Raw genomic sequence first — 268,473 nt, 5'->3', positions numbered from 1 at the left:
GTGCGATGCACACCTGAGTTTGACTTTCTAAAAGTTTAGCGAGATAACGATTGTTTTAAATAACTCAACATATTTTTCTTAAATACTATCTGGTATTTTCTACCTCTTAATAAGCATTGTATTTTAGATCTTGTATAGCAAGTTTGACCATCTGCCTTATAGATAAATGTAGAAAGTCGATGTTGTTCTCCTTTTGTTTTGTCTTCCGAAAAAGCTTTAAGTGTCTTACCCCTTTCCCAACTTTCTTCTCATTTGTATCACTCTATGAGTTCTGCAGCAGTCTTGGATAATAGATTGTATCTACTGATTCCTTGAAGTGTGTTATTTCATATTACAATAATATAATTTGTGCAGTGGTTGAATTGTGTTGTCAGAACAATTCTAACTTCTGTGCAGTTTACATTAAAACCAAAGTCTAATTGTGAAGCCTTTTACTCGGATGATCATAACAATCCTATGAAATATGTCAAATGTCATGATATGCTAAAGAGATTTCTCCAGAAAACATCTTTAGATATATAAAGAATTTCAGAACATGCAGAATGATTAGAATGAAGAGTAAAATAAATAACAGGAAAAGAATGCATGATTTTCTAATGTCATATCAAATAACCAATTGGACAGCATCGTCTTTTCAAAATGGAGAGTTATATAAAATGGATCAGTAGCCTTTTGGAGTCTGCAAGTGACTGGCATTTTAAAACAACTCATTAAATATTGGATTCATTTATTCCATTTTATGGAGATGTTAAAATGAACACAGTGTGAATATCATTTCCATTTCTAAACAGCTGAATGACACCATCCAATTCTTTGGTATGTCCTTTGTTCTTTTTCTTTTCAAGTATTTATCCAAATTCTGCTCACAGACAGGAGGAAACAGGCTGTAGATTTAAGGATCCTCGGGGGAAAAACAAATCTAGTTTTCACAATGTGAGGATAAATGTAGAATTTTAGTAACACTGGCTGTTAAATAGGCCTGCTCCACAGGCTGAATCAAAAACAAAACAAAACAAAAAAACTCAACAAACACAGAATGTACAGCCTGAATGAATGTAGCTTTGTCACGCAGAATTTGGAAATTTTTAATTGTTCCAATATTGTTATTTCAAATGATTGTATGCATTATGTTGGAATCACAAGGACAAGTGAACCAAACATCATCTCTGTAGTCATCTTATTTGAATTGGGAGTTAGAATGAACAAAATATGGTACTGATCAATATGCAAATTTTAAAAATCTACTAGTCAGTAGCAGGATCTTTATAAAAAAAGACTTTCCTGAGATTTAAACAGCTTGTGATGCATCCTCATATTCAAATCTAAAAACTTCCTTGGAAGGGGAGGGTAGCATCTTTTTTCTTCTGTTCCTTCTCTCAGAAGCACCTTTCCACCAAATTTGTATGTCTAGGACTCTTACATTTTTAAGATGAATAAACAGAAACATGGCATTGTTTGGGAAGAACTGAGGTAGAATTAATGTCCTGGACTCTGAATCTCTCAATTAAATAATGCCCACCTGTACCATTTGAGGTACGTTTTAACCTCAATTTTATTTATAAAATCTCACCACCACGAATTTATGGTAAATTACACACATATTCTTGGAAATGGGACCTGGTGCAAGCAACCATCCTGCGCCTCACTGTTCCTATTGTCACTATTGACTCCCCCAAACTACAGGAAATCTATTCAAGAACCAGCATTTCCAGTGTAGTGGGGAAGCAGATCCATTCCCATTTGGGTCCCAGAGCACCCTAAAGTTGCTATTTCCAAGAATCAAAGGTAATACAAAAGCCTCGGTGTAGCTCCTCCCTGCAACTCCCAGCAGCTAAGTGGATTCTGGAACTAACTGAACAGGTGGGAGTTTGCTTTAGGACATCTGTGCAGTTACCTACCCAACATCCTTTTGAGACTCCAGGAGAAAAAAAATACAAACTGATTTTTTTTTTAATGTTGACTTCATTTGGGCTACTGCTTTTCTCATATAATGCTTTTAATTGCTTCCAATAAATCACTTACCTGGGCCTCAAGCACATTTCTTCACCTGCAGTTTCCAGATTGATGAGTGACCTTGTTCTATGGGTTAAACCTAAAAGAAAAATAATATAGTGTTCACCAGACACTTGGACCCTCATTCAGGCCTACCATATATCCTACAAGTTACATTATGGCCTCTAGCTGTTGTAGAATTCCTCAGACCTTTTAGTCTTGAGTAGGAGCAATAAGAAGTTGTTCATATGATCTTTAGTTGCATTAGTTACAATGTTTTGGCATAATTTATTTGAATGTCTTTAATTTTTATATTAACATCAGCATAAATCTATTTTTGCTAGCAGATGACAGCTATTTTCCTTCTGCATTGTATTAATCTGTCACTCAGTGTTAGTCTTTCTGTGTAGGAAATCTGCATCATCTAAGCATCTGCAAATTGTGACAGTCTAAAATGAAAACCAGTTGTGGAGACTTTGGTTTTGGGGAATGCAATGATCAGAAGTGGCTTATTTATTTTCTTAATGATGATTTTTATCTTCCACTGTTACCCTCAGAGGACAATTTTTTTTAACATGGATATTTGTAAATCTTCCATTTAACCATTTGTAAAATTATGTTCTGTCTAAATACCACCTTCCTATTCCCCTGACTCCCCAAAAAGCTCAATAAATTTGTTTACCCTCCTCATGTAGCTAGTTGACCGAATAAATAACATGAAAAAAATACCACCTTTGTCTCTGTTTTTCTGGGTTATAGGCATTTGTGGTTGATGGAAAGAGACAGAGCAAGACCCTGGCCTAGGCTTTTTCCAGAAGAAACACACCAGCTTACCCAAAGCAATGGGGGTTGGAGATCAGAACATCCTGGGACACAAACTCAGAAACCACAGAATTGCCAGAGTCTTGGACCTAACATTTCTCATAATATCACAAAAATAGATCTTGAGATACCTGGAGCCCTAGGCAGGTCACCTTCAGTGCCAAAGAACCCCATCTGTTTACCTTACTGTGCCATGGAAATATTGTTTTCCGTGTGTGTCCTAAATGAAACCGGGAAATTCTGACTACTTACACCAGTTTAATGGCCTTTACCAACGACTAACTCATCTTATTCCAATCCCAAAATTGTGTTCTTTGCAATGTAGAAATACCCTTAGCACCCTTACTAAAGTTCCATTGGATTCTGTTAGTATATGATGTTATATGTGTGCCAGATTGCAGAGTAACATACATAAGTCACATCTCTTCATCCCGAGACATCTAAAGGGGCATCAGATGCAATCCATAAATCTCAAATGGAGAGAGAGAGAGAGAGAGAGAGAGAGAGAAAGCTATAAAAGATGTTTTGTGAACTGAAGTTAGTGAAATTTGCATTGAATTTTCTATAGTTTGGATCTTGGATGTCCCCAAAGGCCATGTGGTCACCAGCCTGTGGTACTGTTAGGAATTATGAAACCTAAGAGGTGGGGCCTAGCAAAAAGAAAGGACAATGGGGGAATGTCCTTGAAGGAGTAGTGGAACCTTAGCTCCTTCCTCCTCCTTTTTGCTTCCCATGAGGTGAGCCATGTTCCCCATCATTAACTTCTGCCTTGCCACAAGCCCCAAAGCAATGGAGTGAGCTGATTATGGACCAAATCCTCTGAAACCATAAGCCTCAATAAATCTTTCATTTTTATAAGCTGTTCATCTCAGCTATTTTGTCACAGCAATGAAAAACTGATTATCCTAGAAAATTGGTACTAAGAAGTGGGATTATTGCTGTGGCTATACCTGACCATGTGATTCAGAAGTCTGTGGAATTGGTTTATTGGGGGAGTTTGAAAAATTTGGAGAAGCAGGATAGAGAATGCTGTCAGCAGAGCTTAATGGGTAATTCTGGTGAGGATTCAGAAGACCAGAATGCTGATAAGAATGCAGATTTTAAACGTTAATGGGGTTTCAGATGGGAATGAGGACTTAGTTGGGAATTAGACTCTTTTCAGTATGGCAAAGAACTTGTATGCATTTTGCCCATGACCTGAGATTTGTGTGAAGCTGAGTTAAAAGGATGGACTAGTTAATCTGGCAGAGAAAATTTAAAGGCAGCACACCATGCAGGTGATGGTATGGATATGACTAGCTACTTTTATAGTGAGAATCAGGAGCAAAAAGCAGAGTGGAAAGATTTTTTAAAACTCCAGATTAGTCAAAAAAGGAGCACATTTAAAGTTGCAACCAAGGAGGGTACAGTTGCTAAAGAGATTAACACCTTTAGAAAGGAGCCAAGTACTTTGCACCAGGACAACAGGAAAGATGCCTTGAGGGCATCTTGGGAATCAGCAAGACTACACCCATCAGAGGCTTAAAGACTTGTTTAAGAAGAAAGCCCAAGATGCCTTGCTGACATAAAATTGAGTAGGAAATTATTTCCCCAGGATTTATTTTTTTCTCATATTTAACCACCCAGGCACTCCAAAGCCACTGCAGCTATGGTTCAGGTGGACCTGACTACCTCTCAAGCCTGTGGCAAACTATGGCATTGTCCAGCATGTGATGCTGGTTTTGCAGCCATGCATACTGTAAGAGTTGTGGAGTCATGGAAGCTTCTACCAACATTTCTAAGAAAAGCCTGGGAGGCCAGGCAATGTGTGGAAGGGTCAGAGTTCCTTCAGGTAGCCCCTGAGAGGGCGATGCATGAAGCTGAAACCACAGTGAAGACCCCAGGAAGTTGGAGATGCCAAGAATGTGGGATGCCTGCCAAGAGAAGCTAAAGATGGTGTTCAGAACTAGCCCAAGAGAAACGCATGTGGGCTGCAGTTGGTAATGTCATAGGGGTGGCTTGTCCAAGTTCTTTGGGGCTCCTATCATACCTTCATGAACTGCAGATGCTGGGCATGGGGCTACAGAATTTAATTTTTACCCTATGGGTTTTGGTCTGCTTTGATCCAGTTTCTCCTTCTATGTTCCTATTCTTCCTTTTTGGAGTAGGAACGTTTAAACTGTGTCACTGTATCTTGGAAATATGTAACTTATTTTTTTATTTTTTTTTTCAGGGATTCACAGCTAAGAGTTTGTCTGAGTCTCAGAGGAGACTTTGGACTTGGACTTTTTTCAACATTTTTTTTTAATATTTATTTTTTAGTTTTAGGTGGACACAATATCTTTATTTTTATGTGGTGCTAAGGATCCAACTCAGTGCCTTATGCATGCTAGGTGAGCACTCTACCACTGAGCCACATCCCCAGCCCCTGGACTTGAACTTTTAAATAGTGCTGAATGGCTAAGACTTTGGGGACTCTTGGAAATGAATTGAATGTATTTCATATTCAGAGATGGACATGAGCCTTTGGGTACCAAAGGTGGAATACCATAAGTTGGATCTTAAATGTCCTCCAAAAGCCATGAGTTGTAAGATTGGTTGCCAGCCTGAGGCACTATTGGAAGCTGGTAGAACCTTTAAGGGATGGGACCTAAAGGAAGGAAATTAGGTATTAGGGATATGCCCTTGAAAGACGTATTGGGACCCCAACACTTTATTCTTTCCCTTTGCTTCCAAGTTAACTTGAGGCGAGCAGCTTTGCTTCGCCAAATACTCCCTGCCATGATGTTCTGCCTTGTTACAGGTCCAAAAGCCACAGAGTGAGCTGGCCACAGACTGAAACCTCTGAAACTGTGAGTCTAAATAAATCCTTCCTCTTTATAAGTTCTCTATCTCTGGTATTTTGTCAAAGCAATGGAAAGATGATATAATCATGAAATTATTGCCAATTTTATTAGAACATTTCCTACTGAGTTAAATCTGCCATTAAAGGAGAACAATTTTCTAGCATTATTCAAAATAATGTTATGAGCACTAAATGAAAAAAAAATTGGGGAGGGGGGTGCATACCATGGGTTGAACTGTGTTCAATTCCCTGAAGACACTTAACCACTGAACCACATCCCCAGCCCCTTTTTTTAAAAAATAATTTTATAAAGACAGGATCTTGCTAAATTGCTTAGGGCCTTGCTAAGTTGCTGAGGCTGGTTTTCAATTCACGATCCTCCTGACTTAGCCTCCTGTGCCACTGGGATTACAGGCATGTACTACATTGCCTGGGTAATGAAGTCTCAAAAAGGCAGCCTCAGAACATTTTAATATGTTAGTATTAAAGCATCCTAAGATGGTGACTTTGAAGAGGCAATAAAATTTGCAAATACAAGTTTCAAGACATTAATTTAGAAATTTAATTATATTTCTACTGATACCAATAAAATACCAGCATTCACATAGTTAATGTCATCAGTCATCAACAAGTCAGAACATCACTCTCTCCCTAGCTCACACCGGTTAAGAATTTCTTATTATAGACTTAAGTGTTGGAGACTCCCTGAAGAAAACAGAATCCATTTCAGATGGTTCAAGAGACTTAAGGCATTATGTGTAGGATCTCATGAACAGGTGTCAGGTACTGAGAGATTAGCAACTGTGAGATGTTGTTACTGCCTCAGCAGTATCTGGAGCTCCTAAAGAAGAGACAGCCATCAGGAGTTGGCCTTTTGGAGGAACCATGCCACTTTGGCCAGAAAATGGAAAGCAGGTGTAAAGAAGACCTATCCCCTGTCTCCTCTAGTCTCCACTTTCCTAGCAGTGCCCCCTAGTGGCTGAACCCAAGTTAGCACAGGAATTCCCAGGGTGCATCCCTTTCAGCTCAGTCCCTAGGGCTAGGAAGAGAGAAGCAAACAAGAAAAAGCACCCAGACCTTATAATCACCAAAACCCAAGCTTTCAGAAAAATTTCCCACAAGCATAAGAGCATTGAAGAGGATAGAATTTGTTAAATGACTTTGGCTCCCATTTTTTAATCAAAGGTGACTTATGACTAACCATGCCTCTTAAAAATTCTTTGGTTCTCCATAATATCATTATCATTATAATGTTTTTTGTTTTGTTTTGTTTTGTTTTTGGTACTGGGTATTGAGCCCAGGAGCACTTTACCACTGAGCCACATCCCCAGTCCTTTTTATTTTTAGTTTTGAGACAGGGTCTCACTAAGTGGCTGAGGGTCTCACTAAGTTGCAAGGCTGGCTTTGAACTTTCGATCCTCCTGCCTAAGCTTCCCAAGTCTCTGAGATTACAGGTGTGTCGCACTGTGCCCAGCTATTGTGAGCTAAGAGCAGGTTCTCTTTTTAACTTCCATAATTTAAACTAACATCAAACTGGGAAAGATACACAAATGTAAGCAATGATTCTCAACTTACGTTAATCAAACTGGGAAAGGTACACAAATGTAAGCAATGATTCTCAACTTACGTTAATTCACACTCAAAATTCCCCACAAAAATTCCCCCAGGTAGTTCAGACCCAGCCATCTCCAGTCTGTTGATCAGCAGTTGATCACCATGTAGTTGGAACCCCACCCTCTAATTTCATGATTATCCTAGGACAAGTGTCTCTCTAGAGACCCTTGTAGGCAGGGAGCACCCAGCAGCTTCTCTGATGAAGTCTTTTAAAACATTTATTGAACCAGGAATGGTCCTAGACCCAGACAGGAAGAGGTGACAAGGTCTTGAATAACCTGGTGACTAGAATGAGAGGAGTGATAGGCCTCACAGGGAACAGAGTGGAGAGGACTTGGCAGCCAGGCAAGGAGGTCGGGGAGTCACAGATGACTCAGGGTTCCTCTCCATGCTAAGTAAGGCACGACACTGCTTCCCAACTCACGTCACAATGTAATTTTCGATATGTCACAATATCTGGTGTTTCCTCAGCCTTGGAAGCATGAGACAAAGGGTGAGGAACAGAGGTGGGCAGCACTTAGGTGGTCAAGGGACCAGGGGAAGCCAAAGAAATTATGCCCAAGAACCTCATGTCTTCCCTCTCTGCCATCAGATTGCCATGACTTTCAGTGTCCCCCCACCTCCCATACACATCCAAACACAATCTTAGGGAGGAAAAATGGAGCAACCTAAGAGATAGATCCTCTGTCCAAAAGTAACAGAATAGACTGCTTAAATTACAGATTAGACTACTATTTTTTATTTTTATTTTTTGGTACCAGGCATTGAACCCAGGGTGCTTAACCACTGAGTCATATCCCCAGATTTTTTTTTTTTTTTTTTGAGAGGGGATAGGTTCTAAGTTGCTTAGGCTGGCCTCAAACTTGTGATTCTCCTGCCTGATCCTCCCAAGTTGCTTGGATTATGGGCATATACCACAGTGCCCAGCTTAGATTATATTTTTTAAACAAAACTTTTATTGATGCAAAACATACCCAAATTTTTACCATTGTAACTTTTCTTTTTAAGTACTGGGTTTTGAATCAGGGCCTTGTACATGTTAGGCAAGCTGTCTACCATTGAGCTACACATCCCTAGCCCCATTTTACCCATTTTTAAGTACACAGTTCAGTGGCATTGAATCCATCTGCCAAACTTTTTTTTTTTAATCATTCTATACAGAAACTCCATACCCACTGTTTTAAACAAAATTAGACCTTAAGTTAATTTTTTTCTTGCTAACAAATAAGTAACAGGCTCATAAGGACTAGATTAATTATTGACAAGATGACAATCAAATTTTTTTCACTTCTGTTATAGTGTGAGCTACAGTTTTGCAATTACATTTTGAAAGCCTACAATAGCCCCATTTAGGCAATCCTCATTTATCAAAAGCTTTCACCAGACCAGAAGTTAAGCAACTTGACCAAACTCTCCACAACTCATTCACATCAGTGGGGATGAGCATATGTCTGTCTTGTTTCCAAATCTAGTTCATTAGGCTATGAAATGCAAGTGGTGTGATCCCAACATTTTTTTCTCTTCAAGTACAAGCACTTGTTCTTTAATCTTAGTTCCAAAGGTTTCCTTAGGTCTTTGAAGCAGACACAGACCTAAGGAAATCTCATTTGCCTCAACAGCCAATGGAAAGGATATCATTAAAGTTCTCTCTATACCATCACTCTGTAATCTTAAGAACAAGTAGAAATGTCTTTGGTCAATCAGTAGACATTCATGAGCACCAAATATGTGACAAACACAATCTCTGGAACTTACCTACCTACTGCAGAATCTGCCTTAAAGTAGTCTTTTTTTTTTTTTTTAATCTTCAAAGTGGGAAATTATATGCTCATCTAGAAGAGTTGCTTTGCATATGTACAGCAAAGGACTATGAAGTTGAAGAATTGTTGGAGACAGAACACTAGAAGGAATGAGCTAGAAAGATAGGAAGTGGTAGTCCAAAACTGGGATACTTACAACATTTAAACAAAGTGGGCTACAGGATAAATAAATCTTGAAAAGCCGTGTGTGTGTGTGTGTGTGTGTGTGTGTGTGTGTGTGTGTGTGTTGCTGGGGATTGAACCCAGGACCTTGTGCATGCCAGGCAGGCACTCTGCCAACTGAGCTATAGCCCTAGTCCAAAAAACCTTTATGTTTAAGGAAAAGATGTGATCACTATTTAATCGGTATTTCTACAATATTTTCTGTGTCAGGTACTATGCTAAAAAAAAAATCACTGTTTTAGTCAGCTTTCTTGCTGTTGCGACTAAAAGACCAAATAAGAATAATTTTAAAGGAGGAAAGTTTTTTGGGGGGCTCACAGTTTCAGAGGACTCAGTCCATAGCTTCATTCTTTGGGGTTCAAGGTAAGGCAGAACATCATGGCAGAAGAGTGTGGCAGAGGGAAGCAACTCACATGATGATCAGAAGCAGACAGAGAGACTCCACTCACCAGATAAAAAATATATACCCTACAGGTGTACCCTCCAATGCCTATCTCCTCCAGCCACACCCTACCTGCCTTCAGTTACCACTCAATCCCTAAGGGGATTAATTCACTGATTGGGTTAAGGTTCTCATAACCAAATCATTGCTCCTAAACATTTTTGCATTGTCTCACACATGAGTTTTTTTTTTTTTTTTTTGCCATCATCTCTTTTTTCTATTTTTTTATTGTTGGTTGTTCAAAACATTACATAGTTCTTGATATATCATATTTCACACTTTGATTCAAGTGGGTTATGAACTCCCATTTTTACCCCGTATACAGATTGCAGAATCACATCAGTTACACTTCCATTGATTTACTTATTGCCATACTAGTGTCTGTTGTAATCTGCTGCCTTTCCTATCCTCTACTATCCCCCCTCCCCTCCCCTCCCCTCCCCTCTTCTCTCTCGACCCCCTCTACTGTAATTTATTTCTTCCCCTTGTATTATTTTTCCCTTTCCCCTCACTTCCTCTTGTATGTAATTTTGTATAACCCTGAGGGTCTCCTTCCATTTCCATGCAATTTCCCTTCTCTCTCGCTTTCCCTCCCACCTCTCATCCCTGTTTAATGTTAATCTTCTTCTCATGCTCTTCGTCCCTACTCTGTTCTTAGTTACTCTCCTTATATCAAAGAAGACATTTGGCATTTGTTTTTTAGGGATTGGCTAGCTTCACTTAGCATAATCTGCTCTAATGCCATCCATTTCCCTGCAAATTCTATGATTTTGTCATTTTTTAATGCAGAGTAATACTCCATTGTGTATAAATGCCACATTTTTTTTATCCATTCATCTATTGAAGGGCATCTAGGTTGGTTCCACAGTCTTGCTATTGTGAATTGTGCTGCTATGAACATCGATGTAGCAGTGTCCCTGTAGCATGCTCTTTTTAGGTCTTTAGGGAATAGACCGAGAAGGGGAATAGCTGGGTCAAATGGTGGTTCCATTCCCAGCTTTCCAGGAAATCTCCATACTACTTTCCAAATTGGCTGCACCAATTTGCAGTCCCACCAACAATGAACAAGTGTACCCTTTTCCCCACATCCTCGCCAGCACTTGTTGTTGTTTGACTTCCTAATGGCTGCCAATCTTACTGGAGTGAGATGGTATCTTAGGGTGGTTTTGATTTGAATTTCTCTGACTGCTAGAGATGGTGAGCATTTTTTCATGTACTTGTTGATTGATTGTATGTCCTCCTCTGAGAGGTGTCTGTTCAGGTCCTTGGCCCATTTGTTGATTGGGTTATTTGTTTTCTTATTGTGTAATTTTTTTGAGTTCTTTGTATACCCTGGATATTAGGGCTCTATCTGAAGTGTGAGGAGTAAAGTTTTGTTCCCACATGAGCTGTTGAGGGACACATCACATCCAAACTCTAACAAGCACTTTACACAGGATGTAGTGACACTGCAACTCAAGGTACAGCATTCTGTCCCAGGCACCTGCAAGCTCTCTTTGGGAAAGGCCCAAGAGTAAAATCTCAGGCTCTGGGACCACCTGCTCTCTATTATTCTGAGCTCCGCTGTTGTAACCTGAAAGTGGCCAGAAACAAGGACATCAATGTGTGTTTGTGTTCCAACAAAGGTTTATTTACCAAAAAAAAAAAAAAAAAGATGTGGCAGGCACGACTTGGACTGCAGACTACAGACTGCAGTTTGCTGACACCTAACTGACCTTAAAATGTGGTCTGTGTGCAGAAATCTTTTCTCTTGAGGTTTCCAGAAAGTCCTTTCTAAAGTTTAACCAAAGGAAGGAAAGGTCAACCACTGTTAGGATCCAAGAATCACATACTGTTAGCAATGTGAGTCTTGGGAGGGCAAGTGCCTTGGCCAACTTCATCTAGAATGATAGCTTCCCTCCTTCACAGAGAACACATAACAGCAATTTGGCCAGCCCTCCATGCCTGACCTCTGCTGACCTTGACATCCCTGCTTGGAATTCCTGGGGAATTCCAAACCCAGTATATCCAAGGAAATCATCTTCTTCCCTGCATAGTTCACTCCTCTGTTCTCTGTCTCAAAAGCTCACATACACACACACACACACACACACAACCGGATGTAATTTTAGACCCCTGCCTATCTCTCAACTTCATTGAAACTAAGCCCTGCCCCACCTCCCTGTGAAGCTCCTCTCACACCCCACAGCCACACAGCTGTCCTCCTCAGTTCCTACCTGGTAGAATGGAACCTCTCTCTGAGTCCCAGCTCCATCCCATCTGAGCACTAAGCTGCCACCAGAGAGTTTTCTAAAATCTGGTCATAATTAATCTGCTTATCATCCTTCTTTGCTCAAAACAGCTCAGCATGACTTATATGTCACACAGCAGTCTCAAGCTCAGCCCTTGGGCAAAAAGATCAGATTTGAATTCTGGCTCTGCAGTGCTGAGCCTCTGTTTCTTCAGTTTTCAACTGGAGCAGACCCCTGAGGGTGGTTATGAGGGTCACTGATGTTGCTGCCGTATATGGAGCTCTGGCTCCCTGTGGGGCACTGTACTAAGGCTCCATGACTGTCCCTATGTCACACAGGAAGACTGAGACCTGTGTTACATCACTTGTTGACAATATAACCCTGTTGAGTCAGAATGTGAACCCTGTAACCCAGGACACGAATGCTCTTAGCCTTTAAGCCAGCAGTTCTCAGAGTGAGGTCTGGGGACAGGAGCCTTACAAGAGATATGTAAGCAGGGCTAAACTATTTTCATAAAAATATTAAGACACTATGTACCTTTTTCATTCTATCACAAGAATAGAATATTCTAGAAGCCATGTGGCTACATGACATGCGAGATCGCAACAAATTAATGCAGAAGCAAATAGAAGAATTCTGCTGTATTTACAAGACTATAAAGCAGTGCTATTCTTTCCTCTAATTTGCTGGTTTAGTGTTGTTGGGTTTTTTGGTTTTTGTTTTTCACTATAGCTGTATTTTATTGAAAGTTTTTGGGTTTTTTATTTTATCTTTTATGGTTGTTGTTTATTTGTTTTGAGGTTTTATGGAGTTTTGTTTGTTTTTATTTTTTGGTACTGGGGATTTAACCCAAGAGAACTTTACCACTGAGCCACATCCCCACCCCTTTTCATGTTTTGAAACAGAGTCTCATTATGTTGTTGAGGCTGGCTTTGAATTCATATCCTCCTGCCTCAGCCTCTGGAGCAGTTGGGACTACAAGCACACACCACTGTGTCCAACCAAAGAGTGTTTTTATGTTAACATATAATAGGCTTATTGTTGGTGTTTTGAATGAATTAATAATTTTAAATAATTTTAAACTTCTTAGTTTGAATTCCTAATATGATATATATTAGTAGATATAACCCATATAAACAGAAGCTCTTTGAAGTTCTTAATAGTTTTTAAGAACATAAAGGTGTCTTGGGACCAAATAGTTTGTTAAATGCAGATCAGAGCTATACACAATATATGTAATGTATATTATATACGTAAATTGCTTATCATAGTGCCTAATGGAGAATGGTGGGACATATGATTTTATACATTTTAGTACTATTTTTATGACTATAGGTGCACACACATTTAAATGAATGTCTAGCCTTTTATGAGATAAAAGGAAATAATTTGCATTAGCTTGGTACAGAAACTAAATTACTTGGAGCAAGAGGTGGAAATAGTGACTTAATAGTGAGATTGAATGAGTACCCTTTTGGTTGTCATGTCACCATTTGCTTAATAGAGCTGATAGGTGCTGCAGGAGGTTTTAATTAAGGCATTAATTTTGACTGAATTTTTCAATGACATAAAAGCAAATCCTGCAGGCCTATAATCCCAGCTACTTGGGAGGCTGAGGCAGGAGAATTGCAAGTTAGACCCTATTTCTAAATAAAAGAATTTGAAAAGAGCTGGGGATATAGCTCAGTGGTAGACTACACCTGGATTTAATCCCCAGTACTGATAATATCATCATCATCATCATCATCATCATCATCATCATCATCATCATCCTGGTGAGGGATTGAAGACTTGGTTATAAACTAAAACACAGACTTTGCTTCAGAATAAACAATAGTGGTAGCAGGGGCTGGTGATTGCCAATACCTTGATAATTATTGAAGCAGGATGATGGATACAACAGAGCTAATTATACTATTCTATATTTTCTTTGGTATAGATTTGACATTGTTTATAATAGAAAGTTAAACTCAGGAACTAGCTGATAAATACAATCTGAGTCTGCCCAAACCCTGTCTGTTTTCTCATTTCTGAGACTTTTCTTTTCTCAGAAGTACGTCCACCACATCCACAATCACCAGTCCCCAAGAGCTCATCCTTACCACAACTCAATCTTGGTAAAGATTCCAAGAGGGGGCTGGGGATGTGGCTCAAGCAGTAGAGCGCTTGCCTGGCATGCGTGCGGCCCGGGTTCGATCCTCAGCACCACATACCAACAAAGATGTTGTGTCCGCCGAGAACTAAAAAATAAATATTAAATATTCTCTCTCTCTCTCTCTCTCTCTCTCTCTCTCTCTCTCTCTCTCTCTCTCTCTCTCTCACTCTCTCTTAAAAAAAAAAAAAAAAAGATTCCAAGAGGCAGAAGGATGGGAGGGAGGGCCACGATGTTAAGGAGTTCCTAGAAGCCCTGGATAGTCTTAAAGTATCAAATTCTACTCATTTCACATAATTGTATTGATTTTGTGCTTTATTCAGCATTCTTCACTACTGTGACCAAAAGCCCTGATAAGAATTAATTTTAGAGAAGTAAAAAACCTCCTGGTTTCAGAGGTCTTGGTCCAGAGAAGGCCAGTTCATTCCTTGGGGCTTGAGGAGAGGCAGAACATCATGGTGGAAGAGGATGGTGGAGGAAAGTGGCTCAGGACACAATCAGAAAGTCAACTGAGGCTCCACTGGCTAGATAGAAAATATATACCACAAAGGCACACCCCCAAGGACCCACCTGCTCCAGTCATAGCCTGCCCACCTTCAGGTACCATCAGTTAATCTCTTATCAGGGGATTAATTCACAAATTGGGTTAAAGCTCTCATAACCCATTGTTTTTCCTTTAAATCTTCTTCAATTGTCTAACATGTGAGCTTTTGGGGGACACCTAACATTTAAACCATAATATTTTCTTTTTTGTGTTTTTCAGTACTGGGAATTGAACTCATGGTACTCTATCACTGAACTATATCCCAAACCCTGTTAGACCAGGACGCAAGAAAAGACCACTGACTCCAATTAAAATCAAATTAAAGCAAGCTTATTATTTCGACCGGCCGGGCTGCCTTTCCCTCCCAAAACGGAGGGAACAAGACAGCCCTGCAGCTTTCTTGCTGCCCAGCTTTACAGCCCAGAAAGTTACACAAAGGGGGGTTACAGATAACAGAACTCTGACAAGCATCACACTAATGGTAGTTTACATTCTTTTGCTGGCCCCAACATCAGAATTTATGAGGACCATTAGAGCCTCAGAGAGGGTCGTTGTCTGGCCAGGGAAGGCCAAGATTTGTGAGGTGTCACTAAAGTTTCAGAGAGAGCTGCTATCTGGTCAGAGAGCCAGGCATGGGTGAGTTCAAGGCAACGGGCAGGCATTCCAAGCAGGTTCAGAATTTGCAGTAATTTATAGTAAAGCCGAAATTATCTTTTCATGGCTTTGTGGCAAGATGGCTCCCAATTTTAATAAAAGATCAGGTTGGGTCTATCAACCCTTGATTGATTGATTGATTGATTGATTGATTTTATGTTGAGACAGGGGATCTCACTAAATTGCCAAGACTGGCCTCTTGGGATTCTCCTACCTTCCCAAGTCACTGGGATTTTATGTGTATGCCACCCTACACAACTGATGTTGCTTTCTTTTGTTGTTGTTATTCTTTTTAGATATACATAACAGTAGAGTGTATTTTGTCAACGCTGCTGCATTCATGATAACATGATTGTAGGCAAATTATTTTATCTCTCTGTCCTGCCCATGTCCTGCTGGCGGGTGGTGGAAATGGAAATTTGCCTACAATCATGTTATTCCTCAGTGGAATAAGCTGGCTGAGAAATAAAAGCTAAGAGAAATAAAACCGTTGAAAAAAACACAGAACATAGAAAATAGTTTCAAAAACGGGGGCAGGCAAGCTGATCAGACAGATCGAGCTTCTAGCAAAATGACGCCTGCATCTGCTTTATTTATATTGGGAGACATCAAAGAGATTCCATAGAAAGTTCTTTTCCAAAAAAGGTTAAAGGTGGGCTGTTCAGTTCCTAACAGATGGGTTATGCCCATTTTCAGAGCTACCATGAGGACCTTCCTAGCAGAGTGGAGGAAAAGGCCATGTGCATTGGGCAATCTATTGTTGTGGGAGAGCCACAGATAGTTCCCAATGCCAGGCCTATCTCTCCCTGGCTTTCATGGTGAGAGAAGGTCCTCATGTATTTCATGGATGGCTTCCCGCATCTCTGTTACCAAATTAGTTAAATGGGGATAACTACCCAGATTTCATAGTACAGATGATATATCAAAAAAATTATCTAGCCATGTGCTGGACACAGAGCAGATGATTAAAATTCAGCCCCTTCCCATTTCCTGAGTTATTAAGAAATCTGAAAGAAGCTCTCTGCCTTCTTAGACTTAAAATAGAGATAAGAACATAATGTGTCTACTAATATTTTATAAAAAGATGAGAAGAAATTACCATAAAACCTGGCATTGGAATTCCTTTTAGAAAAGGAGCTGTTCTTCCCTGGGATAATTAATTTGTGGGTAGAATATGGCACTCTGAGTATGGATCAATAGAAGACAAGGAAACCAGAGAGATGGCAAAATCCCAGGGCCACCTATTGTGCAACATTTAGTTGCTTCCTTTGCTTTTGCTTTCTTATAAACTCTACTTCCCCAAGCATTCAACATCTTCCAGGCACATATGCGTAGTGTGGGTGGTATTTATGTAAATGAAAGCCAGGGGCTACATTCCATATCTGGATCAGTTCCAAAGAAACTGGATAAGCATGGGTGAGATTGCAGATCCAGCATCTTGAAAAGAGAATTGAGCATGAGATTGAAGTTTTGGGAAAGCAATGACATCTTTCAGTAGATCTTGGTTCTAGTTCAAGGTGAAAAACGGATTGTTAAAAAAAAGAAAAATTCCCGTCTTAATACTTGTCTCGAGGGGACAAAATTGCGACATATGCAGTCTAGGGGGAGAAATAAAGAATGTCCACATACTTCTGCCCCTTTCAATACTTTATTCACTTAAATTACTCAATACAATTTCACTTTATAGGTTCTTAGTCAAGAAAATGACAATCCTTAATGCTAGGCATTGCAATAGACATAATCAATTCATAGCAAACAATTCTAGATTAATTAATTGACAGCAAACAATTCTAGATTAATTCTAAGCACTCAAACACACTTAATCATGACAGGCTAATGATAGACATTCCCTCTGCATGCTAAGTTCAAAAGCCTTAAGCCTTAGGCTTTATGTCCAGCAGATGCACACTCACTCAGACCTCCCTGACCAAGTCCAGAATCAAGGCAGGCTTTTCCTGGTGTGAAGTGGATGACAGTTGAGGAGAGGGTCTTAGGGAGACGTTGCAGTTCTCACCAGGTCCAGAGGAGGCAGTAGAGGCGGTAGCAGTGAGGATCATGCAGAGGATCAGAAAAAAACGATGACAAGTGATGGAATGTCAGGTCCTCATCAGGCTCTCCAGCTTGAGTGCATCCTTGTTTCAGCTGGCTGAATCTCTGTTCATTAGCTCTACTATTTATACTAAATTTGGGGGCTTTTGACCACCCTCTCAATCCTTATCAGTTACCAACCATTTACCCTGGGGTCAGAAACATTTGGTCTTGTGGTCTTTACCCTGATCTTCTTGCCTTTCCCTCTTATCAGGCAAGGACAGCCTGCCAGAGGCTTCACTCTGTTTATCAGGGTGAGGGGAAGTAACTTGTCTGAGGCCTTACTTGAGGACTCTGTAGGTGTGCTGGTGAGACTGCAGGTTTCAAACTGGAGTTTTAAAATGGAGTTGCTTAGGCTCAGGCCATCCTCACAATACTAAAGGAGGATTGGTGACCTCACATACTTTCAAAAGAGATTTCTGGCGAACTGTGTTATGGTGCACACCTCTAAACCAGTTACTTGGCAGACTGAGGCAGGAGGATGACAAGCTCAAGGTCAGCCTGAGCCTTAGTGAGACCCTGTGTTAAAATAAATAAAAATGCTAGAGGATGCAGCTCAATGGTAGACAGCTTGCATCACATGTTCTAGGCCCTGGGTACAATTCCTAGAACTACAAAGAGAGAGAGAGAGAGAGAGAGAGAGAGAGAGAGAGAGAGAGAGAGAGAGAGAGAGAGAGAGAGAGAGGAGAGAGAGAAAAGGGAAATTTTTGCATCTCAAAGACAGATCTAGAGAGAAGGGAAATTTTTGCATCTCAAAGACAGATCTAGAAAGAAAGCCTGGGGAAAATTAAAAATAAAAAGAGATCAGAAACTATGAAGAAAAAGCAAAGAAATGGTTATTCTGGGAACAAAGGAAGATGTGGTTATGACATTTGAGCCTTCTGATAACCTCAGGAAGTAGGAGTCACAGAACTTTCCATAGCTGACAAAAAGAGTTATACCAACTCAGAAGAGCAGTGGATTCTAGGAAGTATTCATCTAGGGATTATAGTCCTCCAAATACAGTTGCCTCTTGGTATTCATAGGGGGTTGGCTCCAGGACCACCACAGATACCAAAAGCCATGGATACTCAAGTTCCTTTTACAAAATGGCATAGTATTAGCATGTAACCTATGAACATCCTCTCAAATTCTTTACACCATCTCTAGATTACTTTTAATACATGATACAACATAAGTGCTATGTAAATTGCTGCTTTACTGTTTAGGAAATAATAAGAAGGAAAAGGTTGTACATGTTCAGTACAGAGACAATTTTTTCCCCAGATAGTTTTAATCCCTGGATGATTAAATCCACAAACACAAAACCTGCAAATACAGAAGGAGTCCAGCTGTATGTGTTAGTCCCCTAGCTCAGCCAAAGCCAAAGTACAAAGCCAAAAGGCCATCACTACTAAGAAGCAGAAGGTCTCTTAGAACACTGGAGGAGAAGGGAGCTCTACTGACAAATTCCAACGTGATTAAGACTGTCAATTAGATGTAAAAGTTCTTTAGATCTGCATAACATATCTAAAACTGGGTCTCCATAAAACATACCGAAAAAAAGAGAACCAATTACAAATTAGTAAATGGAAGAACGATGTGAATTGCTATCAATGTGAATAAAATTAAAATAAATTAGTTATAAGCCTTAATAAAATGAAGGTCATAGATTTGTGGATTTATGATTTGAACTAAAATGTAATAGCTCTTTATTTTAAGCTATCAAACTTCACTTTTTAAAAGTGTGCTTCAGGAACCAGCTATTTAATTTGAGCTATCTTAATCATCAAGCAGAGTGATAACCCAAATGAATCAAACAACGATGTAAGATTATAAACACTGAATTCACTTATACCCAAAAGTCTCATAAGCCTGAATGGAATTGAGATTCTTAAAAATATATATTATTGGGGCTGGGATTGTGGCTCAGTGGTAGGGTACTTGCCTAGCACGTGCAAGGCACTGGGTTCGATCCTCAGCACCACATAACAATAATTTTTTAAAAATAAAGGCATTATGTCCAACTACAACTAAAAAATTTTTTTTAAACATACATATATATTATTATTATTATCATCATCATCATCGTTGATGAGTTTCCAGGATACTGACTTTTCAGGGATGAGGGTGGAGAAGAGAACAAGCTTATTCAATTATTGAGTTCTGGCTTGAACATTCCCTTGGGCTTGTATCCTCCCAAAGCAGGAATCTGACTAGGGTTCAAAAGCATGGTGTTCCCTAACAATGCAATTCCCATCACTTCTATCCAGCACATAGGAAGTTGGCCTCACCTCATCACCATAGGTTCTTGAATGCTATTTATTGGATTTTCATTGCTTGTGAGAATCCAAGTCTGAAACAATTAGACTCTTCACTTTTTACAATTAAGTCTCATCTCATAGCATTTTTTTTTTGTGCCAAGAATTGATTGAACCCAGGAACATTTAACCATTGAGCCACTCCCCAGCCCTTTTAATTTTGAGACAGGATCTCCCTAAGTGGCTTGGAGCCTCACTAAATTGGTGAGGCTGGCCTCAAATTTATAATCCTCCTGCCTCTGCCTTTCAAATTGCTGAGATTATAGGCGTGTACCACTGCGCCCAGCTTCATAGCTTTTCATAATTGAAAGATGCATTACCTAGAAGAGGCAGTCAGTCAGAAAAAAACACCCAAGTTGTAGCAAGTAAGTTCTAGCAACTAGAATGTCTGCAAAATTACTAAACTATGCAGAAATCCATTCCTACAATTCCAATAGCCTTTGCAAAGATTTAAAGCCAAGTTAGTCATGGAGACTACTAGAATCTGATGAGAAATGTGTCCAAGAAATCAACAGATATCACTTACTAAGCACCAAATGTATGCCAAGCACTGTGCCAATTATCTCTAATCCACAACCACAGTGGATTGCCCATTCATTCATTAATGCATTCAACAAATATTTGTGGAGTGCCGAATCTATGAATAACATTGTATGGGATGCTGGGATAGAGCAAAAACAGGCACTATTCCCCCTTCATGGCACTTACATAAAACAAACACTAAACAAATAGTAGCAAACAATAAAGTACAATTTAGAAAATTTCTAAACAGGAGACAGCCCCATGAAGAGTTGGGGACAGCGTAGTCCCTTCTGAGCAAAGCCCTGTGGGGAGGAGTGCAGCCTTTCTCAGCCTTTATGAGGAACTAAAGGAAGATGATGAGCCACCTCCGCCACAGAGTAAAGGCAGCGATGGGCAGGAGTCAGATGATGCAGGGGATGGGGATCCTGTATTTAGGAGCACAGGTTATTAAAGGGTTTCTAACATGCCAGCTCTTTCCAAGGTTTCCCATGGTGGCATTTATTACCTTGGAGAATGTAACATCCCTTGGAATCTATCAGAAAGATACTTTCATCAGCATGTGAAAGTTGAGATAGATGTATGTTAGTCAAGCTTCTTCATCAGTGATGATAGAAAATTTTTTCATATTAAACTAAAATGCCAACTAATTGTTAATGAAGAATTTCCAGCATAGACATGGATCCCCTAAAACATGTGATCAGCTCTTTCTATTTCAGCCCTCATAACTAAGGGGCTGCTGCACATGAATTCAGGGAAAGGGTACAGTAATAACAGGTTCTAGCTGTTGCTCAAAAGCAAGTTTGCAGCCACCTCGGACCTTTGCATATCAAGTGAAGCTGCAGCCTCCATGTGAGCCCTCCTAAGAAAGTCTTCATACTCTTTCCTCAGCTCTTTGAGGCATCGTCCTGTAACCTTCAGTCACTGACCAGGAGTATAAGTTGTACATGTAGAATCGTTAGCTGTGGAAGGTCCAGCTGGGGTCCAGGTTCTTAGCATCTCCAACAAAGAATTGAGCAAGACACACAGGAGCAGCCATAGCGTAGCTTTATTGAAAGTTACGTACACTCCACAAAGTGGAATGGGCAGAGCAGGACAGGATGGTTCAAGGCCCAGGTGTCTGTCTTCTCTTATACCCTCCCTGCAGACCTGATTGGAGGTCCTGCCCCATTGGTTCCTATTGATTATTGTATTTTCACCTAATTAGAATACAGAACTTCTGGGTGAGTTGCTATAGTGAAAAGCCCTCCAAAGAACTTGTGGCTAAGATGCCAAGGCAATGTAGGTGGCAAACAGGTATATTGAATATACCTGGTTGACACCTTGGTATATTCTGCCATCTTGTCATCCTCAAAATTGAGGCCCAGTGAGTCTAGAAAGTTGCCCAAGGTCACACAGTCAGTGAGTGGCAGGATCAGGATGCAGGCCTAGTTACATTCCTACGGCACCAAGAGGCCTGTTACAGACTCCAAATAAAAGCATCATTAATGTGTCTACTGTGAATCCAAGAGCTCATAATAATTCCAACCAAAGGTCACTTTTCCAGGGAGACTTCACTTGACTACTCTATCAAAAAGTCAAAAGCTCCCCTGACACCCACTATATGACTCTTTGGTCCCTTCTCTATTTTTTGCCTCTTGGCATTTACCACTATCTAATATACCTTATATTTTACTGAAAAGATCTTTATCTGTGGTTCTCTGTATTTGAATACGACATGCATAGCTGTAGTATTTGTGTGTTTTGTTGTTATTGTCATTGCTTTGTTTTCATTTATCCTGTTAGGCATTCTCTGAAATTTCTAGATCTGTGGTTTGGTATCCAACATTGATTCAGGAAATTCTCAGTTATTATTGCTCTCAGTCCTTACAGCCATTTTGGTCTTTTCTCTTTCTCTTTTCATTCTGGTAGTTCCATTATGCCTATGTTAGATCTTTTGTAATTTTCCTATCAATTTTGAAATTCAGTAATTTTTTTCAGTCATTTTTCTTCTTCCTTTTAATTTTGGAAGTTTTTGTTGACATATCATCAAGCTCAGAATATTTCTTCTTTTCTCAGCTGTACCCCATCTACAACTGAGCCCAACAGAGGCCGTCTTCATGTATGTTTCTGTGTTTTTAATCTCTAGAATTTTGTTGTTGATGCTTTTCATAGAATTCTCCTCTTTCTGCCCACATTACTCTCAGGTTCTTCTGGAATATTTCCTGACACCAGCCAATTCTCCTAGTCTCCAACTCTGGCACCAGCTGGGCATCAATAGTTCAACTCAATTTTGATACCAACTCCCAGAGTTAGTATAGACAGGTGAAGGGCTTGGTCCTGCAAGGTTGTCCCCACTTTAGACACCACTTATAAGGTCGAAATCCCCAATGAACCCCACTCTTCTGTCTAATTTGGCTACAAGTTTGGAAGTTCTTTCAGCTCTCTCCTCAGGTTCCATAATTTGCTAGAATGACTCACACAGAACTCAAGAAAAGGTTTTGCTTACCATTAATAGTTTATTATAAACATTCAACTCAGGAATAGCCAAATGGAACAGATGCACAGGGCAAAGAACAGGGGAGGGGCGCAAAGCTTCCATGCTTCTCCAGGCACAGTCAGCACCTTGGTGTATTCTCCAACTGGAAAGCTCTTTGAACCTAATAGGAGTTGATTGATTTTTTTCCCCACTTTTTTTTTTCTGGATGCATTATAGTTGTACATACTGATGGGATTTGTTGTTACATATTCATACATGCACACAATACACAATATAATGATTTAATTTGGCTAATATCACTCCCCAGACTTTCCCTATTAGAAGTTTTTATAGCATGATTGATTAAATCATTGGTTTAATCTGGGGATTTGGCCCAATCTCCAGTTCTGTCCCCCTGCCTGATGATGGGGCTGAAAGTTCCAACCCTCTAATCACATGGTTTTCTGTTAGTCCCCATCCTGAAGTTACTGAAAGTCACTTAGCCCAGAGTTATTTCATTAGCATACCAAAGATAATCTTGTCATTCAGGAGTTCCAAGAGTTTTAGGAGTTCTGTGCCAGAAAAAAATGAACATAAACCAAATGGTTTTCTATTATAGTGTATCTGTTCTTGCATGTTCTTTATTTTTTTCCATCACAACCCTTCGCATATTATCATAGTTATTTTAAATTCCTGATCTGATAATTCCAACATCTCTGCCACATCTGTTATGGTTCTGATGTTTGCTCTGTCTTTTCAAACTTTTATTTTTATATTTCAGTATGCCTTGTAATTTTTTGTTGCAAGCTGGATATAATGTGCTGTGTACCACATATGTGGTACATACCTTTAGGGTGAGGTGTTGAGGTGTGGGAAGAAGGGCCAGCCCGATGGTCCTATTACTGTTATGGGTGGCACAATAGCAGCCCTGAGGAAGAAGTTAAGCTAAACCACTCACTGCTCCAGAACTATTTGGAGACAAATTGACTGGAAAATAGGTTTTATTCAAAGCCAGCACGGAAGGAAGATGGAAGAAGCCTGTTGTTTCAAAAGTTGTATCTTGGAAATCTCTGAGGGTGAGCAAAGCTTTTAAAGGATGTTCGAGATACTGGGGTGCCACAAGGAATCAAACACATGCTTGGAAGTAGATTGGCAAGGCAAACTTGACTTCTGCAGAAGGAGGCACTGCCCGCTGAAGTCTGTCAAGCAAGCACACTCGGGCCAGCAGTCCACCTGTTTTTATCCCTAAGGGCGGCTCGGCCCATTGCTCTGGTAGGAGGAGCTCCGGCTTACATTCCAGGTGATTGGCTAATTTTAAAATTTTACATTTAAGGCTAAATACTATATTCTGAAAATGGACCACCAGACTTTATCTCTCACAAGGAGAAGAGGCAGAGAAGTGAGACAAAAGGCAGGAAACTTGTGGATTTAGTTAGCAGGTGTTAAACAGGCTTGGGGAGGGCACAATCTCTATTCTTAGTGTCCATGGCCTGGGGTGGGGTTGAGGCAAGTCCTTCAGATTACACCTCAACAGGGGGAAGTCGCTAACAATTTCAGACCCCATCCCATCTGTCTGTTTCATTACCCAGTTTTAGCTGTGCCCCTGGGCTGTGAAATTCACAACTGCTTCTCTGTCCACTACCCCACCTAAGTGGTACAGAATGGCTATAGGGGCCTGGAGTTGAATAAGAATCTGATAAAACCACAATCATTTAGGTTTCAGTAAAAGAGTTTTTCTTGAAGGCAGTTCTTGTTAAGAAGAACTGAATGTTCTGGAATATTTCAAAATGGCTACTTTTCCCTCCCCCTGCTGAAAGCGAGAGGGATTTTTTTTTTCCTCTGATATTTATGGTAAGAAATTGGTAAGAGCTCTCTCAGAGGTAGAACTCACAGTGTGGAAGGCTTTTAACTCAGACTTGTCCATTGTGAGCCCCAGTGGCTGTCAATCACAGGTGGGGCTTTCTTGCTCCGCGCATTGGTTCCTACAGGTTTCTCCTCAGCTCAGGTGTGACGCTGTGTCTGTCTCCCCATGGCAGTGGTTTGCACTGTGACCTCACTTCCTCACAGATCTAAGCAGGGTTGCAAATTTTTTTTTTTACTCTGTTCAGTTTTTCCCTTGTTTTTCCATACAATGATGTCTTTCAAGCTTCACAGACCACAACAGGAACGGAAGTGTTGTCTCTATTTGTCCTGCTGATTGTCATTTTGTTAACACGTTGTTTACTGGTGACGAGTCCTTGCTTCCCCAATGCTGAAATATAAAACCAGAGAAGCACACTGAGGCAAGTTAGAGTGGAAAGTAGAAGTTTCATTAAGGACAGCAGAAAAGACTTCTCCAGGAGGAAGAAGGGGACCCAAGAGGTGGAATCCGTGGAATGGGGGAGGTCTTCCCTCTTTTGTAGCTAAGGTCTTCTTTCAGCTTTCCTGCATTTCTGTCCATGTTCCTGTCCTTTGTTCTGTTATCTTGCAGTGATGGAATTTATGTGGGGAGACCTAAAAGGTGAGGGGCAGATGGGCCAGAGGAGTAATCTGGGCTGGAAGGGCCTGGGGCCCCTTCTGATTAGCCCCTGCCTGTTTGCTGCGAGCTGCTTCATTAACATTTCTTTAGAATGGGCTCTGGGCCTTGGGAACATTAACATTTCAATTTCCCCTAGTGCTACTCTGCTTTCCTGGGTTCCATTCTCAACATGGCCTTCATTTTCGATTTTACTTGATATTAGACCCGATTTACCTAACTATACTAACTACCTATCTTTAAACCTGGCTTCAATTTCACTCATTAAAGGACGAGTTCTATAAAAGATATTAAGTCTGTCGTCTACAACTATTTCTCCAGTGCCTGGCACCTACTAGTATTTTGAGGGAATTGTCTATCTTCGTTCATTCACTGAACTAACATGAGAAGACATAATGCAACTTACTATAATACAATTCAATATAAATGCTGTCTATGTTTGAACTGTTGATGAAAATCATCTGATAAGCAAGTTAACTTGGTGAGCTAGACTGCTTTAGGGCTTTACAATTTATAGCATATCATGGCACACAGAGAAAATAAAACCATTTGTACAATAATTAGCCAGAGTCTCATATCTCAAGGGTGCAAGGCTTCTAGGCTCACAAGTCACCTGTGTGCCGCACTGTGAAACTGCTTTAAGGGTAATGTTTAATCTACCAAAGAGACCAATCCATTGGACTAGGTCTATTTAAATGGTTCCCAAGGATGAAAGAAGAGCTGAGGCCAAGAAAGGGGTAAAGAGGTGCAGAAAGAATCTCTAAATGCCATTGTCCCATTGTCATGCAAAGCCTTACCCAATCTGTTCTCAGCCTACTTTCTGGTCTTATGTGGCCACTCATCCTCCAAATCTTCATAAACCTCCCCTTCTGCCCTACCTGCTCCCCAATCCCCAACCTAAAACTTAAATCACCAATTCCTTTTTCCCCCCCAATACTGGGGATTGAATCACCAAACTACATCCCCAGTCCTTTTTAAAAAATTTTAAGTTTTGAGACAGCATCTCACTAACTTGCCCAGGCTAGCTTCAAACTTGTGATTTTCCTCCCTCAGGCTCCTGAGTCACTACCATTACCCACCACACCCAGCCTCAGTTTTACAAGTTCTTTGTCCATCTTTTCCAGGTGCAGCCCAGTAGCTGTGTTCCTGCCTTCCCCAGCAGAATCCCCTCCCCTGTGTTCCTGGGTCTTTTGCATACAGCACTGCGCTTGCATTTCTCCAGAATTTTAAAAGACTGAAGTAAACCTCCTAAGAGACTGAGTTTAACCTTTAATTTTCAGGTGAAACATATGGGGCCCCAAGAAATAGAAGGGCTGTACTGGTCACAGGGCCAGTTGGGGGGGGGTGGTCTTGGGACACGGGTGTCTTAGCCTTCTGCTTTTTTGATTACCTAATTTGATTTCTTTTGCTAATAATGACACATGATAATTTATAATTTATTGATGGGTAAGAACAGCCTCATTGGAAAGTCTATATGATCTGTAGCAACAACCAGATGGTCCTTAATAAAACATTAATAAGGCAAAAGCAGATGGCATTTAATAAAGTATTATATAAACATGTCTGAAAGCCATCAAAAGCAGTTTTTTTCTGGACTTCTTGGTAATGGAGAATTATCAGACAAGACATAAAAGAGGAAATCAGCCTCTAAATTGTGATGTAAGAAAATGTTTTAGGTTTCTGAAGATATTTGAGATAATAAAAGATTTTAAATTAAAAATTTCCCCAGATTTCTTAGCCCTCCAATGTGAATGTTTTCTTGGTGACAAGGGAGAAATAGAATTTCAGGAACTTTCAAGCATACCACTGGGCTTGTCTGGGTCCACCCCTATCAGTCTGTTTCATTACCTCTCCCAGGTAAAATTGCTGGGTTCTTTTAAAGCTTTTTCAGCAAGTCACTCCTCTAGTAGTTGTTCGCTTCATAAGGACAGTGACCTGCCTTTATTCAGGTATACAATAAGTGCACAACAATGTTTGCAAAATGGAATGGAAATCTAGGGAATCAGAAACTAATAATACCTACCATTCATCACGAACTTACTGGGTGCCAGACAGCTAATTCCAGCAGCCCTGTGAGTTGGATGTTAGTGTTACTCCACTTAACAGGTGAGAAAACCAACGATGGGAGGACAAGTAGGAGGCAGGAATGGGACTCAAACTTAGCACTTGTGCCAATTTCTAAATTATGATACAGGTAAGTGTTAATCAGATGCTGGCGGTGACAGTGGGGTTTGTTTGGTATTTGGTGGCATTGATGTTTTTCTCATTTAGTATGAAGACGCAGCAAGGGAAGATGGATTTGCAGAAAGCAACCTTACCTGAAATTGGGAATTTCTGGAAGCCCATTTCCTGTTGGCTGTCTGCATTCCTCAGAGAACCAGCCTTGTGGTGAGATGACAGGCACAGTTCTTTGGGAAGAAAAGAAGAAGAAGCTTGAAGATTTCAAAATATAGTATCAGGAAAAAAAATCTACTAGTGCCAATAGTTTGGGGCAGAATGAAACATTTTATAGTGTCAAAAGTGCCCAGGTGAAAGGGATTCAACCTCCAAAATTATTTTGTATTTCATTGTTCAGACTAAGAAATGAATTGACTTGGTGCGTTGGCAATCAGTCAGATGCCAAAATACCTTTCTTCTTGCCAAATTGCTTCCTCCATTGCAATTAGCCCCTACAAGGACCTTACCAAATAGCAAATGTGTGTACAATTCCCACTTTCCCCGTCCAATTACAATTCAGCTAAGAAGTTTTATTGGTAATAAATTGTTTTAGATGAAACACTGCTCTTGCCATCTCTCTCCAGTTTCTCCAAGTGTTCTTAGACACCTTTAAAACAGGTGGAGGGTTAAAGAGGGCTCAATTTTTTTCCACATATTTTTATTGGTGCACTATAGTTGTACGTATTGATGGGATTTGCTGTTATATATTCGTGCATGCACATAATATCACAATATAATTTGGCCAATATCACTCTCCATCAGTTCTTTTTTTAGAAATAGAATGTTTACACAATCTGAAAATATATTATTTAAACTTAATCAGTTTAACTATCTGGGGCTGCCTTGTTCGAGATTCTTCATGAAATCTCTGATTGGAACAATATCTATTTATCCTTTCAGAAGCATTTTGTGGCTGAGTTTACTATGGCTCTGGGAACCCAGTTTCTTTTTTCCCTGGACCCAAAGACTACTTCTATCCTTCCTTGTAGTCAGGAGGTACCCTATGACTAACTTCTGGACAAAGGAAGGTACATAAAAGTGCTGGCCGCGTGCAAGGATACAAATCCCCCATAAGCTGGGCGTCTCCAGGTCTTTCCTCATCTGCCTGCTGGAGATACCTGTGCGAAGAACCCTGGCAGCCTGGAGTGAAAAATGGTACAGCTTCCACCGCTTGGTTCCAGAAAGAACAGAGACTAATCTCCTGTACCCCCACCTCCCACAGCTTAGAACCACCTTTGATTGTTTACTGAATAAAACAAGAGTACTCTTTGAGTCATAATCTGGGTGTTTATTTGTTTTCTCAGTCAGTTTACCCTAATTTACTTTTCTTAATTAACCACCTTTGGTCCTCTATCATGTTACATGCCCCAACCCCTTATTCCCGACACCTGGACATTGTATTTCTCACCCTTTATCCTTACGGTTTCTCTGTCTGCCTTTCCAGGTAGACTGCAAAGCTTTGTAGACACAGAGAGCCTGGACCACATTTCCCTAGCTCATTCTTATGGTTCTCAATAGTTAATATAATGCTTGGCATTGAATACAACCAGAATGTCACTCTAAAATATGCCTCTTTGGCATAATAATCATTTTTGAGTTTAGGGCAATTAAGACCAGCAAACAGGAAAAGTTCTCTTACCTTCCAACTTTTCTGCAAAGATAGGATATAAATTCTCCTTTCCTAGAGACTCATACAGATCCTTATCAGCCCAAAGAAGACTCCAGAAGAATCTGCAAGTAAACCTCCCCCACATATTTAGTTTCCTCCTATGTACTTACCTTCCCACAGTATCCCACCTTTGGAAGCTGAAATTGCTTTCTTTGATCCTGTTATTTCTCTACAAGTTCATTGTTCTTTGTTAAATATACTATGTAAGCCAGAGTTCTAAGCCATTACTTTGAGTTATTTGCACTGAGTTCTCTCCTCTGCAATGTGCTTTGTACACATTAGTAAACTTCTTTTTCTCTTGTTAATCTGCCTTTGTTGCAAGATCCCCAAAAGAATAAAGGTGTGGGGAGGTGAACTTTAGGCTTCCCTATAGCACATGGTAGATCCTTAAGAAATATTTGTTGAATTAACAAGATGTTGAATGCACGGACAATAGTGAAGAATAATAATGGGTTGAAAAAAGCTTGCATAGCTCTGTATTGTATTACTCTGAATATTTCTGTAAATCTGAAGTCTGGTGGATGTCTTCTGCAAGTCTCCTTAATGCTGACAATGATATTTGTTTCTACGTGAACAATGGGAAATATATAAGCTTTTATTAACTTTGTTTATTTAATGCCATTCTCTATTATAAAAACAAGTGTGGTTATTTAAAAAAAAAGTGTGTGATTGGAAAAGCCTAGAAATGCAGAATAGAATTCCTTTGAATTGGGGCTTGATTCAGCTATAAACTGCTCTGGAGGTTACATTCTGGGTTCTCAGGGGCTAAGTCATAGGCCTCAAAGCTGCTGCCTTATTTCTTGGAACACCTACTTCTGGAGTTTTTGGAGCCCTGAGCCTCTGTATGAGAAGTCTGACTGCCCTGAGACCACCATGATGAAGAGGCATATACATTGGGGCTCTGACTGATAACCTGATTGAGACCTGACTTCTAGTCATCCCTGCCAGGGCACCAAACATGGGTTGTTATGGTCTGAGTGTTGTGTTCTCCTCAAATTCATATATTGAAACTTATCACCAATGTGGTGGCTGTAGGAAACTGTCCTTTGGAGAGCTGATTAAATCATGAAGATGGCATCTTTCACCATGTGAGGACTCAGCAAGAAACCCCCATCTATTAGCCAGGAAATATTGAATCTGCCAGGATCTTGATCTTAGGACTTCCAGCCTCCAGAACTGTGGGATGCGAATTTCTGTTTATAAGCTACCTGGCCTATGATTTTGTTATTTTAACAGCCTGAATGGATGAAGACATTGATGAAGCCATCTAGACCCTTTGGACCAGGCTATTTGCCTTCCTTCAGCTAAATTGCTCTGAGTGACCCCAGCTGATGCCACATGAGACTGAAAAAAAAAAAAAATTGCTCAACTAAGCCTGCGTGAAGTTCCAATGTGTAAAATTAGGAGATATAACAATAAAATGGTGTTGTTTCGAGTTACTAAGTTTTGGTGGTAGTTTGTTATGCAGCAGTTGATAAATGGCAAAGCAAATTACTTCATCATTCCTTATTTACTCAGTAATATTTGAGTTGAGAATTTTAATATTGACAATTTTGGCTGATCATTTGTTGATTGCCAAGTGAATTTCAGTTTTTCTCAAGTCAGTATCTGTATGTTGCAATTGAACAAGAGACAGTTGGGAAACTGAAGAAGACTTAATTCTGGACTATATTTAGTCCTTCATAAACTTTTTAATTTTATTTCTTGCATCCATGGTACTGTGGATTAATCCTAGGATCTCATGCATGCTAGGAAGCCCCTAGCCCCTTTCATTTTTAAAAAATTTGAGACAGAGTCTCCCTAAATTGCCCAGGCTGGAAATGATCTTATGATCCTTCTGCCTGAGACACCCAAGTAGCTGGGATTATGGGTATGTGCCACCATGCCTAGCTAAACTTTTTATTTTAAAACTGTAATTGGTAAGTAATATGCATTGGCAATACAATCTCCAGTTTAGAAAGTACTTTTGAGATTTAGGGGGAGTAAATGAGATCAGTTTAAAAATATATATCAATGTATGCCAAATTTTATTATAATTTATGTTAGTAGTTATGTTCCTCTGGGAAACAGTTAATATGGTAAGAGGCACATTTACGCAAAGGTGAACATTTTTTTGCCTTAACTTAAAGGCAATTTTAACTATAAAGTAATTAATTGAGGAAAGAAAACTTTTATTGAGTTCTACTATGTGCCCAGTAATTACATAATCTCATGACAATACTCTAAGTAATTTTTAAGTGGGAAGTCATGAAGTTTTCCTAAAGTCATTCAGTTAGTAAGTGCTGGCTGGATTTGACCCAAATCCGACTCATTCAAAGCCTATGATTTATCTGTCCATAGAGGCTATTCATTGGAAAGAGTCCAGGTCTCCAAGAGTAGCTTCCATAGAATTAGGAAGTAGTTATGACAGCCAGGCAGAGATGGTTTATTTATGTGTTCATTTATGAAATATACCCTGTTGAGTGAATTTTACCAATTTTTGCTGCCATTTACATATCATTTCCTATGTAAAAACCTGGGGATAGCTGGGTATAGTGGCATATGCCTGCAACCCCAGCAGTTTGGGAGGCTGAGGCAGGAGAATCAAAGCCAGCCACAGCAACTTAGTGAGGTCCTAAGCAACTTAGCAAGACTCTGTCTTAAAATAAAAAAATAAAAAGGTCTGAGGATATGGTTCAGTGTTTAAGTGCCCCTGGATTTAATTCCCAGTATTAAAAAAAAAAAATCCAGGATTGAGTAAGGAATACCCAACACGTCACTGATATGTTTCAGAAATTCTTCCCCAAACTTCTTCAGTACTAGGGATTGAACACAGAGACACTCTACCACTGACCTATGTCTCTAGCTCTTCTTATTTCTATTTTTTATTTTGACACAGGATCTCACTAAATTGTGGAGATTGGCCTTGAACTTGCATGATTCCTGCCTCAGCCTCTTGAGTTGTGGGATTATAGGCATGCACCACCATTGCATGTTTCACAAGTTCTGCAACTTGAAACATCGTTTATATTTAATGAATCTTTTGAAAAGCAAATATGACCACCCCAATTTATCTCCTTGGAAATTGTTTCTACTTTCATTTTGCTAAGACAAAATACCTATGATGGAGTGAGAAGACTGGGTTTTGCTGTTTGGTTTGACTTACTTTTTTCTTTATTCTAGTTGAGCCCAAACCTCCCATCTTATTGGTCCATCTGAAATCTTTAATAATAATAATAATGTTAAAAAATTATGATTTGCCATATTCCTCCACCTTAGACAGGGAGAGTAGGAGAATAGGGTGGAGGGAGTGTTCCTTGAGTATAATCCGTCTTTCCCTCCCAATGCTCAGGGAAGGTTCAAACACTGCTGAGTGGGATGTCCTCTACTGTGTTTCCTATTTTTTTGGGGGGGTAGTTTGTATCCTATGGTGGGTTAAAAACAGGTGGTGCCAAGAGATCTGGGTTAAAGTCATAGCTGTCTCTCCTAGGTAATTTCCAAGTTTGTGCTTCAATTTTCTCAGTTAACTTGAACTTCTAATTGGCTGTGAGGATTAAATGAGTCAATTATTGCATGCAGAGAAAGTGCCACATGCATTTTAGCTGCTAATACTATTACTATCTTCCCCAGGTATTTAATTTAAAGGCATTGGATAGGACAAAAAGAGTGAATGAATTTGAAGTCACTAAGTAATCATTGCACCAAAAAGCTCAGGCAGCCCCAATTACAAATGGCAACCTAGCTAGATAGAGAACTAGCTAGATGGCAACCATGCAGTGGTGGGAACTGCATGAACATGCTGTTCATGAGGATGTTCTTAAGGTTAATGCCCTAGGTTAGGAGGCAATACTCTGAGAACAAGCTAGAGTCATCGCTTGTCTTAGTTTATTGTGTGCTGCTAGAACAGAATTCCTGAGACCCAGCAATTTATAAAGAGCTGAGATTTATTTCTTACAGTTCTGGAGGCTGAGGAGTCCAAGGTCAAGTAGTGCTGAGTAGGGTCTTCTTACTGCATCATCATCCCATGTCAGGAAGATTGAAGGTGGGACGAAAGGGAAGTGGAGAGGAAGGGAGGGAGACAGGAGGAGGAAGAAAAGTGAAAACAGAAGAGAACAGGGGAAGGAAGAGGAGGAGACCACACCTGTAACCTCAGTGATTTGGGAGGCTAAGGCAGGATGATTGTCTCAGCAATTTAGTGAGACTGGTCTCAAAATAAAAAATAAAAAAGGATTGGGGATGTAGCTCAGCGATAAAGTGCCCTTGGGTTCAAGCCCCAGTACCAAAACAACAACAACAACAAAAAATAAAGAAACAAAAAACCTGATTCCCATGATAACTCGTTACTTTGATAATGACATCAATCCATTCATGAGGGCACAGCCCTCTTGATGTAATCACCTCTTAATGTTCCTACCTCTCAACATTGTACAGAGAATTAAACTTCCAACACGTATACTTTGGGGGACACAATCAAACCTTAGTAACACTACATGATTCTATTAAGACAGAAAGCTGATAACATCCATGAAGTCTCTTGACCAGTCTGGGATAGTGCTTCGTCTTTCTTTCAATACCTAATTACATTGGCAAGGGAGGGAACCCCGAGGGTCCACAATTATTTCTATTTATTCTATTTATTCATTCATCCAGCAAGCAGTAATTGTATGCCTACCATTGCATAGATGCATATGATCCCACAATGTAGCTGGAGAAACAAGAAGATTCATTCCTTAATTCAACAACTATTTACTAAATATATACCATGCAAATAAAATTCTAAGTTTAGAACTGGGTATAGTAAACAGGCAAAAATCCCTGATGGAGCTGACACTTTAGAGAAGAAGAAGAAGAATATATGAAATAAGAATTATAAACCCAGCCTAGCTGATGATTATAAGTGCAAAGCAGAAACAAAGCAGAGGAGGAACTAGAAGTGTTCCTGCTGGGGTGTGTGTGTGTGGGGGGAGAGGAGCACTTTTCAATGTCCATAGCCAGAGAAGGCTTCACAGGTGGGTAACAGCAATGTGGAGAGGGGCACAAGACATAGCCCTGCCTCCCACTTTCTCCCTGCTTGAAGGCAGCCACAAAGTCTTTCAAAGTTTTCTGAGTGCAGAAATATTATTTTCTCTTGTTTAATGCACAAGAGAACATGACTTATGAACGCTGACTCAAAGGTTATAATTTTTCAACTCAGTTAAGCAGCAAACAATTATTACAGCTGTGCTCAAATTCCCTCCTTCAGGATTTACCGAGTACCTAGTATGTGAGTGAGGTTTGGTTTTGCCCTCAAGGAACTTGGAGTCTAGTTTACTGCTAACCCAGTCACATCACAAAGCCCGACGCTCCCAGGCACAAACAATAGGGGTTCCCGCGGGCCAGGGTGGCCGGGGACTTTTCTGGTGGAACTGTGAAGCCACAGTTGTAATTCACATCCTACTGTGGATTGCAACCCGGGGGTGAGCTCTCTTTCTCCCAGTGCCTCGGCCAAAGTCAAGGCCCAGGAGACCCGGCTTCGGGTGCCACGTGAAGGAAGGGCACCAGTTCTGGCAGGGCCTGCTCAGTCTCGGGCGTCCCCGGAGCCCAGAACCGTGGCCGGGCTTGCTCGCCTCGGTGTCGCTGCGGGCCAGGCCGCGCCCCTCTGCCAGTGTCGGGGCACGCTCCTTCCGCTCCTCCCGCGGCTTCCCTGCGGGTCCCGCGACTCCAAGGGGCGGGGACCGATCAAAGGTCCCCGCGGGCCCTCCCTCTTGGCTCCTAGAACGTCGCTGCTGGCCGGCGCGCGCCGGGCTCCTCTGACTGCGGGCGCGGGCGGGAGCGCGCGGCGGCGGGGGACCGAGCGGTGGCGCGCGGTAAGTGTGCGGCGGGCGCGAGCTGAGGACTCCGTTGTGGCTCCTTTTTTTTTTTTTAATCTACCCGGGTGTCCGCTGTAGACGCGAGTCGAGGCCGCGAGGCGCGATCTCTCCCGGACACCCCTCTTCTCCCTCCCTCCCTCCCTCTCTAGGCAGATGAACCCCCTGGCTGGCCTGTCGCGCCCCATCCTCCCTATTCCCGGCCCCAGACTCCATCCCATCGCATCGCCCTCTCCCCGACTGGCACCCACCAGCCCTTTCTCATCCCCTCTTCCTCTTGCCCGCGCCTCTCCCTTCATGGGTGTTGCTAGGGCAGCTGGCACCTCCTTCCCCCCCCCCCGCATCCCTTCACCACCCTGACCCCTCTTCATTCCTCGTCTTCCGGTGTCTTCCCTGAGTGTTGCCGAGGCTTCCCCAGCATGGGGGCGTGTGTGCATGAGAGATGGGGTGGGGACCAAGCCCCGGAGCAGACAAGGGATTCAGTTTCTCTGGCCCCACCTCTTTGGCCCGGATTCTAATGGGCCTGCGCTTCGGGTAGAGGCCAGATCCCACCTGCTACCCTCCTTGATGTTCCCAGAAGGACCAGATGACCGAACAGTTGCCTTGGTGCTTCATTTGGCCTTAGCTGGCGACTCTGGACCCTTTCTGGGGGGTCGCTTCCCGTCTGCACCTAAGAGAGAAAGGCCAGAGTGCACTTCTTACACATTTGCTGTAGGCCGAACCAACACTGGTCCCACCACTGGGTCCAAATGGGACAGTGAGAGGGATGGATGTCTTGAGGTCCACGCCCTCAAGAGGCAGTCAGACAGACCAACAGGCTAGAGGCTGAGTTAGAGTGGAATGAAAAAAGTGCTGTGAGGTGTGAGATGCTGCCCAGTAAATGTAGAATAAAATTAATAATCTTCAAAATCCACTACCAACAATCTGTCAGAAAGGAAAACTGTCAGGAGCCCGATGTGTGTGTCACAAACTGGTAATCCCAGCTACTTGGGAGGCTGAGGCAGGAGGCCCCCACAAGTTGGAGTTCAACCTGGACAACTAGGTGAGAACCTGTCTCAAAATAAAAAACGAAAAGAGCTGAGGATATAAGTTAGTGGTAGAGCACACCTGAGTCCAGTCTCCTGTACTGCAATAATAGTGTGCATACATTCATACATACATAAAAGGAAAACGGAGAAGTTGAGCCCAGACTACTAGATAGATTAAGAAATCTCCTTGTGTCCCTAAAGATGCCTTTCTTTCTTTCCTTTCCTCATTCAGCCCTCCTGCCCTCCCCTTCCTCCCTCCCTCCCTCCCTCCCTCCCTTCCTCCCTTCCTCCCTTCCTCCCTTCCTCCCTTCCTCCCTTCCTCCCTTCCTCCCTTCCTTCCTTCCTTCCTTCCTTCCTTCCTTCCTTCCTTCCTTCCACAGGGTCTTGCTAAATTGCCCAGGCTGGCCTTGAACTTGCCTCCAGAGTAAACGGGATTATAGGCATGAATCACAAGCTTTACATTTTCACAACTGCATTTTTTTTTTTTTTTTTTGGCACCAGAGTTTGAACTCAGGGGCACTCAAACACTGAGCCACATCCCAGTCCTTTTTAAATTTTTTTAAATTTTGAAACAGGGTCTTGCTAAATTGTTTAGGGCCTCACCAGATTTCTGAGGCTGGCCTTGAATCTGCAATCCTCCCCAGTTATGAGCCACTGGGATTACAGGTGTGTGTCACCATGCCTGACTCTTTTCATTCTTTTTGAACTCTCCAGGTGCTCAGAGGATTTCCTCTTGATTTCTCTTTTTATTTTTATTTATTTATTTGGTACCACGAATTGAACTCAGGGGCAATTAACCACTGAGCCACATCCCTAGCCCTTTTTTATTTTTTATTTGGAGACAGGGTTGCTTAGGGCCTGGCTAAATTGCTGAGGCTGGCTTTGAATTTGTGATCCTCCTGCATCAGCCTCCAGAGCTGCTGGGATTACAGGTGTCCCCACCGCACCCTGCTCTATTTTTTAAAAAATTATTTGGTTATTTTTTTTGTGGTGCTGGGAATGGAACCAAGGATCTCCTGCATGCTAGGCAACCATTCTTCCACCTAGCTACACCCCCAGCCCTCCTCTCTATTCCTAATCAGGCCTCATCTTCTGTTATCCATTCTACTTCCCAAAAACCTTTGCTGCCTCACCCCTTCTCCTTGTTTAACCTTATGCCTGTCTTGCGACCAGTATGTCTTTGTTTCACATACTGATTATTATTTTCAGAAGAGATGATAGAGTATCTTTAATTTGTCTTTTCATTTAAAAAATGCACTCAGGTACTGGACTGTAGACGCCAGAAGTTATAACAATTTAACACCTCTGTTTTAATTTAGCAGACTCAATTTCACTTTGTTATTTAGAAAACTAAAAATAATTCAAAATGTGTTGAAGTTGTTAACAATGAGACAAGCACACAAGTTCAGCCATGTCTCATTTCCCCAGACAGTGGGGAAATAGTGTGAGTTCCACTGCAGTGATTTTTGGTTCCATCACAACTGAAGTTTACTCTTTCAAACTCTTTTTCTGACTTTCCAAAGTGAGTCATATATAGTCCAAATTTTAAAAGAAAGAATTGAACAGAGGACAGCAGAGCAAGGCAGTCCAGGGCACTGGTTCTGAACTCCCACGGACCTGGGTGGGACTGTGGCCCAGCACTCATTCTCTAGGTGACATACGAGGCCCTCCAGCTGAAGACTGGGAGTTGGACATGTTGGGTTTGTTGTACCTTGCAGCAAGGAAGACCTGGGTATGTAGCAGGTGATTTTGGAGGAAGGGTTTAAGGAAATGGGGCTTTGCTCTGGGTCAGATGCTGTCAGGACGTATAGGAAATTCTATGATTATTATCTTCCTAAATCTTGTCTAGAAGGAGAGAAGCTCATAAAGAGGAACTGCTAGGGTTGGTCAAGAAGCAGCAGTTGCTCATTAACCAGGACTGAGTGGGAGGTGGTATTTGGTCATTTTTGTGGTTTGGACAATATTCGTGTTTGGTCTGTGGCCAGATGTGATTACGGGGTGGTCTTGTTTTTGTCTTGATTCATGATCACAGAGTGGTTTTGCCTATTGTTGATGCCCTGAGACATCGCTCATGTTCAGCAGGAGAATGCCAAGCCAGCTCCTTGCCATACCAGTGCCTGGCTGAAAGCCCCACACCAGCTCCCTGATGTCAGTGATGCTTCTCTACTTCTCATGATGTTGGGAAGTTATATAGTGTCTTTGAACTTGAGTTTCCACATCTGTAAAATGGGAACTGTTCCTACCTCCTAGGCTTTGTGAAAGGAAATGAGGAAACATATACAAAGCATTAAGCCCAATGCCTAGCACGAAGGAGGAACTCAACAATTGCTTGCCCGGCTTTAACTAGTGTATTTGATGTTGAGGTTTCTCCCCTGGAACTGGTCTAGCAGAGGCCCAGAGCGGCTCTCAGAAGAATCCTGCAGGGATGTGAGAAAGAGTCAAGTCTCTTGCAATTTATAGGTTATGTCTATGATTCTATCAGTCTTGACTGGTTGTAGTGTCTTCTCCTGCAGTCACGACTTTAGAGGCTACTTTTAAGATGCCTTGTTCCCACAAGCCAGTGGCCCCAGTTGGCTGTGCATTTCGCTTTCTGTGATCTTACTTACTTGGTCTCTTCTCTCCAGGTCTCTTGTCCAGGAGTCTGACTCTATGATGTCCTTACCACATTTACTTTGGCTCTCTGGGTTATAATCTGCTTTGAGCTGTGAAACCAGAGAGGCAGATGAATAGATTTTGCTAACATCTTAAGGCTCCAGGTGAGCTCAGGTTCTGTTTTTTTTTTTAGGCTAAACTACATGAGCTCCATCTTCCCTGAGGCCATTTCCATCTACTTCCAAATTGCAACATTGGAAATTTCAATCCAAATCTGACTTCTGCTTAGTTGAGATTTCAACCACTGAGCCACATCCCCAGTCCTCTTTTATATTTTATTTAGAGACAGAGTCTCTGATTTGCTTAGGGCCTGAGGCTGGCTTGAACTTGTGGTCCTCCTGCCTCAGCCTCCCAAGCTGCTGTGATTATATAGATGTGTAGCACCATGCTCGGCTGGCAATGTGGGTTCTATATCCTTCACTCATTTGAACCTGAGCATGTATTTTATCTTCCTTGGGTAGATCAGTTGCTCAAAATATTTGAAAATGACAGTAGCACTGTATTGCCTCCTAGTGCTATACGGCAGACTATTAATTTCTAGCCTATATATTTTCTTAAATTTTTAAATTTTATTTATTCTTATTAGTTATATATGACAGCAGAATACAATTCAATTCATATTACACAAATAGAACACAATTTTTTATGTCTCTGGTTGAACACAAAGTAGAGTCACACCATTCATATTTTTATATATGTACTTAGGGTAATGATGTCCAACTCATTCCACAGTTTTTCCTACCCCCATGCCCCCTCTATTCCTCTCCCTTCCCTTTGCCCTATCTAAAGTTCATCTATTCCTCCCATGCTGACCACTCTATCCCCATTATGAATCAGCATCCTTGTATCAGAGAAAACTTTCGGCATTTGTTTTTTTGGGATTGGCTTATTCCACTTGGCATTGTATTCTCCAATGCCATTCATTTACCTGCAAATGCCATAATTTTATTCTCTTTTAATGCTGAGTAATATTCCATTGTGTATATATATCACATTTTCTTTATCTATTCATCTACTGAAGGGTATCTAGGTTGGATCCACAGTTTAGCTATTGTGAATTGTGCTGCTATAAACATTGATGTGGCTGTTTCTCTGTAGTATGCTGTTTTTAAGTCCTTTGGGTATAATTGAGGAGCGGGATAGCTAGGTCAAACCGTGGTTCCATTCCCAGTTTTCCAAGAAATCTCCATACTGCTTTCCATGTTGAATGCACCAATTTGCAGTCCCACCAGCAATGTATGAGTTTGCCTTTTCCCCACATCCTCACCAACACTTCTTGTTGTTTGTATTCTTAATAGCTGCCATTCTGACTGGAGTGAGATGAAATCTTAGAGTAGTTTTGATTTGCATTTCTCTAATTGTTAGAGATGTTGAACATTTTTTCATATACTTGTTGATTGATTGTATATCATCTTCAGAGAATTGTCTGTTCAGGTCCTTGGCCCATTTATTGATTGGATTATTTGTTTTTTTGGTGTTAAGATTTTTGAGTTCTTTACATATCCTAGAGATTAGTGCTCTATCTGATGTGCATATGGTAAAAATTTGCTCCCAAGATGTAGGCTCTCTATTCAGCTCACTGACTGTTTCTTTTGCTGAGAAGAAGCTTTTTAGTTTGAATCCATACTATTTATTGATTCTTTATTTTAATTCTTGAGCTATAGGAGTCTTATTAAGGAAGTGGGGGCCTAATCCCACATGATGGAGATTTGGGCCTACTTTTTCTTCTGTTAGGTGCAGGGTCTCTGGTTTAATTCCTGGGTCCTTGATCCACTCTGAGTTGAGTTTTGAGCATGGTAAAGGATAGGTATTTAATTTCATTTTGTTGCACATGGATTTCCAGTTTTCCAAGCACCATTTGTTTTCTCCAATATATGTTTTTGGTGCCTTTGTCTAATATGAGATAACTGTAATTATGTGGGTTTGTCTCTGTGTCCTCTATTCTGTACCATTGGTCTACAAGTCTATTTTGTACCAATACCATGCCATTTTTGTTACTATTGCTCTGTAGTATAGTTTAAGTTCTGGTATAGTGATGCCACCTGCTTCACTCTTCTTGCTAAGGATTTCTTTAGCTATTCTGAGTCTCTTATTTTTCCAGATGAATTTCATGAATGCTTTTTCTAATTCTATGAGGAATGTCATTGGGATTTTGATTGGAATTTCATTAAATCTGTATAATGCTTTTGATGGTATGGTCATTTTGACAATATTGACAATCTGCCTCTCTAAGAACAAGGGAGATCTTTCCATCTTCTAAGGTCTTCTTTAATTTAATTTCTTTCTTTAGTGTTCTGTAGTTTTCTTTGTAGAGGTCTTTCACCTCTTTTGTTAGGTTGATTCTCAAGTATTTTATTTTTCTATTGTAAATGGGGTAGTTTTCTTTGTTTCTCTTTCAGAGGATTTGTCACTGATATACAGAAATGCCTTTGATTTATGGGTGTTGATTTTATATTCTGCTACCTTGCTGAATTTATTCAATAGTTCTAGAAATTTTCTGGTGGAATTTTTTGGGTCTTCTATTTATAGAATCATTTCATTGGCAAATAGTACTAATTTGAGTTCTTCTTTTCATATCCATATCCCTTTAATTTCTTTCGTTTGTGTAATTGCTCTGGCTAGTGTTTCAAGAACTATGTTAAATAGAAGTGGTGAAAGAGGGCATCCCTATTTTGTTCCAGTTTTTAGAGGGAATGCTTTCAATTTTCTCCATTTATAATGGTGTTGGCCTGGGGCTTAGCATAGATAGCTTTTCCAATGTTGAGATATCCCTAGTATCCAGTTATCCCTGTTATCCCTAGTTTTTCCAGTGTTTTGAACATGAAAGGGTGCTGTATAATATTGAATGCTTTTTCTTCATCTATTGAGATAATCATATGAGGATGTGTAACCAATGTGATTCTGCAATCTTTGTAATGTTTTGAATAACCAATTTAAAAAAAAGAGATAATCATATGAGTCTTTTAAGTCTACTGATGTGATGAATTGCATTTATTGATTTGCATATGTTGAACCAATTTTCATCTCTGGGATGAACCCCACTTGATCATGGTGCATGATCTTTTTGATATGTTTTTGTATGCCAGAATTTTATTGAGAATTTTTGCATCTATGTTCATTAGAGATATTGTCTGAAGTTTTCTTTCTTTGATATGTCTTTGCTTGGTTTTGGAATCAGGGTGATATTGGCCTCATAGAATGAGTTTGAAAGTGTTTCCTCTTTTTCTATTTCATGAAATAATTTGAGGAGTACTGGTATTAGTTCTTCTTTAAAGGTCTTGTAGAACTCAGCTGTGTATCCATCTCGTCCTGGGCTTTTCTTGGTTGGTAGGCTTCTGATGGTGTCTTCTATTTCATTGCTTAAAATTGTTCTGTTTAATACATGTGTCACATCCTGGTTCAGTTTGGGCAAATCATGTGACTCTATAAATTTATCAGTGCCTTTGATATTTTCTATTTTATCAGGATACAAATTTTCAAAATAATTTCTGATTATCTTTTATATTTCTGTAGTGTCTGTCATGATATTTCCTTTTTCATTATGGATGTTAGTAATTTGAGTTTTCACTCTCCTTCTCTTTATTAGCATGGCTAGAGGTTTATCAACTTTATTTATTTTTTCAAGGAACAAGCTTTTTGTTTTGTCAATTTTTTCTTTTGTTTCAATTTAATTGATTACAGCTCTGATTTTAATTATTTCCTGACTTCTACTGCTTTTGATGTTGATTTGTTCTTCTTTTTCCAGGGCTTTTAGATATAATATTAGGTCATTTATTTGTTGTTTTTTTTTTTTCTTCTTTTAAGGAATAAACTCCGTGTAATGAACTTTCCTCTTAGTACTGCCTTCATAGTTTCCCAGAGATTTTGATATGTTGCATCAGTGTTCTTGTTTACCTCTAAGAATTTTTAAATTTCTTCTTTGATGTCTTTTGCAACCCATTGTTCATTCAATAGCATATTATTTAGTCTCCAGGTATTGGGATAGCTTTTTTGTGAATTTTACCATTGATTTCTAATTTCATTCCATTATGATATGATAGAATGCAGGGTAGTATCTCTACTTTTTTATATTTACCAAAAGTTGCTTTGTGGCGTAATATATGGCCTATTTTAGAGAATGATCCATGTGCTGATGAGAAGAATGTGTATTCATTTGTTGATGGTAGAAATATTCTATATATGTTAGTTAAGGCCAAGTTATTGGTTGTTTTATTGAGTTCTATAGTTTCTTTGCTCAGCTTTTGTTTGGAAGATCTATCCAGTGGTGAAAGAGTTATGTTAGAGTCACCCAGAATTATTGTGTTGTGGTCTATTTGACTCTGGAACTTGATAAGAGTTTGTTTGATGAAAATATTTGCTTCATCATTTGGAGGCATATATATTTACAATTGTTACATCTTGTTGATGTATGTTTCCCTTGATAAGTATGAAATGTGGCTTCTTTATCGATTAACTTTAGCTTGAAGTCTACTTTATTTGATATGAGGATGGAAACCCCTGCTTTTTTCCACAGTCCATGTGAGTGGTATGATTTTTCCCAACCTCTCACCTTCAGTCTGTGGATGTCTTTTCCTATGAAATGAGTCTTTTAGAGGCAGCATATTCTTGGGTCTTTTTAAATCTTTTTTAATTCAACTGCCAGTCTATGTCTCTTGATTAGTGAGTTAAGGCCATTAACATTCAGGGTTATTATTGAAACATGATTTGTATTTCCAGACATTCTTGTTTATTTTTGGTATTTTACTGACTTGGTTTATCCTTTGATTAGTATTTCCTTTAGTGTAATACCTCCCACCGTGATTTTCATTGTTGTTTTTCATTTCTTCTTCGTGGAATATTTTGCTGAGGATGTTCTGTAGTGCAGACTTTCTAGCTGTAAATTCTTTTAACTTTGTTTATCATGGAAGGTTTTTATTTCATCATCAAATCTAAAGCTTAATTTTTCTGGATATAAGATTCTTGGTTGATATCTATTTTCTTTCAGAGCTTGGTATATGTTGTTCCAGGATCTTCTATCTTTCAGGTTCTGTGTTACAAAATCTTCAGATATCCTAATTGGTTTCCCCATAAATGTAATCTGATTCCTTTCTCTCATGGCTTTTAAAATTCTCTCCTTATTCTGTATGCTAGGCATTTTCATTATATTGTGACCTGGTGTGGATCTGTTGTGATTTTGTTCATTTGGCATCCTGTAAGCCTCTTGTATTTGTTTTTCCAATTCATTCTTCATGTTTGGAAATTTTTTCTGATATTATTTCATTGAATAGATTGTTCATTCCTTTGGTTTGGAACTCTATGCCTTCCTCTATCCCAATAACTCTTAACTTTGGTCTTTTAATGCTATCCTATATATCTTTAATGTTCTGCTCATGGTTTTTTACCATCTTCACTGTGTGATCTGCGTTCTTTTCGAGATGCTTTATATTGAGCTTTTAATTTGGTTTATTGTTTCTTTCATTTCAAGGATTTCTGTCTTTTTTTTCCAGAATCTCCATCTCCTTATTGAAGCAATCTTTTGCTTCCTATATTTGTTTATTTAGCTCTTTATCAAAATGATCTTTTGTTGCCTGTATTTGTTCTCTGATATCATTCTTTAATTCAAAGAACTTTTAAATTATGTATATCCTGAAATCCTTCTCTGTCATTTCTTCTGTTTGCTGGCCATGGATTCTAATAATGTAGTATTTTGATTCATTTGGGGCACCTTTTGCCCTTTTTTTTTTCCATGCTGTTTGTGTGTCTTTTCTTCTAGCACTGAGGATCTGCAGTGTTATCGTTTTTTACATTCCAGGGTTATAGTGCCTTTGCAGGGCTCGAATACCTCTTCTACCCAGCTGGTGTTCCAAGCTGGGAGTTGCCAGAACTAAAGATGGTGGTGATGGTGTCCCAAGATGGAGGCGGCTACTTTCACAGATGTAGTGTCAGGTTGGGTGGGGTGGTCCGGATGGTGGTGTTGGGCAATGTGTTCAAAGATGCAGCTCGGACGCAGTGCAGGCTCTGCAGGCGATGGCGGGGCTGACCTGGGCCTGCCTGGGCTCCGCAGGCATTGGCTGGGCTGAACTAGCCTGCCTCTCTAGCCTATATTTTGGTTAATCTCTCTATTATATTAAAAGTTTCTAGAAACAGAAAATGGGTCAAAGACATCAAGAGATAAAAAAAAGAAATATAAAAAAGGCTTTAAACAAACCAAAAGAAGCTTGATTTCATTTGTATTAAAATAACAACCTAAATCTATATTGAGATTCCATTTCTCACCAATTAGACTGGCAAAGATACAAACGTTTGATAACACACTATTGCTGAGACTGATATTTTCACACATTATTGGAGAGATTGCGGAATGGGACAACCCATAAAATTACAGATGCATTTACCCATTGATCTAGTAATCTCTCCTCTAGGAATCCACCCTTCAGATACACTTGCTCATGCATGAAAAATATGTACATATAGGAGTACTTAGTGGTATTTTTAAAATAGCAAAATTTTAGAAATAATTGAAGTAGTGAGCATTATAGGACAAATTAAATACACAATGAAAAAAATTCATGGGAGGGAGTACTAGGCATCTGTAAAGAGGTACTAAGGTGGAATGATCTCTAGGAAGTTTTGTTTCATGGCAAAAAGCAAGGGGCAGAACACGGTGTAGACTCCTTTTAACATGTATTTGTATAAGGAAACATGAAGGTGATATAACTGAACAGAAGAGAAGTAAAATGGTAGAAAAGACAAGGACATGGGCAGGAATGAGATTTCTCAGTGGATAGCTTTTTTCATATAGTTTACTTTCTAGATTTTTTTTTTTTTTTTTTGGTATTGGGGATTGAACCCAGGGCACTACACCACTGAACTACATCCTCAGCTCTCTGTTTTTATTTTTGAGACAAGGTGTTGCTAAGTTGCCCAGGCTGGCCTCAGACTTCACTATCCACTGCCTGAGCCTTTCAAGTCTCTGGGGTTTCAGGTGTCACCACACCTGGCCATGGTTCACAGTTTTGCACCATGAAAGTGTACCACGGGTACAAGCTTAGCGACAAAAGAGAAACCTCCAACATCAACTTCACTAGGAGATTATTTTCTAAGAATCACATGATTGAATAAACCTGATTCTAATGAAAACCTACTGAGCAATAGCCAATTTCACTAATTCTCCCCAAAGCAGCATACCCTGATAAGCAGGCAATTGGCTGTGTTTGATGTTAGAGAAAGAAAAAAAAATCATTAAAGATTAATCTAGGAGTTCCCTTGTTTTCACCCTCTAATCCCTCTAGGGGGGATTGGTATCATTACCAAGGCTTTGCCATCCACAACAGATGGATTGTTATTTTGTTTTTTTAACAGCTAGCCTAATTTTGCTTCTACAGAAACTTGTTCAATCTGAAGGCAAGTTTCAGCTTGAGCCCCCTTTCAGTCCCAGAAAAGAATATAGAAACCTTAAAAATAGAGATCCTGACACCAATGGTAAACTGAGGCAGGCCACGCTGGGCGTCTTCTCTTGGACTAGCAGGATAAATTCATACAGGTCATTGGGGAGACCCTGTTTCATTAAAAGTTCTCTCCTTGTGTTTGGAAAAATAAACTCCGCACCTTCCCAAGGACGATGGCAGAAGTTACTGTCCTCTTGTTCCCATCAGTCTGCTTCCTGTCTAATCCCTCTCTGGTAACTGGCTTCTTATTTTCCACCCCACACTTGAGCTCCTTGGAGGACATCCTCAGAGTCTCCTTTATATCACCATTGCCCTTCATCCAACTGGACTTCTGTCCTTTGGCCACTGATAGAGTTCAGAGCATTATTGTTTTCTTTTTTGGTTCAAATCTGTTTCCCTCCTGTGCATTTTTTTAAATTAAATTAAATTTTTTTTGTTTTCATTCGTTATACATGACAGTATAATACATTTATGCCCTTTGATATATCATACATAGATGGGATATAATTTCTCATTTTTCTGAGTGTATATGTTGCAGAGTCATATTGGTCATGCAGTCACATATATACACACAGTAATAATGTCTATTTCATTCTACTCTCTTTCCTATCCCCACATCCCTCCCCTTCCCTCCCATCACTTCCCTCTATCTAATCTAAGGTAATGCTATTCTTCCCTAGAGCCCACCCCCCCCCCTTGCCTTATTGTGAATTAGCATCCGCATATTAGAACATTTGGCCTTTGGTTTTGTGGGATTGACTTATTTCGCTTAGCATGATATTATCCAACTCCAACCATTTACTGGCAAATTCCATAATTTTACTCTTCTTTAAAGCTGAGTAATATTCCATTAAGTATATATACCACATTTTCTTTATCCACTTATCTATTGAGGGACACTTAGGTTGGTTCCATAGTCTAGCTATTGTGAATTGAGCTGCTATAAACATTGATGTGTCTCACTAAAATTCTGGCAAATCGCATACAAAATCATATCAAAAAGATAGTGTACCACAATCAAGTGGGATTCTTCCCAGGGATGCAGGATTGATTCAACATATGGGCATCAATAAACTTAATACATTATATTAATAGACTTAAAAACAAGAATCATATGATCATCTCAATAGATGCAGAAAAAGCATTTTACAAAATATAGCACACCTTCATGTTCAAAACAGAAGAAAAACTAGGGATAGTAGGAACATACATTGTAAGAGCCATATAAGCTAAACCCAAGGCCAGCTTAATTATAAATGGAGAAAAGTTGAAAGCATTCCCTCTAAAAACTGGTATAAGACAAGGATGTCCTCTTTCACCACTTCTATTCAACAACATCCTTGAAACTCTAGCCAGAGCAATTAGAAGAAAGAAATTAAAGGGATACATATGGGTAAAGAAGAACTCAAACTATCACTATTTGCTGTGCATTTCTTATTTTGCTTTCAGGAGATCTTTCTAGGTGACCATTCTGATCACATGGCTCTGTAGTCATACCCTCCAGTGGCTCCTGCTGCCCTGGCTCCCCTTTGGGGGGGGGGCATGGGCCTTCAGGCCCTGGTTGAGGGGCCTCCTTGGCCTTACCTCTGGCTCTTCCCCACTCTGCAGCCCTGCACTACAATGAGCTTGAGAAGCCATCCCAGGCCTGCCGAGGAAAGGGTCTGAGCATGGCAACATGACCCAGTGTCCTCTGGGCTGTCGCCAGTTTGCCGATGGCCCATCTTCCTGTACTCTCTTCCCCAGCTCCCCGCCCCCCACCTGCAGCTCCCTGCTGCTCTAACTGAGCTCCTCTGCAACAGTAGCATCATGGTGTCCTTCCCTTGACGATTTTCTTCTTGGCCTACAAAGGTTGATTCGTGGGTGCATCAACTTCAAGAGGACTGCGGGTGACAGGGAACCTCTCTCCAGTTGGCTTTATGTGCCTTTTTCTTGTTTCATTCCATGTAGCTATTTGTGCCCATAACTAACATAAAACCTAGCTATTTCTCCTCTGGTCACCAAACTAGTAGCTCATTAAGGAGAAATTATTATTATTATTTTTAAAATCTCTGTATCCTAAATGCTTAAAACACAGTTCCTGAGTTTAGTGTGTACTCAAAAATATCAATGAAGGATTCAATAATTAATTATGGTAAATGAATAAATGAGTCTTCCATTGAGTGCAAGATACTTGTATACTTTATGAGAGAAGAAATTGAGATGGGAGCCAGTGTATACTTAGTGGTTTGTCTTTGTTGTTCATTGTTTCAGAAAGGAACTTTCTTAGCCAGGTGCAGTGATGCATGCCTGTACCCCAGTGACTCTGGAGTCTAAGGCAAGAGGATCACAAGTTTGAGGCCAGCATGGGCAACTGTGTGAGAGCCTGTCTCAAAATAAAAAATAAAAAGGGCTGGAGATGTATGTAGCTCAGTGGTAGAGTGCCCCTGGGTTCACCCCTGCAAAAAATAGATCTTCCTTGCATATTTTAGAATTTCTTCCTTAAATGTTCATTTTTTGACTGTTAATATGTAAGAATAGGCTCAGGTAGCAACTGCTTCATAATAATCCAGGTAAAAGTACTTTAAAGAAGAACTGATGCCCTAGAGGAGATTCATGTTGAACAAAGCAAAATGGTTAAGATCCTGCTCTTAAATTCTATGAAACCATCTGACCAGGTGACCAGGCCAAGAAGCAGGGTGCAAACCCTATGAAATGTAGCTTTCTCTATTAGAAATTCCAACTAAACCATGGATAGGTTTTTTTTTTTAAATATTGTTTCAATTTGTGTTTTTTAAATGTAATTTTTAAATTATGTACAAGTAAGTATACGTGTGTGTGTGTGTGTGTGTGTGTGTGTGTGTGATTTGTGTAGTTTGTGAATGGTGAATTGTTTATCTTCCCTGTTTTTACTGGGATATTTTAAAGCCTGATCTGTAAAGTGTTTTTTTTTTATAAGCAGTTTCATACTTTGTTGAATATTACTAGCACTTTCTCAGTTTGCCCTCTTTCTTCTTTTTAAATATTTTTTAGTTGTAGATGGACACAATAATTTATTTATTTACTTTTATGTGATGCTGAGAACCAAACCCAGTGCCTCCCTCGTTGGAGGCAAACACTCTACCACTGAGCTACAACCCTAGTCCCTGCTCTTTATCTTTGTAAAGGCCCTACTTATCCTACAATTGTACAAACATTTCTCTGTATTTTTTTTCATACTACTTTTATGGTTTTATTTTTCCTCAAAGGAACTGCTAATCCATTGAGAATTTCCTCATGTGGTAGAAGAGAGGAATCAGATTTTTTTTTTCCAGAAGGTCAGCCCATTTTTCCAACACCGTTTGTTGATAGTATTGTACCTGTTCCACTAAATGTAGTGCTTTTCTTTTCTATCTTCCAGTGTGTCTCTTTTCTCTCCAGCTAAATTGTGACTGTGCTATTATTTCTAGGTTCAGTAGTAATAGCAACTTAATTTTCATTTCTGAATTGGAAGGATCACAGTGTAGAGGACACTTTTGACCTTACAGAGAACACAATCATCCCTAAGGGACTGGTTCCAGGATGCCTCACCCCCTACCCATCACAGATGACAAAATCTTCAAATGTTCAAGTGGTGATTTTTTTTTTTTTTTTTGTACTTGGGATTGAAACCTAGGATGGTTAACCACCGAGCCACATCCCCACCTATTTTTATTTTTTATTTTGAGACAGAGTCTCTCTAAATTGCCCAGCCTTGCCTTGAACTTATGTTATGATCCTCCTATCTCAGCCTCCCAAGTTAACTGGAATTAAAGGCATGTACCATCACACTCAGCTGCCTTCCAGATTCTTGGTAGGATTGTATTTCTTCACCCTTATGGTTGGATGAAACTGTGTAATTAGCTCTGATAAGTTATAAGTGAACATGCCATGTGTCCTGTTGGGCCAGAGCATTTAATTACAGGTATGAGAACTTCCAGAATTCTTTCTGTTAAATAATGACTGATGATGTTTAGGGTAGTGGCTTTTCCTTTGGTCTGGATCTCAATGACTATAATATATAGAACTCTCAGCCCATCCTGGATTGTGAGCAACAAAAAAAATTATTATTATAAGCCACTAAGATGTGGGTATTGTTTGTTCCAGAAGCATAACCTAGCCTATCCTGACTGATTCACATATTGTCTTTCAATATCTCAATTTAATTTCATTGTCATCAACTGAACTCAAATTAGAGGGCTTCATTGGGAGAAAATATTATTTCATATGAATGATTGAGATTAGGGAGAAATATAATTTTAGGAAAAAAGACACAAAATAATAACTTCATTTGATTTTAGGATAATCTTATTTTTTTTCAGGTAATCTGGAACCCTCAAAATGTTTGCCAAAGCAACAAGGAATTTTCTTAAAGAAGTTGATGCTGACGGTAACCTGATTTCTGTATCAAACTTAAATGACTCTGACAAGTTACAACTTCTAAGTCTGGTGACCAAAAAGAAGAGATACTGGTGCTGGCAGAGACCCAAGTACCAGTTTTTATCTGTCACCCTTGGAGATGTACTCACGGAAGATCAATTTCTGAGTCCAGGTATGTTTCTTTGTGTATTCTACAATTATTCCCAGACATAAGATGGATCTTCTTTGAGACATGTGTTCCCTGGAAATGAGGTGATACCTTCTAACTAATTCTCATTTTTCTTTGCCTACTGTCTTAAAAACATACCCTTACTTAAAAATGAATGAAATTCTGCATGCACAACATGACAGCTTAATCTTTTAAAAATATTACTTCAATTTTGGTGTAAAAGTCATGTCCATCATAAATGTTGTGGGCACTCAGCATAAGTGGAATGTGTCCCTACTCAAAATTTTTTTGGTGTTGATATTGGTGATGTCACATACCTATCCAAGGGAGTGTAAAGGGTTAGTACCTTCTAGGGAGCATAAGGCAGACTGTCAGACTGGGCCAAAAATGGATACAGAGAAAGGGGTAAGGAGACAGGCTCAGTTTTTATTGTGATTACTGGACAGAGATGGGGTACTGATTGGAGCTTGTGTGGTGTAGTTTTCTCTAGCATCAATGAAGGGAGCAACTAGATTTTCTTACTAGTTTGTTTGGATGTGCAACAGAAAAAGAAGAGAGTGTGTGTGTGGGGGCGGGGCTTGATGGCTGTCAACAGGTTGCACAAAAAATTGGACGCAATATTATAGTACAGTCAAGGGCAGAATTTCAGTCAGTGACAGACTGAATACAAGATGGTGGTACCTTATGATCATATTACTTAGTGACATCTTAGCTGCCTCAGTTTGTATAAGTGCACTCTATGCTGTTTTTATGATGACGAAATTGTCTGATGATGCATTCCCCATAAATTGTCCCCATCGTAAAGTGACGTATGATGACTATGTAACAAGATATAGACAGGTAAAGAAGGAAAAAGAGCAACAAAAATTCCATCATTGCTGGTTAATCTCCATTAACACAGAAGTCTAGTCTTTTCTTCTCTGCATCTAATTTTTTAATATTTATTTTATTTTTTTTTTAGAGATGGGGGTCTTGCTGTGTTTCCCAGACTGGCCTTGAGCTGGGATCAAGCAATCCTCTTACTTCAGCCTCCTCCATAGCTGGGAGAACAGGAGTGTACCACTGTTCCTGGCCTTGTCATCTAATTTTTTAAAAACAGAATTAGAATCATACTAATTTTTATGCACTCCTTTTAAATTTTTAAAATTTAACTTTATGTAAGTTTTCTCCATAGTTTTAAGTATTTTAATGATATTTTCAACAAACACATTGTTCCTTTGTGTGTATACACCCTAATTTGCTAAACCCTTCCAATTTAGTGTTTAATAAAGAAGGCTGCAGTGAACATTTTATTTATGTTTTTGTGGGTATTTTTAAGTAATCACTTTAGCATGGATTCTTAGAATACTGGATCAGTTTTGTTTTGTTTTATTTTGTACTGAGAAAGGATTCACCTTGAACTTGCAATCCTCCTGTCTCAGCCTCCAAGTTTCTGGGATTTTAGGCGTGCAACACTGTGCCTTGCTTCATCAGTTCTTAATTAGTGGATGGAATTTGTCTTAGTCCTCTTTCAGCTCTAAAATTCTCTAATTTTGTGATTGTATATCTATTAAAGGGGAAAAGAGTCTCCAAACTTTCTTCCAGGCAAGTACTCCAGCCAGTATTCTCTTTAGTCAGCCCATTGGAGCTGCCAAGCAAGGGGAGAATGAATTGATATTAGTTTTTCATCATGCCCTAGCTTGGATTTGTGTGCTTTCTAGTAAAATTTCTATTGAATTGTGAAATAACTAAACTTAAGGAGGAGGAAGAGAGAAAAAAATTCCCCAAATAGACCAAGGGCCCCTTAATAATTGGAGTTCCTCTGCTTTGTGATATAAAATGGCTTTTGTGGTGTCCTGAAAGATTATGAAAACCACATTGAGTTGGTGAGGCCAGTCACTGTCAGTGCAGATAAAGAATATGATCATCATCTGAGGTCAGAGCGCATCCTGGATTCTGGCATGTTGGTGTTAAAGCGGTGATGAAAAGTGTCCCCTACTCTATCTACCAAGATGATTTAGGATGCTTTACCTTTAGGTGTTTTTTTTCCTGCTCCCAACAGCCCTGGCATGAGTGTTGATCAGGGGAGTGATTGTGGAAGGGACAGTGATTTGGTTCCTGGCAGTTCCATGACAGCGTGCTGGTCCCCTCATTTTTTCCACCAGCAGCAGTGGATGATTGATGTAGAAGTATGGGCAAATGACATCTTTTCAGGAGGTGTGTCTAGGGTGGTGTCCCAGAGTACACAAAGTCCTGATTGTCCCCACTTTGTGTAGCTAGTTTTGGAGACACAGTTTCCAACAGTGGTAACAAGCCTGAATCCAGAAGGGTGTACTGAAGATAGAACTTCTGTCTGTATAGCACTTTGTAGAACCTATGACTGTCCTGTTTACAAGAAAAGAATGCTGCTCTAGTCTAAACCCAATAGATAGACAGATGGAGCCCTGGCTGTATTTCTTCCTTCTTATACATCAACTAGCAACAGCATCAGGTAGGTATCATTGGTTATCTGCAAATTGCATATGAAAATCTGGGATGCAAGTAAATGAATGTTGTCCAGTCTTCCAGGGCTGATGATGTAGCTCTGTGGTAGAGTATTTGCCTAGAATATGTGAGGCCTTGTATCAAAAAAAGTTCTCATCCAAGGTCTTCCAGTTAGTAATATTAGAGCAAAGACATGATTTTAAACTATTACTATCTGCTCCACCCTGCTTCCCAAAGCATTTCCCAAAGTGTTTGTATTTCGCAAGATGTTAACTAGGAAAGGCTTTGGATTGAGAGCATTTTCATAGACTTCTTATTTGGGGTGGTGGTGTGGAAAATTATGCTCTTTTTTGTAAATTGCAAAATAATGAATGGTGATGACTTATCAACCCTGGGTAAGGAGTGGGTTTTCTTGACTGGTGTGAAAGAAATGCAGCTGCTGAGGCTGTGTGTGTGTGTGTGTGTGTGTATGGATTCTGGGTGTATGCGTGTGTGTATGGATTCACATGGGTTTTAATCCCTTGTGAAGGATACCCAGGAGCCCAATAGAACCTTGGATCAGAGAAAAGGAAAAGTCTAACTGTGAAGTTTGTAGCAGGCTCTTTTTTTTTTTTTTTTTTACACTAGGGATTGAACCCGGGGGCCCTTAACCACTGAGCCACATCCTCAGGCCTTTTTATTTTTTATTTTGAGAGGATTTTACTAAGATGCTCAGGGTCTCACTAAGTTGCTGAGGCTGGCTTTGAACTTGCAATCCTCCTGCTTAGCCTCCCAAGCCAGTGGGATTATATGCGTGCACCACCATGCTCAGCTCCTAGCAGGTTCTTAATGTATCCTTACCCATGTGATGATGGAGACTATTTTATGGTTGTACCTGTTTCGATTAAAAATGGGAACAGAGGTTTCAGTGTAGCTTAGAGATATCAGTAGTAGAGTGTGCGATTAGAATGCCCAAGGCCCTGTGTTCAACTCCAGTGCACGCACTTACACACACACACACACACACACACACACACACACACACACACGAGAACAGTAGAAGGTTGGAGACAAGAGGAAGCTCTAGTTCACATATGAGATCAGCAGATATTTATCTTTAGAGTTCAGATAAGAAGGGTAGACCTTTAAGGAGCTCTGATAGCAATCACTGGATGTGGCCTGATGAAGAACAGCAATTGCCAATTGACATAATTGAAGGTGGGATACCAGTAGTGGTGGCAGATTCCTTAGTATCTGGGAAACCAGGAAAGAAGAAGGGAGAGAATCTTGGAGCTTTTGGATGGTGATCGAGGGGTTGAGCATGTCCAGCTGACTTTATAAGGAGGACAGTGATAAGGAATTGCATGATAAAGAATGACTAGAGGACAGATGGGAAAATGTAAACATGGGAAGAAAATTATCTGATTGGGGAAGATAATGAGGGACAGGGAATGTTCTCCAAGACTGGTGGATGGGAAGGCAATTTGACCAAGGACAGGTCCAGATGGCTGACCTGCCAGATGCTGAGGCACTCCTCTAGGGGGTGGGGTGCAATTATGATGAGGGCTTAGGTGTCTTCCACCTGCCATTCCTTTTCAGTTTACTCTTGTAAACCACACATTTAAAATTCTCTGTTTCTTTACTGGATAGAGTTTGTTTAGTTAGGTTTGTGTTGCTGTGACCAAAATATCCAGCATGAACAATGTGGAGGAAACGTTTTTGGGGGCTCATGGTTTCAGATGTCTGAGTCCATATCAGCTGGTTGCAATGCTCTGGGCCCAAGGCGAGGCACACTTCAGGGCAGAAGGGTGTGCAGAGGGAAGCAGTCAGAAAGCACAGATGGGGAAGGGGGAAGAGGCTGCAGGGGAGATAAGCTCCTTTAGGGCACACCCCCAGTGACTCCCCTCTTCCAGCTACTAACCTACAGTTACCATCCAGTCCATTCAAATTAGGATGGACCCTTAAGGTCATAACTCTCACAATTCAATCATGTCACCTGTGGACATTACCACATTAACTTTTGGGTCACACCTTATATCCAAACCACGAATTCTACCCCTCGTCCCCCAAGCTCATGTCCATCTCACAATGCAAAATGCATTTAGACCATCTGTAAGAGTCCCATAGTCTTGAGAGTTCCAGTATTGCCCAAAAGTCCTAGTCCAATGTCTCATCTGAGGCAAACTCTTGGCTGTGAGCCCCTGTAAAAATTAAAAAAAAAAAAAAAACAAAAAACAATCCAATATTTTTATTCCAAAAGGGAAGAATAGGGGCATAGAAAGAAGTGATAAGGCCAAAGCAAGACTCAAACCCAACTGGGCAAACAGGTCTGCTAACTCTGTGTACAACATCAATTGACATGTAGTTGTGAGATGGGCTCTCCAAAGGGTGTGGGCAGTACACCCCTTTGGCCTTGCTGGTTGCCGGGCACAGGGCCTCTCTTTTAGCCTGGCTCTCTCTGCAGCCAGCAACTGTGGTAAACAGTCCATGTTGCTGACATTTTTAATTCTTGTGGTCTCCATTTCAGTTTTGGCTTCATTTTCAAAGCTCCATGCATCATGTCTCAGGGGCAGCCTGCTATATTTTACCTGGCCTCCCAGCCTTTCCTTTGAAATCTTAGTGACTGTGACCTCCATGACCCCTGAACTTTAGTATCTTGCATTCTTGCCGAACCAGCATCTTGTGGATGACACCAAGGTCTGCTGTCAGCTTGTACATATTTGGTCCCCCTGGAACCAGAGCTGCGGCAACCTCTGAATGCTTGGGCAGCTGAATCTGGTGAAATAACTTCCTAGGCTCTGCTATGGAAGCAGGGTGTTCCCATGATCTCTTCTCAAAGGAATTTTCCATTTTACATCCTTGACCTGGAAGTGGATGTGATCTTGCAAATTCCTGAGATGCCCTTGAGGTACCTTCCCAGTTTCCTCTGTGCAAAGTACTTAGCATTTCTTTTGAAGATATGATCTCTTCAAAAAGCCTACCTTTCTTGGTCCCCTTCAACTCTACTTACTGTTCCTGATTCTTACAGTAAACCTGGATAAAAGCTGCCAGCAAAATCCAGGCCACTGACTGAATGCTATGCTGCCTGGAACTTTCCTCTATCAGATTAATTAGTCCATCACCTTTAAACTCAGCCTCACCAAAAATCTCAGGACATGGGCAATGGGTAGACAACTTCTTTGCCAGAATGTAACATGAATGATCTCTAGTACAGTTACTAACAGAGTCCTCATTTTCCTCTGAAACCTTATAAGCAGAGTCTACTTTCCTATCAAGATTCTGGTCTTCTGAGCTCCCACCAGAATTGCCCATTAATCTCTGCTTACACAATTCTAAGGCTTCTCTAGCCTGCATTTTCAAATTTCTCCTGCAAGCCATTCCCAAAGCTTCTGAACCACATGGCCAGGTTAGTCACAGCAATGACCCCACTCTTGGTACCAATTTCCATTTTAATAAGGTTACAGTTCTCATAATCCAATCATTTCACCTTGGAACATTCCTGACTTAACAAGGAGTTTTTTTGGATGACACTGTATACAAACCACAACTGTGGTTAAAGAAATATTCACTTGAAAATGATTTGCTGAACTGCACTGATGCTTTTTGTGCACTTTCCTATACTTACATTGGGATTGAAAAGACTAAAAAGCACCCAGGGAGCCTAGGCAATTCCAGGCATGCTCCTTGTTACACACAGTTGTGGTGGCTCCGTTTCTTTTGCTCTTACATAAAATATAGTGCTGGCTTTCCATTTGGATGCCAGCAGCATGTTTCCCATGGGTCTGGGCAGGGTTGGAAGCTAGGTGAGACACAAGCGGCTTTTTCGTCTTCCGATTTTTCTTCTCCATTCATTGCAGTGGTCGTGGAGTCTGACTTTGTGAAATACGAGGGCAAGTTTGAAAACCATGTGAGTGGGACCATTGAGACCATTCTGGGGAAGGTCAAGCTGAACATTGGAGGCAAAGGCCTGGTGGAGAGTCAGTCCTCGTTTGGAACCCTGAGGAAGCAGGAGGTGGACCTGCAGCAGCTCATCAGAGACGCGGCCGAGAGGTAATGAGAAATCGGTTTGGCATTTTGGATTTTGACACATCTCACATTTAAAGGTTGCTCAGTTAAAAGGGTGAGAAATGCAAACTTTTCCAACCAACAAATGTTTATTGGATGCCCATTGTGCTGAAACTTCATAAGGAGCACATTCTTCATTTTAGAATTTCTTGACTGTTCTTAGCCTGAGGGTAGAGACCTGGAAAGCACTTTAAAAGGACATTATTTCAGCAAATGGTCCTTTCTCCCAATCTTATGATTTAGAAAATGCTATACAGTGTAAAAGCTCTGTCCTGCATCTAGAATATTAATATCAGAAGCAGAAAAATGGTGAACCGTCTCTGGTTCTTTTTATTGTTCTAATAAGGAAAACATGAGAGCAAGCAAGGGACTTCAGGGATGAAATATTTTCTTACTTTTCTTAAAGAAAACCCTACATTTATTCATTTATCTTTCAGTAAATACCCTTTATCTTATGGCAGCTCATCGTTATTTTTACCTTATTTTTATTCAACATTTAATAATTTGATTGAGTGCATTGAATGTGCCATGTGCTATTGTCCATGCTAAGGATGCTGTAGTGAACTAGATGCCATCATTTCTGCCAGGCATTCTAGTGGGGAGGGACACAAACGACATAACTCAAAATGCATAGCTAAATAACACAGGCATCTCATCAGTTGATGAGATCAGTGGACTGGAGGCAAATATAGCAGAGAGCGGGGATAGGATGTGCTCAGAGTGGTGGCCAGAGACGGCACTCCAAGAAGCTGGCATGAGACAAAGCCCTGAAGGAGGGGACAGAATGAGCATGGAATGTCCTGGGCAAGGATGTCATGGGCAGTGGCCAGGGTAGCTGAAGCCAAGAGAGCCAGGGAAGACCCAGGAAGACTAGAGGAGAGCCACGTCCTGCAAGACCCCAAAGGCTATTGGAAAGACTTTGACTGTCTCACAGAGTGAGCTAGAAAGCCCCTGGAGGATTCTGAGCAAGGAAATGACATGATCTGACTCTTTTTTTTTTTTTTTTTTAACAAGGGTCATTCTGGCTACTGGTTTGAGAAAAGGATGGATAGGAAGAAGCCAGGAATCCAATTGGGAAGTTATTGCAATAACCCAATTGAGATGATATTTCAGTTTATACAGTACCATATGTTCATTTTCATGTGTAATTTTATCACCTTTTTTTCCCTCTTATGATAGAAAACTCAAATCCAAATGAATTAAGAGAAAACTCACTTGTATCTAACTATGGCTGCCTTATCTCCTCTTTTCCAGTGTTCTTAGGTTGAAATATAAAATATGTGCTCATTGACCAAAATTATGTTTAAATATTAATGAATAAAATATACCATAAAACACACTTATCAAGAGCATTTGGTGGGTGGATTTTGTACAGACGGGCAGCTGAAGTCTTAAAAAATTGTACCTGTCCAGTAACTGCCCACGTTCAATGGTCTTTCTGGGACTCATGACTCCATGGAGTTGGGACTCCACTGGGCAACCCCTTTTGGTGGAAGAACTTTAAGCTCTCTGGTGGCACCAGGTGGAAGGCACATACACTCATCTCTGACAGTCGCGATCTTTATTTTCTTTCTTACTTCCTTTTCTTGGTTGGAGAGGCATTTTCCTTCTCTGTGCAATATTAGGACATACTAGAAAATCATTTGTTTATCTAAAATTAAGACGTAACTGGGAACTTTATATTTTCTGTTGCTAAATCTGGTGACACTGTCGACAGGAGAAGGAGAAGAGAAAGATTGGGGGAGTCCAGGGTTTCTCTTGGCTCCCTCCGTCTTCACACAGCCCCCGTTAAGCTAGATTTTGCAGTCTTGTTATTTCTATTTCAAGAACCACAGTTGGGCAATGCTCTAGTCACATTTCCTGACGCACATTTTAAAACACTCTTCAGGATTCAGGTATAGAAGCTATTGCCAGCAGGAAGCACGAGGGGGTGGGGTCTCTGATAGGGATGCAAGAAAACATTCTGGAGAGAAAGAAACTAAAGCCAACAGTTGTAGGTGGGAGGGGGGAGACAGAGAGTCAGGGAAGAAAAGGAGCACCTACTATGTGCCAGGCAGTTTATACCCATCGTTTCTTTTCCTCTGCATAGCTGTCTTTTTTTATACATTAGTGAACTGAGGCCCAAGAGGATGAAATTTGTTCCTAGGCACAGAGTTCAATTTGAGTGCTGGAGTTAGGTTTCCACCCAGGATTTCCTGGCTTCAAATCATCTGTTCTTTCCTCTCCAACGTGATTGAACTGACTGTGAAGAAAAGAAATTGGCAGAGATTCAAGTAGTTAAATTGAAGCATGAATGTAAAGGCAGTGTTGTGAATCTGAGTCCCCTGTGAGGCTGCCTGGTGAGGGACATAGATATGTCCTATCCTGAACAGACACTCAGGAGTAGCTAGGCCTGCTCACCTGGAGGGGCCTGGACACTGGGATAAGATCACCTGGGAAGACTCTGAGAATCCTATTGATTGTAGAGATGATAGGAGAAGGGATGGCCCAGAAAGTGGAGGCCTTGGGAGCATAATAAAGAATAAATATCATGGGCTAGGTGTAACTCAGTGGTAGAGCACAAGGCTTAGCATGCACAAGGCCCTGGATTCAATCCCCAATACCACAAAATAAAAAAAACTATAAAACATAAAATAAGTTTAAGTCCTAGGAATGCAAGAGGTATCTTATCACAGAGTTGTCTCTTCTTGTTATGTTGCTAAGAGCTAAAGGTGAGCTGCCCAGGAAGGGAGGGGACAGAAAGGGGGAGAGAGAGGGAAGGTACAACTCTTCCAGTCCTGAGATGGTCATTGGTAAAGCTAGCATTATTGTTATTTCACACGGGAGTAATAAATTCTTATCCATGTCATCTGCCTGTCTTTGGACTCTTACAACATCATCAGCATAGATAAGGTGCTGTTGACACACATGTGGCCTTGGGAGTGGTGATTAGTGATGCTTAAGTACTGTATGTTCCTGTGGGCTTATTTGCAGTCAGTCATTTTTATTTCTGGTCATTTAGATAAGTTGTCATCTGTATGCAGGTTATTTTAGCCCTTAGAAATCAAAGTATTGGATTTATCATCTGTGAAATGTATGTGCATCTCAAAAATAAACTTAATCTATCCTAGAAAAAATAATCATGTGTATAAATGGCATTTATCTAGTATTGTTGGGCACAAAGGCATTCCATGGGAATTAGCCTTCTGATACTTGGAGCCTTTGAATGGGCCCTCTAGGTTTATCTTAAAAATTCTTAGTGGAAAGAAATCTAAGATGTATACATATTTTCCTTCTTTTTTAAAAAAAAATATTTTTAAGTATTTTTTTTTTAAATTGTAGATGGACACGATACTTTTATTTTGTTTATTTATGTTTATATGGTGTTGAGGATTGAACCCAGTGCCTCACATGTGTAAAGCAAGCACTCTACTGCTGAGCCACAGCCACAGCCCCTCCTTCTTTTTTTTTTTACATGACAATAGTGGAGTGCATTACACTCATAATTTTTTTGCATTACAATTCTTAATACACCTTTATACTACAATTTAGTAATAACTTTTTAACAATAAGTGTCTTATGTCCTCCTTTTTAATGGAGAAAAATCAACTTATAGAGCCTTCTGCTAATGACTAGAATTAATTTTTAGTCTTAATGTCAATATTATTGTGGAATAAACTCTGTGGTTTTTCTGCCTGTCTTCCATCCTGAGCTGCCATTTGTCATTGCCTAAAGTATAACAGCCACAACCCACCCCACCTTTTGCCACGGGTTTGTTGCTTCTAATCTCTTGGGGTCTGGAGAAGTTTATTCCTGATAAATAACTTTTGCGGATTTCGTAAGTCAATCAGCCCTTGTCCTCAGCTTCCCCAACTGTAGGTGAGATAGTTGGACCAGACAGTGTGTGAAGGTTTCCTCCTGGCTAAGTACTTAGAAGCAAGTGGAACCTGCAGTGAACACACCTGTTCCTTCCCCTTGGGCTCTGGGCTTTGCTTCCAGCTGTTTTCCAGCAAAGGCACCATTTTGTGTTTTCCTGACTACGTGGGGATTAGGTGCTATCAGCCAGAAAGACACATCCCACTTCTGTTGTTTACCACATTGTAAAGCACATTTTGGTAAAGCAGATTACCTTTGTCTGTGTGTACTTAGTAATTAGAAGTTGGGTTCTTCATGAGGAAATCCAAATTAATTATATGAAACTGATATATTGCAAAGCAATGGTGTGACACTGATAAATCTTCACAACTATTTTAAAATATTTAAAATTTACTCTTGAGTCCTATTATATTTAAATCCCTCCACATTCTTCAAACTTTACACATTTTTTTTAATTGCTACTCTTTTTTTAAAAAAATATTTATTTATTTATAGTTTTCTTGGGGCTATAGCTCAGTGGCAGAGGGCTTGCCTGGCATGCAAAAAGCAGCCCTGAGTGCAATCCTAGCACTGAAAGAAAATAAATTGCTATTCTTTATTGTAGCTATTTGACCTTTTTAAAGGCATTGCAGTAGCTCTCAGGAGTACCGTTTGCATACACCAGTAGCTCTTATTTTATTTAGGACATTTTCAAGGGGAGGGGTTGTGAGAGCTCATGTCTTTCTTGAAAAACAAATATGCAGCAAAATTTGAACTGGTCTCCTTTTCTACTTAATGAGTTTCCCCGTGGCCAGTGGAGGGTTTGAAAATCATCCCATTTGTCCTTGTGCTGTACCCAGGCCTGGCATTATTATTTTTCATGGAGAGTTTGTGCCTAACAATTTAAAGACTTCTGTCCACATGCACTTGCAAAATGAGAGTTTCCTGAATCAGCTCCCTTCATTTATTCTTTTTTTTTTTTTTTGCTTCATTTTTCCTAGAGGGGCAGCCTGTAAATGAGAATGAAGCAGGTGAAGGTATCCCAAGGTCTAGGAGCCGATGAGGCTGGAAATGCTTCTCTATGCTCTTGGTGTTAGTGGGTGCAGGGATTTTCTTTTCTTTTCTTTCTTTTTTTTTTTTTGACTGATTGTAGAGTGGTAAACTTTAGCCTAATTTTCTGAAATTAAAAAAAAAATAGGTTGTGGAAACAAAATCTAAGGAATAATATCATGAGTAATATAATATGGCATCTTTTTCTTTAAACCAATGCCTAGGACCCATCTTTTTCTGCCTTCATTGCCCAGGATTTCACTGATGAGAGAATCTAAACAGCATGCAGAGTGGTGCCTGGCGCGCAGCATGTTCTCACTAATGGTGGTTGAGTGGAGCAGTGCTGTCAGTCTGAAGCCTGCCTGCCAGCCCAGGCAGGTGAGAGCTCTCCAAAGGAACGAGTTGACTTGGCATGCTGAGGCTGGGAGAGGCACTCAGAAATGAGATGATGCGAGGTGTTCAGAGTTTCTGACTTGTGGCATTTCTGATGTCCTTCTCTTCCAGCTCTTCATGGAAGATACAGGCAACTTCATGGTCTGTGTTCTGAACTCCACCGTGGAGTGACTAATGACCTTCAGTGCCAGTGGGAGGGTGGTCTGTCCTTACTGTGCTCTTCCCAAATGAGGGCTGATACCTCGAGGCAGCAAGAGCGTGGCTGGGGTCATTTTTCTTGGTCAGGAGGGGATAAGTCGCCTGAGAAAATTACTGTCTGGAATAATTAGTAAAGAAATAAAAGTCAAAGTTAGAAAAAATAGTTTTAAGTGCAGAACGTCTGATAGATCCAGCCCACACGAAAGTTGGGGCTTAACAGTTAAAAAATGGCTCCGACTTTATTTAAGGGAGATCATCAAAGGCAGGGATAAGATTTCAAGGGTAGAATCTTGCTTCATGATGTCTTGCATTCACAGATTGATTAGCATCTTGGCAGGCTACACCCATCTCTGAGAGGTTGTGTGGGACTGGGCAGAAGCCGAATAGAAATTCACATGCATCTGGGTGATCTTACCCAGTGGGATTGCCACTGGAAGTTCTCAAATACCAGATTTTCCTATTCAGTAGGCTTCTGTGCCGATTTAGTCCATACATGGTCCATAGATGGCTCTTGACAGGCTGACCCAGCTATGTAGCTGTGTCATAGAAACATTGGAAAACACACAAGCTCTTATTGATCCATATTTTATTGTAGCAGATTCTTCTTCAATTCTTAAGTCAAGATGTAGGGAGCCCTTGACCAATATCTATATGACCTTCAGGAGCTTTGTCTTGGTTACCACATGTCTTATGGGAAGCACACCTACGAAGCTCTCAAGACCCCATGAAAACTATTCTTTAAAAGAGGTCTTTCCTGAGACCTGCAGGCCAAACCCATCTCTGTGCTATCTGAAATTCAGTCAAACTATTACCATTTTTTCCCCTGAATTATTTTTGTCTCTTGCCCTTAGGCTTAACTATTGGGACGGTGAACTCCTAGAAGCCTGTCTGGCCCTCTGTTGTTCCTTCTGTAGATCATGATCTACTGGTAACCCCCTTGGCTGAGAGATGGACGTGCTGGGGACACTTTCTAATATTTGTTCCCCGGTTTATGTCTTTGTCCTGTGAGCCTTACTTATAAAGGCTACTTCAAGTCTTTAGAATTAGGTAGAACTTAAGTCCTAAGGAGAGACATTGAAGTACTGCTTTCTTCTAAGACTGATAAACAGCATCATCATGTATTATCAAATCCAAGATGGCGTCTATTCTAAGAGGCACCATTGTTTTATGTACCACTGAGAAAGAACACTGTCCATTAAACCGTGTCACCCATCAGTTTAAAACCATCTTGATGTTAAAATGTGGGGAAAAAAATGTGTCTTAGAATTGATGAGCTGCAGTGTCTATGGCTGGGTTGGTTGGAACAAGTGAGGAGTTAGAATTCAGATGAACAGATGGATGCATTCCACCTGGGCTGTTCATAGTGTCTGACACAGGGACTCTGTCCATCTCTAAACTTCTCACTTCACTTAATGCACTTCTCTGCCAGACTCCTGCAGAGAAGCTGGTTGGTGTGGCATAAGTCCATCTGCTTTAGCTAAAAACCTGGGGATCAGACATGGCTCCCCCCTTGCCTTCTTTCCTATGCCTAGTCTCTTACCAGCTGATTCAAGCTCTCAAAGATTGGTTTTACCTTTTCTTCTTGCCCCAGCCTCATGACTATTTCTATCACCAACCAATTCTTATCTGCACCCTCTTACCCTTTCCAACTGATTCTCTGCAGGTCCACCTGTAGGATCATGTCACTTCCCAGCTAACACCCAACTATGCCTAGGATGGTGTCCACATGTTCCTCTGTTTCACAAAGCCTCATGTCCACTCTCCAGCCTCATCTCTCACCCCCTCAGTTTCTCCAGGGCATTATGCTGAATCTACTTCAGTCCCTGGGATTAATATTCCATTCTTCAGGAGCCACATTCCCCAATTCTATTGGGGTGCTAACCAACACCATGGGGTACTGTCTGTTGCAGCTGCCTGATTCTCGGCCAAAACTTCTGGCATATGTCTCTCTTGTTTGCCGTGGGCTCTGGCACAGTGCCTGCAGCATACTAAGTACTGCTTGGTTGAAAGAGTAATTGGTTTATCTTTATCTTTATCCGAGGAGCCTGAAATTCAGAAATTAATTAGTTTGCCTGGACTCAGAATTTAAGGCCAGGTCCACAAAGCACATGATTTTTCCATTCCAGCTGCTATGCACAGAGCTTAGAGAGAAAAAAAAAAATTTCCAAAGGCTGCTGCATGAATTCTCCTCTCTGCATCTGCTTCATTTGGTTTATCATCTTTCAGGCTTACTGAATCTCATCACCTGGTGGCAGTTAATTAATTACCCCGCCTAAAAGGTTGAGCATCTGTAATTGCTTAGTTATTTTTTTCCTGTCTCTGTCCTTGGATTGTTGTATGCGATTAAGGTGTTAGAAACTAATGTGACTGGAGATGGAGCAGTTGCAATGTGCGGGTGGCCTAGTCACTTTTGTAGTCATGTGTATTATGGTCTAATTTTAATTTTTCCTGCAGTTTGCAATCTTGAAGTCATTTTCAGCTTCAACACAGCAGAAAGAGGGAGTGGGTCCGGGAAAGCTTTTCTCACTATAGAAGTCCCCTCTTAACTGCAGGGGATGTGGTCCAAGACCTCCAATGGGTGCCAGAAACCAAGGATAGTCCTCAGTCTATGTATACTCTTTTATTCTATGCATAACTATAGTAAAGTTTAATGTATAAAATAGGCACAGTAAGAGATTAATAACAACTAATAATAAAATACAACACTTATAACAATATACTATCATGAAAATTATATGAATGAAGTGTCTCAGAATACCTTACTGTAGAGTGCTCACCCTTCTTATGATGATGTGAGATAATATAACATCATGATGAGATGAAGTGAGATGATCAATAAAGGACTTATATGTACTGTGGTCATAATCTTTGCAGGCTGAGATTTGACAGTAAAAATTAGCTTGAGTGTTTTTCCTTCTTCAAAATTCCACAGACAGTTTCATAGATTCATCTTACTGTGGATCTTAGCAACCTCAGTACATAATCTTTTTGCTTTCCTTATTGGGAAATTTCCCCTTTTCACTTAAGGGAAGTACTTCAGGGCTTCTCTTTGGCATATCTGAATTTTAGCCATCACTCTTCTGTACTTTGGGGCCATCATTAAGTAAAATAAGGGTTACTTGAGCATAAACCTCATGATGATGACGTTGATCTATTCTGAGCTGGCTGCTAAGTGCTAATGAGCAGGTAGCATATATACTGAGGATACACTGGACAAAGAATGATTCATTCGCCAGGCAGGTTGGCAGGGGATTTCATCACACTACTCAAAACAGTGTGATTTGAAACTTCAAGAATTTTTCATTTCTGGAATTTTCCATTTACTATTTTTGTGCTGTAGTTGATTTCAGATGACTGTGGAAAGCAAAACTGTAGATAAGGAAGGCTACTGTATATTGGGAAAGGAGATCCCAGAGTACAGTAGTTGAGGTTTCTAGAGATCTCCTGTCCCTGTTTCCAGGTTGAGCATCTCTGATATGTGATACTGTAGATCTGAAGTGTCCTCCCAGGGCTCATGTATTAGTGGCTTGGTCCCCAGCCTGTGGCACTCTTGGAATGTGGCAGAACCTTGAGGAAGTAGGGCCTGGGATAAGGAAGTCAGGTCATTGGGGGTGTGCCTTTGAAGGGGACTTTGGGACCTGGGCCCCTTCCTCTCTTTCTTCCTGGCTGCTGGCTGTGGTGTGCTGCCACGCATTCCCACAAATGATGTACAGTGCCATGACAGGCCCAAAGCAAAAGGGCCAAGCAACCATGGACTTGAAACCTCTAAAACAGTGAGCCAAAATAAAACCTTCGGTCCATTATGTTGATTGAACTGGGTAATTTTTACAGTGACAGGAAGCTAAACAGGTGGGAAAGTTTCTTTTAGTGTTGCAATAGAGATGGTTGGTAGCTTGGAGCCAGTTGGCAGCTGCCTCAGTTTCAAAGAGCCCTCCTAGGGAAATTAGGCAGAAACACAGCCTTATGTATTCGCATACATTAAGTGCCTTCTGCAGGTAGGTCCAGGAGGGAGAGGCAGGAGGAAGAGGGAAGACCATTCAAGTTGAATGGTGCCAGTCGGCTAAGTAGCATTCTCATTCCACCCTTGTTAGCTATGTCCTTTGGGTCACTGGCTTGTGAATTCTGTTCTCGTTCCTCTGTGAAATAAGGGTGACAATAACTTCACATACCCCTTAGGGTATCTAGTTGCAAAGGACATTTTTAACCTCATATTGGAATGCAGCCTGAAGTAGGGTGAGTGCTGCTAACCAAAGGGTTAATGACAGATGATCAGTTTGGTGGCTGCATGGACCTTTGTGTCATCCTCCACCTGATTCTGTTCCAATAGTTCTAAGTTCTCTTGGTCCCTAAATGGTGGCTACATTGCAGATAAGGTTCAGAGGCAGGCAAATGGTCTGTTTCTTGTGACTCTTTTGAAAAGGGACAAGAATCTTTCAGGAGCCCCCAGTAGATTGTTCCTCAGGTCTCAAAGGCCAGAGTTCCTCCTCAATTCTTGATAAAAAAACTGGAGTGACCAGAATTGGCTCAGAGGGCAGTTAAGACTCCCAATGGGTTGGTTCAGCCCCAGCCCCTCTCCTGCCCCATACTCCCTTGCACCTGCGCAGAGCCAGGTGGGCTCAGGGGTGCCCACGGGGTGCAGAAGGTGGGGTGCCTTCCCAGCAGAACATGCAGGGCACTGCCTATGGAACGTGCAGGCTGAGTGTGGCTTCCTTCCCCTTCCTTGTCAAGGAGCTGACGGGTTTTAAAAGGGTGAAAGCAGCACTTCCTTGGAGGGGCAAACGAGTGGATGAGAGGCAACAACTTTTGCATTCCAGGATTTTAACAGACAGTTACAGACAGTTATTTTTACAGACAGTCTGGGGCTTGGTGGGGCGAGGCTGGAGGAGGCCGTTTATCAGAAGAAGCGGATGTTCCCACTTCAAGGAAGGTCAGGAGGGCCACACCATGGAGTTTACAGGCAATGTCCATGGAATTAGTTTTTCTATTCTACAGCTGGTCTGTGAACACCCATTTCCTTCTCTTTTTACTGCAGCTATAGCGGATAAATCAAAACCCTCTGGAAGAAATCCTTCAACTACTAAAGCCTTACTTGTCAAAACATATCTATTTCTGTGGTTAGTAATTCTTGCAGTGGTAGGCTGGCCATCTCCTTTTGGCTTTTTAACATCCCATTCTCAGTTCCTGGGCAGATGTTGAAACCAGTTCTGGCAATGTTGCAGCATTGCCCCAGAATGCACTTGTCCCTTTGCCTCTTATTGTTTTTTAAAGCAGTGTGGTGGGGAAAGCACCGATGTAGGAGTTAGAAGAGACATGTCTTGATTTGGGCCCTGCCATGGATGTGTCCTGGGTTCAGGGGAGTCTGTAACCTCTGGGCTGCACTCTCCATTTGTGAGCAGAGACATTGGATTAGATCCAGGTGCTCAGGACCACTCCTGGTGACCATGAAGACATTGCCAGTCAATCCAGCTGTCTTTCTCCTCCCTGCTCCCAGCCCAGGCTCAGTCTCAGAATGTGTTTCCCTGCAGCTAGGCAGCCATCACTGCTGGATGGATCATAGGTGGTTCCTAAGAGCAATCTTATTCTCCATCTCAGAACTAGATTATCATGTGGGTTTCTTAGAGTTGCATGAGTTCCCTTCAGCAGATGCCACCAAAGCTGATTCCCCCTGTGTTGTGACAGACCCTTGTTTTTGAAGAGCCTGATCAGAAATCTATTGAAAATTACTCAATGCCATATTATAATTATAATTGGTGGAGGAGGGTGACAGCAGTAACTACCTGTGGTGTCTAGAGCATAACAGGACTGGATGGTGGCCTGCAGCAGAAGACATACCTTGAAAAAATTCAATTCATTTTCTTAATAATTAATTTCTCTCCTTGTGCCTGCAGGAGGGACCCTGCAGAATGCATTTATGCTTTGAAAAACAAAGCTGCTTCCCTCCTTTTGGATATCTTTAGAGTTTTAAAAGCTTCTCTGGGTTTCTTTTTGTTGAATTTACCTTTTGGGTTGTGAAAGCATTAGAAATAGAGAAAATGGAAATCCTCAGCCTGGGAAAGGAGGCAGCTTTGTTAGGATTGGGCCTGGGGAGCTGATGGATGCCTTAAAAGCCTGAATCCTGCTTCCTGCTTAGCTGCTGGCCTGAGGCACGGGCCCCAGAAGCCAGATGTGGAGAAGAACATAGCAATACAGGAGTTAATAGGGATGAAGTTCAAACTACTACCATAGCCCGAGGGTGCTGTAACCTAGAGGAAGGAGACAGCAGCTGTGGGGCTGCAGTGGCCACCTGGGGCCTTGCAGAAGGTCAGCCTGGGCTTCTTAACTGTGTGGTTTTGTTACTGTCTTCAACCTCTCTGAGCTTCTTTTACCCCCATCTCAGAAACCCTGAATCCAGGGTTTTTACTTCTTGATCTCTGTTAGCAGTGCAAACAAGACATGTAAGATTATAAAATAAAGAAGTTAGATTGAAATATGATTGCCTTCCCAACTTGGTGATTCCTGCTCTGAGGTGAGGAAGGTCAGAGCCAGGGGCCAACTCCTTTGAACTGTTCTAGGTCTGCACCTGTGGACATTATTCCCAGGGAAGCACCTGGACTCCTCCTGGGGCTGCTTGGGGCCTGATGGTGTTGCTGAGGAGAAGAGATGGGGAAGAATTCCCTCCAGAGATTGTTTTGCAAAAACTCAATTCGTTTTCCCTAATAATTCTCTCTCTCTCTGTTCCCATGAGATCTCTTCCTAACTGGAGACGGTTAGATTTGTCCAGCATTTGGCTCCCAAAAGGTGGCAGCACTGACCTGGGAAACAGAATCCCAGGAACTTGACCTCTTTACTGCCAATGAAATAGCAGGGAAGGCCTGCCTGTGCAGCCTGCCCTTCTGGCCCAGTGAAGGATTTCCCTGGGGCTGCATGAGTTGGGGTGTGACTCCTCCCTGGCACCTGGAGCCTCCATGATGGCCATGTCCCTGAGTGAGCTGTTTTCTGCTCCCTGCTCCCAGGTGGGGCTGACCCCTCAGGGATCCTGCAGGTGCTCAGCAGTGCCCAGCAAGCCTTCCAGGACTGTCCTGTCAGATGCAGAAGGTACATTTTTCTCCCCCTCTTTTGGTGTTTGGAGTGGGTTCTGGAGGGAGGTGGGGAATTTAAGCAATGGAGCTTGGATGGTCTAGGCTGAGGTTTTTCTGTTTTAGTGGATTCTGTTGAGGGCACTTAATGGTACAGAGATTTCCAACCTGGCAGTCAGATCTGAGTCCTAACAGCCCACCCCAGTAGTTCCTCTGCCTTGATGAAGGGATTGTAGCCAGTGATGCTGCTTCTGATGTGTGTGTTCAAATGGGCATGAGCCAGCACCTTAACTGTACTCAACCGAATCAATTTCCCATGATCTGCTAGAAGATGGAACTTTGTAGAGAATGTTAGAAATGACTGGTTTGAATGTACGTCTGCTCTGTAGTGTATGCTGATGGATATTGGTCTTTTTTTTTTTTTTTTTTTTTTTTTACTTTTTTTTCTTGGTACTGGAGATTGAATTCAGGGGCACTCAACCACCGAGCCACATCCCCAGCCCTATTTTGTATTTTATTTAGCGACAGGGTCTCACTGAGTTGCTTAGCACCTTGCTTTTGCTGAGGCTGGCTTTGAACTCAAGATCCTCCTGCTTCAGCCTCCTGAGCTGCTGGGACTATAGGGGTACACCACTGCCCCCAGCTACCTTTTTTTTTTAAAAAAATTGAGGCATAATATTTATATATCTTTATGGGGTACATTATGATAATTCAATATGTGTGTATAGTGTGTGGTAGTCAAATCAGGATAGCAGGCATTCCTGTCTCTTCAAACGTTTTATGTATTGTGAATTCAGTTCTTTTTCAGTTATTTTGAAATATATCATAGGTTATTGTAATCATTTTCAGAGGATGGAACTGAGATAACACATTAAAACAAACTCACAAATGGCATAGAAACTCCATATAATTGAATGATAATATATTTTTAGATGATTATTTTTCAAAAGTAAAACTAATTATTTTTAAAATTTCCCAAAAGGAGTGGGAAAACTTGTAAGATGTAATAAATTTGGTTTTATTCAGTTTGTCTTGAGTCCTATGTCTGAATTTCCACCCTGAGCTCCACCCTCTAGACCCATTAGCTGCAGTAGCTTAGGAGATCAGAATTTCTCATATAGTAGTATGTAGAGTGCATCATGTTTTTTAAAAAAATTTTATTTGCTCTACTTAGTTGTACATGACAGCAGAATGCATTTTAATTCATCATACACAAATGGAGTGCAACATTTAAATTCTCTGGTTGTACATGGTGTAGAGATGCACCATTCATGCAATTGTACATGTACCTAGGGTAATGATGTTCATCTCATTCCACCATCTTTACTACCTCCATAACCCTTCCCGCACCCCGATTTGCCCAATTCAAAGTTCTTCCATTCTTCCCATTGCCGCCTCCCCTCCCCCCATTATAGATCAGGCTGCACTAATCAGAGAAAACATTCAGCCTTTAGTTTTTTGGGATTGGCTTACTTTGCTTAGCATGATATTCTCCAACTCCATCCATATACCTGCAAATGCCATATTTTATTCTCTTATAATGTTGAGTAATATTCCATTGTGTGTGTGTGTGTGTGTATGTGTGTGTGTGTGTGTGTGTCACACAGTTTCTTTATTCAGTTATCTATTGAAGGGCATGTAGGTTGGTTCCACAATTTAGCTATTGTGAATTTTTCTGAAATAAACATTGATGTGGTTATGTCATTATAGTATACTGATTTTAAGTCCTTGGGATACAGCCCGAGGAGTGGGATAGCTGGGTCAAATGGTGGTTCCATTCCAAGTGTTCTGAGGAATCTCCACACTGCTTTCCAAAATGGTTGCACCAATTTTCAGTCCCACCAGCAATGTATGAGTGTACCTTTTTCCCCACATCCTCTCTAACACTTATTATTGCTTGTATTCTTGTAACTGCCATTCTGACTGGAGTGAGATGAAATCTTACAGTAGTTTTGATTTGCATTTCTCTAATTACTAAAGATGTTGAACACCTTTTCATATATTTGTTGATTGCTTGTATATCTTATTCTTCTGAGAAGTGTCAGTCCCTTAGCCCATTTACTGATTGGGTTGTTTGTTTTTTTGGTATTCACTTTTTTATATATCTTGGAGATTAGTGCTCTATCTGATGTATATGTGGTAAAAATTTGCTCCCATATTGTAGGCTGTCTCTTCACCTCAATGATTGTCTCTTTTGTTGAGAAGAAGCTTTTTAGTTTGAATTCGTCCATTTATTGATTCTTGATTTTATTTCTTTTTTTTTTTTAAAGAGAGAGTGAGAGAGCAGAGAGAGAGAGAGAGAATTTTTTAATATTTATTTTTTAGTTCTCGGCGGACACAACATCTTTGTTGGTATGTGGTGCTGAGGATCGAACCCGGGCCGCACGCATGCCAGGCGAGCGCGCTACCGCTGAGCCACATCCCCAGCCCATTGATTTTATTTCTTGAGCTTTAGGACTCTTGTTAAAGAAGTCAGGGCCTAATCCGTCATGATGAAGATTTGGGCCTACTTTTTCTTCCATTAGGTGCAGGGTCTCTGGTCTAATTCCCAGGTCCTTGATCCACTTTGAGTTAAGTTTTGTGCATGGTGAGAGATAGAGATTTAATTTCACTTTGCTATATATGGATTTCCAGTTTTCCCAGTACTATTAGTTGAAGAGACTAGAGGTGAAAGACCTCTACAATGAAAATTACAGAACATTAAAAAAGGAAATTGAAGACAACCTTAGATGGAAAGATCTCCCATGCTCCGGGATAGGCAGAGTTAATGTTATCAAAATGGCCATACTACCAAAAATGTTATATAGATTTAATACAATTCCTATTAACATTCCAGTGCCATTCTTCAGAGAACTTAAAAAAGCAATCGTAAAATTCATTTGGAAAAATAAGAGACCCACAACAGCCAAAGAAATCCTTAGCAAGGAAAGTGAAGCAGGAGGCATCACAATACCAGACCCTAAACTATACTACAGAGCAATGGGAACAAAAAAAGCATGTTATTGGCACCAAAATAGACATGTAGACCAATGGTACAAAAGAGAAGACACAGGGACCAACTCACATATATACAGTTATCTCACACTAGACAAAGGTGCCAAAAACGATACATTGGAAAAAGTATAGCCTCTTCATTTTTTGTTTTTATTGAGACCTAATTTACACATCATTATGAGGTTTAATGTGGTAACTCAGTGCATGTATACAGTGTATGATGATCGAATCAGGGAAAAGGGCATGTCCATCTCTTCAAATATTAACGATTTTGATATGTTGGGAATTTTGTACTCTTCTCGTCTTTCTGAAATGTAGGTTGTTTTAACCAATAGTTACCCTACTTTGCCAAAGAAGAATTAAAAGTAATTCTTCTGCTCACTGTTTTGATTCCCCTTAGTGAACTTCTTTCTGTTCCTCCTCCCCTCACCCTTCATTAGTCCATTCCATTCTTCAGTGTGTTGGTTACCACAAGTGAGTGAGAACACGTGTTTGTCTTTCTGTTTCTGGCTTATTTCACTTAACATAATGATTTTCAGTTCCAGCCATGTTGCTGCAAATGACAGAATTTCATTCTGTTTTATGGCTGGGTAGTATTCCATTATGTATGTAGACCACGTTTTCTTTTTCCTTTCATTCACTGTAGGGCATCTGGATTGATTCTATATTGTAGCTGTTATGAACAGTACTACAATAGACAAGGGAGTGCAAGTATTTTTTTCATGTAATGGTTTCATCTCCTTTGAATATGTACCAGTAGTGGAATTGCTGGATCATATGGTAGTTCTCTTTTAGCTTTTTGAGGAATCTCCATATCAGTTTCTAAAATGGCTGTACTAATTTTACATTCTCACCAACAGTATATGAGTTCCCTTTTCTCTATATCCCTGCCTGCAATTTTTTTTGTTTTGTCATTTTGACAACAGGTATTGTAACTACGATTAGTTGGATTGTGAAATTTTTTAATGTACTAGTTGTATGTCTTCTTTTGAGAAGTGTCTGTTTAATTCTTTAATGTTTGTTTTTATGATGTTCAGTTTTTTAAGTTCCTTGTGTATTTTGGATATCTGACCTTTGTCAGGTGATTAGTTTGCAAATATTTTTTCCCACTTATAGGTCATCTCTTGATTCTATTGGTTATTTCCTTTGCTGTGTAAGAGCCTCTTAGTTTGATATAATCTCGTTTCTCTTTTTACTATTACCACCTGTGTCTTTGGAGTCCGATATAAAAAATCATGGCCTACACCAATGACATGAAGTGAGAGGAAGGGATTCAGTTTCATTCTTCTGTATATGCATAATGAATTTTTGTCAGCACCATTTATAGAAAAGACTGTCTTTTCTTCAGTGTGCCTTTGTCAATAATAAGTTGGCTATACAAATGTGGATTAAGTTCTGTGCTCTTGATTCCACAGGTCTACGCATGTCTTTATGCCAGTACCGTGCTGTTTCAGATACTATACCTTTGTAGAGTGTTTTGAAGTTAGCTGTTATGATGCCTCCATCAATATTATTTGTTTTCTCAGGATTGTATTGGCAGTTCCATAGGAATTGAGATTATTTTTTTCTATTTCTGTGAAGAGAATCACTGACCTTCTTGATAGGAATGGCTTCAAATCCATACATCACTTTGGGCAGTGTGGTCATTTCAACAGTATAGATTCTTTGGATCCACAAATTGGGTACATCTTTCCATTTTTCTGTGTCCTCTCTAGTTTGTTTCATCAGTATTTTATAGTGTTCATTGTAGAAATCTTTCATTTCCTTTGTTAAATTAATTTTTTTGTAGCTATTGTAAATGGGATTGCTTTCTTAATTTCTTTTTTTAGCAATTTCATTATTTGTGTATTTTTAAAATGCTACTGTTTTGTATGTTGATTTTTGCATCCTGAAACTTAACTGAATTTATCAGTTCTAACTGCTTCTTTTGGATGTTTAGTGTTTTTTTGTTTTTTTTTTTTTTGTGTGTGTGTATGTATAAAATCATGTCACCCACACACATGGATAGTTTTAACTTCTTTCTTTCCAATTTGGAGACTCTTTATTTCTTTATTTGCCTAATTTCTCTTGCTAGACTTCCAGTATTTTATTAAATACTTTCTTCCACATACTGGAGATCAAACCCTGGAGATCCAGGGCCTTGCACTTGCTAGGGTCTAGTACTTAGCTACATCCTAGCCCTTACCATCATAATCATTTTTCCCATCTTGGAGAAAGTGCTTCCAACTTTTCCACAGTCAGTATGATATTGGCTATGGGTTTTTCTAATATATTGCCTTTAGTATTTTGAGGACTGTTCCTCTCAAACCTTATTTGTTGGGATTTTCATCATGAAAGGATGCTGAATCCTATCAAATGCTTTTTGTGCCCCTGTTGAAATGAGCACATGATTTCTTTCCTTCATTGTGCTGATGTGTGGTATTATGCTTACTGGCTTACCTTTGTTGAGCCATCCTTGCATTCCTGGGATGGATTGAACTTGGTCATGGTATGTGTTCTTTTTGATGTGTTGAATTCAGTTGGCTGATATTCTTTTGAGAATTTTTGCATGTGTGTTCATCAGGATATGGGTCTGTAGTTTTCTTTTTTGTTGTTTTGGTTTTTGGTTTCAGTGTGATGTTGGCCTCAAAAGGGTTTTGCAGAGTTTCTTCCGTTTTGATTTCTGGGAATAAACTTAAACTATTAGGGAATAGTTTAAGTATAATTAGAATTCATTTTTCTCTGAATGTTTATAGAATTCAGCAGTAAGGCCATTAGGTCTGGGACTTGACTTTAATTTCATTACTCATTATTGGTCTATTTAGATTTTTCTATTTCCTCTTAATTAAATTTTGGTAGGTTTTATGAGTTCAGGAATGTAGTTATTTAGGCTTTATTGTTTTTAGCACAATTGTTTATAGTAGTTTCTTTTGATCCTTTTTTATGTCTGTGATATCAATTGAAATGTCTTCTTTTTTCATTTCTGATTTTATATGCTGTGCTATTGTCATTTTCATTTATTTCTAGGAATTTTAAAATTTCCCTTTTAATTTAATTGATTTGCCCATTGGACATTTATGAGGATCTTCTTCAACTGCCATGTATTTATATGCACTCCATTCTTTTTGTTGTTTTTGTTTTTGTTTGTTTTGGTACCGAGGATTGAACTGAGGGGCCACTGAACCACATTCCCAGCCCTTTTTATATTTTATTTAGAGACAGGGTCTCACTAAGTTGCTTAGGCTTTGCTAAGTTGCTGAGACTCGCTTTGAACTTGAGATTCTCCTGCCTCATTCTCCCAAGCTGCTGGGATTACAGGCATGTGCCACCTTGCCTAGCCTTTTGTTGTTTTATTCTGCTGCTGTTGGATGAAAACATTCTATACATTCCTTTACGTCCATTTGCCTTGTGATTTGGCTCAACTCAGATTCTTTTTTTTATTTTCTGTCTGGATGAACTACTATTGAGAAAAATGGGTGTTGAACTTTTATTGTATTAGAGAGTCTCTCTCACTCTCCTCTCACTCTCTTTAGATCTATTACTATTTATGTTATATATTTGGGTGGCTCCATGTTGGGTGCATATATAGTTACAATTTTCTTCTTGCTGAATTGATCTTTTCATCAACATATACTGAATGACCTTCTTGTCTCTTTTTTAGTTCTTGATTTAAATCCTGCTTTATCTGATATGAGCATGAATCTTCTGCTCACTTTGGTTTATATTTGCATGATAAATCTTTTTCTAATCCTTCACTTTTAGCCTATGTGTCTTGTAAAAAGCATGTAGTTGGTCTCTTTCTTTCTCCCCCACCCCTCTGTTTCTCTCTTTCTCTTAATTCACCAGCTAATCTGTCTTCTCTGTCTCCCTCTCCCTGCTTTTTTCGATGATACTGGTGACTAAACCCAGAGTCTTGCACATGTTGGGCAGTGCTGTATCATTGAGTTGCATCCCCAGCCTGGTTTATGTCTTTTTATTGATGAATTCAATCCATCTATATTCAATGTTATTACTAAAAGATATGAGCTTCCTCCTGTCATTTTGTTCATTGTATATCCTACTTGTTTTTAAGTGTTATTCTTTTTCACCTCTCATTTATTTTTGTGATTTTATAGTTTTCTGTCCTGCTAAGGTTTGATTCTTTCCTTTTTTGTGTGTGTTCTTATAGTGAGTTTCTTATATTCATGTGGTTTTAGTTATTATCCCTTCATTTCTAGTGTAGAACTTCCTCAAGTATGTCTTGTAGGGTTTCTCTTATAGTGATGAATTCTCTCAGCTTTTGCTTAACTGGGATAAACTATTTCTTCTTCAGTTTTGTAGGGTAATTTTGCTGGCTATAGTATTAATGTTGTCAATTTTTTCCTTTTAGTATTTTAAATTCTATTCTTTTTGGCCATCAAGATTTCTGCTGAGATAGCTACTCTAAGTCTAATGGGTTTTCGCTCATATGTGATGCAGTGCTTTTCTCTTGCTGTTTTAGGATTTTCTTTGCCTCCTTCTCCTTCTCCTTCTCCAATTAAACCCAGGGGTGCTTAACCACTGACCCACATCCCTAGTTTTTTTAAATATTTTATTTAGAGATAGGGTCTCACTGAATTGCTTAGGGCCTTACTAAATTGCTGAGGTTGCCTTTGAATTCGAGATCCTCCTGCCTCAGCCTCCCAAACTACTGGGATTACAGGTGTGAGCTTCTGTGCCCAGATGCCTTGTAGTTTTGATTATTATATGCTTTGATGAAGGTTTATTTTGGTTTAATTTAGTTGGGATCCTTTGAACTTTTTATATGTGGATGTGCATATGTCTTTGAAGACTTGAGAAGTTTGGGGGCTAGAAATTAGTTTTAAATGCCTTTTACCTTTTCTTCATCTTCTGGAATTCCCCTAATGTGAACATGTGTTCATTTAATGTATCCCATACGTCTTGCAGGCTTTTTTCATTCTTTTTAATTCTTTCTTTTCCTCCTCCTCCCCCCTCCTCCCACACCCACCCCCCACTGCTTTTTTTTATTTGAATGTGTAAATTCTAAAAACTTATTCTTAAGTTCAGAAATTTTTTGTTCTGTTTTTTCCTAGTCTGTTATGTACATTTGTGTGAGTGTGGGAGGGTATCAGGGATTAAACCCAGGAGCACTTTATCATTGGACTACATCCACAACCCTTTTTATTTTTTGTTTTGAAACAAGGTCTTAGTAAGTTGCTGAGGCTGGTTTTGATTTGAGATCCTCCTGCCTCAGCCTCCTAAGTTGCTGGGATTATGGTGGTGTGCACCATTGTACCCAGTGTGTACATTATTATGTTTTTTTTTCATTTTATTGATTAAAATTTTAGCTCCAATACTTCCCAGTAGTTCTTTTTACTCTTTTTTGTTTAATTTTATTTTTCTGTACTGGGGATTGGATCTAGGATCACTCCACCACTGATTACATCCCCTGTCCTTTTTTACTTTTTGAGACAGGATCTCACCAAGTTTCTGAGTGTGGTAAGGAACTTGAGATCCTCCTGTCATGTTGCTGTGTACCACCATGTCTGGCTTCTTTTTACCATTTCTATTTCTTTGCACTTTTTCTCATTCATGTCCTGAATATTTTTCTCATTTCTTTGTGTTGTTTATTTGTATTCTCTTGCGTCTCACTGAATTTCTTTCAGATCCTTATTTTAAGTTCTTTTTCATAAGTCTAGGCATGCCATAGACTTCTTCAAATTGAGATCCACTTCTGGAGAGTCATTGTTTTCCTTTGTGGTGTCATGCTTCATTTCCTGTTTCTCGTGTCCTTATGTTGTGTCCATGCATCTGGTGCAATGTTTGCCTCTTTCAATTTTATGAAGCAGTTTTTGTGCAAAATACTTTTATGTGAGATGGAGTATAAGATTCAGTTGGACAGGTGCTTTGTGTTTGGTTACAGGATACTCACAAGCATCTGTGTGATTCGTGTCGGCAGTGTCTCTGAAGGCTAAAGTGGTTTGTGAAGTTAGGAGTATGACTTTGTAGTGGACACAGACTTCCAAATGTATGTGTCTTCAGGTTCCACAGTGTCAAGAGCTAGTGGCATTGGGGCGTGTAGTGACAGCTACCACCGTCCTGGTGGGGTGAGATGTGTAGAGGACTGTCCCCATGTCCCTCAGGGCCTGCATGAGTGATGCCAAGTGTTGTGGCAACCAACATTCCCCCAGCCAGAGGGTATGAAGGAAACTTTCTCTCGTAGTCTTATGATGAAGTTGGAGATGCCTGGCCACGGGATTCCAGAAGCCACAGCAAGAAGCTTCCCCAGGTTTCTTGAGATGAGCACTGGTGATGCTGGGGTCAGTCACACCACTAACTCTTGATTCATGATTTGGGAACATAAAGGGGACCTTCCCTGTGTTCCATGGGGTTACTTACTGCAGTTGAAACTTCTAGCACTGTTACCCACATTCCTGGAATTATGGGACCCAGATGATCTCTTTGCCATGGTCCCAGAGGCCAAGCATGAATGGTACCGGGGCTTTTGGTCTGAAGTCCATGGACTGTGTTGGGGACATTTTCTATGTCTTCCAGGGAACATGCAGATAATTTTGGGGTTTGTGATGTTGCTATCTACATTTCTGGAGATGTAGCATGTGGTGGAGATCTTCCCCACGTCCTGTTTGTTGAGCATGGGTGGTACTGGGGATTTTGTCTTTGATCTGTGGTTCTGAATCTTCAGGATATGGGTGGGAAAATCCCTAGATCTCACAGGTCAATCTCTGGTGAGAACAAGTCATGTGGTCTTGGTAGCGACTGTCCTGTAGAACAGGGATGGGACCTTTGGTTCTCGGGAATAAGCTTACGTGATGCTGAGCTTTCTGTACCAGTAGCTATGGTCCCAAGGCTGTGGGCAAGAGAGGAGACCATTCTTAGTTCCCATGGGAAAAGTGTGGATGGAAATCATGCCTGAAGTATGGCAGTCCCTGGTCCTGAGACTGCAGGATGCTGAGGATGTTGCCCTTTGCCTAGTGGGATGGATATTGGCCCATAGCTTCTGATGGGTTCAGGTAACTGGCTGCAAGACCCTTAAAGCAAGACAGCATCAGCAGTGGCTCTTGTAGTAATTTGAGTTCTAGGGGTTGGGGGAACCTCAAAGTAGGTTCCTTCTTTGGAACAGAATAGTTACTTTATTTTTCAGCACTGGGGATTGAACCCAGGGACAGTTTGCCACAGAGCTGCATCCCCACTCTCTTCACCCCATCCCTTTATTATTTTTATATTGAGACAGAGTCTTGCTAAGTTGCTAGGCTGGCCTTGAACTTGGGATCCTACTGCTGAGTAGCTGGGATTTCAGGCGTGCACCATCACATTCAGCCCCAGAGAAGTTTACTTTAGACCAGGGAGCTCTCCAAATTGGATTTAAAGCTTATAAGGACGGTGGAATTCTCCTGTGGTCAGGACTGCTGGTCTGATGCTGTGATCTGGTTGTTGACACTTTCCTGACACCCCATAGTGTTGGGCACCCGGGTGGGAGTTAGTATTGAAATTGCAAATAGCTTAGTTTTATTTTTCTTCTAGGTTGTCTTCTCGCTCTCTCTGCTGTTAAGGGTTTCCGTCAGTTTTATGCTAATTTCCAGAGTTCTTCCTCACTCTCCTGGAAATAGTTTTTCCTTTACAATTTACCAGTTTGAAGTGAAAGTTGTATATAAGATCATTTTGTTCCTTGTCTATTTGCCCTTTTCCTACTTGGCAAACTTTGACTTTCTGTTTAAGGATCTTTCTGTAACCTTTGTCCGGTTTTAGCCCAGGGTCACCACCTTGCTGGGTAAAAGCCCTTAGGGACAGTTGTGCCACTGGCCTTTTCTCCCTGCACCTGTTCAATATAGATGACACATTTCTTCCTGTAAACCTGGACCACTTTGCCAATTTGCTGACCTTTCCAGTGTCCTCACACAACCCCAAATTCATCACCCTTTCCGTTGGGTACTTTTGTCTTGGCTCTGTGGAAAGAGGGGAAGACATGATCCTCTCGTGGGTGAGAGAAGGAGTTTAAGAATGCCTTTCATGGTTTTTGCTTCTGTCAGAAGTCACAAAGGGATTGAACTTCACGTTGGCCACTGCAATGCTGCAAAAGGGAAGAGATCCACCTGCCCTCCATGTGTTAAGCCAAAGTACAAACCCTCCTTCTCTTCCATCTGCCATATATTGTGTCTCTTTCACGCATGGAAGCATCCATGTTCTTGTACCTGTTCCTTAAAGCAAAAAGAAGAAAAACCCATATGCTTTCTTCATTCACTTTTGCTAAAAATATTGAGCCCTTCCTGTGTACTGAGTGTTAATCCAGCCCTGAGGTAAGCAGTGCACAGGGAGCATGGGGCCACCTCTGGAGTGTGCACTCTAGACTGAGGGGCAGGCCATGAGCAAATAAAGGAGTGAGCTAGAAAAATAACTCTATGGAAATTTACTCTGTAGAGAAGTGGTGTTAGGCTGTGATCACCTGAGTGGGGCGCTTCTGTCGGCAGAGTGCACCGGGAATACCTCCCCAAGGAGGTGGCAGTGCGTCAGTGAGATGCAACAGCTGGGGGACGTGGTGCCAGGGCTGTGGCTGGTCATGTGCCTGATGTGTTTAAGGCACAGAGAGAAGGCTGCGCGGGGTGGCGGGGGGGAGGTCTGCACAGGACAGGGGACAGGGGCCAGATTCATGAGGCCTCCTCGCCTGGGTGAGTGTAGGACAGGTATAGCACTGAAGGCTTTTAAGAAGGAGGTGATGTGGAAATGTCCCCCGACCTAGTTAAAAGGCCCACAGTTTCAAACAGTGGCTTTGTTCTGAGTGTCTCATAGTGAACGCAAGAAGGTGGCTGGAGCGTGTGTGAGGTGGTCTCAGGAGAGGCTGCTGGATGCCTTTCTGGGTGACCTGCCTTCTTTATCACCAGGAAATCAACGAAGCTGGTTGTCACCTGTCTGCTCTCAGCCGCCACCTGTGTTAGAGGAGGAAATTCACACCTCCCCCGGGCTCTAGGTCACTCATGACCACTTTTCTTTTTCAGAACAATAAATCTGAAAAACCCAGTGCTGCAGCAGGTGCTGGAGAGGAGGAATGAGGTCCTGTGTGTCCTGATACAGAAGATCGTGACGACACAGAAATGTGTGATATCTGAGCACGTTCAGATCGAGGAGAAGTGCGGTGGCATGGTGGGGATCCAGACCAAGACGGTGCAGGTGTGTAAGGCCAGGGGCTGAAGGGACCGTGGCCTGGGCAGCTGGTTTGGTCCTAGCCATGGAGACCATGGTCAGGGGCCTCTTTGGGTAGAGACTTCGTTAGTAAGTTGACAGAAATACAACTCAAGTGAACGAGAGTTTCTTGGCCTGTGTAGTTGCCATATTTGTGTCGATCCAGCTTCAGTCACTGCTGGATCCAGGACTTGAGGTTATTGTGCACTTTTGTGCCACAGTCAGTTAGCCACTGACTTGGGAATATGTGTTAAACATCATGATGCCGACAAGGATTAGATCCTTATCCATGCCAGCCCAGTTCCCATTCCTACTAAGTTCCATGGATTTTGTCTTAGCACCCCTTGTAGAAGAGGATGCACACAGTAGGGAGGCAAGAAAGGAGTCAGGGAGTGTCAGAGTATGTGCTCTTGCCCACAGGTGTCAGCAATGGAGGATGGGAATGTCACCAAGGACACCAACGTGGTGCTGGAGATCCCAGCTGCCACCACCATTGCATATGGAATCATTGAACTGTATGTGGAGCTGGATGGCCGCTTTGGTGAGTGCTGCCTCTTGAAGGATGCAGGGTGTCCACCCCTACCCCCCACCCACCTGTGTTCCTTTGGGGTAAATTCTTGTAGAGGATCCCCTTCTGCTTTGGGCATCAATAGTGAGAGAGGGAAGAGATAGCAGAGGAGTTTGGGAGTGTCCCATATCTGGGTCCTGGTGAAGTGGGCAGCACTGTGTGGGGGCTTGGTGAGGGAGGCCCAGAGCAGTGCCACCTTTTCCGCCAAATGTCAGCATGGGGCCAGGTCCCCCCACAGGGCAGAGGGATAGGAACGTGGGCTCTGTAGGCAGACAGATGGGGTGTTGACCCGACACCATGACCTCTGGTGAGGTCTCTGGCCGTCTGTGCATCCCACTGAGCTGCAGCTTACCCAACCCTATAAAGGGAAAGGGTTCCCTCTTGGGCTTCGGTGAAGATTAAACTCTAGTGTGCCTGGGTCACCTGTTAACTTCCACCTTGGCTGTTAATATCATCCTCATTGTTTCCGTTCCACCTTCCCTGCCCCAGTATAAAGCCAGAAAGACTAAACTTGACCTTCCTCTGCTGATCACAAGTGTGTCATTGTTATTGTTCAAAGAAAATAAGGTTTTAGTTTTAGTAATGTCGGCTTATCTTAGATGCTCATGGTCCTTCCCTCTTGGTCCCAAGGAGAGCTCATGTTGTAACCTCTTACAGCTTCTTGGGGATATGAATAAGCAAATGGTTAACACATTGTTAACTTTTTTAGGTCTGGTGATGATGTTAGGGGTATGTTTGTAAAAACTTTTTAAATTATCCTGAAATTTCACAGATGCAATGGTAAAATGTCTGTGATTTGCTTCCAGAATGACGTGAGGGGAGCACAGGGTGGGAGCCTGTGTGGCAGGTAGAGGGGACAAGAGTGGCCAGGAGTGACAGTGCTCATGTGGTGTTTGTCTTTCTGTGTCTGACTTATTAACTTGGCATAATGTCCTTCAGGCTCATCTACCCTGCCTCACAGGACAGGATTTCATTCTTTCTAATGGCTGAGCAGTATTCCATTTCGTAGTTGTACCACATTTTCTTCACCCATTCTTTTTGTTACTGGGCATTGAAGTTGATTCCAGGGGTTGGCTAACAAAGCACCATTATTCACTGTTGTTACCATTCTGTGTGTTCGATTTCCAGAACTTATCTGTAACTAAACTGGACACCCTTCCACCACTCTCTCCATTTCTTCCACCTCCAAGCCCTTAACAACCACTCTTCTATTCTCTGCTGCAGTGAGTTCGATTATTTTAGATTCTACATATGAGTGAGATCATACAGTGTTTGTCTCTATATCTGGTTTATAATGCTCTCCAGATTCATCCATGTTGTCACAGATAGCAGGATTTTATTTTCTTTTATGGCGGAATACTATTCTACTGTGTAATCTATACCCCATGTTCTTTATCCTTTAATTCATCAATAGACATTATTTCCATATCTTGATGATTATGAACAGTGTAGCATTTTTGTAAGGACTTTTGAAATTTTGGCTCATGGGAGAAGATGTCCATAAGCATGCTGGGGACTCAGGTACACAAGCGCCTTCCTGGTGCCTGCCGATCCAGTGTTTGCAGCACTTTGGGGAGTCCTGTTGCTCCTAGGGGGGGGGCTTCCTTCTTCTTGGACTCTGTGCTTGTGTGTGTGCAGCCGTGTCTGGTCTGGATCTTGTTTACATTTCAGTTTCAAGCTTTGTCTCTTTGCTGGCTTCCACTGTCTTTTAAAATAAACTCCTCTTTGTACTGCTGGGAAGAGGTACCCTGGGGACACCTCGGGCCCTTCCTTTGGCTCCTTTCCCACACCTGGCCTGGGTGGGAGCTCCAGGGACCTTTTCCCTCTGCCTTTGGTGATCCTACTGATGTGATGTTCTGGTAATTCACTGCCTGACTGGGAACAGGTTCTGCTTCTCTCTCTCTCTCTCTCTCTCTCTCTCTCTCGCCGACCGATGTTTCTGTCACCCTTGCCACAGAACGTTCTGATTCAGCCTTATCAACCTGAGGGCCCTTAAGAGGTGTCTCTCACCTCCCTTCCTCTGGTGAGATGACATTGGGCTGGGACTCTGTTTGTCATTTAAGACAGTGAGAAGTCTGACTCCTGTCCCAGCCACACCACCTGCACTGCTACTCTTTCCTAACTGGCTTTTCTGAATCTAGCTCCATCTGTTCCATCCTAGCCGTACCACTAATAGGATTATTTTAACATAAAAATCGGATCACTTCATTCACCTGCTCAAACACCCTCTGTAGCTCCCTTTGTCCTACACATGAAGTCGGCCACAGCCTGTGTTCCCAGCTTTCGCTCTCATCACCAGCACCACCTGTCTAGTGATGTCCCCCAGTGTTAGTCCACCATCTAGTGATGTCCCCCAGTGTACGTCCACATCCTGGAACCCGCTCCCCAGCCTGTGCTGGCTGCCCCTCCCATCTGGGGCCTGGGGCGTGCCTCCACTCCTTGCCCACCGAGCTCCTTCTGAGCCGATCTGTGGCTGTTTAGGCATGGCTTCACCTAGGAGGCTTTTCCTGGTTCTTTTTCACTGTGATGGGGCTTAAGATACAAGACCCCGAAATATCTTGAAAGAGTTTGAAGAAATGTCAGAAGTAAGAACATCACTGTGGCCTCGGTGCCCATCTCCTGGGAAGCCCGGGATAAAGCGAGGAAAGATCTCTCCTGGAGCAGGGAGAGGCAGCCACCCAGAAAGAGGGTCCGAAGCACCACTCGGCTTCCTTGTCCTGTCCTGCTTCTCCATGACTCTCCCTCTGCATCACAGGAACACAAAACCACTCAGGTGTAACTTTCTTTGGGTTCTTTGTCTCCTCATGGAGGCTCTGTGTCGTGTAAAATTCATAGCAGGTGAATTCATGGCTTGACTCTTGTCCATCTGTCTTTTTCTTATATAACCTAAGATGTTTGTGAGGTTCTTAGCCACGAACCTAAGATGTTTGTTTCCAGGCCCAGCCACAAGTTCACGCCATGGCCTCTAAGCACCCCAATTACGAAATAGAAGCATAGAGGGAACCCAGATTCTTGAGTGCGTGCACTGATTTTGCCTAGCAAAAACATAACAACACAATACCTGCTATTTTTACCCACAGCTTAGATGCTTTAGCTGAGTTCTCAATATGGAAGTGTTTCTGGAAACATTTCTTTTATTATTAAAGCAAACCTTCCTATTACAGAAATTTCACTTATGTTCCAAAGTAGAGCTAATAACCTGGACAATTCATGTTTTCCCCCAAAACTTTACCACCTCCCTGCTTTTTGGATTGATTTGAAGCAAATTGGAGACATTTTACTGTTTCATCTATAAATATTCCAGTACCTTTAAGCAATAAGTCTTTTTTAAAAAAGACTTGTATAGATTCATATAGAACATGTCCTTTTATGTCAGTAGTTTCTTTTTTCATGCCAGAGATCCTTCCCTTCATTAAGAGAACTTGGGACTCCTTTAAGACATAGCCATATAATTGCTTATGCACCTAAATGTACTCATAGTAATTCTTTAATATTATGAGTATTCAAATTTCTCCAGTTGTTTCATACATGGTGGATTGCATTTGTTCAGAGATTGTTCAAATCAAGATAAGGAAGCATTCCTGTGGAAGCTTGCTTCCTGCCTTTTGGAGACTCCACTCTGGAAGGCTTTGTGAGGAACAGCCATTGCTCCTGTGTTTGAAGGGAGTGCTGAGTTTTGGGTCTAGCAGCATAAGGTGTATAAGGTGGGTTTTGTGGGGAAGGTGGATATGTTCTCTGCCCCAGCCTGAGTTGGGTCAAGGCAGGTCTAAGATGTGCTACAGCTGGGCTGACCCGCTCTCTGGCTTGTCCTTTTCTCCTGCACTGTAGAGTTTTGCCTCCTCCAAGGGAAGCACGGTGGCTTCGAGCACGAGAGGAGAACTGACTCCATCTACCTGGACCCCATGGCTTTTCGAGAGTTTGCATTCGCGGACATGCCAGATGCTGGGCATGGGAAGTCTTCCCAGGATGGGCCGTTAAGTGTTTTAAAACAAGGTATTCACAGTCGGGTGGGTATTGCCTTGTGGCTAGTTGATGGCTAAGCAAATCCTGTACCCCGAGGTATAGGATGTGGCCTTGTAATGTGTCCTTGAGGATCAGTGACTCCTCACTGACTCACAAAAAATCTTTAAAAAGGGAGCATCTCTGCCTCTGAATCCTCTGAACCCCCCTTGGTTAGATCTTAGGGAAGGCCAGATCTTGGGTGCCATGTATTGAAGAAATTATGGGAAGAGTGACCCTAGGTGGGTAGGGGTAGGAGGAGATTGAGGACTGGAGCAGTCCGGGGCCTGGCATTTTTCTTTCATTGTAACGATGGAAGACTGCTGACTACTAAGAACAGCTAGAAAAACCCAAGTTTTTCATCTGTTTCATTATATTTCAGGCTTCATCGCCAAGACGAGCAGCACTTTGTCAGTATTGCACAGTGCTGTCTCAGAGGCTCTTTCTCTACATGGCAGAGCCACATGATGCCATGGGGAGAGGGGCAGGACTCGGGAGGTGCCTGCAGCAGTTCCTTTTTCTCTTCACCATGTTGTGTTTTAAAAAGCTGGTTTCTTTTTTGTTGCAGTAGAAGGAGGAGATGGGCAAGGAAAAGGAGAAACAAGTGGTTAGGTAAGAGCTGTGGCAAAAGCAAGGAATGGCTCAGAATATACTCTGACTTGGTAGATAAGAAGAGAGACTCAACAGGCTTTGCTGTGTCCTGTTGATTCTGTCACAGAATGTCAGTGTTGGAAGAATGCCATTATGGGCCAAATCCTGTAGGTCTTTCCCATCTAGGTAGGTGATGAGTGGGAGTTTTGACTATTAGAGAATGTTGTGGGTTAGCAGCCCAGCAGCAGCTGCACTGCAGGGAAGTGAAAGGCAGTCCAGGGCTGGGCTTCCTCTGCTTCCTTTTCCCCAAGCCCACCTTTGAGTTGGCCATTCTAGTCAGCTAGGGGGCAGTGGGCAGCGGTGCATGTTGGGCAGGAGTGGGGTAGGGGCCGGCCTGGTCTTTGTATCTCAGATCCTAATGAGGACAGTCAGTGTTTCTCTTCAGGCTGGGGCTGGCAAAGGCCTAGTTGTGTTCACAGGAAGGTTTTTGAATGTCAGTTACTAGTTCTGTGTCTGTGGAGCTGCTACCATTTTTTGCTGGAATTTGTCAACAGAGGTGTTGCATTTATGTATTAGTATCAGCCCTATGCATGAATGCATTGTTTTATGAAATCTTTTTTTTTTTTCCTTAAAAATCTCTGTTGGGCTTAATTTTACTAGAAGCTTTTGACAACCTTAAAAAGGATTATAAGGGGAAGGGCTCCCAAGCATCCTGCAGAGGATGTGAGTAACTCATCTTCAATACACAGGGAGGAGGAAAGGAGGGGGACCATGGCATAGCTGTTTGCTGTGAACATAGGATGCCAGCCTCTTTGAAAATCATGCATTAAATATGAAAGGATACAAAATATGCAATGTAAAGAAAGGACATAAAAAGAAATTTTTATGAATATTTTAGAAATTGTATGGCTCTGAAGTATTGTAAAAGCACTGACTTATGTTTAGTATTTCAGCCTTGAGAATTGGTGCTACAGAAGTTATGCTAACGGGAAGTCTAAGTGACTTCCAGAAAATAATTGATACGACTTAAGCTGACACCTGAAATACAAAACTGGGCCTCCTTTCTTTCTTTTCTTTCCCTCTCTCCCTTCCTGTTAAGAGTTTGTTTAGTGATTGAAAGACATGGAGTGGTGTTTAACTCAATGTTCTTTATTTCTGAGTTCCATGACTGACTGCAGCTGGAAATGGCTATGGAAGAATGGGTACCAATTAGCAGTAAGCAGCAGGCCTCGCCATGCTGTGCGGAGCTGTGCACAGCAGTCTGATCCTGGGTCTGCTCTGTTTTCACAGCGTCTCTGCTCCTGGAGAAGAACTTCCGCCCCTTTGTGGAACTGCCAGAGCAGCAACAGAAAGCTTTGCACAACCTCCTCCTGGTGGTCTTGTTTGATGAGGAACTCCTCATGGTCTTGGAGCAAGTGGTGAGACTGGACATCTCAAGGCAGGGTTTTATCTGTCTGTTCTGGAAATGTGCATGGGTTAGACTTGTTAGGCATTCTATCTTGAGATAGAATGAAATTGTGGTACGTTTCCCCACCTCCTTTCAGCCTCCTAAACCTTTCTTAGTTTTATTAATAAGTCTTGAATATTTTAAAGGCAGACAGGCAGCTGATACCAGGCAGAGAGGGATGTATGATTTTTTTAGGGCTGCCATGACAACTGACCAAATTTGGGGCTTAAAAAAACCAGAAATTTATTCTTTTACAGTCTGGAGGCCACAAGTCAGAAATCAAGGGGTTGGGAGGGCCCCCTGGAAGGTCCAGGGGAGAATCATTCCTTGTTTCCTATAGCTTCTGGTGGCTCCTAGCATTTTTTGGTTGGTGATCACATTGTTTCAGTTTGTGAAGGAACACCTTCACCATCAGCTGTCCACCCTCCAAATGCCTAGACCTTTTGCACTTAAAAAGGTTGAAGCTAGGCTGGGGATGTGGTTCAGTGGTGGAGTGCTTGCCTGGCACGTGTGCCCCAGACTTGATTCCCCAGCACAACACACACACACACAGCTGTGGCTTTAGAAATCTTTTTATGTAGTGTCATTTTTATTTTTTTGTCTTTTTTTTTCTCTTTCTGCAGGGAGTTGGAATTAACTGACTGAATGCTTTATGGTTCCAGCAAAGCATTCATGGTATTTTTCCTTCTTGAAATTAGATTGTGCTGAAAGAGTTTAGTTACCAATGAAATTGCTCAACCTCCCGGCAGGCACACCTTTGCATTCTGGAGGGTGCAGAGCTTAGCCCTGGGGAGAACACAAATGTTTTTAAAAGCCTGTTGCTTTTTACTTCTTAAAATAGCTTCTTTCAAGAGGAAAATGTCAGGCTGGCCCCCTGTGGACAGAGGATCAGCTGCCTGTCAGATACTGGAGAAGCCAGCCTGTGTAGGGGCAGCTCCTGCAGAACTGAGTCTGGACTTGGAGGCTGAGGGTGGAGAATGAGCTGGGTGGTCAGAATTGGCTTGTCTTACAGGGCCACCCTACCCCTTCCAGCTGCTGGGGCTGGCTGGAAACATACCAGGCTGAGAGGGCTACGTTTTTTAGAGTTTGAATTACCAGAGGGAATGGTGCTTTTATGTTCCTCTTATCTGTTTTGTTTGTAATGACTTGTTTTTGGTCTCTGCTCTGAATCAATAAATCCTGTCCTGATCTAGACGTTTCTACCCAATAGTTCTCACATGTCTCCTGTAAAAGGATAGTAAATGGGTAAGGTTCAGCTTACTCCCTCTTTGAGGAATAACCCTATGGATGAGTATCTTCAAAATGTGGAAAGGGCTCAGCACCTTGCTTTACTGGGGAGAAGGTAGAGGGCATGCAGCATGTGCGTGAATCCCTGTGAGGGCACCCTCGCTCGGCCATGGCTTCACAGCATCCTCTTTTCTTCTACCCTTGCCCTGCAGTGTGACGACATGGCTGGTGGTGTCTGCTCCTTGCAGGCAGCACAGGCCATGGCGGAGCTGAAGCCCCCTCAGCAGCAGGACCTCACAGCCTTCCTGCGGCTGGTGGGGTGCAGGATACAGGGCGAGCATCCTGGCCCTGAGGATAAGGTCAGCAATCAGAAGCTCTTTGCCACAGCCTACTTCTTGGTCAGTGCACTGGCAGGTATGGAAATGGGCAAAAAAGAGTAAGAAAAATGGCTGCTTTGAAATGGTTGCTTTGAAACTGTGTTGCTTACTGTACATGCTTCGGGGCACATGGAATGGTGACTGGAAGGTTTGGTACAGACAGATCCCTCTTCTCCAGTACAGGGCGGGTAAGAAGTGGAAGGTGGGTAGAGAGGCTTGGCCAGCATGAGGCTGGCCTTTCTGTCCACCTGGAGCCTCTTCCACTCTTGGAAGGCTTCTAATCCCTCCCTGAGCCAGGGCTTTCCTCGGACTCTGGAAATCGTCTTCCATAATACCACCTGTGACAGGAACCAGAGTGGGAGTGCTGTGGTGCAGACACTTTCATTTGCACCTGCTCCTCCCTTTTCCCTTGGCAAACTTAATTGCTGCTCCATGACAGTTCCAGGCTGCAGAAATTCTGTGTCCCTGTGCACCAGGCTAGGGGCAGGGCTTGTTGGGAATAGTAGCCCCTGCCTGCCCCACCTCTTTGCCTCTGCCATCAAATCTCACCAGGCCAGGAGCCTGCGGTCATCCTTTGTGAAGAAGCTGGGTTTTCAGTTCCCTCTTTGGCAAGACAGGACTAACCAGCACTACTGATTTTTCTTCAAGAGCTGCTAGTTAGAGCACTGATGCATTCAGGGTTCCTCCCCAGCACTGCACAAAAATGGAGGCCCAGGAATCTTAAGTTTACAAAAGCAATTATCAGAGAGGATGTCTCCCAGCTCTATATGCCGATGAATGTATGCTCTATGTCTTATTGAGAGTATGGATAAAAGTTTTAATTGGTTGACTAAGACAGGACAAGACAGAGAGCCCTGTGGATCTCCACTAGAGACTTTAGTTCAATATTAACACTATTGTATTAGAATCTTTGATTATAGACATTCTATCAGGTCCTGATCCACAGGCCAGAGTTCTTCAGCTTGTGAGAGGCCTTTTCATCACATACCCTGTTACTTCTTGAAACATCTATTTATAGGCTGCCAAATATGTAGCAGGTGTATTTATAGTGATGTCAAATATGTAGCACATGGCTGACAGGGAGAATGTACCAGTTCCCCTTTTTTTCCTGATCCTAGACCTTCTCTGCAGCATGAGATACTTGCTGTTTTTGAGCTGGAAGCTCAGAGACAGTGAAATCTTTCAGTGCAGCAAGTTTCTAAACCAGTGCTTCCCTGCTGCCCTTTTCCATCTCTCTGGACTGGGATCTCACTTCCTGGCCTGTCACAGCAGAGGGCAGGCTAGTTTAAAGCTCTTTTGCAAACCCCGGGTCCTTCTGACCTTCTGAGTTGACCTTCTTTTCTAGACAACATGGTCTTCTAAGAATAGGGATGCTGCTGGAGCAGAAAATGGGCTCCTCTTTGAGTCCTAAAACCTATTTTTGCTTTTTAGTACCCTTAGCTTTTATCAGTGCTTCAGTCCCAGAATCTGACCTTTCTCCTGGAAAGCTTCCTCCATACTTGTGACCATAAGCAAGTCCCATGCTCTGGACTCTTAAGACCTCATTTGCAAAACTGAATTGGTACATGAAAGAGCAGTCAACATAATTCACTCAAGTTCAAGACACACTGGGGGGAGCTTATATTACATTTTAGGCACCCCCAGGTGTGGAGGAAGGAGAACATATCTAGTACAGGACATCATAGTTGAGTGGCAGCAGAAAGCTCTATAATGCAGGTGCTGTTCTCTCATTCTGTGCCCTGGCACCTAATCCATATTATTCTGAGTAATATGGTACAAAAATGTTTCCAAGAATAAGTGGTGAAGATAATGATTACATAGTGGTCAGGCACCACCTGGAAATCGAGGGAAACATGGTCAGATGACATGGCTATGACAGGGGCTCAGCTGCTGTGATCTTTCTACTACGCTGTGTGTTCCATCTTCATCTTCTTGGTTTGGAGCAAGAGATTCCATGAGAATGTGGGGGAAGTTGTCCATTTAGAACCATCCATTCAATCAACAATGACAGAGTATCACCCACCCCTGCCTGGCTGGTGGGAAAGTATACCAGTACCACCCAGGGACTGGCTGTTTCCATGAATGAATTTTGGACAGTGACTTTTTTTTTTCTTCCTCCTTTAGAAATGCCAGATAATGCTGTATCTCTACTGGGCACTTGCTGGAACCTGAAGATTATTCCTGCACTGTGCTACTTGGTAAGGAACTTCCCAGATTGGATCTTAGGATGGATGGGAATGGGGAACTAAAGTTGGGGTAGACTCCTAGCAACTGATAAACACATATAGCTCTCAGGGTAGTTTAAGCAGGTATTGTCAGTAAACTCAATTTTATATATAATGTACATGCCCATCTCATGGGAAAACATTGCCCCCGCCATTTCTTAAACTGGTATGTCGTTTGGTCATAGAAACTGTCATCATTTTAATTGTATGTAATGATTAGCAAAATAGCAGCTGTGTTCTTTTGCAGCAACTGTGAGCTCTGCACTTACCAAGTTAGCTTTCCCCAAGAATTTAGACTAATTAATTACATTCAGGAAGTATATACAAAAGAAAATCCTGTGACTAAAATTCTTCCCCCAACAAACTCATACTTCGTAGTCCCCTTCCTTGTGCATTAGTTCCAGATTTTTATCTTTGTGTTGCCCTCTTGTACTAGGAGAGGCTGGTAGAGCACACTTAAGAGTTGCACAATGAATGGCATTCTGTTTAACATTGTTTGCCTTTTGAAGGTTGCTCAACAAAGACATACACAAAGTCATTTTTTTGAAAGAGACCTTCCTATGTCTTCACACAATCTCTCTATAGCTAGGCCTCTGCCTTCTGAAGGAGTATCTTAAAGGGATTAAGAATAGGGTACATGGGCTGAGGTTGTGGTTCAATGGTAGAGTGGTTGCATGAGGCACTAGGTTTGATCCTCAGCACCACATAAATGTAAAAATAAAGCTATTGTGTCCACCTAAAACTTATATATTATGTGTGTGTGTATATATATATAATATATATGTATATATATACATATATATATACATATATGTATATATAAAGAATAGGGTACAAAGTCTACCTGCATCTGTCTTTTTTCTGTCTGATGGGTTTTGGGAGAACAGTATCAGGTACATTAACACATTTGCCAAGTTAGAATCAGTAGAGAATGTTAACTTTGCCCCTTTGGTCAGTTATAGTCTTTTTTATTCCCAAAAGTGCCTATGGGTAAAAGGGGTTGGCAGGTGGTTAGAGAAGGCAGCTGGATGCTGCTCAGCAATCCCTGGCAAGCACAGTGTAGCTCATGCTGAAATTACTGAGATGTGGTGCTCATGCTTAAAAGAGCAGGACTAATCCCCTCTCTAAAGTTCAATCCATAGTTTACCATCTGGGCCAAACAGTTTTATTAACCAGTGGTTACACTGTGCTGCAAGCTCTGTTTGGTGAATTTACAAAGGTGTAGATTCATGAGGCTGATTTTGATGATCAACACAACAAGTGTTTGTACCTTTCAATGCATGTCATTCAGTTACCTGGATAAGCTGCATATTACTTTTCATTACTGAAAATGTTGCTCTGAACATTTCTGAATTTCTTTTGGATTTCCTTCAGAAACAGTTAAAAATTTATGCATACTTTATAGACCTGCTTCATTACAAAAAAAAAAAATTATCCTCTTTAAAAAAAAAAAAAGCATTACAGGCATAGATCAAGACCCTAAGAGTGGCATAGATCAAGACAAGTTAAATATTTCAAATGTTTTGAGAATTAGAGTGATTTCCAAAGTAGCCTCTGAAGAACTTATGTTACTTCAATATTCTGTGTTGGTGTTCTAGGCAGCATAAATGATCTCTGCTTTCACAGGCAGCTTAGAGTTTAGAAAGAGGAAAGGGCAAACAGTTCCTATCAAGGAGCTGTTTCATGTAGTAAATTTGGGGAGACAATGGAGAAACTTAATAGTGGTGGGAATGTGTGGTGGGTTAAGGAGGGGGATTAGAAAAGAGGCCTTGGAGGTGGCTTTGCAGTTGACAATGGAGGGATGCAAAGGGAAGGGTGATGTGGAAATTTGGAGAGAAAGTCTTACCAGTTTAAGAAATAGCAGGGCAATGTGTCTTGAGGCAGGAAGCATAGTTGAACAAATGATGGTACCTACCTCTGAGAACGCCTGCAAATACATAAGAAATTGACATTTTCATTTAAAACAAAACAAACGACCCCCCCCCCCTGAAAATCAGAAGATAAACAAAGGTACTCTGCATGCAACTGCCACAGAGAAGAGTCAGGGCAGCAAAGGAAGAAATATATTTCCAGAAGAGTAAGTGAGGGAGAACTCTGGAAATTAGCAATGAAGTGACAGGAACCCTAAAAAGCATAGAGAGTCAGAAAGACAGCCTTGAGAAAAAAAAGAGCAAAGCAATTCATAACTTCAACCCAGGTTCCTGGACAGGGTCCAGGAACACAACTGGGAAAGGGTAAGCGGGCAAGTGTAGAAGAACTTCACAGTACTTACAAGATTTAAATATAGTTTAGGGAATTGGGTGGTCTAAAAGTGATTGCTCTGCTCCAAAGAGCCTCCCCAGACCACTAGAACTCTACAGTGACCACTGTTACATGCCATCTTGGCATAAGGGCCAGCAGTTGCCTAGTCTAGTAGTCCTTCCACAGGCAAAAAAAACATCCCCATTAGTATGCTGCAGCTTTAGAACAAGCAGGTGCCATGACCATAAGCTCCATGTTTGTCTGTGGAAGGTTTCCTCACCAGCTCACAGCCTTGGGAAGGTAGCCCCTGTTATAAACTCCAGGCTTCACCTGTACCTTGTCCATTAGGTGATGGGAAAGTGCCCACTGAGGAACCCAGTTACTAGGAGCTCCAAACCCACCCTGTGAGAACTAGAGATGCTCTTCCCAGCCCAAGGCCTTGGTACTATAATTGCTGGTGCAAAAAGCCTCAAAACCACTCAATATTATCCCTGAGAACTGGAGGAAGGCCCCTTTCATGTTCTCCAGGACTACCAATGCTGTAAGCCTTGGCCCCACCAGCACTTGCCCTGTGTGCTGTAGGGACATTCCCATCCATGTCTGCATCCAGGAATGCAGATATCAAAGCCTCAGCACCAATTGTGCTCAATCTATGGAACCTAGATCAGATCTCTCCCATGTGCTACATCTCTAGGAACACTGATACCAGTACTACAAGTGCAAATGTGATCTGTACATGCTCTCTATAGATAAGTAACAATGGAGGGAACATCTTCTATATTGCCTGTGGACTTTGGACCAGAGCTGCCAAAAGTCACAAAACCATAGCTTCAGGAAAAGTGGATAACAGTGGTGACAGGTCCCAGCACCAGATGTAATTGCCTATAGGGCATGGAGAAAGTTCCCTCTATGTTCCAAGATCTTGCTTGAGCCCATGATTACCACTGCCAAAGGCCCCAGCATCACCAGTGCTGCTGGTGCCATGTGACCAGGCATCACCCACATTCCATCTTGAGAGTTCTGTGGATGGTGTCCTGTTAATCTTCTGTCTGGGAACTGTGGCCACTGGTGCCAAACCTTGGCATAATCTGTGCTGGCTCTGAGGGACCTTGGAGGAGTTTTGTCCACATCTTACACTGTGGAAACTGCAACCAGCCACCACAAGCCCCAGCTCCATCAGATCTTGACTGTGGAGCCTGAAAACACACACCTGTGGAAGCTTGTGTATACTGCAAAGAACTGCTTTAGTCTGTATGATTGATGCCTTCATAGACACTGCTGACATAAAGCACACAGATGCTTGTGAGTTACCCTGTAACCAAAAACAAAGCACCTATCCAACTAAATGCATACCCCATCTAAATGCAAAAATATTTTCCTATTTAAGCTACTTCATAAAATTGGAAGAGGTGAACATTGCACCAGATGTGCAAATACAACATAAGGACACAAGAAACATTGTGGCATGATTCTCTAGAAACAGATCTTAACTTAAAGGAAATATATGGCATGCCTGAGAAAGACATTTAAAATAAGGATCCAAAGGAAACCCAGTGAGATGCAAGAGAATACAGATAAAAAGTACAAAGAATTGGAAAATATTCATGATATGAATGACGTAATCACCAAAGAGATAAAAATAATAAAAAGAACCAATCAGAAATTCTGGAGCTAAAAATTTTAAGAATGAGATGAAAAATAGTATAGACAGTTTCCACAACAGAATAAATAAGCACAAGAAAGAATTTCTGAATCTGAGGAGAGGTCTTTTGAATTAACTCAGTGAGAAAACAACAACAACAAAATAAAATTAAAGAAAGCCTATGAGAATTATGGGACATCACTGGGTGAACAAATATTGGCATTACAGTAATTCCAGAAGGTGAGGAAAGGCAAAAGGTGCTGAAAAAACAATTTTTGTGAAGAAAAACCAAAAACTTTCCAAATCTTTAGTGATATGGATATAAAGATGTAAGAAGCTCAAACAACCCCAACTAGACTCACCAAAATAGACCTATACCACAGTATTATAGTCATAATGTCAAAAGTACATAATGTCACAAATAGCTTTTCTCTTGCTATTTTTAAGATTAAGTCACATACAAGGATACAAGGGAATGCCCATTTGATTTACAGATTTCCCAGCAAAACCTTAAAGGTCAGAAGAGAATGAGATGATATATTCAAAACACTGAAAGAAAATAAACCCTGTCAATCAATAAACTGGGCCCATTAAATTATCCTTCAAACAAAAGAAGAAAAAAGTCTTTTCCTGATAAGCAGAAACTGAGGGAATTCACCACAAGATCAACCCTACGTTAAAAACAAGAGTATTACCATCATGAAATCACATAGAAATATAAAAAGTCACTAGAGGAGTAGATACATGAAAGAAAAAAGAATTTTGCATGACACAAAACTAACAAGTCACAAAAACAATGAGAAGTAGAAAAGAATAAAAAATTTACAAAGCAGGTAGAAAACAACAAAATGACAGGAAGAAGTTATCTCTAATAACCTGGAAAGTAAGTAGACTGAATTTACCAAATTTACCAAAAGACAGACTACTTGAATGGATTGATGAAGAAGCCGCTGCTACCCAACTACGTGCGTCTTACAAGAAACTCACTTCACTGGTAAAGACAGACTAAAAGTGAAAATTTGGAAACCAAAAGTGAGCAGGAGTGGGTATATTCATATCAGATAAAGCAAACATCAAATCAAAATAAAGTATAAAAAAGGCCAGAAGATCATTATATATTGTTATAAATTTCAACTCAGCAATAAGCTATATCAATTATAAACATATGCATTCATTAGGGGACCATCCAAATACACAAATATTACTAGATCTAAAGGGAGAAAATATAATACAATAATAATTGGAACTTCAATGCCCCACTTCTTCAATGAACAGATCATTCAGACAAAATCAATAAAGAAACATCTGAGTTAAACCATACTATAGAGCAAAGATCTAATAGAAATATACAGAAGTTATGGAGGCACACAAAAATGGAAAGGTGTTGGTGTTTATGAATTGGATGAATCAATATTGCTAAAATGATCATACAACCCAAAGTAATTTATAGATTGAATGCCATTCCCATGAAAATGTCAATTACTTTCTTCATAGAGATAGAAAAAACAATCCTAAAATTCATTGGGAGCCACAAAACACCCATAATAGCTGACATTAAGCCTAAGGAGGGGAAAAATGTTAGAGACATCACAATAGCTGACTTCAAAACACACTACAAAGCTACAGTAATAAAAGCATGGTACTAGCATGAAAACAAGACACTGATTAATGGAACAGAACACAACTTAATCTACCTCCATACAGTTAACTGATTTTTGACAAAGGCACCAAGAACATAGAGAAAAGAGTCTCCTATAAATGTTGTTGGCCAAATTGGTTATGCAGACAAATGCAACCAAATCCTTTCATCTCATTGTATATTAAAGGCAACTCAAACTGGATCATTTAAATGTTAAAACTATGAAATATCTGCAAGGAAATACTTCAGGAATTGGTGTTGACGACGATTTTTTAGATAGAACCTCAAAGGCATAGGTAATAAAAGTAAAACTAGACAAATGGGATTATATCAAACTTCTACACAGCAAAGGAAATAACAGAGAATGGAAGAAAATCTATTCAAATATACAAATGCTATTTTTGCAAATTATTCATCTGACAAAGCATTGATATCCACAATATGTAAGAAACTAAAAAAGTTGAATAATATAAAAATCCAATTAAAAAATGGGCAGAAGAACTAAGCAGACACTTCTAAAAAGAAGCTAACTAGTATATAAAGAACAATTCAATCTCCCTAATCATCAGAGAAATGCAAATCATAATCACAATGACATATAATTTCACCCCAGTTAAAATGGCTATCATCAAAATGACAAAACATAAGAAAGTGCTGGCAAGGATGTGGAAAAAAGGGAAACTCTTTTATACAGTCGGTGGGAAGATATAGTGTAGCCATTATGAAAAAGTGTGGCAATTTCCTTAAAAATCTAAAAACAGTACTACCACGATTAAAAAATTCCACTATTTAGTACATGCCCAAAGGAGTTTAAAATTATTATACCAAAAAGATACTTATATCCACATGTTTATTGCAACTGTTTTCACAACCACTAAAATGTGGGCACAATCAAGATGCTCTAGGGTAGATGAAAGGAAAATGTGGTCTACATATGTAATGGAATATTATCCAGTCATAAAACAGAATGAAATCCTATCTTTTGCAGCAATGTGGCTGGAACTGAAAATCATTTTAGGTGAAGTAAACCAGACACAGAAAGACAAATACATGTTATCACAGTACACTGAAGAATGAAGTGGACTAGAGGTCATTAGAGACGAGAAGAGGGAGTGGGGGAAAGTTCACTCAGGAGAACCAAACATTGAGTCAAGGAATTAGTTCTGGTTCTTCTTTGGCACAGTAGGATAACTGCTGGTTAAAATAATCTATGAAAAAGCTGGGCGTGGTGGCACACGCCTGTAATCCCAGCAGCTCAGGTGCTTAGCAGCTCAGTGGCTGAGTGCCCTGAGTTCAATCCCCGGTTTAAAAAAAAAAAAAAATCTACGATATACTTCAGAATGACTAGAAGAGCACACATTTCCCAACATATCAAAATGATTAATATTTAAAGGGATGGAAATACCTGTTACCCTGATTTGATTATTACACACTGTATACATGCAGTGACTTACCATGATGAACCCCATAATTATGTACAAATTAGGTCTCAATAAAAACAAAATGATGAACTCTACATACTGATATATGAAAAAGATACATTTGATCTTCCTAAGCTACTATAGTTAATGGGGTCTAGAAAGAAAGTAGAGTTCAGGCTGGGGATTCAGACAGAGGACTCTAGGAATAAACTGGTTAAAAATCAAGTCTCAGGTCCTGGTCTAGATCAATATATGTTGTTACATCTCACAAGTTTTCCATAATTACCTAGAAATGTGCTGCTGTCAAACTGGATTTTCTATGACATTTTAAATTGAGTTTGTTTAAATATGTCATTCCAGTTTCATGCTTTGTCTGATAGTGGAGTATCTGATCTTGAAGATCCAATTTTGGCTCCTCTTAAAGATACAGAGAAGTTTGGGATTGTGCAACGCTTATTTGCCTCAACCAATATTAACCTGGAGAGACTACAGTCATCTGTGAAAGCTGCTGTCCTGAAGGATTCTCATGTTTTCCCACTAATTCTCTGCATTACCCTGAATGGACTCTATACTTTGGGCAAAGAACATGAGTAATGCCATTTGTCAATCAGAAGCATACAATATTGGCAAAGCTGAGTATGTTTCAGAATTGTTAAGATACTAATTTGGGATTTAGGTCTAATGCATGTTAAAAGTTGATCAATGAAATGAATTAAAAAACACATTAAGTGGTGACTTTCTGCATTCTGAATGACACAAGCGACTCTTTAAACATTAGAATCTCTCCTATGCTGGTAAATGGTGGATACCCACATCCAAGATAAGATTCTAGGACCTGAGGAGAGTTGAGATTCCAACCTAGTGTACATTCAAACCTTTACTTTTTTCCCCAGAATAATGGTTCCATCTATCACTTTCTTACATTTTCCACTTTGTTACATGTGAACACAGAATAGTCTGACATTTTAATCCAAAAATTCATTTTAAATTTTGACTGCTGTGGGAAGATAATTTCTTGTCACAAAATTGGCTATGTATTGGATGCACTGTACATATTTGATGATTAAAAAATAAACTGTAAATGTTCCTGGAGTATTCTTCTGCAAAACAAAATTTTACTAATGAAACAAAACAAATTCAACACTAATATTAAAAAAAAAAAACCCTGCCTGGGGGTTCTAGCTGTATCTATTTTATTTGACCTTGCCTTGTTTTGATGAATATGCTAATTCTACATCTAGTACAAAGTTCCTATGCATGTAGTAATTTAACTTGTCATTGCTATACTTTCTATCCAAGGAAAAGTTGAACTTTAAAAAAAAATTTTTTTTTTTTGCTTTTTATTCTGTTTTGACTTCTTTCTATCATAAATAGCTTAGACTGTATCCCCAAGAGTTTCTATCAACAGGATCTGCTGTAATGTATCTGGAACCTGGAGCCACTAAAGATGAGGAAGAGCAGTGGTTAGGGAAGCATATTGCTCAGCACATTTCTTTTTTTTAACCTCAACTTTGTACACTAATTTGTCTGGAGACATCTGAAATACATTAGTCCCCTTCTTCCCCTCAGAGTTTAATGAACATTAACAAAGAAAATATAAAGCAAACACCTTTTCATCACTCATTAAAAGATGAGATTATGCCTTATGCAAATGCTTATTCTATGTAGGGGGGGAAAGAAGTAAAGTACATTGTGGTGACAACTATACAAAAATAATTACCTTATATACAAGTTGGACAGGAATATGCAAAATGAGAGCAATATTAAATTGGTGACACTAAATGTGTATTTTTATTTGCCATGTTTTCTGAAGTTAAATAAAGAACTGCAAATAATGTATGAATTTGTGTAAAAAAGAAACATTCACGTATCGATATGCATTTAAAGAGTTTACAAGAAACCAAGCATTGGCTCCCTTGGTTTCAGGGACTTAGAAGTTGGGACAAGAGGCAAAGGGAGATTTTTTTCTATTCCTGTTAGGATTTTGTATGTATTATCCTCTTAATTCAAACAAAAACAAAACAAAGTTTAAGATGGAAGAATGAATAATACAAAAACTTAATTTCTCCGGAGACATCTGAAATAGTCTAATGACTAGCAACTTCTCACGTGTGAGGATGGAATGCTGGAAAACAACTTGGGAGAGTTGCAAAGGGCACTTTCTGACAAAGGTTTCCTGTGTGAACCCTTGGCTGTGCCGCCATCTCTTGCCAGCCTTGGGGGGTTCACGTCCTCTCTTGTTGCAGACAGTGGGCTATGCTATGTGGGGCAGCAGGTCAGCTTATTGTCTTACCCCCCAGAGTTTCTCTCTTTCCTGGAGAGCTGGGAAATGGCCTTTACATTTGTGCCACCTAAGCAGAGAGGACTTGTTTTCATGATCCTATATTTTAATTTTCCCCAGTTCTTCAATTCTTTCCTTCAGTGTGCGGTCTTTAAAAGCCAGATATTTGCTGAGGTTAGAATAGAGGAAACAAGGATTAGGGTTTCCTTGTTAAAAAACAGAGGAAGGAAAAAATGTATTTAGATTAAAAAAAAAATACGTTAGGAACTTTTTTTTACAGACTACTAGTACTTAAAAAAAATTTCCAAAGCTAATCTGATGTCCTGTTATTTTGTCTCCAAATCACTTCTATCTATACATGAAACATTACATTTCTACAATAGTAAATATTTATTTCTTTATATGTACAAAAATATTTTACTAGGAGTATGTAATCTCACAAATTGAACATTTCAATAATTTTTGTTCTTGATAGCATATGGAAATATGTGAAAAGAATTAATGGGAAAGTTACTGAAAAATCAATACTTAATTGTACTCCAGGAAAATTTTATTTATATAAGAACAGCAGTAATGTTTCTTTTATACAGGAACTAGTTAGAATACAATTACTTAGAAAGCAATAGCATTTAATTTTTATTTTTAAGCCTTTTCATCAGAAACTTAAGCAGCTTGTTCAGCTTTGATTTTTAGATAGCTAACAAGCATTTTGCCCTCCATTAAAAAAAATATTCTCTTCAATAATCACTTCAAAGACTAGAGGTTAAAAATAGCATGCATTTGTGTTCAAAGAAAAGATATATCAGAAATGAACTGGGAAAAAAAAAGGATTAAAAAATTCCTGAAGCAAGGTTTCACATCAAATATCCCTCATGGGCCCTAAAAGAGTTCAACATATAACATCCAGAAAATTGCACTTGTTCCTGAACCCTACTGTTTATTCTTCCACAACAGAATCTAAGATACCACTTAAAAAATGTTATTGAAAATACAAGAACCAGTCAGCAATTTTTTTTTCTTAAAAGAGGGTACATAGCCCAAAGAACTATTCACCTTATATTTTTAAGTACAGATGTAGAGGAGCTATGCATCAAATCTCTTTCTTTCTGAACAGATTAAGTTATTTCTCTCTAGGATCACATTTATCAGAACAAGCTTTCTGTCTTAAAAGCAATGTTACTTATACAATTATTCACTTTTATTTCAGAAAATAAGAAACATACACTTTAACTGGTAATGACTTTTGGTTTGATGTCGGTAATTTACACTGATGAGGATTTTTTGTTTTGGGTTCTGGGGAACGAACCTATGGCCTTGTACATTACCTTTGAGCTACAATCTCCAATCCTTGACTGATGAAGTTTTACTGCTGTGATTTTTTCCATTTTCAGTAAGTTCATTAGTTTTCCTCTAAGTTCTTAGGCCATTTTGACTGATAGGAGGAAAGCCAATTTTTTTAGGTATGGCCTGTCATATTTTAGATGTTGCTATCCCTGGCTTACTGTTGGATGAAGTACAATAAAGACTACTTTTTCTGACTTTTACTATAAAGGGCTGGGGGCTTAGCTTACTCTGGTAGAGTGCATGCTTAGCATGCTCTATAAGGACCTGGGCTCAATCCCCAGCACCAAAAAATAAGACTTTGGCTTCTGTTTTATAGTAGCAACACTACTTACTTCATGGGACTCAAAGAAGGTTGATTTATTACTAGTAAATCATTTAATTTCCAAAATACAAGTAGCATTTATCTTAACTATAGATGTGTTCTCAGTTGTGCTAGAAAATAGAAAACAACAAAGGCTAGTATGACCTTCTGTGAAGGTAGATCAGATTTATCATAACACTGCATTATCAACTAGTGGCCAAGAAGCAGTTATAAGGAGAAATAACTATTATCTGAATTTGAAGTTCATTAATGAGACCTAACAGTCAATGTTTCTTCCTATAAAGAAATAGATGTCTGTTAAACTTAACACTATGGGTTAAGGAATAGGGCTGCAGTGATAAATTTTAGGCATAACAATAAAGTAGGGCAGCTTTAAGGGGCAAAGATCAGTCTGTTCTGATGTAAGAGTACTGGACTGCTTACTTATATTTTGTGAGTAGTCTGGTTGGCATAAGATTTGCTAAAAGTTTGGACTTGGAATGGGATTCTAAACTAAAAGAGACCTCCTCACTAGGATAGCTGAGAAAGCAGAGCAGACCCTCTTCCAGGCATCCTTGGGGCTGCTTTAAACCTGGAGGTAGGATTCCTGAATGGTGTTTACCATCCACTGCATGACCTCAGAAAGAGGTACAGTTTAAAGGAACTGAAAGATAAGTAACCTCAAAATAAGTGAATACATTTAATAAAGTAATAACCTAATAAATACTTACCACATCTCAGTTATAAATAATGACTCCAAATCATTTAAGGCAAAGACAAGTATTAACTTAAGTCTACTTAACAAGTAGAATAACAAATGTAAAGGTAGATGTAAAGTTTATCAAAAATCACATGGTCAGAAGAATTAGGATCATAGCTAGAAGGACACTATTTTCACTTTTATCATGAGAGATTATTTTACCAAAGTGGCATAAGTAAGTCATGCTTTTTACCTTAAAAATGCGATACCATCATTCTCTTGCTTTCTAATGCACTAAGGACTCACATTTGATTGTGAATTTTTCAAAACTCATTCCAGAAACACACATGGTAACATGATGGAATATAAGAAATCTTTTTTAAAAAAAGAATATAACTTGAAAAAAACTAGAATAAATATGCAGTTAAAAAATAACCTTACAAAACTATAGAACATCATCTTCCTCAGGTATATCACATACACTTACATAAAAACTGATAAGATGCTGAATAATTAAATGTACTCTTAAAAGTTTGTAAATATTTGCTTGCACTATATACAATATCCCATTATTTAAAATATTGAATTTCTCCCAAGAACTCCAAATATATTACATGTTATTACATGAATTCTTACAGCAAATCCCTTCAAACAAGGAGTGGCATGTCTCACAACTTTGAAGCCTGAATCTTATCAACAAATTCAATTGAAGGGTTAAATATTTCCCAAGATGCTTCCATCCAGAACTCTTTTTTTCCTTAAGGAAATTAAATTATAATCATGAACAATAATTTTCTGAACTTCTCATATATTTTTCAGAAAGGAGATTAATGTCAATTTAAAGGTAGAATCGAGCCTTTCAAAACAATCTAAAACAGTTTTAATTACCTAGGAATTGAGAATAATTAAACATTTTAGAACACTGGCTATCATAAATTGGTGCGTATATTTGGTTTTATTAATTGTATGTTTTGAGAGGATATCACATATTAAACACAGAGGTGTATACACACACGTCAACTCAAACATTAAAAAAAGATCTATGTACATAAAACTTCAGGGTTGCCTTTTCCATATTTAGTATAATGTAAAATTATTGTTCTATCTAGCCTGTGATTTCTGAATAATGGAGTATTGTTTCAGAAGTCACAAAAAATTTAAGTAGATTATTATTTTGACCAATTTTCAAAGCTTTTTCATTTTGAATTTGTAAATCCAAAATTATACCTAACTCTGGCTATCCATCTTAAAAATCAACTCCAATCACAGGATCATGACATGTGTTATATATAAGTGCTTTATTGTCATTAGGATATTATGGCCAAAACAGTATCTGGTCATAATCTGTAATGTCATGCTATTGGCTTTTATTGCTAATTTGGGTTATATTTTTTTGTACTGAGTATAACTTTGGATTATTTTCTAAATTTGTTTTAATAACCAATTTGCTGTTTTAAAGGTAACTGTCCTTATAGGCTATTATACTAGATTCTAGAATCTGGGGTTTAGGCTACTATTGCTATAGTAATACTGGTTTTCTGAAACAATTTCTATTTTAGAACTATGGTCAGCAATTGTACAAAGTTGGCCACAAAAAAAAAAAAAAACAAAACCCTGATGTATTTGACATTTGATATTATATAAATATCAAATAAAAATGGAGATTGCCTAATACAATCATAATGAAAGTGAAGATTCTACTTGTAGGGTATAAAGCATACTCCAGTAGCACTAGTTAAATGACTTATTCAGGGACTTGACTTCTATGGGCATTTAAACATTTGAAAATATATAACCTTTAATGTCTATAAATAGTCATGCCTTGAATGCTGAATGTGGACACTCACAGTCCATAAGCAACCCTCATTTGCATTCATGTATCAGCACGCCATGTATTTCTAAAGCACCTGTGTGTGTGTGTGTGTGTGTGTGTACTGTATCTATTATAATTGTTCAATATCATTGTAAACCATTTTCTTTTCAGTAAAGCTTTCAGAAAAAAAGGTCCATTATCTTGTACACATTTCTTTGATCACATTATCTAGGAAGAATCCAGGGTAGAATCTCTAGGCCTCTTTGCCTCAGAACAGCACTGCTAGTTTGTTTGGGTTTCAAGTTTGGTGACTCGTCACTGAGATACAATGAACTTTTCTGAATTTATTTTTCTTCAGCATTTGCATGTATGCTGAAATGAACTAAATTGTATTATTTCATTCCATATTAGGAGGAACATAATGTGCATTAATTATGTAATCAATTATAAATACATTTATTATAGAAATAATTTCTTTAAGTATAGACTATATTCCAGATAATATGCATTTTTATATCACACAAGGCTAAAAATATATATGTGAAAGTCATCTCTGTTGTACCAAGAAGGTAGAAATATTTTGTGGACAAACTCCTGTGCTGCTAGAGTTATCCCACAGCTGTTTAGATAGGCCTCATGGAGCAGCATGAAGGTACACTGGATAATACTGTGCATTTCCTGAGAGTGCAGAACTGAAATTTCTCTTATACTTTACAGTGTGTTAAAACATTAAGTCACAGGACACCAACTTGATACTGTGCGTTTGATTCATGTTGCTTAAAAGAAAAACAAATTTATGAACCAGCCATGTGATTCTGGAATTAGAACTTTAAAAAATCTATAGCTTTCCAATTTTAATAATACAACAATTTGGGTATATCATTTCATTGTGAAAATGATTTAAAACACAGTGTGAATACTATTTATTGCCATATATTTTCTCTTACCAGCTGGCACTCCATGTGGCAGCTTGGATGAGGGGAGAAACACATTCAGCAGCCAGGTGTCTGAGGCCACTAGACAAAGATGATCATCAATAGTTAAGCACCAAACCCTTAAAAGTGTGAATATTGTATATATGAAAAGTTAGCAGTAACATAGAATATGGTTAACTTAGTTTAGTGATGGCTACATATCTAAATATGTTTTAGGAAGAATTTATACCATCCAAGAATCCTGAAGAAGATATTAACAGAGATGAATGTGGAAATTTGTGTATTATGTCAATGCATTTAAAGAGGACATTTTTCCTAATCATTAAACAAAAAGTCTGTTTCCTAATATAAAAAAATATAAAAATTACTTAACATACATAGTACATAGTATATGTAATATTATACATATGTATTGTGTGTGTATATACGTGTGTGTGTGTACATGACAGCTGATAGTTACTCTCAAATTTTGTAAATTATTCAGTGGATTCAATCTTTTTTTTTTTTTTTTTTTTTGGTACTGGAGATTGAACTCAGGGATACTCAACCATTAAGCCACATCCCCAGTCCTTTTTTTTCAGTATTTTATTTAGAGACAAGGTCTCACTTAGTTGCCTAGTGCCTTGCTGTTGCTGAGACTGGCTTTGATCTTTTGATCCTGCTTCAGCCTCCAGAGCTTCTGGGATTACAGGTGTGTCCCACTGTGTCTGGCTTGGATTCGATCTTTGACGCAACAAATAGAACAAGTACCCTATTGATCATGTATTTCAAAAAGCACAATGATCATTCACAAAAAAAAAAAAAAACCCAAAAAACTACTAACTGCAAACTTAAATTGTCAAACATTACAGAAATTTGCAGAGCCATATTTTGCTGACCATATTCTTTAAGGAAAACTAAAGTAATTGGTTCAAATTACTGTAATTCATGTAAGTTTTACATGTAAAATAAATAAACTTTCTTTAAGCATCATTTTGTGTAAGGTTTTACAGGATAAGGCACTCTCTTAGTCTGCATGACCTTGCTTCTAGCCCAAGCTTATGTGTATATGCTAAATTAGTTAGCATCAGCATGTCACGGCAATAAATGAAAAGAACCTCATAGGAGAGTGCAAGGTATTGCTCTTCATTTTTCCACTAACGACAGAAATGAAAAGACTATTCTATTTGTACAAATTAGAATGGATAGCCATACATCTCTGAAATAATGAAAAATACGTGGCCTTGAACAGACTTTTGATGTTCAAGTCTTTAAATGGTAGAAGACTAACTGACACTGACATTAAGATTTTGTTTCTGTAAGAAATTTGATCAAGAAGGTAGGTCAATAACTACTATTTTCTTCTAATTAGAGTAAGTGACCCTTCACTAGTTAAATACCGAACTGAACAACAGCTTTACAAAACTATTTCAAGTATTCATTATCACAGTGAAAATGTGAGACCAATGTTAGTGTGAATGACTGGAAAATTCCTTTGATGAAAAAGGCAAGGGTACTAAATCAAAACATATACAAAATGCTTCAACGCATTTCTTTATGATATGAATAGAAAGATTATCCATAGAAAGTTAGAAAAATTAAGATAAATTATATATTAGTACACCTTTTCAACCACATTTTATATAAAAATTCAGAATAGTGTACTGTTATCTCAATCTACACAATAAAAATGCCTAGATTTGGCAGGTATCTTCTATCTGTGCATGTACTTTCTCAGTACAAGATTTTTATTTGTTGAGTCACTTTTTAAAAGTTTTATTTAATTGTTAACCTTATTGAATCATCAGTAAACCCAGCTGATTGGGACCCACTGTGGTTCCATTCTTAGTTTTTCTGTGGCAGTTTGTAGTTTCTCAAAGGCTTTGTCGAGATTGTCGTTTACAATGATCAAATCAAAATAGTGGTTGTATGCTCTCTGAATCCGTGCACTTTCATCCACGGTTTTCTTCAAGTCAGAGTCCTGTTGAAGAGTTTTAGAAGGAAATGTTTGTATTGTAATGCATATTTACTTGCTCAAACTCCAACTAAAAGTGAGTAAGAAATAAGTAGGTTGGACATTTTTTATAATTCTGATATTAATCCTCAAAATTTAAAAAAAGACATTATCATCTGTTCATATCTTACTCTTTTCACCTACTTTGGTGTTTGTATTTTTGAATATTCTGTACCTTCTGTTTCATTGATATTTGGACAAAATTTCTAACTGAAAGGCTGTTGACAACAATCATTAGCAATAATCATGTGTTAATCTAAAGTAATAAAAGAATTATTGCAGGTTATTGGCTTCTAGTTTCTATATTCTTCTATTTCAGAAGATATTTATCTTCTGGCCCATGCAAATCATGGAGTCCAACTTGCAGTGGCTATTTATAAAAGCCAATTTACTAACAATCTCAGAATCTTAAGTGTGTTTTGAAGACTACCCACATGCTAGCCATTTACCACCAAAACATACACTCATACACACTTTTAGTTATTTTTTTTTGTTAGTATTATTTATATTTCATGAAATAGTTTTAGTCATTTTGGAATGCTGTAGGGAGTACTTCAGTAATGGGTTCTGCATGAGCAGGCAGAGCTTTTCATAAAATTCCAAGTGTTTTGGGAATTTCATTATATATCTGTATATTCTACAAATATTTACCAAGCTCCTACTAAAGTGTCTACTGTTTCGGACCTGATGGATATAAACATGAATACCAGAAAGAGTTCGTAACTTTTAGTGAAAGAGACAGGTAAGGAACAAATAAATAAACACAAAAAATTGCATGTTGTAATAAGTGCTATAAAAGAAACAAACTGGGCATAAAGAATTTTAACAGATCTGCTCTAGATAAAGTCATGCTGAGGAAGTAAGGGAAAATAAGAAGGTTGTCATGTGTATAGCAGTAGAAAGAACAATGCAGGCAGAGGAAATAACAGTGCAAAATCCAAAGGTGGGCAATGGGCCTGGTATATTTAATTGACTAAAAGAAGACCAGAGTGGATGGAGAGCTGGGGATTAGGGCTAGGGTCTGGAGGGTTTCAATACAATGAAGGGAAATGTGATCTGACATGAGTGGATGCAGCAAGGTTGGTGGCAGAGAGGGTGGAAAAGACACCAGCCTGGACATTTATTCTAATGATAAAATCATCAGGATTAGCTGATGGGCTACACGTGGAAAGAGAAGAAAATGCATACATCAAGGCTAGTGCTTACATTTCCAGTTTGTGTAAATGGGTGGCTATAGAAGATGTAGAGTAAGGGTTATGCAGACCGAGGACAGCATGATTTTTTTTTTTTGGGGGGTGTGGAGGGCAAAAAGTTCTACTTTGTATGTAGCAGACACCCATGTGGTTGTGAGACATCCAAAAGGAGATATAAAGTAGGTGACAAGGCAAGTATCCTAGGTCTAGGCTAGCTAGTACATCATCAGCATAACAATGGAGGCATGTAAGTGGTTTTGGTGAAAACACCTAAGAAAAAGCTTACAGAGAAGTGGGTTCACTACTATGACCAAGGAACCTGAATGCCCATGAACACTTCCCTGGACACTTTTAAAATACCTTTGATGGTAAATTTTATAATGAGATCATAATTCAACATGAAAGCAAGTTTTACCTATTATTATCATTAGCAATCTAGATTGTTAAAAGTGGAATATAGACAGAAAGGGGAATAAAGAATCTCTTTATAGAATAAGCTCCAGGATATGCTATTTCTATTATATAGACTAAGATACTTTTTATATAAGAAATGGGGGAAGGAAGGTAACCATATATACTTTAAAAAAAAAATGGTTACCAAAAATGACCACCTTTGTAGGTGGGAGGGAAGAGAGTGGACAGGACAGAGAAAAGGTAGATTTGTTTTTAAAATTTACATTGAAACTATGAAAATGTTATACAGAATTATACAACAAATTTAAATGCAAATAGAAGAAAAGGGTAATACCTTAATATCAAAATCAAAATGAAACAAACCTGTTTTTCAAGTCAGTGGCCTAATCATATAGAAAGAAACTATTTTAATGACTTCAAAACAAAATAACTCAATACCTTGTGGGATAGCTATATCCTCAAATATTAAATAAAAGTCTTGACACTTAAAACTTCAAAACCATACTGTTATTAAGAGTTACTCAGAAATTATACTTTGTTTATATATATGCAAAATAAGAAATATGTTAATGTCATCAAGAACCAAGACTTTTAGCATAAGAAGCAAAAAGGCAAATGAAACATAAAATTTGAATTGGAACTATCAAGTTGAGCTAATTGTGTATGTTTTTTAAAGCAAAAAAATTGTATCCTCTCTCTGACCACTGAAAGGCCTAGAAACTATGTCCAACAGAGTTGAATGTACACCCTGAGAGCCTAGATTATCTCTAATCAGGGCATCTGGATGGCTGGTTCCCTGACTGGGTCAGGAAATATATAAGAATAACCTGGAACAGCCTGTCATACTAGGAAGCAAAGAATCATCAAAAACTACTAGGGTTGTATTAAAAAGGCTTGGAAGTCAAACTGAATAGGCTCTTACTAGCTGAAGAAAGCATAATTTAAGCATCAAAAAGAATAATAACTGACCTAAGTACATAGGAAGTATTGTAGGTCACATTAAACAGAGTGAATTTGGCTGGGCACAGTGGTGCATGCCTGTAGCCCCACAGTTCAGGGAGCTGAGACAGGAGGATCTAGAGTTCAAAGCCAGCCTCAGCAATAGCAAGGTGCTAAGCCAACTCAGTGAAACTCTGTCTCTAAATAAAATACAAAATAGGGCTGGGGGTGTGGCTCAGTAGTTGAGTGTCCCTGAGTTGAATCTCAGGTACTCACTCCGCCAAAAAACAAAAATGAAAACAAAAACAAAACCAGAGTGATTTGGTGGTATGTGTTCTAAAGATACAAAGAACTGGGCATATGTGTTTGGGGCGGGGGGGCTGTTCACAGAAAAATCACATCAGAAGTGGTACTGTTGATAAGATTTTTTTTTTCTCAGACTGTTGTATTTGTACTGTCAGATAAAGCAAATGAACAATTATGTGATAGTCTCACTTTCCCAATGTTTCTGAAAACTATGATGTATATTCAGCAATAGGGAAAGGAATTAGTTTTAAGATAAAAGGATTTTGGGAAAAATCAGTATGAATTCATGACACAGTGTCCTTTAAATGTACAAACAGAAAAGCATGTATCCTAGCTTTAAATTTTTTTTTGTAGCTGTAGATGAATACAACACTTTTATTTTATTTGTTTATTTTTATGTGGTGCTGAGGATCGAACCCAGTGCCTCACAGGCTAAGCAAGTGCTCTGCCACGTAGCTACAGCCCCAGCCCTATCCTAGCTTTTTTTTAACGTAAAAAGGTCTAGCTAAAAACAATGATTAACCTTGAGACAATATGCATTGCATCCTTGCATTACAGTCTTAAAATACCATTTTCTCTAAAAGGAACCAAAACATTTTTGAAAAATGTTTGATTTCTGGCCTAGAATTGAAAATGAAAATGATGAGCCTAGAATTATCTATCATATCAGACAGCAAGGAAGTTATCCAAGACCATTGGGCTCATAAAAAAAGTATTTAGCACCAACTAAAATAGGCTCACATTGGTCAACAATGGGACAATTTGAACATCTATAGGAATAATAACTGCCACAGGGAACAAACCCATTCATTATTCTGCAAACTGACCCATAAAGGTAGAGTCAGGCTTGTATGCTGCCTTTCCTCCATAAACTATACCACAGAGTAATCAACTTTTAATGAGGACCCCTCCCCTTTTTTTCTAAACTAGAGCATTATAGTAATACCTTGTAGTTGGCTTTATTTTGACAAAATCATACATGCATGAAATTTAATTTCAATCCCTTTCCCCTGCTTTTTCCCTTCCCTTCTCCTCCTGTTCTCCTTCTTCTATTGATCTTACTTTTGTTCTCTCTACATATATATAAAGGCAAAATTCCCTGTTGTGCATTTATATATGCATACTATGATTTTGTTAAATTCATTCCATATTTCTCCCCATTTCCTGTCCTTCCCTCTCAATCTCCTTGTATTAACTCCACTGATCTTCCCTATATCATTATGGTAACTGATCCCTATCAGCTGGCTACAAGTGTCTGGGTTTGTCTATGTGATTTCTTTTCTATTCTATTCCATTGGTCTTCATGTCTATTTTGAAGCCAATACCATGTTGTTTTTGTTACTATAGCTTTGTAGGATAATTTGAGTTCAGGTATTGTGGCGCCTGCTTCATCTATCCTCTTGCTCAGGATTGTGTTGGCTATTTTGGGTCTCTTATTCTTCCAAATGAATATAAGAACTGTTTTTCTCTAGTTTTGTGAAGAATGTTATTGGTATTTTGATAGGAAAGTATTGAATCTGTATATTGTTTTTGATAGTGTGGTCATTTTGACAATATCAATTCTGCCTATTCAAGAATATGGGAGGTCTTTCCATCTTCCAAGGTCGTCTTTAATTTTTTCAGTGTTCTGTAGTTTTCATTGTAGAGAACAATCACCTTCTTGGTTAGATTAATTCCCAAGTATTTTTCTTTCTTTTTTTTTTTTTTTAGGTTATTGTGAGTGGCATAGTTTTCCTGATTTCTTTCTTAGTAGATTCATTATTGGAGTACAGGAAAGCAATTTGATGTTGTATCCTGCTACTTTAAAAAAAAAATTTTATCAGTTCTAGAAGTCTTTAGTGGAGTTTTTTGGGTCTTCCAAAAATAGGATTATGTCTTCAGCAAAAAGAGACAGATAGACTGATAACTTCTTTTCCTTAATTTCCTTCTCTTGCCTGATTGCTCTGGCTAGAGTTTCAAGAACTATACTGAATAGAAGTGGTGATCTTGTGGACATCTTGTCCTGTTCCTGATTTTAGAAAAAAATTCTTTAAGTTTTTATCCATTCAGTATGATGTTGACTTTGGATCTGTCATATCTAGCCTTTATAATGTTGAGGTTAAATTCTTATGTCCCTAGAGTTTCTCCAGTGTTTTTAACACGAATAGGTGGTGGGTTTTAGTAAAGGCCATTTCTGCATCCACTATAATGATTCTTGTTCTTAATTCTATTTAATTACTGAATTACATTTACTGATTTGTGCATGTTGAGCCAAACTTGTATCCCTTGAATGAAATCAACTTGATCATGGTATATTATCTGCTTTATGTGTTTTTTGAATATGGTTTTCTAGTATTTTAATAAGGATTTTTGCATCTGTGTTCATCAGGGATATTGTTCTGTTTTCTTTCCTTTATGTGTCTTTGGTATTGATATCAGAGTTATACTGGCTTCCTAGAATGTATTTGGGAGTGTTCTCTGCCTTTCAATTTCATGAAGTAATTTGAGAAAGACAAGTGTTAATTCTTTAACACTTGTAGAACTCGGCTAAGAATCCATCTGGGTCTGGGCTTTTCTTTGAAGGCTTTTAACTGCTGTTTCAATTTCAGTACTTGATATTGGTCTGTTTAGGTATTTTACAGCTTCCGGGTTCAATTTCATATGTATCTAGAAATGTGTCAATGTCTTTTACATTTTCCAGCTTACTGGAGTATAAATTTTCAAAAGTTTCCTCTGGATCTCAGAAGTATCTATGATGACATCTCCTTTTTCACTTTGTTAATTTAGGTCTTTTCTTTCGTTTTTTTTTTTTTTTTTGGTACTAGGGATTGAACCCAGGGGCACTCAACCACAGAGCCACATCCCCATCCCTATTTTGTATTTTATTTAGAAATAGGGTCTCACTGAGTTTGCTGAGACTGGCTCTGAACTTGTGATCCTCCTGTCTCAGCCTCCCAAGCTGCTGGGATTATAAGTGTGCACCACAGTGCCCAGCTTCTCTTTCTTTGGTTAGTTTAGTTACGGTTTTATCAATCTTGTTTATCCTCTCAAAGAACCAACTCTTTTTTGCATTAATACTTTGTATTTTTTTTATTCTCCATTTCATTAATTTTGGCTCTGATCTTAGTTATTTCTTGTCCTCTACTAATTTTGGAATTAATTTGTTTTTCCTTTTCTAAGGCCTTGAGATGGAGCGTAAGTGTATTTATTTGGGAGTCTATTTTTTAAAAATAGGCACTCAGTGTTATAAATTTTTGAGGTCTTTTAAAGAACTCTAGTTTTATATATGCAGAAGGAATAACAAACTTAGAATATTACCACTTTGTCATTCCTAAAAACAAAACAATAACTGATCCAGGCAAAGAGCAAAAGCTTGCTAAAATCATTAGGTAAAAAGTTTGTCACCATTTTGAACCCAGTGCTTAATTGTTTTTTTTTTTTTTAGTGCTTAATGGATCTTTATTTTATTTATTTTTATGTGGTGCTGAGAATTGATCCCAGTGCCTCACACATGCAAGGCATGCACTCAGCCACTGAACTACAACTCCAGCCCTATCACTACTTAATCTTATCACAAAAGGGGAGACAGCCTAACATAAGCACCATGATGTAATAACATAAGAAATACCACAAATGAATTTTTCTTGTGAAAAAACAAAACCAAAAAACCCCGATGAAACCCACCTAAATCTACATCTGATCGGGCCTCTAGATCTACCTATCAGTTCACAGGAAAGAGAAAGGACAGAAGAAAATATAACGAAAGTGAAAGAATGGATAAAATCCAGACTGTGGAACACTAAAGGGTAAATGTCCTATAAATAACAACAACAACAACTAAATTACAATGTTAGAGGGAAAAGAGGCAGGCAGTGAGAATTTTCAGATTAAAAGACCCAAAACAGAGTTCATAACCCACTTCAACCTAATGTATGAAATATGATATGTCAAGAGCTTTGTAATGTTTTGAACAACCAATAAAAATAAAAATTAAAAAAATAAAATAAAAATAAAAGACCCAAAAGGGATGTCTACTTCCAGGAACCAGACTAACCCTACCTCCTGACAACAAAAACACAGAAAAAAAATATGCCAAACAATAGTTTGAAAGACACGGTACATTAGGCAGAGACAGGAAACAAATGCAGTAAGCCCTGTGAATACCCCCATTTACAACCTTGAAAGAGTTTGCAGGGGAGGGAAAGCCTAAAAGGAGTCTAAGGACTAAGTTGAGGACAGAGCTGGGAGTTCAGAGAGCCCAAGGTGAAAACTGCAGGACAGAAAACCAGATAAGAGCAGCATGGGGGCAAACTCTAGAAATTTGCAGCTGATCCCTGAAGAAGTCAGCTGAGCACCAATGGTGCATGTGTCAAACACCAGAAAGGAGTATAGATATTTATACTGAGCCAGGAATAGTACTGTTCCTACCAGAACAGAAAAACTCATGATTCACAGGCCATTTGGAAGAGCACCAAATGGGTTTGGGTTTTGCCTCAATAGAGGGGAATAATGGGCCTGAGAATGAGAACTGTTCAGGTATTAACTAACAAATTATAAACACAAGACCAAAAAGGAACAAACTATTTCCAAATAACTGCATCTCAAAACAAAACTCAAAATGTCTGGCATAAAAACAAAAACCAAAACAACCGCCCCCCTGCCAAAAAAAATAACCAGGATTGCAAGAATTAGAAAATATTATCCATAATGGGGGAAAAAAAATCAGAACTGTCCCAGGATTTACATAAATAACAGGACTGTGCTGAGAGCCATTAGCCAAGTAGGTATGACAATTTCCTTGCCAGCGTACCCCAAGTTGCTTAGAGGAAGGACTTGCCTTGGACATTTGCAGTGACATTGCATGTATGCTTGAGTAAGGTGACCTTGCTCAAGGACCAGGGCGGATCCAGGTTTAGGGCGGATCAGGTTTTAGGGAGTATCCCGCTCCTTGGGTTTAGGGCCGGTTCCAGGTTTAAGGTGTACCCTGCCAGGAATAGGGCGTATCCTGCTGATTAGAGCCTGGTGGAGTACGTGAATTTGGCAGCAGAACTTGGATTTCCCCAGAACGTGTGTAGAGTACCCGTGTGAGTTCGGGAATAAAGAATTGCTGTTTGAATCTACAAAGCTGTGAGTGGCTTGTGATTTTGTGCCCAGCCAGACTGCAGCAGGACTAGAAGGTAATAACATTAACTTATAACTACGTTTCAAATATTCAGAAAGTTAAATAGAGACATGGAACAACTTGAAAAAGAAGAACTATGAAGACTAATACTACCTGATTTCAAGATATATTGTCTGCTAGAAACCAGGAAGAGGTGAATGCTGTGGGGAATGGTTTGGATGTGGTTGCAGAGACACACAGGAAAAAGCATGGAGATGATAGATAGGTTCATTATTTTGGTTGGAATGGTTTCATGGGTGCATATATATGCTCAAACTTATCAAACTGGGTACTTTAGATATGTACAGATAACTATATATCAATTACACCTGAATTAACTAAGTTGAAAAAAATTTAAAAAGAGATGGGCTGGGATTGTCGCTCAGTGATAGAGCATTTGCCTTGCACGTGTGAGGCACTGGGTTTGGTCCTCAGCACCACATAAAAATAAATAAATAAAATAAAGGTATTGTGTCCATATACAATTAAAAATATTTTTTAAAAAGATATAATATTTACTTATTAATTTTTTGTGTAATAGTGTTATTATCATGTTTTAAAAAGACCTTATCTTTCAAAGATAAACACTAAAGTATCTATAGATTATATAATATTATAGGCTTGCCTCAAAAATAATGCAAGGTGAGGAAGGAGGTGAGGAGATATTTAACTCAACAAGAATGGAATATATTATTGAAGGGAGGTGTTGGGCACATGATGGCTCACTTTTTTCCTTCTTTTATGTGTATCTTAAACTTTTCATGATATGAAAAAGAGGAGGAGGAGAAAAGAGAAAACACTGAAACTGAACAACAGAACCCCTAATTCTAACAATAATACTGTTTTTTTCCTTACATTTTATAATGGGTAATTACATTTTTGTTTTAAAATAAAAGGTACAAGTATTCTCAAGAAATAGTAGTACTGTTCCAAATCCTAACAACAGAATTTTATTCTGTAACAATTTATGTAGTATATTTATTTGTTTAGTATGACTAGGAAGAATTAAACATACCGAAAAGGAAAAGGAAATAATTTAGGGAAAAATATAAAAAATATAAGCCTGAAAATAACTGCTCACCGTCAAAAGCTTGGTAGTGATTCCTGCATCAACAACAGCTTTGTGCATGGCACGTAGCGTCTCTAGCTCTGGAGCCGCAATAAATACCACATAGGGCATGAATTCGGATGTCCTCAATACTTTCAGTGCCTGTGTAAAATAATTACAAACCAATTTATATTAGAACTTGAATATGCTACCCTTTAGTATAACTCAAAGTCTATCTGCCTTCTTCCTAAGGATTACAGACATAATTTACTCCCTCTCCTACTGTTCTGCTGATTTCATTTAGTACCTTCCTAAAATAGTGATTCATTAATTTTGTAGTAAACTCAGTGTCAGTCCTCCTTTGCTCCTTCAAACAAAGGAAAAGTGTAAGATTTAGTGATCCAAAACTCATGAGTGATGTAAACTCTTTCTGTGTAATTGTAAAATTCTGTCAATATTGAAAAAATAGAAATAACCTCAGTGCTGATTACTTACGAGTGACTAAATAAATACATGTACATCCATATTGTGATATACTATGCAGCAACCACAAAGAAGAAAAATTATTCACAGAACCTGACAAGATCTTCAACCACTGCTTTATAAAAAAGCCAAATAATCTGTATAAAATTCTTCCATTTATGAAAAAAGCAATGACAGTAAAATAGAAAAACCCATTACATTATAGATGTTTGTATTTAAGGCTTACTAAAATGGCTAGAAATATACATATCAAACTATTAACATTTATCATTGAGTAGGGAAATGAGGTTGGGCTGTATATGAAAAGGTGGAAGGGGTGAGAGAGAGACACGCAACAAGAATGAAGTGAATGTCCTGTGTGTGTGTGTAAGAGAGCGAGAGTAAGAGCACTAGAGAGCGAGAGAGCGAGAGAGGGTGTGCACGTTGCGGGCTACGTGGGACAGGGTGGAGAGAGACACAGACATAAGAAAGAAAGGAGGGGAAGGGACTTCAGTTTTTTATTCTTTGTATTGCAGCCTTGAGTTTAAAATTTAATATTTCCTAACACATGCATTTGTGTATTTTGAGAAAATAAACAAAACCTAACTTCTGCAGATTTAATCACATGGTTTCTATCCTTATTTGACCCTTTGCTGGCTAACTCATCAGAGATTTATTTAATTAGTGATGGATACACAATAAGATTCTCTACCAACAAAATGTAACAGAGTGAAAGAGCAACCCACCTTCCACCTCTGACAAAACAAACAATACCAGCCTCCTTAGACACATAAAACAAAAACTCCCCAGGAAATAAAAACTTTAAAACAGCTTTGGAAACCATGCTGCTCACTTGTGGGTTGACATCCAAAATGCAAGTTCGTCCGGTCTGGACAACTTCAAGAATAGAGTCGATCTTAGTTCCATAGAGGTTTCCTTCATATTCCCCATGCTCCAAATACTTTCCAGCTTTAATATCTGCTTCCATCTCTGATCGTGACACAAATTTATATGCTTGGCCATCTTTTTCATCTTCCCGTGGTTTCCGTGAAGTAACTAAATAAAATAATGTCAATTATTTGTACAAAGAAACTATAGGGTATAAAAAATGGACTAATATATACCAGGTAGCTTCTCACTTTTCCATGTAGTGCAGGTGCTGTCAAACGACAGCCTATGACCAAATCTGACTTACTTGCAATTTTTGAAAATAAAGATTTATTGGGTCATAGCCAGGCTCATTCATTATCCATGATTTCTTTCCCATTAAAACATGAAGCAGTTGAGAGAGACTGATGGCCTGAAAGCCTAAGGTTTTACCACATGACCCTTGCACAGAAAATTTTTGCTGACCCTTGAGAAAAAGGAATGTTTTAAGAGGTAGTACCAACATAAAATTTGTATCAAAACTGTCCTTTTAAAAGTCAATTTAAAATTTCAAAATATATTTGCCTAGAGGCGAACCCTAAATCAAGTTTTTAATTACTGCTGAGTCTTAAAAGTGTGAAGCTTGTTACAAGTGAACATCTTTTCCAGATGACAGCTCTCCCTTTTCCTTTAAAGACTCTGTTAGAATCATCCGTTCCACTTGAACATTTCTTCATTGAGTGTCCAAAAGGCAAGCAAGGTTCATCTAGTCTTAGTTGATCATATCAATTTTCTGAAGTATAGTTCTATCCACAAATTACCTATTTTTTTATCTTGCCTCAAGCCTAACCAATTCTCTTTGTTCCATGTTTACTGATATTCCCAATTGTTGAATGTTTTACTTCAACATCAGAAGTGGAACAGCCACCTCATTATTATTGTGATCTCTAAATCTCTTCTACTTTGCCCTCCCCAATGAATGAGAGTGAATAACACAAGTCAAAATTCAGAAGTAGAGGATCCTTTTGTATAATATTTTAGAATTCTGATATTTTCAGAGACATACAACTCCTTTGAAACTTGGTCTGTGCTAGGAATGGACTATTACCATCTTTCAAACTGTTGCAAAGGGCGTACTTTGACAACTTCATTAAACACTAGCTTTGAGGAAGAAAAGTAATTTCTATGTGTATTATTTCAAGCTTAATCTTAATCTGAGCTTGGAAGGATCAATTATAAAAATAATACTTCCATAAAAGCTTATAAATATATAACTGAACAAATCATTAAGTACACAAAAGTAATCAAAATAGAAAGCTGACAAAGCATAAAACACCAAGAAAACTTTCATAAGAAAAAAATAAACTTCAAACTCAAGCTCAAAAATAAGGGTTTAATTCATAATGAGATTGTTATGTACAACAGGATTCCCTTTTATCTCCTGTTATTTTCAGTCTCAACCTCTAGAGTGGTCATGCCAGACCACTGTTGAGAATACTTATAACTAACTTTGGAATCTTCAAAATTCCAAAGTTAGTTATAAGTAATGCGATGATGGATTTTCATATTCAAAATCATGGATCTCGGGCTGGGGTTGTAGCTCAGTGGCAGAGCACTTGCCTTGCACATGTGAGGCACTGGGTTCTATTCTCAGCACCACATGAAAATAAATAAAGATATTGTGTCCATACCAAAAAAGATCTTCAAAAAAAAAATCATGGATCTCTTCCTGAAATTATTCACCAAAGGTGGCAATATAACAAAACTTCTAAGTAACTTTAAATTTACCAAATAAATACATACTAAGACTTAGTTCAATAGCTGCAAACATAATTTTAGAAAAGTACTGTTTTGTTTTTGGTGAGTGAGTAAGGTGTGTGTGTGTGTGTGTGAAGTCCTACAGTGAAACCATATAAGGAAATATGCTGCTTGAAATAAGTATGTATATGGCACATATATACTCACGGCCTCTCCCAACATGTTGAGAGAATCTTAATTCTTAGAGATATGTTATTTAGTTTACAAATGATTTTTAACTATAACCCATTCTTTACTGAAAATACCAACAACAAAAAAATCCAAATGAATTCTATAGTACCACATTTTTAAATACCCCTTTCCATTTCTAAAACAGAAATTAAAATTGAATACAACTGATTAGTTAGGCCTACATAATGAGCCACTAAATAATGTGATTTCTTAGAAGTAAATTCCTGTGGCAGGTAAAATTCTAAATTTTGGAAGGAAACAATAAAGAAACAATTCGTTAACTAAACTCAAGGTGTCAGTGTTAAGAGCAGGATTCATAAGGTAGTTTGTTCCCCAGGAATAACAATGTTTTTCTACTTTAATAAAATATCATCCATATCACCTGCCAATGTGTAGAAGGATATTATATATCAAAAATCAGGCAAGAACCAGCCATCTCACTACTGAAGCAATTGAAATTAGTATGTCAAAGAAATACAGGCACTCCTATGTTCATTATAGCCTTATTCATAATAGCCAAGATCCAGAAATAACAAATGTGCATCAATGGACAACTGGGTAAAAAATATAGTATAAAAATACAATGGAATATTATTTGGCCTGAAAAAAAAAAACCCAGGAAATTCTGTCAGTTATAATAATACAGATGAACCCAGAGGATGTTATGGTAAGTGAAATAAGCCAGCCATGGAGAGAAAAATACTGTATAAGCTGACATATTTGGAAGCTAAAACTGTCTAACTCACAAAAGTAGAGAAGAGAGTAGTGGTTACCAGAGGCTGGGGTAGGGACAAAGGTAACATTTGATTAATAAAGTTATAGTTAGGAGAAACAAGTTCTAGTGTTCCACTGCACAGAAAGATGACCACACTTAATAATGTACTGTTTATTTCAAAATAGCTACAAAAAAGATTTTAAATACTTTGAACAGGACTGGGGCTGTAGCTCAGTGGTAGAGTGCTTGATCCCCAGCAATGAAAAAAAAAAAAAAAAAGAAAGAAAGAAAGGAAAAAAAAAAGTCTGACCACAAGGAAATTATAAATATTGGCTGGATATGTTACCCTGATGTGATCATCCCACAATGTATGCATGTATCAAAACATCATATTGTCACAGTTTTCATTCTTTCTTTTCATTTTTTTTTTTGTAAAGCAAGAAACAGCAGGTTTAATGCAAAAGTGACAGTAATAGACTTCTCCAAAGAGAAGGGGCCCTGGAGCTGGGATTCACTCAGTGTTTCTTTTCAGTGTTTATTCTGAAGCTTTACAAAAGCAAGGTGAATGATTTAAAGAAGAGTAAAACAAACCTACATTATGTAAAAAAGTGAACTGACATATGTATGGATATACGTAAACTTTTCTGTATAAAAATAAGAATTATCCAAAGGTAATAGTACATCTTTCTCGGAAATTAATTTGGCACTAGGAAATCAAGATGAAACATTTATATATATACTCTTTGATCTGTGAATTTTATATTTGAGATTTACATATTTATATTTTATCATTACCTTATTTGTAACAAAAATGCCTTCACCCCTACTAAATCCATATGAAATAGAATGGTTAAAAAAAAGTAGCAATTAGATGCTGGAATATTAAAACACTATTACAACAAAAAATTATTTAGATTCCTTGTGGTGTAAAATATACAAAAATAGCCATAGTTTAACACTTTAGGTGCACAATTCAGTGGTTAATATTAGAACCTCTATCTTGTTGTGTAACCACCAGCACTATTCATCTCCAGAACTAATAAAATCTCTGTGATAACCTCCCTGGGAAGCTAATAATCACTACTCCACTTTCTGTCTCTATTTGACATATTCTAGGTACTTCATTTATAACTGGAATCATACAATATCTATCCTTTTGTACCTGGCTTACTTCACTCAGCATATTTTCAAGGTTAATTCATATATTACCAAGTATCAGAATTTTAATTCTTTATCATTCAAGCTGAAGAATATTCTATTGTATATTTACATGACATTTTGTTTATTCACTTATCCATAAAAGGATATTTGGATTTTTCTGTTTAACTATTGTACATACTACAGCTATGAACACTAGCATACAAATATATATTGCAAATTCATATTTCAGTTATTTGGGAGTAGCTGAATCATACAGTAATTCTATGCTTACTTTTTAAAGGAATTGCTACATTGTTTTCCACATGGGTATGATTTTTACATATCTACCAGTAATGTACAAGGTTGCCTTTATCTCCCCATCTTCATCAACACTGGCTATTATTAAATAAATGGGTATGAAGTGGTACATCATTGTGGTTTTGATTTGAATGTCCTTAATGATTAATGGCATTGAACATCTTTTCATATGTTCACTATTCATTTTAATATCTTTTGCAAAAAAGTCTATTGAATTCCTCTGCCCATTTCTGAATTGGGTTATATTGCTGAGTTGTAGAATTAATCTTTGCATAGATGTTTTAGTGACTCCTGAGAAAAAGTTTACATAATGTTCAGTTATTCATGCATGAAATATTTATTGGGTATATACTATGTACCAGATCTTATTCTTTATACCAGGTAAAAAGAAGTCCAAAAGACTCTGTTCTCATGGGAAATATTTTTTAACATGGAGACAGAAATAAATAACAAGAATGTAAGTATTATTATACAACCACCAGGTATGAGAGATACTACTTTAAGTTGCATGGTTAGTGAAGGCCTTTGGAAGTCATAGCTTGAATTCAAAAGTCTGGGAGATACAGGAATTGACAAGAGCAAAAAGGCATGAATTACAAGCTTGAGGTGTTTGATGTAGCCATTCCAGTTAGAGGGGAATGTGTTGTTGTTTTTCTTCTTCCCATAGTAAAATTATCCTCCCAGGAGAATTCTGAAAGCCTTTGATGACATGTTGTAGTAGTGGGAGTCCTATACTCCCACTGTCTCGAAAAGTAAGAATGATTTTCCTCTAGGCTAATGTCTGTGTATACACATCCAAAAGATATCATGCTTGAACTGTTCTGAAGGTACTCTGCACAGAAAGGGTAAGGAAAAGAAAAAATAATATAGCCAACCCTCTGTACCCACCAGTTTTATACCTGCAGATTCAACCAGCTCTGGGTGGGGAAACAAACAAACAAACAAAAAACCCCACACCGAACTCCATCTGTACTGATCATGTACAGACTTTCTTTTTCCTTGTCGTTAGTCCTTAAACAATAATAATATGACAACTATTTATGTAGCATTTTCACTGTATCTAAGTTATAAGAGAATTTCAAGTATTCAGAAGGATATAATAGGTTATATGAAATACTATGCCCTTTTAGATAAGGGACCTGAGCATGAGTGGATTTTGGTATGTGCCTGGAATTGGGAGGTAGGGAGGGGAAAGGGTGTCCTGGAAACAATCAAGGGCTGACTTCGGGAGGCACGGCATAGAAACTTGGGGCAACACTGCAAGGGATAATTGAAGACTATAATACCTTTGCAAGGAAAATGCATAATATGGCACTCTCCAAAGACTCTGTAGATAGGCCATGTTGAAGAGAGAGTGCTTGGACATGCAAGGCAAAGAACTGCAATAGGCAAGATTTTTACAATCTTAAAAAGATAAAAAAAAATTTTAAAGGAAATAAACCTTGAAACTAAAATGAAACCAATACAAGCAAAAAAGTAAATCTTAGAACACCATAAATCAAACCACATTCAAACTAACCTCAGTTAACTGATTTTGCAAGGGCACAAACTATGGTGCTGGAAAGGGAGTTACGGATAAGAAAGGGAATTAAGGATAAGAATGGGACAAAAGAACTTGAAGAGACTTGGATCTTAAAGGCAAGAAACTAAAAATTGAGGGGGTTTATTCAAGCATATGCAGTGAGTTGATCTATATCTAACCCCCTCCCCAACTTTATCAATTAGAGATTATTCTCACAGATAGATAATATGCAGATTCTTCTCTAGGGAAATTCAATACTCCAAAGAAAAAATATCTTGTACCAACATTATGGGCTTCTCCAATAAAAGAGCTGACTCCTTGCCTATCCCCTAAAATAACGCTTGGCCAGTTGTCAAGACTTGCTCTGTACACAGAGCTTCCAGTCACTTTTCACACTTCACTTTGAAGTCTGGACTTACAAACAAGGATCAGTACATGAAGGAAAAAAGTCTTTTAACATAAAAGGAAAAACACAGATATACTATAAACAGAAGTAGTAACCCAGAGGAAACAGAGTTAATTTAGCCCATAAAAGTATCTTAAAATAATTAGTCTATTTGGTATTCTTAAAGATACAGAAGAGATAGAAGGGGGGAAAAAAGGAATGAAGAAAAAAATAGTACTGGGTTGGGGGAGGACCACTCCCTAAACAAAAAATAATCATAAGATGAAAAATACAACTATGATAATGAACTGACAGAAGAAAAAGTAATCACAGTAGTCTTTAAAAGAATAAAAAGGTAAAAGGGTGAACAATAAATTCAAAAAGGGAGAGACTGAAGATGTATACTCAGGCACATCATCATTAAATTTTTGAATTCTTTAAGAAACAATAAAGTAAAACAAACACAAATATCAGTGAAAGAAAAACCAGGTAACGTATGGGAAGAATAAGAATTAGAATGGTATTGAACTTTTCAATAGAACTGGATTCAAGAGTAACATCTTTTGATTTTTAAAATCCAGAACTTTCAGCTAAATAATCAAATAGAGGACAGAAAACATCTTAAAATACAAAGATGAAGAAATTACAATTTAAACAACATTTCTTGTGAAGTTACAATTTAAACAACATTTCTTGTGAAGTTACAAGAGGATATGGCCCAGCAAAATAAGGTCAAGTAAAACCAAGTAAGAAAAAGAAAGGCATCCATGAGCAGTAGCTTCAATTTAGGACAACAACATAGGGAAATACCCACTTGTGAACAGTGGGGCAGCTGGAATAGAGAACACACGGTCCTCACTGCAGACAGAGTCAGGTCTTAAGGGAAAAAAAAAAAAAAACTTATTGGATAAGTTTCATTCAAACAACAACAATTCATAATACACATGCACATAAACTGGGGAAAAGAGTAGGAAAAAAAAAGAATTCAAGCAATTGCTGGATAGTGGGAGGGAGAGAAACTGTTTAACAAAGTAAAATTGAACTGAAAATAGAGCTATCTTTATATCAGAAGGGTAATCAGGGAGTCAGTAGATAAAGTCTAAACCGGATAAGCAGGAAATAGCAGAATAAAGATATTACTAAGAAATTTGGAAAACTACCACAAAAATTAGCAATAATAACAAAAATAATAATGGAAAGTGAATGTATGTGTTAAGTAGGCCAGAAATGGGCAGGGTAAGGGAATATGGGGTTATTTTTCCCATCGTGTATGCCTTTAAGCACTATTTGTTTAATATATAATGCACATATTAATTTGATAAGAATAAGCTTTATTCCACAATTGCAGTTTAAAATTACTTTGGTTACAATGAAGATTTTATTTTGTTAACCACTTAACTAGGATTTGTCTTTATTTTGTGGTTTACACAGCCTATAATGGAATCCGAAGTCTTTTATCTTGAAGGGATTGTCAGTGGCACATGAGGGCAATGACAAGGTTACTCCTTTTCCCCCTAAAAATTTTAGCAATAAGAATATTCACCGAGAATTAAATCTCAAAGTATATTGGATAAAACCAGAGAAACCAAAATTCATTTAAAAGATATGTGGTGATCTTAGACTAAGATTCTACTCAAAATGGCCTGAAGGCATTAATATACCTAAAGGCATACTGTATTAAGGGCTGGGGTTGTGGCTCAGTGGCAGAGTGCTTATCTTGAATGCATGGGGCACCACATAAATATACCTTATATTTAACCAGAGATATGGAAAATTGTGCTCTATATATGTAACAAGAATTGTAACATATTCCACTGTTATTTGTTTAAAAAAATAATTTTAAAAAAGTATTATACCCATCTACAACTTAAAAAAAAAAAAAAAAAAAGGCCAGGGAGCTAGGGATATGGCTCAGTGGTTGAGCACAGCTGGGTTCAATTCCCAGTACCAAAAAAAAAAAAAAAAAAGGAATACTGTGTTAAAAAGTCAGCACAGAAAGAGCAGTTAGAAAGGCAACACAGGCCTGTCTCCTGCTTTTTCAGGGAAGAGAGTTCACAAGCTCCCACAACAATAGTTCATGCATCTCTAAAACAGAAAGAAACGTGTAGTCATAATAACAATGTCAGTGATATCATCCAACTCTAAGATCTAATTCCAGTCTCACCAAGTTTACTTCAAACCTCATTATTTTCCTTTCCAAGTCAATATACAATGCAAAAAGAGGGAAAATTACAAAGATCACAAAGTGAGCGAGTGATTCACTTAATGGTTATTATTCTCACCAGTATTATTTTATATATTAATCTTTGTGTTCTTAATGAATGCTGGCTGCTATGAAGGATGAATTGCTTTTGATATGCTATCAGAAATCAGGTCCATGACCTTGCAGGACTGAGAGCTATAAGACAGACCACATAAATTCACAAAGCTATTGCCACCCTGAGTGTGCCTGAGAATCCAAAAGACTCTTCCCCCTTTTCTTTACACTGCAGTGGCTGAAAAATATAAATTTTCAGATAGATATCAGTTGTATAATACTGAGTTAATGTAATTTTGCTTCAATCGGTAAACACTTGCATTTAACTCTAACTTTTCTGAACAGAACAGTTTGGAGAGACAATTGCCACCAAGCAGCAAGTCAATTGCTACAGTATGATTTTAAGAACTGCTAAGCTTTTAAGTATCATCTACCAGTTTATTTTCACTGGCATAATCCAAATTTATTTGGAAGTAACAATAATTAATAATTCCCCCCCAGATCCATGTATTCATACTGTCTTCTACAAATAAATAGCAAAGAAAACACAGAAAACTTACATGGCACTGTAGTTCCAAACCTAGTGGGATTCAGTACTATGAACCTGTTTTTCAAACTTCTTCGGCCCACACCTTGAGCTCCTATTAATACTAGCGTTTTTCTCTGGAAGGGAGGCATTTTAGCTACTTCCTCGTATATCTGAATTTCATGACGATCAAATTCTAAATGTAAAAGGAAATGGAAAAACATTATATTTACTTATCTTTCCTATACATGAGAAATCATCTGCTATACTTTCCAATGATGGTTTTGTTGTCTTGATTGTTAACCTGTTTAGCACAGATTAAAAAAAAAATTGGTAAAGTACAATAAATTATTTTATATCTTGACTTAAACATCTGTTTCCAAGCATGTGCTCTTAAAATTTTATCATACTTATTTATCAAATATTCTATCCATTAAAGTTTCTTTATAATCAATTTGTCAGTAGAAACAACTCTTTAGTGCAAGTAAGCAAATTATAGATCAGTAAAATTTACACTAAAAAGGGTATATTGAGTATGGAGGAAGGAGTACAGAGAACATCCTTCCAATGAAGTAAATGAATAAATACTATACCAAATGCATATAAACAACATGCTGGTATTTAAATATTAAGATCCTCAAATTTATGTATATAATAAAATGTTAGATCTAAACTATTTTCAGTTAATATATCCCAATCATCATCTTAGTCAACAGGAAAAGGACAAATTTTCTATTTTTCAAAAACGCTTTAGGGACACATATTTAATGAATACTAAGGTCAAAGTGAATTTGAACGATTATATTACCTGTCATTATTGATAGGACCATTATTGCTAAAATTCCCAATCTATGGTAATAATACTTAAGTTATTATCTCAACAACCTTTCCTTATACAATTTCTCCAAAGTAGATTACACCAGTACTAGGACAGAAAAAGCTTACTTCTTCCTATAGTATTTCTTTGATTGTATACACTTTAGTTTACTACCAGTATAGGGGTAGGACTGAAGTTAAGAAAATACTTCATTTATTTATTTTTGTGATGCTAAGGATCAAACCCAGTGCTTTTCATATGTTAGGAAAGTGCTCTACCACTGAACTATATCACCAGCCCTGTTTTATATTGAGACAAGGTCTTGCTAATTGCCCATGCCTCGATGAACTTGTGATACTCCTGCTTCAGTCTCCTTGAGAAGCAGGGATTACAGGATTGTACCATCATGTCTGGCAAGAAAGTAGTCTAAATAATGTAGTTTCCATTATTTATCTTTCTTCTTTTTCTTTTTCAGACAGGCAAGGTGTACCCGATACAGGTCTGAGATCTTATTTATAAAAATAACTTTATGCTTTATTGAGGTACACCTGACAGTAATTTTAAACTCTACAACTTGATGTTTGGATGTAGAGACACATAAATGATCCTAATTAATTAATGATGATCATGTGCCCCTAGCTAATTAATGTATCTATCACCTCACATGGTTGTCATTTTCTTTCCTGTTAAAGATATTTCTTTCTTTGAGACTAAAAGATTTAAGAAAGAATTCTACCTAATTAAGCTAAGATTTGCTTGGTCCAGTGCTATTTTTCCAGAAGTCTTAAGGACAATGTTATGGCAGAATATAGTTGTCCTTAATCATAACTCTTTTAATATCTTCACAAAAAGCATTCTGCCCTTTAGAAATAACACATAAATTATAATTTAAAAATTCTCTGAATAAATGGTTTCAATAATTGTAACATTGCCATTGGTTAATACCTGCATATATGCTAACCAATTCATTTGGTTTTTAAACTATACTCACAAAAATCAGTTAGTATATACAGTAAGGACTTAAAAAACCTTTGTTATATTGTACCATGTGTTCACAAGCCAGACCCTTGCAAGTGGGTAGTAGTCTAAATTACATTTACTTTAAAGTAGATATTCAGAGCTTATTCTGTAATTAATGATATAAGTTATTTTAGACTTGAAAAGTATTTAAAACCTACCTGCATTTCTGGTTGTGAGATACATCATTTTTTTCTTTTTTTTGCTACTTATAGTTCCACAAAAAGGTCCTGGAAGGATGACAAGATCAATATAATGCAAACAATATGTCAGAATATGATAAAACTGCACTGTGATATTTTATGAGAGTGGGACACTCATCTTCTTAATGTCCCATCCTAGGAAGCTCAAGGGGGCAAGGGTGAGTTAAGCCACTGAATTTTGATACTCTACCAGTAGGTGGCAGAAAGGGATTAAAAAGATTAATTTTGAGAGAAAATAAAGCAGATGGGAGGAATTAATTCTAGATATACTTAAATAAAGCCATTGCTTATTTAGACAAAAGAGGCAAAGAAAGGTGAGCACAAAGGGCTGTTTGTACTTATTGTTTCGAGCTCATCACCTGAATTGTCCCAGTCTCTTCTAACAAATGCCTTTCTCTTCTCTTCCAGGAATTGGCTTGGAATGAGACCAGCGCTTCCTCCCTCTTTCACATGGCTAGCCTAGAATCAAATTAATGAATTGTATACCTCAGTGACCAAAATTTGAGACCATATTCTTGTAAGTAGGATAAGCAGTGGTCAGTAAAAATAATGTCACTTAAAAAAAATAACCTTTAGATTTAAATCCATGGTACTGGGTTAATTAGCATTGCAGAATTGATTGGTACCTAAAATTCTTTATATATGTTATTTGGTGATGAAATTTTAAGACCAAAATACAAAGATATACAGGCTTCTACGATTATTAACACTTTTTGTTCATAATATTAAATTAGTCAAAGAAGGGAAAGAAATACTGTTCTATAATACAGAATGAGGGACTATGGGTATAGCTCAGTGGTAGAGCATATGTTCAGCATGCACAAAGCCCTGGGTTTCATCCCTAGCATCAAAAGAAACAAAACCCTAAAAATCCTAAAAGACAATTATAGTAAGATGTGTTAAGAGAACATTTCATCCAGCACCCTTTAGTAAGACATGTACTATTAATCATAATCCTGCTATACTGTTATTTCCTGAGACCAAGTCAATGAAGACAATATACAGGAATTTGAATATTCTGAGAGGTAGTAAATTCAAAATAGGTAAAACTTCATCTAATTTCAAAACATTTGAAATAAAAATAAAAGATATTTTTAAGTAATAGTCTAAGATTTGGCTACATTGCTTATTTCACAGTTACTGTCTTTATCCTTACAACTGGCAAAGAAAACCTGAAATCATTTTTAGCAACCCTGGAAATTAAAGTAATAGACTATCAAAATGCAGGAAAAGATTAAGAAAATGGTGACTGTATTAGAAGAGAAAGATAAATGATGACATTCATAGAAAAAAACATGGAAAAATAAAAGATATAGCCAAAGAAAGCAGATTTTAAAAATAAGTATTTTAAGACATTCAGTGAAAACCTCTAGAAATCATGGATTCTGTTTAATTTTATCCATCTCTTGGTTTTCTCATCACACAGTACACTTATACATAATCAAAATCTCAATTTAAGTATAGGACACATTAGTAAGACTATTCTTATCTTGTAAATGGTTTTAGAGTTAATGTAAGTTACCAGTATTTCAGTTAATTTTAGTTTGGTCCTACGTTCTTTCCTCTTATACTATGTTCTTTAATGAGACAGTCATTTGGCATGACAGTTAAAAAGCTTCCAGACCTTTTGATTTGTCAGTTTTTCCAATTTTGACTGCAATTGTTTGCTGATACAATTACAAAAACACTCATTACTGTTTCTAAAACTTTCTGAAAGCAGTATTAGAGGAAAGGAAAAATAACATCACCACATAGATCTTATGGAAGATGGGGAAAGGGAAAAATATAGTGATGACACACATTTCTTTTTTTATTCACAGATTTTAATCCAAGACATAAACAAAACTAATATAGCAAACCTTCATTTCTCAATAACTGAGAAGAGGTGAGCAAATAGATTTAAGACCTTAAGAAATTATGCTATACTTGCCATGAACATAAACAGAAAGGGAGAAGACAAGACTATACAAAAGGGCTGACCCCAAGTGAGTTCTTCCTGCTCATAGCATAGTTTAATGCAATCACCCATGTGAAAGAACCAATTGCTCCAATCCCTAAACCAGTGGAACTGTACCATAGGTGGGTGAATTCTGAATTGACTAATAGCTACTCACAAATTCTCTTGCAATTTGCTCTTTTTTTTCCACAAAATTAGTAGCCCGGAGACAGAAGCTGTTCATGTGGGAAAAATCAGGGAAGGAATGGTAATACCTTCCTCCTGAATATTCAGATAATGGCCAGATCTAAGACTAAAAATAGAAAAGCAATTGAAGAACATTTGAGAAGCATACTAACCTGCCACCAGTTTGGATCTTCTCTATTTACAATCTGAAGAATTTCTCCTTTGGAAAACTTCAATCCTGCTTCTTTGCAGGGTATCAGGTTATCATTGTATGGGTTATAATCAAAATGACACTTTACAAATACCTAAAACACACATAACAATGAAAAATACCATAAATGAGTTATTTGCCACTGGATTTTGGAATTCCTTTTCAAAGCTCTGTGATTTAATTGTAAGTGACATGTACTTAGTACTTCAAATAAGGAATTTGTCTCTCACAAGTAAAAATCAAGATGTAACATAATTTGGCATCAGAAAAAAACAGTAAACATTAGTACTATATTAAAATTATATTTTAATTAATCTTAAACCAGCAAAGTTTGACAATTATTCCATTCCACATTTTTCTACATTCCCCCAATCTTTTTATTTGATTTTTCAACCAATACTGCATAATTTTTAATGTTACTTTTCAATTAATATCCTGAAATAAAGTATGCAGTTGACTGAAGGCATATATTTCAGATATATTAGGACTGACTTTGTAAAGGGATCCTGACACAAAAATTAAAATATAAAAGTTCGTGGTGAAGTTAGACCTGAAATACATTTGGTAATCTTAAAGAAAATTAAAAAAAAATCAACTTTCATCCCTAGTAATTTTTTTAATCAAACATATTTACACTGGCCAAAACTAATATGAAAAATAGTTTTTAAAAATTAACTTGCTCTGATTTATATGGTCTCTTATATTTAAATGATCAGCACTAAATTAATTGTAAGACAAATACTGAAAAAGCCTTTTAACTATTTTCCAATTTAAATTCATTTACATATACATGTTTCTTTTAAATCTGCTTTATTAACAAAAGTATGTCAGTTATCTGGGATATTTTTCTTGTTCACTTTAATTTGAATTCTAATTAATTTAAGCATTTTCAACATTTGAAAGTTCAGACAACTGCTTTTTAAAAACAGATTTTTTTCACACATATTTATAGAAATTCAAATTTTATCTTCTAACGAACAGCCTCAGTATTAATCAGCAGGTATACTTTAGTAAGCAGGAAAGCACACAATTAGTCAAAATAACAATATTATTTCTCTATTTTGTTTATTATACTTCCATAACTATAACCAAACAGGAGATTCAAATAGTACAAGTGCATATATTATTAGTGTGATAAAATTAATATGATAGATGCATATTAAAATAATTTAAAAATAAGTTTGGGGACATATGACAAAATTTAGTTATTTAAAATTAGATGATTGTGATAGAAAGCATTGAGAACATTTTCAACAACTTGAAAAAGCTAAAAACTAATGCTAAAAAATCAGTAAGCCAATTTTTTTTGGCCTGATATACAATTTTAGAAGTATCTAAAAAGCAAGCATACAAACAATATTAAGATTGCTAAAATGTGTCAGCTGGATAACTTGACAATGGCATGCAGCTCTATGTTTTGGGAGTGGGAAAAAAAACCAAACAAGTAAGTTTAATCAAGGTAAATTTAGTTGGCTGATAAAGAAGAAAAAGAGAATACCAGAGAATACTCTGGAATGACTTCATACCTGACGCATGTGTGCTGGATGCCTCTCCATGTTGGTGTAACTCTAAAAATATATTTTTAATTGCATAAATAAAGCCAGCTTTTAATTTATAATAAATCAATAAGGTATAAATAACTTCTGGGCCATTTTATTGTTTCACTTGGTAAAGAAACTACCTCTCTAATTAATTGCCCACAAATTATAAATGATAGAAGCAATAAGTTAGAGGTACTTAAGATGAGGCAGAGAAAAGGAAATGGTATACATAGTTATAAAATATCTGCATGTTCCTCATTTCTAATAAAAGGGGAGCTTGATGGAGAACCATGTCCTATTATCTAACCATGTTTGTCCTTCTTATGTGTGGGAACATATTTTGTAACCATAAAGTTACAAATTTAATCCAAATTTCAAATATGCATTCCCCTACTTTCCTTAAAATTATTCTGGAAATATAATTATTTGTGGAAAACAAATTACATTTCTCAAATATAAAAATTTCTAGAAGGAACAATTATGTTTTCATCTATCCAACTAATTTTGGATCATTCCCTTATGCTCAAATTCAGATTAAACCTAGTTTTACTTAGGTAAAATCTGCCTGAAAAATCAATTAATCCAGCTTTGATATAGATATTCTATAATAACTTTAAAATCATTGGAGAATTTACTATATTTAATGTAATTATTTATTAATTGAATCTTGAAGTGTTTCACTAGTAGGCTATGAATGTTAACTGTTCTTTTTTAAAAAAATATTTATTTTTTAGTTGTAGTTGGACACCATACCTTTATTTTATTTTCCTATTTTTATGTGGTGCTGGGGATCAAATCAGTGCCTCATGCATGCTAGGCAAGCACTCTGCCCACTAACTGAGCCACAACCCCAGCCCCTAACTGTTCTTTATAAAGAAGTTACTAAACACCATCAACTAAAGCATTTCAATTTCACATTCTTATTTTTTTTTACAAATAAGAACTGAATGAACAAAAATTAGAAGAGTAAAATTACTTTCCTTTCACTTTTAAACACAGATGATCAACCTCAGAATACAAATTGAAACTGCAACATTTTATTCCTATTTTACTAGTATAAATCCAAATGTTCGATATATTCTATAGATAGGAAAAACACCTATTAGTCCATATCCCTAATAGACTTGTGGAAGATGGTTCAGCCCCTTGGGAGGACAATTTCGGGAAAAACTATGAAAATTACAAATGCATAAACCCTCTGACCTAGTAATCTACTTCTGAGAATGGATTCAATAGTTCTATTAATCAAATACATGCAAAATGATTTATGTACAAGACTACTACTAAGTTATTCCAAACAGCAAAAGATTAGAAGCAACCTAACTATTTAACAATAGGGAATTGGTTAAACAACTGATGATAAGCCTATGTTATATAACACTATTGTAGCAGTTAAAAAAAAAAAAGCATTTGTGAGTGAAAGAGGGTGGTGAGGGGAGGCAGTTTAGGTATGAAGAGGAAAGATCTAAGATGCATGCTTAAGTGAAAAAAAAAAGAGAGAAGATTCAAAATAGCATGCATATCATGAAAACCTTTCATGAAAAAGGAAGTGGAAGGGGAGTAAGAGAATATAATTTTTATTTACTTGCATATGAATAAAGAAACTACAGAAAGATAAAACGAATAGCACAGTTTCTTATTGGGATGATGGGTATTAGACTGATAGCAGAAAGGATTCACAGGGAGGCAACTGAATACCTACTTAGATTTTTTTGATTTCTGAACCATGAGAAAGATTCACTTAATCAAAAATTTAAATTTTCTGAAACATCTAGCAAACTGGATAGAATATATGAAACAATGTTTCTCAAGACATCAGAGATCAGGCAAGAAAGACAGTGATCTCTATAAGATGTCATCAAACAAAATCATGAACTGCACATCTGCCCCAGTTAATTGCACAGGGAAAGGTCCCTGGATGCAACTCAGGGGAGAAGACTCCTGCTGGAGTCTGGTGATCTCCAAGTTGAGGAGATGAGCTGGGAGATCAGGAAGATTGAGAAGGCAACAGAGTACTGAAAAGAGTATCAGTGAGGAAAGCTACAGAGAGGGAGGACTTAAGAAGCACAGGGACTCCCTCCAGTTTTTAGCTGTCCCCTGTTTAGTGCATGCATATAAGGAAAGTACCCAGCTGCTCCTTCCTAACTGATGGGGCACTTGAAAATGTCAAATATCAGGAGGTCATATAAGGTCAAGAATAGCATCCATTCTCACCAGGTTGATGGGGAAAAAAAATCTCATGATTCATGAGACACTGGGTAGAGTACTTAGAAGGGCAATGCCCTAGACTTCCCCTGCTCTGGTTGCATCTATCAAAGCTTAAGAAGCAAGATTTCAAAGGATCAGAGTACTTCCACGTAACTGCATCAAAGAACAAAACTTAAGAATATTCCTAATACAAAAATATCCACCACCCAACAAACTACAATTCATGATGCCTGACAGCCAATTGAAAGTGATCAGGAAAATATAACCTAGAAGGAAGAGAAAAGCCAATTAAGAGTAGCCCAGAAAAGATGAAAATAATAGAACCAATAGACGAGGCCAGTATGATCATTATTTTAATTTTACATTTTGTGTTCAGATGTTCAAGAGTGGGCATGTTAAGTGTACACATGACACACACACACACACACACACACACAAAAACACACACATACAATTTGAACCTAAAGAAATAAAAACTAATTTTTCTATGATTAAAAAGTCAGTTGTGATTGATAGCAAATGCAGAAGAAAAAAATAGTAAACCAAAGATACAGCAATAGAAACTATCCATATGGAAAATATGGAGGAAAAAAGACCCGATGAATAAATAGCACATTAGTGAATTACGAGAGAACTTCAAGGAGCCTGCTATGTAAATGGATAGAAAAAAGAGAAATAGAGGGGTCAAAAAATATCTGAAGAAACTAGAAAAAAATTTTCTGAGCTTGAAAGTTTTTCTTTTCAGTAAACAGAACTAGAAAAAAATGAATATTTATACGTAAAAAGTAAAAGAAAAAATACCAACTTTGATCTTTTCCTCACACTATATATAAAAATAAACTCATAGTAGGTCAGTTATAGACCTAGATATAAAGCACAGAACTATAAAACTTCTAGAATAAAGGAAAAAAATCTTTGACCTTGGGTTATACAATGATTTCTTACAAAACAACAAAAGCATGACTTACAAAAGAAAATGTATATGAATATGAATATACATATTTGAATGATTGACACTGTTAAGAGAATGAAAAGTCAAGCCAGATACTGGAAGAAAATCTCTGCAAATCAGGATGTTCTTTTCTGAAGATTCTCTCAGTATATGCATGTGGACTACTTAGTTAAACACACACACACACACACATTTTGAGACAAGCAAGGAGACTATATATATATAGCTTAAAAAGATTTGAGGGGCAAATCCATCTGGGGGCCACAAATTTAAGTTTCAGTTGGTGTAGTAAAATTTTATTAAAAAACATATTAACTTAGGCTATTCAAACTATGCTAATCAAAATTCTCAAATTTCTGTCACATTTGAGTCATTGGCCCATATGAGGGTTAATAATATAATGAACAACAACATGGATTTGCCAACCAAAACACAGTCTAAGCCTGTGTGGTCCTCCTGTCCTTATTCCATTCTGTCTCTTCCATCATCCTGGCTTCCCCAACTCTTACCCTGGACCTTTATTCACAAACTCCTTTCTTTACCTTTTGTATATAGATTTAATTGCATCTATATATATTGTTTGAAAGTATGCATTTAGTTATTTTGAATTAAAAATACTATACTATATGCATGTAATGATTTTGGATTTACATGCTTGTTAACCTGTTTCCAGTTGTACATATTAAGAACTACTCTAGGAAATTACTGCATCTTGTTACACATGAACTTTCAACCGATTTTGCCCATTGAACAGTATAAGATGGAATTTCACACTGTGATTTCTAATATAACTGCAAATATTTACTGACCAAGTGTATTTTACTTGATTTAAGTATAGAGAATGAAATGGGAAGACAATTTCAAATATTATCCCTATGAATAAACCAATTTCCCTCCATTCCTTCAGTACTTTCTTCTTTTCTTACTGAATGATGTCTTTGTCATATTCCAAAGGGGTGGAGGGGACACACACAGGTCTTTTTCTGAGCTCTCTATTCCACTGATCATACTATTTATTCCTATGCCAATACAATATCTTGATTTCTATACAATAAGCCCCTATTCCTGCCCCCTCCCTTTTTTGGCCTCAAAAGTGTCTTAGCTATTTATCTTATCAAAGGCCATGAAAAATCTTGCTGGAATTCTGATTGAAATTTCATTTAATCTATAAGTCAATTTGAGGAAAACAATATTGTCTTCCTATCCATGAAGATGATCTCTTCACATTTTTTTTTTTTTTGGTGTAGAGGTCTTGACTTTTTTCATTAGATTTATTCTTAACACAAATGTGACATTCTGTACCTCTATTGTAAATGATCTAGTTATGTTTTTAGATGTCTGCTATGACATAAAATTCAAGTGATTGTTGCATATTAATTTATTTTTCTATTACTTTGATAAATTATTAAACTATTACTTCTAAATGTATAATTTTGGGGGAGGTTTTCATGCAAAAAAATCAATTTTTTGACATACTTCTAAAATCTTTTGTTTTTACAATTTATTTTTGCCATACTATGCTTGTGAAATTTTCAGGAAAATATTAACTGAAAGTGGTGCTAATGAACACCCTTCTTTACTTCCATTTTTTTTTAAACTGGGCAAAGACTTTATTCACCTTTGTTTTACACTTCAGTTTCTCAGTTCTTTGACTTAATTAACAGCAAACAAATAATTGAGTATAAGGAATAATTAAAAAGTAAAAATGTCCAAGAGCCTTCAAATTTAAAATATTACAGATCTATATGTTGTTATATCCCAAATGAAAACTTTAAAAGCAGTCAAAAATCCTTAACATTTCATTATTATTTCTTTAAGAAGTTAAATCAATTCAGTTTGCTTCATTGCTGAAATCCTCATCAAAATTCTGAACGAGATCACCCTTCTTCTCTGTAGCAAGTTGTGCTTTTCCATCCAGTTTCTGCCAGGGTCCGTAAGCTTGTCAGTGCCAAGCTGATTTAGGATCCTGGGTGACATTTCTGTCAGCTGCTTTGTCTCAAATGGCTGGGAATAGTGAAAGTGTTTGTTGCCAGCTATATCTCAATGCTGAGATTATTAAATGGATCAATTCCCTAGTTTGCAAACATATACTGTTCATTCCTAATTTAAGGAAAACTGAAGCTATCATCTGTTATAACAGATATTGATGGTTTTATCATTTGAGGGCAGTTCCTTTCTACCAATACACAGTTGTGTTTCATATTAACAAGTTTCTCTTGGTTTATGATGGGCTCATTTATTATGCTGGAAATGGGGCTCCATGGGAAGTTGGAGTTGGCACGTAAGGAGATCTCAGGCAGACCAACAGAGAGTCCAATTTCTCTCTTTAAAAGAAAGCTTCTAATATTCAACTATTCATAAGAATATTTGTTCCAGTTTTTCTTTTTTTAAAATAAAAGGAGGTTTCCTCTTGTTTTAAATTTATTAATATTTAAAAATAATGAATCAAGCTGGGCACAGTGGCACATACCTGTAATCCCAGTGGCTCAGGAGGCTGAGACAGGAGGATCCCAAGTTCAAAGCCAGCCTCAGCAACTGTGAGACGCTAAGCAACTCAGTGAGACCCTGTCTCTAATAAAATACAAAATTGGACTGGGGATATGGCTCAGTGGTTGAGTATCACTGAGTTCAATCCCTGGTACCACCCTCCCTCCCCTCAAAAAACGAATCAAATAGATCACAATAAAATAATATTGAGTGGGCTGGGGATGTGACTCAAGTGGTATTGTGCCCACCTAGCATGAGTGGGGCACTAGGTTCGATTCTCAGCACCACATAAAAATAAGAAAATAAAAGATATTGTGTCCACCTGAAACTAAAAAATAAAAAAACTCATTTAAAAAAATAATATTGAGTGATTTCAACACACCTCTTTCACCATTAGGTAGGTAATCCAAACTATGTAAAAACTTTTCTGAACTAAAAAATACTCTTAATTAAATGGAGCTAACAGACAACTATAGAATATTTAAATCATCAACAAATACATTCAGTTTCTTCTCAGTGGCACATGGAACTTTCTCTACAATATATTTTAAGGCACAAAGAACGTTAGCAAATACAGAAACAGAAATAATTCCTTGTATCATGTCAGTTCATAAAGAAATGAAATTAGAAATCAACAAGATAAAAAACAGAAACCATTTTAATGATGAATAGATCTAAAGGGATATATTTTTAAAAATTTTATATAAAGGGATAAATTTTTTAAAATCTTAGATACAAATGAGAATAGATAAATAATACATCAAAATCCCTCAGATAGGGGCTGGGGTTGTGGCTCAGTGGTGGTATGCTTGCCTAGCATGCGTGAGGCACTGGGTTTGATTCTCAGTACCACATACACATAAATAAAATAAAGATTCATCAACAACTAAAAAATATTTTTTAAAAAATCCCTCAGACAGTATGAGGGCAGTTCTAAGAGGAAAGTTTATAGCACTGTGTTCTTACATTAAAAAAAAGGAATATCCTAAATAAATAATCTAATATTACACTTTAAGGTCCTAGAAAAAGAAGAATAAAACCTTAGCTTAACTAACCCAAAGAAAAAAGCCCCAAATAAGCAAAATTAGAGATGAAAAAGGAGATATTGCCAGATAGTTATGAAATCCAGAGAATCATTAGAAACTATTTTGAAAATTTATACACCAATAAACAGGGAAACCTAGAAGATACTAACATATTTCTAGAAATGTATGATCTACCCAAATTGAACACAAAGGTACAGAAAACCTAAACAAACTAACATCAAGCAATGAAACTTAAACAGCAATTAAAAGCTTCCCAACAAAGAAAAGCCCAGGACCAGATAGCTTCTTAGCTGAGTTCTACCAGACCTTTAAAGAAGAACTAACACCAATCTCTCTCAGATTACTCCATGAAATTGAAAAGGAGTGAACATTTAAACTCCAAATACATTCTATAAAGCCAGTATCACCCTGATACCAAAACCAAAGACACATCAAGGAAAGAAAACTTCAGAACAACATCCTTGATGAACATAGATACAAAAATACTTAATAAAATTCTGGTAAACCATATCAAAAACACATTAAGAAGATTGTACACCATGATCACATACTTTTCATTTCAGGGATGCAAAGTTGGTTCAACATACACAAATCAATATATGTGACTTATCACATAACTAGAGTTAAGGAGAATAATGATCACATGATCATCTCAACAGATGCAGAAAAAGCATTCAACAAAATCCAGCACCCATTCATGTTAAAAACACTGGAGAAACTAGAGATAGGAGGAACTTAACCTCAACATTATAAAGGCTAGATATGACAAACCCAAAACCAACATCATAATGAACAAAGAAAAACTGAAAGCATTTCCTCTAAAAACTACTCTCATCTGCTCAATATAGTTCTTGAAACTCTAGTTAGTTAGAACTATCAGACAAAAGAAGGCAATTGAAGGAATACAAATTACCTGTTTGCTGATGACATGATTCTATATTTGGAAGACCCAAAAACTTCACCAAAGATTTCTAGACCTGATAAACAAATTCAGCAAAGTAGCAGGATATAAGATCAACATACACAAATCAATCACTTTCCTATAATCCAATAATGAATCTGCTAAGAAAGAAATCAGGAAAACTATGACATTCACAATAACCTCAAAAAAAAAAAAAAACAAAAGAAAACTTGATAATAAATCCAACCAATGAGGTGAAAGATCTCTACAATGAAAACTATAGAACTCCGATGAAAGAAATCAAAGATCTTAGAAGCAGGATGTTCTTGAATAGGCAGAATTAATATTGTCAAAATGGTCACACAACCAAAAGCAATATATGGATTCAATGCAATCCTCATCAAAATACTGGGGCTGGGGTTGTAGCTCAGTGGTAGACTGCTTGCCTCGCAGGTGTGAGATCCTGGGTTTAATCCTCAGCACCACATAAAAATAAATAAATGAAAATAAAGATATTGTGTCCATCTACAACTTAAAAAAATACCAATGACATTTTTCACAAAACTAGAAAAATTAGTCCTAAAATTCATTTTGAAGATCCAGAATAGCAAAAGCAATCCTGAACAAGAAGAGTGATGCTGGAGGCATCACAATACCAGATCTCAAATTATATTACAGAGCTACAGCAACAAACCCGTATGGTATTGGCTCAAAAACATTTGACATGAAGACTATTGTAATCAAATAGAAAACATGAGATAAATCCACACAGACACAGTCATACAGTATTTGACAAGTTGCCAAAAATATATGCTGGGAAAAATATAGCCTTTCTAACAAACAGTGCTAGGAAAATTGAATATCCATATGTATATGATTGAAAACAAATACTTCTTTCTCAACCTGCACAAAAGTGGACTCAATGTGGATCAAGACCTAGAAATTTTGCAACTGCTAGAAAAAAAGAAAAGAAAATATACAGGCATAATACTCCATCATATAGGTGCAGGCACTGACTTCCCTAACAAGACTACTAAAGTGTAAGAAATAAAACCAAGCATCTATAAATGGGATGGAATCAAATTTAAAAGCTTCTGCACAGCAAAGGAAACAATTAAGAGTGTGAAGATAGAGCCTGCAGAATGAAAGATTTTTGCCAGCTGCTCCTTTGACAGGGAATTAATATCCATAATACTTAAAGAACTCAAAAAATTTATCTCCAATAGATAAATGAACAAAAGAACTAAACAGACACTTCTCAAAAGAAGAAATACAAATGACTAAAAAATATATCAAAAAATGTTTAACATTCCTAGCAACATTCCAATCAAAAGTACATCGAGATTTCATATCACTCCAGTCAATTGAAAACTATCAAGAATACAAGCAACAACAAATGTTGGCGAGGATGTTGGGGGAAAAGGTACACTTATACATTATTGGTGGGACTGCAAATTAGTACAACACTCTGGAAAGCAGTAAAGATATTCCTCAAAAAAAAAAAAAAAAAAAAAGGAATGTAACCACCATATGACTCAGCTTTGCCACTCCTTGGCATTTAGCCAAAAGAACTAAAATCAGCATACTAGAGTGATATAGTCATATCAATGTTATAGCAGTGCAACTGACAACAGTCAAATTATGAGATCAACCCAAGTGCCCATCAAAAAAAGAATAAAGAAAATATGGTATATATGCATGATTTACTCAGCTATAAAGAAGAATGACTTATGGCATTTGCTGGCAAATGGCTGGAATTGGAAAACAACATGCTAAGAGAAATAAGCCACATACAGAAAAGAAAAGGGCTGAATGTTTTCTTTTATATATAGAATCTAGCCCAAACTAAGGGAGAAAAAGTGGCTGGTAGGGGAATCCCTATGAAAATAGAAGGGAGATCAGAGAAGCAGAGGGTTGATAGGAAGGGAGGAAGGACAGAAAAAGAAAGGAATGGTGGAATGAAATTAACCAAATTATGCTAAGTACAAATATAAATATACAGCAGGGAATTTCACCTTTATGTATATCTATAAAGCACTAATTGAAAAAAATCTATAAATAAATAAAAGACCAGTAGAGTAGAGGAAGGGAAACAGGGGAGGATATAGGGAAATACGGGGAACTGAACTGGAACAAATTATATTCCATGCTTATATCATTATCTCAAAATGAAGCACAATATTATATATAACTACAATTCACTAATAAAAATAAATAAAATACTTTAAGAAAAAATAGGTGTTGAATTTTATCAAGTACTCTATTGAGATTATTCTGTTTTAATTTGTTAATGTGTCTAGTTTCATATATGGGTTTTCTGATATGAAACTATGCTACTAGCATACTCACAATATATCCAATGTAGACATGGTTATAGTATGATCTCCTTTAAGCACAATTAAATTTTATTTGTCACTATTTTGTTGGGATTTTTTACATGTATATTCTTAAATGAAATTTGATATTTCTTTCCCTATAATATTTTTGGTATTCAGGTCATGCTGATCTTAAACAATGAATAAAAGAGAATTCCTATCAGTTTGGTCCTAATGAAGAAACAGAATTATGAACAGCCTCTAGAAACCTAAACTACATGTAAGGTGAAGAACTTCAGACTGGCTACAATGTCCAGATTACCCTAGTCCTCATATTTAAAAATAGAGATCTCATACAGATTTTGGACTATTAGCTAGTAATCCCAAAGCATTCTGACAAAGATGATCTACTGGCATGCTTTGAAAAACACCACCATGGCAGGGAGACCACCTGGCTTCCATCTACATTTACAGAAATCCAGAGGAAGAGCTGCAACTAACTCCATAGCATAGAAATCTGCACTTTCCCATGGGAACACATTCCAGATCTCTCAATGGATGCCTCAAATCTCTGATAGCACCAAACTCTATAATTCAATGCCTTTTCCATCCTAACTAAGCACTTCATAGGCAACATGGCCGTAATTTTTGCTGTTTGAGGTGAAAACACAAAGTTTGCACTAATCTTTCTTCACAATTTTGTAGCTTAAAGATTTGTTCTTGATGTATATCTTAGTGATCTCAGCATCAAATTATTTTCCTTTCTTTATTAAGTCAAAGTTTCACTTTTTCACTCAAAAGAATCACTTTATGGCTTTTGAAGTGGCATATCTGAATTGCCAGCATTACTTTTCTTGTGCTTTGGGGTTGTTATTAAATAAAACGGGTTGCAGAAACACAAGCTTTGTGATACCACAACTGGTGATCAGGTAATAGATTCAGCCACTAAGTGAATGGTGAGAGGTAGCGTACACAGCATAGGTGCACTAGACGAAGGAATTATTCATCCTCTGGTTGGAACAGAATAGGACAGTGCAATATTTCATCATACTAATCAGAATAGTGTGCAATCTAAAACTTATGAGTTCTTTATTTAGCAATTTTCCAACCAACATTTTAAGACTTTTGTTGACTGTAGGTAACTGAATCTGCAGAAAACAAAACCAGAGACGTGAAATTTATTGAACTATATGATAAAGCTACTACACAGAGTTGAGGAGGCTAAATGCCCTTCCTTTCTCATAGTTTCTCCTAGCAGGGTGTTCCTGGGTTGCCCAGGGCAATCCTGACTTATGTCTATTATTCCAATGTAATGAGTAATAACTCCTCTGTTTGTTTTTTCAAAAGTCCCCCTTTGGACATCTGTAGTCCTCCTTTGGGATCCTCCAGGTTATAATCTTTACATTTTTACAGTCGGATAGGCCTGAGTCTGCTTCACAAGCTTGGAGGACCTCTTCTCCCCCATTTTAATCCCCTCCCCCAGCTCTAAAGGCTAAGTGAAAGCCAGAGTTTCAGAAGGTATGGGATAGAAAAATATACTTAAGACTAAATATCTACACATTTCATTCTATTCAGTGTACACAATACAGAATCTATGCAAATCAAAACTACATTGAGATTCCATCTCACTCCAGCCACAATGGCAATCATCAAGAATAAAAGCAACTACAAATGTTGGCAAGGATGTGGGGTAAAAGGTATACTCATACATTGCTGGTGGGACTGCAAATTGGTGAAACCACTATGGAAAGCAGTACAACCTTGTATGGAACCACCATTTGACCCAGTTATCCCATTCCTTGTTTTATACCCAAAGGACTTAAAATCAGCATACTACAGTGACACAGCCACATCAATGTTTATAGCAGCTCAATTCACAATAGTAAACTATGGAACAAACCTAGGTGCCCTTCAACAGATGAATGGATAAAGAACCTGTAGTATATATACATAATGGAAACTTACTCAACCTTAAAGAAGGATGAAATTATGGCATTTTCAGGTAAATGGATGGAACTGGAGAACATCATGCTAAGCAAAATAAGCTAATCCCAAAGAACCAAAGGGCTGAATGTTTTCTCTGATATTTGGATGCTAATTCACAATAAAGGTGGGGGGTACTAGGGAAGAACAGAAGTACTTTTTATTAGAGAGGAGTGAAGGGAGGGGAGGGGTTTTGGGAGGAGTGATGATAGTTGAATGAATCAGACATTATTACCCTAAGTGCATATATGATTACACAATCTTTATAACATCATGTACCACCAAAAGAATGAGAAGTTATACTCCATTTATGTATGATGTGTCAAAGTACATTCTACTGTCATGTATAACTAATTAGAACAAATAAAAAAATTTTAAAAAAAGATACAGAATCTACATAGAAACTTAATATCGTAAAAATTTATTTTGCCTGTAAAGTCCATTGTAGCCATGGTGAACTGTAGAAATTCTGAAGCTAAGACCATTGGGGGAAAGGGGTTTGAAGGGATCTTCCTATCACAATGCATATAAAATAACCAAAAAATAGCAAAACTTAGATTTTACTCTTCTAATCTATTGAGGTGCAAGACAGGTCTCATGTTGTCACAAATGGAAAAGTAACAGTAACATGAGATGTCTAAGTACTAATGCATTTTATTTTTACAATTCCCTTTTTTTAAAACTAAGGTCTCCACTTTCATTTCAATCAAAGTTCATTATAAACCTATTATTTTCAGAAGCTCCATTTATTTGGTAGAACTCAAAACTAAATAGTCCACCCTATTTTCCAGAGAACAGTTTAAAATAGGCATTCAACAAATATTATTTTGAAGAATTATATGGAAGATAAAAACAAAGTTCCTGTGCACTAGTATTAACAATATGAAGGAAGATACCTTGGCAGTATTTTATGCAAGAAAATGTAAAATTTCATTCCTACATGAAATAATAAATTTCTGGAATAAAACTCAACATTAGAGGTATCAATCTAAAAAATGATGAATATTTCCTATTTCTGTTTTCTAAGTTTGAAATCCTCTTTTCCATTCTAATACTACTATAATTTTCAACTATTTTTGTGCAATTCCTTTCTTTTTCTTTCTTTATAATTTCATCATACATTTTTATCATCTCCATCAATAACTACAGTAGCCACTTGTTAACTTAGTTGGTCTTGATTGTTAAAATATTCCCTTATTCAAATATCTATTTTACCTAAAATACAGATCAAATGTCTGCAAACCAAGCGTCCAAGATCTTCTGTATCCATCCTCCTTTTTGGCTTCATTCTTTATTCAGCCTATCACATGAACACTAATCTGGAAGTGATATACACAATGTCCTCTCAAAGGCCTTAATACAAAGCCTGGAATACATGTCAAAAATGTTTGTACATTAATATTTAAATGGATTTATGGTTTTTCTGATACCTAGATGTAAGGACAGAGGTTCATAGTGTTCACAAAAAATGTACTTTCTATTTCCTTTATAATAGCAAGATAGTGTTTTTAAAAAATTCATTAATTCACCCATGACAAAATAAGTCAATTCAGAACAATTAAAGCAATTCTTTCCTTTTGCAAAAATGGTAGCAACTGGTGGGTTATATCTAACAGGGTTATTAGGTATTCTTAACATTACCAAACTTTTATTACTAACCTGTTGAGGAGTAATGGTATCTCTATAACTTGGTAAAATTTTTAGGGTGACACTTCCACTAATATTTTTCAGTAATTCCTGTAATTCCTTTGGGTTGTTTCCAACCTCATGGCCATTGACTTCTTTGATGATATCTCCCACATGAAGCAGACCTTGTCGATCTATCATTCCTCCATGAAGGATTCGGGCAATTACCAGATCATTATTTTCAACCCTGAATGTTACACCCTAGAAGAAACAAGAAATAGAATAACCATTTATTTTATTTTATTAATAAGAAATAGGTAAATATTCATGAATATAAGAAATAATTTCAAAGCTATATAAGTTGTTCTTACTTTTCCCATGATCAATCCTGTCTTAATATTTTAATCCCATTCAGCTAGATGCAATTGTAAGAATATACAGCACCCATCAAAAAGAACTTTCTTGGTAAAGTTAACCCTAAAAATGAAACAAATACTAATATCTAGGCTGTATTCCACAGGATAAAAGGAAGGTCAAGGAAATATGAAAGGGTATTTGTGCATTCTCATTCTTGGCTTTTCCTTTTTTTCATTTCACTATTCTTAGGATCCACAACAGCAGAAACAGTGAACTTCACTACTTACAGGTATTTGAAAAATGGCTTCAATTTTTAATAACCAACCTTATACCATGTTTTAATACTATCATTAGTAAGCAACCTGAGTTCATTATTTTTTTAAAGACAGAAAGAATTGAAGTAGTTCTCTTTTGAATTCTTTAATACCTACTGGCATACTTCTAACATCTAAGTTAAACTTTTCTTTTTAGTTTTATATGCTCAATCAATTTGAGAGACTGTCAGCTGTGTGTTTATATGTGGGTAAAAAAGACTGACAAAAAGTTTTCAGATTATGTTAAGAAAAAGGAAAAAAAAACAGATAAAAGTAGTGACTGAGTCACAATTTGTTTACATTTAAGATTTAAGAAGGCACTGATTTATCTACTTACCAATGGCTCTCCAGCTCTTTTGTGAATTCCAAGAATACGAATGGCATCTACTGGTAATAACTGATTATTGAGAGAAGAATTATTCATTTCTGGGCTTGACGGAGGTGAATCATAACACTTTGATGCCACAATATCATGGGCTTCCAAGAGTGACTGTAAGAAGTGAACACAGCCTGTGGTTATTAGCTACTGATGGAATAAGTTACTAAAAATAATTTGTTAGTTCATTAGCCCAGTGGTGTACTAAAAATTTCCCAGGCGTACATTATTAAATTCCCAAACATGAATTGAATCAAATATATATAGAATATTTTTAAAGAAATATAAAAATAGCTTTAAATATATAAAATAGAATTATATAAAATAGCTTTAAATATTTTCATCATCAAATAGTATTATATTCTTGTCTTAGATTTGAAGAGATTGAAAGAATTCAGTCACATGTTTTTAAAATGATATGCTCACTGGAAATCAAACCTAGGTCATCAAAATAATTTAGTATTTACCATTAATTCTTATTTTATTAGGTATTATAAAAACCCAAATGACAAGGACCCTAATATTTACACTTATGTTGCTAATAACTTGATATATTTTCTATACCTATGGAATGTATTAAAAAAGATGTGAAGTAGAAAATAGATAAATATCTGCATCTTATATCAGAGATAGAAAATTTTGCTACTAATAAAGGTTTAATCTATAAAAGACATTTTTGAGGGAAAAATGAGTTAGTAAAGATTCTCCATATACTGCATTTTAAAATTATATTCCCTCTCTGTGTTATTATCATGGATGATTTTGATATAGCATTCTAGGAGTTTCTTACATATTTATATATTTAAAATGTTTGTCAATCCTTACCCTAAAGGAATAAGTTTTACTACAGTTGCACATATTCATCATAATGCTAAATTTAAAAAAAATTTTGAGTGAACAGGCTACAAATTCAAAACAATAAATCAAAATAGAAGAGGGGAACAAATAACACCAAGTTCACAAAAAAAAAAAAAAAACCAATCTGGATATTGGCTTAATTGGTAATTCCTAGTCATTTCATGAAATCATTTGTAAGAAACTGGAGAAAAAAAAATTCAAAAGGAACTCCCAAATGCATATGTTAAGAATTCTTCCTATAAATGCTGGAAGTTATTCAAAACTCTAGGCTGGGCTGCTTGGCTGTCCACCCTGTATTCTCAGGCAGTATTTTTCATTCCTGTTACTTGAACCACTCCTTACACACTCCTAATTTCCTATATTTTAGTTCAGAACTCTCATATGCTTCAGATTAATATACTAAAAATCTGTCCACATGGCTAAAGTCTTGACAATTTGAAAATCAAAGAGTAATTATACTTGAAACACTGAATAAGTATACAATGTTATTTAAAACACAAAAGACTAAAAAACTAAGTTGCTATCATATGAAACTAAGTTGTTATCATAAGAAAATGCTATTTTAAACAACTCTTTGCTTTGAAAATAGGTAAAGAGAAGGATCTAGCATTTCTCTGCTTTTCCAGGAGGAAATCCATTATAGGGTAATAGCCCCTCTGATGAGAAGCTCTACATTTATCAAAGAACACAGCTAATAAAAATAGAACAAGAATTTGAAAAAAAGAGTCATATTGTAACCACTAATGAAAATATTGATCTAGGCAAAGATTATTAATTTGTGTTCTCTAGAAGGTAAATGGTTGATAGGAACTAGCATTTATATAACGTCAGAATAATAACAGACTAGATTACTTCATGGGGAGATTTTATAGAAAACAATAGACTGTCATCTTTACTCAGGAACCAAATCAACAATGTGGGGGGGGGTGGCAATCAGGTATTCTACTTCTTCTGACAGTCTAATTCATGTTGCAAATCACTTAAGATGAACTGTAGTTCTAAATTATGGATTTGAATCATAAACCTTTTAGCTAGAACTTCTGGTAATAGGAAATAGAACTGATAACTGAATAACCCAGCAGGGCAGCAGCCAGACAAATCCTGGAAGTGCCACACTCTACATGACAGTGGCTTGGACTCTTCAGTAGGTTAACATCATAAGAGGAAAAGGGGTTGACAGACAGAAGTCACACACAGATTTAGGTTGGAAACTCATATGTACAATACCCTTCTCTCCACTAGGATTCTGTCTGTCTCCAGGATAAAACCTAAATACCTTAGCATTCCTTATAAGGACACAATCAACTAGTCCCTGCATAAAACGTGTGCCTGCTGTGTGTCTGCAGCTTTTGTACCAAAGGTGCTGATTGATGTAGGACCCATCCCACTGTTATCTTCATATTTATTGTAGAGTCACATAAAGACTTTGAGAAAAAGCAAAGGGGTGTTACTATTTGATTTTGCAATGGAAAACGTGAAATTTGCAATGGAATTTGCAAAGGAAAACGTGTGCCATTCTTCCATCTTAGTTACCCTTTCTTCACTAAAAAGTAATGTCTCTGTCATAAATCATGTTACCCTATATGACTGAATGTATTTCTGGGGTTTTCATTCTCTTCAATTCATCTATTTTCCTAACACTCCCCAATATCACACTATCCTGATTAATTCAGGTTTTTTAAAAGAAATCTTTTTATCATTTGATGAAGGAGATTCTTCTTGGTGAAAATGATTAACTCATTTACTGACCAAACTTTAAACTGTACTTATTTCTCTGTGGAATAAGTATGTTTGTTAATAGTTTCTACCCTTAGCTCTCCTTTGTTTCATATCATCAACCGCACCCGAGTCTTGAGAAGCAATACTAAAAAATGTTCATCATTGACCCCAAAGAGTAATGGGAAACAAAGTGGCAGTAAAGAAGAAAAAAATTACATTCTCATGGTGAGGAAAATTTTGCTAGCATGATACCTGATCTTAGAAAAGGGATGTTGTTTTCTTTAACTGCACAAAGGAAAATCCATGGTGATGTATTTCTGTAAATTTATACAGTAGGCACAGATATATCTGTGTATTTATGTATTTTCAGTATATCAGAATATTAAAATATCTAAGTTGGAATTTATATACTTATAAAAAACGGCCTCAAGTAATTCTCCAAAGAAAAAAAAATCACCTAAAACTGGAAATGAACTACTAAGGAACTTCAGGAACATAGGGAACTTGGGGAGAAGAGCTGTAGGGAAAGGTTACCTGGAAGTGAGGCTCTTTGAGTATACCAACCAGTTCTGCCACATTTTCATCCACATTTATTAGGGGGGTGATATCTTCAAGAATTTCATTAACTAATTCCAAGTTATTATCACTGACAGCTTCTAGTTTTGAATCTTCAAGCCTCTCATGAGCCTGAGAAGACAACAGTTTATTAAGGTAATGGTACTTTTATTTCATTTGCTCCATACCATAGTTTACTTCTTCATTTATTTATTTTTCATAGTTTTAAAAGATAATACTTGGAGGTTTGATTAACTGAAACCTGCTGCAACCCGGCTGGGCACAGAAACAGAACCGCTCAAGCGGGAAACAAAGCTTTATTTAAAAAAGCCACCCTGCTAGCAAGCCAGTCGACCCACGTGTGTCACCGGAACCGGGCGCCCGGACCTCCCCCGGAAGTTCCCTCCTACTATCCTTCTCCAACCAATGGGAACTCTCCCATTACATGAGTGACATGAGTAACCTGAGTTCCGTAACAGGCCAAGGTGAACAGCAGGAGTCCAATTTTCATATGAATGTAAAGCTTAACATAATCATATCATCTCATTGGCTAGCTGGCAGTCACCTAAAACAAAGGTTCCATGTATCATAATACTTTTGCTGTGGCTCCTAGCAGAAACCTATTTTAATATTTCTATCCGTAGAAATATCTGAATTTTAAAGTAAATATACCAGGCAGTATAATAAACGTTGGCCTCCATTCCTATCCTATAGTCATAAAAAACTCATTTTTATGACTACCCCTGAAAAAAACATGACTACTAAAAACCATGTTATGCTCCTACCCACTAACAGGGTTTCCTAATGACATTCTAGTCAAGGCTCTAACTCTGAATGCTACTGTTTATTTCTTATTCAATGATTAAGCATACAAAAAGAATAAGAATGTAACCATCACATATGTTAAGATTTCAAAAAATGATAAATATCATTCTGAAAATTCCAGAATCCTAAAGTTATTAATTTTCTAATTTGAAAATTCAGGCTGGGAATGTATCTCAGTAATGGAGTACCTGACTTTAGCATGCACAAGACTCTGGGTTTGAGCCTTAGCAATGTCAAAAATAAATAAATAGATTGATAGAAAGAAAGAAAACCAGTTCATTTAGAGAAAGAAAAAAGTCAATTTAGAGTAATTGGACTTTGAAAGACCTCATATTTAATTAGGAGAATGAACCTTCCTGTCTCTAACCTTAAGTTTTGTTTTTATTAAAAAACATCACCATCTTATCCACAGAAAATACACTCTGAACCATAATAGCATTATCCTTAGATAGCAGAAGTAAAGCAGTTTTTAATTCAAACTGAGAATGAACACAAAGCACGCTGAACCTTTGCTGATAAATAGTCTTTGCTTTTCTGACAAATAGGTGCTTTCTGATGTTGAAGATGGAAAAGCATAATTATTAAGATTTAATTTTTAAGTAAAATCATGTAAGATGACAATTCTTACATTTTCCCATTCATCTCTATAAGTGCTGAGGAAAAATCCAAATTTCAAATGGTGACCGCTTTAACTAAACTTTATTAGTTTCCTGTAATTCTTTACATATTATTATATCTGCCACCACACAAAATGGTTCCTTTAGAGTTCAAATAACAATATTCTAATTTTTAAAGATGAACTTTTTGTTTAAACTTTTTCCTAGGTGATTCACATGAGTAAAGTAAGTATAAGTTATTATTATTTTTTAAACTTTTTCCTAGGTGATTCACATGAGTGAAGTAAGTATAAGTTATTATTATTTTTTAAGAGACAGGTATCTTGTTATGTTGCCCAGGCTGCCACCAAAATCTAGGGCTGAAGCAACACTTTAGCTCAGCTTCCTGAGTAGTTGAGATTACAGGTCTGCACCATTACATATGGTGAAATGATTTCTTAATTAGAAGAAGGGATTATATACTAAGCAACATTTTAAGAAAGACCTCAGGAAAGGAAATTTTAAAAATCATATGAAATAGACTGATAAAGAAAAAAACTGTTATTAAACAAAAAGAAAAATGTCAAAAGGCCAAATGTAATTTAAATGGAGGAAAAAGTTTCTATTAGATTTAGATAAGAAAAAATTAAAGACTAGAAAATCCCACAATGAGGATGGATATAATTTGTAATTTTGTGAAAAGTATAATACACACCAGATAAGAAAAGGATGATGAAGACACCCAACACATATTACAGAATGATTATCACCACTACAAGTAAATTAATCTACATAATTAGTTACTTATTACAAAAAAGCTACAATACTCAGATATTATTATGGTACTATAAGAAGAAAGCTTAAAAAATATTGGAGGAAAGAACTTTAACATGTACTGAGGTTTGTGTTTGTGTGCACCAACTGCTACACCCCATGTACTCTGTATGTTTATGTGATGTATCTGTGAGTATTCACAAAAGCCGGTAGTTATTCAGAACTTCACTCTATAAATGAAGATAATGATGCAAAAGTAGGGGACAGGATTTGCTTGAGTTCACATTCCTGGTAAATGGCAGATATGGGTATGTAATACGAAGGCTTGAGATCTTACCTGTTGAAGCTTATTTGACGATTACTATACAGAGAGCCACTCGAACATTATTTTGTAGTAAATAATTCAATCCCATACATGATGTATAATTCTTGTTCACTTAAATGTATAAAACATGTTCTCACAGGCTGCTAGTTTATTTGTTGCTTCTTAGCATGGTTCTTTAGCATAGGTGTGTTGTTACTTTTGTTCTAACTTATCTCTCTGAGTTATCTGCTACTCCTATGGCTCAGAATACTACCTCGCCCCTCTGACTTTCACTCTTTTGCTCTAAGGAAGTGCAATAAAGAGCACTTGTTGATTTTTTTTTTGCATTATAATTTTTAATACACCTTTCTACCACAATTTAGGCATAATTTGGCGTGAACATACTTTATATGAGGCAAACACTCTACCAACTGAGCTATATCACCAGCCCAACATACTTTATATACAGAGTTATGAAAAATTGTGCTGTGAATGGATAATTACGAATGTAATGTATTCCACTATTGTCATGTATGAAAGAAATAATAAAAAAAAAGAGTATTTGTTTCTCCAGGAAATGGTTGAAGACTGGCCTGCTACTTTCAGGCACCATGTTAACATATTTTCTATATAATCCCATGTTATATGACCATCACATGGTCACTATTTTGACATTGATAGTATTCAACACTTCAGGAAAGAAATGATCACTGTCACAGACATCTCTTCCCTTTCTTTCTATATGCATCTACCTACTACTCACCTCCTTTTGGGTGAAGATAGATAGGAATGTGGAAAGGACTAATGGTCAGAGTAAAAGAGGAAATCAAATAGGAGAGAAGAATTGTGCCATAAGCAAACTCACATATACCTAAATATTTTTCACATCAATCTCACATATTATTTTATGGTAAAAAGAATCTCACTGGAAAATAAATTCTCAGAGAAAAGTGAAATTACAGCTATAGTCATATTAATATGGAAATCCAATTTCTGAAATATATTTGTGTTCAATCATTTTATTTTTCTCAAGAAAGTAAGTATAGGTCCATAATTACTAATATGTAGTTTAAAAAATTTAAAAAAATTTTTTAGTTGTGGATGGACACAATAATTTTATTTATTTATTTGGTGCTTAGGGTTGAACCAGTGCTTCACACATGCTAGGTAAGCAATCTACCACTGAGCTACAACCCCAGCCTCCTAACTTATAGTTTTTAAACTTCTGAAAGACTGTGAAAAACTTGGGACATCTAGTTCACCTGAAAGTCAGTAGCTTTCAAGAGCTACGCCTTACAACTTGAACTTAACTAATGAAACTAAAAAGAACAAAGGGAAATACTAAAAACTGACTGGAGGGGCAAATAAACAATATGCTATTTGACTAAATGAGTCTTGTTTCCTTTAAGAAAGAGCATTATTAGAAAGCTACCAGAACTCAATAAAAATATATTTCACCTGTCACAAGTGGTTGGAAAAACATGTCATTACTGACACTTCAGAACTCTTGGACCTTATAATAAATAAGTCCTAGTCTTCTTGTATATGTCCAGTTCTGAGAATCCTATTAACCACTGCATCTTATAAAAATGAACTGCTGATAAGAAAAAGTTTTTTCAAACTTCTGGACATTTTACTCAAGCACAATCCAAGTATGCTTGCAAACAAAAGCATTTTGAACAAAATTCTTGAGCTATACCTAGCATTATTATTATGCACACCCTTGCCTTTTCCCATTAAATGTAAGGAACATATCTTAAATTTTGTTTCAGTCTTCTTATAATAGGGCTAAGTAAGTATATAGTCACTGCTTATTAAACATTTTTGAGAAAGCTAAGTAAAGGGAAATAAGTTTGGCTGTGGTTAAGAGTCAATGATTTTTTTATTCTTGAGACCTAAAACATGATACAGACATGTCCATGAAGACCCCAAAGCAAATAAAAATTTGAGCAGAAAGTAGAATCAAAGCAAAAATAGGTAAGTAAATTTCTATTTTGCTTCTGCATATGTTATCAAAAAGATGAGCTTTGCTCTGGAAAATATGGTGAAACAGGTTTAAACAAATTAGAATAGAATAATTCTAATGAGCAAAGAACTTCTCAGAAATCACAGTTAGCCAAATTGATACAAATTCTCAGATTAGATAAGTTATGTATCAAGGTACTCACGAAGCTTCTAAATAACACTGCTAAGCTGCCCTTAAAAAAAAAAAAATCTATAAACTAGAACCACAAAGATGCCAAAAACAAACAAAAAACAAAAACAATTAAAAAAGCAAACCTTCCATACTTTTTAAAAAGGAACAAGGAATATTTTAAAGAGCTTGGCTTTAGTAGTATTCAGAGAAAATATAAAAGAATCTTTTTTATAATCTTTGAGCTGGAAAGACCTGTCCAAATATGGAGCAAAATCTGGAAGGTATAAATTATACCAAAAAGGACCCCAAAATTCACTATGTAAACATTTAAAATTTCTTCTCCTTAAGTATCAAAATACAACTGAAGAACAAGAGTTAAAACAGGAATTATATTAGGCAAAATGCTAATTTTCTTTAAAGGATTTCTACAAAACCATGAGAAAAAGAACATCTCATTAAAAGAAATGAGAAAAAAAACAACAAAAATTCATTGAAAAGGAAAACCAAATACCTCTTAAATGTACTGAAAAGGTCCATAATATCACTCAATGATAAAAGAAGTACCAACTGGGCTCTGGGGCACATATCAGTAATCCCAGCAGCTTGGGAGACTGAAGCAGAAGGATCATGAGTTCAAAGCCAGCCTCAGCAATTTAGCAAGGCTGTAAACAACTCAGTGAGACACTGTCTCAATAAATTATAAAAACAGTTGGGGATGGGGCTCTGTGGCTAAATGCCCTGGGTTCAGTTCCTAGTATCCTCCCCCCCCCCACAAAAAGAAGTACAAACTAAAAATATAATAAATATCCTTTTTCTTATCAGATTGGCAAGGATTTAAAAAAATCAACTAACATATCATGTTGGTGAGAATATGAGAGAAAGACATTTCACACGTTTTCCCCCTAGTGAAAACATACTGGTAAGCAATCTGACCACATCCACCACACAATTATACTGATTCTTTTAAGAATTTATCTTTAAGATACATAATTACATGTGCAAAATAAAATGCAGAAAGGTTAGATATTATAGCATAATTTATAAAAGAAGAGGCCATCTAAGTATCTGTCAGAAGGCTCATTAAAAATCCATACATGGATATACATCAACTTTACAAAGAATAAAGAAGCTCTATAGATACTGATACAGAATTTTATGCAAAAAAAAAAAAATCAAGGTTTAGAACAGGTAGTATAAATCCAAAACTTCCATTGCATTCACTAGTGAAAGACAAGATGTTTTACCCCAAGATTAGGAAAAAATAAGTGTCCGCCTTCACTTCTATTCAATATTTATATTGGAGAGTCTAGCCGGGACAATTAAGCAAAGAATAAAGGGGCACCCTGATAGGCAAGAAAGAGATAAAGCTATCTTTATTCACAAATGACATGATCTTATATTTTGAAAATCCTAAGTGATCCTCTAAAAAAACATCAGAACCAATAAACAAGGTTGGAGGTTATAAAATCAATTGTAAGAAAACAATTCCATTAACAATTGTATTAAAAAGGATACACAGAAGCAAACTTTACTGTGACAAATACAAAACATTGTTGATAGAAATTGAAGACTTAAATAAATGGAAAATTATTCCATATTTATACAGTGGAAAATTTAATCCTGTTAAGATGGCAATTCTTCCCAGAGATCCACAGATTCAATGCAATACCCATTGGAGTCACAGGTTACTTCTTTGTAGAAACTGATTATAAAATCCTTACATAACTGCAAGGCACCCAGAATATTCATAAACAATGACAATGATGACAATAATAACAATTCAAAGCACAAAGAAAGAAGAGTCATACTGATTTCAAAACTCATTAAAGGCAACAGTTATCAAAACAGTGTAGGTATACCACAAGAATAGACAAAAAGAGTCATAGAATACAATTCAAAGCCCAAGACAAAACTCATATATCAATAATCAACTGTTGCATGTTAGGCAAGGGTGCCAAAACTATTCAGTAAGAAAATTAACAGTCTTCAACTAATGGACTGGATAGGCACTTATAAAAAAGTTCAAACCTTACCCCATACCACACATGAAAATCAACTCAAACGCATCTAAGATCTAAATGTAAGAGTTAAAGCTATACAGGTCTTAGGAAACATGGGTAAATCATTTATCTTGGATCTGACAAAAGGATTCTTATATATGCATTCAAAAGCACAAGTGAAAGAAGAGAAAAGTAAGCAAATTAGACTTTATCAAATTAAAAACTTTAATTGAAAGTATTCCCTCTAAAAACTGGAACAAGACAGAGATGCCCTCTTTTACCACTTCTATTCAATATAGTTCTGGAAATTCTAGCCAAAGCAATTAGACAGAAAAAAGAAAATAAAGGATACAATGAAGAGCTCAAATTATCCCTATTTGCTGAGGACATGATTCTATATTTAGAAGACCCAAAAACCTCCACCAAAGAACTTCTAGAACTCATAAATTCAGCAAAGTAGTAGAATATAAAATTAACACCCATAAATCAACTGTGTTCCTATACATTAGTGATGAATCAACTAAAAGGAAAACTATCTCATTCACAATAGTGTGTGTGTGTGTGTGTGTGTGTGTATTTGGGAATCACTCTAACAAAAGAGGTAAAAGACCTCTACAATGAAAACGACAGAACACTAAGGAAAAAAACTGAAGAAGACCTTAGAAGATAGAAAGACATCCCATGTTTTTGGATAGGCAGAATTAGTATTGTTCAAATGGCTATACTACCCAAAGTGCTATACAGATTTAATGCAATTCCTATTAAGGTCCCAATGATGTTCTTCACAGAAATAGAAAACGCAATCATGAAATTCATTTGGAAAAATAAGAGACCCAGAAGAGCCAAAGCAATCCTCAGCAAGAAAAGCAAAGCAGGAGGCATCACAACACCAGACCTCAAATTACACTACAGAACTATAGTAACAAAAATGGCATGGCATTGGCACCAAAACAGATATAAAGACCAATGGTACAGAATAGGAGACACAGAGACAAACCCACATAAACACAGTAATCTCAGACTAGACAATGGTGCCATAAAAGATACATTGGAGAAAAGATAGCCTCTTCAACAAAATGGTGCTGGGAAAACTGGAAATCTATATGCAATAATATGAAATTACATCCCTATCTCTCACCCTACACAAAACTCAATTCAAAGTAGATCAAGGATCTAGGCATTACAAAAGAGATCCTATATCTACTAGAATAAAAAGTAGGCCCAAAACTCCATCATGTCAGCTTAGAAACCAAATTCCTCAATAAGACTCTAAAAGTGCAAAAAGTAAAATCAAGAAGCAATAAATGGAATGGTATCAAACTAATCAAGAACTTGGAGAGAGCCTACAGAATGAGAGAAATTCTTTGCCATCTGCACCTCAGATAGAGCATTAAATCTCCAAGATATATAAAGAACTCAAAAAACTTAACACCAATAATAATAATAATAACCCAATCAATAAATGATTAAAGGAAATCAACAGGCACTTTATAGAAGAAATATGAATATTCAACAAATATATGAAAAATGTTCAACATCTCTAGCAATAAAAGAAATGCAAATTAAAACTACACTAAGATTTCATATCACTCTAGTCAGAATGGCAATTGTCAAGAATACAAATAACAATAAATGTTGGTGAGAACATGGGGGGAGGATGTACACATATAAACTCCTGGTGAGACTGCAAATTGGTACAACCAGGATGGAAAGCAGTATGGAGATTCCTCAGGAAACTTGAAATGGAACCACCATTTGACCCAGTTATTCCACTCCTTAGTATATACCCAAAAGACTTAAAATCAACATACTATAGTGATATGGCCACATCAATGTTCATAGCAACTCAATTCACAATAACTTAGCTATGGAACCAACAATAGGTGCCCTTCAGCAGATAAATGTATAATTAAAATGTGGTACATATATACAATGGAATATTACTCAGCCTTAAAGAAGGATGAAATTATGACATTTTCCAGTAAATGGATGGAACTGGAGACTATCATGCTAAGTGAAATATGCCAATCCCTAAAAAAACAATGTTCCCTCTGATATGCAGATGCTGACTTACAATAAATGTGGGGGAGTGGAGGTTCTCCAGATTAGACAGAAAGTGGGATATGGGCTTAGGGCAGGAGGCATGGGATGGGAATGAGAAAGACAGTAGAATGAATCAGACATAACTTCTATGTTCACATATGAATACACAACCAGTATTAACTCTACATCATGTACACCACAAGAATGGAAAGTTATAGCCCAAGTATATATGTTAAGATATATCAAAATATATTCTACTGTCAGGTTTAAATGAAAAGAACAAAAAAATTGTTCATGAAAAATATAAAGAAAAAATAATTAAAAAACCTTTTGTGTTTCAAAAAAACCCTCTGAAGAATGTTGAAAGATGACTGATAGAGGATAAACTATTTGCAAATTATTTCTCAAAGAAAATGTAAAAAAAAAAAAAAAACTCTAAGAATCCCACAATGAAAAAACAACACAACTTAAAAAATATATGAAAAAAATGGGCAAAGGATCTGAATAGTTATTTCTCCAAAGAATATATTCAGATGGTCATTAAATGCATGAAAAGATGCTCAATATCCTTAGTTATGAGAGAAATGCAAATCAAAACCACAATGACATAGAACTTCAAAACCATTAGGATGGCTAGAACCAAAAATTCAGATAACAAGTATTAGAGATAATATGGAGATATGAGAATTCTTCAGCACTGCTGGTAGAAATATAAAGCATATATTCATTCACTTTGGAAAACAGTCTGGCAGATCTTCAAACAATTAATCAGTTACCATATGACCTAGCAATTCTACTCCTAGGTATATGTCCAGGAAAAACTGAAACATCTGTCCACATGAAAATTTGTGCATGAATATTTTTAATAGCACTATATTTATAGGATGACTATAATAGTCAAAGGGTATAAACAACCCAAATGTCCATCAGTGGTTGAACAGATGAACAAAGTTGGATATAGCCATACAAAGAAATATTATTCAGCTGCCAAAAGCAAAGGTGATTCAGAATGTTATGAGCTTAAAAAGCATTTCTTCTGCCTTCATAGCAATGAAAATTTGAACAAAAAAAAAAAATCAACAACTCTTCTGAGCTTCACCAGAGAAATTAAGGTCACATGGATAATTGCTGTTCCTCAAACTGGAGGCACAAAATGGAAACACAGAATCACAGTTTAGTTGAACAGAAATCTGTAAGCAGAAACCTCTATTATAATCAATACTGGGAGAGGAAAACTTAAAAAGACTGAGAATTACTTGAACTACTGCTGGAGCTCAGTGTTTACAAGGTAGAAAGTAAAAATAAAGAAAAGAAATTGGGGGCAGGGCTGGTTCAGTCTTAGGGGGACCTTCACACTCTTCTTTTACCTTCCAGACACCTACCAAGTTCTCACAATGAAAACTGGAGGGAAAATCCTTCATGCTTTTTGGAGGAGAAAGGGGAAATTAGCCATTTTGAAATTCACTGAGCATTTATTTGGTTTCCCTTAAGATTTGTCCTCAAGGGAATCTACTTTATCAGAACCTAAGCAGTCAGCAGGGAAGAAAAATCCCAATTTCTGTCCCAACTCCATTTCCTGGTTCCTGTGTTGGGGAAAAACAAACTAAGATTCAAACCTAATCAATATGTTGTTAGGAAAGGGACCTTATGAGGATCAGCAGCAACAAATTGCATATGATCCTGGTGTATATTTACAAATTGCTGTAGATGCAGTTAAGGCATGGAAGACTTTACAAGGACATGGAAGTTTACAAGGTCAATTATCTAAGATAATACAAGGAGCTAATGAACCTTATGCTGAATTTGTAGATAGGCTTATTCAAACAGCTACCAGAGTTTTTGGGAATACAGAACAAGCAATGCCATTAATAAAACAACTGGCTTATGACCAAGCGAATCGTTGGTGCAGAGATATCATTAGACCATGGAAACATGAAGATTTAAACACATATATTAAATTATGTAGAGACATTAATGAACAAGAGCAAGTTGTGGCAGCTGCAGTAAAACAGGCTTTAGATGCCAGGCCAAGAACATGCTACAATTGTGAACAAACAGGACATTTTAAAAGGAATTGCCCCATCGGAGGAGGGTTTAACAAATCTAGGTATCAAAGGAGTAGAATACTGGGTATTTGCCCACGATGCCGTAGAGGGAGACATTGGGCTAATGAATGCCATTCTCAAACCACCATAGAGGGTACTCCATTATCAAAAAATGAACAAGGACAAGGTGTTTATCCACAATATCGTGGAGAAAGGCATCGGGCTCCGTTGCCAAAAAAATGGACAGGGGGCCCCAATGCTCCGGGGCCCCAAACCACAAATATATGGAGCACTGGAGGAACCCAGCAACCCCATCAGGGTAGTGCCCAGGACACACTGTCCATCAGATCCCTCATCAGACAAACCAGAGGAAGCATAGGGTTGGACATCTGCGCCTCCGCCAGATCAATACTAACTCCAGAGATGGGAGTTCAAATCATTCCCACAGGGGTAAAAGGATCTCTTCCCAAAGGAACAGTAGGCTTATTATTGGGACGCAGCTCTTCTACTCTAAAAGGACTTATGATAAGTTCTGGGGTAATTGATCCCGATTATGAAGGTGAAATAAAAATTATAGCCAGTTCTCCAAAGGGTATATCAGTAATTTCACCAGGAGATAGAATAGCACAGTTACTAATAATACCAAGCCTACATGATAAATTTTCCAGTCGTGCTGCAGAAAGAGGTTCCAAGGGATTAGGCTCCACAGGTGTAGATTGGGCTATGCTTTCTTTAAATTTAGATTCTCGCCCCATGCTAAAACTAAATATTCAAGGACATGAATTTAATGGGCTACTGGATACAGGTGCAGACCTTAGCATCATATCTCATCAAGAATGGCCAAAACATTGGCCATTACAACAAGCCACTCAAACACTTCGAGGCCTAGGAGTGGTGACTAATCCCCATAGAAATGCAATGGTATTAGATTGGAAGGATCCTGAAGGATGTGAAGGAACTATACAGCCATATGTATTGGATCATCTTCCTGTAAATTTATGGGGACGAGATGTCCTAGATCAATTAGATTTGACATTAACAAATAACATCAATCAAAATGCACCCACTATTATGGCTAGACAAGGTTTTAGGAAAGGGAAAAGATTAGAAAAACAAGAACAAGATATAGCAGCACCAATACAAATAGATCAAGGAACAGACAGACATGGGTTGGATTTTCACAAAGGGCCACTGAGACAATAAAAATTACATGGAAATCAGAAAGACCAGTATGGGTTCCTCAGTGGCCCTTGACTAAAGAAAAGATACAAGCAGCCCATGATCTGGTCAAACAACAATTAGCGGAAGGACATATACAACCTTCTGTATCTCCCCATAATACTCCCATTTTTGTCATCAAAAAGAAATTTGGTAAATGGAGATTATTGCAAGATTTAAGAGCCATTAATAATGAGATGGTTATTATGGGACCTGCTCAATCGGGGATTCCTCAATTGTCTGCTTTGCCAAAAACTTGGTATGTTTTAGTTATAGATATTAAAGATTGTTTTTTTTCAATTCCAATTCATCCTGAGGATAGTCCACGTTTTGCATTTACTATCCCTGCACTGAATCATGAAGGTCCTGATCAGAGATATGAATGGAAAGTACTCCCTCAAGGGATGGCTAACAGCCCAACTATGTGTCAAATTTATGTTAACAAAGTAATCCAGCCACTTAGAAATCAAAATCCTGAACTACAAATATTTCACTATATGGATGATGTATTTTAGCACACAAAGATAAAAACACATTGCTAGAAAGTTATGCCACACAAACTTATTAAAAAATTATAATCTAGAGATAGCAATAGATAAAGTACAATTAAATTTTCCAATTAATTATTTAGGAGTTCTATTATCCTCAACCATGGTCCGTCCACCAAAAATTCAAATACAAGTAGATCAACTCAAATCACTTAATGACTTTCAAAAGTTATTAGGAGACATAAATTGGATAAGGCCTTATCTAGGTATACCAACAGGAGAGTTAGGACCTTTATTTGATATCCTAAAAGGTCCATCAGATCCAAATTCACCCCGAATGTTAACGCCTGAAGCGAGAAAGGCATTAAAAATCATTGAAACATATATGGAAAATATGCATTTGGATAGAATTGATATAAGTTTGCCTTTATTATTTATTGTACTACCAACAAAAAATATTCCTACAGGAGTATTTTGGCAAGAAGGTCCATTATTATGGATACATTTATCTTATTCTCCTAACACTATTCTTACTAGGTATCCTGAGGCTTTAGGACAATTGATACTCAAAGGAATAAAAGCAGCAAAGGGAATGTTTGGAATTTCTCCCAATAAAATTATTACTCCATATACCATGAATCAAATTGATGAATTAGCTAATGAGTTAAATAATTGGGCAATAATCATGTGCAAATCTAATGTTTCATTTGATAACCACTTGTCAAAAGAAACTAACTTTATTTTTAGAACCACACACGCCAAACAAAACAGCTCCTCAGGAAAAAACCCTCAGAGCCCAACTGCCACCACCGGCTTCCCACAAGCCTCTCATTCCAACACAAGCCTCTCCACCTCCCCCAATCCTCCTGCTCTTGAGGCTGATTGGCTGGGTCGCGTGGGCGGAGCCAAAGAAGTCCCCCAATGAGCAGCTCCGTGGTCTGAAAGGGCAGGGAAACTGCCCAATGAACATCACCACAGAGGAGCCTATCAGCTAGATGTTGCTGAGGCTGCTGTGAGTCAATCATCAGCTGGCAGTCTGAAGGGCAGGGAATCAGCCCAATGAACATCACTGCAGAGGAGCCAATCAGCTAGATGTTGCTGTGGCCGCTGTGAGCCAATCATCAGCCGGCAGCTGGAAGTTTGCTGGGGCCCCTTTGGCTGTGGCTCTCAACAAACAGAACCCTTTCTCTCCCTCTTGTGCCTCACATCAATAATAGCTTCACATCTCAAACTTTATTTAAAAAATCTCTAGGAAATCCAGACACAGGAGACAAAAGGAAGGACATCAAAGGAAATATTAGCTTCTGCCACTTACAACCTGATCCCAGTGAGACAAAAACCTCACACTTAAAGTATGTTCATCTCAGTTTCTTTTATCCAACATATTGTGTCCAGCTTTCAACAGAAATCATAGAAAACAAAATAGAAACAAAAAAAATCTCAGTCTCAAAGTACACAGCAAGCATCAGGACCAGACTGAGATATGGCAGAATGTTCGCATTACTGGGCTGGGAATTTAAATCAACTATGATTAACATGCTAAGCTCCAATGGAGAAAGGAGACACCATGAAAGAATAGACAGGTAATGTAAGCAGAAAAATGTAAGTTCTAACGGTAAAAAAAAAAAAAAAAAATCAAACAGAACTACTAGAAAAAAGAAACATTGTAATAAATGAAAAAAAAAAACAACAACAAAACACCTTCAGTAGGCTCAAAGTAGACACAACTCAAAGGTGAATCAATGAACTTGAACATATGGCAATACAAACTCCTAAAACTCAAATACAAAGGGGAAAAGAATAAACAAGACAGACCAGAATAACCAAAACTGTGAGACAATTAGAAAAAGGTGCATATATATAAAAAATCATAATACTAGAAGAAGAGAGAAAGAAAAGAAATAATTACATGAAAAACTGAGAATTTTCAAAAAACTATAGATCCAGGTAGCACAGAGAACACTGAGAAGGATAAAAACTAAAAAAAATCTAAACTGAGGCATATCATACTCAAATTGCAGAAAATCAAAGACAAACAGAAAACCTTAAGAAACGCTAGAGAAGGTGAAAAACAACTTATGTATAGAGAAGCAAGAATAAGAATTACATCGGACTTTTCTTCAGAAACTGTGAAAGCAATTAGAGAATGAAGTACAATATTTAAAGCACTGAAAAAAATAACAACTCACTATCAGGGTTTGAATCTTAAATGTCCCCCAAAAGTTTGTGTGTTGAAGGCTTGATGGTCCCCACAAAGCAGGTCAGAGGCGGCGCTTTTGAGAGGTGACCAGGTCATAAGGACTCTAACCTCATAAATGAATTAATCTATTCATGGATCCATAGATTAATGGGTTCAAAGGAAGGGACTTTGTTATAAAAGTAAGCTCTTTTTTCTTCCTGGCTGCCATGAGCTGAACAGCTTTCCTCTCACACGCTACTGCCATATTGTTGTTCCTCTACTCAGGTCCAAAAGCAATGAAACCTGATAACCATAGATTGAAACCTCCAAAACCATGAGTCAAAATAAATCATTTGTCTTTTTGAATTATTTTTCTCAGGTGTTTTACCATAGCAATGGAAAACTAACACATCTATCAACTTAGAATTATCTATGCACTGAAATTATCCTTCAAAAGTGAAGAAATAAACACTTCACGATGCAAACACAAATTGAGGGAATTTGTCACTGGCACACCTGCCTTGCAATAAATATTAAATAAAGTTCTCTTTTTAAAAGTTGTTTTAATTTTGAAATAATTCTAGATTTACAGAAAAGTTGCCAACATATAGTATAGAGAATTCCTTAAAAAAAAAAAAATTCCTCCATCTCCCTCATCTGATCCCCACATTGTCAATGTGCAAGTTTCCACATGATTTTTGTCAAAACTAAGAAAGCAACATGTTATTAAAGAAACTTCAGAGTTTATCTGGACTCCTTTTTTTAAAAAATTTATTTTTAATTACATGAAGTTCTTTAAAAAGAAAAAAGAAAAAAGGTATAGGTCCAAATTCAGATCTATAGAAAGATATACCACTAGAGAGAAAAAAGACAAAGAAAATTGTATTTTTCTTTTTCTTTTCTTATTCTTATTTAATAGATTTTGAACACCAATGATAAATCTGCTAATTATGGTTTATGAATAAGTGAAATGAACAACAGCAATATTGTAAGAGACAGGATAGAGAAACTAGAAATATCCTGTCATAAAGTAGCTATATTGATACCGTATTACTTGGAAGTGGATCTGGATTAGCCATAAATGTATATACTGCAAAATCAAGGGGGGGGGAACTAAAAAGTATAATTGATATGCTAAGAAAGGAGGGAAAAATGAAACAAATTATTAACATGCTCAGTTAAAACAGAGAAGGTAAGAAATGAATGGCAGACCAAGAAAAGAAAGAATGAGGGCAATAATTAGAACATAGTAATTATATAAAATTAATCCAATTCTATCAATTATCACTAAAAACATCAATGGGTTAAACACACTAGAAAACAAGTGGTTAAGAAAGCAAAATCCAAGTAATTGTTGTCTATAAAGAAACACTTTAAAATATACAGGTAGATTAAAAGGTATGGAGAGACAGAAACCATGTTAACATCAATTAGCAGAAAACTGTATTACTTATATTAATTATAAACAGAGCAAACTTCAAAACAGGAAAATCACTAGGAACAAAAATGGGCATTTATTAGTGATGAAAATGGTCAGTTCTCCAAGAAGTCACAACAGTCTGTAATATCCATGTGCCTAACAAATGAATACCAAAATATATGAGGCAAAAATCTTACAGAGTGCAAGGAAAAATAGATTAATCCATTATTATAATTGGAGGCTTCAATATCCTTCTATCAGCAACTGACAGATCCAGCAGGCAAAAAACTCACTAAGCTAAACTGGATGATCCCATCAATCAAACAGACTAACCAACATCCATAAAATACTTCATTTAGCAACAATAGAGTATATATTCTTCTCAAAGTTACACAGAACATTCAAACTAGAACAGTTTGAGTCATGAAACACACCTTAACAAATTTATAAGAATAAAAATTCTATGAAGTATGCTGTCTGACCTTAACAAAACAGAACTAGGAGGATAGCTGGGAACCTCTAAAATATTTTGAGACTAAAAACACATTTTTCAATATTGCATGAGTCAAAGAAATAGTCTTAGGAGAAATTATAAGAAATTTTGAACTGCAGATGAAAATACAACTTATAAAATTGGGATGCAGAAAAAGTAGTTTAAAAAGGAAATTAATAGCACTGAACAAAAAAATATTAGAAAAGAAGGCCTAAAATCAACAATCTATACTTCTAAACTCAAGAAAAGAGCAAATTAAATAAAAAGTAATTAGAAAAAAATCCATAAAATTTAGAAGAAATTAACAGAGAAAAACCAACGTGATTCAACTTGGTTCTTTAAAAACATCAAAATTGATAAACCCCTTAGTAGCTTAAAAAGGAAAACATAAATTGACTGATATCACAAACAAGAGACCACTGCTGATGCCACAGACATGAAGAATTCTATGCCCACAAATTTGATAATGTAGATGAAATGGACCAAGTCCTTGAAAGACACAACCTATCTCACTCCAGTCAGAGTGGTAATTATCAAGAATACAAGCAGTAAGAAGTGTTGGCAAGGATGTGGGGTAAAGGATACACTAATACATTTCTGGTGGGACGGCAAATTGGTGCAACCCCTATGGAAAGCAGTATTGTGATACCTCAGAAAACTTGGAATGGAAGGAACCACCATTTGACCCAGATATCCCACTCCTTGGTTTATACCCAAAGGTCTTAAAATTAGCATACTACAGTGATGCAGCCACATCAATATTTATAGCAGCTCAATTCACAATAATAAACTATGGAACCAACATAGGTGCCTTTCAATAGATGAATGGATGTGGTACATATGCACAATGGAATCTCTCTCAGCCTTAAAGAAGAATAAAATTATAGCATTTGCAGGTAAATGGATGAAACTAGAAAACACCATGCTAAGTGAAACAGGCCAATCCCCAAACACCAAAAGCCGAATGTTTTCTCTAATAAGTGGATGCTGATTCTTAGTGGGGAGGGGAGGGAAGCATGAAGGAACTTTGTGTAGAGCGGGGGATGAGGCTGTGGGGATGGGAAGGATAGTAGAATAAAACAGACATTATTACCCTATATACATATATGAATTATACTACTGGAGTGACTCTGTACCATGTACAGCCAGAGGAATGAGAAGTTGTGCTCATTTGTGTTCAATATGTCAAAATGCATTCTACTATAATGTATAATTAGAATAAATTTTAAAAAAGAAAAAGACACAACCTACCAAAATTAACAAAGGAGATATGGATGCTATGATTATTATTATCTGCTACAGAAATTAAATCAATAATTGATAACTTCCCCAGAGGGAAAGCCTCAGGCCCCAGACTGACCCAATTTAAGAAATAAAATATACTGGTTTTCTATAATCACTTACAGAAGATAGAACCAGAGAGAATACTTCCTAATTTATTCTGTTAGGCCATAATATTTTAGTAGCAAAACCAGATAAAGACATTATATGAATGTACAACAGAAAGTGAACGCTAATGTAGTCTACAGACTTATTTAACTTTTAAATTTACAGAAAATTAAGAAATACAGAGAGTTCCCATATATGCACTCTTCCCTGCCCTACACACAGTTTATTATTCACGTTTTGCATTAGTGTGGTACATCCGTTACAATCGATAAACCAATTTTTATACTTTAACTAAAGCATACTTTACATTAGGTTCTCTCTTTGTGTTGTATAGTTTCATGGATTTTGATGAGTGCATGTCATCTATCCATCTTAACAATATCATACAGAATAACTTCACTGCCCTAAAATCCCACCCTATTTTACCTAGTCATCCTCTCTTGCCATTTTCCCATTAAAATACTGGCCACTAATGAAGACCCCCCACCCCGCCCACACACACACACACACACACACACACACATACACTGTGTCTCTACTTTTTTGCTTTATCAAGAATGTCAGGTAGTTGGAATCCTACAGTATGAAGTTTTTTTCAGGCTGGCTTTTTACAATTAATAATATTGGAAAAAAAAAACTAAAGTTTCTTCCATGTTCTCTTACACCTTGATAGCTTATTTCTTTTTATCACCAAATAATATTCTGTAACATGTAGAACCACATTTTGTTAACATTCAACTATTGAAGGGCATCTTTGTTGCTCTCAAGTTTTGACAATTATGAATAAAGCTGCCAGTAACATCTGTGTGCAGGTTTCTGTGTGGATATAAATGGTTGACTCAGGTAAATACCAATTAGTGTTATCACTGGATCATATGGTGAGACTGTTTACCTTTTTAAGAAACTGTCAGACTGTCTTCCAAAGTAGTTGTACCATTTTGTATTACTACCAGCAATGAAAAAGCAGGTTCTCTTTCAGAATATGCATATCAAATATTTTCTCTTGGTCTACAGCTTACCTTTCTTGTTAACAGCATTTCTGAAGAGGAAGTTTCTCATTTTGATAAAATTTGATTGATCAAATTTTTTTATAATGTTTCATGCTTTTTATGTCTTGTTCTAAGAAGTCTTATGTGAAGTAATTCCTATGTTATTTAGCTCAACTGAGTCATACAATGTATAAAAGTTATAAAACAATATGCTGTACAGGTCAAATATATACAATTATTAACTGACAATTTTTAAAGAAGGCTTTGTCTAACTCTAAGTCACAAAAGCTTTCTATATGTGTTGTTTTAGAAGTTTTGATATTTTTAGTTCTTATTTTTAGATCAGTAATCTGAGTTAATTTTTACATAAAAGATGATATTCATATTTTCATTTTCAACATTTATTGAAAAGACCACATCTCTCCAATAAATTACCAAGCCATTAAAAAAAATTGGTTCACAGTATGTTTTTGTCTCGTTCTGGACTCTATTCTGTGCCATTGATATAAATGTTGATCCTATATTATCTTCTTTACTATAGGGTCACAGTAATTCTTGAAATCAGATTGAGAAAAACCTCAAATTGTTATTTTTCAAAAATTTTTTGGTCAGTGTAGATTCTTTATGAATCTTAGTAATATCAATTTCCTGAAATTTTGACTGGGATTATGTGTTTCTATAGATCAATCAGTGTGGGAGAACTGGCATCTTAGGAATAATGAGCCTTCTAATCACTTCATCTATATGCATTATAGGTATGGATGTAAACCTTTAATTTTCAGTAATATTACATTAATTTTAATGTAATTAATGTTTAAAAACATTAATTTTAGTAATGTTTAGATTTCATTTTATAGGTCTTGTACATATTGTGAAAAAATTTATACCTAATTATTTAAATTACAATTACCAATTTTTATTGCTAATATATAGAAATATAATTGATTTATACAGAGGATTTTATATCCCTGATCATCATAAATTTATATAACAGTTCTAACTTACTAATCCTAGAAGGTTTTCAGCACTGCTGATGTTGTCTTTACATACAGATGGCTTATTTTTCTTTTCAATTTGTATGCCTTTTCTTTTCTGTTTTTCTGGTTTTTTCTCCCCTTGGCTTTTTGCACTAGTTAGAACTCCATCATTGGACGTGATTAGAAATGATTAAAGTGGGTATCCTCACCTGGCCTCTGATCTTAAAAGCATTCTATCTTTTACCATGAATTATGATGTTAACTGTGGAGATTTTAAATAGAAGCTTTTCATCAGGTTGAGAGAATTTCCTTCTATTCCCAGTTTGGTGAATTTTTTATCAGAACTGGATGTTCAATTTTGTAAAATTCTTGTACTGAAAATATTAACTGATCAAATGGTTTTTCTCGTACTGTTAACATGTGATATACATTGATCAGTTTTGAAATGTTATAGCAATCTTGCATTTTCTGAAACAAAACACATTTGGGTAATGGGATATAATCTTTTTTGTATTTTGGTATTATTTGATTTGCTCATATTTTCTTAAGAACTTCACATCTGTGTTCACCAGGGATACTATTCTGTACTTATCTCAAAATATCTTTAGCTGGTTTTAATAATCACATAATACTAGCTTCATAAGACAAGACAGGAAGTGTTTCATTTCCTTTTTTTCTGGAAAAAACATACAAAATTAATATATTTCTTCCTTAAATGTTTGATTCAATTTATTGATGAAGATATCTAGGATTGGAGCTTCTCTTCAAGGAAGATTAGAAACTTCAAATATTTAATTAAAAATAGATATAGGGCTATTGAGGTTATCTATTCTCATGTGGGACTTTTGTGTCTTTAAAGGAATTAATCAATTTCATCCAAGTTGTATTTGCTGTCAAAAGGTGCTCATTATTTTTTTTTTTATTATCCCTACAATGTCTGTTGGAGTTGTAGTGATGTTCTCTTTTTCATTCCTGATACTGGAAATTTGTGTCTAAATAGAGTTTTATCAATTTTATTGATATATCGAAATTACACTGCTTTTTTTTCTCTATTTTGTCTTTTTAGGCCCACATTTATCTTTATCATTTACTTCTTTGTGAATATTTTGGATTAAATTTGTTCTTTTTATATTTTTTATTAAGGCTGACATTTAGATCACTGATTTGGAATATTGTTCTTTTCCAATATAGGTGTTTTTTCCTCTCAGTATTGTTTCATTGTACCTTCACAAAATTTGACATGTCTTTTTAAAATTTTCATTCAATTAAAAATAGGTTTTGTGATTTCTTCTATGACTCATAGTTATTTAGTTACTATGTCTATTTTTTTTTTTTTTTGAGGTGCTGGGGATTGAAAACCCAGGCATCAGACATTTTAGGCAAACACTCTACCACTGAGATACATCCCTAGGCAAGACTAATGGTTTTTTAGAAGAATAATGCTATTTAATTTCCAACTGTCTAGGGATTTTCTGGTTTTCCAAATGACTTTGTTATAGATTCTCAGTTTATTTCTGCTGTGAGATTATATATATTTTATATAAACTGATATATATATATATATATATATCAGTTTCTAAGACCAGTCTCTATAATAGGCTGGATATGAATTCTGTCCAGTGTCTTATGTATTGTGAAGATATTCAGGATAGCAAGAATTCTAATGATTATCTGTCCTTGGTGAGCTCCAGAAATTGTTTGGCATACTAATTTCCAGTAGATCTTTCCTGAGACTGAGGAGGTTTACACTTAAAACATGTTCAGGGGCTGGGGATGTGGCTCAAGCGGTAGCGCGCTCGCCTGGCATGCGTGCGGCCCGGGTTCGATCCTCAGCACCACATACCAACAAAGATGTTGTGTCCGCCGAGAACTAAAAAATAAATATTAAAAATTCTCTCTCTCTCTCTCTCTCCTCTCTCTTTAAAAAAAAAAAAAAAAAAAAAAAAAAAAAAAAAAAAAAAAAAAAAAAAAAAAAAAAAAAAAAATAAAACATGTTCAGGTCGCTCAGCCAAAGATATAGGACATCCCTGTGTAGAATTCCAAAGCTCATTCTGTGTTCAGTTTCCTCCTCTCTGATATTCTGCTCCACAAATTCCAGTTAGCCTAGACCCTGCAAAATTCCAAGCATTGTCAAAACTACTGGGCTGTGTTTGTCTAAAAATTACCCCAGATGTTTTCAAAATGTCCACCTCAATTGTTTCCTTTCTCTAGGGATCACAATCCTGTGCTATCTGGTGCTCAATATCTGAAGACGGTTTCTCCTCTTTATTTGGGTAACTTTTCTAGTTCTTTCAGGAGTGAGTGAGAATATTTTCAAACTATATTTTCTCCTTTATGACTTGGGTAAAATAAATTAACTCTTGTAACTTTTGGTTTTTAACCTAAAGTATTGATTTGCATCCCTGACATATTTACACTCTACTTAAGCCAGTACTTTTATCTCTTCTTGGACAAATCTCGTAGCTTTAACATTGAGCGACATCCCCAGTTCTTTTAACAATTATTTGATAATTAAGTCTCTTCCTCCTTTTGGACTACCATCTCCATGTGTGTGTGTTTTATAAAATGTCATAAGATATTATTATTTCATCTTAAAATCAAAACTATTTTGTAATTATCCATTAATATTCCCTTTCCTTTGTCATCCTTTCTGCCAGACTTTCTCTTGTGTTTTTTAAATATTTTTTTAGTTGTAGGTGGGCACAATACCTTTATTTTATTTATTTATATGTGGTGCTGAGGATCCAACCCAGGGCCTCACATGTGTTGGGTGAGTGGTCTACTGCTGAGCCAACAACTTTAGCTTTCTTGTGCTTCTTAAAAGTTTTTTTTTTTTTTTTTTTTTTTTTAGATTTTGTCTGTCTGGAAAAAAAACTCTTTTTGGATTTCACATTTGGGGTTTGCTTTTGCTAGGTAAGGAATTTGCAAAAGTGGCAGAGTAATTTATTGGGGGGTGGACTTTAAAAATTTCAATCTACTATATTATGAATTTCATAGTTTCTGTTTCATTGCTCCCATTATTCTTTTTTGGGCAGGGTGTACTAGGGATTAAATCCCGTAGCTTTAACATTGAGCGACATCCCCAGTCCCTTTTATTTTTCTAATATTGAGACAAGGTTTCACTAAGTTGCTTAGGGCCTTGCTAAATTGCTGAGGCTTGGCTTGAACATGCAATCCTCCTGTCTCAGCCTCCCAAGCTGCTGGGATTAAAGGCATGCGCCAACATACTCTGTATTACCCATTATTCTTATTTTCTCTTAAAGGTAATATGTCTTTTTTCTTCTGGTTGTTTGTAAATTTTCATTTTATCTTTGAGCTTTAGGAGTTTATGATGTTCCTAGCTATGTGTTTCTTTATATTTCTCCTGTTCAAAAGTTTACTTGGCTTCCTGACTCTGTTAGTTAATGCTATTGTTTTGAAAATTCTTGACCATTGTATGACCATTGTACTTTCAAATATTTCTTCATCCCCCTCCCCTCCCTTTCTGGGATATTAATTACATGTATGTCAGATCTTTTGATTATACCTCACATATTCTTTTTTTTTCTGGTTTTTCCATTCTTTTGTCTGCACTTTTGTTTGGATTTTTCTATTGACTTATCTTCAAATTCACTAATTCCCTCTTCTGCTATGTTTAGTCTTCTATTAATCATATCAAATGAGCTAATTTCAAATACTGTGTCCTAAATAATGAGTTCTAAAATGTCTATTATTAATTTCACTTCAGATTTTCTAATAATATTTTAAATGTCTCCATGTTTTTCTCTTCTATTAAAAATATATTAATAACTTAATATATTAACTTTATTATATAAAATATATTAGTAATTTTAAAATGCTTATTTACAAAGTCCAATCTATCTATGGTACTGCTTCTTTTGTTTTCTCCTGATTATTGGTCATATTTTCTCACCTTTAAGCATATGTAGCAATGCATGCCTCTTTGTTTTCTACTTGTATTGAAAGCACTGGCCTGTGATTCAGTATCCGTTTCTTACTCCTACAATTTCTTTATATACATTTTAGGAATACAGAGCTAGCATTGCTTTTATTTACTGAGAATCTGCTTGAATATTGAATATTATATGATGATTCTTTTTTTATTTCATTTTTCATTAACAAGAGTACAGTTGCAATTTACCTGCTCAAAAGTTATCCAGTCATTTCAACTGCTAATAATAATGAAAGATGACCTTCTGGAAGGTAATCATCAATGGCAAAATTAATAAAAAAAATTATACATAGAGGTTGTTAAGAATGAACACATACACACACACACACACACACACACCCCAACACCTGTATATCAGTAGATACAATACAGAATTTAAAGCCAGAACAACTGCTCTAAGCCTTACCTCTGTCATTTACTAATAAAGTGACCTTAATCAAATTGTTTGCCTACTTTGAGTCTTAGTTTTCAATTTACAAATATAAAATAGTATATTTTAAGTTCATAATGCTATTGCAAAGACAAAACATTTTAAAATATTTTAAAGATCTGGATAAGCTATAATCATGCTGTAAAGTGACTTACACAATATTATTATAGTTTATAAATCTATAGATCAAAAGCCATTTAATTAAATAAACTTGGGGATGGGGGAAAACTGATTCATGGAAAATAAAAAATAATAACAGTTTGACATCAAGGAAAGGGTAAAAACTATTTTTAAAGTACCAATATAAATGCATGGTAAGCTATTTAATATTGACTTAAACACGCCTGCTTATTTTAACAAGCCCTGGAAGTTATTACTTTATCTCAACAAGGTGAAGTGATTAATGACAAGAAGTCTGAACATAAAGATAAATAATATCCTGTCTATTATTACTGAAATATAGGAATAAGTAATAAACTTGGGAAAACCGCAATAAAAAATAATAAAAATTCCTGTTGGGCAATCTGCAAGTGGATTCATTTCTACATAGGTATCTTTATAACATGACCATAGCACAAGTAACTGCAAGAACAAAATGAAAAATCTGTATCATTTACTAATTCTTATTAATGGAATACTTCATAAAAGGTATGATTTTCTAGAAGTCTTGAACAAGAGACTGGCCTTCAAAAGATCATAGGAAAGGATATAACCAACATTCTAGGGATACAACAGAAAAAAGAATGAAGTGACTATATGAAGGAGAGGTCAGAGAAGACATGTCATATATGTTGTTGGAAGCCAGAATCATTTTGAGCAACTGTAAAGAATGGGAGAGCAGAGGTAAGTAGAAGGGACTATACTTCAGAAATAATTAATAATCATATAGGGAGGTAGGATAAATGAAATAAAAGTGGACCCCCCCACACTAAAAATGGTTGTAAACTATTTATGAATGAAGTAAGAAGGTTGCTCCAGAGTTGACTAGAGAAACAGACTTAAAATGTCAAATTTATGCAAAAAAAAAGAAAAATTTTAAATGTACTACATAAAGGAAGTTAAGAAAATAAATGGGAAAAAAGGTACATGTGGATAATGTAAAAGAAAATAATCAATACCTGCTCTTATTAAAACTAGAGGTAGAACCAGAATCTTTAGGAGTGTGCTCCTGTGATCTCTCTAAACCTTAAATGCGTTAGGCCAAAAACTAGCATTATTTCATTCTGTATTTAAAGAAGAACAGAAAGGGCAAAAGTGGCCTGATTTTCACCCACATTAGGATTTCATTATGTGATAAGGGTTACTTACTACTGGCTAACTATGCCTAAAGCATATCAATCAAGTTCTAAAATAGTAGTATCTCAAAAGACTTTTATAAAAACGATTTCCAACATAATCCAATAATCTTATGCATAAACCAATATACCTTAGCAAGTGATTTTACAATAGGATTCTCCATAATCCCCTTGAGGAAAATTAGGTCTATTTCTTCTGCTCCTGTAGATGAGGGCAGCTCCGTAAGGTTTTCCAAGACTTGCTGCATTGCTGCTGAGATAAAAGCAACATAAAACAAAATAAAACAAAACAAAACCACTTAAATTCTAAGCCAACGATTATAAAATAATGCAAATAAAGACATTGATAACACTGAAAAATCACAATTTAAAAACTAAATAATTAAAGAGTATGAGTTTCAAGTTGACTTCTTGTGCATTCGTAACAGGATAAAAATTTATATGCAATTTGGGCTGTATCACACTACACCTTATACATGTTAGAATTTGCATTTGCTTTATATTATAAATAAGAAGATTGAGTCAATAATCAAAAACTTATAAATAAGAAGATTGAGTCAGTAATCAAAAAACTCCCCACAGGCCCAGAATGAGGCATCACTGACAAATTCCACCAAACATTTATAAAGAGTTAAAACTAATTCCTCACAAATTCTTCTAAATATATACAAGAAGTGGGATCACTTTACAACTCATTCTGTGAAACCAGTTTCCCTGATAAAGACATCACAATAAAATCATAGTCAATATCCCTTATGAATACAGATGCAAAAACCTTTAATAAAATGCTAGCAAAGTGAATCCAGCAACATGTAAAAAGGACTGTACACAAATCCCATGTTCAATTTATCTCAGGAATACAAAATGGTCCAATATATGAATACAAAATGGTCAATCAATATAATATACCAAGAAACTGAGGACAAAAAATTGCCATCTCAATAGACACACAAGAAAGCATTTGACAAAACCAAAGCCCTCTCATGATTCAGGAGAAAAAAAAATTTTTTTAATAACCAAACTAGGGGTAAAACAAAAATTTCTCAAATCTCCTAAAGAACATCCACAACAACCTGAAGCAAACTTCGAAGACTAGATGGTTTCTCTTGAAGACGAGGAATAAGAAACCAGTTACCCATTTTTTTTTTTTTTTAGCATTTCTATTAAGTTTGTATTAGAGTTTCTACCCAGGGCAGATAAGCAAAACAAATAAATAAATGGCAACCAGATGAAAAAGGAGTAAGTCAAACAATCTCTATTTGAAAATATGATCTTCCATATGGAAAATCCTAATACACAAAATATTTATTAGAATAAATAAATTAATTCACTTAAGTTTTGGATACAAGAATCAATATACAAAAATAAAAAGTATTTGTATACATTAGCAACAAATAATCCAAAATTAAAAGAAAAACAAAAAACAAAACACTCCTTTTACAGTAGCCTCAGAAAAAAAGCTGAACAATAATGTAGCCCCTGCCCCAAAAAAACCCCATAAAATTTGCATACTAAAATTTTATAAAAAAATTTTATAAAGATTGAATGTTGACCTCAATGAATGGAAAAACATGTTCATGGATTAAAATACTTAATATTGCTTACATGGCAGTACTATCCAAATTGATATACAGATGTAATGTAATTCTTATCAAAATCTCAAAATTACAGCTGTCTTTTTTTTTTTTTTTACAGAAATTGACAGGCTGATTCTAAAATTCATATGAACCACAAAGGACCCAGAATTGCAAAAACAATCTTTAGTGAGAAGAATGAAATACACATTTTTTAGTTTCAAAACTAACAAGCAATAATAATTAAAACTGTGTGGTACTAACATATAGACCAGTAACAAGAGTCCAGAAACAATCCCATAAAAATGGTCTTTTCCAAAATTGACGCTGAGACAAATGCACATGTAAGACAATAAAGCTAGACCCCTCCCCCTCAATCAATATTACAGTTTAATTTTATTAGAATTAATTTTATTAGTTTTATCTCATTTTGATGTTACTTTAAAATAAATTTATTAACACTGCAGTTAATTTTAGAATGCTTATCTTCATTAAAATAAAACCAACAGTGTGTTATTATTTGGATATGAGGTGTCCCCCAAAAGCGGTGTCAATGCACAAATATTCAGAGATGAAATGATTATATTAAAAGAATTGTAACCAAACCATCCTAATTTGAAAGGACTACTGTACTAGGTGGTAACTATAGGCAGGTGGGGTGTGGATGGTAGGAGGTGGGTCACTGGAGGTAATCGTTTATCTGCCCTATTTTCCCCAACTTTGAATTTTTAATAAAATCAACAGTTCTTTTCATATAGAACTCTTTGAGTTTTTTCCAAATGTTCCAGCAATCATCACTTTTCTATCAGTATTCTTCCAAATGCTCACATACTTTTCTAATACTCTGTTAGCTATATTTCTTGACTTCTATCCATGATTCCCCTCCCAAAACATTAGTCTGTGCTTTTATCTGTACAGATTCACCTCTAGGTCTCCTACTCTATGTTTAAAAAAACACAGCTAAAAAGGAAAAAGGAAAAGAAAGGAGAGAAAAGGAAAAGAGAAGAAAGGAAAAGAGAAGTTAAGAGGTGAATGGCAACACAATGTACACTTAAACCAAGAAGGAGGAAAACCACACTACACTAAGATGAAAGAAGACACTAGGAAATAAACAATATTTTAAACATTGCTTCTCAGCCTTTGGCTAAAATAAAGTGAAGAATATAACAAAGCCTACTTAATAATTTTGCTTGAGTTCAAAGTTTACTTTTAAGCAGGCAGGGAACTACAGAATCAATTTTGAAAAGTATTTTTGTCCTGATTTTATCAATGTAGTTAGCTCTACTTGTCATAATTACTTATAGTTCTTTCCTTTGGCATTCTATATTTATCTTTTTATTATGGAAAATTTTAAACATATACAAAAGGAAACAGAATAGCATAATGAATCCAACAACTATCACCTCTAACAATTAGCAACTTATGACCAATCTTGTTTCATACTCATATATACTTTCTACCTCACACAACTTTGAAGCAAATCCCAGATAACATCTCAGTGTATATATAGAAAAAAATCACTTTTAAAACAATATAACCAAATACTGTTGACACAGTTACCACATTAACAATAATCATTTAGTGTATGTTTTAAAATCTCCATTTGTATTGAAGATTTTAAAAATATATCTTCTATATTGGTAATTCAACTGTTTATTGTTTTATTGGTGCTTAATTAACTAAGTAGAAAAATGATGGTGACTATGAAATATACCTGTGGCTACTTTGAAGATAAATTTTAACTGCTTCTTTATCAAAAGTAATTTAATTAAAACTCTGACACATTTGCCAATATCCTATGTCCCAGAAAGGGAATCCTAAATGTTATAGGGCTGACAATCATTTGTAACTAATTTGAACATTTGGTGGACTTTCAATCAAAATATAATACATAGTTCTTTTTAACTGTATTATCCTAAAAGCACATGAAAAGATAAAATGTGAGATAATTTTAACAAAGGATAATGATAAATGGGTCTGTTCCCAGTTTACTAAAAAAGATCTGCAGAGTTTCTCACCAATATTATGAACAACAGAGTCTGAGGTGTTACTTTCTAACTGAAATCCCTCCTATTATTTTTTTCCTTCAAATGCAAATAATTGCCTTTTATTCCACCAAAGTCCTTTTTTCACCAAATTTTGGGGGAAAAATACATTAATGGTAAGAAAAAAAAGGAGGGGGAGAAAGAAAAGCAATGAGAAAGAATTAACATTACAAAATGATAAAGTATATAATAGTAGCTCAGACTTGGATAACCCAATTCTAGTGTACATAATAGCTTCATATATGAAGTAAAAAATGAAAATTGAAATGAAAAAATGAAAATTTTTGCAGTGAGGGCCTTGAAAAGAGGTGGGGAAATGTCCCAAATTTACTTAAGAGATTCAGGAAAAAGGGAAAGTCTCAGAACTCAAAGGTAAACTACCTGCAAATTCCATTCTTCCTTTATAATCATTGGAGGATAGACCCTTTAATCAGAACCTAGACTTGATGACATATAAAAGGAATTCTTATTAGAGCTGGGGAAAATCTTATATAGTTAACCTAGGCTCTTTAATTTTAAATCTGAATAAATCAAGAATCAACAAATGCTTATGAAAATAAGCATCATGAATGAGACTCAGATTGAAGCATTAACCTCCAAAGAAACACAGTTAAAAAGGCCGAGACAGGAGGATCACAAGTTCAAGGTCAACCTCAATAACTTAGCAGAACCCTATCTCAAAGTAAAAACATAAAATGGACTCTGGAGATATAGCTCAGTGGTAGAGCAACCCTGGGTTCAATTCCCCAATACAGAGAGAGAGAGAGAGAGAGAGAGAGAGAGAGAGAGAGAGAGAGAGAGAGAGAAAGAAGAAGAAGAAGGAGGAGGAGGAGGAGGAGGAGGAGGAGGAGGAGGAGGAGGAGGAGGAGGAAGGAAGGAAGGAAGGAAGGAAAGGAGAGGAGAGGAGGAGGAGGAGGAGGAGGGGAAAGAGGAAGGGGGTGAAGGAAGGAGGAAGAAGAAGAAGGGGAGAAATAGGGAGAGAGGGAAGGGGAGAAGGGAGGAGGGAGAAAGGAGGAAGGAAAAGGGAAGGAGGAGGAGGGAGGAGGAGGAGGAAGAGAAAGAGGAAAGGGAGAAAAAAATGAAAATTGAATTATAATGGCCAGGAAAAGTTGAAGAATCCTCCCACTAAAAAAGTGCAGAATGGGCTGGAGATGTAGCTCACAGGTAGATCACTTGCCTGGCATATGTTTGGCCCTAAGCTTGATCATCATTGGGGAAAAATAAAAAATAAAAAGCAAAAGGCAAACAAAGGGAAAATATGAGAAAACAGCCCACTATGAATCTGAAAGGAAAAATTTTAGAAATCCAGAAGTACAAAAAAGGAATTTAAAAGGGAAAGCAGAAATCAATAAAAAATGCAAATACATGAAAGATTTAATCAATAAGCCAATAAATAGCTGCTATTTCAAAAGAACAATAAAATAGTCAAATATTTAATCTGATCATAAAAAGACACAAACTATATGAGAAATGAAATGAGAAAATAATTACAGGTATAAATAAGATTAATCAAGAATACAATGAACAACTCCTCCAAAACTTCATAACAGTAAATGATTCCAGAGATACTGAAGAGGATCAAATGCTGGATGAAAAATTCAAAACAAAGATGTTAAAAATGATGAATGAATTTAAAAGGATACAAATAAACAGCTTAATGAATTAAGACAGACAATGTAGGATATGAAAGCACAATTCAATAAAGACGTAGAGATTCTGACAAAGAACCCAACAGAAATCTTGGAAATGAAAAGCTCAATAAGTCAAATAAAAAAATATATATCAGTTGAAAGCTTCTACAATAGACTAGATCAAGTGGAAGAAAGAATATTAGGATTTGAAGACAAGGTTGATGAATTATCACATTCAGAAGTAATAAAGAAAAAAAAGTAAGAATGAACAGACCTATGGGACACAACTAGAGATCCAAGTAGTGAATCATATATATAAAGAAGGAACAGAGGTGCAGATTAAGGACATAAAGAGCATATTCTGTGAAATAACAACAGGAAATTTCTCAATCCTTGGGAAAGCTATGCACATTCAGGTACAGAAACTTAGAACCCCAAATAAATATAACAAGGACCTCTTCACATTATATTATAGTAAAACTGTCAAAAGAGCAGAACAAATAAAGAATATTGAAAACTGTGAGAGAGAAACACAAAGTCTAGTCTCAGCTGAAATTCTTAAGGCCAGGAAAGTATGGAATGAAATATTCTAAGCCCTTTTTGAAAGAAAATAACTGCCAAGCTAGATTACTCTATCTAGCAGAGCTATCCTTCAGAATCAAGGAGAAATAAAGACCTTCCAAGATAAGTATAAACTAAATTACAGCATTATAGAGAATATATAAAGAATCCTACACACAGAAGAGGAAGCAAGAGAAACACTATCATGAGAGCATAGGAAAAAACAAATCTCACTAGAAGAGTGGATAAACAATTGAGACCTGGGAAAGAAAACATTATTAATTCAATAAACCAAACTTCTAAGATGAATAAGAGATAAAGAAATGAACATAGGTTATTTAAAATAATCAGAAGAAAAATAACCAAATGGCTGGAATTAGTATATACCTCTCAATAATAACCCTGAATGTAAATGGTCTCAATTATCTAATTAAAAGATGCAGACTAGTCAGGGCTGGGGTTGTGGCTCAGGGGTAGAGTGCTCGCCTAGCACGTCTGAGACCCTGGGTTCGATCCTCAGCACAACATAAAAATAAATAAAGTAAAGGTATTGTGTCCATCTACAACTAAAAAATAAATATTAAAAAAAAGATGCAGACTAGTCAACTGGATTGAAAGGACCCAACATATGAGAAACTCACCTCACCAACAGAGACAAAAACAGACTGAAAGTGAAAGAGTGGAAAATGACAATTCTAACCCAACAGAATCTGAAAGTATGCAGTAGCAACTACACTCATATCTAATGCACTCATACCTTTTGTCAGATATGACAAAAGAAACTTCAAGACAAAATCAAGTTAGAATAAAGAAGGCCACTAATATTGCTAAGGGGAACAATCCATCAAGAAGATAATAATGACTATAAATACATACATACCAAACATGGGAACACCCAATTTTATAAAAGAAACACAACTGGATATAAAGGGAGAGATAGGTCCCAATATAACAATAGTGGATAACTTTAGTTTCCCACTCTCATCAATAAATCATCTAGAGCCCCCCTCAAAAAAAATCAAATATCTACACTATAGATCAAATGGACTTAAGAGACTTCTATAGAATATTTTATCCAACAGCCACAGCCCATACATTCTTATAATAAGTTCACAGAATTTTTTTCTAAAATAGACCATATTTTAGGTCATGATGCAAGTCTCAAAAAAGGAACTAATTTCCTACATCCTATCTGTTCATAATGGAATGAAAGTAAAAATCAACAGCAAGAGGAGCTACAGAAACTATACAAACACATGAAGATTGAACAATAATCTTCTGAATGATCAGAGAGTCACTGAAGAAATTTGAAAGTGGGTTTAAAAATTCCTAGAATAAAATGAAAATAGAAACATAACAGACCAGAATCTGTGGGACACAGAAAAAGTAGTACTAAGAGGGAAGTTTATAGCTATGATTGCTTATCTTAAAAAGACTCAGAGACCTCAAATAAATAACTTGAACAAAGAAAACTCAACAGAGTTGTCCCTGCATGAAAGACAGACTAAAAGAACAGTACAAAAGATGAATGAAGCAAAGGGTTGGTTCTTTGAAAAGATAAACAAGATTAACAAACTCTTAGAAAAATTAACCAAAGAGAAAGCAGATCAAAATTATAGATGAAAAAGTGGATATTAGAATAGTACCAATGAATTCTGAATTACTGCTAGGAACAGTTTTTGAAAAATTATCTTCAACAGAATGGAAAATCTAAAAGAAATAGACAAATTTCTAAAAACATATGACCCACCAAAATTAAACCAAGAAAATTACAAAAACTAAATAAATCAATAACAAGCAATGAAACTATAGTAGTAATGAAGTCTCCCAACAAACTAAAGTCCAGGATTAGAAGGATTCTCTGGTAAATTTTATCAGACTTTATAAAAGAATTAACATTAATGCTCCTCAAACTAGTCCACAAAATAAAAAGGAAAGAAACCCTTTCAAACTCATTCTATGAAGCCAGTATTAAACTGCTACCAAAACCTGATAAGGACACACAACAACAACAAAAAAGAAATCTATGAACCAATATCCTTGATGAACATAGATGCAAAAATATTCAATATAATCTTGCAAATTAATCCAACATGTTAAAAAGATCAAACCACATTGTACCACATAATCAATGCACATTTTATACCACACTTGTTTGCAAAATTGTGATTTGTAACTAGTGCATAAAACGTTTCTTTTTTTTTTAATTGCGCTAGCATCACTTAAAAATCATTACTAAACTGTCTTTCATTGTAAGATTAGGATGCAATAAACACTTGTGAATGTTCGTTAAAACAGAATGTCCAAATCAATGCGTATCACTTCTTCACACAGTTTAGTGAACATTTTTCCAGTCTGGGAAAAACCAAAAAAACAAAAGGTAACACATTTATTATACTCAAAATATTAACTTGAAAAATATTACTACAGGGTTGTAAAGTATGGATTTAGAAAATTTAATCTTCTGTGTCCATAGATTCTGTGCTGCTATCATTGGTTTTATTATCTGATTATCACTCATGTAATATGATTACCATTAGTACTGCAGCACTCCAAACACCATACAACTTGGCTTTGGGAAACACACTAACAATAAGTGTATGCTGAGAATTCTAGGTTCCCAGCATTTAATGTGTGAAAAGACAATTGTGCATCCATATCCTACTAGTGAATACATTGCTGCTCTGTTTATCTTTTGAACAGCATGAAGAACAGAATTATATCATGCTACCATTACAGGATGAAAGGTGATAAGCAAAGTTTTGGATTGAAAAAACTGGCTGCAACGATTGCATGGTAACAGTGATTATATTGTGAAATCTAGTACACCATGATCCAGGTGGTTTCATTCCAGGGATGAAAGGATGATTCAATATATGCAAATCAATAAACCTAATACAACACATAAATAGAATCAAGGACAAAAATCACATGATCGTCTCTATAGACACAAAACACCTTTGATAAAATTCAGTATTTTTTCATACAAGATCTAAAGACATTAGGTTAAAAAAATTATACCTTCACTTAATAAAGGCTATATACAACAAACCCATAGCCAACATCATAGTGAAAGTGAAAAAACTGAAAGCACGTCCTCTAAAATTAGGAATGACACAGAGAAGTCCACTCTTACTACTCTTATTTAATATAGTACTTGAAATTCTAGCCAAAGCAACCAGACAAGAGAAATAAAATAGGAAATAAGTCAAATTATCCTGTTCAAGATGATAAGATTCTATACTCTTGGAAGACCCAGAGACTCCACCAAAAGACTCTTAGATAAACCATTCAACAAAGTAACAGGATACAAAAATAAACTACAAAAATCACTAGTTTTTCTATATATTAATAACAAACTTGCTGAGAAAGAATGATATACATACTAGAATATAATACCATACAATATCTAGGAATAAACTTAACCAAGGTGGTAAAAGAATGCAAAATGTCTACAATGAAAATTGTAAAACACTAGCCAGGTGCAGTGGCACATGCCTGTAATCCCAGCAGCTCAGGAGGCAGAGGCTCGTGAGTTCAAAGAGGCCTCAGAAAAAGTGAAGTGCTAAGAAACTCAGTGAGACCCTGTCTCTAAATAAAATACAAAATAGGACTGGAGATTGGACTCAGTGGTCAAGTGCCTCCGAGTTCAATCCCTGGTCCAAAAAAGGAAAGAAAAAAAAAAGGAAAGAAAATTGCAAAACAGTGAAGAAAGAAATCAAAGATGACGCTAGAAGATGTCCTCCCACGTTCATGACTAGGAGAATATTGTAAAAAGGATCATATTACTAAAAGCAATCCCCTTTAAAATACTAACTTCATTCTTCACAAAGCTAGAAAAAAACATCCTAAAATTTTTATGGAACCATTAAAAGACCCAAATAGCCAAAGCAATCCTGAGCAAAAAGAGAATGCCAGAGGCATCACAATATCGGATTTTCAAGATACACAACAGAGCTATAGTCACAAAAACAGCTTGGAATTGGCATAGAAACAGACAGGTAGAACAATGGAATGGAATAAGGACCCAGAAATGAACCCATATATCTATAGCCAAGTGATTCTTGACAAAAATGCTAAACACATATGCTAGAGAAAAGACAGTCTCTTCAACAAACAGTACTGGGAATATTGGATTTATACATGTAGAAGATTGAAACTAGATTCCTATTGCTCACCCTGTACAAAAATCAACTTAAAATAGTCCAAAGACTTTAATGTAAGACAAGAAATTCTGAAACTATTAGAGGAAAACATAAAACACTTCAAGATAAAGGAAAAGGCAACAACTTCCAGAATAGAACTCCTATAGCTCAAGAAATAAAAGAATTGACAAATGGGATTACATCAAAATAAAAAGCTTCAGCACAGCAAAGGAAACAATCAACAGTGAAAAGACAACCTATAGAATGGACAAATATCTTGGCTAGCTATTCATCTGAGAGAGGATTGATATCCAGAATATATATAAACAATTTTTAAAAATATCAAAATAACAAGTAATACAATAAAAAGGGCAAAAGATGTGAAAAGAGGCTTCTCAAAAGTACACATGGCCAATAAATAAATGAAAAAATGTTCCATATTGCTAATCATCATACTAATCTTCCCCTAGTGCTGATGCACGGCTCTCTCCCAGTCACCACCACATGTGCACAACCACCTTCACATACCTAGTTCACACTCATCCTTTAGGAGCCAGATTTAAATGTTATAGGCTGCCCCAATTAGGATAAATATTCTTATTAATATTCTATGCTTTCTAATACAATTAAACATCTTGTTATTTGTTTAATGTATAATTTCCTCCCTAAATTCTAAGTCTTATGGTGCACAGAAATCATTTATGTCTTATTCCAACCTGTGTCCCCCCCAAATTAGACTGCAGATTGGCACATCATGTGTTCTTGATAATACAGCTTTTGTCACAAAAATATAACATCTTTTTCTTATCAAAATCATTAATAGTTTTTAATTATATCTTCTTATTTACAAATATAACTATATAGTACTGAAAGCAGCAAAATGTGGTATAATTTGTAGACAGTTTTTTAAAAGTTATACATGAATTGGGTGACAAGACAGAAGTATATCTATAATTCTTAAACTACTAAAATAGCAAGCTTTTAAGAAGTAATAATTGCTGATAAGTATATTTTTAGCTTTCTATAATATAACTTCATTATGTAAACCAAATTTTATAAAATGAATGGTATTTTCCCACCTATATCATTATAAGAATTGTTTTACAAAAGCATTTCTACTCAATTTTAGAACTTTAATTAAATGAGCTATTCTTAATAAATTAGATTAGAGCCTATTTTAATATTAAAAATCCTTTCTAACCACATTTAGTGGTATGTTCACACTCATTTAATTAAATAAACTGAATTCCCCAGTTAAAATATGATAGCTAAATTAAATGTTCATAAGATGGCAAGAAAATCTGCTTATATTTTACAGATAAAAATAACAATTATTTCCCCAGAGTCATGCTGTATAATTTACAGAATCCATGAAATGAAAAAAAAAATCTCATTCTATATTTGGAAATATTTAAGCACTTTTTTAAAGGAAGTACATAAAAGACACAGATTATTTTTAAAGGGCTTGTGATAAAATAGCAAAATTCTTTTTAAAAATACATTTATAAAAAATGATAGAGAAAAAAGAACCTATTGAAATTTGGATCATGATACCTTGAGATTAAAAATTGACACAAAAGTGATTTGACCATGATAGCTCAGATCATAAGTTTTAGTCAGCTTTTTCACTGCTGTGACTAAAGGATCTGAGCAGCACAATTATAGAAGAGGAAGAGTTTATTTGAGGGCTCACAGTTTCAGAAGTCTTAGTCAACAGAACACTGGCTGTAATCATCAGGGCTCCAGATGAGGCTGAATATTATGGTGGGAGAGGGTGGTAGAGGGAAGCAGCTCATATCAGGGTGATCAGGAAGCAGAAAGATAGATTCTACTCTCCAGATACAAATACATACATCAAAACTACACCCTAATTCCCACCTCCTCCAGCTATACCTAATACTTCAGTTACCACTCAATTAATCCCTATCAGGGATTAAATCACTGATTGGGTTAAGACTCTTACTACCCAATCATTTCTTCCTGAAACCTTCTTTCATTGTCTCACACATGAGCTTTTGGGGGATACCTCACATCCAAACCATAAAATCACATAAGATAATCCAGTCAATAAAAACAAAAACAACTTTCTATATGCTGTCCATATCCTAGCTCTCAAACTAATATCTTGAAATTCAATCAATATTTACTATTAGATGCCAGACATGGGGTTAGATGTTGAAGAAAACACACTATCTGTCCTCCACATTAGTCTATACACTTTAGTCTAATAAATTGAGTTTGTAAACAGATGTATGAAGCATGATGATACAAATACTATGAAGTAAGCCAGAGTGGAGTCTTTGCATAGTGAATAAGAGCCTGGACTCTGCCATTTGACTGGTCCTGAAAAGCTGGGTAAATGACTTAGCCTCCTAAAGCCAGTTTTATTTGTTAAGCGGGAAATGACAATAGTATCTATTTCTTAGGGTTGCGATTGCTAAATAATACATGGAAAACTCTTAGGACAACACCTTCCAGTGCATTATTAACATTGAGGGAGTACAGGAAAGAAGTTCAATGTTAATGCTTTGATGGAGCTGGTGAGTGGTATAAAGATGGGAAAAACCAGAGGAAACACCAGTGTACAGCATCTTAGTAAGAATAACTAAATTAAGTTCATCCTACTAAAAATATTGAATTTGTGGTCAACATTTAAAGCCTTAAAACAAAATGTGGTGCTGAATTCCGCTGAGGATTCTTAAAGAAAATCCAAATTTGGGAGTCAGCAACAACAAAAGAAGACAGGCACAGCAGAGAGGCAAACATAAGAGGCAATAAAGACGCCCCACATATGAGTGCCCTAGTTACCTAAATACCACCAACTTCTTTCCAGAGACAGTGAGCATTCCTTCTGCCTGGGAAGGGTTCCTACTGGGGATGTTGGGGCCTAAAAACAGGAAAGAAAAGGCTGAGATAAATCTGGTTCTCTGTAAGACACTAGAGCAGAGATGGAGGAAGAGAATGCCTAGGAGTGAGGGAATGGGAGCAGTGTTTGTCAAACAAGAAACTACTGGCATTTGGGGAGCAAGATTTTCTTTTTGTACATGAATGTTCTCCATCAAAAGCCTGCAGTGTTCCACAGTTGTTCTAACAACCCAAAACTCCTCTTACTACACTGCTGACACTTTTTATGGGTACCACCTTCTCTCCTTCTGTTCTTTCAACTTAAAAGCCTTGCATTAATATGTTCTATCTCTAGACCATTCTTCTTTCTTTCTGTAGCTACTTTAAGGGTTCCCACCTGTTCTTTGCCTACAAATTCCAAGAAGTCTGCCTGAGGACAAACCTACCACTCAAGTCTGCTTATGCCCTCTATTCCAGGAAGGGCTCATGTGGGGAGGAGCCATATGACACCCTACAGGACTGCAAAGGAAATCCTCATCAGGTATCTAAATGTGGATTAATTCTTGATAAATATAACCAACAATTACAGATCGCCAGACATTTGAAGACAACATCAACAACAGTGAACAAAGCTCAATAAACTAAACTGCAGTGGGGGTGGCTGGGTGGAGAAGGCAGATGAGTCTGAGAATACAACTTTGAAATTTCACTTTTGCTAGCTAGCATTCTCAGAAATAGGTGAGAAGCTACTATATTTGTAAAAGAATACACCACTAAGAATGAAAAAATGAAGAAGTCCAAAATCTTGAGGTAATTAAAACATTATTGTCTAATTATAATCCAACAACAGACTAAATGAAAAATTATAAGGTTTAAACTGCTAATCCAGAGAATCGAGTCAGGGCAACTTTCCAAATGCAGAGTAAAGAAGAAAAGATGAAAAATACTAAAGTAAAGATAAAGCACATAAGTAAGACTAGCAGTGCCTATTAGGAGTTTCATAAGATCAAAAACAAAGGGTAGGGAAACTGTTGAAGAAGTAACAGAAGAAAATGTTCCTGGATTAAAATGACATGCAAATTTTTAGAATTAAAGGCCTTCCAATTGCAGAGCAGACTGAATGCAAAAATGCTAGGTCTACTTCCATGTTTTTAGATAGACATAATTAATAGTCAAAATAACCATACTATCAAAAAGAATACACATATTCAATCAATTCCCATCAAAATATTGATGACATTCTTTATAGAAACACACACACACACACACACACACACACACACACACACACACCAGTCTTTAAATTCATTTGGAAGAATAAGAGACGCAGAAGAGCCAAAGAAATCCTGAGCAAGAAGAGCAATGCAGAGGCACCACAAGACCCAATCTCAAATTATCCTACAGAGTTGCAGTAACAAACAGCACAGTATTGGCATCAACATAGACATGAAGACAAGCAGAAGAGAAGATACTGAGATAAGACCAAATTTATCTGCTATTTGACAAAGGTGCCAAAAATATATGTTGGAGCCTTTTGAATAAATGGTGCTGGGAAAATAGGATATCCATACATAGAAGAATGAATTTGTACCCCTTCTTTTGCCATACAAAAGTCAAATCAAAATGGATCAAAGACTTAGACCAGAAACCTTGCACCTTATAGAACATAGGGTCAACACTACTTCATAAAGGTGCAGGCAACAACTTCCTCAAAAGACCCCTAAAGCTCAAGAAATAAATCCAGGAATCAACAGGTGAGATGCCATCAAATTTAAAAGATTCTGCATAGCAAAGGAAATAATAAAGAGCATGAAGAGGGAGTCTACAGAATAGGAGAAAAATCTTTGCCATCTACTCTTCTGACAGAAGATTAATAAGCAGAATGAATGAATGAATATATATATTTATAAACAAAAAACTCAATGCCAAAAAAACAAATAGCCCAATCAATAAATGAGCAAAAGAATCAAATAGAAATGTTTGAAAAGAAGAAACACAAATGGCCATGAAATATATGAAAAAATGTACAGCATCTCTAGCAATTAGGGAAATGCAAATAAAAACTACACTACAATTTCATCTCACTCCAATCAGAATAGCAATCATCAAGAACATGAATAATAATAAATGTTGGCAAGGATGTAGGAAAAAAGGTACACTCTCAGATTGTTGGTGGGACTGCGAATTAGTACCAACCATTCTGGAAAGCAGTGTAGAGACTCCTCAGAAAACTAGGAATGGAACCACCATATGACCCAACTATACCATTCCCCTCTCTTGACTGGTGGAGTAGAAGGACAACCAGAGAGAGAAAAGGAGGAAAGGAGAAGATAAATTGAATGAATTTAACAAAATCATGTTATGTTCATATATAAATACACCAAAGGGAATTTCACTTTTATGTATAGGCTTAATAAAGTAGAAGACGGAGAATAGGGGAGGGAAGAAGGGAAGAAAAGTGGGGATGGAGTTTGAAATAAAATTCTCTGCATGTATATAATTTTGTCAAAATGAACCTAATTACTATGTATAATCATGAGGTTTTAATTAAAAAAAAAAAAGACCTAGGTCAAATCCTACCTAACTGAAACTGCAGAATGCTGAGGATTAAAAGGGGAAAAATAAATATTTTCAGAGAGAAAAAGGTAAGAGTTATTTAATAGGAATAATAACAAAACTTCCATGACATTTATTACTAAACACCACCAAAAGATAACAGACTTCAAAGTTTTGATGAAAAATAACTTTAAAAGTCTTTTACATATATAATTTTTAAAAGTCATTACACAGTCACACATGTAACAAAAAAGTATGTATGTATACACACAATGTGGTAAAAGATAATAATCTAACTATATTAAAAATTTTTTAAACTTCTCCCTCAAGATTTCCTTTCTAGCTTTCCAGGAAAAAAATTATGCCTGTATTTGAATAATTATTTTATGTTTACAGAAATGCAGTTCTTGCTTATTTAATAAAATATCTTTATGATCATTTCATATTGGAGTTCATTCTTTTCAAGATACCTAGTAGTTCAGAATACAGATGCATCAAAATTTATTTAGTTTGTCCTCTACTAAAAGATATACAGGTTGCTTCTATTTGTTGAAGGTATAATCAGCATGCAAAAAAACCCCCCCAAATATGCATGTGATCCTACATTAATAAGTAAATACTCAGAGTAAAATTTTTAAGTCAAAGGATATAAGATTTTTCAATTATCAGATACTTTTATACTGTTTCTTTAACCAGGTTTTGCAGCAAGGACATTTCCATCAAGAGGCCTTCATTTATTATTTGTCATAAAAATAATAATGAATTGTCTCATAAGACACTAATATAAAGGCTGATGCACAGCACCTTGAGCAATTAAAGCATGACAGGAACTGAATTCTGAATTCTAATCTCATTTTCCCCAGTGAAGTATTTTTAAAAACTTAACTACATATTTATTTCCTTACCTGTAATATGTAAATGACATTGACATAACTCAATAAGTTTAATTTTATTTAAACGATTAATCTATTAAAATGTAAATGCTAAATATTCTGCTTAATCCATATTCTGCAACTTAGTCTCTTCAACCATATTTCATTGTGACCATATTAATTATTCAAAGTGTCGATGAAAAATTAATCAATGAAACAATTTATTTGTAGTTTTTCCTCAACTTAAAAACAATGTTTTTTTTAAAAAATTCAAATACTGGGTTCCCCTCATTTTATTGATCTTAACTCACAACTTTACACTTTGTTGTCTTTGAATGGGAGGTTTAATTCAGAAAGGAAAGTGAACTACCATTTTATAAAGAACTAATATTCTTATTATAAATGATGTGCCTTAGAAAAGTGGCTATTATAGTTTTCTGACAATCTTACTTCTTAATAACAATTTTCTATTATGTGCAGTGCTTTCAGAAAGAAGTTAAAAGAAAACTCAACAAAAATCAATTTCTGATAAAAGGAAATTTTAAAGTACTATACTCTGGACTCCACTGAAGATATATAAAAATTAGGAGCCTAAAATATAAAGATGGAACTTATATTTATTTTGAAATTATCTCTTTAGGTCTTCCATGATCTATAAAATTATTTTCTTCTTAAAGAAAAATTTGTATTTTAACCAAAGATATAAAGAAATACAAAAAGTTTTCCACAATATACATCTTCTCAAGGAAATCTTTGTATTTATTGTACAAAACCATCAAGTAACTACATTGTCTCCAATTTCTCTCATATGCTCATCTGTCATATTCTTGACACCTTCTCAAAGGTTAATTTGTTTCTCAAGTGTTTTGTGTTATTAAGATATTTCTTAAAATTTTATTTTATATTGGCCTTGTATCCAGCAATCTTCCTTAATTCATTAATAATATTAATAGTTTATCTGTAGATTTGTTTGGATTTTCTACAAGCACAAGGATGTCACAGTTATCCTCCTTTACCAGTAAAGACAACTGAGCCATTTTCTTTGTGGGAAAGTTTTACATTAAAGATTTAATTTCTCTTAAAAACACAGAATTTTTTTCTTTCTTCTTTTATCAGTTTTACAAATTTGTGTTCAATCAGGAATCTTTCAAATTAATTAGCATAAAATTGTATTTTCTGTGTATAAAATCCTATGGCCCCCAACTGGGTATGGAAACATCAGATAACCCTGATCATAGTTCTTCATCACATAACTATTTTAGTCAGATTTACCATTATTGTTTAGCTTTCTAGATATGGTCAATTAGTATTTAAACTTTACATAACAAAATGTGACATTAAATTATCTGCAGTAAAAAAAAATATATGAGAATTCATGTTTAAGTACAGTGAAGAAAAGAGCCTGATGTCAGTTCAAGTCAGTTTCGCCACCAATGAGTTATGAAAAACTGCTTTTCAAGGCCGTTTAGAATTGACCTAAATTCCTTTCACATATTTTTTCCTCTTTTCTAAGAAAATTGAGTAAATATATCTACCACCATGTGCACGCTTTGAAATGCATATCTTATGTATGTGCTTGCCATTTAAAGTGTTAGGTACTACTTACCATTATATACTTTTTCATCCTCTAGGTATCTTAGAAGTCATATTTTTATGTCAATATATTTACCTCACCTGTTTAATACTGAATATTAAATCTGTATATATGTAAAATATAGTACTTTAAATGTGTATATTTATTATTTACACATTATGTAACTTTCCATGTGAAACACTAAGGTTGTTTCCAGATACTTTTACATAGTTATATGGGCATGCCTACAGGATAAGTTTCTAGAAATGAAATATCCCTCCTCTCTCAGAGGGTATGTACAGTGTCAAGTTTTCGTAGATATTGCCTTATTGGTATTTCATGAAATAATAGCAACTTTTAACATACTTCTATAATCATTTGTTTTTTAAAGTTCTTTAAAATTTAAATACAAATGATATAGTATACAATTTGATAGATTTTGACATATGAATACAGTTATGCAACCATTAACACAATTAAGATAGTGAACATATTCATCACCTTCAGAAGTTCCCAAGACACCCTGCCCCCAAGCCCTTACATCTCTCCTACCACTGTACCTGGGTAACCAATGATCTGTCACTATAGGATAATCTGTATTCATAGAATTTTGATGTGTTATATATTCTCCATCATGAGGATGCAATAAAATCTACCCTACTGATTGTGTAATTTTTTTATGGTACTGATAATTAAATACAGGAGCAATCTACCTATTACTAAGTTATATCCTCAGCTTTTCAAATTTATTTATTTTAAAATTTTTATTTGATACTAGAGATTTAACTCAGGAACACTCCCCAGTGAGCTACATCCCCAGCCCTTTTTAAAATATTTATTTTGAGATAGGTCTCACTAAGTCACCACGGGTAGCCCTGAACTTGCAATGCTCATACCACAGCCTCCTGAGTAGCTAAGACTATAGTAGTGCACCATCACACTTGGTTGATTGATAGTGAGATCTTCAATCTCCTCCCTTGTTTCTGTTCAGTTGATTCATATGGTTGAGAAATGGTACATTAAAGTCTCCTATTATTAGTGAATTTTCTTGCATCTCCTATAGTCCTGCTTCATAAAGGAGATTGTTATTATTTGATACATATTTATAAATGTACTCTGTATGAAAAGAATTGTCCTTTTTAATTTTTAATAAATTTTATTTTATCTAATATCAGGATGATATCCTCCCTCTGTTTCCATTTGTCTGATAATTATCGTTATCCTTTTATTTTTAGGATATTTCTTTTCTCTCTCCTTTAATTTTTTAGTTAAATATTAATTTCTTTGGGGTAAATATCCAGAAGTGGTATTGCTGGGTCACTAGGAAGCCGTACACTTAATTTTATAAGAAGTCACTAAACTCTTCAAACTTTCACAATGCTATTAGGATCTGTACCACATAGGTGCCACCTATTGGCTAGTCTTCGACTTGGACAGTGGCCTAATAGTTTTCAGCACACATTTTATATCATGTTCTTGAGGGTCAGATCCACAAATGCACAGCTCAGGGGTGAACCCAGAATTATATAAACAACTTGAAAGGGTCTCTTTCCAGACCTCCTCCCTCTCCATAATCAGTCTGGTACTTCCAGTTCTCTGGGATGCCATTTTCTAATTCTCAAGCTAGAAATCTGTGGCTTTATTTATGCCACTCCAACACATACTTCCTACCACTACACTCATATCCAGGTTCAAGCTGTGGGAGACACAGGGGGAAAAAAAGATAACAGGGATCTGCCCTACCCTCTTGAAACCACAGCTCCTCCGACTGAAGAGGAAAGTTTAAGATCCTCTGTTGTAGCTGTGCCAATGCTGCTGCCACAGGATTTCCTGGGGACTGGAGTGCAAGAGAACACAGAAATGGACAAGGTAGAAAAGGAGAGAAACTGAGGTTTCTGTACTCTTGACAAGCATCAGAAAACCCCATTCCTGCTTTTCAATTGAGTACAAGAGAGTTTTGAGAGCTACATTGAGTTCAGGTGACATTGAGTTCAGGTGACTTTATTTTACTAAAGTAAAATAACAATAAAATGCCTCATTACTGATCTAGTGTAACTTACATTTCTGACTACCTTTCGTAACTGCTTGCTATTTGCTTTTCAGTTCTGCAAACAGCCACTCTACGATGATGATGTGCTTCTTCCACCTTACTGGAACTCTGCATGTCACATTTTTTTTTCTTTTCTTTTTTTTTTTTTTACCAAAATATGGTGGAAATTTAGGATGTTTTTTTTTTTTTTTCCTTCAGGTATCTTTTCTGTCATTTTCTCTTCTTCCTCTTCATCTAGAACTCTCATTATGTTTATTTGGAATGTTTGACATTTGTCCCACAGATCTCTGTTACAAATATGTCCCTTCTTTGGAATGAAGTCTTTTTATTGATCTTCATGTTTTCTTTCTTTTTATTTATTTATTTAAATTAGGTATATGTGACAGCAGAATGCATTTTGATTCACTGTACACAACTGCAGCACAACTTTTCATTTCTCTGGTTGTACATGTTTTATCGTTGCACCCTATGTGGATTCATACATGTACCTAGGGTAATGATGACCATCTCATTTAACCATCTTTTCTGCCCCCATTCCCCTTTCCCACCCGGCCCTTCCCTTTGCCCAATTACAGTTCCTCCATTTTCCCCATAACCTGCCTCGCCCCCATTATGGATCAGCATCCACTTATCAGAAGAGAACATTCAGCCTTTGTTTTTCTGGGGATTTGCTTACTTCACTTAGTATATTCTCCAATTCCTGATAATCATTGTTATCCTTTTATTTTTAGGGTATTTCTTTTCTCTCTCCTTTAATTTTTTAGTTAAATATTAATTTCTTTGGAGTAACTCCACCCATTTACCTGCACATTTTCTATCATCTCAGATCTTCACATCTGCTGTTGGGCCTCTCCAGTGAATTTCTCATTTGACATATTTTTAAATTTAAAATTTCTATTTGGTTCTTCTTTTCTAACTTGTCTCTCTGAGATTTTCTATTCATTGTCTTGTTAGCATGTTTTCTTTTACTTTTTCAATATATTAAGACAGTCAATTTAAAGACTTCATCAAATCCAGATGTCAGTTTCTATTGACTATTTTTCCTGATTATGGTTCACATTTTCCTAGTTTTTCTTTTTTGAATGTCTAGTAGTTTGTGTTGAATACTGAAATGTTAATGTATTACAGCAACTTGGATTCATTTTAATTTTTCAGAATTACTAGGTTAGGGGTTGGGGATGTGGCTCAAGCGGTAGCACGCTCGCCTGGCATACGTGCGGCCTGAGTTTGATCCTCAGCACCACATACAAACAAAGATGTTGTGTCCGCCGAAAACTAAAAAATAAATATTAAAAAAATTTAAAAAAAAGAATTACTAGGTTATTCAGTAATTAGTCTGGTCATAAACTGTAGAATCTGTTTCCCTCAAGGTATCCAACCAGGTACCTATGTTGAGGTTAGCCTGGCTCCCTGGAGGCTGTGTTGGTATCTGTAGAGCTTAATGATCAGCCAATGACTTGGGCAAAGGTTGTACTCACAGACCTCAAGCCTGCAAGACTTCTACCTTTTGCCTGTTTAACTGTGTGTGGACTGGGAAATGCAATCAAAGTTGCAACCCCTTCTCATATCTCCCTTAGCTTTCACTTTGCCAGGCTCTCTTGGGTCTCCTTATGTGTAGGTTATTCTTTCTATGGTTCTAAGATTTCCCTATTAAATTTCTACTGATCCACTGCTTATACCAAGTCATGTCCACAATGTCAAACTTGCAAAGCAGCAGGTTTTCTCCGGCTGTTTCCAACCAAAGCCAGCACTTTCCCCATCAAAGTCATAGGTTTTTGTGTCTCCTCTCACTCCACCCTCAAAACTCACTCCAACTCTCAATACTAATTTTCTTAAGTCATTCAGGATACTATAATACTACTACTATGGGCTGTCTCTTCATCTCGCTATAAGGGCATTAATGGCATTATAGGAATTTTCCCTTCATGTCTTAATCCAGCTCCCAAAGGTCCCACCTCCAGATGCCATCCCATTGGGAATTAGGATTTCAACAGAGGAATTTGAGGAGACACAAACACTCATTCCACAGCACCTGAGGAAGGCTCAGTTCTGACCTGCTGAGTTTGGAGGCTTGGGGAAATACATATGGGAAATCCCAGGCAAAAAGACCACTGAATCACAATGTTCTTACCTCAAGCTCTAATGTGTTACAAGAATAAATCCTTATTTTTTAAACTGTCTTTAGTCAATTTCCAGTATATATGGAAGGCTGTTTTTGATAGTTTTGCCCAGTTTTATATTTGCTTCCTCCACCCCCATCTTCAGTACTGGGGATCCAACTCAGGGCCTCACACATATCATATATTTGCTTTTTTTGAAGAGGCACTGCCAACCTTTTTATGCCAATAATACCAGAATTTAAGTAATGTTTTAAATAAGCTTCAAGGTTTTAATTTTCTTAAACCTTCATGATTACAACTTTACTATCGAGTAAAAGAGATCATCATGATATGAGTAAAATTGCTTCTAACAAGGCATATATCAGGATGTTAATTGTGACATTATTTGAAAACATAAGAAAAAATAGAAACAACCTCAATGATTCTCAGCAGGGGAATAGCTAAATAAATTATGCTCATCCTGTGAACTGTCAATTAAAAACAATAACATGGTTTTATAATATGGACTATGCATTCTTCTATGGGGAAAAAAGCAAGTGTATATAGTATTATACTATTAATACAGTAAGATCTTATTTTATATATGTATATTTATAAAAGTATTTAAAGAAATGAAGCATGCTTCAATTTTATATAAGCACATGTATATAAATATATAGGAATAAGTCTAGAAGATATAAAGCAACATATAATAGGAACCACCACTGGAGAAGGAGCAGGGATTAAAAGCAGACTTATAAAGGCTCTTGGCTTTATCTGGTAATATCTTAAATTTTTAATAAAATTAATATATTTATATACAACTGTGTGACAAATAATTTAATATGTGACTTGCCCAAGCTGTCAACTAACTGCCTGCTATTTGAAGAGCCAATATAAAAAGGGTTTCTACCAGCTTCTATACAGATTCAAAAGGATTAAAGGAAACCACTTTGCCTAATAAAATTAAGTTCCATTTTATGGAAGATTTTATTAGGCAAGAAATGCTTGGCATCATTTCTAAAAGTCATGGATTTGTCTCTCCAAAGATAATCTCCTCATTCATCCCTTCAATATACATGGCTTATATTATTTTGTACTTTTCTCACAGATTTCTTTCCTAGTAAGCCATTTTAGTCTGTCACATTAACCAATATCTTTTAATAACTTTAACAGGCACACTTTAAGACTTCTTCAAGGCCTACACATAAGAACTGCAATGAAAGAAACATTAACAATTACTCTTCATTTTGAAATTTCATCCTGTAAATCAGCATTTTTTTGTCAAAAAATATTTTTCCTAAATCACAATCTTTTTAGATTTCAAAAAGGAAATAGACTTACAGACATTGTGGAAATAAATGAAAACATTATCTTCTAATTGTAGCCTTACACACACAAAATGAAAACTTTAGTTCCTACAGGTAGCTCCAGGGTACCTATCTGAGATTACTAAGAATTGAGTTCTATATTGATTTCTGATAAATATTGTCAGGTCACAGGATGGCTTTTTTAGTATTTATTTGTTAGTTGTAGTTGGACACAATATATTTTTTTATGTGGTGCTGAGGATAGAACCTAGGCCTCACACGTGCTAGGTGAATACTCTACCATTAAGCCACAACCCCAGCCCCTCACAGGATGTTTTTTACTCTCCTCAAATACTATTTCCCCCTCATAATTGTAAAATTATAAAATAAACAATATCTTCTATTTTTACTGAGTGACCAAGGAAGAATTTATTAGTGTTGCTTCAAGGAGCCCCTTTTGAAGAGTTTTCTTTCAGACTTCTCTGCTGAAACACACCCCCCCACACGTGCTAATTTAATTAAAGTCATCAAGTGCATCAATAGAAAAAGTCTCTACAACCTCTTATTCTTTACATCTCTCTTTTCACTGAATCATGCCTGCACACCACTGCAGATATTCAGACTACATTGCTTTAATTTCGTTTTAGGTCAGTTGTCCATTGCTTCCCACCTTTGATCAATTACTTCAAGATTCATCTTGGTGTTTTCCCTAATTTAATGAATCCTAAGCATTGCTCTAAACCACTACTTGAATTCAAATAATAACCACTTTATTTGTAATTTATTTCCTTTTTCTACAGTTTCTATTGCATTTAAGACTCAAGAAACATTCCTGGAAACTAGATGAGATAAATATTATCTCCATTTTTAAGATGAGAATAATAAGACACAAAAAGGTTGAGACATACTAGAGATTGATTTAATTGAATGACCCTAAACCCTGCTCATTCTTTGCAGCTGTATTCGTACATAATAAGCAGCATTTCCCAAGTATTATGCCCCCAATATCACCAAAATGATCTCGATATTTCCCTAAAATAGAGAGAAGGAGAATACCCTGACGTTGGAAAGATAACAAATAGGGACATTTTGTAAAGGACTGACAAAGGGCATAGGAATACTATAAGCTGCGTTCTGTCACTGAGGGCATGTATGTCAACAAGTAGCAGATATACAGAAAAATCAAGGAATAAAATAATTTATTTTGACTAGAAGAGTGTTGAGTATGAAAAAAAAATGTTTCCAGTTCTAGAATTGCTACTATGCAATTTGGTTTTATTTTAATTTTAGTCCGGAAGGAGCAGAGACACAAATTTCAATGGGTCAACACCAACCATCTCTCATCACTTCCATTGCTGTGACAAGTATTCGAATGAAGTAATGAAGGAATAAGAAACATCCTTGAGAAACTTGGAAGGGGGTGCAAAATTCAGGAAGATGGAAAAAACTAGGTTGCCAGTACAACTTGCTCCAGAATAAGCAGGTGAATGAAACACATACATGCAAGAACAATAATTGAAATTATTAAGCAAGCAGGATTAACAGTATATCCATTAGAAACTATTTGTAGTCAGGAGGGTCCAGAGATGGTGGATGCTACTGATGAGCAGTATTAAAGTATGTTTCCCATACTCTATTTCCTTATCCATTTCCCTAAAATGCAAAAGGTAAAAAGAGACAATTATTACTAACTTTTTTTATTATTAGTTCTTTTCCATTGAACTAACAACTGAAACCTAAAAGAAAAGGAAACATTATATATAAAAATTTTCCTGTCTTTCAAATTACCCATCTTCTTTTTTCTCTAAGATTCTTGCTTGATCTTTTAGAGTAAAAACACTAAGAATCAAGGAGAAAGCTGAAGAATGGTAAGAGACACATTCTAATAATGTCCCTGAACATTATGTAATTCCAAAGAAGTCTATGATCATGATTACCTTACTCAGTTTGAACTGCTACAACAAAGCACAATGATCTCTCTTAACCATGAGGGATACATTATAAGATACCCTTCCCCATGGATGCCCCAAACCACAGACAACAGTGAACTCTATATAAACTGTTTCTTCCTATACATATACGCCTAAGATAAAGTTTAAGTTATAAATTAGGCATAGTAAAAGACTGATAATAACAACTTAGAATAGAGCAATAATATAACTATATTACCATAAAATGTAGTGTCTGTCTGTCTGTCTCTATCTTGTAATTCCTCGTTATACTATGGTATTAATTTCAGATTACAGATGACCACAGGTAGGTGAAACCATAAAAACTAAACTGCTGCTAAAAAGGCACTTCTACATCACAGACTCCACAGAGTACTGGAGGTTGGAAGTCTGAGATTAGGGTACCAGTATGGTTGGTTCCAGTGAAGGCATTTTTCTAGTCTACAGAGTTCTCACTGTATCTTCATATGGTAGACAAGAGAGCTAGAGGGCGGTCTAGGGTTCCTTTTATACAGGCACTAATTGTATTCATGAGGGCTCCAATCCCATGATCTATTAACTTCCCAAAGGCCCCATACCTCCTAAAACCAACACAGGATTAGGGTTTCAAAATATAATTGGGATTTCAATATATGAATTTGAGGGATACACATTCAGCCCATAATAATGGTTATTAAATGAATTCTAGATTCAAAGAGAATCCATCTATTCGTAATATATTTTCCCATTTCCCAAATAGTTTTTAAATTAAAATATCTGGCAAAACAAGGGGAAAAGATAATTCTCCAGCAATCACTATAGCAGGTCCTCCCTTATCCAGTTTCATTTACCCATGATCAACTGTGGTCCAAAAATATTAAATGGAAAATCCCTGAGAAAAACAATGCACAAGTCAGTCTTAAATTACATAGCATTTGAGTTACATGATGAAATCTCACACTAATCTGCTCAGTTCAGCCTGGGACATGAATTGTGCCTTTATCAAGTATATCTATATTGCTAAACACTACCAGCATATTAGTCACTTAGACATCATAGTTACTAGATTGACTACTTAATATTGCAGTGCTTGTATTCAAGTAACCCTTATTTTATTAACAATGGACCCCAAAGCATAAAAGGAGTGTTGCTGGCAGTGTAGTTAGACCAAAGAAAAACAATGAAGTGCTTCCCTTAAGTACAAGGTAGACATTCTGGACTTATTAAGCAATTTAAAAAATTCCTATGCTGAGATTGCTAAAATATACAGTAAGAACAAACCTTCTACCTGTGAAATTGTGAGAAAGGAAAAATAAATTTGTGTTAGTTTTGCAAAAGCAACTATAAAAGTAATGACATAATGCATGATTAAAGTGGTAAAGATAAACTAAACTTATCTATTTCTGCTTTCATTTTAAAAATCCTCTAAAAATGCAATAAATACTTGTATATGTGTATGTGTATTATTTTATAAAGCATAAATTTATAAAGATGGGGATAAAAAAAGAGAAAAATTCTTTGGGAAGCTATAAAACATATAGACAAAGGAGTTACTGACTTACTAAGACCCAAAGAGACAAACTCTAAACCACTTCATCTATACAAAAAAATCTTTCAAAGCTCAGGAATTTGCAGCAGAAGTACCAAAGGTGAGGGAAAGGACAACAAGGAGATTGGGATAAAAAACTATTTCCATGTGTACACCCGTTCCCATTTTCACTCTTTCTGCCCTTTACCCTCTACCACAGAGAAATGAAAACTAGAAGGTTATTTTCTTGGAAGACTAAGATATGTTACTGAACCAAAGACAATGAAAGTATATGGAAAATGGGATTATTAAGTGCCAAGACAAACCCTGTCACCTGATTCTTCCTGTAGACTATCAGAAGTCTTTAGCCAGCCTGGTCTTTACTTTCTAGGCATATGTGAAGTCTTCTCTAGAGAATATGATTAGTTGACAGAAAAGACACAGGCATGAAGATCAGGTTTACTCTAAACAATCCAGCTACAGTGAAGCTCAATACGCATTCAGAGCCTCCGGACTTTACTGTATTACTTTCAACAAGGAGCGAAAAACCTTGGGATATTAGGTGAAGTCTGAAGAGGTCCTACCTGGTGAAAACACAGATTGTATCCTATCTGAAATTAACAGATTCTTTAGGCTTTAACCCCACATTTCTACTATGATTTTCTGTTTATAAGAAACATAAGCAATATGAAATTTGTTCACACTATGGAAAGAGCACTCTAAATAGATGAAATCATAATTGAACAACTGTACTATTTTAATATCTTTTTCTCACTGCAACAACTGGATATCCTTGCCAGGCTTCATTTTTGGCCATTAAAGATATATGGTACCATGTTTTGGAAAATATTGGGAACATAAACTAAAATTTAATAATCTGTATCTTTCAAAAACCTGTAAAAGGTTGCATACAAATACTATTTTCAAATATTACAGAATATTTTACAGGTTGGTTTCTATAATTATACTTTTAACAGAACTCCTTTTATATACTTTGGTTTGAGAAAACAGCATTAATAGCATATTTTACATTTATACTCACTGAAAATATTTGCCTGGTGGCTTAGCGACAGTTTGCCTATACACACTCAACATGGGTAGGCCTGGAAACAAAAATGAGGAAATCATCTCACCTTGCCTCTTATTTCCACACCCCTTTTCTCCAGGTCTGTACTTTCCTTCTATTCTAATTCCCAAATGTTTTTTGTTTTCTTTTGTTTTTGTTTTCAATATTTGCAAACTGTCATGGTTCTAAAAAAAAAAAAATCAGCAAGGCTTTAAACATAGCAACACAATTCTATGCTTTCCTTTTTTGGGTTCTCTTATACCCACTGTTTAAACATTGTCCACACTAAATTAACAGATTTTGTTAAAAGGGAAAGAAAAGGCAAAAGGAGGTTATACTTTATGATTTATTGACCTTCCCTTCCACTTGTAGAATTAAATACATCAGCACAATAACTTACCTTGTTTCCTCAAATCTCAGAAGGAAATCTGCTGCCATCTTCCTGATACCTATGCAATGGTGTTATGTCCCTTCTGCCCACTGTGGGACCATGATCCATGAGTTATTCCTCTTTTGTAACTTTAATATCTCTTCTTTACCTGATACTTCAACTTCTATAAATGTAAACATCTTCCCCATCTTATGTAATTATTTTTTTAAATCTATATTTTGAACCCCACTTCCCTTTGAAGTTATATCTGACATATCCCTCCTTTGTCCCATCACTACAAGCTTCTCTACAGAGGGGCCTGCACTGTGCATAGGCATCTCTTCATTCTCCTCTCAGCTACTGCTCTCTGAAAACTTCTCGAATAAGATTAGGAATAGCCTGACAAGCCAATCACAACTTCTGACCTTGTCCTGCTTGAGGGCATCACTATTGAGGCATCCCTCAGGTTTCACTGTTCTCATGAAAGATTTTATTTAATTCTGGGGTTTCAACTAGTTTCTATCTGATGATTTCTACATATTAGCTATAGCACTCACCTTTCTCCAACTGCCTTCTTAATGTAGTTCCCCTGGAGTCCCACAGATGGTGACTTTAATTTAGCATTTTCAAAACTACTCACCCACCCAAGCAAGCCTACACCCCCCCATAGCTTTTGTCTCTCATTTTTATTATGACATCACCATCTGCCTGTTCTCTCCAAAGCTTATAAGCCCAGAATTATCCAATATTTTTGTTCTCTCAAACCTCTAGATATTTAATTTTTCTCCAAATCTTTTCCAGCTTCACAAAACTCTCAGTCATCTCCTTACAATTTCCACTCTGTCCTTTTGTTAAAAGTTTTTATTCTTTGGGCTAAAAGTTTTTGTTAAAAAGTTTTTATTTTCTTTGGCCTAAAATTTAAAAAGTCTCTTAACTACTCTCCCCCCACTCTTCCCCACCATAGTCCATGTTCCACACTATGTCCAGAAGTACAGTATGGTATAAAGTGTAGTGCTCAGACAGAAGGAACAACAACAACAAAAAAGCTAGATCTACAGAGATTTTCTTTTTTAAAACAGGGCTTAAGTAGTGTTATTTCTAATGTGTTCTCACAACAAAGTGACCCTACTTGGAAGAAGCTTTTATTGACCTAACTTTTAATTAACAAAGCTTCATTATCTTTCAAGAGAATCTTTCAAGTCAAGAGAATACAAATGGAAGACATGATTTACAGTAGAAGGGGTAGAGAGAGAAAAGGGGAGGGGAGGGGAGGGGAGGGGAGATAGTAGACAATAGGACAGACAGCAGAATACATCAGACACTAGAAAGGCAATATGTCAATCAATGGAAGGGTAACTGATGTGATACAGCAATTTGTATACGGGGTAAAAGCGGGAGTTCATAATCCACTTGAATCAAACCGTGTAATATGATGTATTAAGAACTATGTAATGTTATGAACGACCAATAAAAAAAAAAAAAAAAAAAAAAGAGAAAAAAAAATTATTTTAAGAAAATAATACTTGAAGTTAGATGGTAGGGTAGGGTATTGAAAGAGAAAGAGATTAGCAAACCAAAGTATTAGGAAATACCTGGAGGTTAGGAAACAGATAAGTGAGGCTTAGCTATCTGGCAAAAAGGTAGACTTCATAATCTGAAATTAATCCTCTCATGAAACATCTAAAAATACTTAATAAAATACCAAAAACATCCTCACAAAAAAATAATTATTTTAAAATAGTAAATCACCAAAAAAATCCCCTTGGGCAAAGATGAAGGGGAATAACAAACTGGTAAGCAGGAGCTAAAATCATGCTTGCTCTGTGTATTTGCTAATTTCAGCACCTAGAAGTTCAGAGGCAGCTAGGTAGGCCATAGCCTGGAAAAAAATGGAGAACTGCAACTTGAAACCCTGCACAAGGGGCCAGGACTAACTCCTACCTTGTAAAAGAACAGTATAGTTAGAAGCATGACTGTTGGCCAAAGAGGACAAGAAAATTAGGCAGTCTCAGTTTGAAGTCCACATTAAAGGGGAGAAATGTCACCTGAGAATTTGTAATCACAGCCTATACTTAAGGATTCAGGATTCAAACATACCTATCTGATTCAAAAAACCCCAAGCAGAAAAGTTTCAGTGATCCTGTGTTGGGAGTTTCCCCAGGTGCCAAAGAAAACCTCAGCAAATCTCTGGAGAATGTGCCCTCTAATCTGGCTGCACAGAATTCCCTTGAATAAAAATGCAGCCAAGCAAGAGTGCACAATTCAAAAATCACAAAACACTAAAGGAAAAAAGTTAACTGAAAACACAAGGAAGTAATGCTATCATTGTAGAAAGCAGGTAAGATTGAATAATCTTGTAATACAAGACTTCACAGGCAAGCATAGTTCTTCCATAGTTCTCTGGGCCTCCTTGCAAAGTATATGTATGCTCAAATATTCTTTCTTTACAGTATAGTCACTAGTTATATGCCTGGTTGAAAACATGGACATATGTCTTCTAACATATGGTATAATTTTAAAAATTACAATACCACACTTCTCCCAAGGCAATATTTGGAAGTGTATTAGGGCATTTTTTATTGTCAGTGACTATGAGAGAGAACAGGGGCACAAAACATTAAGTAGTGTCCAGGACAATCCCAAGACCCAAACCATAGTACTGCCAAAAATGCCAGTCATGAATTGTTGAGAAACACTTTACTAATATAACTCAATTGGAAACTGTTGCAATGATTAAGTATTTGGATTAGGGACAGAAATTTAATATACATGGTGCATTCTTTCTTCCATACTCAATTGTTTATAGTGTAACATTCATTTTTTTAAAAAAGTTTACCTAAAAAATAAATTCATCATAAATAAGCAATGGGAAGGGAGAACTACCTTACTCATTAATATAAATCCCTTCCTCCAGATATAATGGACTATTCAGAGCACCAAAGAAAAAGCAATGTACTTGACTACCCTCGAATTCCTAGGCTCACAGAAGCAGTCTCTTCAAATATTTCTTAACTAAAATATTTCAAGAATTAAAATGAATTTACTAATGCTAGTTGTGTGTTCATGCAGAAAGCACCAGAGGTCCCACTGAAATTACAATTGTTTTTTATCCTGTGACAGGGTTTTGCAAAATTGTGGAGGCTGGCCTGACATAAAGCTATTACAGTGATCCTGTTAAAATATTTTAAGAACTATACTACATTAGAATATTTTTGGTTTTCTGCCATCTGGAATGTTTAAATTTCTCTTCTTAAACCCTAGATTTCCATCTACTCAACCTAATTCACTCTTTTCTTTACTATAAACTCTCTTTTCTAACCACATCTTTTTATTTCCTATCTGCACAACCACACATCTCATTCCTACCTAAAAGCCTTCACTCATGTTACTCATCCCATCTAAGTATGCTTTATTTTTCCCTTGGTTATTCAATACCTAATAAATTTATGGCCCAACTTCTACTTTTGTATAATCAATTGTAGAGCTAAATGGGCCTTCAAACTTGCCTCAAAATTAATTCAATCAATTCAAAATTAATCAATGAGTCTCTCCCCACAGGTGAGATTTTTTTTCTGAATTCTTTAAGAATTAAATTAAATGGTGTTGTACATAACACCATTTATATGAACAACTGTTTTCTCCTAACACATTTAGTAGTAAAAATAATAATAAGCATAGCTTATGATGCTTGGCTAGAGGAAATAAAGATGTGGTTTCTTTTCTCAAACTTATATAAAGCAATCCTTTTCTTATGTGAAAGTTCAGAATATATATATTCATATTTACTTTTACTGAAAATTTCTACTTGATAATAACAAATTCTTAGTTACTCTTTTTGGAGTTGGTGTAGGAAAGAGGGAATTCCAGGTTTGGATGACAAAAGAAAGGAATAAAAGAAATGGCAGAGTAGGAATAGAAGATACTTTTAGTACACACTTAAGAAAGGTTCTGACTAAGACACCCAAGACATCCTCAAAAATTCCTTTTAGTATTTATGAGCACTTTATTTTGGCCCAGACTGGAAATCCTCAAGTTTCTTTCAAGAAAGTAGTGATGACTGGAAACTAATTATATATTACCTGGTATTTCCACATTGAATAAAATGTTGATAATCTGATATATTTTACTTTTTGTTGTTGTTGTTGTTGTTGTTTTTGGTACCAGCGATTGAACTCAGGAGCCCTTAATCACTGAGCCACATCCCCAGCCCTTTTCATATTTTATTTCAAGACAGGGTCTCACTAAGTTGCCTAGGCCCTCCCTAAAATGCTGAGGCTGGCTTTGAACTTGCAATCCTCCTGCCTCAGCCTCCCGAACTGCTGAGATTACAGGTGTGCTTCACCATCCTACCTAATGTTTTAATTGGGTGAATGTTAAACTTTAAAAGAATTTGTATGGATTCATTCATAATCCCAGTGTCCTTAACCTTATTTACCCTATAATGTCTTAAACTCCTTCATAGAAAAAATATGTCTACCTAAAGTTTTTTAAGAACTTTATACTAAAGTTTGGAGAGGGTATACTGTGACTACTTTGTCTCACAAGATATTGCAACATTCTTGGACTGGGGATGTGGCTCAAGTGGTAGCTCGATCGTCTTGCATGCATGAGGCACTGGATTGGATTCTCAGCAACACATAAAAAATGAAATAAAGATATTGTGTCCACCTAAAAAACTAAAAAATATATTTAAAAAAGATATTGCAACATTCTTAAAAACATGGTTTAAAATTATTCATTTATTCTCCTTCATAAGGAACACTAAGAAAATCAAAACAATTTAATTAATTTGGATAAAATATGCATGATCATTTTATTTCTAAAATAAACAACTTCAATGCTTTAATTTTTTTCACTCCGTTACCCAAGTTTTTATACAAAGGACTATTTAAATATTTAAAAGATGAGAAAGAGATAAATTATCTATGTAACTAAAGTTAAGAATTCTACAAAATATTTTATCGTGTATATAGAACAAACCCAATCTAGCAATAAAAAGAAAGATATTCACTTGAAGACAGCTACATTCATTCAGAAGACTACTATGTGAAAATGGACCTTTATTCAAAGCAAAATGTTACATTACCAAACACTATTTAACTTTGGTACACTTTTAGAGGAAACACATGAGAAATAAACCAAGACTATGTCAATTTCATGTCAAAATCTTTAAGTTGGAAGGAATCTGAGATTACCTAGTTCATTTTGCCACCCAATATTTAACTTGCCTTAGTAAACACGTTGAAATGTCACGTAAAATGATATTAACTTTAGTCAATGGTTATTGAAGTACTTTAAAATCAAAATTCCTTTAAAAATGTCTACTAAATGAGACCTTCCTCTTATATTACAGGAAAAAGAAAGCTATGAATTAAGCAAAGGCAACTAAAAACATGTTTATTCAACCACTATTATCCACCATACATTCAATATTGTACCCGACTAAAAAAAAGATAAAGACATTTACCGAATACCTGAAACATACCAGACTCTGGGCTGTGATTTATATTAGCCATTAAAATTTTACTTCAGTCCTGTAGATATTATACCCCTATTTTAGATAAGAGGCATACTGAATTCAGCAGGAACTCCAGACTTTTCTACCAGATAATTTATTGTTTTGTTTTGGAAAGCAAAAATAATATTTTAATTTCGTTCTTAACCTTCATTGCTAATGGGTCATGTATGTCCTTTGGACAATGTTATCACTTCTCAAATTTTGGAATCAGGTTGACACTGTCAATCTTTCATTTCCTATTCCACATTGGCGTGTATCTCATGATACTGATGTATACTTCAAATTCCACCATTCTGGGACAGATAATTTATTGTTGATACTAAATATAGCCATGTGTCCTAACTAACATAAAAAAACTAGAAGTTAGAAAAACTGAGGTTATAACCTAGTCTCTAACTCCCCTACCATGCTAAGAGATCAAAGAATAAACTACATTAATTAATTTCAAGGAATTGTATGATTGAACTATATAAAAAACTTTATGAATATTATTTTCCCAGTAAATAAGATTTTAAATAATATTTTTCATAATTAGTAAAAATCAGTATTTCTCTTAGCAGAAAATGAACTCATCATTAAACTAGTCATGTTAATACAGTATTTATAGTAATAGTCTATGGTAATTTACAAACTTCCAGTATAGTACTAAATAAAATTTCCTGAAACTTCCAAGAATTTGTAAACAATTGTGGCATTAGTTCTCACTATATCACTATGTTAGAAGATACAAAAAGGAGCCATGCATGGTGCTACTACACCTGTAATCCCAGTGACTTGGAAGGCTGAGACAGGAGGGTCACAAATTTAAGGCTAGCTTCAGCAACTTAATGAGACCCTGTTTCAAAATGAAAAATAAAAAGGGCTAGAAATGAAAAAATAAAGAGCTGAGGATGTACCTCAGTGGTAAAGTGCTCCTAGGTTCAACCCCAGTACAAAAAGTATGTGTGTGTGTGTGTGTGTGTGTGTGTGTGTGAACTTCAACTGGAAGCAGTTCTTCCAATTCCTTAGTCATTTTTTTGTACAAAATATAATTTCTTTTTCTTTATGTATGATGTATTTGATGCAAGACCATGGTAGTTATACTGGTCTTTATATGAAAACCTAGTTCAATGATTTGGAAAGACTTTAAGAGACCAAGTGACAAAAAACAAACAAACAAACAACAACAACAACAACAAACCCTTAAGGGTGAACAAGGTGTTAACAATTAAGGAGTCATAAAATACACTGTTTCACATTCCAAAGCTGGTTATCAAGGACAACACACTAGTTAAGAATGATGAGCCAGAGCTCCTGCCAAGATGCATCCTCAAGAAAAGATTGACATATGAACATATATTTATACTTTTAAGTAATTATATACTATATAAGGTACTTTATGACTATTCACTAAATCAACTTTCAATCAGCCAAAACCACCACCAATCTGATCAAATCATATTAGAGGGTTTTAATCATGATATATACTGATATAGGCCTACAAATTTTTGTGGAACGATACACAAAAATTGGTAATACATACCTTTACAACCATGTTTCTCAAGCCCAGCACTACTAACACTAGGGGCCAGATAATTCTTTCTTGTGGGAGACTGTCCTATAAAATTGTTTGCTGAATCCCTGAATCCCATGAACATTAGAAGCAATGCCCCTTAGTTCTGATATTCAAATGTTCCTAGGGGAGAGGACCAGCAAAATCATCCCTGGTTGAGAAACACTAATTTAGAAATGAATGAGGATGAGGAAAAAGAACTTTTACTAGACCCTGTTCCTTTTTTTGAACGATCTGAACTATCATGATGGGAGGCTGATTAATATCCTGTCCCTAAAAATCTATGTCTTAATTACTAAAACCTATAAAAGTTACCTTATTAAGAAAAGGAGTTTCTGGATGTGAAGTAAAAGATCTTATGCTTGAGAGACGAGAAAGTAAGAGACACATAGAGAAAAGAAAGGAGAAAAACAGAGCTGAGAGATTAGAAATGCTGGCCTTTAAGACTCGAGTGGTACAGCCACAAGCCAAGGAATACCAAGAGGCACCAGAAACCTAAAGAACCAACAGATGGATTCTGCTCTAGATCCTTCAGAGAGAGCATGGTCCAACTGATAACTTGATTTTGGCTCAATAATACTGATTTCTGATATCTGGCCTGTGAGAGAATAAATTTCTGCTTTTATTTATAAATCACTAAGTGTGCCAATTTATTACAGCAGCTATAAGAAACTATTAGAATCATAAGGATTTCATTTTGATTTTTAAATCTGATTTTGGATCCACAATGAGCAAATGAGATAATGTGTAGAGAACATTTAACATAACAAAAGGGGAAAAAAAAGGTAAGTCCAAATAGGAAAACTGGTCATATATATTCAAGGTTCCAATGAATAAAATACTTAAATCATTCACTCACTTCCATACTTGCCATTTACATAAGTGCTGTATTATAATTTGTTCCATGCTGAAAATATAAATTGTGGATGAGGCCAATTAATGATGGCTTCTTGAAGAAAAAATAAGAGGGCAAAGGAGGAAAAGAGTATGGATATGAGCAAAGCAATGCTAACCAATGAGATGTATGTCACAGTGTGGGTCTGGCTTAAGTACAGAACAGGGAGGCAGACTAAATTCTAGGGTTATGGTTTTCTAAATGATATAGGACCTATAAGTTGTGCTGAATGATTTGATTATTAAATAGAATATTCCATAGTGTGTATTATTTTCACTCAACTAATGCCTCCTGGGGACTTCAACAATATAAACATGTTCCTGCCCCACACCAGACCTACTAATTAGAATCCTGTAGTGTAGGATAGTTCCAAAGGATTGATGCCCTTAGATAGAGAACTCCCACATCAGAGTTACTTTATGACAAAATGACCAATGATCTATAAAACAAAATAGATATCATAAACAGTGGGTGGTTGGCGGGGGGTAATAGGGACTGAACCCAGGGCTTGGTGCATGCTACCAAACACTCTACCCACTGAACTACATTCCAGGGCTTTTTTGAGTTAGGGTCTCACTAAATCACCCAGGCTGGTCTTGAATTTGTGATCCTCCTGCCTCAGTCTCCTGAGTAGCTGGGATTACCCCACCCAGCTTCCATTAAGTATGTATTCTTGAAGTATGCATTTAACTAAATCAGCTTAGCATTTTCCTATGTTAAAAATGTAGTCCCTCTGAGTTTCACCAATTCCTTAAACTAATCTCTCACTCTTCAGTTTTCCTTTCTTAAATATATGGCCTTTAATCTACTCAGTCATTTTCCTCCTCCTTTCTCACAAATTTTTGGAAACAGACCTATGTGCCTCCAGCTTTTAACAACATCTATCCTACCCTACTAAGATCTATATATACAGAACAGAGGAACCACGAAAAAGTAAAGTTCCATTAATATAACAAATAATACATCAAAATTTATGAAAACTGCTTTGACACACACTTGTCTTAATAAACAAGTACATTTACCACATTTTACAAAATATTTCTTCCAAAAATATAAAATTATGAACTGGGTCTATACAAAGCTTCAATTCAAACTTTACTCAGTGCTACTAAATAGCTAATAAAGCACTAGGTTCTATGAAGGATACCAAGAATACGAAAATCTCAAGTGATTTAGAAACACCTTTGCAGGGGTTGAGTTGGAGTTCAGTGGTAGAAAGCCTGCTTAGCCTAAGACAGTCACCAAATATGCACCAGTAGATGGATTCAGTCACCAAATATGCACCAGCAGATGCACCAGCATGTGTGCAGGTACACAGGCACACAGGCACAGTAAGCAACCTTATAAACACTAGAAGAAAGGAGGCCTGGGAAGGTGGGTGAAAAACTAAATAGGACCCTAAAAGGAATCTCTTTTTAGTGGGGATAAGAAGAGGGAAAGGCCCAATGAGGTAGTCTCATGAATGTTATGGTTTGGATGTGAGGTGTACCCCAAAAGTTCACGTGAGACAATGCAAGAGGGTTCAGAGAAGAAATAATTGGGTCATGAAAGACTTAACCCAATCAATGAATTAATCCCTGAGATGGGATTAACTGAGTGGTAGCTGGAGGCAGGTGGGGTGTGGCTGGAGGAGGAGGGGCATTGGGGGCTTGGCTTTGGGGTATATATTTGTATTTGGCAAATGATCTCTTTCTCTTCTTTCTGATCATCATGTGAGCACTTCCCTCTGCCACACTCTTCTGCCATGATGTTCAGCCTCCCCTGGAGCCGTGAAATGGAGTGCTGTGTATAGACTGAGACCTTTGAAACTTTGAGCCCTCAAATAAACTTTTCCTCCTCTACAATTGTTCTTGTGGGGTCTTTTATTCACAGCAGTGAAAAAGCCAACTAAAGCACATGAGTAAAACCAAAACACAGCAATAAATGTTAGTGTTCAGATAAATAAATTGTATACTAGCTCTTTACCCTCTCACAAACATCTATATAACTTTATGCAGATTTATATTTCCACCAGCAATGTGAGAGCACTTGTAAACCTTTATCCTCTTCAAAAGTGTTTATGGAACTTTTTAATCTGTCAATCTAACTGGTGAAAATGGTATCTCATAGTTTTGCTTAATATTTGTATTATATGTGAGGTTGAATGTCTCAACATATGCTTAAGAACCATTTGAATTTTCTTTTCTGAAAATTATCTGTTCATGATCTTTGCCCATTTGATGGTTGATCTTTCTCTTTCTGGCTTGCAGATACTCTTTATATATTAAGGAAGTTAGTCTTTGTGATACAAATTGCAATTATTTTTCCAGTTTCTCCATTATTATCATATTTTCCCCCTTTATATACACATGTACATATGTGTGTGTGTGTATGTATGTATATATATATGTATATATATATATATATATATATATATATATATATATCTTCCTTAACCAAACTGTAAATTCCTCCCATGAAGGACAGTTTATATATCCCGTCTTTTATATATCCCTAGGAAAGTACTTTTCAGAGCTTTAGACCTGAAGATCAAGTAAGAGGGAGGAGAGATGAGTTTTGGGGAATGACCAAGGATACATATCAATTATCACAGGGGCACAGTAAGTATACCAAGATCTGGTAATACAATATAATTTGTCAAACAGGGAAGAAATTGGTACTATATGACTCCATTTCTAGTTGTCTGGGCTAATACCAAGAAATCATAGAAACTGCTGGCTGCCATATTTTCCATTAAGAGGAATAGGAATTGGTCCTCTGTAGCCAGAGAAGAAATAAGGCAAAAGCATGGTACAGAATAAAAAGATGTAGTGTGTTCTACTAGCACTGGAGTTCCCAAGCTCCAGCACTGAGATTCCATGAGGCATTCACTACATTTTAACAATAATTCCCCACTCTGCAACAGGCCTTATCCACCCCCCATCCCTCACCCCCAGTTCTGGTGATTGAACCCATGGGTACTTTACCACTGCCCTTTTTATTTGTGTATTTTTTAAATTTTGAGACAAGGTCTTGCTAAGTTGGTTAGGGCCTTGATATATTGCTGAGGCTGGCCTTAAACTTGCAATCCTCCAATCCTCCTGCCTTTAGCCTCCTGAGTTACTGGGATTACAGGTCTGTACCACTCATGCCCAACTCCCCTATTATTTATATAGAATGGACTTTAATTACTTATGACCAAAATAAAGCCTACCATATACTCATATTTTATAATAGAATATTTTAACAGCAAAAACTCAGGCAGGTCATAATCTCAGAGTTTTAAAAATGATTATTCATTTCATGATATCTATGTGCCAGGAACATGTCTTAAGTTCTTGAAACACAGAATAAAACAAAAACAACCAGATCATTAGTGTCACAGGGCTTACCTTCTGGTGAAAGCACACAGATAATATTATAAAAATTCCAAATAATGAAAATGTTTTACAAAAAAACATTTACAAAAAAAAGTAATGAGATAGATTAGATTGTGCTATCATTCTGGAAGAATGGTTAGATAGTAATGCTTTTGAGACTAGATTCTATTCTATTCTATTCTACTCTACTCTACTCTAGGAAGCAAGCCAGTCATGTAATGATTAGGAAAAGAGTTCCAGACCAAGCAAACAAGGAGTCCAAAAGTCTTAGGAGTAAACACTGGTATCACTGGGAAAAAAGGAAAAAAAAAAAAAAGAATTGCAGGATTTTGATGGAATACAGTAAAAAGGAGAATGGAAAAAAAGTTTTCAGAGAGCGGAAGGTCTAAGAAGAAAACACATACGTTGATAAGATAAGTAGATATGAGATCATGTATAGGAGCTAATGAGTTGTGAAAGGATTTGAAAATAAACTTTTAAAAGAAAACTCACTGTACTATCTTTTAATCTCATTTTTTTCTTAATTATTGATAACTTTAATTTATAAGCCTTTAGAAATTACCATCCTCAAGTATTTAACACAATCCTAAAGTTAGTGAGAAATATATTTTTACTAGAATACTATATAAGGAAGAAAGGAAGGAAGAGAAAGGAACTTTAGAACAAAAGAAAAACCATATTAAGGGAAAAAAGGAGAACAATCCACAATGATAGGTACTACTCCAAATTTTGTCCTTTTTTGTTATTCCACAGATGAATTTACAATGATAAAGATTATAAAAACATCTTCAAATTATTCTATCATGATTAAGGAAAGTCATAAAACTTAAGTTGTCTTAAACCACTATAAATGCCAAATTGCTTGTTTACTGAGTTCACTAGTATGAATTGAGTATTAAAAGGTAAAATACCATCAGGTATAGAAAGAGTAAAAACAAGACTTCCAACTTTGTTATACTTTATAAGAGTAACCACAGTTCAATGGTCAACAAGGTGTAGGCTTTACTCTTTATCTTTATGACTCTGATTAAGGATGAAATTCTCTTTTGTAGTGAAATGAATACTAAACTTGGTTACAAGGGATATTTCAATATCTCCTCCTCTAAAGCTTTTAAAAAGAGGAGACCAATCTGCTTAAAGAGGTTTGGATATAATATATCTCACAGAAGAGAGATAATCTCTCCAGATCCTTTCAGACAATATCTGTGTATTTCAAGCATGTAACTAAAGCTACAGTATTTCTAAGATTAATGTCAGTAAAGTTAGATCTTTGAAAACTATAACAGTCATGATTCTTTTCTTGCATACTATGTTAGATCCTTAGTTAGCCCACTCAGTAACAGTCCAAGAAGAACACTGTTAAAATAATACAGCATATAAAGAGAGGTACTTTGTGTGTGTGGAGTGAGTTAAAGAAAGAAAAGTCATTAAACACCTTGATCAAGACTGGATTCTGAGAGCATCCTCCTTAGTACATACTTTCCAGCAGTTTGGCAAAGTGCCCAAGATAATTAGCAGCCAGTGTAGGCAAAGGAGGGATATGGTCAAGCTAAACTGTAAAGTCTCCCCCCAGTGGTCACACACAAACAGAAAAAAGAAAAAAAGTGTGGGAAAATCACTGCAGCTTCTTTGAGACTGACCAAAATACTCTAAGCAAAACTGATCCCTTCAAAATAAAATAAAATAAAATAAAATAAAATAAAATAAAATAAAATTTTTAATTCATTAGCACCATATCAGTAGAGCTATCTCTCCTGTTATCTGCTCTTATGATGCAGTATTTACATATGTGAAGACTAATTTTGGTAAGAAAGAACCTATGGGTAAAACAAAACTAGAATAATTTTTTTCAGGGCTGACAATATCTCAAAGCAGCAGAGAAATAGGCATGTGTTCATTCTTTCTGAAATAAAGATCAGCACATCCCTTCCAATTTAACTATTTACTTGAAGCAGAGGTATGATACAAATTTAGTCCCTCATCATGTGAAATACTTTGGAAAGTAAAATTAACAAAATTTTCTTTACCAGAAAACTAGGTAACTTATATTAAATCATGTAAAAACTTCAAATGAGTCCTCTTGCCTCTTTTATTTATTTATTTATTGGTACTTTTGTAACAGGCTTTGATTAATATGAACCTTGTGTTATTTGAAACTTTCTCAACAATAATTTGCTGATGCTACCCACTTTTAATAAGGCTCAAATGTCAAAAATGCAAAAGGGATTTAATTGAAACATCTGTTTTCTTTCACTAACCATTAATTATTCAATATTGAAGAATAATATAAAAGGATGGTAAATTTTCAAACAGCCAACTTAATGTTAAAAACAGTTGTTTTTTGGTTTTTTTTTTTTTTTTTTTTTTTTTTTTTTAAGGTAACACAGCTTCTCAAGATTTTTCTTGCTTATCCCAAGCTAAAACAAGGTGGGGAGAAGCAGTCTGGGTGGTCTGATAGAACAATTTCAGCCTGAAATGAGACTCCAAAAAGCAAATTGCTCCCTCCAATGTTTAAGAAAAATGATTCATTTTTGAAAATCCAACAGTTACCCTAAAGCGGGTGGGGGAATTCTGTATTGTGTAAAGAGGTGGACATGCAGTCATTTTGATTTCTAGGTGGAAAAAGAATTCAATGGCATCAATAAGGACATACACACTCCTTTCACCCTGTGTGGTCTCTATAGGACAAACTAGAGCAATTAAAAATGTTACCATTTGTGTATTATGTAACCGTAGTCTAGAAGAAAAAAAGCATGGGCCTTAAGGAGTAAAACATTGTGCAAACATGAATTTAAATATGTATTTAAATGTATGATAGATTTAAGATACAAATGACCTCAAAATGACACAATCACTAAAGTTCTTTATATACAGTAATCAGGCCCTGAAGACAACTATAATCAGGCCTGGATGCTTATCATAATTGCACAGTAGACACCTAAAATAAGCAGTACGTTATTAGCTGAGGTCCCTTGTTAGACCTATGTACCAAAAACTATCTCCTCATTAATAACAGTGTATTATCTCGCCTAATACATTTGACAAATGTAAGCTTCTGATCTATTATTTCAAAGATTTCACGGGAAGAAATGAATGCTAAATCATACTCCAATTGAAAGCATTTTAATGCCGCCACCCCCCTCCCCCGCAATGTTCTTGGCTATATTACAAGGTAACCAATTCAGCAAGCATGAAGTAAAATTCCGACAATTCTCAAAGCCATAGGAAGAGGAAAACGTGGCTAACCTGACCTTAACCGGCAGTTTATAAGTAATGCGGAGAATTTTCTGAGCCTCCCGGTCAGTCTTCAATTCTCTTCCTCGCCTCTCCCTCCCCCACCTACACAAATGCACGCCTCAACAGATGAAGTTTAATAGATATAATCCCAGGAGCTGATAGGATTGAGACTAAACTCCCAATAAAGTATCAGAAAGTCTTCTGCAAAAAAACACCCACCAACCAATCCACAAGCTGTCATCACACTGTGGGATCCTTCAACAGACTCCTTCCTGACCCCACCCCCCACCCCCCGCCCTGAGAGACAGGGAGGGGGAGGGCGAGGGGAGCCCCGGCACCTTTCTGGTTCCGGATAAATGTACCTAAAATCAGGGGGCACGGTCTCTGCAGCGAACGCCCCCGGAGCAGTGCGTGCTCTGCCCACCACCACTTTGGCCAAACAACTGGAATCCCGTGCCTCGGAAGTAGCAGCAGTAGTTGCAGAAAGCCTCCTCCCCCCCCCCAACTCCGAGCTCGAGAGAGAGCCAGAAACCGGCGGAATCGCCCCCTCTCGGGACTGACCCCAAAGGTGTCAGTCACAGCAACACCGCCCCCGGCACGTCTCTCCATTCATGTTTTAACGCTACTCCAGCCGCAGAGGGTGTCAGCACCCGAGCTCCGCGCCTAGAGAGGGCCCTAGGCGCCGGTAGCCCCAACCCCAGCTCCAGCCTGGGCCACGCCGGAGAGCGCGAGGCGCCGCGCGGCTGCCAGCAGCATGCGCCAGACACGTTGCCGCGCTCCTACCCGCCCGACCGCTGCACGCAGCCCGCAAGCTAGGTGTCCGGCCCAGGGCGCCCCTTCCGCGCGAGTCGGGCGGGCCGGGCGTCGGAGCTGCAAACAGCCTCCCTATTCGCGCCGCCCCCACCTCCGCGGAAGCCCAGGTGCTCAGGGGCGGGGCGGGCCAGGGTCCCGCGTGGCGCGCCGCAAAAAAGCAACAGGGCGCCCCCAGGCCGGCCGGCGCGCGCCGAGACCGTTACCCGAGTGGCTTGGGGCCCCAGCAACTCACCGGCTCGCACCTCGGCCGCCTCCGCGCCGCCGCTCCTCAGCTCCCGCCGCCGCCGCTGCTCTGCCTCAGCCGCAGGCGCCGCTGAGCAGCCCCATCTACAAACTCGGGGCTTGTAGTTGGGTATTAGAAATGCGTCTCTCACTGTCCCCCGCCTTCCCCTCCCTCCGCCCCCTTCGTCGCCACCCACTCCGCCCTGGCTCCGGTCGCTACCGCCACCGCGCGCGCGGCCAACCTCCCCTCAGCCACCCTCCTCCTCCTCGTCCTCCTCCTCGTCCTCCTCCTCCCCGCGCTGTTGCCGCCGCCGCCGGGGCGCGCTCCCTCCCGGCCTCGCGCGTGCGCGGGACGCCGGGGAGCGCGCGCTCGGGCGCGAGGAGGCGCCACCGCCTCCGGGAAGCCGGGCCCCGCCCCTTCGGCAGCGGCGCGGCGGCCAGGTGGAGCCCCCTTTGAGTGCCCCGCTTGCCTAGCCGCGGGCTCGGGGTCAGGGCACAGCGGTCGCCGCGCAGTGCTAGCAGGAGGGTTTGTCCCACCCAGTCCACGCTGATCTTCCAGGCCGAAATCGTCGTTGTCATTCAGCATTTGCTGTTGGCCAAGATATTCCACCCGGCATGAAAGAGGCCCCTCCCTGCCCTTTCTGAGAGTTTACAGTGAAAGTATCCAGTCAAGGGACACAAAGGAGAAACAAACCTCGAAGAAAAACCTACGGGAAATCTTCTCCCTTACACACCCCTGACTTTGATGTGTATTTGTCAGGTTCTGCAGCATCATGTCCTTCATGAATTTTCTCCCAAAGGCTCAACAGGAGAGTGTGATTCACACCCTAGGAAATGGACGGACACTAGCTCTTTTCATATTACCAAAGCTCCCCTGGAACTCTGGAGCCGGCTTTGCCAGACACTCCCCGGACACAGTTGTTCAGCTCCTCCCAAACATCTGGCCCTCCCAGGCCTGGAACGGAGGGGATTCGCCATCCTCTCAGTCCTGGCTCCTCGTGGAGCGTGGTGAATTGTGGACTGTCCGGGTGTGCAGATGACACATTTTGACAGGAGTGCAGATTTAATTTTTCAGTTGAAAGAAAGTGAGCAACGCAGTGCAGCAGAGGCTTCTAGCTACAAAAACACAGCAACGCAGTCAAAGCACTTCGGATCCCTATCCCTTTGGACTTTTCTGCGAACCCTCAGTCCAAGGATGGGTGCTTTTGGAAAAGCTGTCATGTTCTTCCTAAAGCTGAAGAAGCTATTAGGTTGTTATTTCAATGGAACAAAATGTTTACTGCAGCCTTTTCAAACCATGAACGTAGAAAGTGCAAGTAAAACTTCTCATGTGACAATACATCAGGTGGCTTCCTCTATGCATCCTTTCCTGGTTTCTCTTAGGCACCTTTGCACAGCTGCTGCCCAATCCAGGTTTTTCATAAATGTTTATAAAACTAGTGAATGTATCATGGCCCTTTGTATTCAGAGACTTAGTTATGAAATGTATTGTCTCCTGTTTGTTAACGTGGCAGGCATGGAAAGGAGGAAGATAATGCCATGGGGATGTGGGTGTTAAGAGGGCCCAGTGCTCAAAGCAGTGAATTTTGTCTTTAGCTTCAACATCAAAGATTAATTTGCTTTTCCATGAGGATCATTAATTTTGCAAACTAATACATAGGGGCACATTTTAGAGTTTTAATTCAGAACCTTCTTTCCTGGAACAGCAAACCTGAGGAAGGGAAATTGAAAGCAATTAAGGAAACCTGAATGTGCGAAAGTGCACAATATAACTTTGGGCAGATGTTGTGACCCCCTATAGTCAGGCCAGCTGGATGAAATAACATGGAATGGGTCCAGTAGCCTGTCAAGGCAGAGGCAGTAGGAAAGCATGTGGTTTTTTTTCTCAGGGAATCAGCAGACTTCTCTTCTCAGGGAATTGCTGCCCCAGGATTCCCAATGGCTTTTCACCCTACCTCACCCTACCTCAACTCTGTAAACCTCTCTTCTTCTGTTTCTACCTAAACACACCCTCTCCTACCCAGCTAGTGTACTTGCCCTAAGTTGCTCTTGGAGCAGGTCTGGGGTGTGGATGACATTTCTGGGTGTGTTGCTGATCCCTTATAGTGCATTTTTATTTTCTCAAGGATCTTGTAGAAACAATGTTCCAACGTCCTAGTCCACCTCCACTCATGGCAAGTAAGATAAAGTTAGCTGGGGAAGTTTTAGGGTATAAGAGTAGTCTCTACTCCTTAAATCACAACATGCACATGAACTCTACTTACAATCTAGAACAAGCCCTGACCAACATCATTGTCTCTGTGTACCAGGGACTCAACATCTAGGAGCAAGAACAGGTATCTATTACTTTCAATTCCAAAACTGTTCTCTAAATAATGACAGCAGCTACTAGAGGCTTATCATTTTAAGTCTCAGCCTCATCCTCAGAATCAGAAAAATGATTTTCCTCCTATAACTATATTCAATAACTCCCTTCAAGGGAGCTCTTTCCAGTGAAGTTTTTCTTTCAGTGTCCATATTTTATCAAATGCTATATATGTTATATTATGAAACATTACTTCTTTATATAAGTAATAGCCCCACCTTATGACATTCTGCCCTTCCTCTAAACTTTAAAAGTGGAACATATCAGAGCAAATGTAAAATGATCTAATGTGAACCCTGGAACTCCTATCACTGCTTGCCAGCTCACCTTGCTGAGAGGTCATCATTTCTAAGACACTACCCATTCATTTCCCATACCTGTTACAAAGCCTTCATTGTAGGAGAGGTGAACACTATGATTGAAAATAATGGTGAATCTTTCACTTTAGTGTCCTTGAGGTTCTGACTTTTCATTTCCTTCAAGGTTACTCTAAAGGAATCAAAATTTTGCCATAGTCTATCTCCTATAATCATAATTCAATTTAAAAATCTGTATTTTGATTCTTAATTGGAGAACATCATCATTTGCTTTTATTTTCCTCCTTCAAATATGGCCAAAAGGTTTACATGATTGTTTTATTTTCTGACCTGCTTTGCGACAACAAAATGAAGAATTGTGTAATAGTTAAGAACCCCAGAATTTTAGCAAAAGCAAGTCCTATCTGTTCATTTTCCAACTAATCCATCACAATAAGAGCAGAAATGCTCCTGGAGGAAAACTTCATGAAAAATTGCAACTGACATGCATCACAAAGTCCAACCAAATTTTCCTCCAGAATACTTTATTTAGCTTTGCCTCTTTTATCTCTGTACCAAAGCTAGGTCAGACTCCCATTTCCAGACTCCTTGCTACCCTTTCTAATTCTAGCCTCCCTCTTAATTGCTTGCATTTTACCCTACACTCAGAGCAATGTACTCTACACCCAAATTTGGCTGTTTATTGAAATCATCCAAAGAACTGTTTAAACATTGATGCCTGAGTCCCACCCCTATATCTAATTGGTCTGGAGTGCAATCTGAGCACCAGGACTTTCCAAACCTCTCCGGGTAATTCTAATATGCAGCCAGTCTTAAGAACTGTGGAAATGAATCATCTTCTAGGCAACATTTATACCAAGTCTTTTCAGAACACTGGGGTAGCTCCAAATTATCTCAAGTAATCAAATTAAAATACCTAATCCTGTGCTTTAAGACTCTTTGCCAATTGACTAGAATAGTCCCCTTTCAAAACAGCTTAAATTTATCTCCTTCCTAAAGCTTCCCTAGATTAGTCTTACCTGGCTGCCTGAAAATCACTGTTCCCAAATCTCTGAGTATTCCTAGTTTACAAAACCTTGAACCACAGTTAACTGTGTATATTATTGTTTTAATCTTGCTTTCATAGATATCTGTCAGAGGCTTTTCTTGTAATCTAAATCTCTTCAAAATTCCACGGGTTGACAGATAATCAAAAATAAACAAAAATGTTATTCTTGGCAGAATTTTCTACTCTAAATTAGCTACCTGAAAGAACATCCCCAAGCACAATAGCAGTTCATTTTAAAAAATCATTACTATTAAAGCCAACAGTTGTAAGAATTTAAAAGTTTCAGGTTGTTTCTTACAAAAGAAAAACTCTGTATATGGGGGGGGCATATCCCTACCTATCCTTACCATTATCAATTTAGGCATTGGAATTTGACTTTCACACCTGACATTTTGATTCATGTGCTTATTAATTTACCAGTTTATTGGTGATAAGTACTAGGAATAAAACAATTAACAATATCAAATAGCCTTTACCTAATGGTGGATAAATACTAAGCAATTATAATATCACTTGGTAAGTCCTACGTTAGTCATCTTAATAGGACATAATGGAATTATGGCGGAGCCTGGGGTCTTTGCTCAGTGTTCATGCAGTTCAGTCTCTCTACAGTGTTTGAGGAGGTAAAACTCACTCCCAGTTTTTGAACCTCTCCTTTCCTGATACTATACAGACTCCTCCTACTTCTCTGTTTCATCTCTGACCCTTATCTGGTTGCTTAATCTCCTCCCACTTCTTAAATAAATATGTTTCACTAAGTGTAAGAGATTTCTGAAAGTATATATAAAGAAAATAGTCCTGGTTTTTTTGAGAATCTCATGGATTTGAGGTCAGGGCAGTTCACGCTACTTGGGAGGCTAGGCAGGAGGATCGAAAGTTTGATATCAACCTGGGCTATTTAGATCCTGGCTCAAAAATATAAAGGTCTGGGGTTGTAATTCAGTGGTAGATCACCCCTGAATTTAATCCCCAGAACCAGGAAAACCCTTTAAAAAGGAATTTCTTGGAGCCTTGGGGCTCTTGCACCAGTGTTCCCAAATCTCTCTCTTCTTTCTTTGGAGGCACATTTTCAACTCCCTGTTGAGTATCTCTATCAGGATAAGCCAATAACAGCTCAGATTAACTTGTCTGAAATCAAATTCACTGCTTCTGGCCATCCTAAACCTGCCTTCAGTTTTCTCTGGCACTTTTCTTTCTATTACCTCTCTTATTTTCTCCCTAACAGGCATATATTTAGCCTGCACCCAGTTCTCTTGAAACTCACTTCCTCAAAGATATGGGAATGGATTTTCTTCTCTATTTCCTCTGGCCCTATAGGATCTCCTTGCTCTCCTTCCTACCTCAAAGCCTCCTTGGCCTAATCTAATCTGCACCTGACTGTAAGAGGCCAGTCATTTTTGTCCCATCTCCTTAACTGCCTATGGTACAGTAATTCTGTGTTTACTGTCCTGAGGTCATTCATAATGACATTCAAGGTTTCCTGTTTGAATATTACAGTCAGTCATTCCTTGGCACCATTATGTTTCTATCCCTTGTTTTTTTCAGGAATGTCTTTCTTGCTGGTCAAAATCCAAGCTTTTATGTCCATCTTACACCCTACTTTTCCTCCTCACCCAAACAGAGGTAATTGCTCTCATTTGGATTTCTGTAATACTTTGATTACTTCTTACAGCCCTTTTTTATTTTGCTTTGTAATAGCATCAGTTATATTTTGAAATACTTATCTTTATGTTCTTTTCATTGCAACCCAGTTTCCAACCCCCCCTCTTGCTTGCAGGTAGGAATGAGCCCAGGGTGGTGTGTACAACAAGAAAGTCTGCTGTGCTTGGCACAGTGCTGTACATAGTAGGAGCTCATTTATTGAAACAAAGCTGTTAGCTTATGGACTGCCAAAATTAAAGAAAATTGAGTGAAAAAAATTGTTGTTAATTATAATTGAATGCTTGTTCCTGAATATGTGGGTTGCAGTTGAGAAGCTCTTACTAGGACAATCAGATAAGGTGAGGACCATAGTAAAGCTGCTTGAGGTTATCCTGCTAGCCGACAACATGCATATCTAATTAATCCTTTGGGGTTCTCATTTAAGATTGACTTCTAAATTCATCTCTCCCACTAGTATATATGTGAGTTTGGGGGGGCACTTCTGCTCAGGTATTAAAAGAAAGGTTTGAAAATTATATGGAACCAGGTAATGGCACAAGCCTATAAGCCTGGCAGCTTGGGAAGCTAAGGCAGGAGGAATGCATGTTCAAAGCCAGCTTCAGCAACTTAGCAAAGCCCTAAAACTTAGTGAGACCCTGTCTCAAAATAAAAAATAAAAAGGGTTGGGGATGTGGTTCAGTGGTTAAGCATCCCTGGGTTTAATGCCTGGTATCCTTTCCTCCGAAAATTTATGAAAATGGAAATTAAAAAAAAAAACTGCAAATATCTATTGTGTCAGGATACTGTCCTGATCTTACTGGAGGGATAAAGAGGCATAAAGTCCCCGAGAGCAGTTTTTGAAATACCCTATGACAAGATAAACAAAAGAGTGTCTTAGTAGTGATTAAGCATCAAAACACAGAGTCAAACTTTATAGCTGATAACTCCTCCAGAAGATCAGAGAGAGGTCATAAGGGTAAAACAGTCCTAAAACAGTAAGCATTTAATGCATTTGTGTTTAAAAATAAAATGACTGAAATATGGTCAGAATTATGGGACTACAAACAAAGATGGAAGTAGGTGCATATGGGAACACACAGCCAGGGAAAACTGTTTTGGCTGTTCAAAATCCAGGAAGTTCATAGCTCATGTTAAAGTGATACTATAGCTTTCATGGTAGAAAGTACAGGGCACTTAGTTCCTTCTTAAAATATCTGCTATGGTAAATATGGAAGAGTAGGTCTTTAGGAATCCTGCTTTTACGAAATAAACTAAACTCAGAAAGTCAAGGGTCATGTTTTCTGTATCATATGTGGAAGCTAGAGAGAGAAAAGGAAAAGAAAGATGGGAGGGGGTTGTAAAAACTTAAATGAAGACCAGTAGAGCAGAGAAAAGAAATCAGAGGGAATGAGGAAGGGAGGGAAAAGGGAAAGACTAAGGAATGATATTAGCCAAATTATATTATTATAATCATGTGCATATACAAATGCATAACAAGAAATTCTACCATTATATATAATTATAATGTGCTAATAAAAATATGGGGAAAATTCTGCTTTGGTCATAATAGTGATTAACAGCTATCTATTGAGCTCACACCTATGTATCAGACACTACCATATCTCTTCAGGTAGAGCATCCCATTAAAATCATAATCATCCTTGTTTTATAAACAAGAAAGCAAGTGAAGAGGGGTTAAGTTCACCTGCCCACGCTCTGGCACTAGGAAGTATGGAAGGCAACCACGGTGCAAAACTCCTGCCTTTTCCCTCACTTCATACAGAGTGCTTTGTAGCTTTCAGGTCAACTCAACCGGAATGAATTATAGTAAAAGTCACCACAATGAAGGGTTCTCTGTAACATGTTATTTAACTCAGATTCATCACCATCATCTGCAAACTCATTGTATACGTGCATTTTAGCAATGTAGAATTTGTGCAAAGGCTATTTTTGTTCTTGCTATAGTAGAACTATATGGTAGACAAGCAAAAATTCTTAACTATTCTTTACAATAAATAAAAAGTAAAAGTAGTAAGTAATAAAAATAAATAATACACTGAAAGGAGTTTGTGTGTGTATTTTTTGTTGTTTTGTTTAGCGGGTGCTAGGAATCAAATTCCAGGTATTGCTCATTCCAGGAATGTGTTCTACCAACTGAGTTATACCCCAGCCCAAAAGGAGTTTTTTTGTTTTGTTTTGTTTGTTTAGTAGGATATGGCAATTGTTTAAGGCTCAACACATTCCATTGAAAATTTAAAGTATAGGAATTTGCCAAGTAATAAAAGAATGGAGAATATCAATTTAGCCTTACCAAACGTAAATCCACTTTTCTACCAGGAAAAAATAGCACTAGAATTAAATGAAATGCTATTAAAACATAACGTATGTAAAATATGTGCAACAGAGCATTGAAAAAACTATTATCTAGCCTTTCCCCACTTGATGTCCATTGGCTTCAACTTGGTAGAGAATGCTGGATGCAAATATGCACCATGAGGCCTCCTTCAAGAAAAGACTTGAAGCCCAACCTTGGAGGAGGTGTCAAAGGAGAGCCTTCAGATGTCAGTCCTTATCTTATCATATCATATCAGCTGCAGCTAGCCCGCTGTGATCAAACACATGACCCCAGCTCTTCCTAGGATGGTCCACACTGACTGACTGATGGAGGTGAAGGTATAATGGCCCAGTCATGATAGCTCAGTGTGGCAAGTCTGAGAGACCACTTTTGTTCCAGAGTAGCCACTGTGGGTAAACTGAGGCTGTCATTCAGGACTGCAATGCACAATGATTTCTCCCTCTGTCCAAATCTGCTACTGTCCCCTCCCTTCCACAGAATGATGCAGGGGCACCTAGTAAGCTCCACACCAAAGTATCTCAGAATTGGTCTCAAGAGAACGTAGCGGGCAACAAGAAAAAGGACCCCTTCTGATTCATGCATCACACATTATCTCAGTGAGAAAACATAAGCAAGTCATAGATGCTCATTCAATTGTTTTAAGGGAGATTAATGGTTAACAGGATCTATTGAAGTATATCCATGTGTATAAATGTATAATTCTTTGTCACTGAGGAATACAACTAAGTTAAAGAAACTGTTGATTGAAAAGGAATTGTCTTAGTCCATTTGGGCTGCTATAAGAAAATACCTCAGACCGGGGAGCTTATAAACAACAGAAATTCATTTTCTCACAGAAGTTGAAGCCTTCTTCTAGAAGCCTTGAAAGTCCAAGATGGAAGCATAAACAGATGTAGTGTCTGGTGATGACTTTGCTTCATAGATGGCACCTTGGTTCTGTGTCCTCACATGGTAGAAGGGACAAAATGCTCCTCTTTCACAAGGGCACTAGTCCCATTGGCAAGGGCTCCACCCTTATGTCGTAGTTACCTCCTGAGGGCACATCTCTTAATACCATCACCTTGGGAGTTAGGTTTCAACATGAATTCAGGGAAAATGCATGCATTTAAACTATAGCAAAGAGCTTATAATTTATAATGAACACTTGTCATTTTTATTAATCAATGAGAATTGCCGTCTCTCTTCTTGGGGTAATATATCTTTCCTTATTCATTGTATTAGATTCTGACAGGGCTGCTAATCACCACACCCTTCCTATATCCATAAACCATAGGAGTGGTTATGTTACCTAGAACTTCCTGGTCTCATAAATTCATGAGATCTTTTTTAAATTTAAGCTAATTTTAGATGTGTTTCTATCACTTGTTATGAATAGAGTTCTGACTTATAGACAATTGATTTAAGGGAAAAGTTATATATTTATGAGATGTTAAGTCACAAAGTAATCAGTAGGCAATTACATGATCTGGTTAGGTAAATAGTTATGAAGATATTCACATACTGTGGATATCTAATATTTTTTTGATTCATTCTAATTTTTTAAATCAAGAAATAAAAATTATAATTCACTGGATTCTAATCAAAATATAATTTTTACATGTTGAATAGTATTCAAGGTATATGAAAGTATATCATTATGTCAATTGATCAGAGATATCATTTTACACCTGTCAGAATTAAGTCATTATGGTATTTATACAATACAGGTAATATGGTAGAAAAGATTCTGGATTCACTACTTATGAGCTGAGGACTTTAGGTATGGTTTTATAATTTTTAAGGGGGCTACCAGGGATTAAATCCAGGGTCATTTAACCACTGAGCCACATCCCCCTGCCTTTTTAAATTTTTTTATTTTGAGAAGGAGTCTTGCTAAGTTGCCTAGGAACTTGCTAAGTTGCCGAAGCTGGCCTCAAACTTGTTATTCTTCTGCCTCAGCCTCCAGAGTCACTGGGATTACAGATATGCTTAAACCACATCCAGCATGCATGTTTTAAATAGACAAGAACCTTCTTTTCCTCATCTCCAAAATGGATATAATAAGCCTGCCTGGTAGAATGTTTTAGGGTTATCAACAAAACCTACAGAATGCTTGATAGAGTTGCTTCTCAGAGATGAATGTGACTGTTGATTATTACTGGGTTCACAATAGTTGTAGAACAGCAAATGGTCATTTGCTAATTACTTTTAGTATATAATGCTCTTATTTAGATAATTTTCCCTCTCAAAGAAGACAATTTTTTCATTTTGTATACTAGGGTTGAGTATGGATCTAAAAGTTCTAGCCAGTGTGATAAGACAAAAAAGGGAAGAGATAAATGATATGATATAAGCATTGGGAAGGATAGTTATTATTTATAGGGAGTGATACATAAGCAATATGGTGTTAATATTGGAAAGGATAGATAAAGTTATCATTATTTATTGGTAATAAAATTCTCTCTCTTAATGACCCAAGTTAATCAACTAAAATAGCTAAAAGAACTAGAGACAAAGATTTGAAAGATATATTTTCCATATGTGTAATAAGAAGACAGAAAGTTAGGCTGACAAAGAAAATACTCCATTCATAATTGCAACAAAAATGTGCTCTATACCAGAATTTGATACATGAAGACAAAGTAAGTTAATTACACAGTATTAGAGAAAGAATAAGGAGATTAATGAATAGTTTATGTATGTATGGAGATTTAGGAATGTAAAAGTTATTTCTAATTGGTAGAGAAAGTATGAAAACCTCAATTAATAATGTGAAGATAACTGGCAAAACAGTTTCAAATTATAATCCAAAATATAAATTCTAAACGAATTGAAGATTTATATCTAAAAGATAAAATTATAAATAGAATTTAAAAATAACACAATAGGGCTAAGTAGCTCAGTGGTAGCACGTGTGAGGCACTGGGTTCAATCCTCAGCACCACATAAAAATAAATAAGTAAAATAAAGGTATTGTGTCCATCTACAACTAAAACAAACAATTAAAAAAAACCAAAACAACAGCAACAACAACAAAAAAATCCACACCAAGACAGAAACTACAGCCAAAAGACTAAAAATTGTGATTATATGAAGTCTTAAGGAAAAAAGGCTGTAAATCAAATGATAAATTTAGAAATAAAAATGAAAGCTATGGCTAAGTGTTGAGTCACATAGAAGGAATTTCTTTTAAAAATCAATATAAATATGAATAAATAAATTGGAAAATGACATGTATAAGCTTAGTTAAATCAACATTCTTCAGGATTCACCTTTTATAAGTTAACTTATGAAGGTAAGTGAAAGTGTCAATATAATGGGATCTGATTACTCAAATAATTTGAAACAAAGTATCAATGAACTTTTTGGGGAACAGAGAACATTATACGAGTGATCTTGATTTGCAAAGTATAGAAATTAAATATGTTTTAATTAAAGTCTTTTGCATAGTACCTAGCAGGATGCCTTACACAGATGGGTGCTTAACGATGATGATGTACACTATAATAACATTCACACAATATGTGAAATGTTTTATAATCATGTGGACTTCTTTATGACAGCAAACATGACTGATTAGATCAATATGATTTGCATATCATTATGAACTTGATGTTTTTCATTCTCTTCTTACATCTTAATCATATCTTCATATGCTAAAGGAATATTAGCAGAATTATGGCAATTTTTTCATATTATGCCCTTTATGAGATTCTATAGATAGGAAAAAGTGGGGAAGTCTTTTAAGATGTTGCCATATAACTGATTTGATGACATTTAGCTTTAGAAATATTGTGCTATGATTCTTTAATCCCAACTAGAGTATAGACTACTTATTGACAAAAGGCTTAGTTTTTATTCATTTCCTGATACAATTATTTGTACCAGGTAGGTACTTACGAAACTAACCAGTTCAATGAATACATGTGTCAGACAGCATGCGGGAAACTAGGGTACAAAGGTGACTGAGATAGACATGATCCTTGTCCTCATGGAGCTCATAGTTTAGACAGGGAGACAATGGAAGAAGCAAGTTTATTAGATTCAATCCAGGCATCTAACAAGGAAAGATTAGCAGCTATGGGTGTACATGATTGAAACTCCAAGCTCACCTATTTCTATTCAAGCACAAGGCAATTATTTTTGATCCTTAATAAACTATTCAAATTATTTTTGAGTACCAACTATGTTCCAAATACTTTCCTAGATGCCGTATATTTTGAGAAATACATAATTATTTATGAGTGATGAAGCTGTCAAATTGTTTAATGAACTAAATGTTATATAGTGGTTAAGACTTAATCTTAAAGTCCTACAGCCTGGTGGATCCTGGATCTGCCATTAATTTACTGGGTGATACGTTCCTTAATATTCCTGAGTATCGGTTTTTTTCATCTAAGGAAATGGAAATAATGGTGAGCTTGCCAAAAGAATATATACATATATATATAAAATTATATATTAATAAATAATATATATATATATTTACAAGTGTGTGTGTGTGTGTGTGTGTGTGTATCTATCTGTCTCACACACACATACTACACATATGCCAGGTACTTGGCAAAGACTAAGTGGTGACAAAATCTCAAAATACAAAAGAGTTATTTATTAATTCATCAAAACACCTATTATTTATTTTGTACTTAGCTTGTATCGGCAGAAGGATGTTATGGTCAACTATAATATAAGAACAGTCCTTATGTCCCATGAACTTTTCAAGGGCACAAAAAACTTGAGACTTACTGGTTCCCAAAAAATTAAAAAGAAAAATATGGCAAAATAAAAATTGTTTCACTAAATCTCTGTTAAAAATACTGTTAATTTGTATTTAATTATATCTAAAAATTATTCTAAGCTAGGTTTCCTACTTGGGGAGAATTTTGAATCTGCTTAATAAATTGCCTAGAGATCAGAGTCATGTAACAATTATACCAGTTACTTGTACTTAAATAGTTTTAAAGCTAGATTATAAAAATCCTTTTTCAAATATAGCACAAAGTTATATTAATTATGTGATGTGAGTTCATTTTATGATATTCAATCTAACTTGAGATGTGGCCTTGAGGAGTTAGTGTTAAAATGTTTGGTAGGTCTTGACCATGTAAGGCTATGTAATCCTTGGAATTAACTGTCAGTAAACTCAGAGTCTGATAGGAAACCGGACATACAAATAGTTACCACACTACCATAATACAAGGGATGGAACTAATTAAGTTTTATATATAAAAGTATAAAAGAAAAGGAGAAAATTTCAATTACATAAATCATTCATGAAAATTCATAAAGTTGGAGCTACTTAAGGTAGGTCTTAAGGAATGAATAACATGAAGTTGTTAGTTGGACAAGGTTGAGGAAAGCGAAGGCTATCTGAGGTATGGATGGGAGATAGACAGGAAAGCATGGCACAGTTTGGTGCATAAGTTCTGGAAGTGTCTAGAAGGGGAGGTACAGAGGATGAAGCAGATGGAGATCAGTGAGGGCGGGGTGCACCTTCTAGAGTAGATTTGTCCTATGAGCAATGGAAAGATCTAGTTGCTTTTTTTTTTTTTAGGGGTGGGGAGGGTGTTGGGTATTGAACTCAGGGCCACTGGGCCACTGAGCCACATGCCCAGCCTTATTTTGTGTTTTATTTAGAGACAGGGTCTCACTGAGTTGCTTAGAACTTCGCTTTTGCTGAGGCTGGCTTTGAACTAGCCATCCTTCTGCCGCAGCCTCCCGAGCTGCTGTGATTACAAGCGTGCACCACCACACAGGCTTTAATTGCTTTTTAAAGTCAAATTTCTGGTTGAGGAAGTCTGCTCTGGTGGATATGTGGATGTTCATTTGGAGACCAGAGGAACTGTTAAGAAACTTTGATCAAAAGGGAAGAACAAGCAAGACTTGATAGCGCATACCTGTAATTCCAGCAGCCAGGGAGGTTGTGACAGTAGGATCGCAAATTTGAGGCCAGCCTCAGCAACTAAGCAAGGCCCTAAGCAACTTGGTGAGATCCTGTCTCAAATTTTTAAAAATAAAATAAAGTAAAGGGCTGGAGATGTGACTCTGTGTTTAAACTCGTCTCCCCCTACCACCCCCATTCAATTCCCTGTACCAAGGGCAAAGGCAACCACTATTAGTGGAAGACCTGTGGGAGGAAGCAGACATGGAGAGTTTTCACTCCTGCCCTCTCACTGACCCATCCAGCAGGCTGGTGAGGCAGTTTGGATTAGCAATTTACGAAGAACTCAGTCTTAGAAATTGTTCCCACTGCCAGTCAGTTAAGCAATCAATGTGAAATTCAAGTACAGGTCTTTATGATATCAAACCATCTGCATATTTATTTCTGCACCATGTTACCTTTCAGGGTATAGACCAAAAGTGCAATATCTATAATTGGACAAGTTGGAGAGATACTGAGAACATCATCTTCCAGGACTGATGTCTGAATGTGGGGAATAAAGAAAGGGTCTAGGATGACTCCAAGACGAAGCAAATCATGGAAGGCTATGGGGGAGCTAATTTGGAGTAGAAGGGATTTCAGGACTCAGTGGGGAAGAAAAGCAAAGGTCTTTGGAGGGGACACACAGAGCAGTGTGGAACACACAGAGCAGTGTGGATTGAAGAATAAGTCCAGAGACTCGCTTTTACACAAGGGTGATGTGGTTGAGGGCAAGGTGTATTAACTGGCTTTGAGAACTGACTTGCTATCATTCCTTATTTTGAAAACAAATATAAATCTCAGAAATGGAAAGTTGGTGCTTAAAAAGAAAAGAATTGCATTCTAGCTCAGAGCAGAGTTTGAATCAACATTCACCACAGGGATATCTGCACTATGAACTGATGTAGGAAAGTGGAGACCTACCCCTGCCTCATACTCAATCAGAGCTAGTCCAGCCACTGAGGAGTTTAGGAGCATCTCAGGAGTTCAGGAGCACCTCAGGTGTTTAGCAGTCATGGAGGCTTTCTGAACCCTAGTGCCTGGACCATGTTTGTTTTACTTGACTAAATCTTGAGTAGTCACTGTTGAGAGGGGGCAGGTACATCAGAGAATATTCATGCTGAAAATTTAAGTTTATTTGTGTTCGATTAGAGAAAGTCATTAGATTAGAAAAGAATGAAATAAATTCAAATTGTTTGTTACATTAATAAATTTCAATATTTTCAGTTGTTATGAAACACAACATAGAGGGAAATAGCCTCAAGCCTCACTTTGGAGCTTGTGAAATACAAATTCTTTGGCCTTACCTGAGATATAGTGAGCATCTTGTCCCTTTCTGGAAAGAAAAGCCAGTAATATTCATGCCTCAAAGCACCATCTACGACTGGTCCCTGTCTCTACCTCTCTCTATCTGCGCATAACAATTCCTTCTGAAGGATCGTTTTGCGTCTTTCAAACCTAGGAAATACTTTTAATGTGTCTGACATATTTTTTGATGTTATTCTTCAGAACCAGAAGGTGGTAGAGGACCCTCTAAGTTACAAACCAGAAGTTATAAAATGAAATTATTGATAAATGTGGCCACATAAAACTTTAAAACTCTTTAAGGTAAAAAAACTCAGTAAATAAATGAAAAGGCAAATTATAAACTGAAAAATAGTTATATCATATATAGTAGACAAAAAAGTCATTATGTATTTTACTTTTAAAAACCATTACAAATAGGAGAGAAAAAAAGATTTTTTTCTCTAGAAAAATAACCAAGGAATAGACATGAAAAGACAATTCAATAGAGAGGCCAATGAATATTTGACTCACAAGAGATTAAAAAAGCATATTAAAATAAGAAACCAATTTTCACCTACAAATTAGTTTAAAGTTTTTAATAATAAATACCTAGTGTTGTTGAGGGTGTGAGAAAATAGATATTAATATAAACTGCATTTAAAAATGTAAGCTGATATAAATACTCCTGGGATACAATTCAGCAATGCTTCAAAAATCTCAAATATATGTAATCCTTGGGCCCCAAAAGAGGATTATGTTGGTTTGAGAAGACTTTATCTAAAGAAATAATCAGAGATAGGCATAAAAATTTGTCTATAAAAAGATTCATCTTAGTATAAGAATGAAAAATTGAAGACAACACAAACCTCCAAGTTTATTAGGTAATATATGTTGTATTCCTAAAATAAATTATTACGTGGATTTAAACAACTATACATGAAAATGTAATAAAATAAAATAATGTTTACAACACACTATTAAATTAAAATAATCTAATTAAAATATGTGTAGTATTATCCTAATCCTTTAAAATGTCCTGTGTGCTTATATACCTATGTCTGTATTTACATCTATATGAATATCTACAAGAATGAAGAATTGGGCAAGGATTTTGACTCTCTACTCATGGTATAGCCCTAGAATTGAGAATAGTTCTCAGTCACATAGGAAATTATATAATCTTATTTTTTATTGAAGCATTTAAGACACTTAAAATGTTTTTTCTTTATGTTGCTCAAGAGTTTTAAAACTTTCTACAATAAATTTATATTCTGCTTTTTTAGTCAGAGGGAGAGAATAATTATAATTTTGAAAAAGTATTAATAGATAAAATTAGCTATCTATAGGCAGAGTCTAATGATCAATACAGAGCTCATGCAATTTAAACACCCAGTTCAATTAATTCTTGTAGGAAAATTGAAAAATACATGATTATAACTCAGAAACTTAGGCCGCTTGAACTGTTTTGTGTTACCCTTGTGTTATAATACTGATTTTTAAATTTTTCCACTACGTACCCTGAAAGAAACTCTCAAAATTTTTGTTTCAAGGGTGAAAGTTTTTTGAGGTTTGTCCTTAGTATTTATTCAAATTTCACCTTGTACTTTTTAATATATCTACTAGCTTCATATAAAAATATTTGAAATTGTTTAACAACAAGTAATTGTCTAGAAAATTTTCATGTTATGTTGTGTCTTGTGTCTTCACTGCCACTACTGAGTACCTTTAGGAGAATGCTTAGGCAAGGAGGGGAACATGGTGTTAGTGAGCAGGCTTAGTAGAGTCTGGGGAAACAGAGTTCAAGTGGGTATTTGTTAGCATTAGTTCAGAAGAGGGGTAGGTTGACTAATTGCCATCAATATGCCATTTGCTTGGCAGGAACATCTCTGCAGGGAAAAATCTCATAGGGTAAAGTTTAAATTAGATACAAAGTGTTTGAGTGCATTGCCTGACATGTAGTTAGCTTTTAATGAAATGATAAATATTGTTAATTATTATTACCAGAGAGAGTTTTCATACCCAGATGTCACTATCACTTACATTATCAAATAATTCCTATTATTCTGATTCATCTTGCCTCAGACCTCATCCTCATGTGACTTTCCATGCAGACTTTTTCCCATAGAAAGTCAATGTTCAAAATAGCTGTGTACAGTCATACGTTTCCTTGGAAATTAATGAATGAGTCAGTCCTAAAATATGGGCCTTCTCTTCATGGGATGCACAATCACATTTCATTACTGATAGAACTATAAAATAGACCTTGGGACATGGTGATTTTTATCAAGGTAAAAATGCTTGTTGAGGGACATATTTGGACATATTTCTTCTTTCAGAAAAATCATGTAGTTCATTTCCCTAACTACTATTGACAAGGGCATAGTTTCCTAGTAGGTCTCATTGTCCCTAAAGCAGAAGATTTCAAAATATTTTGGCCATGTCCCATAGTTTTTTTTTTTTTTTTTAAAGAATGGAATCCAGAATACACATTAAAAGTTTCATGAGACAATACTTATCCTTACTGTATTATTTATCTAAAAAGATACTGGGAGGCACAGATGTAAACTGGTTGGGCCTCCATGCTTAGTCTATATTTTTTTCCTTCCCTGTTTATTCTACTGACTGGCTTGAACTGTATTGGTTTATGTCTTGCACACACATATTCTCTCCACCGATGACTTCTGACTGGTTTGGACCTCTGAACATCAGTATGTATGTACCTGTTGTGTGTATCTTCAGCAACCATTTGTCTTTCTTGGATTTTTCAGGATAATTTTAGTTTTTTGTTCTTTAATGGCTGACTGGTTTAGAACATGGTTCTTTGACCCAAGTCCTCTTGTTTTTCTTTGCCCCCTAAATTCTGACCTCCGTTTCTTCCAGGGACTTATAATGACTGAGGATGCTTTTTTTTTCTATATTAAATATCCTCATTCATTCAACAAACACTTCTGTGCCAAGTTATTGTTCTTCAGGCCTCCAGCTCCAGCTTACCCACATTTTGACCATTCCAGCCCACCTCCATCTTCCAAATAAGATGGTCTCTGTCTGTTTTGAGTGGGAGTAAGTCCTATTGGCTATTTCATGGTGTATAGGTGTTAATTTATGAATGACTAATAAATGCCTTCATGGCAATCACAGGCTAACACCCTTATATGGGGTCTTTTTTTCCCCACAGTTGTTGTCTTATAGTTAAGAAAAATAATTTTTGGAGTCAGAGCACTCAGAATTCTGCCTCTTATTTGTTGTGTGATATTGAGTATCTTTTTCTCATTTGTAATCTCATAAGAATTTTCTAAGTTTAAATAAAATACAAATTCTATGTCATGTAAATGCTTTATGAGGTACCTAACACATAGTAGGTGGTGAATCAATGTTTAGTGATCAATGTTTCATTCACTTTATTTTTTTCTGGTTAGTAATGCATAAAGACAAGATATAGCATGGCATGATGATAATGTTAAAATTCTTAGACTGCCAGGCATGGTGGCACATGTCTATAGCCAGGCTATTCAGGATGCGGAGGCAGGAGGATTACCAATTCAAGGCCAGTCTGGACAACTTAGTGAGACCCTGTCTCGATATAAAATAAAAAGGGTTGGAGATGTAGCTACATGGGTTTAATCACCAATATAATGCAATAAAATAAATAAAACACTTAGGATGTATTAAACACTTAATATACCTTATCAGATAAATATTAGAAAAACCCAATTACATTCCTTAACATTTTACATATGAGGAAAACTGAGGCTCAAGGAAATTAAAAATCATGGCTCAAGTCACAAAAGTAATAAGTCCCCAAACCAGACTCAAACCCCTAAACTAGAAGAGTGTTCAAACTTCTAACCCTATTTGTGGTACAGGATTCTTTGGGTGTCAGAATTTCCACATGAGATTAATATTATTCCTTATATGTACCTGTAACATTATACTTCTTGCCTCTCCCAAAGACGAAGGTTCTGGGCCTTTTCTCATTATCAACTACCCCCATTAGGTTAGGAACATTTGGGAAACTCTTGGGCATCAAGCAGTTAGAAGAAGAAGCTAAAGCTGCACAATAAGAACTATTTACGAACCACATGACTACCTTTTCATTCTCAGACTTATTGAATAACTGATTCCAAACCAATGGAAGCTCTGAGCATTTAGTTTACTCTTGGCTTACACAGTCACCTGACTTGATTTCACAGCTTCACAGACATATTTTTGTCAATTCCTTGAGGCTATTAGGTTAGTACGTGCCTAACCACAGTACATCTGTTTGCTTTGGATGATAATAAGTGCTTTTCCAGCTGCTCATTTTTTCTACCTTCCTCCTTTGTTTCCCTAGGGTTTGTGCTTTTAGCATTCATGATTTTTTCCAAGGTGTTAGACTACATCCAGAATTATCACTGTAGCATTTCAGATGACCTGGTCTTGTCCATTCTCAGACTTATTTTAAGCCCTAAAGCACACACACATACACCCCTCCCTTGGAATTTAACACCTGGCAAAACAGTTTCAATTACCTCCCTTTAATACAAGCATTCATTTTTTTCTTCCTTTTTACTGAATTTTTGAATATGTAAAACAATTACATGATTCCCCAAATCATAGAACAATATAGATTCAGAGATGTCTTGCTTTCCAGCCTTCTCTCTCCACCTTGCTGCCTTCCTCCTTCCAGGTGTAATTATGTATATGTTTTTAAATCTTTTACAAAGTATAATACACATGCAGTAAAATATTCACACTGTAGGATACAGTTTGGTGTATTTCCATAATCTGAACATGTCTATGAATCCACCCTCCAGATGCAGAAATGGAATCCTACCCAGAAACCAGAAATTGCCCTGTGCCCTTTCTGGCACTATCTCAGAAACAGCTGCTCTCCTGATTCCAAACATTGTGGTTGGGTTTTTCCAGATGTTGAACTAGAAGTGAAATAATATGGAATGCATAATTCTTCTTCCACTCAACAGTATGTTTTGTGAGATCCTTCCAGGAAGTGCGTGGCAGGAGTGTTAGCAGGAGTGTTCACTCTTTCATTTCTGTTAATGTAGTCCATTGTATTGCATATACAGTACACTATTATTTATCCATTTTGTGGTTGACAGAGATATATTTCCTAGTTTGGGGCCTTAACCAATAGTGTGTCATAATACATTCTTGTATGTGTATTTTCATGCACATATGCATTTCTGGTGAGTACAAGACAATTACTGGGTCATGTCCTATGTGTATGTTCAGGCTTTAGTGAACATAGCCAAAGAGTTTTTAGAAGTGAATGTTCCAAATACTTCTTCCAGCAGTGGATTAGAGTTCCATTTGTTCTTCTTATTTGTTAAACATCATAATTTCTGTCTTGTTAATTTTATCCATTCTGGTGGGTATCTCACCGTGCTTTTATTTTGGTTTTCCCTGGGTTGTAATAGTTTTCTTGTTTATTCTCCTAAATTTACTTTTGCAAAAATGAATATACATATGCATACCCTTTTATCGCATAAAAGGCAACATTCTAAGTATACTGTTTTCTGTTTTGATGTTGCTTTTTTGTTTTTCACTTAAACAATGTGAACAGAGACTTCGGTATAATACAGCTCACTAAAATATTACTCATGATTTTTTTAACAGCCTCATTGTAGTGAATTGTTTTGTTAGGTATTGCCAAATTTCCCTCTATGCCAATTAACCATTTGATTTTACCCAGAAGTGATCTGTGAAATGTGCATCTATTCATTTTATGCAACAAATCTTTTCTCTTATAATATTCAATAGTCAAGGAATTAAGATGCTGTTTCTTTTAAAATTTTATTTAAAAATAAAATGTTTAAAATACTACAACATCACAAAACATTTTAAATATTCCTGCAGCTTGTACATATTTAAATTGAGCTAATAATATAATGTGTACTCTTATATATTGATACAAAAATCATTCATAATGTCAGCATAGTAGTCAAGAATCTTACAGTTGTGAGATCAAGAAAAAAGAAGTGAGGCATTCCTTGGTTCCTATTATTGGAACATTAAAGGCAATCTAGCTAGTTTTAGATACAGTGGGATCCAGGAATCCACACAATAATAAGAATTGATTTCTCTCTCCATCTCTCACGTTTGCTTTCCTCAGTGTTAGCTTTTTAATTTTTTAGTGCTGGGGATTGAACTCTTTCCCATGCTAGGCAAGTGTTCTACCTCTGAGCTGCACCCTCAACCTCAGTGTTGGCTTCTTTATTGGTAGGCTTAGTGCTAGTTTTATACTGCCCTTTATAGCTTGCAATCTCACAAGGCTAGAGGCCATCTCTTATCAAACATCCACATCTGTTTCCACAAAAGGACTATGACCTTACTAAGGTCCCCAAGGAAAAGGTGGTGGAGGAGTCCTATGGAAACACATATCATCTAACCTGCAAATTCTCTTGTCTGGATACATTGCAATTAGTGTAGCCATCACTGGTCTCCACCTCCACATTTAGGGTGTTCCCAGGTTTTGTTTGTATATATTATGTTGTCGTAAATATTCTTATATTCTACACTTTTACTTCTTTATGCTATATCTCTATATGTGAGATTACTGGGTAAAAGGATATGGGTATTTGACATACATGCTCAAATCTTTCCAGAGTGCTTGGAGTAGTATACACTCTCAAAAGCAATTGACAAGACTACTATTCTACCATACCCCAGAGGATGTCATGAATTTTAATTTGATAAGAGTCATCACATTGCTTTATGCTTAATTTGCATGGAAATGTATATATATATATATATATGTATATATGTTCTGTTTATAGTATATATTCAATATATATATCTTCACTTGATTAGAATTTCATATTTTCCCATATTCAGTTTTTCAAATGCCTACATATTTTGCTTCCAATTAAAAAATATACAATAAAAGAAAGGTTAAGTGCAAAAATGTCAAGTCCTTATATTTTTCCCTTTATACTATTATTTGTTAAGTACCCTGAGAAATTAGAAAGGTAACAAGAGATGTCTTGGGGTGCATGTAGATGGTCATCATTTCTTCAACTCTCTCATTAAGACTTCTCCAAATAAACATATAATTTAAAGACAGTGTGCTTATTATACCAACTGGCTAGACAAATCCCCTTGTGCTTCTTCCAACTGGATTGACATCTCAAACCCCTTTTGCATAGAAGTTTTGAAGCTGTCACTAACTTTATTCATTGCAGAGGTTCTCAGAGATTTAGCTTAGAATCAGCAGTAGCAGAATGACCTGGGAACTGGTTACAAATGCACATTCTTAGGCTCCTGGAAACTACCATTTTTTTTTTCTGTTTTTGAGAGTCAACTACTCCAGGTACCTCACAGAAGTGGAATCATAGAGTGCTTTTCTATGACTTGGTTATTTCACTTAACAATGTCCTCAAGGTTCGTGTATGCTGTAGCATGTGTCAGAACTGCTTTCCTTTTAAGGCTAAATAATATTCCCTTATGTGAATATATCACATTTTGTTTATTCATTCATCCATCCATAGATACTGGGTTATGTCCACCTTACAATCTATTTTAACTAGCCCACCAAGTGATTCTGATGCTTACATAAGTGTGGAAACTTCTGGGTAATGGGGTACAATGTGTGTTGGTTGTCTTATGGACAGGTCTAGAATTGGTTTTAGAATGTTTTAAATTTGATAGAGCAAATTACTCTGTATGATGCACACAATTCAGGGAAAGTAAACTGCCTCTTTGCCTGCAATAATCTCACAAGGATGCAGTATGGGATGCCACAATGTCAGGTAAAAAGTACTTAGTAATGTTTGAAATAAAATCTGTTCAACTAATCAAGAAAATATATGACAATGAAGTGCTAAACTAGACTAATCTGGTCTTTGAACCTGGACTGAGATGAAAATTTACCAAGTTAAAAACATAAAGGTGAGAAAAAAGAAAAAGTAATGTGATCAAAGAACACATGCCAGAAATAACATTAAGGTAAACAGCAGCATTCTGCATTACGCTACTGTGAAGTTCAGTGAGCTGTTCATAGAGTTGACAGGTATTGCTATTTTGAGTGAGCTAAATTCTTTTGCAGTTACCAAGGAACATTTGAAGTTATGTAAACTACCATAACAAGGGCAGTCAAATCTCACGAACCAGAGCAATAGTCAACAGCCCGAGGTAGTTATCAGGTAGAATTCCAGGTTGGTGGGCAGTCTTGCTAAATAGGCTTTGGCATGCGGAGTTTCAATTTTCCCATAAGAATCCCAGCTAGGGAATCCTATTGGGGGCAAAGTGTAGTATTAGACAAGCTGATGATATGAGTTAATATCTTTCTCAAGAAATGAATACATGTATTTGATTTCAATGCACTTTATTTGGAAAGACAAAATGACCCAAATGATGATATACTTTGAATCAGTTAGGTATTTAGACATATAGATAACCTGAGTAAATTAATGAGTCAATGAATGAGTTAATAATTTATGTAACAAATTAATTAATTTATTCATATTTATTAAATACTTATAATATGTAGGCTAAAATAAGGCCCTAGAACACATAGTTACATATCATGTAATAACATTTCAAAGATGGTCCACATATACTACTGTAGCTCCATAGGTTGAATGGAACTGAAAATTCCTATTTCCTAGTGACTTGGCAGCAGTCATAATGTCCTTAGCACACCTCATGTTTGTGGTGATGCTGGTATAAACAAACCTACTGTATGTTTATATACATATAGCAATATGATTATGTTCAGTACATAATATTTGATAATGATAATAAATGATTATATTACTGGTTTATGTATTTACCATTATTTTCATTATCATTATTTTGGCATGTACTCTTTCTGGTTATAAAAACTTTTACTTTGAAACAGTATGCTTGTGACACCAGCTACATGGTGATTACATCGTTTTCGCTTGTGCTTGATTTAATCTCACATTGTCTTGTTCATCAGGGCACAAAGAGCAAGAGGCTGTACCATGTAACCTAGGTGTGCAGTAGACTATACCATCTATGTTTGTTAGAAGTGTACTCTTTGATGTTCACACGAGGATGAAATTGCCCAACAGCCACGCATTTCTCAGAATATGTCCCCATTGTTAAGCAACCCATGGCTTCACAAAGATAAATAGGTCAGCAGATTCCAGTGAATGAGTACATGAATGAATACTATCCTTTACATTTGGATTTCTAGTTCTCACTACTAAATTAACCACAGGACCTTGGACATATTATTTAGCCTTTCTGGGTCTTAGTTTACCCATCTCTAAAGTTAAATGTGTGGGAGTGTCAGGAGAAACCAAGATAGATGATTAGAAAATTGCAAAATTTTCTAATTCTACTTGTCATGCTTTTTTTAGGTGGAGGGAGCAGTGCTTTCATTTATTAATTCATTCAGCAATATTTGAGACTGTGTGTAGACATTGTACTATAATTCCCCCATTACTTATTAATCACTTTCCTTTTTCATCACTATAAAACAGTCTGCTAAATGTCAGGGAGAAGAATCTCAATAAACACATCACTATAAAATCCACATACCAAAATAGCAAGCACTCTTTGGTTCCTGGCACAGCTCCAACCAGGAGTTAGTTTCTCTCCTACCTTCCAGGAGTTTTCAAGTCCTGAGAAGTGATAATCAAACACCAGTGGCGGGTGCCGCCTCATCCTGGTGCCTTTGCAAAACATCTACTGGCAACAGTACTGTAAAAACCTCCAGCCCCTCCAACAATCAGCAATACTGTGCAAAAGATTTTAAAAGAATCATTTCAGAGGCATTTAGTTATTTAAAGATTTGAGTCCTCATAAACACATCCATCCCATGTGACAGAGAAATGGGACTAGCAGATGTTGCCTGATTTTTCTTCTTATCTAGGGATTTCATGGTATCTGTTTTTCAATTTCCAAGTAACTATTAAATGATTGTATAATTTAAATGTTTCTTTTAATTAAGCTTAAAAATGTATTTAAACTTTAGATCAGCCTAGATAACTTCAAAACAGAAACTATTAGAGCAGGTCAGCTTGATCTAGAACATATTCCATCTTAAATGATTTAGGCAATGGTAAGTATAGTTGTAGTGGTTGCTGGGCAAAACAACTCCAAATTCTTGACTTTTTCAAGGCTATATTTATATAAGGAAGGCTATCACATTCTATCTCTCCTTCTCATCATTTTAAAATTAGCCCATTTGTTGGGTCTGAAAAGGGTGAGGAATGTCTTCACTTAAAATTACAAATGGGTGCCAAGTCAGCAGCACCACACAACTAAGCAACATTTTTATTATAGCAGAAGAGCACCTTGACATCCACAATCAATATATGCCCGAAAAGTTGTCTTTAAGTACCTACTTTGAGCATCTTGCTACTTCCCGTGTTTATGGGTTATTGCTCTGCCACTTGAAATGTAATTGAATCCAGCAGTTTTTACTCAGTACAAATGTATAAAATAGATTCCTTATTGTTTGTGATGCTGAGTGATGTCTAAAGACTAGACTTAAGGGAGAAAAATGAAGTGTGGTTTACATGCACATCTACATGGCTGATCTTCCCCAGAGATACTGGGGGCAATATTTAACAACAGCAGGCACATTGACTTTGTAAAGTGTGGTGATTTTTTTTAATGAATATGTGTTCCAAATAACATCCTTTCTTATGGAGATAGTTAATTTATACTCTATAATAAGAGTAATTATATAAGACATTTAGGAATGCATTCCAGAGGTGCATTTCTTCCCTGCAGAATCCAAGTAGGCAAATTCTTTCTGCCTTTGTTCCTTGTGGAGAGAGGCAGGCTCTGAAGGTCAGTGGCCAGCCGGGTTCATATCTGAATGGTTCTTTTTATGGATGCAGAGTTCTGCTTGTCTGCATAAGCTGAGCACATACCCGACCCTGTCCTTTTCCTAGAAAAGAAAGTTCTCTCTGAAAAGTGCCCACTTCCTGTTTTTGCTTCTCCAGACCCAGCCCTGAGGAGGTCTTAATCAAACTCATTGTCCTCTCCTTTCCATCCTTGGTTTGAGGAATATCTTCAGCACTATTTGTGCGTTGTTAGCCTTAGTGGTTTTCTTGCCTCAGGATTTGTCAGGTCCAGTCCAGGCTCCATGTGGATGTCAGCTATTTTGGAAGAGCAAATTCAATCATGTCATAGCCCTTGCATGAAATTCAAAGTGGTTCCCTGCCACCTTTGCAATATAGTTAAAATATCTGAGCATGTCATAAAAGATACATCACCATCACCATCACTACCCAGCCTCTACTTCCCACCCAGCATCATTTGCTACTGCTTTTCCTTTCAGTCTTGCCAAAATCACAGTCCTGCCATTCTTTGTGTCTGGAGAACACTTCTCCAAATTCTTCACTTGACTATGCAGACAGATTCTTTACTTCCCATGGGGAGCTCCAGGGATCTCCATGGTGAGTTGAGTGCCTTCTCTTCTCGCTCCCACCATGCCCTGTGCCTAACATTGAATGACATTTAACAAACCTATTTGTTCACATATTCTCTTGTCTTTCTCATTTGACCATGAATGTCTCACTTCTGTGATGCTGGGGCCATTAAATCTTTCTCTTTTCCTATTTTATCTCTGGTAACAACAGTGGCATATCATGTGCAGTAGCTTTCCAAAAAAAAAAAAAAAAAGACTGGTTATAAGAATGACTCCACTCACTCAATCACTCACTCACTCACTCATTCACTCACTCATTTATTCTGATTCTGGTCAACTTCAGTAAACAAGAGCTCTGTTACCAAAGAGCTGATTATGCTAATATCACTCTATCTAGGCATCTGTTTCAAAATATTTCTGTGCATCATTGGTGCCACCAATAGGGTTTTACATTAGCATTAATATCCCATTATATGGCCTGGGCCACAATACTTGCTGCAGCACAGCAGTGTATGCCAAAATGTAATGATGAAGACATACTGTGAAACGCTCAGCAAATATTTCATAAAGACCCTCTGTATACTTAGTTATTTATACAGAGGCTCCCAAGGCCTGCTTTTTTGTGGTTTCTCCCACACAGTGGGGGCTATTTGAGCTGGAATTAACATCTATACTGTGTTATCTAATGGTTAAGTCAAGTGCTTCTATGTGCATTGTCTATAGTCCAGCTTTCTTTCCCAGCAAGTTGTGTCTATACTGTGTTCACATGAGCGCTTTCTCTGTTATCAGTTGTTAAGCAAAGTAAAAATGCCATTGGACTTAGGGCTGCAAGCACCAGCTTTGAATTTGGGGGATTTGTAGTTGAAAATAGATATTCTAGTGTGCAAATTAAAATGTGCCCAAGGTTTATCTTTCTTATTTTAAAAATGTGCTGCAATAGCTCTTATAGTAGAACAGTGGTTCTCAACCAGAACATTTTTTACCCCTGAGTATACATTGGGCAATGTCTGGAGACACTTCTGGTTATCACAATTGGAGACAACGTTCCACATGATAACACATTGTGTGTGTGTCTCACTGTGTATGCTAGGGAGAGTGGTCAATAACAACTAATTAACATAGTACTACCCTGTGATGTAACATCTCTGTTTTGTTTACTTCTGTGCCCCCAGGGTTGGGTATAATGTCTGGCACTTAGTAGATACTCCAAAAATGCCCTTTTCATAAATAATGAATAATGAATGATATGTATATATTTTGTGTAATAAACACATATGTATATGTAAATGTGTGTATGTATGTCTATATGCATACACATGTGCATATATAACATATACATTAAAAACATTTTATTATATGCATAGCATATATGTATATAAATCTTTTTTTCTTATTGCTTATTTTAGCATTTAAATGAGTTTAGTATCTAACTTCACCCCTGAATGTTTTCCTATTCAGAATATGCTTTAGGGAAGGAAGGGTAGACCACTGCTTAAGTAGTCGAGTGTAATTCCTAATGCCAAAGGGAAAGTCTCCATAGTTTTTACAGTCAACTCAACTATATTACTGTGTGTATGTGTGTGTGTGTGTGTATGTGTGTGTGTACACGCAAGGACGCCAACAATTTGCCTAGGAGTTTCGTATTCCCGCCCCCAAAGCAAATTGTTTTCTTATTCAAAGCTCATCTTCAGGGCCCTCAGAGACATACGTGGAGGACACAGACTCTACATATATGGAGAATGCTTCCAGTCTCTTCCAGCCCCCCATCACAGAGTGCCGATTCTGTCCTATCATAGCCATTTGTTTTCATTATTTCCTGTGTCAAACACTCAGTGCCTTGTTCTTTAATGGTTAGCCAAATTTATTACACTCAAGTTTAACAAAATTTCATATAAATACATTTTAAAAAATCAATTGCTTTATTGCAAATTTAAAGTCAAATGTTTTTTGTTTATATTCAATGTTATTTTGGTTCTTTATACAGAATTTTCTGGAATTGGTAAGTAACCAAAGGACATGAGGGAGTATAGAAACCATATCCAGGTACTAGAAATTATAGTGTGTTACTTAGGCAGGCAGCTACTCTGCCTTCCCCAAAGGATGTTCTGAATGGGAAAACAGTCAAGGGCCAAGCTAGACACCAAAGGTATTTAAATGCTAAAATGGGCAATAAAGAAGGGAATCTAACATTTCTGCTAGAAATAAATGCATAAAGTTTGTACAAAATACAGAGGAAAATTATGTAATAAGGCCTTGGGGCTGGGAGTGGAGCTGAATGCTAGAGTGCTTACCTAATTTGGGCAAAGTCCTGAGTTCCATCACTGGCACTGAAAAAATAAAAAATTTTTTAAAAAATGCCGAAGTATATGTATAGATCTTCAACCATACACGTGACCTATAATGGGAAAGCAGTATTACATAACCTGGGGGAGACAGCGCCCTGTATGCACAGTGCCTTCTTGGAAGAGTGTGCCCCATTTTCTGGGAGAAATCACTTTTTGCCGTTAAATTGTTTTGTTATCATTTAAACCTAATAAAATATAACCAGAGAATATTATTAGAAGGGAATTTAGTGATCCAATCCTCTTATTTTGCAGATGAAGTAACTGGGTCTTAGAGAAATTAAGTGCTTGCTCAGGACATGAGGTTAAAGAACAAGGTAGAATCTAGAGGTCGAAAAAGACCCTAAAAACATTCCTGTGGAGTTGTTATTCCTGAAGTGGCTCATTTAATCTATGAAACAGTAATCTGGGGCCTTCATTCATTTTTGGAACTACATAGTTATTTTCATTTGGGGGGGGGTACTGAGGATTGAACTCAGGGGCACTCAACCACTGAGCCACATTCCCAGCCCTATTTTGTATTTTATTTAGAGACAGGGTCTCACTGAGTTGCTTAGTGCCTCACCCTTGCTGAGGCTGGCTTTGAACTCACTATCCTCCTGCTTCAGCCTCCTGAGTGACTGGGATTGAAGGTGAGCGCTACTGCGATTGTGTGGAAGTACATGGTTAGAACTCCAGGATTTTATCTAATAAGAAGAAAGACTGGTCTTTTTTAGAAGGTACATCCTTGATGTCAAGTAATATATTTAGTTTCAGAGGGTTTTATTTAAAATTTTGTCATGAGGGTGTGCATTTTTGGATACTGAAACATTATGTGACACTTTGAAAGAATTCTATCAACATCATTCCTCCCTTGGTTCTATAGCCCAGTCTTGACCTAGTCAACAGATGAAAGAAAGCAAGAAAAAAAAATCCCTTATAGTAGCATCAAAAAGAGAAATACTTAGGAATAAGTTTAACAAAAGGAGTATGCAACTTGTATCCTAAAAACTACAAAATATTATTGAAAGAAATTAAAGAAAACCTAAACAAATGAGGAGACACATTATGTTCATAGAGCAGAGGACTTAAGAAATGTTATGAAGTTGGTTGAGGTGATGATTGCACCACTGTCAATGTGCTAAAATCTTTGAACTGTATGTATACTTTAAATGGTTGAATTGTATAGTCTGAATTATATTTCACTAAAGCTGTTACTTCTTATGGGTATATGAACTTATATAAATGTAAACATATATACATTTTATATATACTTACTTATTTATACTTACACTAAAAAAACCCTGATATATCGGAAATAAAATTAAAGTGTTCCACAAACATTTCCAGCTTGCTGTTGTAGGCTCATGTAGGATATAAAGACCAAAGGTCCCACCCTTCCTGCTCCTGGGAGTTCACAGTTGAGTAGGTTCATGTCTTTCTGTGGAAGTCATGGACAAAGCTTTAATCAACATGAACAAAGACGCTTTTTAATTTCTAGGACAAATGCCACAAAAGCAAACAAGTGGAGTACTAAAGAAGTTATCTGAGGACCAGCAAATAGGATAGGCAGTGGGTGGCTGAGTTTGTGGGTGCTGGTATGCCGAAAATTCCAGCACTTCTCTGTTGACTTTGAAAAAGGTTGAACAGGACCTAAATCCAAGTCCTAGAGATTTATGACAACACTCCTGATGATCACCAACTTTAGGCAAATGCAAAATTACTTTAGTATTAAAATATGAAAAAAAAATCAGTTTCTGAGCAACCTAAAGACATTTGTTTTTCTTAATTTTACTGTTTAATTAATTCAATGAATACTTATTGACATCCTATGTTGTGTAAGAAATGGTACTAGGCATGTAAATAATAGATGGATAAAAAGCAACAGTGATCTCTAGACATCTATTTTTTCTCCACATAAATCACTGTTAAGTATAGAAGAATCCTACAGTTTATTTTAAAGACATATAGAATAGATCTAATGTTATCCTCCCAAAGGAAACAATATTCTTCATATGTAATTTATATAACAATTGGTCCATAACTACAGCAGCCATGTTTTCAGGATTAAAAGTTGGGACATCTGGCATAAAACCATATGCATGATACAATGGAATAAATTTTTTGAAATTACAGCTCTCTGTGGAAATTTTAGGATGCACAGTCATTTATTGTTACTACTGTGTTCACAAGTCATCTGACATCATTAGTACGAACAAAAGGACTTCTTTGAGATTTGCAGAAGGCAGAGGTGATTCTGAGACATCCACTTCGATCCACACAGCTCTATCCATCAATCATCCAAATGCTTCCTGCATTTATGAAATCACACAGCACGTGCCATATGTGGAAACTGACTGATTTTCACTTTCTGTTATGATTTATATCATTATTCACACTCTGCTGTAGTCTCTTTGGGGAGGATTGGTTACCATTAGTGTTTGCCACCCATCAAATTTTGCTCCTTTGTCTTTTTTCATGTCTGAACTACCGTAGAGGCATCAGACAGGAATAGAAATTTCAATATATTATAAAAACCACAGTATATATGACCTTTAGCTAACATTACAATCATGTACTTCTTTTAAAAATAAGAGCTATATTTAGAACTAACAAATAGCAATAAAACCCAGTCATTTGAATCTTTTTCTCATACAAAGAAAAACTGGAAAATTTGTTGAAATGGAAAATGATTCTTAAGATTTAATGCAGATTATTTCTTTAAAATAATGACTAATACTGAATATTTAATCAAGATATTAACTTATTTCAAACCATCCATTTGGATTACAACCTTATTTTAATAATATGGGGGCTCAAAATCTTTCTAACTTACAGGGTTTTGTTGTTGTTATTGCTATTGTTTCTTCCATAGAAGGTATATATATTTTAAAGGAAATTCTGGGTTTATAAATAGATCAGTGTACTGATGCTAATTATTTTTTTTTCTAGGAGTTAGACTTTCATATTAGGAAGGTTATCTTTGTTTCTTTTGGCAAATATTTAGCAGATATTTATTAGAGTCCAGGCATGGATTTAGATTCTGAAAAACATCAAATCATGGTTTTCCAATTTGGAGAAACACAACTTTTAGTGAGAACTATCTATATCTATCTATCTATCTATGTATCTATCTATCTATCTATCTATCTATCATCTATCTCTATCCATCCATCCATCCATCCATCCATATGGGTGACAATAAAATGTGGAATGTGTTGACAGAAAATGAAAGCAGACTAGGAATACTGAAGAAAGCATCACTGAGGAGATAACTCAGTGGGAACACTTATTGAACAAAGGGTAGTTTGTGAGATGAAGAAAGAGAGGGAAGAATTGAAAAATAGTGTAAATTTCCTTGAAGACAATGACTAAAACAAAGATTTGTACAAGAAGAGATATTTATCAAGGCATTATTATGGTAACAAAAAGATCAGAAACTACCTAAATATCTAGTAATATGGGTGGTACATCCATGCAATAGAACAAGTATTCAAAAATATTTCAAAAATATATTCAAAAATATTTAAAAACAATAAAATATTGCTTTTAAGATAAAGCTGAATGAAAAAGAAAAATATGCAATCCCTGAAGGAAAATAATAAGTAAATGTGCTTTAGTTGCTGGCAAAGCCAAAAACCATTGTACAGATAACTTCCTTATATTTTTTGAGAATAAAATTGCCCGAGGGTTCAAATATACCTCTTTAGAAGCAAATAAAATTAGATGAGGAGAGAATCAAGGACAGCTCTTTTCTTATATAGACCTGGGAAGTTATTGTTTCCTGTTATGACTTAGACTCTCTTATTCTTACTTTCAAAGTCATGTCACACACAACCCAACTTTCATTCTTTTCTCAGATGCTAGGCTCCAAATCTTCCTGTCAGAAATAATTTCCACAGCATTGTGTTGTTATGCTTTTCAAAAGTATCTCACAAGCAGAACAAAAGCATCTCACATTTCTAAAATATCTAAGTTGCATAATATGGTCAAACTCGTATAGTTTTGGGGAACACGTTTTGTGTTAAAATTTTTTTGGTGGTAAAACACACAGAACATAACATTTACCATCATAGCCATTTTTAAAGTATGCATTTGGGTGGCATTTAGTCCATTCACAGTATTGTGCAATGTCACCACTGTCTAGTTCCAGAAAATTTTCATAACCACAGACAGAAACCCCATGTGTTATATTTTTGAATTTAAAAGATGCATGGCTGGTCATAAATAGAGATGATTGTAGAGAATCTCTGTAATGATTCCCCTCTAAAAAGGAGATAATGTTTTTACCATTGTTAGCTACAACTTCCAGAAGCCACCCATCCAAAATAACACCTTGTCTATCTTTACCAGACATTGAAGTTAATTAGATAAAATTATTATAATGAACATATCTGGTTAAAATTTAAAGTATTAAAATGCTATTATATGCAAAAAAATTGAATACAACTTGGAATTACTCATTTTTTTTTTCTGTTGATAGAATGTCACTTGAATATTTGTATGGTCTCTTCAAAAGTAAATAACTGGGTAGAGTGCTTGATATTTGAGGCCCTGTTTATAAAAGCACTTGTGCTTATGTCTTCCCTCTCTCTGAGAATGAAGCCACTCATTATTCCAGAAAACTGGGTAATTGCCTCCACTCATCCTCATTCACTTGACAAAAAAGTTTATTGAGTGCTCTACTAGGACTCACATCCTGCTCAAGATTTGTGTAATGTAAACTGGAACTGAATTCATAAGGTCTCACTCTTTACCCCAACTATTTCACCTGGTTAATTTCCAAGTCTAGTCACTGTGACAATTCCACCCCCTTAAGTTATTGGTCTGAACTACATTTTTCCCCCTCAAGTCCATGTTCTGAATCTCACCAAGACACCAGTATATCCTAGTGGCTTCCTTGGTGAATCTGTGCAGGAATTCTTCATTGCCTTTTGGAGAAACTATGAGTTCCTTGAAATTGTATGCATTTTTTGGGGTGTTACCAGCTTCCTACTTTAAATGTCTTTTTACTTTCCTTCGTCTGCCTTGTATTTCTACCTTATGAATTGACTTGTTCTTCATTGAATGTCCCCCACGCTCCCTTATGCCAAGTGATTCAGCCTCTGGCTTATTAATAGGCTCACTTTCTTGACTCTTCAAGACAGGGCTGTGGTCCTTCTTAGGTTTCCCACATTGCCCTGTTCTGATCAGTAGCAGCACTGATCCGGTTTTCTCATCTTTCTGTTTCAATAGACTGCAAGACTTGAGCCCAAGACTTGAATGTAATTGTGAGATCAATATTGAATGAGTGAATAAACAAATGAATGACAGCACTGACAAAGACCTCGTCTAATAAACACAGAGTATCTTAGAAGATTCAGACAAGTTTGTGTTGCCAATTTGCAAGAATCCCGAAAGTCAAGACCTAAGGTAAGACAAACTTAGTTTAGAATAGATCCGTTCCCAGGCAATTCAGCCTCAAGAAAAAAAAATCTGTAAATCCAATATTATTCTAGAGAGTGCTGATCTTCACAGTAATTTGGAATATTTAGGATTGAGTTTTTGACATGGGATCAAATGAGCAATTTTTTAAAACTTGGAGAAGTTAAAACTTTGAAATAAACATTGCTTTTATTATAAAGCAAAGAAAGGTTATTTAAAACTGTGTAGTGGTTGAACATGTTCTACTGCTGGCAGATTCTAGGAATCTTCCAGTGAATGTGGAATTAAAACAAAAAACGAAGAAAAATATTTTATCATCTAAAAGCTACCAGGTAGGGGAAATTATGGCAAAGAGATTGTAATTAGCCTAGCCATCGTGATGGGAACCCTCACAAGTGCTTTAAAACCTCAAGATTTACAAAATTTTAGTCTTTATATTTTGTTTGAAATGACACTTGGCTCCTTTCATGCAAAAATGCCAGGGTGTTGAATCAATGCCATTTAGTTAGACTTGGGGTAAGATTCTATCAATAACCTGGCAGCTTCTCTTCTAATGAGTTTCCCTGACAAGAGAACTGCCTGGGGCCGGCATATAGCAGACGACAATAGCCCCTCATTCAGGTCAAGAGCAGAGTCATTTTTGATTTTTTTTAATAGCTCCCATTTAATGAATTAGGAACTTTGTTGGCTTCAACTTTGAAGTATATCTAAAAGAATCTGACCATTTCTAACTACTTTTACCCCTACCATGGGCCCTAAACCACCATAACCTCTTTTGGGTTAGGGGATTGCACCCAAATTACTCTTCTTGTCTCCAACTTTATTACCCATCTCTTCATGGTCTATTCTCAAAATGGCACTCAGGAAAAAGAAAAAAAAAAAAACAAGGAAGACCATATTACTCTTCTGCTTTAAACCTCTAGGCTCCCCATCTCACTCAGAGAAAAAAGCTAAACCTTACAATGATGTGGTTATTGGTTTCTAGGATGGCTTCCAGTGATCCTCCCATCCTGAAGTTTATGCCTTAGAATTCCCTCCCTGTTCAGAATTAGGAATCAGTGTGTGACTCCTAATCACAAAAAAATGCATTGCAATGTCTGCCCCAGTCCCTTGATTGCTTTTTCTGAAGGAAGCCAGTCAACAGGCAAAACCCTTAAGTGCCTTCATGGACAATGCTTCTGGAGAGGAACTGGGGGTCCCAGACAATGGCCAACACCAAATTGCCAGCTGTTTGGGCAATTCAGGGGGCTGCAGTTCCAAGCTGACATATGACTGGACCTCATGAGGATCTCCAAGCCAGCAGTCCTCAGCTGTCACTCCCAAATTCCTCATGCACAGAAACTGGGAAAAGGAAAAGGATTAGTTATTGTCATTCTAAGCCACCAAGTTTAGAGTGATTTTTTTTTATATACCTTTATTTTATTTATTTATATGCAGTGCTGAGGATCAAATCCAGGGCCTCACACATGGTAGGAGAGATCTACCATTGAGCCACAACCCCAGTCCTGGAGTGATCTTTTTTTTTTTTTTTTTTTTTTTTGTAGCAAAAGATAGCTAGTTCAATGTTCCCTGGTGTGCCCACTTCTGGTCAACTTCTCCACTTTCTCCTACACTCACTTACTCATTTTACTTCAGCAACACAAGTATACTTCCACCTCAGGGTATTTCTCAGGTACTTCCATCTCCCTGGGCTGATTTTCCCCTCTTGTGTGCCCAGAGCTTGCATCGTCATTTTCTCCAGGTATCTACTTAGATGGCCCAGTGCCATGCATCTCTTCACCCATATGTTCACCTGGTTTTCTCCAATATCGATCATCTGATACACTATGTGTTTACTTGTTTATTAGTATATTAACTGTCTCCTAGAAGATAAACTCCATGAGGACAGGAACTTTATATATTTGGTTCAGTGTTGAATTCCTAGTTCCTAGAATGCCTTTTATTTAGAGGCACTCAAATATTTATTTTAAATATTAATGTGGATAAGAATACAGGAATAAATGGGAGAAATGTCACCACGTCTGAAGGGCACTAGAGGGCACATTGGCCACTGGTGTGAATGGAGTCAGAATGCGTGTGGTTCACATTGTGTTTTTCCCTTGGGATAATTTAAAATAATACCCATATACTTGTGTATTTGTATTTTGATATAGGTATTGTATAGAAAATTCTTATGGGTAACAAGGATTTTTAACTTTACCCCATCCTGTCTCTATGGCTTAGGTGTACTTAGGTCACACATCAAATTTTAGGGGTGTGGGTGTGAGAGGTAGAGCATGCCTATAATCCCAGAGGCTACGGAGGCTGAGGTGGGAAGATCTTGAGTTCAAAAGCCAGCCTCAGCAAAAGCGAGGTGTTAAGCAACTCAGTGAGAGTCTATCTCTAAATGAAATACAAAATATGGCTGGGGATGTGGCTTAGTGGTCAAATACTTCTGAGTTCAATCCCCAATTATCCCTCCCCCCAAAAGAAATACCAGTCTATTACTATAATCATAACAATACTCTAAAGATCATTATCCTCAAAATGCTACCTGCAAAAAAAGTTCTGAAGCTAAATAATCCTTGGAAATACTATGCATCATCCCTCATCTAAAGGATCCTCAGTGTGCACTGGTACATAAGAAGTAAACAGATGTATGCACTTTATGTCATTATTCCCTAAGTTCCCTTGCCAGAATTATAATTTATAACACAAACTCTTGCTGAGTAGTTCCCACAGGTCAGGGTTCAGTACTGATTGCATCCTCACTAGCCCTAGGAGATAACTATTACTATTACTGTCATCATCCCCATTTCACAGATTCATCAGCACAGAGAGGTTTTTTTTTTTTTTTAAATAAAAAATTGCTTAAAGTGTCATAGTCATTAGGCAGCAGGGTTGGATGTTAATTGTGTGACCATGGCTATGAGTGAGAAGTTTGAGCTTGACAAATGGTGCTGCTTTGAAATTTTTCCTCTTTATTAGCACTAATAACAAGCATAAACCATGCCTTTTATTTTCAGAAAACACATCTCATTCTGTTTTACTCTGTAGCAAGGCTTTTGAGTCACTCCCCTATCAAATCTGTTCTCAAATACTTTGATTACTGATAAGAGCTTAACTTACTCTATTTCTAAATTTATCTGTGCTTTACCAGGAAGAAAGTCTCTAGCTGGAAGAACCTGATCTAGAGGAAAAAATTCACATGGTAGCAGGGTATGGAAGATTCTCTGGGCCTCAGGCCCAGAATTCCTGTAGAGAGGTGGTGGTTTTTCAATTCCCTTCTCCAGGCCAGCAGCAGCAGCATTACCTGGGAACTTGACAGAAATGCAAATTCTTGGCCACACCCTCAGCCTATGGAATGAGAAACCCATGAACGGAGCCCAGCATAAGTGGTCTAGCAAGCCCTGCAGGTGCTCTGGGGCACCCTAGAGTCCCGGGCTTTTTTTGCACACTTGTACATAATTTACCCTGCTAATGTGTGTTTCCCAAAGAGCAGTGGTCAGCTTGCTCTCATCGAGTGTGTGTTTATGTCTGAATATCCCAACTGGTGAATTTAATAGCAATTCTATTGAATCTGGAAGACATGTTTTAGTCATATATCAAACCTACTTTCCTTAAATAATTTTCTCTGGTGGCAAAATGAAAGGCAAAGCTTGAAATTTCCTTGGCTTTGAAACAGAGTCTATTTAAGGTAACGGAGGACCTTCTTCAGAATCCAAAAGGAAAGCATTTAATTCATGGTTCAACTTTATTATAGCTAATACACTAGTTATGTTTCCCCTGTCTGGCAAATGATAATTGCCTTTTAATATTTTGCTTTCTTGTGTTGTAAAACACTCAGAAGAATGTGCACGATAAAATCTGCAATGGTGTGCTGGAGCGGATTCAACTGGCTAGCACAAGCTGGTAGTAAACGTCTTCCTACCTCCACTTTCCATGGTGTCATGACGGTATCTTGAAATTGCTGAGTGGGGGGTATTTACACCGTGGGAACTGGCAAAGGTGAACAAATCAGATCTTTTTTTTTTTTTTTTTTTTTTTTTTTTTTTTAAGTTCAGAGAACAAACTATTAACCATTTGCCTCTAAGGTTCTTGCTTAGCATCTAGATGGCCATCTTAAATGACAGCTGCCATTTTAAGGAAAAAGTTTTGCTTTCCCACCCAAGGGTATTTCTGAGAAAGGCTCACCACTCCCTCATACCAACCCAACCCCTAACCACCCGCATTAGAACCTGCCTGGCTCTGATTCCTGAGCCTGCCTGCCCCATAAAAGTCCCAGAACCCAAGCCTATTTTGCCTCTCTTGCCTATAGAGAGATGGCCTCTATTTGTCAGCTCTGACAAATAAATTCTCATGTGTATCTCTGTCTGGTCTCCATCTTTCATTTCTCACTTATCCATTTCTCATTCTTCACTTTTCCTTCAGTGACCACACCACTACAAATTTGTGAAAGAATGCTCACTGAAGCATTATTTGTGAAAGAGGAAAATAGGAGGATAAGTGACTATCTCTAGGGGAATATTGAATTCAAAAAAATACTATGTAGTCCTTAAAAAAAGAATCTGGCAAGTCACTGAAGAATACCGTTGAGTGAAAAAACTTGCAAAATAATATGTATGATTCTATTTTTTTTGTACAAAAGTAAATCATCATATGTATGTGTGTATATATGTTTATAATATGTGTAAATTTATATTGTGTACTAGAAAAGATACCACATGTTCTGTTAATATATTTACTCCTACTATGTGGGAAATAGGAAGGCAAAACAGCAAGGGTCTTTCACTATTTAATATACTTATGTAATATTTGAACTATTAGGAAATATACATAATATCCTTTATAATAGATACAAACACACACTCGATGATGAGGAATTTTTGCTTTTGTGCAATTATTTTTTTTTAATTACTATTTCTGATGGAGTAATTGTTTTGAAATACCTATCTTGGGCTCTCTCACTACATGGTAAATTGCCCAAGAACTAGGACTGGTTTTCTATTTCTTCCTGCTTCCCACAGCATCTGGGTATACTGAAGCAATCCAATAGATGCAAATTGCTAAATAGAAAAATAAATAAATCCTTTCATATTTGCAGTAAAGTTGTTTGATTAGCTATGCACAACTCATTGCAGAATAAGCAGGTTTTATGCAGTGCATCGACAGCTTGGAGTGTATGATTCAGAAGGATACTTCTCTCTGAAGAAGGGAGACAGGTGGGACCTCATCAGAGGGAACTCTGAGCAACTCTGAACTTGCTATAGTAGACAAGGGGGTGGGCTCTTGAACAGCGGCCGTAAAGGACATTGCTAGGTAATGAAATGACAGGGGTGGAGGAACTAGAGGCAGGAAGATGGGCTGAAACACAGCGCTTTAGCAAGATAGACAAGAGATGGTGGGCACCTAGATTGAGAGTGGCATGATATCTACTCTCCTTCTTTTAGAGAAAAAAAAAAGTGTCAATTTTGGAGAGCTTCCAAAGGAAAAAATAAAAGACTGTCAGGACTGAATAAACAGAGAGTAGAAGAAAAAGAAAAAAAAAAGTATATATATCTAGATGACAAAGGCTTTTAGCCTGAGCATCCAAACCTTTTGCAGACATGCAGCCATTGGAAGGAGAAGCCATTCAAGACGATGAAACAATAAGTGATGCATGGACTCACTGCATTGTAGATGAGTGAGATAGTTGAAAATAGAGGTTGGAGAAGCACTTTGAGAAACCAACAGAGGTGAGATTCTGAGTTAACAATGAGGAGTGACAGAGCAAATCTAGGAAAGGAAGAAGGTGAGGAGGGCAAACAAGCCTGAGGAGACAAGGGGCCAAGGATCAAAAGGAGAAATGAAAGGAAAACCAGGAACCAACACAAGAATCAATTCGAGGCCAAATTTCAAAGAGTGGGTGGACTGTAATGTCAGATGCAGCAGAGAGGTGGAGGAAGACAAAGTACTAGAAAAGAGACTATGGTTCGAGAATGGGGAGGTCATTTTTAACTTCCTTGAGAATTGTTTCTTTGTGTGTAGGGACATGAGTGACGGGGTGGAAGTTTTCAAACAAACCATTGTTGAGGGATAAATATAGGCCTAGGTAGGGCTTTGCAGCAAAAGTCAGAGGAGAGCTGAGGAGAACTGGAAGGTATCAGAGACACCATCAATTCTTCGCTGCTTTTTTAGATGGGGAGAACTGAGAATATTTAAAGGTCTAATAGAAAAGGCCAAATGAAAGAGAATTACAGTTGGTAGATAAATGGGGCTAGTTGCAGGAAGTGAGAGGATCCAAAGAATAAGTAAGATAGCATAACAGGGAGAACGGACCCTCTCCGCTGAGGGTGTTGACAAGATTAGGAGGAAAGATGTGCCTTGTGGGGTGAACACATGGACCCACAAGAAGCTCAGGCTGGAGAGCGCCAGGTTTCTCTGAGGGCCCAGAAGCAGTCACTTTCCCATTCCATGGTAGGAGAGATTATCCTTAGGGTCGTGAGGAAGGAGGGAAGGTCTGGAATACAGAATGGTGTGACAGGAAGTCAATGAAAGATGCCTCAGGACGGAAGAGCCTCGACAAGCATCAAACCAAACCAGGTCTCAGATGCTATTGCTGCTGAGGCAGCATGAGTTCCACAGTGCAGTGGCCATGTACAGGCTGGGGAGGGGATCAGCCAGGGTTGATCATAGTTCTGCTCAAGCTATTTAACCTTCCTGAGTCACCGTTTCATCATGTGTGAGATAAAGCGTCTGATTCCATTCCTAAATGTTATCATTGTATAAATTAAAAAAGCCACTCAGCTGGTGCTAAGTAAGGTAACAGTTGTTATTTTTTTTTCTCTGGGATCTAGTAGTTTTAGTGGGGGAAGCATGCTCTGGGTGCTTGCTCTGGATGATGACCTGTGCACAAGACATGACAAAAGGTTAAAGTCCAGGGACCAAAGACAAGGGGATGCCCAGTGGTGGTCAATTATGAGGATCTAGTGCTCAGGGTGGAACAGTGGTCCACTTTATACTTCAAATATAGCCCTTGCTGCACTGCTGCTGCAACTTAATTTTTAAACTGGCCATGTTTCATTCTCTTCCTCTCTCCCTGCTCCTTCCTAATCTCTCCCCCTCCAGTCTCAGGGGAAACAGGATTACCTTTCTTCCCCATCCTAGGCAGAGTTATCAGTCCTTGAGCACACCCACCCACCACAGGAACAAAATAATTCAGACTTTGGGAGTGGCACCCAAAGATCTCAAAAATGACTATCTCCCAAATGAACAAGTGAAATACGACTCCAAGAGAACACATGGAATATAGCCTTTGAGTCACCTCTTTAAAAAAAATCCCTGTTCCCCAAGGTGGGCAGAATCACAGCTTTTGGGACAGGAGTCCCCTCTGCTTCTCCTTTGCTAGCAAAGCAATAAACCTTCGTTTTCCTTTTTCTTAAAATGTGTCCTTGTTATTGGATTGGCATCAGGGACAAGGACCAAGCTTTCAGTAAAAAGAGAGCACAAGCTGGGTAGGCGAGAGATGCCTGGGATTTGAGGATGGGGTTAGCAAAGGGAGAGTACTGGTAATGCAGACACATGGACTAAGAAAGCAAGGTCTCAAAGGGCAGCAGGAACTCACCATGACTTAAAGTCTGGTCTGTAACCCTGAAGGCCTGGAGCGTGATTCTGTCAAGGCACCCAGAGGCTATCAGACCTTGAGGATAGGTTCACTGGCTGCTATGACAGACAGTTAGGATGACTTTGGCAGTAAGTCACTAAAAATCCAATTCAGAATTCTTTGAACAGGCAACTTGTTAGCTCACATGCCTGAAAATGCAGCAGTGGGCTCTGCGGTGAACATTGTTTTTGCATGCCTAATGTCCACTCCATTCCCCTCCACTGTGTAGCAGCAGCGCAGACTGAGGGAATGGCAAGACTCTTCACTAATTTAAGTCAATCATGAAAATCCCCCTTCTGCCTGCTCCCTTGACAACGATTGGTTCAGCCATGGGCAAACCTATGTCAATCTGGATTAATACCATGTAGAGTAATAATCATCCTCATTTTAGAGAGACAGAACCATGGAAATACAATCTTTTTCTCTGGATATGTAGGAGGAAGTGGGTATCTCTGATTGTTGTCAGTGTTAACCAGTAAGTATGAGGGCATTATGTGTAAAGGAAAGAGCATGCTTCCTGATGACATCACTGAACCGCTGTGTCAATTGAACCTGCAGTCCATTTGACTACTGGAATTTGTACTTTGCAAGGCATCCATTATCGTCCATTTCTTTTCTTGTTACTGAAATCATCTGGATTGGTACATGTAGGTTTCAGGCTGGGTTTGATCCAGGCTTTGGTTTGTGTTCCCCTATAATTATCTTGGCTCTCTTCTTCCTGTACGTCTGTTGTGTTTTCTACTTCTTTAATAGTAGCTGTATTAGTCATGGTTCTCAAGAGAAACCAAACTAATAGGAGACAGAAAGAGAGAGAGGGAGAGAGAGAGAGAGAGAGAGAGAGAGAGAGAGAGAGAGAGAGACTCTTGTTTTAAGAAATTGGTTTATACAATCATAGGGACTGGCAAGTCTTTTGAAACTTACAGGATGGGCCAGAGGCCCAGGAAGAGTTAATGTTGCAGCCTTGTAGGAAGGCAAATGTGCAGCCATGTGCAGGCAAATTTCAGGGAACCTTAATCCTCTCTCTTAAAGCCTTCCACTGATTGGATTATATCCGCTCATATTATGCAGGGTAATCTGCTTTACTCAAAGCATACTCTTTTAAATATTAATTACATATTTCAAACAAAAACTTCCACAGCAACATCTAAACTGATGTTTGACCAAACAACTGAGCACTATAGTTTAGTCAATCAACACATGAAATGAACCATCACAATAGCAAATTTGCTTCCCTTTCATCCTGAGAAATAGAGATCACCTCAGTCCCAGTTTTCCAAGCAAGTTTCTTGACAATGACTCAGATTAGACTGGTTTAGGTCCTGTGCCAAAATTTGAACCAGTCACTGTCATTTTGGTGAAAGGTAATATTTGGTTTAATCCAGTCAGGGCCTGCCTGGAGCTAGAGGTGGTGTCCCTTGGCTCAGAAGTACAAGAGGTATTAGGTCAATGATTATGAAAACTTTCCTGATTGGGGGTGGGTGGGTAGAGGAGACAGAGGCTGGACAAAACAACCACAAGTGTCAGCCATCCTGACCAAACAAGAGATCAATATGTCAATCATGATGACAACTTAATAATTTAGGGCAAAAATAGAAGTGTGAATAGACGTGACTAGGAAGTTTGTGTTAGCTAATCAGTTTATGTTATGGTCACAGAAAAAAATAACAGGAGGCCCAATTGAAATCAGAAAGTTGCCTAGTGAGCATTGAATCCAATTTAATCCAATTCACTGCATACAAGTACTTACTGAATGTCCACTAGGATGGGTGAAATTAACAGCTGGTGTCATCAAGTTATACCATTAAGCTACACCTACAAGGCTGGGTGCAGACAGTGAGACACACAGCTTAAAGTTCAGTTTCTGTGCCTACTGTTTTAGCTCCAGGCTGACATGCTCTTGTCTTAGTGTGGTCTTCCTTCAGACTGAGTGTAATATAGTTGAAAAGATTTCAACTCTTGTGTTTTGCAATCACCTTCCTTGATTAGAATGTGGAGGACTTAGTCAGCCCTTTCACATTTCAAATCTTAATATCAAGTTGCAGGTGCACTTTGCTGCACTGAAGAAATTCCCTGTGATTGCCACAACCATCGACCTCCCAGCCCACACTGAGCACAGCTTCTAAAGTGACTTGTCTTTCAAGGCGAGACTCTTTACAACAAAGTCCAGCTTTATTACAATATAATTGGTATACCAAAACCTGCACATATTTAATGCATACAATTTGACGAGTTGAGACATAAGCTCTTCCCAAGAAACCATCATCACAATCAAGATAATAGACATTCCCATCACCTCTAAAAGTTTCCTCATGCTCCCTCTCACGTTTTTGTGATATGAACACTTAACATGAGAACTACTCTCATTACAAAAATTTTAAGTACACCGTACAGTACTGCTAGCTATCGATACTGTATTTTACTGCAGATGTCCAGAACTCTTTCATCTTGCATTTGTACTCAAGGAACAGCTCCTTCCATTTCCCCCTCTCTCCAGGTCCTGGCAACCATTATTCTAATCTCTGCTCCTATGAGTTTGATATTTTACATACCTTTTATAGGTGGAACCATGGAGCATTTATCCTTCTGTGACTGGTTTGTTCCATTTAGCATAATGCCCTCCAGGTTTGTCTGTGGTGTTGTATGTGGCAGGATTGCCTTCTTTTTTAAAGCCAAATAATATCCCGTTGTATGTGTATACCACATTTTCTTTATTCATTTGCCCATCAATGGACATTTGGGTTGCTTCCCCCTTTTAGCCATTGTGAATAATGCTCCAGTGAACAGGGGGTACAGATATCTCTTCAAGATCTTACTTTCAATTCTGTATATATACCCTGAAGTGAGATCGCTAGAGCATATGGTAATGCTATTTTTAATTTTTTGAGGAACCTCCTTACTGTTTTCTACAGCAGCTGCACCATTTAACATTCCCACCATCAGTGCATGGAAGTTCCAACTTTTCTACATCCTCACCAACACCCTACCTACATGTATGTATGTATGTATGTATGTAACAGCCATCCTAATAGGTGTGAGATAATATTTCATTGTAGATTTGACTGTATTTTCCTGGAGAGAGTGATTCTTTAGAAACAAAATCAGATCTGGTCACACTTTTGCCTAAAGCCTTTCGGTGGCTTCCTGTTATCCTTGATATACAATCCAAACTCTTGTACATGGCGTTGAAGCCCTTCATTTCCTTGAACTTGCCCCATACAGCCTGAGCACTGGGTTCATGCTTCTGTTTCTTTCTCATCTTTTGGCTTTTTTTTTTTTTTTTTTTTAGGTGCTATTTATTTGCCTGCCTAGAACACGTCTTCCTCTTCTTTTTGTTTAACTCTTCCACATCATTTTGGTGTCCCAGTTTGTCACTTCCTTCAGGAAGCTTCTCTTCCCACGCTACCCCCATCAGGTTATTTGCCCCTGGTATGCCTTTCCATCCCCCCAGCCCCCACACATCTTACTCCCCCAGCCCCTACACACTGACACTCATCATTTGTTCCTATCTTGGCGATTTGTTCCTATCTTGAAGTGATGGTGTGTCTATATTGCTTACATTTCATACCCAGTGTCCAGCTTGGTGTCTGCCACAAGAAGACACTCAATAATATGTCCAGCAAAGGAAGCGAGGAATTGAAGAGCTGACTGGCTTCTCATTAATGATGTATTAGTGATGTATTTATTAAGCACCTATCCTGGGCAAGGTATATTAGGATATGCGGGTCCTGAAGTATTGGGTGTCCTTTGCATTGTTAGGATGTTTAGCCATATCTCTGTCCTGTCATGGATAGATGCCATTAGCACCTCTGCCCACTTCCAGTTGTAATAATATCAAAATGTCTCCAGATGCTGCCAAATGTCTCAACCCCTTGTTGAGAACCACTGATGTAGACATTGATGATCTGTGGCTGGAGTGAGGTTGGAGACCCCAGAGTAAGGTCAGGAACCAGAGATTCACAAAGTCCAGAAATGGCTCTGTTGGCTGGTCCATCTGGAGTCAAGAGTGTAAAGTAAATATATATGAAGGCTGAAAGACGGGAGAATGTTCTAGATGGGTACTACAGATGAAGAGAGGTTTGGGGAGAGAGAAAACAAGGCACTGTTCAAACCTCAGTGTGGACTTCAGGAAAGTTATTTAATCTCATCATCTGTAAAAGTGGGACGGTAATTATAATCACATCTGATAGAGTGAGGATTTGATGATGATTGATGCCGTTAGAGTGCTTCATATAGGTCTTGGTTCTAATAAGTCAATGAATGCTAGTTACTATTACTAGGTGTCATAAGATGATAACTATTAAAGCTTTAGTTAAAGTTTTCATTAAAAAATAGAACTCAAGTTAAAAAATAAAATTATATTTAGTCTAAATAAGTTTAAGAAAAACTCAGTAAATTATGACAGAGAAAATGCTGGCATAAAAAAAATCACATAGCTATTTTTTATATAAAAACTATAAAAACTGATGTGTGAGAAAAAGTTTTCCAAAGTGAATGGTACATTAAATAATTGACTTCTTCATTTCCAGTTTTAATCTAAAATGTGTTGATCTCAGAATTTTTAGGAATTAGGCTGTTTAGCCTTGCTTTGGTTTTCAAGGTAGTTCTTCTATGCCAAATAAAATTTAGAGGATCACTAAAGCTGATTAGGAAGAAGGGCATACGTGCTGCTGTTGGAGACATCGGTCCTCTGGGTTTAAGGGGGTGACTGCTGTCTCAAGTCTCATGGTGGCTTCCAAAGCCCTTAGCACACATCCCTCCTTGCAGGAGGCAGCTCTGTAAATGTTTGTTGAATTGAATTGAATTGCCTTAATGAACTTCAAACAAGGCTTCAGGTGACTTTGAATTAAACCAGACCAGTTCCCCCAACCTCTTGTGGCTCATCACCAATGGAAGAGAACACATTTCACATCTGCTCAGAAAGCAAAAAGGCTGCTGGCTCAGACACAAACCTTGTTTTGTGCTTCAGTAGCAAGTTAAAAATCCATTTCTCAACAGTCCTGTGATTCACGCGCTCCACTGTGTTTGGCAAATGGATTTTGCAGTTACGATGATGTGTGGTGTTGTCTATTGTTACGAGGTGAAATAAAAAAAAATGCCACCAAATGATTAACTACGGGCACAAACCTAGATACAGGATCCCCCCCCACACACACTCCAACTCAAACAGAACTGAAACTCTGCTTGAGTGATGCACCACGTGTTTTTAGGAATTGTTTTAAAGAGCTTTTGAAACCCTCTCCTCAATAAGAAGGTCCAAAATACCCAGCTGAGATTTTCCTTGCAGCATTTTCTGAATCAATTCAAGTTCTGTGGATGAGTCAGTAAGTTTCTATTATGAGCTTCATAAAAATTCAATGCAGTCATGTAAACAATGAAGAGTTTTTTATATAAAAAGCAAATAAATATACTTTGATTGACTGCTAATGGCCTTATAGAGGTTGGTTAATTTCCTGTTCTTGTATTTCCCAAGGGTCTTTTATCCTTAAGACTGTTATTTTCAAGCAGAAAAATCCATCATAGTTTTGAAATTCATAGCTGGAGAGAGACACACACACAGAATGAATGAGGGGGGGGTAGGTTATAAGAGGTTTCTAATTATGGCAATTGGAATATAATAACCATGCAAGAATTACTGTAAGATATCATTTTTTTTTTTTTAGGGTCTCCACTTTTCTACCCTACTTTAGAGAGTCAGAAGTGAAGAGCCATTTCCCGATCATCGTTTTTGGAGTGAAAGCCCTGGAATCATTGCTTAAGGAGTCTGTCTCTCACTAGGAATGTCGATCCTTCACTCTGCCACATCCCAACTCATTTTGGTTCTGTCTGCCTCCAGACAATGAGAGGAGATAGGGGCTTTCAGGCATGTGGATGACAAACAGCCAGAGACAGGTGACAAAAAGTGCCAGCCTCACCTTTACCACTGAGATTTTGAAATTACTAATCTCCAATTTACTCAGGAGGAAAATGAACTCCATAGAGGGTGTTTGGACAAGGATGAAAGGTCTTTAGCTTCCACTGTGTTCTAGAGAAAGCAGGGCCACTCCTTTGGATGAGAAGCTGTCAGGAAAGAGAACTGAAAGCCAGAAGGCAGAAACATCCTAAGTATTTAATAAAAATGGTGTCCTTCAAAACACTGAGCACTCTTATTGGACACGGGGCATAGGGAACTCAGTTTCTGATGGGCATGCCTACTGGGGCAAACAGAATCTGACCCATGGAGGTGTTCAGTAAATATTTGCTGAATGAATGAATGAGTGAATAAACGAGTTAATAGCTGAACTGGGTGGGGG

At 37.1% G+C, this 268,473-nt stretch overlaps 2 protein-coding genes across 7 annotated transcripts; one reads left to right on the top strand and one right to left on the bottom strand.

The window, feature by feature from the left end:
• Positions 1 to 34,747: 34,747 nt before the first annotated feature.
• Positions 34,748 to 100,219, top strand: Gsdme (gasdermin E). Of its 4 annotated transcripts, none has more exons than XM_026400239.2 (10): positions 34,748 to 34,848; positions 50,272 to 50,501; positions 56,798 to 56,990; positions 81,499 to 81,670; positions 82,103 to 82,223; positions 86,079 to 86,243; positions 88,131 to 88,258; positions 89,763 to 89,928; positions 92,016 to 92,089; positions 99,420 to 100,219. In XM_026400239.2, the coding sequence occupies exons 2-10, from the start codon at positions 50,291 to 50,293 to the stop codon at positions 99,651 to 99,653; spliced, it is 1,464 nt and encodes a 487-aa protein (XP_026256024.2). In that variant the 5' UTR covers positions 34,748 to 34,848; positions 50,272 to 50,290; the 3' UTR covers positions 99,654 to 100,219. The 4 variants fall into 4 exon arrangements, with proteins under 4 accessions (XP_026256024.2, XP_026256023.2, XP_026256025.2 ...); XM_026400238.2 differs by having other exon boundaries at positions 89,727 to 89,928; XM_026400240.2 differs by lacking the exon at positions 99,420 to 100,219 and adding an exon at positions 96,917 to 97,003 and having other exon boundaries at positions 89,727 to 89,928.
• Positions 100,220 to 102,269: 2,050 nt separating this feature from the next.
• Positions 102,270 to 220,695, bottom strand: Pals2 (protein associated with LIN7 2, MAGUK p55 family member). 3 transcript variants are annotated; one of them, XM_077795983.1, is made up of 13 exons: positions 220,568 to 220,695; positions 176,941 to 177,062; positions 151,235 to 151,387; positions 148,085 to 148,237; positions 147,110 to 147,337; positions 133,544 to 133,585; positions 131,980 to 132,111; positions 130,044 to 130,143; positions 129,643 to 129,711; positions 127,682 to 127,843; positions 118,782 to 118,984; positions 117,500 to 117,628; positions 102,270 to 108,393 (listed from the first exon to the last, which is right to left on the bottom strand). In XM_077795983.1, the coding sequence occupies exons 2-13, from the start codon at positions 177,055 to 177,057 to the stop codon at positions 108,217 to 108,219; spliced, it is 1,665 nt and encodes a 554-aa protein (XP_077652109.1). In that variant the 5' UTR covers positions 177,058 to 177,062; positions 220,568 to 220,695; the 3' UTR covers positions 102,270 to 108,216. The 3 variants fall into 3 exon arrangements, with proteins under 3 accessions (XP_077652109.1, XP_026256001.1, XP_026256003.1); XM_026400216.2 differs by having other exon boundaries at positions 176,941 to 177,059; XM_026400218.2 differs by lacking the exon at positions 133,544 to 133,585 and having other exon boundaries at positions 176,941 to 177,059.
• Between the last annotated feature and the right edge of the window lie 47,778 nt (positions 220,696 to 268,473).

Source organism: Urocitellus parryii, chromosome 3, assembly GCF_045843805.1.
Source record: "Urocitellus parryii isolate mUroPar1 chromosome 3, mUroPar1.hap1, whole genome shotgun sequence".
In the NCBI taxonomy this organism is placed as follows: Eukaryota; Metazoa; Chordata; class Mammalia; order Rodentia; family Sciuridae; genus Urocitellus; species Urocitellus parryii.
This window is presented reverse-complemented; position numbering and strand designations above follow the sequence as displayed.

Coding starts and splice junctions, on each gene's coding strand:
- Gsdme (XM_026400238.2), top strand. CDS start 50,291: ATGTTTGCCAAAGCAACAAGGAATTTTCTTAAAGAAGTTGATGCTGAC. Junction 81,671..82,102: donor TCCAGACCAAGACGGTGCAG/GTGTGTAAGGCC, acceptor TCTTGCCCACAG/GTGTCAGCAATGGAGGATGG. Junction 88,259..89,726: donor TCATGGTCTTGGAGCAAGTG/GTGAGACTGGAC, acceptor CTTGCCCTGCAG/TGTGACGACATGGCTGGTGG.
- Pals2 (XM_077795983.1), bottom strand. CDS start 177,057: ATGCAGCAAGTCTTGGAAAACCTTACGGAGCTGCCCTCATCTACAGGA. Junction 133,586..147,109: donor ATACCATTACTCCTCAACAG/GTTAGTAATAAA, acceptor ATATATTTTTAG/AGTTACACCAACATGGAGAG. Junction 129,712..130,043: donor AAGAGACTGGGACAATTCAG/GTGATGAGCTCG, acceptor TCATCCTTCCAG/GACCTTTTTGTGGAACTATA.